The sequence below is a fragment of the Labrus mixtus genome, chromosome 15, assembly GCF_963584025.1.
Source record: "Labrus mixtus chromosome 15, fLabMix1.1, whole genome shotgun sequence".
Lineage (NCBI taxonomy): Eukaryota > Metazoa > Chordata > Actinopteri > Labriformes > Labridae > Labrus > Labrus mixtus.
This window is the reverse complement of record NC_083626.1, coordinates 4,341,213-4,551,426: the sequence shown is the minus strand read 5'-3', so window position 1 is coordinate 4,551,426 and position 210,214 is coordinate 4,341,213. Positions and strand designations below refer to the sequence as shown.

Genomic DNA, 210,214 nt, shown 5'->3' with positions numbered 1-210,214 from the left:
TAGCTGGACATGGTGCTGAATATGCTAAGTAATTGTGCCAACCGTGAAAATGACATAAAATGATGATGATGCCAAAAAAAGATGATGATACTGAAGATGATGTTGAAAAAGATGAAGATGCCTAAAGTGCTCCCGGTGCTGAAAATGATTATTGTTAAATGGACTTGAGTTTGTACAGTATAACACTTTTCTAGTCTTCTGACTGCTCATACCGCAGGTCACACCTACACATTCACACACTGATGGCAGAGGTTGCTATGTAAAGTGACCATCAGTATTAACTAATCCCATTCATACACATTCATACGCCACCAACGAGGAAATGGGATCAAGATGATATAGCTTTATAAAATTCACTTTATTACATGCTTTGATTTAGAAATATCTTTACAAAATTTCAAACAGAAAATGATTTTTTTTATTTTAAAAGGCAGTGTCAGGTTCAAGATCGTCAACTAGAGATAACAAACCGATTTATCTTCTTTAATTGTGTTCTTCAGCAGCTGCAGTCCTTCAACACAACACTGTGTGTGTGTGTGTGTGTGTGTGTGTGTGTGTGTGTGTGTGTGTGTGTGTGTGTGTGTGTGTGTGTGTCTGTTTGAACTCAGAGATGCTGCTGCAGCCACAGCACCGTGTTGAGGAAGCAGTCCGCCTGTGTGTCCACTCTGGACAGAGAATGTCCATCTTCAGGAAACCACAACAATCTATACAGACAAACAGAAAGAAAGATGAAGCCAGTCATAAAAAGTATGAGACTGAGATTAATTTAAACCTCGGTTCATTTCTTATGGGTCAGAAAGTCAGGGTGTGTTCCTATTAGATGTCGTCTGTATTGTACCTGACAGGCGACTCTCTGCTCTTCAGGACTTTATAAAGCTCCAGACCCTGATGAGGAGACACTCGCCTGTCTTTGCCCCCGAGCATCAGCAGCACTGGAGCCTTGATCTTTAAACAAGAACACCAATAAACATGTGAACACACGTGGTTTTATGTCAGTTTCTTCAACTCCTGCTGAAGTTTCTGTAACTTCTTTGTTCATTAAAAAAATAAACACATTGACACACAAAACTACAGCGTTGATGAAACAGACTCCTGACCTTTGCTCAAGTGTAATCAAAACTTCTGACTACATAGCTTGACCCCTGACTTGGTCCTCATGTGCTGTCTTGTGGACTGTCCTTTGAAGTGTCCAGCAATTGTAAAAATGTGTGTGGTTTTATGTAAGTGTGGACTACATATGAAATGAAGCTGTTGTGCTAATTCCAAATGTTATTGTGAATATTTACAAAGATGAGCATTACTTCCATGTTGATTAATGTGTACTACCCTAAGATATATCCTGAATTCAATCCTAAAATGACCTTACTATATCATGAGACATTACGTAAACATGCTTTGTTCAAGTGTTGGCCTCTGTGACAACAATGCAGCAGCCAGTATGTCCTCAGTCAAGTTCAGATTCCGGTGCAGAATGGTTTGTTGTTGTTTTGACCAGAGGAGTAGGCGGTTTTAAGGAACAGCCACACAGCCTTTTAGGACGCCCATTGGTTTACCAGGAAAACAGAAAACCAGTAGGTGTAGCAGCGATGGAAGCGGGCAAGCAAACTGGTTCAGATATGACGGATTCTACCCGACCTAAAAAGCATAAGCATTTTTCTAATAAGCTCCACGAGCAGACACCTGGTAGGTTAAATATTAGAGATGCTTTTGAACAAGGGAGAGAGGTTAGAACGCAGAAATGTTTACACAATTCCCATGAGTGTATCGGCTTTAGGGAAGAGGGGGCGAGGGAGACATATTTTGAATTTGGACTGCAGTACTTAATTTGAACGCTAGGTATCAGTTACATATTGCTCCTTTAAAGGTTCCAGAAGCTGCAATTAGATTTACTGCCAACTCTTTCCCTTAAGGCAACCATATTAACATGCAAATAACGACTGGTCTCTGATATGTTGATCTTTTGTACATTATCATTAAAAGACTGTCGTTAGCATCCATGTGTGTCTGACCTGAGCGGCATGTGTGATGGGAGAGCTCTCCAACATAGCAGCCAGTGCTTCAGCAGTAGGTATCTGGTCATACGAGTACTGAAAGCCCACACTGCTGTAACGCCTGCACACACACACACACACACACACACAGAGAAGATTCAAACATTAAAGCTGTTAGGATATACTGCAGTGTGTGGATGAGTTGTTGTGTACGAGCATGTGTCTCACCAGTCCACTATGTCACTGGTGCCCAGTAAAGTAGCTGCATTGATGACAGGGTTCCTGGCTGCACACGCTCTGTAGAAGTCTGGATACTGACCAACCAGATGACAAGACAGGAAACCCCCATGAGAACCACCAATCACAGCCAAGCGTTTGGGGTCAAGGGTGATGTCCATCTGGAGTGCGGTTAACACGGCTGTCTGGGTACAGAAACAGAAGTCATTTTCAGAGTGACGGTGAGCTGACTCATATGGTGTCAGTCTTCTACCTGGATGCATTTTGATCATTTTCCAAACAGTTTCATTTTGTCATCAGAGTTTTGTTACCAATTTCCCTCTACTAAGAACTCTGTGAGAAAGTACCTGCACATCTTTCACATCCTGGGTTCCAATCTGACCGATGAGAGACAAAATGCTGTCCTGACCGAACCCTGTGGACCCTCTGTAGTTCACTAGGGGAGAGAAGGAAGACAGCGTTACCAAAAGAGAAAAGTGTTGCTGTAGCAGGTATATAAATTACAGTTAAGCTATCCTCTCCTAGCCAAATCAAATGAGACCAGCTGCTGGTTTCACTTTCACACACAGTGTTTGAGATGAACAGAAGTGTCTCACCCATGAGCACAGCAAAGCCAAGTTTAGTCAGTCCAGCTGCTGTGATGTTCCACTCTGCAGGGAACTGGGAGTGGGGGCCTCCTGGAGAAACAAACAAACATACAGATAAAATCATTTTATTTCATTTTGGTTAAGGTGTTTAAAAATTCTTCAACCCTGTAAACAAAAATAACTTTCAGATACGTGGAGTGTATAAACTCATACCATGGATGAAGACCACCAGAGGTGTCTTGGCCTCATGAAGGGGATGAGACGGTTTAACAAGGACTGCACCGAAATCTAAACCAGCTGAAGAGAGAGACAGACAATAAGATAGAGGTCAGTTAAACAAAGCATATTTTATTTTGAAGGAATCATTTTGTATTTCCTCACATGCATAAAACTCCTGAAATCTTTTTTTCAAGGACAGATGCATGTGTGAACACAAACACCCCAACTATAACCCAGCCTTTTTCTGCCAGACCCCCGGTAACATTTCTGCATGAAGTCGGGGTGAGCAGATATGTTCAAGCAGGGTGATATTCAGGAAAACTTCCTGCAGATGGGAGCAGGTGGGGGTGATGACGTTTATATTGTAAACCAGTAGCAATCTTTTTTCTGCTTGGCCGTGTGTGTATTCACCACTCATTCATTGATACTATGAATACATCTAATTTCACATAGCACTGATTAAGAAACACAAAAAACTGTTATATTAGTCCGACAGCTTAGATTTCACAGTGTCTTTTTTTACATCACGTCTTGCATACTGAGACACCCCCCACCCTCCCCCGTCCAAAAAGGAAAACTGTCAGCTGAAATTTTCCAAAGTGCATGTGAGCTAACAGCAATCACCAATTAGACCTAATTGTGTGTGTTTGTGTATGAGTGTGCACAGCTCACAGTAGTGTGTGTTGTCCTCCTCTGGTGGAGGTGTAACATCCAGAACCGTCCAGTGGAAGTCAAAGGTCATCGTCGGCTTCTGCAGCGTGTGCCAGCTCACCGCCTCACCTGCCGAGGGGAGGAAACCCACCCTCTGAAAACAAACACAAACCAACACAAGCACAGTCTTTATGTTGACTGAATAAAGAAAACAAAACAAAAAGTCAACTTATCAAAGCACTATGCAGTATTCATGTTGTGCTGTCCGACCAGAGTGGGAGGTGTGTTGGGGCTGGAGCAGCAGACGACCATCAGGTCCTTCTGGACCGTCAGAAGCTTCCAGCTGCCATAAACTTTGGAGAGATCAGAGAGATCTGCAGAGGAGAGGAGGAACAGAAAACAAGAATAAAGAGAGAGGAGGAAGTGCTGAAGGACAGACTGAACATAAGAGACATGATAGAATGAAAACAAATGTCAAGATGAAGGACTGGTAGACTTTATGGAGGGATTTTATATTTTGTTATTAAATCGCACAGCTGTTGAGGATATATGGTCCAGCCCTTGTGTTTGAAAGAATGACAGATGTAGACAACATGCAGAGGATACATCATTTCCATTTCAAGCTCGTTTGAGGACCTTTGAGTATGTGCAGAGTTTGGCAACCCTAGTGGACAAATGGGTACATTTCATCTCTCTGCTGATCTTGTTCTGTTAATGTGTGAAACTTCTTCATCCTGCTTTCTTTTATCTTTGAATGACTTTGAGGTCATGCACGCTTTATCAACACACATCTTGACTACTGTAATGCTCTGTATGTTTGTGTTCTGTTTATGTGTGAAACTACTTCATCCTGCTTTCTTTTATCTTTTAATGAGCATCTTGGTCTCGCCTGCAGCTCGTTCAGAATGCTGCGGCTCCTCTTTTAACTGGCAGAACAAACATGAGCACATCTTCCCCGATTTTAGCTTCACTTCAGCGGCTCTCCGTGCATTTTAGGAATGATTTTTAAGATTTTATTATAAACATATAAATCATTAAACGTCCTGGCTCTGTCTCTCTGACCTTCGCTGATCCATCTTTTATCACGGTCACGCTGATCCACTGACTGGCCAAAGGTCAAAGTTCAAAGTCAGGGATGACAGGGCAGTGCTAAAGCTCTGGAAAGCTGTGTCTCCACATGTGGACACACTGCCTGTTTTTAAATCAAACCTTAAAAACACACTTTTATTCCTTTGGCTTCCCATGAGAGAAAGCCTTTATCCCTTGTGTTTATTTTGGTCTTAATGCTTTTTTTTTTATCTTTTTATGATCTGTTGTTTTTACCATGGTTTTGTGTTTTCAACTTTTATTGTTTTTAAATCGGCTTTATAGATACATTTGGATTAGAGTGGATGGATTTTAAAGGACAAGGTATCACTTAACGTAAATCTTTTCCCCGGAAAAAAAATGTTTAAAGGCTGTTTCCTCGTCGTCATCTATCTCATAACAGCAGTTAGAGGCTTTAAAATTACAATTTAGAAATAAATAACCTGGTCACTAATCGTCTAAATTGCCCTTTTTCAGCTATTAAAAGCAACAGCATTTGCTTCAGGCTGTTTCATGACCAGTTAAAAACTACTCTCAGGAGCTTTAGATGGTAAAACGATCCTCATTGTAAGTTTACAATGCCAGCGAACATCTTTAATGCTAAATGCTTGGACCTGGATTCCTCCTGTAACTTTTGACTTTCATTTTAAAATCCATCCTGCAATATTAAATCTGTTGGTCCTGATACCTTTCTGTTCTCTCTGTTGGTCTTGATGATGAAGATTCAGAGGTGGAGGAGGAGGTGGAGGAGGAGGAGGAGGAAGGAAAGAAGGATCTGGTTGGGGGAGATGAGGAGAAGGAAGAGGAGGAGGTGGAAGATGAGGAAGGTTGAATTCAGAGGGAATGGTTGAAAGTGAGACACTGGGAGAAGGCGGCAGTGGAAGACAAGGGGAGCTGGGAGACAGGAGAAAGTCACTGGGAGAGGGGGGAACTAGCAGTGTAGAAAAGGGAGAAAGTGGAGGGGGAAGGAGAGGAAAGGTGTGAGGAGAAGGAGGAAGAAGAGATGATAGAGAGAAAGAAGAGAGAGAAGGGGGAGGAGGGAAAGGAAGAGATGGAGATGAGACCAGAAGAGAGGCAGGAGGTGGTGGAGGAGGGGGAGGAGGAGGAGGAGGAGGAGAGGATGGACTCTTACTATCAGAGAGGGAAGTAATTTTGTTTGTGCTTCTGTCGACCAAAAAGAGACTCTGAGGAGAGAGGGAGAGACAGAGAGGGGGGGGGGGGGGGGGAGTTATTAAGTATACACCAAGATGTGATTAGCATAGAGTATTAAAACTACTGATCTTGACTATGGTCATGTAGAGTAAGGTACTAATAAGCACTTGATAATGACTAACAAGCAGCTTGTACGTCACTCATTAGCACGCTAATCAGCAACTAGTTAATGGTGAATGTGTAGGGGCGTGTCCAGACTTTTATTTAACTCAGTTGGCCCACCTGGGGCACTGACCTATGCAGGGATGGCATGACGTGGTCACACACACACAAATTAATCCAACTTATTTACTGCTTCTATCCCCACTAATGATCTGTTCTTGTAAGAAACATAATTTTGCAACATATAGATCATTTTAGCTTGATTCTTAAAGGACTCATGAACAAAGATGTTTGTGCAAAGTCATTTTAACCATTTTAAGTACTTAGAAAACTGAATGCAAACTCTTGTACACTGTCTAACATAAAAAGATTTATTGGCAATGAAGTCCAATTTAAGTAACACAAGTATTTCCTATGACATTTTTATGGAAAGAGCAAAGTATGCAAAGTTTTTATTTATACTAAAAGTACTGCCATTAGCCTGTTGAAAACAGCCAGAGCAGTTGATTTCTACCTAAGTCCCGCCTCTGATTAAGCAAATAGCCTATCATAGATTTGGATTTTGGGGTGGGCAACCATCTAGACACTCCTCTGATTATGTGTCTGTTTACCTTCCAGTTTCTGCAGGCGCTGCTGAACACCACTCTCTGACTGTCTGCAGACCAGCAGCAGGGGGCCAGAGCCTCGTACAGTCCTGCAAACTCACCTGAAACACAGACACAGCTTTAACTTTAGAACTTTATCTTACTAATCACTGCAAACACTGGACATGAACAATGTAAAGGTTGACAGTCAGTAAAGTGATAAATAATGATATAATAAAGTTTGTATGAGGGTTTATTTTGCTGTGTCCACCAGAGGCAAGCAGTGCATGGCACAGATATCCATCACTCTTGAACTTATCCATATGTTTTCATGTAACAGCTGCTTAAACTGGTGAGGGATATTGCCTGTTTTTTTTTTATTATTTAAAATAAAACATTTTGAGTCACTTGAAATCACCAACTATGATCAGGTGAAACTAGCCGACTTCAGGTTACCTTTTAAACACAACAGATGTCGGCTTTCAGGACTGTTTTTGACTCACTTACTTGAGTCTAATGGTTTGAGTCCAGAGGAGTCTGATTCCAGATACACTTCAGGGCGAGTTCAATATCTATGCAAGGGACTAAATGTAGTCTTTATAATCAATAAGTAATAAATGTATTTAATTCAAAATACCAAGGGAACAATCAATGATACTGTATGTATGTTCTCATTTTAGATACTTGTCAGTCATGATCATGTACTTCTTATTATAAACCAATCAATTCTGTAAATTTGAACTTTGACCTGATGATGGTGTGAAAAAAGTCAGGGGGAGGGAAAAAAAGTTATAATAATTCATCCTGAGACAATGAATAGCCACATCCACTTGAATCATCTTGCATGGACCATAGATAGCAGGGTGCCTGTTTTTCCTACTGTCACCCTGCTAATGTGGCTAAAGCTAACACACCTACCAGGCTGTGGTCTGTTGACAACATCCAACAGTGTGGAACTTTTCCCACTCTTCAAGTCCAACTGTGGAGGATTAACAGAAGAGAATTGAAGTGAATCACATATCCACATGTGCAGATCGACACAGAAACACAGGACATACTTGCTGCAGACTGAGGCACTGGTTGTGAGGGCCGAACACTCGACCCTGCAGGTAGATCAGTGTGGACTTGTCTGGACTCAGCCTGGGGCAGGACACCGAGCGGTCGTCTCCAGACAGACACTCTGGTTTAGAGGAGGGAGGAAAAACAGGGGTCACATGAGCAGAGGTCAGAGTGTGTGTGAGTTTAACTTATAAACAAACGGACAAAGAGAAAGTGCTCACCACAGTTTCCATCCAGGTCGAGTTTGAATAATGCTGACCTGAAAAAGAGACAGAAAATGATACTGCAAACTGAAGACCTTCTATAAAAAATAAACATATGGTTCGTGTGTGGCAATGGTTCTCTGATTGGTTCTCTGAGTGAAGAGAATATCCCTCCAGCTCCCTGTACATACAAATATGTAACGGAGTGAAGAGATAGTCTCGATACGATAGAAAAAGTAGTTTCTGTTGACCAAAGCAGACAAACCAAACTCCTTTGTTTAGGGAGCATCTGGCTTTATTTTTTGCCGTCTCTTCCAATCACTGCTTCATTTTTTTCTGCTTGTACATTTTTTCATATTTAAGCAAAGTCAGTTATTGACACTAAGTTTTGTTGATTTCTTGAAAAATGATCAGCAGTTTTTCATTTCAGACCAATGCTGAGGCAGAAAACAAAGCAGCCATCTTACCTGCGGTTGGAGCAGAACCTCAGCCCAAGTCTGAACGGTTTGTGGTACCAACCGACAAAAATCACAGACTGACCGCCTGGAGCCCAAAGAGCCTGATCAGCAACACACACACACACACACACACACACACACACACACACACACACACACACACACACACACACACACACACACACACACACACACACACACACACACACACACACACACACACACACACACACACACACACACAAAGGGAGAAAGAGAGGGGGGCTTTAAACTGTTTGTAAAATAGTCAACATTGTATCAATCAGAGAGGGAAATCCTCCCTGGTATTGTCCTAGTGTAGTGACAGTTTTCAGGCTCAGGTTTTTATTTAAGGTGTGTGACGACACTACATTAAGGATTGATACAGTGTAGGGGTATTTTAGATCCTTTTATTAACAAGAAACAACCAAAACATTGCTCTCTTCAGGGCCAGGGGACTCCATTCACAAACACTGGCACTTTGAGGCAACACAAGTCATCTAACAAGTGAAATTCATTTAAAAAGTCAACGGTGTCTGGTAACTATAAAGACAGGAATGTTTGCATCTCACTGGTTTACAAGAAGGTTTAAATCTGTGAGGATCAAAAACATGAGCCTCTCAATGGTGCACATCTTGAATAAGGCACTGAATAACACTTTTAACATAACACCCATTTCACGACTGCATGCAGAAGCAATCTGTTGGAGCAACTCAAAAACTTGTTGTATTTATCTGTCATTGAGACGCCATAATATGCAATAGATAAAGCATCTTCTACCTCCAACTACGGTTCAAGCTGTTGAAATGATCTATATTCATTTCTATTTGTGTGTTGCTATGGTAACAAGAGGAAGGTTGGGAAGTGGGTGCTCTCATTGAGCAGGGTCGAGGGAGTACTGAACATATTCTGTTAATATAACTTTTGTCTAACTGCTGTATTTTGTTGATGTTAAAATGCCAAAAAAAGATTCAAAACCTTGAATTCCAGAATAGCCATATCACACAGAGCCTCACCTACACCTCTGATGACATAGTAAGTAGAACATTGATCATATAAAACACGGCCAATTCACCTGTCCAGGTGAGACATCTGTGGGGACGCCCTGCAGCACGCTGAGGGAGCCGCTCTGCAGATTCAGCACACAGATCACAGGAGCGCTCTTATTGGTCAGACCCTCCCCCCAGTCTTCACAGTACACACTCCTGTCCTTTAAGACATGAAAGGAAAATAGTTGAGTTAATAATATGGAAGAAATTAAGGTTCCTTAGGCTTAATGATTGATCATCCTAAATGTTATATGCGTGTGTGTGAGTGCATGTTAGTGTGTGTGTGAGTGCATGTTAGTGTGTGTGTGTGTGTGAATGAGTGTGTGTGTGTTCCACCTGTGTTTCCATTGATGTGTTCTTGCTCTTCTCAGCTACATACAGCAGTTTGTTCTCACATTCTGACCACGACAGGCAGCCAAACTGAGCTAGGAACACAAACAAAACAGCAAGCGTTTGTATAAACACAAAACAATATAAGAGTGCAATATACCCAAATGCGCCCAAAAGTAAAGCTGTCCTACCATCGTGGTTCACTCTGCCGTGTTTGTTGAGAGCAGTCAGGTTGAGGCATTTCCTAAGGCCGTGTTGGTCCCAAATCTGAATTGAAAAAACAACCAGAAACACCAACGGTGTGTCAGAATGCTCAAACACTGATATTACAGAGGATATTGATGTCTGTGTTTTTCACCTCGAGGAGCTGGTGGCCTGCTATTTCCATGACAACTGCCCTCAGGCCTCGAAGGGGAGAGAGTCCACTCAGTAACCTGAAGAGAAATAAACGCTCCCATTAGATTTAGTGTGTTTGCTTTAGCTTCATTATACACAGGAGACGTCTCTGCTTCACATCAACGCAGCAAGATGGGGCCCTTTTTGCCTTGATTAGATAGCACAGCTGAAGAGAGACAGGAAATGTTGAGAGGAGAGAGTATGGGGAACGACATGCAGCAAAAGGCCGAGGCTGGTATTGAACCCACGACCGCTGCGATGTACGTCATCCGTACATGGAGCATGCGGCATATCCTCCAAGCCATCTGACACCCCAAGTTATAAATAACTTACAAAAACATTGCAAAGAGCAGAGAGCGCTGAGCACTGCTCTGACTTAGTATGGATCAAACTCATCGACAGGTGTATTAGTTACTCTCAGATTTGTGGAAAATGTGTAAGGTTTTATTATTACATTAAAAGCTGCAGATCTGTATTAAGTTTGTGGTTTATGAAGTGTGTGGGCTATTGTTGGGTTGTCAGGTGTTACAGTATACCAACACTTTCAAAGTATTCAATCAATCAAGTTGTATTTGTAGAGTGCCAATTCATAACAAATGCTATCCCAAGACACTTCACAAAAAGAGCAGGTCAACACCGTACTCTTTGTTATATTACAGGTCTAGTGTGTGTTTGTGTTTGTTTTGAATTTTGAAAATTTCAAAAAATCAGAGAATCGAAAAAGGCCAAGTACTTTGAGTTTTCTGTTGTATCTTTCATCACAAGAAGTACACTGATTTACACAATGGCAGTGGCGGCCATTACTGCGGTGGCATCTCCGTCGCTGCCGCTGCCTGTTAATTGTGACAGCAGCTTTTATAGTTGGATTAAAAACATCAGACAGCTGCTGATGAAGGAACCTTAATGAGGAGATCTGAATATGATTTAGATTTGACATATTAGACATCTTTTACACCTGCAGCTGGTCTGTAATGATTACATGATTACAATATGCTCTCTAGACGAACGTTAAACCAGACCATTTCATGAATCACCTGGTGATGGATAAGTGACACATAGATCACTCAGAGAGGACAGAAATTTCTTATAATTATTATATTCTTGTCCTGATCCACATCTGAAGAATATCACAGTGCTCAGCACGGGCTCATATACTGTGTGTGTAGCTCTCATACAGTGTCTCATTCACAGAGTGTCAGACCCGTCACTGTGAAATAACTCTGGAACCAAACTGTCACTCTGAATGTACAAATACGTATATTATTTAATGTAAATTATCAAGCTACGGACACTTTTAATGTAAATACTGTAAAACTCTACCTCAACATGTTTACATCTTTTGCACTACTCATCACTGCACTATTATCTTATTTACTCTTGTACATATTAATCTTTGCTTATTTGTGTATTTTTGTGTTTATTGTTGATATTTAATCTCTGCTCAGTGAGGCTAAGGGTGGCACCAATCACCCCTCATACAGCCTGATTTACAGACGGATGTGCGTGCGTGCAATTCTTTTATAAGTGTCATGCATATACACGCTGTAGTACTTACAGAACGCACAAGCGTGCATACGTGTGGGACTTTTATGAAATAATCAGACGTGCTGCGTGCATGTGCTGACACAAACCACCCCCCACAGTGTGTGTGTGTGTGTGTGTGTGTGTGTGTGTGTGTGTGTGTGTGTGTGTGTGTGTGTGTGTGTGTGTGTGTGTGTGTGTGTGTGTGTACTCACTCTCCGGACACAGGAACACATGGTCCAGGTGTGAGGACAGTCCTGATACTCTTGTGGTCGTTGCTGTCTGTGATCAGAGTCCACTGCTGCGAGTAACACATCCTGGAGCCTCGGACCATGTCGCGCTGACTCCACTCTGGATGTAGAAACAGTGAGAAATGCTAATTGTTTGTAATTGTTCTATTTTAGTAATATACTATATATATCTATATAGTTGTCATTGTGGTACCACTACAATACCTTTAGAAAGATTGCAACAATGTTGGTGTTATTTTTGTAATGCTGAGGCGATTTAAACATCTGTTTTGGCTGAATCTGCAGAAGCATTTTTAACAAGAGACAAGTGTCCTCACCTCAACCTACAAGCCAATCTGCTGCAGTCAGGCACACTGCTACTATCCCATACAAACAGATGGGGGACTCTCTTAACCCTTTTAAACCCTTAAGACACGATTCTGGACCAGCCTCTAATCAGCACCTTGTCATGAAACCCAAACAAATACAAACACTCATGCATATAACGTACATACACATGCACAAAAACACATACAAAATAGGCCTACACATTCAAAATCCCCTCAATCAGCGAAACACCCAAAAGTCACTTTTTTGAAGCCCCAAGCTGCAGTTTCACAGGGTACCAATGAACTCAATATTATCTCTATAAATTAGTAATGCATGGCTGTCTCTATGTTAACCTAACTTCATCTTCAAATTAGATATTGTTTATCGACATTCTTTATTTGTTCAGTCCAAAATGTAATTCTTTCATAATTAAAAAGCACAAATTGTACAAAAAACACCAACAAAAATGGACAAATAGTAACCTCCATAACACTCACAGCTTACAGGAGTTCTCCAGTTTTGCAAATTTTAGATCTGATATTAAAATAGTTCTTTATATTTCTGCTGATCATAAATCATTTTAGTTTTTTAGGTCAAATTGCTGATAAGTAATATCATGTGATGTTCAGAACTCTGCAAACTTGAGTGAGTGAGTGTGCGTGCGTGTGTGTGTAAGAGAGAGAGAGAGAGAGAGAGAGAGAGAGAGAGAGAGAGAGAGAGAGAGAGAGAGAGGGGGGGGGGGACCCACCAACATCCACTGTGTAGATCCGGACCTCTGGGAGCTGCTCCTCCTTCACACGCGCTCTAACAGGCGTCGAGAGCCCGCTGACCTCCTCGTACACCCCGGCGATATGTCCCAACTCCATCTGTGTCTGCTGCCACACAAACACGCCCACCTCATTATAAAACTAACAGTTCGTGCTCGACACTATTAGCTCAAGTACAGGCTCATTTTATCAAACACTAACCTCTTCCTGTACGCAGCCTGTTAGTTAAGTCAGTCGTTGGGTGTAAATTGACTACGTTGTCGTTCATTTGTGTGTCCACATTTCTCTCTCAATGACTTCACCGCTTTCCCTACACTTGATTCAACATTTCTCAACAATGATTGTAGTGCACCAGGGCTTCCATGTTGAATTCCTGAATGGGCGATACCACTTTGCCTCAGTTTGGAGGGGTGTAGTGAAGGAAACAGACCGCAAGGGGTCAGCAGAGGATCATAAAGATTCGTATTTATTTTACTTGCAACATTTCTGGTCAAAATTTATAATTATTCTGATATTTTTAAGATGAGCTCAATTTAAATCTTAATTACCTACAGTTCAATGATCGGTTCAACACCGTTTTCTCTTTTGGGCTCAAGATGATCAGGCTCCAGGTTTACATTTTCTTTTTGACAATTGATATCTATACTCATTAATTTTAACAGAACCAACAAGGTATGATAAGAATATATTTTTTAAATGTCCATAAATATAGCACAGCAACAGTGAGGTGTTCAGATGTTTAAAACCTGCCTAACACTGTAACCAACATCCGGTTGAAAAATGTGCTTTTATCATTTTTTGACAACTTCCGACAGTAAATCTGAAAAAAATCCCAATTTTTAACCCAAAAAATAGTCTATACTTAAGGGGATTGTACATGGCTATCCCCTGGACTCTACAATGTTTTTTAACATCCATTTGTTTTGCCCCCTAGTGTTTTGCCCCCACATCGGAGTGGTCTTTTCACACTTGGCAACTACAACTAATTTCAGAGCGAACTCTTTGGATAGACAAAATAGACAAATGGAGAGTTCAAATAGTCTTTATTTAATTTGATTCATCCTCTGTCCATATGCTCCAACATCAGAGCCCCTGATCAGAAAGTTTATCTTGGTTGTAAATATGAGGCCTGTTGTTGCACTTCATCCAGGAGGCCATATCCCAAACAGACAGCTCTGGTCAGCAAACACAAACTGTGAGCGCTGACCACTGAAATTCCTCGGAAGCTGCTATATGTGCTTTTTCAGTTCAATATGATCAAAAGCACAACAAATGTTTTGAATACAGCAGCAACATCCAGGAAATGACATGCTAACCAAATTACAAACTCCTCTGATCAGCAGCTCTGATTCATGACATGTATATATATACACTGTAATGCTCCATGATTCAAGTACATTATCTTACCATAAATCCCTATGTAACCCACGACCCGCATTAAAATACACATGGAGAAAAATCCCCCATGAACTCTGTCTCTTTCCATGTCGTGTCTGTAAACAGTTCTTTGCTATTTTATTGTCTTAAAAACAACACAGTACTGCTCCTTTAATAAATTAGAAAGTAAAATACAATTATCCACCAGAAACGGTTAAAATACATTTTTCCCTCCCCAAAAATATTGGTACAAAAAATGACATTAACTCTTTGATTTCATATTAAATCTTTGATTTCATTTTATTAATTAGGCATCTTCCTATTTCATTGATGGTTTTTTTTAGGTTTTATTTTATGGTGTTAAATAAGATTGAAATAAAACACACTCACGCAAACACCACACACACTTTCTTTTCACGTTGCATTGTGAAGAAAGTTTCTGGTTTGGCAGCTCGTTTAGCCACTGATTGAGTATAATGAGGAATCATTATCCCGCAGCAGAGGAAAGTATGTCAGGGGCTCTCGTTAGGTTGTTTTTACAGGAGTTGATGCTCAGACATTATGCCTCAGGGACTGGTCCAGGACTGGTTATGTCAGGGAAAACTGCCTAAACACGATGTGGCCACTGGAGTCACAAATAAAGATTAAAAAGACACAAGTCAGCAGTTCAGGATGAGTATTCAAACAAATACTCATTAGCACCAGAGGGTTTCAGGGACCTCAAAGAATTTGACTCTTAAAATACTTACTTTGTGTTTTAAGCAATAAAAGTCACACAAAAGAGGTTTAGTATAATTTAAGAGTTGCCGAGTTGAGTGATCAGAGCTAGAATTTAGTTTAGTTGCAATTCGAACCCCTTTGTGTCAAAAGTGAGAACTTTGACGCGCTAGTTCAAAAAGTGAGATTATGAGTATAATATCTGGAGAATGTTTTGCAGGTGTAGAGTACATGTGAAAAAGTCCTGTTCAAAGTTTGCTGAGTCTTTGTTTATCAAACTGCTGAAGTGTTGAAGGCATAGCTTTGTATCCGTCTTGTTATAGCCACAGGAGGAGTTCCTCACTCCTCCACTGACACCATCCTCATCTTTCTATTACATGACGTCAGCCCTTTTGTCCCGGACTTTGGCCCTCTGTTTCGTCCTGGCCTTGAAGGCAGCAGAGTTGAAAAGATGCTGTTGGATTAAAATAGTAGAGATGAGTTTAAATAAGATTCAGACTAGAATCACACAGGATGACTTTTGGGGACTTAAGGATGCAGCATGAATACAAGACAAGGAGGAAAATCTTAAGAAACATCAAAATCTTAGATTCAATAACAGAAGAGCTACATTTACCTTCTCAAATCTAGAGATCTTATTGGCTTTGACAGCAGCATCCAGAATGAGGGGAGGGCCCAGTCCAAAGATGTCTCTAAGTAGTGGGTTAAACTGCACCAAAACATAAGAACATGCCAAGATCATGATCAGGGTCAAGGGTTAGGGACACAAGAAAAACAATCTCACAAACCCCAAAATCCTAAAGACCTTCAAACCTCTGGATAAACAGATGAAAAATAAAGAGATCCAGCAAAATGTTTGTGCATTATAACAGGGGATGACAGTGGCCTACTTTTGTTTCCGCTTTTCGAGATCACCGGCATTTCCACTGTAACCAGTGATCCCGGTACATTCAAAGCAAAATTACCATATCTTTTCTTTACTAAACTTACTTGTGGGCACATGTTGATATTGATCGATAGATTTGGTAAGAGAGTACATTTTTAGCTACATCAGGTTCAAGCCAACTAAGGTGACCTTGTCAGTGTGACTACATCAGTCTCTCCCTTCTGTCTTCATGCTCTCTATCACTGTCTTATCAATACTGACTCCTGCCTGCCTGGGAAACCGCTATTTAAAAAAAAATGAACAACAGTAATTTATGAGAGAAAATGCGCTTCAAATCGTGTCTGAGTATACATTCCAAGCGTAGTGAGCACGCTGATGGGAGTGAGCATTGCAGCTGTTGATGGCGGCTGCCTCTCAACTATGACAAAGATGCAAGCGCAGGCGATTATGAAAAAAGAAAAGAAAAAAATCACAATGCTATTTAGTCAGGAGTACACGCTTAGCTTCTATGAGTTTCCTGACCTGTAAGTGGTGACTGACTCCAGATTCCTGGATCTCTTTGAAGGCATCATAAATTCTTCTCCTCATCCAGCTGTCAATGTAAACACTCTCAACTCCAAACCTGATCCTCTCCTCTGTGAAGTCTTCGTTCTGCATGCAAGAAAGGGGGCAATGAGCCATAAGTCAGAGCCACATACAAATAGAAAGATATGGAAATCAGCAACAATCAAGGGGAATGTGCACAATGAGTAATAATAACATACCTCAATGTAATGGAGCACTTCTCTGAAGATGGACCTTTGTTTCCGTCTGTCGTTCTTAGCTCTGTGTTTGTTTCCGTCTGTTGCTAAACTCTTCAGACATTCACACAGACTATCGCTGTCCTCCACCTCAAAGTTCTGCGCACATCAGTGACAAAATTGTAGCATAAAAATGTGCTGCTTTAGCATTGTGTGCGCATGCTTATAAAAGGTATCTAGGTGTGTGTTTACCTCTTCTATATCTCGTCCCAGCTCCACCAGCAGAGCAATGGTCTCTCCCACAGCTATCCTGTAGTTGACGTCGCTGCTCTGCAGACACGCCTGCAGTTTCGGGAGGTGACTGCGTTGTGGGCGACAAAAGGAGAGTGTTGTTGACACTGTTCATGACTTTTCAGATCAGGAAGATGTTTGATAAAAACGGCACATCTATGACTCTTGACTAAACTAAACTGAACATGTGATTTCTTCCATTTTTGGCAGCTTTTTTTTTTTTGTTGAAAACTCACAGGTCTAGTAACACAGTCAGTCGAGATGCAGGACAGAGTGTGACCAGCAGTGACCAGGCCTGCAGGGCGGCACAGTGGAGGCCTGGACTGCCGGGTTTGGGTGTGGGCAGCACTCCCTCTCTGTTGGGGTAGGAAGCCATGAACACGCTCTCCAGAAGGGCCAAAGACTTGACCAAATCCTAGGAGGGTTTAGTGGATGTTAAGAGGAAACGGAGAAAATGTAATGACAGTGAGAAAGAAAAACTGCTAATTTACAACAGCCAATCGTGATATATTTAACATTAATGACACTGACATTCACGTTTTCTGTTGCACTACATATTTAGATTAATGCATTGAGTGAAGGTCACAATGGGTAAACTGAAACTTGAGAACTACAGTCACTACACTCAATTTTTTTTTCTTGTAAGATCTGTGATTGATCTGTGAAGTGTCAAGATGGACTGCTCAGAGAAAGAAGTTCTTACCTCTCCTTCTTCAGCAGTAGACACGTAACAGCACATCCCCAAAGCTCTGGCACACTGATGGAGACATATGCAAGTAGATTTAAAAAACATCTCCAGGCCAATGGTTTTCAAAGATCACTGGCCCGACCATTGTAGCCACTGGCCCAGGAACGTTACTTTTGATTCGAAATAAATAACAGTCACCAATTTACTCTTGAACCATTCAGATGCTAGAGTAAATTACAACTTTTATTTAATTAATTGAGTTCTAGTCACAAAAATATTTTGTATTTTTCTTATATTTATGTGCTCATGTTTATTCACCATGCTGGTAACTGTAAGAGTCTACTTAATCTGATTGATATTAATATGAGGCTGTGATAGAGCTGGAATCTCTCCTTCTTTCTTCTCTGTGAGAAACTCTTCATCCTTAGATCTTTACTTTAGGAGCTCTCTTAAGGGCTAAGATGCTTTGTGAATAACTTTTATCTTTACCATGATCTAGTCTTTAACGTGTTCCAGCTCCTCCAGCTGTCTGTCACTGTGGCTGAAACTTTTCTCCCTTCTGTTTTCGTCACGCCCCGCTGTCACTCTCGACTCTTCCTGTGATTTTTTCCCTTTGAATGCTGATTTTAGATTAGTTTTTGTCGGTATCTGATGGTTTTAAAACCGTTTTACCAAACGTGTTTTTTATCAGAGAAAACCTGCGCTACAATCTGTGTGCGAGTGTACAATTCGAGAGTAGCGAGCGCGATGGGAGTGACAGCAGTGCCTTTCAACTGTGACGCGCACGAGCGCTTATGATACGTTACTGAGAAAACACTGGTATGACAGGAAAGCGCTGTGAAATTGAGAACGTGTTACAGTCTATTTTTTTTTTTTCAGGCAGTATTTTAACTGGCCCGAGCGGGCCAGCTGAACGTGCAATCAGCTGGCCCTGACTCTGTCAATCATTCTTGCGGGCCAGCTATAATGTCAAGCCCTGCAATTCAAATTAAACATAAAGAGGGGGTTAGGCTCTCATTTCCCAGAAACTATATAGGCTTGCTAAAATCATAAACTGTATAGCCATTACAACCAGGATCCTCATGAGAATAGTTTTTTAGACAACTAAGTAAAAAAAAAGTTCAGGAATAAAAAGTGGTGAAACTTAGAACAGGTTGATAACAGCACATAGTATTTTTCATTTCAGCAATACAAAGAAGTATCACTTCTTCCTATTGCTGACATTTATTTGTCAGTCCAGGCTCATCAGCCGTACTGCTAACATTAGCGAGCTCTCGCTAGTGCTTGTTAGAGTACATTTTGGATTCTACAATCTCCATGTGAGCTGTACCCACTTTAAAATTGTATCTTAAAACTGTAATTTAATCTGGTTTATAGCATTTGTATTGTCATATAGTTGTACATGTATTTTAATGTATCCTCATAGTGTTATGGGGTTTTATTCAAACGCCCGAGATCACAACAAACGCCACCGAACAGAGTTTAAAAAAGGTGAAACCAGGTGAAAATCTGAAATCAGAATCAGCCAAAGAAATTTGTCATCAGTGCATCTCGAGTTCATGGGATTACTCACACTCTGACGGGCTGCTATGCTGGCACTGTTGTCAATAAGAATGGCGGTGAGGATGGGGCGAAGCATCTTGAAGCCCTCCTCTGCCTCATCTCCACCCCCCAGCTGGATACAGAGCAGGGTGAAGACTGTGGCAGCCGCTGCCTGCTCTTCACCACTCCCTGGAGGAAACACAAAGTTACTATGTGGTTTTCAAAAACTGCTGTAGTTAATGACTGCGTTTCTGTTCCACCTAAGCAAACAGAGGATCAGAAAGTATAAACAAGGTCCTAGATAAATTGTAAAAAAAAAATAAAAAAAACACACAAAAAACAATGACACCTTGCTAACAAGAATCTATCGATAACACTGGAAAACAGTTTTGTTTCACCAAAGAATAACACACATTTCTGCTTCTCTTACCTTTTTTAAGGCTCCTTTCCAGGCAGTCGCTGACAGTGAGGCGTCGTTCTGTCAGGAAGTCGTACAGTAGTCTTGAGGAAAAGACCTGCCGCAATGACTCGAGACCTGCTAGGCGTGTCTTAGAGCTGAGAGAGAGAGGAGAATAAGTTTACACATTTTTTGTCATTACATCACGTCCTTCAATATAAACTACAGTGGTGATCCACAATCACTTTTAATTTGTCTTCATGTGAATTTCTGACGAGTGCTGAAATATATTGGGGAAAAAATGTCATTGCGATATATTTTATTCTTTCTGTCATATATATTGTGATTGAAAGGAAATTACACCAGATTTATACAGTGTCTTTTTGTGTACATCAAATAAAGTTTCAAACAATTAAACTTTTTTTGGTCCTAAAGTGATTTTCTTAGGCAAATCTAAGCCCCCTCCTACTTTCATCCCACTGGGTCCAGCCCTCTGACACACACTGAGTAGGAGGAGGAAAGGTGGAGAGAAAACAGGTGGAGTGACACATTTCTTAATAAACTCCATAAAATAAACTTGTGGTTTACAAAGAAAACACATTGTCTTGGGCTGCTTTTAACTTACACACAGTTCACAGAGTGCGCTGCAGGTAAAGCTACAAAAAGTAAACAACCCCCAGCACATCTGCTCCTTAAACAATCCATATATGTGATTACAGCACTGACCAGCACCCGGGCATGGTGCTGCTGATAGCAGAAATACATTAATTGCAAATGTGTGTCTGCCTCACGTGTAATGCTGGTGTATCTGTGATGACATGCAGAGTTGTCTGTAGCTTGTACATTTTTATGTGCAAGGGTGACACAAAAACTCTGCATGTAGTGCCGTCAGCTCTCTGACTACTGAAGGTGACATCAGACAGACTTTTATTGTAGTTTAGGCATGTTAACGGGGAAACTGGCGGTCTTGGTTTGCATCAAAGCACACTAATGTGGCAGTATGCCGTGCTTCAGGTCTATTGCACATGCGCACATCCTCATTGCAATGGTAAACCGATGTATAGTTCAGCCCTATTTCCAGCATTTGATATTTTGATTGTTTATAGAGACTGGACTTAAGAGACAAAAAGACTCACCTCTTGTCCATCAGGTTGTCTATACACTGCTTGAGTTTGTCTTCTGTTTCCTCCTGGGCAGTCTGCTCATCCACCTGCTCGCCTCCTGTGTTTGGCCAGTCAACACATACAGGTTCTTGTTAAAAGTTTGCAAGTTTGATGTTTCAGTTCAGGAGAGCTTGAAAATTCAATTACCCATGTGAACCACGACAGAAAATGACTCAAAATAAGGGGGTTTAAAATGTTGGCAGCATTCAAAGCCTTTGACATAAGCTGTACCGTGGCTGTTATCTGCAATAAATCTGATTCTTAAATTAACTGTGTGCCTGTCTGTACAAACCTGTTCCTTCATCCATTACTGAGGCGGTTTCACTGTTACTGCTGTAGTGGCTGAGAACATCAGACGTCAGCTCATCATCGCTGGCACCCATCTCTCCCTTCACCCCATTTCTAACACCTAGAGTTAAAAAAAAACATAAGACAATAGGTTGTGATAAGGAAATATTTGATAGTTTTTTCATGGTGAAGGATGGGAAATATTAATACCAATTCAACTGCTGTTTTGTTTTTATGTCAAAGGAGAAAATGCAATAAATAACCCAGAGATTAATATAGAAAAGAGTGATCCAGTTTGAATACTGTTTGAGTTTCTGATATGTGCTATATAAAAAAACTTGCAATGTCTTGCTTTGACTAGGTGCAGCCTAGCCTATGTTCTGCTGCAAAATTGTTGCTTAATGTTAGCTGGTTTCAATCGGCCCACTCTGCATCTGGATCATGACAGGTTATGTGGACTGTGACTGCCACAACAGTAGGAAGTACAACATCAGGGTACTACACAAAAAAAGCTTAGAGGGAGCAGGAAATCACAAGTAAACTGATTTGAAATTAAATGTGAAAGTTTGTTTCAAAGAAAAGCTACCAACGCTATTAATACATAGTTGGTTATTTGGGGTTACATCTTATTGGATGTACTTACAAACCGCAAGGCCAGGTCAGACTCTCTTTTTAAGAACAGTTACTTTATGATCTATATAAACTGTTAAAGTATTAAATGATACAGGGTGGTTAACTGTAAAAGTGACGCATGAATTTTCCCAAATTAATCTGGAGACGGTTTCACTGAGTGACTAATGATAGATAGTCAGATGCTGACTGTAGGCTTACTCTCCTCAGCTGTCTGTCTTTGTCAGTAACAGTACACCAGTAGTTCTTCTAAGGCACTGACACACACTGACCCTCACATTGGAATTACTATGTGCATATATATATATGGCTTGTATCATTGTTAACGTCACAATTTAAATATTCCTTTCATGTCAAAATTAAGACAAAAACATCTGATCTAAAATAGATAATTTAGAAATATTTCCTTCACTACTTTTCCAAATTGTATGGCAGCTCTCCAATATGCAACTGACAAGTTAATCAATGTCACCCGCACAGCTGCTGACATTCTCTTGAGTTATTCTGCGTCATCTTTTGTTTCTATTTGCACAGGGAGGTAAATACTGTTTAATGTTTCTAGTCAACATAGCTCTGACCTGTGTGTGAGAGAAGGTTTAGGGCAGAATGTAACACAGAACAGGCAGGCTAAACTATGCTAAGCTAAGCTAACCCTCAGGTTCCTGCTGGCTCAGGACTTTTTACTGTTGATGGGATTACAAGAGACCAGAGTGGCCATTCATTTATTCTTTCACTCAGTGTGTACCATCCAGAATGGTCAGACAGTGTGCACGAGTGTTTGTAAATTAGGTCAACCAGGACAGTTGGAGGTAACACTGAGGTCACTGCTATGGTTGTAGCGATGTAACACAGAAGTTGTAGTAGTGACTTACTTTCTGAATGAAAACATGTGCTTGTTTTTTTCAAATTAAATCGACAGTAAGGTGTTCTCTTTATATTCCACTCTATGTCAGCAAAACGCTTAATGCAAAACACACACTCTCTGATAACATTGAGCTGTTTGACATCAGATATGGGAATATGAAAATTCAAGAGAAGAATTCAAATGCTGCTAAATGAGTAACTAGAGCTAGGCTATACTCAAGCTGACACAGAGTAAACTGATTCGTTTTAGGTGAGGATTCCTGTTTGATCTTTTTTTTTTATGTTTTTCTTTCCCGGGAGCAGAGATATCCAAAGAGGTGTCCTCTGTGTCCTCACTCAGTGTCCGACGCTGATCAAGCTGGTGCTGAAGCAGTTGAAGCTTTACAGATCTTATAGCTGGTTGCTGCCTGTGATGAGGATATTATAAAGCTGAAGTTTCTAGATTAAAGCTGTGAATACTGTATTAAACGAGTATGATGCAATAGTTGCTTGTGAACCAAATTAAAATATCAAAGCAGGTAATTATAGAAATGTCATCTAAAGTCATATCTATTTTTAAGAAGTTGGGGGTAAAAACATGTATACATAAAGATTGTTAAAATATATTTGGCTGGGGTGTTGGTGGTCTAGCGGTCAGTGCAAGTGCAAGTGCCCCATGTGAGGAGGCCTGTGGCTCCTTTCCCGCATGACATTCCCAACTCTTTCTCTCCCTGATTTCTGACTCTTTCCACTGTCCTATCTCTAATAAAGGCCTAAAAAAATCCCAAACATAATCCCTAAAAAATGTATTAAGATTTTTTTGAATATATATCATTAATTTCAGAAAAAATATCCAGTTTCTAGTCATTTTAAGTAAGACCTGCTGTAGCGCTGACATGTTTACTTTTCTGATGTAATATTCTGTTTTCTCTGATGGAACAGCCTGCAGGTTCACACACTCAATGAGCTACCGTTCACAGCAGATATCACCCAACATGCAAGCCTATATCAGTCAGTAATTCCCAGCCATCATCCTTGAACTAAAAACCTCCTCTAAGCAGCCACACACACACAACTACACACCTTCCCACGCAGTTCTGCTGCCCACACACAGCTCAGTTATGGTGTGTGAGCTCCCTGCCACGACTCACGTGTCGTTTGCTGCTTTATGCTGACATAGCAATCACTCACACAGCTTCAGCAATCAGTCAGACTGAGAGCGAGAGCCTCTGCAGATGGACAAATCACAACCTGAGCCAAAGGGGTGGGGAGTTGTTTGACTCCACCGGCCATGGCCGGTTAGTAGGGGCTTAAAATACAAGACTATATTAACATCAGCTCTCTCTACAGGATTCTGTAGGTTCATGAAGGAATGCTGCGCTCACTGTGCCAAAAGGTTTGCAATAAACTCGTATTTATTACATTTACAACATTGATACTTCAACCAAAATACTACCATGAGCTTACTTCTCTTCTAGAAACAATGCTTATCGACAGGAAAATGACTAACAGGTGGGCAACACTGCAACATTCGTCGAGGGGGAGGACGCTAAAGAGGTGGAAAAGCCCACAGAGACAGGCTGGATTTTAGTGAAAACTCTACCTGTTGCTAATTGGTTGGGATAGTGTTGTGCATCTTGGTCTGACCTTTTCCCATTTACAGACCCTGAACAAGTTCATCCTAAGAAGATATTAGCAAAATCTGACAAGAAGTAATCGATTAGATTCTCAAACCCATCTTTAAGCTTCACTAGAAATGATTAAGTTGCATGAGACCAGTTTGGACAATGAAGGATCTGGATACATTTTATTAACAGTCCTGTTATTGTTTAAAGCAGTCATACGATTTCAGCTTGAAAGTGGTGCATTAGCTTATGGTGTTCAAGAGGGACATGCATGAGGAATAAAGAAACTCAGACAACACGATTACAGTGCCACTGCACCTTAAGAGGGGGGGGGGGGGGCTGTAAAGGAAGCAGGTCACAGGACTAAAAAATGTAGTTCTTTGAACGAATTATTGGGCACAAAAAATTAAAAGTTAGTGCGCCAGTACCAAGAATGTAATAAGATTGCCTGGAGCCCTGAGGCAATTAAGTAAAACGTTCGGACAGGAAAGGTGTGAGGGGGGGATATAAACACGGTGAGTTTAGCATAAGAGTGGTCGCAGGGTTTACTTCATGCATCGTACTAACGTTCACAAGCTTCTGGGCAGGCCTTGAGCAGGACATAAAGCTGAGTTCAAGGTTTCTAGGGTCAGAGAAGTTACCTTTCAGTGACGCTTTAGTCGACAGCTGCAGCTGAAGAACCTCCTGACGAAGAGAGCCTGAATGTGATGTGCGGATGAGGAATGAAAAGATGTATGAAATGAAGGGGGTGCAAATTGGAGGAAGAGGAGAGTGGTTGGGCAGATCAATGAATGAATGAATGAATGATGGATATGATGCAGAAATGATCATGATGGAGAAAACATCAGCAGCGAGTCCCTTTTTCCGCATTCATAAAACTTTGCATTGCAAAATACTGATGCACAAGAATCAGTAATGCACATCTCAAAGGCCTACAACTAACTAAACAGGAATTTTAAGGAAAATGCAAATATAATAGAAACACCATACTTTATACTTCTCGTGATCAACTGCTTAGTTAAACCCTTTATCTCAATGGCAAAAGTCTACATTCAACAAACGTGTTGGTGTACATTTAGGCGCGAGCACGTGTACTCCTCCCGGTGACGTCACTCCATAAAACGTGAGGAGTCTATAACGCCCCCTACAGGAACATGCATGGTCTGCACCTTTACTGTACATTGATAAAAACGTGTAGCAGCCTGTGACCAAAGTTGAACTGTACATGAACATAACCAAAGTATATGTACATTTACTGTAAAACTTGTTGCAGGGGGATTTCCTCTTCAGCTCATGTTTCACCTGCAAAACATGGCATTGAGCATTGGTGCTAAAAATAACATGCTGTTAACCTTAACCCTACAAGTAGAGCTCTAGCAAGCCATGGTCCTGAAGTCCGAAGAGAAATTCATAAAAAGCATTGCACTTTGTTGGACTATTCTTTAAAGTTTCTAAAAGATAACTCCTTGAAAGTAGTGACTACAAAATAACCGCCACAAACACAACCAGCAGCACACATGTCCAGACACATGGCAGTATGTGGCAGGTTGGGAAAAAACCATTAGAATGCACACTAGTTAAAGGAGCAACAAGCTGTTTTATTGTTATTGTATATATGCTAAATGATTTGTGCTAAAGGTGTGGTGAACTATACTAGTCTTTCGACTAGCACATGGCCTGTGGATACCTGACAGCAGCAGACTGATAAGTTGGCATCACAGCTAGTGCTACTTACCCGGCTTGCCGGAGCCACGTTTCCCTTTTTTACTCCGAGGCATTTTTTTGTTGAAGCGCTTTGATCCTCAGTAACAACAAAGCTAGCTGAGGGTTAGCTAGCTGAAGTTAGCCTACTTCAGTCCAACTGTCAGATAAACGCCTCACAGGTTTGACAGCTGATGTGAAGACAGCAGCAGCAACAGATGGTTATAATGTCTCCGTGGATTATCTTGACAACCTTTCAAAAAGGTCCCAGAGTTTCTCCTTCTTCCACACTTTTGTTGACACTTCGGCTAACTAGCGTCCTTGTCGAGCACGAACCACCAACACGTTCGGTCAACTCCTCGTTTTCTTCAAATAAACACTTAAACCGGTGAAGAAAAGTAACTTTTCACTGTGTATTATCTATGAGTGTCCCCGGGTAATCTATATCTTATACTAGGTTTAGATACAAAGTATTTTCCAAAGTGTTTTGGGCGGAGTTTGGAGCACGCTGTCGTCGTCAAGTCCACCATCTTCCCTCAGTAACGACTGAATAGAGCGCTGCGTCGGACCAGCTCGTGCTAGAGGCTGCAGATGTGTCGTGGGCGTGGCTTAAACCGGAAACGTTCTGATTACTTTGCCTCTGCTTGCATATACCTTTATATATACAGTATATACAAATACATATGTATACATACTGTATGTCTATGTCTGCCACATGCATATACAACGCTCACATTGATTTGTCGGTGTCTTTTGAACATTAAAGTCCCTGTAAACCAAAAAAAAAAAATGTTTTTTAGTTTTTTATACAAAAGAAGAATGTGTTATTAACCACCAGGCCAAATTTCAGCAATGAAAAAAACGTAAAAGTTTATAAAATGAAGCTTCAAAATCATGAAAAATGTAGCTGTTCTCTCTCCTCTGGGATGCTGTGGGCGTGTCCATAGAATGCGCCGAAGCCACGCCCACTCGTGGAGAGACGTTCCCTTATAAGGCACTTATAAGTTATATTGTAGGTAGTATTGCTAGAAACTGGAGTTCATGGAGGTCATTAATATTCACATTTTAATGTCTCAGCTGAAACTAACACTGAATTTTAATCACAAACGATGCATTTGTATTCTTTAACTACCACATCTGCATCATTTCAAAAGCATCATTTGACATTGATTGTTTTGATTAAATAACAAAACAAATGCTCACTAAAATGTCTACTTTCACATTAATTTCAGACAATTCAAATAATGATTAATTACCTTACTAATCACTGAGGGAATAGCAAATTTGTGCAGATCTTTTACAGAACTCTGTCGTCCTTGTTAGTCTTATCCTGTTCTGTATCTCGGGACCCCTCTGAACTCTTTCATGGGAGCCAAAGAGATAATGGGATTATCTGCTCAGTTATATAAAGAGAACAATCGAGTTTAGAAACACGAATGCAATCTTATTTTTTTTTTAAATCAGTGTAAAAAAAAAAATGATACAAAAACGTTTTTAGTCAATAAACATTTTATTCATAGTGTTTTAAGAACAATTCAGTTAAACATGAAAATCCACAGTGTTGTACTAAGTGCACTTTCAAGGTATGAATCAGTAGTATTATGTTATAATTATGTATTTCTGTTATAAATATAGACATTAGAAATACCAAAGACGTTGTTTAATAAAGAAATCACATTTCATTATGTTCCAGACAGAACACAGATAATGAGCATAGAAAAAGATTATTAAGGAAAGATATCATTGTACCACATGTAATGTGTAATGTAACTCTGAATATTCCTCCTAATGAGAATTTGAATATTTGATATAAAAAACCAAAGATACAAATTCCTCACACTTTGATCATTTTGTTCATAGGCATACTTTTGTTTTTGTTGTTGTTGCACTGATCATTATAAGCTTCTATTGTGTGTCTCTTGGTCAAGCTGTTTAGTAATAACAAAATAATGTAGGATTTTTCTCTAGTATAAAAAAAAGACCTAAAATGCAGACGTATAAAACCATGTGGAAACCCATTTGGAAAGTCTTTGTTTTGGTCCAACAGTGACAAAGTAAACCATTCCAAGTTTTATTAGTAAAACCTATACTCTACAACTTCAGTTAATCAAAATACTATGGTTAATGAGTCCACATAGTTCTAACTAAACGTTCAGTTTGGTAGATTGATGTAGGAGCTAACGTCTAATGAACCTACAAATTAAAATAAAAGAAAAAAAGAAAAAAGAAATATAGATCCCTCTCAATGAACTGAGTAAACAGAGCACCTCAGCCTGTATCATCACACAGAAATGACTGGTTGTAATGAATTTCATAGACACTGAAACAAAGGTGAAGCTATGTTAGTGTAGTGTGCTGACTGTTTTTAAAGTGACAGTTTGCTTGTTGTATAAACGTAGATTCTCTTCTCTCAGAAGACCTCCTGTGTCACATTATTGTTACATGGCGGAGGTTAACAGAAAGGGGGCAGCACTGGTGAATATGGGACAAAGTGGAGGAATGGTCCACGCACACACAGAGTGTTTGTACTTGAATGTGAGTGGGTGGACTGGCAGTTTATCTGTGTGTATGTCCTTCTTATGCAGAATAGTAGTTGGTGGGGACAAAGGGCATCTTGCTGACGGTGGCGGGCACTGCCTTTTTCCGGACCTCCACCTGGATGGCTGTTCCATTCTTAGCGAATGCTGCATCCACGTAACCCATGGCAACATTCTTTTTGAGGCAGGGAGAGGGGCAGCCGCTCGTCACCTCACCTAAATAGAACATCAACAAATACAAATGAAACACTTCTATATACAATAAAATAAATGTTTCCCCTCAGAAAAAAATGAATTGTAATTTAACTAAATGTTTGGCCTGATATTACATTAATGCACTTCTTTAATCATTCAATCACCAAATAATGTGTAGGGTTTAAAATGTCAGACTTTGGCGACCCCCAGGGGAAGTACAATAGATCACACAGGCAAGCAGAGGGAATATAAATCCTGGCTTTCATAATTCATGTTTTTGGCATCATTGAGGGAGCTGACGAACCGAATGTTTAAAATCATTTTCATAGAAATACTGTTTTATTTGATTTCACATTTACTCCAGCAGTGATTGATTTCTTCACCCTTCTTGTTTTATATGCAGAGGTCCCACAGCTCTGTCCTGTCCACCTCTCCCACAGCATTTGCTTTCTTACCTATAACCTTTCCGTCAGAGCTGAGGATGGGTGTATGTTGTCTGACAGGAGGGCCGGTAGACACCAGGCCCACTCTCTTCCTGGCTGTTTTGGCTTTGATTTGAGGTACGATGATGTCAGCACCGGGGAAGTCCTTGTTTTGACGCCGGCGCTTTCCTGCATGTGAAGAGACAAATAAGTGTTAGCACAAAATTAAGTTGCTGACAAAAATACTAAACAAGGAATTATAAATAACAAAGCTGAAGCTCATTTAGCCGATTGAGCTCCTACTATTATTATCTACATGTTAATAAACCTACAAAGATGCACATATTTAAATACATTTGATATATTATTTTCATAATTAAAATCAATTGCATCTACTTTAACACAAATTGCTGTGAATGACACATGTGGTGTTCACAATCTGTCACATTTTTTAAAGCTGTTTATAGAAAAGAAAGGGGACAAATAGCCATTTTACAGTTGGTTATTTTCCAGACTTTTTCTTTAATGGTCTTTGATACGTGCCTCCCAATTGATGCTGACAAAAAATTGTCTAGCTAACAGAACTCTACAAACAGTTGGTAGATGTTATTTGTCAAATGTTTATTAGTGAGCTATAGCTGATCTGGTAAACCATTTTTTCATTCTACTTTGGCACAGCCAGGACAGCTTTTCCCCCCTATCTCAAGTCTTTATCTAATGCTAAGCTAAGCGCATGTCAGCTGCAGTTAAAGAAGTTGGGTTGATCACAATTTTCTTATCTAACTCCCAACTTAAAAAAACATTAACAATTGAGTTGATTAAAACTCATGACCTCATCTTTTCACAAATGGCCTTCTTCAAAACCTAATCTGGTTCATGTCAGACAATCAATATCTGTACAAAGTCCTTCTGATTGCAGCTAAGAAAGCAATCACATGGCTGCAGGCAAACCCCCCATCAAAGGATGATTGGTTAGCAATAATCAAATAAATACACTGCATGGAGAGACTGACCTTCTCATTAAGGCTAAAGTTTGACCAATATATAAAAGTCTGGAAGAAATGGAATATGTACTGTACGGAATGTAACTCTTCTTAATTGAAAAACCCTGATTTGTGTATTTTGACTAATGTATGGCCCATGTTACCTTTTTTCTTTTCTTTCCTTTTTTTATTCCGTTCTTTTCTTTTGTCTTGTTTTACTCTGAAAATATCAATAAAAAGAAAGTACCAAAAAACCAAAACCCAATCTGGTTCAAAAAAATAATCTAAATACTTTGTAATGAACACTCTGATCTCACCAATGGTCCAGACGAGGGTGGCCTCCACAGGCGTGGTGGTCTCATCTATGTCATTTCCATAGAGACAAAGCCCCGCCTCCAGCCGCAGACTGTCCCTGGCACCCAGACCGGCCAGCTTCACCTCACTGTTTGCCAGCAGCTTCTCCGTCAGCTCCACCACTCTGAGCCGAGGGACAGAGATCTGAAACGCAGAGAAGCATACAGACTGTAGAGATGGGTCTCCATTTGGGTGGTTCAATTACAGTTAACAGCATATTTTACCACATCAGTAATGGAATTATACACAAATTTTTGGAGGCAGGGGGCTCCGGAGGCTCCAGAGGCTCTGGAGGCTCATCGGCGGTAGCAGCAGCCACACTGGAAATCCTGTCTCAGCCTAACCGAGTTTCAAGCCTCCTCACAAACAGCTACACAGCTGTTAATCAGTTCAGTCACACGCCTTATTGTGAAAAACACTAATCCTTCATAAAATCCAAATGGATGCATTGAAACCTCCCGTACAGTGTGTGCCCATGATGACAGCTAATCAGACTTATATCGTTTTTTGTACCAGGCTGTAAATGTGTTCATTTCTGCTGTAAAAACAGTCATTCTTAGCTGTGTGTGTATGTGACTTCTTGGGCTCCTGGAACCAGCCTCGAAGAACAGAGTTTTTGGCACTTCAATCATTTTTCAACACTGGAGGTTGCTGCTTCATTAACATACCCACATTAAAGAACCCATTAAAGACGTTATGTATAATTAAGTGTAATAATTACATCTGTACCTACTATATTTAAGAAGCCAATTTCTTTGCTTCAGTATGTAAAGAGATCTGACTAATTAGCATCTCCTTTTGGCAGAGGTCTACATTTTCATAGAGTCTAAAGATGGAGTGAGTCAAGAGAGAGTGTTCATGTGAAAGAAAAAGTCAAAGACATAAAAGCAAACTCCCACATTCCCTCTGTTAAAGAAAAACCTTCCCACATACATCCTGCCATCGACTGAGCTCCAGCAGAGAGTGAAAAAAGATAAATCCTTGTAGTAAACAACTCATCTATGATCAGGCAACAGGCTCCTCACAACCAGAGTACTGGGATAATGTTTCAGTGTTAACAAGGTACATAACAGTGGGTAACAACTAAAGAGAAGATTCTTAAGGAGGACAGTTGTTATAAAAAGAGACCTACCAAAGCTGAAATCATTCAATTAGATTAGAAAACGTATTAATCCCCAGAGGGGGAAACTCATTTGCCACTTGGTCAATTCTTACACACAAATAAGAATGAAGACAATCGGTCTCAATACACAACTCGTAAATAATAACAAACACTACGGAAACCATGTGAGACATAATGAACAGCCATGAATCAGAGACACAACCAAAAATCTAAATTAAAATATGTGACTGTTCGGGGCGCAGATGACCTCTCTGTCAGGTTGCGGCTATAGTCCCCAGTTTCCTACTCTATCCACTGTCCTATCCAATTAAGGCAAAAAGCCACAAAAAATGTATCTTAAAAAATAAATACATAAATCTGATCGCTGCTGCAACAAATGACCTTCTAATTAGTTCAGGAGAACCCTGAGGCATCACTAGTCGCTCACTGATGAGCTTCTGAGTCTGTTAAAAACGCTGTGTGAGATACTGCCTTCAAAAATCAGAACCTGTTTTAGCTTGGTCCTCGTTCTCAAAGGTAACCTCAAGTGAGTCTGGGGTAATGCCAGTCACAGAGCCGACATTTTTTATATAGTAGGCGGTTTCGAAAACAAAGGTCCCAACAGTCGCATTGTCAAGATCTCTTTGGGTCAGCAAAGAGAGAGAGACAGAGAGAGAGAGAGATTCTGACCTCGACCCCATCCTCTCCGGTGTATCCACAGCGGGTGACCCTGCAGCCAGGAACACCAAACACAGTGGCCAAGGCGGAGGTCATGAAGGTCAGCTTACTGAGGTCCTCCTTCAGCCCCTGCTGGAGAACCTGAGCCATGGATGGACCTGGTAACACAAATCATAAATCATCTCAAATAAAATAGAGGAGTTCAAAAAGCAGATTAAAAAAGTAATCAGGGAGGAAGGAGTTAAAAGAAGAGTTTCAAGTGCAACAGAAACATGAAATGATTAAGAAATACTGGGAAGTGCAAAAACAGGGGGCAGAGGGGTTCATACAGAATAAAAGAAGGCAAAGAATGATGAGCTAACGTATGAAAGAAAAAAGAGGGTGAGAGGAACGAGAAAAGTACGACAAAAGAGAGGAAAGAAGGAAAGGAAAGAAGAAAAGGACAGAATAAGTAAAACAAGAGGAAGATGATTTTACCCTGCAGAGCAATTAGTGCTTCATCGAGGAACTCCAGATCAACATTATAACCTGCTGCTTTGTACTCTGCCAGTCTGGCCTATGAGTGAAACACACACATACACACATTAGACAGTTTCTGTTATTGTAACATCCACCCGCGTCCACCTACACTTTATGTGTATGTCTACCTTCATATGAGCAGAGTCCTTGTCAGCACAGCCTGCGTTAGAGACAACATAGAGGTAGCCCTGGTCTGTCTTTGTCACTATGAGGTCATCCATTATTCCTCCTTTCTCGTTGGTGAAGAGGGTCAAGGTTCCCTGGGGGACAAGAAGAAGAGAGAGATAAGGGTTTAAGAGTGTCTATGTGTATATTTAGTAGGTTTACTTGGTCAAGTGACCAACTCTGTTACTTCATATAAATGTCCCTCTAAAATGATTCTATCACAGAGCTCAATATTTTCGCTTTAGTTACATATACTCTGTCAGCTCTAATCAATCCGGATCACTTGACCTCTAGTTTGTGAAAGGTTTCAGTCATATAGGGCTGTCACACATACACTAAACTCCTGACATTGTCAGGGTGACCTGCATGTGTGAACCCTAAAAGTTTCCTGCCAGCCCCCCTATATAATGTCCATGTGAAGTTGAAGTGAGCTGATGTGGGAAACGCAGCAGGAAGTATTCAGGGAGATTCTCTGGGGCGACCTCAGTGCACGTTTTGGTTTGCCAGTATGTTCTTCTACACTAAACAACATGTTGTATTTATATAAGGACCAAAATTATCATCATAGTGCCAGACTCTGTTGCTTCGTCCACCATTTCTGCATCTTTCTTTTAACGTCAAGTCCCGCCTCGTGAGACCCCCAACCCACCCCAAATACAACAGGATTACACTCCTGCTGTGAGGTGCATATGTGAACAGCTAAGTCAGGCCGATATCACTGGGAGCCTGCCTGAGATTTTATATAAATGTTTAGGACTGCATGTGCAAATGGCTATTGTGATGGACCCCAGGTGGCAGTCCCCCAAACATCAAAGGTCCACTTTAGGGTCTTTAATCTCATTGTTTTGGACTGTACTCTGCACAGATAAGGATACACAGTAACACTGTACAGATAAGGATACACATTATTCAATAACTTTTTTTACAGTCAAGCATCCATCATCATTCTTAAGGGTTAGCAGAAAACAGAAACATAGCTGAAAAAGAGTGAATAGAAGGCCAGCCACAACTTTACATTAAAGCTAATGTTGCTTATATCTGCATCATGTTTAATAACCAACATGAAGCCATTCTTTAACTTACCTGGTTGTCTTTGAGTTCAGCAATATCTGCAACTACTAGAGACTCCATGAACTTCACCCTGTCTTTGCCATGGACTTTGGTCTGACGGGAAGAAAAAACAACAGGATTCTGAGTCTGTGGATGTGATTTTGGGAGTTTGTACATGCTGTATGTATTGTGTCTGTACATATTTGTGTGTCAGTTTACACCTGTCTCACTCTCACCTGCAGCATATGGCTGACATCAAAGATGGAGCAGTGCTCTCTGGTGTGCATGTGTGAGATGATGTGGCTGTCTTTGTACTGAACAGGCATACTCCAGCCTGCAAACTCCACCATCTTTCCCCCCTGCTCCTTGTGGAAGTCAAACAGCGTGGTCTTCTGCACGGCGGCCTAAAGGGAAATCAAACAACATAACGAGTGTAAGAAATAAACACAGGGAATACAAGAACCACCAATTTGGATTTTAAAATCCTAATTGGTTGAAATGATGTATCTTATGACATTTGACACATAAATACAGCAGAAATCAAGAAATAACACATCCTTGTTAAATAGTTCATCTCCTCACACTCTGGTCTGCAGTCAAACAGTCAGTTTGGCAGAATGACTTTGAAAGTATATTTTTGCACGCGATCAATCAGAAGCTGGGATACAGGGAAGAGGTACAGCTACAGGTAAACATGAACTACGCTTATGAAGTAGTTTGAACGTTTCTTCTTTGTGAATAAAAGTTATCAAGTTGTCATTGTGGAGATGATGTTAAAATATAACAAAATTGAGAAAATAAAAAGTTGCATGGCAGACAAATGTGCAAATTGAGACTATAAGAAAAGTTGCACACTTCTTCTACAGGTTAAGGAACATTTAACAAATCAAAGAAAAATGTTAAAGGAATGTTAGACTTTGTCATGTATTCAATATCTATCAATCAGCACTCTGTGTGGGGATATTACATAGGGTATAGAGGTAGCAGGATTAGTTAGGTAACACCTAAAATAATAATGCTCTCAACGTATGTTAATAAATAACAATAATCAATACAGAACGATTAATGATTAATAAGTCATGTCTTTACAGCAGGCAGGATGAGAGACAGGGGGGTGGGGTCAAGAAGAGACTTCAGTTACATTTAAGAAGTCACTGAATCAAAATAAAGAAATGATTTATTTTAGAATAGCCCCAAAATGTTTGTAGTTTAATTAGTTATTAATACAAATTTGGCAAAATTCATATAAGCTCTTCAAACACTTTGCAAGAATGATCTGAACAAATTACAAACAAATTACTTAACGAAAAACTTTTTTACAACACTGGCCTCTTTTACTGCTCTTGATTCACTCCTGTATTCTCTTCTTTTCTGCCCCTCTGACCTCTGAACCAGCCAGTGACAGGGGCTTATCAGTGATAAGTGTATGTCAGCACTTTACATAAGACTCAATTACTTTTTGTGAAAACTGTCTGAGTCCAAAGTCACCTATTACTATAAATGACAAGATGGGAGGCAGTTCTTCATCTGGTGTAGTATGAGCGCGCGTGCGCGCGCGCACACACACACACACACACACACACACACACACACACACACACACACACACACACACACACACACACACACACACACACACACGGACTTTGCTCTCTCTTCAGCCCTTTTTGTAACACTCCAAGATAAATTGTGGTTGAGCTACTATGTTTGACTGATAATGCAAGATTATAAGATGTTGAGTCATAAAACTGATGCCTGTTGTGTCATATCAGTTAATGATATACACACACATCAATCAGTGAAATTGCAAATGGCATAAAAAAGGATTAACTTGCTGAATAATTGTAATCAGGTAAGCCTCATATTGAGTGAGTAGTGACCGACACAGAGCTGACAGTATACTGTAGAGTCAGTCACAAGATGTTTTAATGAAATCAGCTCAGTGAGGTGGAGCAGATGTTATATTACATCTGCATGACATGACTGCAGCTGTGTAGCAGTCTACTGTAACATGATGTTACATTGGCAGAGCCACTTTAATATTGCATTTTAAATGTGATGGGAAAAGCAGCTCTAACGTCCATTTCTAACACGCCTTACTTTAGAAAATGTTAAAAACTTATTTATGAAGAAGTTCATTCAGACAGACTTGAGTTCCTCGGTGAAATAATAATAAGAATGTATGCTAATGCTAAAGCACTTTGGACCACTTGCAGCGCTGAAAGTTGAGCTGCTCCACTCACCTCTGCACTCGAAGCCGGTCTCTGCTGCCTCTTCCCCGCACATGCAGCTCCTGACACCCGCAGTAAACCATCCCTGGAAGCCCGCAACGCGAGCCCCGAACCCCCGGTCTGAACCAGCAACCGAGCCCACATCATGCTGCCTGAGTCCCCGCTGAAGTCTCTCTCTCACACACACACACAGGCTCCGGACAGGCGACACTTCCGCCGTGTTACTAAATCTTTGGACTCCACTCTGTGTGGATTTACTGCTTTCGGGGCAAAAACACATGAAGCGGCAGCGATTGAGGAGCAAAGACTTGTGGGAAATGGAGTTAGTGGGACAATTCCATTGCGGTTTTACAGTCTATGTTGGGACCGATTTAATCATAAAAAAGTTAAGAGTCTATAGCATTGCCCTATATCTGCTATTAATAAGATAACAATAAAATTGAGACAAAATGAAATTTTATACAAATAATATGATAGAAAAACATTTTCATCAAAATCACTCCTCATCGATCCAAACATAGACACACAGCATAATATAGGCTACAATAATTTAAGCCTACGTAGAACCCACTTCTAAGATATTTTCAACTAACTTGATGAAAGATGGTCTGTACAGATTTTGACTCAAATGGTAATAAGAAGACATTCGACTTTACACAGTCTTCAGCATTAGACTTATATTTACTAATTTTCCTTCACTGTACTGAACTGCCTCTCCATACCTGCCTGTTGACTCCATATTATTCCTCTTATTTGCATTTTTACAATTTTGCCCTCTCTGTTGATCTCTGTTCTGTTGTTGTTTTGCTGTATTTGCTTTGTCTGTCACAGCACTTTGTAAACATTTGTTTTTAAAGGTGCTATATAAATAAATATATTATTATACATCTCGTGATTATTAAATAACGCAGAATAACAACAGATGAATAGATGTGGATGTTCATAGATAGGCATAAATAGAATTGATAGAGAAGTGGTGGGTGGATTGTTTAAAAAAAAAACACACATAAGAGAACATCTATCAATCCAGTGAATCCCAAAGTGGGGCATCATGGGACCCCTAGTGGGAGCCCAGAGTTATAACAGGGGGCCACCGCTATAGCAAAGCATGGCAAATTTGGTGAGAGGGGTTAAATGTACGGCTGAAAATGAATCTACACCAGACGTCACACATTTGAAGGGTTCATGTAACAGGACCGTTTTGAATTGCTTCCTCTTGAAAAGTGACTTGTTGTTTTTTTTCAGTTTTTTGTCACACACTGAACTGCTAGTCTCTAGTTTTTGCAGAAAATGTTGGAGATAAATTCAAAAAATTTAGAATTTGTTAGCAAAGAGTGTGACTGAAAGTGTGTTTAGTGTATGCAGATATATGTTGATGTGTATGGTGAAGGGTGAGCAGACTTAAAAAAAAAAAAATCTTCTGCCAAGGGGGGCCCTGGCAGAAAAGTTTGTGAACAACTCTATCAGTCCTTGCTGCTCTAAAGAAGGATATAGTTCATCCAAAGTCACTCAGTCAGCACAACACAAGACCATCATAGAGGATTAAGTGAGAAACTAGATCAGTGTTGTACTTTGCAACTGAAAGAGTCTGTATCATCTTTATTAATACCTTGGATTCTTAATTGATGATTCGCTGTCTTTTAATCTTCATATTTAGTATATCATAAGAAGTTAAAGTTGGTTTTCTAGGTTTTTATATCAGAAATAAGTGCTTTTCTGCAAATAAAAAAATAAAATGCTGCTCCTTTTATGCATCTGATTGATTACAGTGATGTGTTATATGATGCATGCATCTACTCAATGGCTTGAATCTTTGTTTACTGTATATCATGCAGCATTGAGGTTCATAACAAATCTCAGTCTCCTAACTCATCATTGTTCTCTGTATGATTGAGTTGGCTGGTCGTCATTGTCTATATAGACAAAATCGGTGGCATGTCCTTATTTATCAGGCTCAAGTTAACCTGCTCCCCTTATACTTGTATAATTTTATTCATGTGTAAAAAAAAAAGTGCCTCTTGAAATTGGGAAAAGGAGTTTCAGGTCAGCTGCTCCTGCAGATTGATTTGTGTCTCTCTCTTTGAACCTTTTTAAAAGTAGATCAAATGCATTGAAGGAAGATGCATCAAGTTGTAGATGCTTTGACTGATAACCTGTCTGCTCTGTGACTCTGTGAGGATATGTTGATCTGTGTTTCTAATTTCTCTTGTCTATAACTTGTTCAGATGTGCAGCTGCCTTTCTTGGCCAGGACGATCTGGGTTCAGGTTCCTGGTTAAATAAAATGTAAAAAAGAAAAATAAGTAAAAACTGTTTACATCATGTCTTGATCAAAAATCAAGATATGTTATCTCATCTGTCCATTATTCTGAAAACACCTGAAAAGTGAACAGGTGTTTTTGGTCAGATAAACTGACCTTTAACTTTTTAATATACAAGTATTTGTGTGTGTGTTTATCCCAACACACCCACCATGCCCTCCTGCTGGATCATCTAAACATCCTTCGGCCTGACACACTAATAATACCCCCATGTGTCTGCTGCTATTTTGGACCTTGAGGGCCTGCAGGGTGGGGTGTGCATGAGTATGTGTGGAGGGGACTGAAAAGCCTTCCTCTCTCTGTCCCCCTAACGGGGTAACTAGGGTAGACCGATTTGGAACATAGACACACACAAACATACTTAGCAAGGGGAGGCTGTGGAGGTGGGGGTGCGTCCTACAGTTGCTCAGTGACACACATGCTCATAAGGAGCTCAACTCTGAAGAAAAACCTGGAGGTTCCCTTTTGTTTTTCAACTCAAGGATTGAACTGGAATAAATTATAAACAGTTTTGATACGATCTGAGTTCAGTTGGATTCCTTTTGTTGCTTTGTGGCTCTCGGGGATAACTTGTGTGAACATTTATTTTAACTCACTGCTGCTCCGTTTGGTGCGGAGACATGTTTTGGAAAACTGGTGGCTGTGTCTGAGGCTCCAGAACGAAAAGCAGTTGAAACATAAGATGCAACACAGCTCTTATTCATGGTGACTGAAGGTAAGTGAAAAGAGATCAACATGATTTTTTCTTATTTTTTCCGAATGAAGGTTATATTATTATTTGGCAGCACAGTACCTTTATCCAAATCTATCCACAGATACAAATAAAGAAACCTAACCACATCTTGTGTACAGTCAGATATTCTGTAAATAAAGTAGTCAGGTGGAAATTCAGTTAAACATTTATTCATCAGATAGGAGTCTGTCTTGTCCTTTGTCCTGCGATCCAACTTCCACTAACACTGCGTCTTTATGGGTTTGACAAGCAGCTCTATTAATAGGGTGATAAATCAGCCACTTATCTTGTTAGCCTCTCACACGATACAGTTTTACATCAGAAACATCCTCCTCTAGATTCATTTCATTTACAGCATATATCCTAATTCCTTCTTTTCTCTTCTGTTTCAGAGACAACCAAACATATCTCTAAATGTCACTAGCTTGATTTTTTGAGACTTAGATGAGATAGAACTTACAGTCCTATTAAATCACATAAGGAAAATAAATGACCAAAGAGCAGAAGAAAAACATTTCACAGCTGCAAAGGGAAGGAAGCTGACAAGCAAATTATCAATCAGATCATTAATGAGTCATTTTTATTTGCATCTTGTTTTTGAAAGGCCAACATATGAAAAAGATTGCTAACATCAACAGCAGGAGCCTCTTCTATGTGACATGTTATGATATAAATAACCAGAGGTGATAGTAAACATATTATTCATGTGAATATCTTGTAGAGAACATTCCTTAGGCTATTTGTCTGGTTGGTAAACACGACCCTGCTATGCTCTATTAACTGAGAAATCGTTTTTTTTGTTTTAACAAAATCCTGCTTCTAATGGCTTCAAGAAGCTGATACCTGGAGAAGTAGCTTGGTACTATAATTTATATAGCTTCTAGATTCACCTGGTAGAAGGTGATAAAAAGTGGAGTACCATCTTCAAGAGGGGAAATGTCAAGGCCTCCATCCTCTCAGACCACCCCTCAATTCTACAGGGTCAGCGAAAGAGATCTGACTGAGATCGAGCTTCATTCTGTGGACTCCATCAATGACCTCCACCGAACACACCACGAACACAGCCAAAAAGGTACACAACACAACACACACACACACACACACACACACACACACACACACACACACACACACACACACACACACACACACACACACACACACACACACACACACACACACACACACACACACACACACACACACACACACACACACACAAATACTTTAAACAGAGACTTAAAAACACAAACAGTGTTATTCAGCACCAGGGTGAAGGAACTCAGACACCTCATACAGCATTACAGGTACACCTCTATTCCAGCCCTGCTCAGAACAGGCTGTTTCTGTGTCTGTAGCTTTAACACCTAGTTGTGGGAGTGTCCCCCACCTGGAGGAGGGGTTACTGCCCTTTGTGATGTCATGAAGGGAAAATCTCCAAACGGCCTATTTGAGCACACGTTTTGTGAAAAGTGGAGCAGGCTAAAGACAGAGAGGATGGACTTTTCTCATCATTGGGACGGACTAGGTTCACATATTAGTGTCGGAAAAACATGGTAAATTAGATTTTGTATAATATGTGACCTTTAAAGGTACACACACATATCTAATACAGCCACAAATGTGTATGCACATACTTTTACTCACACACAGAGATATCAACGCAGACACAGGATCCAAGTAACCAAAACACAAAACACAAAACACAAGCCACAAAATGACACTCTAACCCAATACATAACTGCAAAACACACTGACTCTTGAATATGACATTTCAGGAAGTAGACCTCCTCGTCCTGCTTACATACCCTCCCCCAATGGGAATCTCTTCACATGTGACGTGGCAGCTGTCAATCAAAGAGGCCGTCCACTCAGCAGAAAATGGCAGACCCGTCTACAGGATATGCTAACACCAAGTTCATCACATGCTTATGCCATGGGCTGTGCTATCGTCACTTTGCTTCTGTTGACAGTGCTACTCATCTTCTACTTTTTGGGTGAGATTGCATACTCACTTTTTTTTTTACCCACTCTTTATATTTTCAAGATATTTTGTATTTCATCGATCTTTACATTGCACATGCTCCATTTTGTTCCTTAAAGGCTTTATATGTGATTTTTTGATCCAGTAGATGTCGCCCTTGAGCACCAGCATGAAACCAAAACAACTTGCGGTGTATTGTTATGTTAGCATGCTAATGCTAGCGATCTTTATTATGCTCGTATCTTCACACTGCATGTAAATTTACCTGAAATGAGCGTGATCTAGAAACACAGTTAAGCAGTGAGTACAGTATGTTATTCTTCTTTTCTCTAGTCCCTCAATTAAACAACTTTTATACCCGAGGGGATGAGCCAGCCGGCCGGCTGTCCCGATGATGTAAACAAACTGAAGATAGGACTCTGAAAACTCTGAAAACATCACAGACAGTGGGACTCGGGTGTTACACCCATTGTAGACAGTCATGACTCACAGAGTTATTTTCAGAGGATATATTTGATTTCTATATTTAAGTGTGAAAAATCACATATAAAGCCTTTAAATCTTATTCCATTTGAACGGTCATCTGTCATTTTCTAATTCATTTTATACTTCGAGCTGTGCAATGTAATCATGGTATTTTGAAAACATCACTATGAACCTAAACAGAATATGTCTTTGTGTAAACCAAAACAGAAAACTAAAAGCATTACCTTCTGTCTGTTTCATCTCCAGTCCAGCAGGGCGGCGCAATCCAGATGCTAACTGCGGCAGTGAGGGAGAAAGAAGCCACAGCCAAAGAGCTGTCACAACTGATCCAAGAATTAAAGGCACTAAGATGTAACCAGACAGCTCAGGGAGGAGGGAGATGAGGAAGATGCATGGAAAGTGCACATGTATTTGCTTGTAATATCAGAGATACTGCAAAGTGAAGTAGAACTGTGTCTAACAGAGGATCACTCCACGAGGAGGAAGTGTAATCCAAGACATTTTATGAAGGTGATCTGTTATTCAAGTTTAAGTGTTCCTGATGTGACCATGTAGTTAAGAGATGGATGGTTTCTGAACTGACCCTCTCGTACCTGCCTCCATCATTACATGAAAGGACTTTTGACTGTACACCCACATGTTTAGTCCTGTGACAGAACCGTCATTGAAGCTGTAAAGCTGGTTCGATTAACTGAATGGAGGCAGAATATCTTGTGTCACACAAAAATCTTCCAGCTGTTTTTAATTTTAACTCACTCTTGTTTGTGTGGAGAGGTGTCAGTGTCATTTTTCCAACATTGTGCATCACTGTGTGAGCAGACACAGACGTGAACCTGCCCTACATCACAGTTTTCATTAAAAACAACAGAACTTTTAAAAAACATATCTGTTACGCTCTTTGTCAGTTTTTTGTTGTTATTGTTCAGTTTGATTGTTTACTTTTTTCTATGTTAGCTTATTATCACCAAATAATCCAGATCTTGTAATCTTAATATCATTTAAAATGACTTCCAACCAGATTGTATGTCATTAGCTTTAAAGGCAGGGTTGGACATTCTTTAGGTCCTGACAGAAATTAATAATTCATGTGCTCTGAAAAAGGAACAAAGAAAATTGACATTACCAATTACCAATTTGATGAACCAATCATGGCCCCCCTGCGGGTGTAGACGGAGCGCTGAAGGAATGCTACTTTCAAAATGACCAACCCTGCTTTTAAGCCCTTCAATTTTGTAGAACTTCCTTCTGCAGCACGTTGAGCAAAGTAACAGAAAAGTTTAAAAATATAAAACATGGACAAAATAACAAGTTACTTCTTTAGAGTTAAACTATAATAAAAGTTTTTGCATTTTTTTGAAGATAGATCAAAAATTATTTAAGATTTTTAAGGTAAATTCCTCCTTTTAAAAACAGGCAAAATAAACACTGCGGATCACATTTTTATTTTTCTATTTTCATTTGTTGATGAAATGCAACAAAGAGCTGACAGGTCAGGCAGTGTGATGTATGGACGCCTCGTTTACCATCATAAGAACACACTGAGTGCGCCTTTGTAGAAGTGTTGAGGTTACTTGGTCTTCTGTCCAGTCGTGTCCTTCTTCTCTTGACATTCCTGTCCAGTCCAGCCGGGATAACACCGACACCTAAAGTGTTTGATTTGATTGGGGTCTGACGTCATAGAGACCATGTGACCTGAGCTGGGTCGTCGCCTGGCACAGCGTCCGTTGCCGTGGCAAAGCTGGAGGCTGCAGCGCTGGGTGTCAGACCTCAGCTCCTGGATGAAGGGACCCAAGACAGTTTGGACGTAGTCTCGGAGCAGGATGCACTGATGCTGGAGGGTGGGAAAGGAGGAGAGGGTTACACACTAACACTCACACACAAAGGTGAACAACGCATTAGGTCATACCTTGGACTTGGCAAATTTCAGCTCTCCCCACAGGACAACTCCAACAGCTCCCAGTGCTGCACTTTCCCCCAGTGTGTGCACCAGGTCTGTCTGAACACACACAAAGAAACACAAACAACATGTAATGTACTTATTTGAAAGTTCAGAAATTAGAATATAGATGCACGAGTTTGTGGATTTTATGAGTTACAACAAACCTTATTCAGAAAGGTGAGAGTGTGTGTGAATGCGAGCCTGGCGTAGGGAAGGACTGGTGTGGCATGATTGGTGTTTTCGTCATGATGCCAAACTGACGCCACCCTCAAAGCCTCCAATAGTCTGTATCTGAGAGAAAAAAAGAAATCAACATCAATATCTCCTTCATCAATTTGTGGCAAGATGAACAGAACTTTATATGAATAATAGAGCAGGACCATTACATTTACGAGCCTCAACATCCGGTGTTGAAAAATGAAGCCAAGGATGCAAAACAGTGCAGTTCTATGAGTGTCCACTTGAGGCTGTCTCCAAAAGAACCAGAAGTCCCATACACACCCATTCAAAAATGCCAGTTTTTACAGCAGAAATAAACATGTTTACAGATTGGTACAAAAAAGGATTTTGATCTGACTGGTAAATGTCTTCGTCTGCACACACAGTACAGGGGTTATTATTTTTTATAATTCACCCATTTTGATTTGCTGAAGGATACAAGCTATGCAAAATTAGGGACGTGACAAACCTGACTGCAAGCAGCTGCTTTGTTTGTCAGGAGGCTTAAGGCCCGCCTCAGGTCCAGCTCTTTGCCTGTGGTTAGGTTGACCGTAAGTTTGATAGAGTCAACATTTACAATATGGCAACAGCTTTGGATTGGCCTCCATAACAACCCATCGGAAACTAATGAGTTATGTCACTCAGTCTTAATCCATGTTTGCATCTAGCCTATGTATATCTGTCCACATATACTGACCTAACACTGATAGATATAGATATCTGTGTATACAATAGAAGACACTCAGAAATAAGGTAATCACATATAGAGAGTGCTCTCCCTCTCTAAACCTCAACAATGTTACAAAACATGTGACTAACTTTTCATTTATTTATGACAATATGCATGTGTACTAGAACAATGAATCTACTCTCTACTCATTATCTCTAGCACATTAGTAACATTAGTAGAAGTAAATAATGGTCTTTACTTATAGAGCACTTTCTAACCCAGGTTACAAGAAGGTTACACATCACAGCTGAGCAGATGGTGCTGAGCAGTGTTGGTTGAGAGATTTTAATTCTACTTAATATTCTTGGGTGATTGATCAGAGCAAAATAAGAGCAAAGTCAACACATCTTTATTTTCATCCCAGCTCGTTCTATGTTGACCAGCATCTTGGTAATAAATGATTTTTTCCACTCTAAACGTGGCTTCTTTAGAGTATCAGTATTGATCCGTGTCTATTTAATGATTACTAAGTTAACAACACTTTCTATTCATGTTCTTCTAAGCTGTATTTCTGACTGACGCAGTTTAAAGTGGGTGAACCTCTTTTCTCTGTACCTGACCATCAGAGCTGCGTCACTAGATCCCGCCAGCCTCTTTGGAAGGTAAACACTGGGATAGAGAGCGGTGGACTGACGCCAGAGCCAGGACAGACGGTCGTTTTGTTGTTTGGTCCCCCTGTGACAGCGTCCTGTGTAGCTCTGATCTGGTTACACACATGGAACAAGGACGGACAAAGATGTGTTTTCATTCAACTAGAAACAGTTAAAGCCATTTCAAGCAAAGAAGCTCAGTTTTTCACAGAAACAATTATAGTCAATTATATCTACTAATAGTGGAACATAGCTTATACTAATGATCAGAGTTTATCAAGCCAACATTTCTAATTAATTTTTTTTTAGTGAATTTGGTCTTGGGGTGCAGTGGGGTGGTGACTCAGTCGGGTCATTTTCTGCTCTGATTTCACTTAATCACACATCTTTTTGTCTCCCCCTGCTGGCCACGAGAAAGAATGCAGGTGTAAGGAACTTCAAAATTAGAGACTTTCTTAAATATATTCTATGGTAACATCCCTGTAAGCAAACATATAAATTACTGAAGTGTTTTCCTACCTGTCTGTCTGCTTTGCTTATTGAAGCAGGGAGGAAAACCATAAAACCCCCAGAGTCCTTTAGGACGATCTCTGACCGCCACCTGCAGCGTCTCCTCCATAAACCTCCGAGCGCTCTCCTCAAACTTCAGCTTCGCCAACGACGTCTTGGCTCTTTCAGACAAGTCAGGTCTCTCCTGCTTCACCAGCAGCTTGGACAGCCGACGATACTTCATCTTGATTCCAAAGTTTCTCTCCCACAATGGCCACCACTCTTCCCAGTCAATGACAGCTAAACCGTTGAATTTGGGATGCAGTGATCTGGAGATTTGCGTCACTGCCAGGGAAAGGTGAGCCGAGAGGTCACCAAGCTGAGGTGTTCCTCCGTTGACCTTCCTGCCGTCTCTGGAGAGGTATGGATATTTCCCCAGGCGGTCCCGGTAGAAGATGGTCATATTCTGGAAATAGAAAAGCCAATGGAACATAGTTAATCCATGAATATGGGTCATTTTAGATTTTTATTTCAATTTCAGTTCTTCAGAAATATAAACCTTCTTGTGATATTAGAACAGTTACTTCAGTGTAGGATCAGTATGCTACACTGCCCCACCCCCCTCACCTGTCCCTGGAAGCGCTGCCGTCTGTTCTCCACGATGTCGAAGTCGTTCAGGTCCAGGTGGATGTTGTAGCGGTTCCCACACTGGGCTGTGGGCATGTTCCACACCACAACGAAGGGGTGCTCCTGCAGGATCGGAGCTGCCGCAGCCACAACAGGGGGAGGGTCGCGGCCGTGGACGTATGTTTGTGATGGAGAGGTGCATGGTGGGATAGTGGATAGAAGGAGAAGGTGGAGGAAGGGGAGAAGTAGGTGACAGAGCACCATGGCTGCTGCTCACCCACTGATGTTTCCGTCCTGAGAGACAAGAGGAATGAGCCAATAAGATTTGAGGATGAGGACATTTCTAATCATTGGAATCAACTTACAAGTAACCATGGTTTTCTAACTCGAATATGTGTCCCTAGCCTGTCTGTTACGGCTGTTATGTATGTTTCCCTGTGCTGTGTGTTCCTTCTCCACTTCCTGTTGTCTCCAGCCCAGGTGAAGCCACTAATTGAACAAGAGGCACACCTGGCCTCAGAGCTTAAAAGGCCAGAGCTGGCTGCAGAAAGAGAGGCATTTTGAGTTGGGACTGCTGTGCCTCTCAGTCAGGGATTGTCTGTTGTTTCTCATTTGATCTTTGTTATCATTTAGTGTGTGATATTGTAATAAATCCCTTTGTTTTGACTTTTGTTAAGGTGTTTAGTGTCTTTTAATGGGTCAATGTGTGGATTGTTGTTAGCCCCATAGGGCCGCCTTATGGCCGGGCATAACATGTCTAAGAAGTTATACAGCTGAGCCAGAAGTTATGAGAAAAGTCCATCCTCTCCGTCTTTTGTGTGCTCAACTTTTCAGGAATATGTGTGCTCAAAGATTTTCCCTTCATGACATCACAAAGGGCAGTAGCCCCTCCCCCATGTGGTTTTCACTCCAACAGCTATAGGCATGATCAAATTCAGGATCAGAGTGGATTCATAACAAGAAACTTCACAGACATGTTTTGGGAACCTCTGAGACTTGAAGGACCAATATGTAACTCTGACACCTAGTGCTTAAAATGGGTACTGCAGTCCAAATTCAAAACATTGGAGCGAGCCCATCCATGTCCAGGACACAGAAGCTTCAGTGTTTAACCAGCTCTGCATCTTGAAACCTTTATGCGCTTAACCTAACATAACCTTTAACTCTTAATATTTTAAATCTTCGCCAATATTTATGCTAGTTTGACCAAGTTTCTGGTCTTGGAGCTTGATAGAAAAATGTTGAGGTCTTCAGGTCGAGTAGAATCAGTTTTGCTTGCCCGCTTTCATCACTGCAACACCTGTTAGTTTGCCGTTTGCCTGGAAAACCAAGGGGGCAAAACGGCCGTGTGGGGGTGCCTGAAAACCGCCTACTTTCTCTAGTCTAAAGAATTACAGACCATTTCAGGACCAGAATCGACACTTAGGAGGACATACTGGCTGCTGCATTGTTGTCAGAGAAACCAGCACTTCAACATAGCATGTTTCCTTAACACTGATGATATAGTCAGGTCACGTTATGATTTCATTCAGTAGATATCTTACATATTGGACTTTTAATTAAACTTCTTTAAAATGGAATAATATGTGACCTTTAATCAAACACATTTACAGGAATTCATAAAGGAAATGAACTTCTTATTGCTCTCAGTGATATTCTGTGAATAGTTATAACATTTTAAAATAAACACAAATCAAAATGATTCATCATTCATTTCTTTTAATTGACATTATGTTCATGTTCAAGTATCAGACCAGATAAGATGCATCACTCTCAAACCTCTCAATCTTTCAAACTCAACAAGGCTTCAGTTCAACAAGGCACGTTTCAACTCACAGTAACAGTATCACATGATCGATCAGCAGCACACACAGACACACACACACACACACACACACACACACACACACACACACACACACACACACACACACACACACACACACACACACACACACACACACACACACACACACACACACACACACACACACACACACACACACACACACACACACACAGGAGGTCGGCAACATTTTAAGGCAATGGCTGCTCTAAAGGCAAAGGTAAGTTTTCTTGTTCCAGTTTTTCAGATTGGCCAAAATAGGTTTGCTCTTATAATACTGTTCAACATGTTCACCTGGCCCTAATCGTCTTCCGTACACTGATGTATTTAGTGATTATCTTTTTTTTTTAGCATAACAAGAAATCTCTGGTTGTGCACTTAAATTGTACCTTGTCTTGTTTTCTTTGTACGTGTGTGCTTCGTTATTTGTGTTGTAATATTCTTTTGCCACATCACATTCAAGATTAGAGCTTTTATCGACTCTTAACTCTTCAAAATGTAGGAAGTGAATGTGGATGTGTACTTGATTGTTTCTGCATCTCTTTGGTTTACTTCAACAGTTTGCTTTCACTGAAACAACAATCCTGTGTGCTTGTTGTGTTGACTTGATGTTTGAGTTCACAGAGGGTCAAATGTCTTTGTGCATCCAAAAGATGGGAACTCCTTTGGCATCCCTGTAGGGAGTTTCAGTCAGAGTCTGAACGACAGGCGGACCTGCAGCCTGAGGAGGAGGCGGGGGAGGAGAGGGGATGGAAGAAAGGGGAGGGGGAGGAGGGATGGATGGAGGTGGCAAGGGAGGAGGAGGTGGAGGTATGGGAGGAGGAGGAGGAGGTGGGGGAGGAGACGAGATGGAAGAAAGGGGTGGAGGAGGAGGCATGGGAGGAGGAGGTGGAGGTGGGGGAGGAGGAGGAGGAGGTGGGGGAGGAGACGAGATGGAAGAAAGGGGTGGAGGAGGAGGCATGGGAGGAGGAGGTGGAGGTGGGGGAGGAGGGGGTAAACCAGAAGGTGGAGGTGACCCTTGTGGGACTTTAGCCTCCATCTTTGCCCATGTCTCTCTCTGTGTGTTCCCCTCTTCACTAGGCATCCTGGAGAACCTCAACAGCATCTCCATGGGAACAAACGCCGTCATGGCACCGGCGTTTTGCACCGGCGTGGACAGCACGTAGCCGATGTGGGCGTAGAAGTGCTGCTTGTCGTGCGTGGTCAGGCACAGGCGCTTGAACCCTCTGCTTTTTGCATAGCGCTCGACCTCCTCCATAAGAGTCCGGCCGTAGCCCCGCCCTCGCTCGGCCTCGGACACGACCACGGACTCCACGAACAGGCAGCTGGTGTGACCTACAACCTGGGAGAGGCGAGCGTGGCCCAGCAGGCGCTCCGTCTCTCTGCGTCCCTGCAGGAGAACCAGACAGACGGGGAACTCTGGACAGGACTTCTGGAGGGAGTGGACCCGGGCCGCCTGGCTCCTCTGCCACTCGGAGTTGACGAGGTCAGCGCAGGGAACCAGCAGGTCCGGACGCCGGTGGATCGGAACAGCGCGGATCTTTGCGGGTTGATCAGAGCCAGCGTGGAGCTTCTGATTAACTTCTCTACCCAACTCTGAGATCTCACAGTCACTGCCAGCATGTTGTGTCTCATAGTCTGACGTGGAGTTGTGGCGTTCATCAACATTGGGCTCTCCTTCACTCTCGGGTTTGGAATTTGTTGATATGAAAGGTTGAGACCTGTAGTGATCAGGGTTTAACTACAGTCAGTCTCCATGTTAAAACCTACAGCAAACATGCAGTTCCTCCGTTTTGTGGTGAGTCTGAACACACACTTCTCAGCAGTGCACAAGAGGAACCTGGAGTCCTGATCAAAGATGCTCTTCAAGATAACATCCCTCTTGTGACAAATCTAACACAGAAACCTGCCTTTCATCGTGTGGAAAGCAGCACACTCAGATCAGATGTGTATGGCTTCTATCCTGGCAGGTACTAAGCTCCACACTGCTGTGAGAGGAGACGCATTGGAAAAGGACGCAACGAGAGCACTGATCTCCCCCTAATCTCTGTCTTTGCACTCCCTGTTTCAAACTCCCTGAAACCTTTTTCTGTCTGCCTCTCCTGTGCCTGGAGCAGACTCCCCGCCCTGGACAAGATCTTATTGCAGCTTTGCTGGAGTTACTGGAGTTATGTGCTCTGCTCATGGACACTTAGCTGCTGCTTAAAGAGGAAAGGGAACATTTGAGGCCGTTTTCATTTTGCATTTCTAAAATAGACAGTGGGAGTAAATATAGCAAGGAGAGAGAGGGGATGACACCCAGCAAAGGGCTGTGAGCTTTTTGTGTGTGTGTGTCGTTCTGTTCAAACTGTCCTGTAATTGTACATTTGTTTTATGTTTTTTTCTTAGGACTACGGATCAAATTTAGCTTTTGTGCTAATTCTGGCATATTTACATGGATACTATTTTGTTGATGTGTTGATTATTGTGCACTGTCCTTATTACATAAATAAATGAAATGAAATGAAATGAGGGGTCCAACTTGAGGCAGCTGCAAGAACTCAGCCTCTGTACGTAAACCAATCCTTCATGAATTTCAGTCAGATTGAAGTGGCTAAAACTAGATTTATAGTCTTTTCCCTTTAAAAATACAAGTGAAATGATCAATATGTAACTGAAACAGTTACCTGTCTTGTGTTATGTTTGTTTTCAGTGTATGTAAGCAGCACAGAGCCGTGTGATTTCTCTGCACTTTAGTCTAAGGCATATTTCCCCTCAGGGCAGATAAAGTATGTAATATAATCAAAACACACTTCCAACTCTGCTTCAAATGTTGTAACTCTCTGGGTACTGTCAGGATAACTTTAGGGTTAGTTTAATTGTGAAATGGAATGAATTCAAACTTAGTCCACTTCTGCATCTCTGAGTTTCTCAGTGAGTGTGACAGTGTTCTCTGAGTTTACAAAGATGAGACGTTAAACTGAGCCCGCTATACTTGAGCCCACTTTGATAACACAAAACTGAACCTTTATGTCCTTAACGACCACCATACAGACAATAAGCTCATTTGTTGTATTGATTTAGGCAACATAAGGCGTCATTAGACCAACCTCAGGTTCAACTTTTAAGGATTATTTGGGTCATTTTAGTTCAGAGCCCGACCAAGATGTCTGAATAGTCCGATCCATCCAACAGTGGGATGTTATGAGATTTTCTAACGTCAAACAAAATATGTTTCTGTCCTTTGCTTTATACTGTAGTTGGGCAAACAGCTCCAGTCTGTTGTCAACAGTGTAACGGCATCAGAGGGTTTCTCAAAGGTTCAGGACAGGATTCTATGGAAACCCTCTGTATTAGCATGTTAGCCGTGGCTACACTAAGCTTATATACTGTACAGTGTACTTCACCACCACTTATGTGTACTCAACATGTCCTGTTTGAAAGATGTTCCTTAAGGTCGCTTTAATGCTGCCATCATGCTGTCTCATCAGTCTGAAAGGGGAAGTAGAGCTCTATCTAACACATCTCACCACACAGTTTCTTAACAACTGCAGATGTAGAGAAAACACAGTTTACACTATAACAATACAGATTATATTGTGTCCTCATTGTATCTTTTGTGTATAACAATTTAATTCATGCTTTTTTGTATTTCCATTGCATACAGACAGAAGTGTAAACTTAAAAGTATTCATTCTGCAGCGACATATTCTCATTCATATCAAAGTATACTTCACGGCCACGCTGACGCCGATGTTACAGTTTGGCATTTTGAAGCACAAAGCAAACAATCAGTAGGAGACGGGAGGAGAGATGCAGTCACAAAGCTTAAAGTACTGGTTGAATTCATTTAACGTTTTGTTTTGGGAGAGTCCCAAACTATATTAATTTTAAATTGTCTTTACAAGACGTAAGCATAGGGGTACACTTATTTAAGTAATGAAAAAACAGGAGATTCTCTCATTTCTTAAAAAAAACGATGGGGTCAAAATATTCTGTAAATCTTTTTAAACAGTCAATATGGGGGGAAAAAAACTAACAGAAAAAATGTACAAAAACTCACCGAAAGAGAAAAGCTGAAGTCAAACGCCTGCGTGTGTTACTCAGCTGTGAGCTTGTTTGCACCAATTCAACGAAATTTCACACATCGCCACGTCACATCCACAAAAAGGATGTTAGAGAGACGTAAGAGGAAAAGAGGAAACTGGCAGTTTGACCTTCACACAACAGAAATAAAGAGAATAACCACTGTCAGGTGAACCTTCAGATCCACAAGGTCACCTCAAAAACACTTGTTGGATTTTTTTCTCATTTGGAAGATGCTGAGTGGATTTTAAGATACCGCACAGATAAAACTTTTTTAAATATCTAGATATCTGCTTTCTCTAAATGTGTTACATTTGTCCAGAGCAACTTTTACAAGTATTCATCTAAAACTCTTGCTAGGGAGATACCAAAATGCACAGTCTTTTTTATTATTATTTATTTTGGGGCTTTTTATGGCTTTATTAGAGAGACAGCAAGGCGGATAGAGTCAGAAATCAGAGAGAGAGAGAGAGAGAAGGAGAGAGAGAGAGAGAGAGAGAGAGAGGGCAAAGGAGCCACAGGCCGGACTCGAACCCGGGCCCCCCTACCTGAGGACCGTAGCCTTTGTACATGGGGTGCACAAACTAACCACTAGGCCACCGACACCCCATGCACAATCTTTGATAAGTCCTCTGGGTAATTGCATCTCTGCTCCTGTGGTTGTTGTCTCTATTTGAGGAAAATTTGCACGTATACTTCTCAGCCAGTAAGAATTAAGACTCTGCATCAGAGCGAGGTCTGCATGAAGATAAAGAACAAATACTTTTGAGGACTGGAAGTTCGAAGAAGGCCTTCGACTTGTCACAGTGCAACATAAGCAGGTGGTACTAACAACTGTGACCAAAAAAAATGTTGCCAATGACTTGATTTTACATCTTTCTTTTATAAATTATAGTTTTAAAAAGATGATTGTCTTGCTGCCTTGTTGTTTGTATCAGCTCTGTGCTTGAATATGAAATGAATGTGATCTTGTTGCTTTGAAAGAAAGGCTTATATATTATAAAGGCTTGTATTATGTGGTATCGTCATGGAGGTTTCCATTACCAATGATACTGGGTTGTTAAAAATATACAAATGTTAATTATTTAGTTCCTATGTATGAGAATCACAAATTGTTGTTTTAATGTGAGCCTAAGCAAAGACATCGCAAAAATCTGAATGTAATGCAGTACTAAAAAAAATCACATCTAAAAGATCACTCAGTTCACATTGACCTGTTTGATGGAGACACATGCTTCAACATGTTGCAGTCAGATGATACTTCAGTTAACTTCAGATAGAGTTTTTTTGGTACAACTCATCAGGACGTCTCCAATTTAAGACAATCTCATCTCTCTCAGACGTCTAATAACTTCCCCACACAATTTTATCTACCCTAAATTTCACTCAGGATCCATCAAGGAGCGTTTTCTCTGATGCATTAACTACATAATACCACTAGTCTAGACAGATTCATTACATGGGACATGCAGATTTTCAACTTATTTTGTTTTTCACAGGTAAGGGAAGCCCCGCAGTAAAGCAGGGCATCAAAAAATTGAGTTATACTCTTATTGTTCCTCTCCACGGAAATCTTTAGTAAAAGGCGAAAGATTTATACGATCTGAAGAGAAACAAGAGTGATCTGAGGAACAAGAGGCAAAGTGTCGAAGGCCATTGCTGGCCTTACCACTCTCTCTTACGGTTCATTATAACACTTCGACTAAAATACAACAGTTTCGACCACAAACGTTAAATTCTAAGTCTAACTCTAAGTTGTACAATTCTCTTACTCGCATCGTAACGTTTAAAATGAAAATATTAGAAAATACGAACATTTTATGTACACAACTGCTGCATTGCACGCTATGCATTGTGGGAGATTTATGTCTGACCTCGTCTCTAACGCTTTAAAGTTAATTTCTGCTTGTTATTTTGATGTTTGCCGATAATGATGTGAAGTGTAGGTTTAAACGAAACAAAATAAGCGTTTACATTGGACTTAAATAGCGCTAGTTTTGTAACTCGTTTAGCTGAAACTGTACGCATGCGCATTAAGTACTACAGAGATTAAATGTATCAGGAGAGCATAGTAGTCTCCCTTCTACAATGGCGGAAACAAGCTCTGTATACTGTAGCTAATACCAATATATGGTCAGTGTAAATACAACTTAATTTATTTATGCTTGTTTTGCAGGGCACATTCAATAATGGTTCATACTATATTTTTTCACACACTTTCAGGACACTTGGCTTGTTCTTATTTCCTGTGTCAACATTTCTTATCAACTGAGCGTAGTAAATTATACTCTTGAGCCAACATGTCTTTGCACCCTCTACACGAAACATCCAGGAGAGTAAATTAACAAGCATATTCGTAAATGATACAGGTTTCTGACACAAACAGAAATACTGTAAACATTTTGCTTATATCTCATAGAAACATCACTATCCTCCCCTTAGCATCAACATCCATGTAAGGTAAAACTACAAATGTGACAGATGGTGTCCCTCACTGCATGATAGCTCGCTCATGTGCTAACTTTAAGCTTTAGAAGTGTATGCAGAACAAGACAATCTGTTTGACAAAAGGAGGAACCGCAAGTTTATAAAATGTAAACGAATCATCCAAGGATATTTATCACCAGTGTAACGTTACCTACATGTTTTATTCTCGGGTTGGGTCGCCAGTAATCCTCTTCATGAAGCTCAAGTGATTGACTGATCTGCGGTCAGCTTTAGGTCTTGCAAAGAGGGAAAACAGCTGATGATCCCCGCTGACATCTGCCCCACGATCAGTTTCAAAACACGAGTCCTGCACAGACTGTCGGTAACAAGAGGAAACTGTGCAATAGGTTGTTTCACTGGTATAGTCAGTCATGTCTGCCATCTTGCGGAGGGGAGTGTTACTACATCAAAACATAAACTGCAACAAGTTGAGAACTTTCTTAACAGTTGTTAAAATCATTAAATGATCACGATATAGAATTGAGGTAAGTCGATTATATTTTACAGTAATTAATTATCACTTTCACAGCTGAAAAACGAGCATTGTACCTGTGCATGGTTTGAAGAACCACGTGATTTGATTTTCCAGTAGACAATTTAAATATTATATCAAAATCTTGCAGGCTATTCGAGCAGGTCATTATTACGCTCCCCCAAGAATATCTTCAATGAAAGGCGAATGCTCGCGATTTGAATTGACTTATCTGATTGTCGAAAACCTTAAAGCTCAACGTAGCACGTTCAAAGTGTCAAACTCCTACTCGCACTTTAAAGTTTTAGATAAATGCATTGAAATACTATAGCAGTTATAGAGGGCATGTATTGCAGGAGCAGCGCAACAATGCAACGCCTCTTCACTCGAAAATAGTTCCTTGCATTTCATTACATTTGGACTCACCTGGAAAACAGCAATTACTACGAGCAAACGACATTCAGAAAGGGGAAACTTCAGTTACACAACAGTGTTGTTGGTGTTCGGTCCAGACTTTTTCTCACCTTTAAAGCACTTCAAACTTTTGCATCCCATATCGTGGGTTTGATCATCTTAAACATTCAACAAATAATAAATATAATAAACTAAAATCTGTACTTTTTTTTATTCCATCCCGAGAATAAGTATAAGTGCACAGCTGGGTTATGTTTGTAATAGTTTTAGCACACTTCCCACTCAGTAAGCTGAAGACGATGGTGTTAGTCAGGGAAATCAAACAGATGCACATTTTTTAACAAAATGTTTGCTTTATTTTTTTCATTTTTTTTTTCTATCCAGGACAACTCATTCAAGGATAATCAAGGAGAAATAAGCACTACTGTTTTCATTAGAATTTTTTTTCTTTGTTTTTTTTTTACATTTTGTCAGAGATGGATGATGAATTTTATCAGAATTGGTCAAAGTAAAACAAAAAATAATAAATGAATATATAATAACAATACATTAATAATTAATTCAATACAATGAAGTGTGGCGTCAATGATAGAATAACAATTGCCCAGAAAACGTCGGGTTGTTATTGTTTTCACTGCTTCTTCTGTGGTACTGCAATAATCACCAGCACTAACTCAACTCAATCAACAACAGTAGAGGAAGGAATGGAGCGCGCCCCAAAGTTCTGCACCCCGGCCTCCCAAAGAGGAAACACTTTTTTTTTATTTAAATAATATTTTATCAAAGCTTCTGTTTTTTTTATCTTCATAAAACGTTTCTAAAACTTATCTGTCTTCTTTAAACTTCTTTTTTTTTTGCATTTTGATTTTTTCCTTTGAGAGATTATTAAAGTTTTTCATCTCCATTTTACCACAATATGACTGTTTTTGCAAGTGTGGTAACCCTTGTGTTTTTGCGGGTCTGTATCTGTACGCCTGTCTGTGTCTGCATGTTGGTGTGTCCTTTGCTGAGGCTTGTTAGAACAACTCTCGGGTTGTTTAAGTGCTCACATGAATGCAAAGCCTGCACCTATGAAGCGTGACGATCTGTATTTTTAAACGTGTGTGGAGTGTGTGTGCATGATACGTCCTTGCGTGCCTTGCCTGTATCAGGTAATTGCAGCAAAGACATTCATACTATGAGGTTGAAGCTGGCTCAAGCAACACAATGTGTGGCCTTCAACTTGCTGTGTATGTGTTTAGTTTATGTGTCTGTGCATCTACAAAGACAGCTTATCAAGGAGTGTGTTGTATGTGCATGAGGGTGAGCAGACTAAGTAAAGTGAGCGTCTCTCAGTGCCTACATAGGTGTCAGTGTACATATGTGTGTGTGTGTGTGTGTTGTCATACTGTGTGCGGGCATTTATGTACTTAAAAGTGAGCCAAGAACAATTGGCATGGCCTATGTAAAGCTTTTAATGAGTCCGTAAAGCCACTGCATGATGTGAGGGAGGACATATGTTTGTGTATGTGTGTGTGTGTGTGTGTGTGTATGTGTGTGTGTGTATGTATGTATGTAATAGAAGGCACGGAGGGTGGTGTGGGAGGCTCAGTCTCTCAGGTCCATGCTGGAGCCGAACAGGGCCACCAGCTGCTCCTCATAGTGGGCGATGTTCCTCTTCATGATCTCCTTACAGGAGCCCAGGAGGCGCTCAAACGCCTGTATGTCTATTACTGCAGAAAGAGAGAGAGAGAGAGAGAGAGAGAGAAAGGGAATTTAAGGGCATCTGTGTGGAGTCATCTCAGTTGCTGAACAATCCAGTGGGCGCTTTGTTACTAAAGCAAACAATGGCGGCATATTGCTGCAGCATGGTTTGGTTTAAGAGAGCGTGATGATGTTTTGGTAGCAAAAGAGGCGTGATGTGTAAATAACGGCTATAGCATATCACACACACAATCTGTTTTATACTGCCGGCTCCCCCATTAATATAGCAGTTCACTTTTGTCTCTCTTGCGACCTGTGCTGCAAATTGAAAGGCAGAAGGACATTGCCTTGTGGCTCTTCATTCACAAAGGTGATGTAAAAAACAGTGTAATATACCGTTAACGATAATACAAACAATTTAAATGACGGAAACTTAAATGTTTTTTCAGATTTGGTCTTCAAACATGTCCCATTCCTGTAGGATATGCTCTCAGTTTCCAGTCTTCAACATAGAAGTGAAGAAACGGTTTGGACGTGCGAGGAGGAGAGTTTTTTATACAGCCGTAAAGACTCATAAAGTCTATTGATTTTAATACGTGCTTGGATACAGGAACTAAGACAGTCCTGGGACCATCTTAAATGTCCGTGCAGGGCCCAAGAGGGCTTTTTAAGTGCTGCTCATCTTCTCCAGTCACAACATGACAGGGAAAAGGATGAGAGTACAACAGACAGCGTTTGTTTTTGAAGAACAGGGAGTGACATTTCTTTCTGCTCCAAAGCCGAGCAGCTGTTCAGGACTGGTTGTTGTACACTTACTGTAGTACTGTTAACAGAAAGTGAAGTGAGAGACAACACAGAGAGGTGAGTGTAAATACTGACAGGTGATATGTAACACAGGGGATAAAATGAGGGAGCACCAAAAAAATACTGTGGCTGACAACATCGACGATGAAAAATGACGCCTGTGAATAAACAAATAAAAGCTGTAAAACTAGAGCCATGAAAAAAAGGCTGAAGCAGATTTCACAACAGACAGAAGAGAGGTGAGAGAGCGACACAATCAGCTGTTAAAAAAAATCCTGTGTTCATTTTTAAATGTGAAGAGCTGCTCCTCCACTGTTGGGCCTGAATGAGTGCACCCACTTTAAAAACGACATCATTGCTGAATGGCCTCCAATCAAAAAAATAAATACAAGGTCATGACAGACGAGATGAAGGGCGACACATTCATTACAGAATCAATCAAACTCTAAAAGGTGAATATTATCTCATGATAAACTGTTTGAAAAGTCTAATTAGTGGAACATTCACAACATAGACAGTGTTGTAAAGTCTAATGGTTTGAATGCTGCTGAATAATAGTTTATTATTTCAGCTTAAGTTGTATGAATGAAGCAGGTATTTATTGAATGTTATTAACAATTATAGTTTCATATAGAACATGCAAACTCCTTTAGGATGGACAGATTGAGGGTAACATAAACACCTGTGTCATAAAATATGTTTGTGTGTACCCTCCATGTATGGAGGGTACACACAAGTCCTCTAATTGGTCGGTCGGGGTTTGAATCTAACCCTTGGCTCCTTTCACGCATGTCACTCCCCACTATCTCTCTCTGTCCCCAATTTCTGACTATCCACTCACCTGTCTCGAAAATAAAGGCGTAAAAAGCACAAAAATATACTTTGTTTCAATCTCTCAAATCCCCCTGCATTTATTTGACACAGGTATATATATGACAAAGGCATTCAATTACTTCTGAACAAAACTTTTGCAGAAGTCTTTGACTGAAACCTGCAGACCTTTTTCATGCATACAAAGTTAACTACAAATCATGAATAGGATCTTGTTTTGGAAGACAGCGTGTGAGAAATAGAGGGAGAGATAAACCTTAACCATCTTCCTTCTGAAAATATGCAGTCTGCTCCTTTTTTAACTGTCTTTCTTAGAAAGAATTTGAAGTTCAACTTTATGTTCCATCTCATTCTTCTTAAGATCAACTTTTTTTTACTGAAAATACTCCTGATTTTTATTCTGCAGATATGACAACAGGTCCTACTATTTTCTTTGTGCAGCCAGGGCGATCAGTTAATGTGATCCATCAGGTGCTTCACTCGCCAGACAACCAGATAAACAATTCATCTATTCTATACAGGTGTCTCATAGAAACCAACATTTACTGAATTTAAATTGAAATCACTGCTTATTAATCAAAACATGCAGCCACTCGGCTAGTAAAAGGGGCCTCATGAGGGATCGGCTTTTATTTTAGGTGTAACAGTAGTATCAAGTTCCTTGGCATTAGTGGAAATGGTGGAAACAGCTTCTTAATATTAACATATTTGACTCCATCTGGGTTTTTCTTGAGAGCAGACAAAAACATTCAACAAGTGTACTATTTCTTACCCAAACACTTGACATTGCCCACTGCGTAGGCTGAGGCGGCCCGGGGCTTGTTAGTGACCAAGGCCAGCTCCCCGAAGTAGTGACCCCTGCTACAGCGCGTTATCTCCACCTCCGCATTGTCTGCGTGGTCTGCCTTCGTCTGCAGGGGAGAGAGGAGAGGATTAAAGGTGAGAAACCACTGAGCGCCTTTTTTCCCTCCTCCCCCAAGTGAGAAGCACTGAACATCTGAGCAGACCCTCATGTGATTCTAGCTGGCAAAACCAGGGAACACTCGTCTTCTCTGATGGTCTTTGTAGGTGAGTGTGGGTTGTCATTGTCATAGTGTTTACTTTGCAGGAACTAACATGTAGACAGATACAGTCAGCTTCAGAATCATTGTACAGATAAAAAACATTTTTCAGTGTTCACAGGGCCTTAAAACCGGCGTATGACATTTCCCCATGAAGTTTGTGATCTGTTAAAAAGAACCTGAAGGTAAAATGTGCACACCAGTAAACAAACATTGACCCAGACGTACATACATTTTGGAAGAAGGGTAAACTGGTGACACAGATGGTGAGGTTGTGAATTGAAGCCAGAATGTATAAAAATGTCTCTCTTTCCTGACAGATCCATGTCATTGAAAACCGTCAATTTCATTAATACGGCGCATGAAGTATGTAAGCAGTTTTCCACAAGTTACTTTCAATATGAAAAGATATAAACTTTTACAAAACAAAAAAAGTCTGCCACATATTTCATCAGCGTTGTCTCACCTTCATTGTCCTGGAGTGCAGAGGATCGGTCTGTAAACCAAAGTAACCACTGATAGAAACCCAAAGTAGACTAACAAAAACACTTTACAGTTTTTATGTATGTCATTTATCATCAAGTGTGATTTTTAGATTTAATAAAGATCACTGTGTTGTAAGAGGACACAGAGACACGTAAATGGCTGTTTCACACATATGGCCTTCTTGTTACTCAGCACATCTTCATCACATCATATATACTCATCATTAGTCACAGTCACACTTTTTTACAGTCTATGGTGCAGACAGTTTGCCCCCTGTCAAACTCCTGAGTAATCATTTCCTAGAGTGAGGGAGACTGCTGACTGACGTGAGAACTCGATAAATGAAGAAATCAGTGTAAACATGCAGTATAAACACTGCAGTATAAACACTGCAGATACACTTGTGTGTAATGATGAAAGGTGGATGTTTTGGCGCTGCAGGGGGACTGCATGAATGCAGCAGCAACGTGGTGTCATTCTCTGACTCTTCTTTTGTTCATTTTTTACCTTCCTCCTGTAGCAAACAAACGATATGTGCCGTTTAACCTCCACTTCATTCACAAGCTCCTCCATTTCTGAGTAAGAAAGTTTATTTTCTTTGTCTTACTTCCGATTGTCGCCGTGATCCAATGCTGGAAACCTTTGATCTGCTCGCTTGTATGCATTTTCATTTATGAGGTGCTTAGCACTGACGATTTAAGATTGAATATGGGCGCACAGAGGGCGGCTTATGGGGGCTGATCCATGTACACACATTTCCAGGTGGATCATGATATGTAAAGAGAACATTCTGTTTATACGTCTGAATTATTTTGGGCGCATGCCATTTCCTTGATCACTGCACCTACTGTACAGAGGAATGACTGGTGAAGATTCTGTTTACCTACAGCACAGAAAAATAAAAATGGGGAAATCACAAACAAAAAACATGCAGGTCTTACTTTACTCTTCATCATGATCTTGACCTCCCCAGATTCTACGATATAGAAGCAGTCTGCCCCGTCGCCCTGGGGAAAAGAAAACAAACCACTTCTGAATACATGTAAGGTATTGTAGCTCTAAGTAGTGTATATTCGACTTCTAAACATTTCAATGCTCCCCCCTGTATCTCATCCAATTTCTTACCTGTGTGATGATGCGCTCACCATCTGTGAACTGCTTTGCTCCTAATACATCCACTATCTTCATCCTCTCGTTTGCCTGGACAGAGAAAGAGAATGTGAAACCGTGGGAGAATTATTTCACTGACCAGGCATGGCATCATTTACATGACACTTCTCTCTTAAAATATATTTAACTTCTCCGGCTACTCTCTTCTTAGACCATTCACCACACACCCATGCTGTTTACATATTTTGCTTAGTGGTACAAAGAAAGTAGGGTGACATTTTCCCAGAATAAAACATTTGTAGGGATTTGTTGTAGACTTTAGGATAAGAAGATTAATTTTGTATCCATCACAAAGACACCCCCCCCCCCCCCCCCCGTAAAAGCTGGCTGTTTCCTCTTAACTTGTTAGATGGCTAGCTTCACATGTGTTAGAGCCTTCAATAAAAGGAAAGATGTGGGAGGGAAAAAGCTACAAGCTGCTGGAGACAGTGAGAGGATTTTCTATATTGCCTACAGCCAATAAACTCACCTCCAGTGACTTGAGTAAGGGCACAGACTCGATGAAACACTCGTACATCCTCCTCTTCTTGGCATTGTTCTTCACAATGAGTCTACGAAATGTGGCCCGGTCCTAGGAAAAAAAAAACACACACGTAAACAAACAACTCCTGAATGCATGCTATGTGACAGCGAACCAATGTTGCTGCTGTTCTTCTAATTCACCACAAGGAGGAGCTGCAGTAGCAGAAACTCAGCAGAGCGGCGGCTCCATTCATAGATATCAGAACTCCATTCTTAACAAGTATCAGCATCAACGCATTATGTAGGTCCTAAAAAACTGAACTTGCTACCAATTCAATTTAGGTGGTAAGAAAGGCCACACACAGACTTAGAAATGAACTGAGAGGGCATCCTAAAAGAAGGTGAAACTAACAGAAATGTGAAGAAAACAAACACCTAACTGTCAAAGTGAAATGTTAAATCATAAAAAAAAAAACCTCCAGGTAACAATTAAATAGCTCCGCAGTGTTTCAATGAGCTTAGTATTTTTGATGTCTTTTTTATGTAGTGTCTTGACTATGACAGTGTAATTTTCTGCAAAGGATTAATCAAGTATCTATCTATCTATCTATCTATCTATCTATAGTCATTATGATTACAAAAAAACCCCACATCTAATTAAAATCTACAAATGCCACTGGTTGTGCTGCTTAAGTTTGCCTCTGTATGTTTTCATGTTCTTACCAGCCCCCATAACGCTCCTTCCTGGGTGGCGATGATGGTGGCGGCTCGTGGTGTGTTGTACATGAGTGCTAGCTCCCCGAAGCTGCCCTTATTGTCATAATGACCCACGCATGTTCCTGATACGGCTATGTCAAAGATACCCCTGAGAGAGAGAGAAGAGCGAGAGAGAGAGAGAGAGAGAGAGAGAGAGAGAGAGAGAGAGAGAGAGAGAAGAGGGTAAGAGAGTTTGGAGAGGAGAAAAGAAAAACTGGAATGAGGACCAGAGTCAAAAATCAAACACGAAACCTTCAATAACTTTGATTTATTAAATGAGCCAACAGTTTAGAGCTGGAAGGTGTTTTTGTTATTGATCCACTGACTGGTTTAAATACACATCTAATTGCAGATTATCAGTAGCCTCTGGTCAGGCCTGTGTGTTAGCCCACTGAGTGAGAAAATCACTAACTGTGTTTGTGCTGGTTCACTAGTGTGTAAAACTGTGTGCATTAATCTATTCAAGTATATCTTCTCAAACATTTTCAGCTGATTAACTGTGACCATAAATGCATGTGAGAGTAATTTAGCTCATCTGTGAACATAGTTGTATATCTTCAATTTCAGCATCAAACGATGTTGTAATGGTTGTTTCTTATAGGCAGCAATACAATGGCAGAGCTGCTCTGTCTCCCCCTCCCTTCCCTTCCTCCCTCCACTCTCTCTGCATGAGGATTAAACCTGCACTAGGTAATTTGCAGCGTTGTTGCTCAGCAGGATTAACTAGTCATTTTGAAGGATAGTCTGTCCTCTCAGTGGCTGAGTAGTGGGGATAAAACCCTTGTCGCTAGAGGAGTATTAAATTAGTTTGGATTAGCATGAGGATGGGTATGATGATCAGTGAGACCATCTATGCACTAGTTAAAATGCTCTGCTGCTTTTTCTTATATAAAGAATACAATGCAGGGTTAAAGCTGTGATCATTGATAAGTTTCAACACTATACATATCCATGAGCCAATAGGAAACATATAAAACATAAAGCAAATCATTTCCATATAACCATCTTTGCTTTGTAAAACAGACAACTCAGACACACCTTCTAAAATCAACTTGTAAGACCCGAAAGTGACAGTTATAATCTGAGCTGTACCACTGTAGCTCGAGGACAAATGTGTATTCCTTCCAGCACTGAAAGGATGTGAGCATAATAAGAACTCTCCCTGCTCAGTCAACCCGTGGGCAACAGTGACTTTGCTAACTTTTAACCTCTTATGATTGGAGATGAAACATGAAAAGGGATTTGTAAACACAAGATGTAAGATGTTTCAGTGTTATCAGAAAATTGCAAGCACCGAAGATGTGATACATTACAAAGAAAAGATGAAGATGGAGTGCGAGCGGAAGGGAGAGGGGAAGGAGGACAGGAGTAAGAAGAGAAAGAAGAAGAAGGTTAGAGCGAGGGATGACTTTTTAATTCATTCATTTCAAACTTGTTAGTTTGTGGTAAACTTCAGGAGGAAACAATAAGATACAAGTTATTAAAGACGTTCATGCTCTGCTGAAATAAAACAAGTTCAAATAAATTGCATGGATAAATTATTTTGTGTCTTTCTTTAGGGGTGGTTGTTACGTTCGGGTGGTGGGCCATCACCCCAAATGAATGGTAGGGGAAACACTAAGGTAATTTACATAATGATGATGGTTCACTCAATTCTTACCTATCATGATGCACCCACTATCACAGGCTTTTAACTGCTTGGAGAGATCATCAGTTACACGTTAAAAAGAACTGGTGACATAATGTTCCCTGTGTACTAACACAAACTTGAGCTGAAACACTACTATGGACCCACTTCATCTGCATTGGGCATTACAGTAAGCCAAGATTCTCTCAATGTGGGGATGCATCGGTTTAACACCGGCCGATATTTGCCCTATTGACAGACATTGGCCCATACGCAAATAATGTAGTATGAACCAATGTCAGTATGAGGTGTTTACCTGTCATGTCATATAAATGTAATGCTGGCATGTAGCACACCTGATAGGGATGGGAATTTGGACTCCTTTTAGTGATCATTTGGCTCATCTCAGTGAAAAGATCCGTCTCTTTCGGCTCCAAACTGCTCTTCATTTCATACAACTTTGGCTTTTTGAAATCAGTCAGATTTACCAATGTTTCAACCAATGATTGATAAGTGTTTGCTGAAATGATTCATTGTAAATATACTTAACCGTATAATTCCAATAATAACACTGTTTTAAATAATGTTTGGTATAAAAATATATAAATGTTATACCACCGAGCACTCTGAGGGGTGTGGAGAAAAGATCATCCATTCATTCTGTCGTGTACCAAAAAAATAAACAAACAAACAAAAAAGAAAACATCTCTCAAACCTTCAGTCACTCACATGTAAGAGCTGGCACATTGAAGAACCTACTGACTCAGATAAGAGGTGTTTTTATTGGGTAGAGCAAGTCACCTAGATTTTTTTGTGGTCAAACAGGACAGAAAGGCATAGTGGCCAAAAAGTAATGAAAAAAACAACAACAACCCACCGATATCTGCTCAAGGCAATCATCTTAATCAGTACATGCTCAACATATCAACATACAATCAGTGCATCTCTATCACAATGTGTTTGGGCACTGCTCTCTTTGAGTTATTTTAACAAACCGGTTTCTATGACTGACTCCATCAAAAGCTTTGGATCCATCAATAAAACTCATGCTGATGAGTTTTGACATTTATACCTGTTTACAATTACCTTTAGTGCATATATACACACATCTTAGCGGTGATGAAAGTTAATGAACTCATTTAATCTCTCAAGCAGAATTCCTTTCAGGACTTTATGTGTGCTGGCTAAAGCAATGGGCCTGTAGTTATCCATGCTTGAGAACTTGCCAGCCCTGTCTTTACTGACTTGATCTAACAGAACTGACAGCACCGAGAAAGGTAATAGCCCATTAATCATGAAGCAGGTAAAACAAACTGAAAGAAGAGGAGCTGTCCTCGGACTGGCATTTAAAAGGTGGTCAGCAGTGTTATGGTCTAAGCTGCTTGATTTGTTATTTGACACTTCATGTGAACTAATCCCAGTTACAGCATAACTCTCCAAATTCCCTGCTTTTCTGTTGCAATATTAAATGTAACACTCTAACTTGTGTGATTTCAGGTAGAAGTTTTAAATAGCTCATCAGAACAAAAACTAATGACCCCTTTCCTACGATATGTGTTAACATACCCCCATCATATGGTGCATTCCATTTGATCTCAGAAGTCAGAAATTCTGAGTTGCCAGTCTGATACGTTATCAGGAACGTAGGTTCGGAATTCTGACTAGGAAACTCAGAGCAACTTCAGTAGTCAGAGTAAAATCCATCATGGCTGATGCATGGATCAACAGTAACATTTAACTGTAACTGTTTATAAGCAACTTAGTCCTCTTTTTGTGTAATTCAATTAATCACACCAAAAGTATCATGCATGTTCTGTCTGTGGACATGTCATGTTATTTAGCTTGCAAACTATCACGTAGTGTGTTGTAACCACCTGGTATTAGCTAACAAAACAGAGGTACTCCTGGAGGTGGCCATGTTGCTTGTCCAACTTGTTGCCAACTCGCAACTGGAACGCGGTTAACTCGAGTGTGACGTCATTACCAGCTCCGAGATCGGAGGGAAATGGAATGCACCGATATCTTTCCAGCTTGCCCCTGAGCTTCTGTGTGAATTCAGTTGATAAATAATAAGTTTCTGTTGTGTGTAAAGGGTGATCATAACGTTCTAATGGGACACAGGGTAGCTAGATGCTGGAGGGATTAGTTATGCTACTTTATAACTTACTTGAGAATAGTTACAATACATGTTGTAGACTAACTGTTTCCTATAATTATGCTTACAGTAATGCAATCGGGATGTAGTCTTATGCATCAGTGACATAATGAAACACATTGTTATAAAAAACGTGTTACTCAAACTTGTTTTCTTTCCTGCTTTTCTTTCTCAATCCTGATTATCCCTCCATTTCTGTGTGTGTCCGCGCTCACACCCCACCCTGCTGATGACATTAGCTACCTCCTACGCCTTTAAGAGGCCAGGGAAAATCCCCGGGATACTATATGACCAGGCAGGCGTGCTGCTCTTAAAGGTCATCGCATGTCTCTTGTACAGGGAGCATGCTGTGTTAGAAAGTAGTGTGTGTGCAGATGGAGAGATAGCACAAAACAAGTGGAACTGTACTGCTGTGCTGAACTGATATGTGCCATGCCAACAATGAATCAGGGTGGGATAAACAATGACCAAGCACCAGGAAAATACTCCTCAAGTAAGCCTATTCTCACTTTGGTGGCAGGGTTCAAAAACAACAACACCATATTAAGTCCTTTTCTAAGCTATGATCACTTAGGTTAATAGTTACAGTATACAAATGACTGTAGCTGGTGAACAAAGATGTTAATCCTTCTTCAGTCATTGGTGCGTATCAAAGTTGTATCCATCACTTAATAATCAACAATCAAAATGTTCAGTAAAAAGAGTATCTATTTCACTGTTCCTGCAACATCTTACTGAATTTCATCCCAGGCGACTAAACCTGTCCTGTGAGGCATGTGTACACAGCAACAGTTTGCATTAGCAAAATGGCAGGAAAATCACACACAGCCTTCATATTCACTGTATACAAACACAACACTACATTAATAAACACAAGCACAACTGTAAAAACCAGCAAAATGGCCATAGTATTGTTAATTTGTACACATTTTTATTGGTTGTGTCTGCACTATTTTTTGCATTTCAATATACAACAACCATCTTATATGTCCTCAAAGATTCCCAGTATATGTCTGTGTCAACATTTCTGTCCCGTTCTGAATGTGTAAAATAGACAACTGATAACATCCAATTTAAGTCGCCAGCATGTGATAATAATCAAATTTAAATCATATAATGGTATACTTCAAGACATCAGCAAATATTGTTTCATTGTCCAAAGAATGAGAAATTCTCATTAACAATCTTCTACTCTCTGTATAGATTTACCATATAATGCAGTTTGAAACATTCAAACAAATTAATAAGTAATGGATAATGGTCTTGAGCTTGCAAAGCGCTTTTCTAGTCTTCTGACTACTCAAAGCACTATTATCACATGGTCTCACCTTCACATTCACACACTGATGGTAGAGGCTGCTTTGTAAAGTGACCATCAGAAGTGACTAATCCCATTCATATACCGCCAGCGAAGCAGCAGGAGCAACTTGGGTGTGCCTAAGGACACATCTCACATGTGGCTGCGGCAGGGGTTGATATTATGTTAAATTTGCCAGTGGCCCTCTGGGCCACTAGTTTTCAAAGATCACTGGCCCAACCATTGTAGCCGCTGGCCCAGGAACGTTACTTTTGATTCGAAAAATAACAGTCACCAATTTACTCTTGAACCATTCAGATGCTAGAGTAAATTACAACTTTTATTTAAGCTCTAGTTATAAAAATATTTTGTATTTTTCTTATATTTATGTGCTCATGTTTATTCACCATGCTGGTAACTGTAAGAGTCTACTTAATCTGATTGATATTAATATGAGGTTGTGATAGAGCTGGAATCTCTCCTTCTTTCTTCTCTGTGAGAAACTCTTCATCCTTAGATCTTTACTTTAGGAGCTCTCTTAAGGGCTAAGATGCTTTGTGAATAACTTTTATCTTTACCATGATCTAGTCTTTAACTTTAAGGGGAAATTTAGCTGCAGCGTGTTCCAGCTCCAGCTGTCTGTCACTGTGGCTGAAACTGTTCTGTTTTCGTCACGCCCTGCTGTCACTCAACTCTTCCGGTGATTTTTTCCCTTTGAATGCTGATTTAAGCTCGGCTTTTGTCGGGATCTGGTGGTTTTAAAACCGTTTTACGTGTGTTTTAGTAGAGAAAACAAAAGAAAAAAAAAAGATCTGTGTGCGAGTGTACAGTTCGAGAGTAGTGAGCGCGCTCGCTGGAGGGACAGCAGTGAAGCCGTCGGCTGCCTTTCAACTATGACACACAAGTACGCGCACGAGCGCGTATAATACGTTGATGCTGTAGCAGTTATTAGCGTGACGTTTTTAAAATAATTACTGCCAAAACACCAGTATTACTGGAAAGCGCTGTGAAATTGAGAACGTATTACAGTCTATTTTTTTTTCAGGCAGTATTTTAACTGAATTTTCAGCTGAACATGCAATCAGCTGGCCCGGACTCTATCAATCATTCATCCGGGCCAGCGGGCCAGTTATAATGTCGATCCCTGGGCTGCAGGAGCTGGAGATCAAACTCTCAACCTCATCTCTCAACCTCAAGTTGACGACTGACTCTACCAACTGAGCCCTTAAGAAAAACAGATGACTGAATTTTGTTGCGTATTTCAGTGACATAAATCCATATCGAGTTTTAACTCACAAAATGTGCACACAGTGATAATCTTCAGCTTTTTCAGCTCGTAGCAGTGACTGTGGTGTAAAATATGATCACCTCCAGCCTTTTTGTAATCCAAGCCCCCTTAAACATACATTGTTGAAGTAAACAAATGTGCCAGCTTTTATGATCCAATGTGAGTGTATGCCACCTACCTCTCAATAACGTAGAAATTGTCTCCATCGTCTCCCTGGTCGATGACGTGCTCCAGGGGCTGTACTAGTAACTCAAACATGGCGTCCAGCACTTGTGAGAACTGCTCCTGGAAGGGGGATCAAAGGAAGGATGTCAGACTCAGATGAGGTGGAAAAAGAAGGACAAACAGAAGAAAGTTTTTCAACAAGCAGCTTTAGGTGGCATCTAGGCAATGTGAGTCGGGTGTGTGACTACACTAGATTTTTAAAACTCGGATACGATACTCTATATATACCAACAATATGGATACCTGCTCCGATACCGCAGCAACAAAAAGAGATGTCTGTCCTAGGTACCCATGTGAGTGCTGCTTTTGATGGTAGACGAGATGAATTAAATGATTCCAATTTAATTATTCCATTAGGAACAATGTTGTTGTGTCTGGAGTCCTCACAATGTCATAGATTTCTCAGGGTACATGTCAAGTGCTACACGGTTCACATTGTTATCAGAAATAGGTTTTGAAAATATCAAATCAATTTTGAGTACATCCTCTCAGCTAAAACAAACAAGGATAGATAAAGTAACCACATAACCAAACATCACTTTCAAAATGTCTTTTTGTAAGTCAATCTTCTTGTACCTTTATATGGGAGGCCTCTCCGTCGTTTAACTAGAGCAACAAATCATTGACCTTATCAGAACATTGCAACATGGGCTTCTGTGATTTTAGATTTCAGGCAAATAGCACAAGCAGATTAGGCTGACTGGAGATTGTATCTGTTCATGAGCAGGGTGCACATGCAAAGATTGTTTAACAAGTTCTCCTTTGTCCTGTTTCCCAGTAGTGGACAGTATTTCTCTCATTCCTAAAATATCTTTGTCTAAATCTATCATCTGACCTGCCCCAAGAGCAGTTCCACAGCTTCTACAGTAAGTACGGTTGAGACGTCCTGAAGAGTGTTAAAAAAAACAGGAGGGAAACCCTTTTACTTTGTAGCAAATCCAATGGAAAGACTCTGCAATAAATAATACTTTCATTAAACATAACATCTTTCTTAAAATGTTGAAGTTTAAGTTTCCTGTGCTTTTACTTTAAAGTGTCTTTTTTCATTTGTTTTAGTCCACAATATGTAGATAAAGTTAAATTCAAAAACTACAGTATAATTCACCTTCTGTGAATGTAATGATTGGTTAAGGGAAAGCAGAAGCCAGGTGTTACGGTGATTTTAGCAGTTAACTGTGAATATAGCAGTAAAAGTAAAATGAGCAGAGAAACATAATGAATGCAGTTTCAGGACACCAGTCACGTTTGCTGTTGAAACCTTGAAGAGAAGTTTAATGTTTGCGACTTTCTTCTTTCATTTGTCACCCGCAGACATTTCTTTCTTACTTCCATTTACCTGATCTAGTGTTTTGAAGAGTAGGATGTCTCGGCAGGCCTCCTGCAGTCTGCAGCGCTGTTCATCTGTTTTTGGATGGACCACTCTGGGCTCCGTGTCCTCATCATCATCGTCGGGGTTGAACGCCTCTGCACACACTGGAGGAGAGACGTTTACTCAGTTAACACATTGCATTAGCATGTCAAGTATAATTACATCAGGTATTGTACACATTATCTATTTGAAAGTAGATACTTTTTCTAAGCCTTCTTTGTCAGTGCAAATCGCTCAATGTTTAATGGGCAAATAAATGGGTTTAAAACCAGCTGTTAACATGTTGGTTTCAATCTGTAAATTTTTGCTATTATGTTGCAAAATCACTTCTTTAAGAAAGTGATTAAGTACTTTGGCTCACAGCAGTGCTTTTGAATTTTATTAAGATTGTGTACAACGTTTGCATTAGGTTTCCTTTTCCTATTCAGCCTCGGCCAATCATGCTTCATGTTTGGGACCAGAAAGCAAGTTCTAATGAAGAAAAATAAATTTGCATACCCCCGTTGTGGCTGTGAAGTCAACAACCATACTGTATGTTCAATTGGCGAACATTTCTGCCCAAATCACATGCTTTTTTGTCCCTTTAGGCGCACCATGGATAAGCCTCAGCAGTGTCTCCCTTTAGTCACAGTGATAACGCTCAGACAGCTCAGTTAACCAGTCCAAAGTAAAATCCACCTTATGACATCAAACATTTAACTTTTTTTTTACTGTTCCTTTAAGCTTTGTTCACTGTTGGCTTTGAGGGACGGACTAACATTTATTGACATGGCTTCATAACAATTGGCCTGAAAAAAAGGAAAATGTAGTAGTTTATCTTCTAACTAAAGTACTGTAAATAATGACACTTCAACAATAACAGATACTCATAGCAAAGGTGCTAATCTAAATACAAACTCTGCAAACCAAACTAGACAGATATCATCAAAGTGACATACAACTTTGATGCATATGAAGATGTGACAGTAACAAAACAAACTGAACACAATATTAAAAGATGAACAAGGTGATGAAGGCAGATGAGAGATGAAAACCACACTCGTACAGAGTTCAGGGAAAGATAATATGTTACACAAGCACACACACAAGGAAGACGTTGTACTACATACAATAAGGCGACAGACATCAGTAAAAAAAAAAAAAAAGAAAGAAAAAAAGCGGACATTATTTCTGCAAGGCATTGAAAAAAGCCAGAACTTAGGAAGACATTTTTTTCTAACCACAGTGGATGCCAAGCACCATGGAGTGGAGACTCCAAATCTTCTATGATTGCACGCATACAAGCACACACCTACAAAAAAAACATGCATGCAGTTAGTTCGCTCGACCAATGTACAGAGGTTCCGGCCCTCGAACTAAACGGCCCGGGTTCAATTCTAACCTGTAGCTCCTTTCCTGCATATCACTCCCCACTCTCTCTCTCCCCCAGAATTCCTTCTCAATCCACTGTCCTGTCTCTACAATAAAGGCATTAAAAGCCCCAACATAAAAATAAAAAATAAAATAAAAACAACCAGAAAGAGTTACAATCAGGAGTAAATTCCTAAAAAAATTCTGACCCCGGCAAAAGAAAGGGTTGATCAGTTTGAAAACACAGGTAGTATAAACATAGTGCTCATCATATCACATAGGAGGGTCTACGTCTCTTTCTGAATTTACTAGAGCTGGACAGGACCTAAAAATATTAAAAGGGACAAACCAGTATGGCTTCCCACTGGCACAACATTTGCCATAAAACAAAGACTTTTGTATATTTCACCATGTTTTATATAATTGATCTCTAGGTATATAGTGAGGAGCAAAGGTTTTGCTTGCTGGTTAAATCATTTTCTCTTTTGACACCTTGTTGGTATTTGGGCTTTAAAAAAAGATCTGTCCATAAAATGAATACATTAGGAATAACAATTGAGAAGAACAAAACAGGAATTAATAAAAATGTCTGTACTTAATCCTTCTCTTTTTGGGTTTAACTGTGTAGGATTATTGTTTCTACAGTTCTTATCATAATTAAGTTAATAATGTACTTCATTTAATTTAATATTCAAACATAGTTCAAGTAATCAATCACTGTAAAAAATCTTTAATATATCATTTATGATACATGTTTTTTATTTTATTTCATTCTTTATCCTGAAATACAGTGATATTCTAGTTGAACTTATACAAACATACAGTAGTTGGAAGAGTGTGCATTAAAAATCATGTCCACAGAACTCTTTGCATCTGGTTCACTAGATTCTCATTGGACAATTGTTGGAACTCACTTGGGAAATAAAGAGTGTAGAAAGAGGTCCCCCTTGACAACTCAGAGCGATGACACATAATACATCCGACAAATCCCACTAAGGAAATAAATTGTTCTCTTATTGCACTCTGTACATTAAGTGACCAGAGAAACAAAAACACTGGGCTAGTGTAATGCAATACAGCAGCCCTCTATTAAGTACCACCACATGTAAGAATAGAACAATCTCACATCTTGCTGAAGTTGTACTTAACACCCAGATCACGTTTGGGTAAAGTAACAAGTGCAACAATGGAGATTTCTGTCAAAAACAATAACAGCTACTAGTAACGCTGTCTGTGGTCAGAGGTAGAACTGGCTTTAAACTTTGCTGACTGGCTGGTACAAAGTTTTTTCTTTAAGTTCAGTTGTATAGAAAACATTGTTTTAGTAGGTGTTTTGTTAATCAATTATGTTTTTATGATTTAGCAATAAGTTAAGACACATATAATGCAATCCAATGAAGTACTACTAGTAAATTGTAAATTCACACTTCTTTGATTGTGTCAATGAAAAAGAATGAAAAGATTCTTTATGTTATATACATTACAGAAATGTCTGGATTGCATTACGATGTACATGGCATTCTGTGTTACACTTAAGGGTAACTGCACTTTTCACATAAGCTACGTGGTTTTATTTTTAAGCAAACCAGTTGCCAACAAGGTGCAGTTAACATCAATCAGTGTTTTCAGAATGAAAGGATGACTTTGGACAGATATACGTTTAGATAGTTAAAATAATCAATCGAGTACGGTAGGTTTGTGTTCACATTGATCAAATAAACTGGGCTTTGGGGTCAAGTGTACTCGGATCCAGGCCCGGGTCCCTAGTGTGAAACCACCCTAAGTGTTTCTGGCAGATTTAACAATACTACCTGCTTGTGTTCCTGCGACATGGCATTCAAAAGAACTTGATGAAAATAATAGCAAAAAGTGTTTTTCAAGGACATTTCAACATCACACAGAAGTTGATCCTTTTGGGTTAAAAAAAGGCCTTCTCTTCATCATATTACCCAGTCAGACATTTTTGCAACATCTTGCCCTAATTAGCAAATTCATTTTTGAGTTGAGGCCACAAAGGTTTTTTTTTTTTTTAAATCAAGATAATTAAATTTTTTGAATTATCAAAAAATGTGTGCTAAGTGTCTTTCCTCCAAGCTTTTCTGAGATAATAAATTAACAACAAACTGGCTAACAGTAGTGAAAACTGAAACACATAATGCCTCAGCCCTGGCTGTCACAGCGCACATCAACTAAAAACATGCCGCAGCAGCCGAGACACAAGACCGGCCTGTCGGCAGCAGCCGTCTCACTGCTATATTGCTGGCCACCGCCGGCCGCTGAGACATAATGACTTTCGACTGTCGCCAGCGGTGAGGACGAGGAGCCGAGGCCGGCTCGAGCTGGGGCGGACTGGTAGTGTCGGTGCTCTCACTATTTGCCTATGGACACAGACATAGAGTCTGTTTTCTGCCAGGAATTTCCAAGATCAATTCTGGAGGAAATCTCGGAATCAGTTGGGGAAACGGCCTTATCGTAGTAAATATGTCTGTAAATAGGACCTTAGTGGGAGTGGCCTGCGGTGCTGTGCATTCTGGGAGTTGGTGTCTTTCATCCACGAGACACTTTCTGCCTTTTCTCAGCCAAGAAGGCACCAACTTCAAAATTTATTTCACATTTCTACTACAGATATGACCCAATGTCAATACAGATTCATGTTTCAACTGGTCAAGTATCCCTTTAAAGTCAAAAAGGGATGTTTTTCCTTTTAATCTTCTTAGTTTAAGAGAAGTTCAAATGTGTTTTCCTGAGAAACACAACTCACTTAAAACAAACTCTTCTTTCATGTACAGGAACTTAAACAGACCATTGTAATAATATCTTTGAGAAAAATTGTGATCAACAAAATGACGCTCTTTATTGTTGTATTAACACAATTTCAGGGCTCAAAAGGGATCATTATGTCTCACAACATTACCTCAGCAAAGAAGGTCAATTCGTACAATGGAACATTTATGTCAATTGTCAACAGAGAAACTTGAAATCACTGTGTTAATCTGTTCAAATGAGGGTCCAACAAATGGAACAAATTAACACAACACACTCTTCAACATCCTTGGCGCTGCGGTACAGACAGCAGGGGCAACAGAGACAGTAGGACAACAGTAAAGATAAACATCAGGTGACACACCCAGAGCCTAATCAAAGTGCAGCTCTCTGTGACGGCTGACGACATTCAATTACTCATGTGTAAACAGTAGACGGCTACGACCAAGCGTGAGAAAACAAGCGCAGCGCACACACAGGACCACAGGCGCCAACACAACCCAAACACACCACAGAGATGCTTTTTAACACTGTTTTACATGAATGACATACGCAAGTACAGTCATTATGAAAACACTGCCTGAACAGTGTTTGACATCAGTGACGGGGAAAGACACGAATCAGCAAGTCTCCCACCAGGCCTCAAAATGCATGACACACTCAATAACGCACACAAAAGCAGCAGGTGAGCCACTCAGGCAGTGATGTATGCAATTTTGTCTCTCATGTGGATAACACTTAAGGGGCATGACGTCAAACATATGCATAAACACACACACACACACCTACTGGTGTATACACATATCTTACCTGACACTCTCCTGTTGAATCTGCTGGGTGGTGGAGCTGTGGACAGAAAGAGAGAGTGAAATTAACTTTTTTGTTTTAAGTAATGATATTCAATTACATTTTTAGTGGCTTTACAATCCACAATACATTACAGTATATGCTCTGAAAATAAAGTGTTCATATGTATAAGTCAAAGAAGGGACAACATACAGATGGACTGTGTGACGGCCAGCTTTTCAGAGAGAATGATATGGCCGAACACATGAAAGCAACATGAGGTGACAAGTTATTAAGTAGGAATGACTCAAAGCTATATATAAAGTAAATAAACATTAAAGAAAAAAGTGTGTAGGAAAGACAAAGAGAATATATGAAAACCTTTACATGTTCAATTTTGAATAGTTTAATATACTTGAATGCTACTGTGAACAGTTGTTCCAGCATTCAGCATTTCAAGCAAACACAAATACACACACGAAAAGACAACAAACTATGGTCAAGCTCGGCAGCAATAATCAAACAAGGATTGCCTGTGGCAAGACAGATATGCAATGAATAATGTAGCTGGTCATAGCAGAAATTAACCCAGAAAGAGCAATGAAAACCCTAACACTTCTAAGGGACGAATAAATGATCCAAATTTCATGTCTAGATGGTGTTTGCTATTTTGGTTGGAACTGCATCAATTTCAACAGTTAACTTTGCAGCATATTAAGCTGTTATAATTGACATTTAACTTTCATTTTTATTGAAAGTACTGTGAGAAAGGATGAACAGACAACATGAATCACTAACAATGCCACTGCCCATACCGTGTACCGTTTAGTGTCTACTTCATGTCTGCCTTCTTCAAAATACTTGAATTCTATGTCATCCAGCTCTTCGTGGCCTTTAACTTCTCTCATTTATTCTTAGCGTCTACCTTTCCTCTATCCATGGTGACATTAGGCTTTTAGAAATAAAATTGTACAGCTCACATTATATTTGACAGGACTCTTTCTGCGGTTTGATTTGGTAAGATGTAGTTCTAATATTGGGTAAGACGGGTTCTGCATCCATAGCAACAAAAGCCGTTTCACATTTGCACTCCTGAAAACTCCTAGAGAATTTCAGGAGGACTGCTCCTAAAATCCTCCTGACCCGTTTGTTCACACATGCACCTCCCAGCAGGAGACTATCCCTGTCGGACTTGAGTGAGGGTGGAGGGTCTCCTGAGGCAAGACGTGACATAAAAAGAACAGAGAGGAAGTGGCAGACTAAACAACAGAGTCCATTGTACAACATCTTAGCGGTTGCATGTATGCAGGGAATAAAGATCACCACCCCCTACCACTTGCTCGAGGTGAAATGTCTTGAATATTTCCTGCTGCGTTCTCACGTAACCTCACCCAAACTTTCTCATGAAAAAGTACTAGGGGGCTGGCATGAGAAACTCTGGATAAACTCCGTGAGAAAAATTCAGCTGTTTGTGTTCACACATAAAGCTCCTTCTGCAAATATCAGGAGTTTTTATGAAAATGTGAAAGCCCTAAAAGTTATTCATTGCAGTTATTCTGCTTTACAGAAATAACCAATAAGCATCAATAATTACATAGTGCGATGCAGTAAGATTTAATTAATTAATCAAATAATAAATGATCTAAAAGTTAATAACAAGTCAAATATTTATGAGGAATTAGTATGAATTAAACTGGGGCTTCGTTGCAGCAAACGCTGCACATTTTGTATAATACATTAAGCACTCTGAATCAGCGACATTTCTTTTTCCAAATATCAGCAGGAACCCTGTCCTTAACTTTGAACGCGGGTGCCAACTTATCCTGTCTGTGTTCATAACAAATTGACAAAGAGGTTAGCGGTTTGTTTACATTTTGACTTGACAGGCAGACTTGTCTGTGCCAGTGTAGCAAGCCTCAAGCTGTTAGGATGCCCTGTTTTGATGTGCAGATGCTGTTGGGATACATAACGTTACTGAGCAACAACGACAAGGATGGCAAATCTGATGTCTCTGGTATTAAATTCTGCATTCAGAAGCTCTTAACAGAAGGCACCTTCCCAACTGAAGTGTTTCCTTGAGCAAAACACAGAACCTGGAGAACTGATGAGTAACTGACTGGGATCTTTGACTCCGTTAATGATTTCTGCCAGGGAAATTACAGTTATAAACATAGTGAAATAAATGAAAATAGTCTAATGGATGATGCTTTTCTGTAAAAGAAAAAACTACTCTCTAAATCTACTCTTCAAAGTCCCAATGAAACGGAAGTCAGAGAGTTTCTAACTGTTGAATACAACCAATCACAAGATAGAAGGTGGGACATGACATTGTGAATTTGATTGGATCATTAGCTTCAACCAAGCTTTTTAATTGGTGCAAAAAAAGCCATAGCCATCAGACAATTATAATGTTTAAAAGGAAGAGAAAATACAGATACTTGATGTAAAAATACTCAGATAATGCTGTATTAAAATATCTTGCAATGCAGATAACTGTCATATTGTTGATGGGTAACCAGTCTTACCAATCATTAATTTTTTTGCTACTTAACCGGGCTAATCCAGAGCAAAAACTTCATAACATTGGTGCAATCAATGTTCAGGCGTCATTCAACTTAGCCCCATGAGTACAGACCAACACTGCAAGGTTTCTACTGAACTGGCTCCAGACAGGGAACGGGAAGACCTCAGAGTTGAGCCATTGTTGTCTATCTAGGACAATTTATAAAGGGAAGTTTGAAGCACTAGATATGTTGAAGTACACTGAAAAGCATGTTAAATCTGAGTTCAAAGTAATTCATTTAAACAATTGTTTTAATGTCAGTAACAATTCTGTAATAAAACATTCTTTCCATGCATCATTTTCAAGATGATGATAGAACACGACTTTAACCACGCAAACACAGGGAAAACATCCTGTGCAAGACAGAGGGTGCTTCCTGCCTGGAAATGTCTAAACAGAAGCTATAATCGAGTTTAATTTCTGTTCATGATTTCAGTGCCATCCACTTGAGACTGGACAACATTCATCAGAGTGGAGGCAGTCCAGAAGGCCACTGCTGGATATTAATATGCATAAGGGATAAAAAAGCAGCAAGTCGAGGAAGAATTGATTGTGTACAGAAGGGCTGTATTTTTGTGTTTGCATCAAACAATGTCAGAGTGTGTTTTATAGTGTCATAGAAGCACGTGTGTTTGTATGGTCGATTAAGTGCATGGATTCTGGCCTTGCACAGAATTTGTATGTCTTCTAAGAAGTGTTCGACTCCTGACCCTGTGTGTTGCAAGGTGTTAATTTAACCACACAGACGGTGAAGTCATACTCTCAAACACCTGCTTCCTAACACTGGGCTGTTACTAGCCAGCATGGTCAAGGTGCACTACTGCCACAAACACACACATATATGAAAGGTCTGTGTGTTCATTGCTACCTTATTACCATCCTGTCAGAGCCCATTAGATCTAGACTGTGAAGATGGGAGTCAGGGGAAAACTCACACACAGACACCACTTTTCCCCGGTCAGCTGGGGAGATGGACATAGTTTAACACTCTTCTCTCTGTGGACGTCACATTAGCTATTACTCAACACAGCAGCAGGATGGTTTCAGCTACTGTATGGCTAAGGCTTACGATAGTTGCATATTATGAATTACCTGTGAACATTTCGTTACTCATTGAAGTTTTTTTCCAAGGCATATGGGAAATACATATTCACTTCTACATTTCATCTCTAGTGGTATGCATGTGTAAACTCTAACATACCACTTGTGCAGACTCATTTGGCGTCAGCCTTACTTCAATGAACTTTCATTCTCCTTGACAACATATAACACTTTAAAGGGGCTATATGTAACTTTCAAAGATACTGCGTTTGTAGCGATACCGCATGGCCGTTAGGGGAACTGCACCAGTAACCTGTTGCTCGCTCTCCCTCGCGTGCTCGTCATACGTGCTCGTACGTACACAAACGAGAATCATCATCGTCCGCGAAACACTGGATATTTACCGGCATAATGTTTACAGAGGAGGTAAGTGGTCATACACGTGAAAGTCTGTGAAGGAGTCTGTGTGTCTGTATTCATTCTCCATCCTACAAACGACAGTCTCTGCAGGCACTGGCTGAGAGCAGGAGTGTGTGATGAGTTTGTCCACCTTTGAGAGCTCCTAGGGTGGATAGAAGTGTGTGGAAGACGGCCTCTGGCTGTGGAGTTGAAGACCAGGAGTGTGCGATCAGTTTGTACTGTTGACCTCTGTAAGCGGAGCGGAGTGAGGAGGACGTTGAGAACGTGCATAAAATGTCACTTCCTGGAGCTTTCACGGAAAATATGACCCAGGGAAACTTTTTATACAGACAACACAGATAGACAGTGAACATCTACTTTTTCACATCAGTTAACCGTTCGCGTATTAATGGGCGATTAATTAAAACTATTTAAAAAGTTACATATAATTTAATGTTACGAAAACACAAGTTCAGAATTTCCAATATGACATTCACCAAATCATTTACAAACAAAAAACAGGCCAAACACCAAATAAACTTGATGATGCCAGATAATGATTTCCCTGCAGGCCATGGTACACTCTGACCATTAAACGATCATTATAAAGATAAAACATTGTTCTGTCATGTCTCTGTGCAATCTCTCTGTTTATCAGAAGACTCAGTAGTTAATAATTATGAACAAGGAACAGGAAGAAGGTCAGTTTTAGTTATGTTAGTTAAATGAGGTGAGGATGCATTGACACTCTTAAAAAATAAGTTCGAATTTTAAGACAAAATTTCCATAGAAAAATAGAAATGGACCTGCACATTCTTTGACTGTCTCTATACTTAAAAGCTATTTTTTCCTGTCTACATTCAGAACAGTTCATTCATCTCCTCTATGTCTGAGTAGAACTTCTTTGTTTTCAGCTACTCAACTGATTTTTTTAAGGATGAAAGAAATCTCTGAAACCTGTTTGGTTGCCCGCCAACCATTACTGGCACACAAACTTCCCAGCCACAGCCAAAATAAAGTAAAGAATGACGAGAAAATGATTCAAATATTAGATCTGTGCATCTTCATCTCTTGCTTTTTAACCAAGTTCCTGCAGGTAGAACTGTATGGTGGCAGACGGTACAACCAAAAATATATATAATATATATATATATATATATAAACATTCTGTTCTTTAAAATACTGGAGTATCTGTTTATATTGAAGACTGTAAAATAAATAGATTGAGTGGGATCAAAACACAAGCCACTAACACCTGAATGCTCCTTATGACTACATTCTCTTTTAGGGTTTTTCTCTATGAATATATATATAAAAAAACCTTTTCTTTCAATTATCTTGTCAATCTAACCACTTCTTTCCAAAAAAACAAACACATTGTTAGCAGTACCTCCATGATAATACTATTCTTGGTTTCTCTAGCTTCCTCCTCTCTGTCATTTATGGTATGACTCGCCCCCTCAACTGTCTCCAAGGAAAAGACCTTCCTTCTGTGTATTGCTCCCAAGGCTTCTCGACTATTCATCCTTCCTCCGTCTTTCTTTTATATCGGAGTCTTGTCTCTTACTTCATCTCCTTTACCTCCAGCAATAAGTTGTTTGGAGTTGGTGTTGGGAGTTTGACTAACCAGTATACCACTGAGATGAAAGTCAACAACCAAACAGCAGTTCTTCCAAGGTTCTAGCTACCTGTTTATTCTTTCTCTGCAGGCACTCATTCTCAGATATGACATTTAAAATGCCACTCATGAAGGATGTATTGGCTGACATTAGATTTTTTTAATTAGGCAATAATGTAACCACCAATAAGCAATCTCACCAGATGATCAACAATGACAAAGCAATGACTAGAGCAACACTTACAGAAAGTCCTCTGCTTAATTTCTGATGGACAATGACAGTTGGTGTCTTGTTAACAAAGAGACATCTATTGTTTATTTTTATACAGCTTTTCTGTCGTGCATCTTGATGTACTCTATGCTAATGTCCAGCTGAGCTGTGTGGTGCATAAATTATGACTACAGTGTCATTAATTTACACATTTTCTTATGTATCAAATGTATGCAGAATACTGCCCTGTCCCTGGAACACACAAAATGGGAAACAAGAGTATATATGGGCAATAGAATTAGCAGGAAAGCATGCTGGTTCTAAAATTGTTGAGTTCAGTAAGAAAAAAAAATGCAATCTGAAAAAAACAAAAAACAGAATTGGCTGCCATTTCAATGCAAAAATAAAAAAAAGATTTGTCTTTAAACATACAGCAAAATTGTTTAAAATAACAATTTAACCAATATTCATCAGTAAACCATTCTATGATGCATATCTTTCAAACCCTCTATCTGTCTTTCCCTGCAAAAACTTTGATTTTGAGGATGTATTGTCATTGAAAAAAAAGATGGATATCTTCATTGGTGAAATAAAAGGTGATTATTGGGAACTGGAGTGGCCCCCTCTGAGACCCTTGCTCTGAGGGTCAGGCACTAACCATGAACCACAACGTCCCCATTTCCATCTGAATGGGACACCTTTGTCATTCTCAATCTCTCTGTCTCACCTTATTTCCTGTTATAAGGCAACACGCTGGTCAGTGTAATTCATTATCACCGAGCTGACAACGGCTTCTTGAACTCTGAAATGCATTAATCCATTTTAGAGCTTTAAAAAATGCTCTGGTGTTAAGAGTAATATACACATTTTGTGATAAATTGAATGAAACCAGAGTGCTTTAGAGGTTTTCAATAACAGCAATCATTATAACATCACCTGACATACAATAAGAATGATCATTTTCACTCTGCCCTTATTCCACTTTTTGTTGTTTCCTTGAGTGCAGTCACCCTCACATCACAAAACTCTATTATCTGCAATATAACCACCTACCAGGAGAACACATTCCAAAGTGCTTAACTTGATTTGTTTTGATCCCAGTGAAACTTATGAACAGGTCAGATCACTGCAGGGACCAGAGCAAAAGCACAAAGACCAACAAAAATGCACACACACACACACACGCACGCACGCACGCACGCACCTATTTGATTGCTATTGTTACTTGATTCTAGTTCATATTTTGCTCTGTACACGTTTAACTGACTGATAGTGGTTGGTGTTTTTCTCCTACAATACATTAGAGTACACAGTGGGGGTATTGTTGCTTTGGTGATACACTACTCCTGGTTCAGATTACCTTACAGCTTATAGATTTTTAAACTACATCAAAGAACATTGTCCAAACCAGTGACTCACCTAAATACATTTGCTCCTTGTTAGTGGGGGGTAAAAGTCAGGAATCACTTGGAGTTTCTTCCCTTGTATGAGTTTTCTTTTGGAGGGATTTGAAACTTACTACCAAAATAAAATAGCTACTAGCACATGTGAGATTTCAGCCAATTACAAAATGAATCATGTATTGTCTTTACAATCACTTAAAAGGCAATTTTGTCTGTCAAGAGCAGTATGACATGTCACAAAATGTGTGCATGCACCAAAGACTGTAAATATGAATGGACGAAGCCTGTGTGATGTCACCCATCTATTATGGCAAGGGTTCCAGAGGCTCATCGGCAACAGCCGCCATACTGGAAATCCTGTCTCAGTCTAATTCTAGTCAACCTAAGCACAGGCTGAGAGCTTGAGCTGAGGCGGGTTTAAAGCCTCTTGACGAACCGTTACATCGCGCCCACCTGCCAATGATGACAGCTACGCGCCTAACTATGGATAACACATATCGTTCATAAAATCATAATGGATGCTTAAAAAAATTAATTAACAGTGTGTGCCCATGTTGACAATAACTAATCAGACCAATATTGTTTTTTGAACCAGGCTGTAAACATGTTAATTTCTGCTGTAAAATAGCTGCCGGGGCTCCTGGAGCCAGTCTCAAGCGGACACTTGAGGCACTGCAGGTTTTTGCACTTCCGCATTGTTTTTTTCTTTTTCAACACTAGGGGTCACAGCTTGGCGTATACTAGGAATGCAACAATTCTCAATATAATATTAAACCTTTCAGAACAGTATCCCAGATCAATATGTGCTTGTGAATTGGTTTTTCCTTTTTTTTTTGCATTCAACTAGCTATCATGCATTGTATTTCTCTCAGAAGTGGCTCTGTTTGTGTCTGCATGTGAGTCTGTGTGCTGGGATAAGGAAACCGTTAACTCCGAGTCCAATCTGATCCAATCACTGTGTGCTAAAGTTCACTGAGACCATACACTAAGAGTGTGTATAAATGGAAAAGTTTTTTTTTACTTAGAATACCTACTAAAACACTCCAACTGCCAGGGTGACGGAACCAAACTGAAAACAGTGACCACAAAGCCAAGGTACACTACATATTGAACCTGACTGGATAGTGTTGCATCCCTAGCGTGCACATGCTTTTGTGTTTCTCCATGTGTGGGTGCGTAAGTCTGAGTATGCAATGTGTGAAGTGCTCTCCCTACAGTCATGTGGCTGAAGGGGAGGGGGATTGAGGGTGGTGGTGGTGATGGTGGCTGTATCAAGTGTATGCCTGAAGTTGCCTTGGCAACCTAACACAAAGACGATCTCATCACCATAACAACTCTACCCCTTCACCCTCCCTCCTACCCCATACACGACCGGCATCCACCCTCTTCTCTCCTTTCCAAGTGGCAGATCCCCGCCCCCCCCGTTTTCTTTCTATCTCTCTCCATCCCTCCCCATACACCCACTCACTGCTATAACAGCATTAACAGATGGACAGAAGCACCATAGAGGGGTAGAGAAAAAGAGAAAGGGGAGGACCATGAGAGAAGAAGAGAAGATGAAATTAAAAGGCAGACCAAACAGGGTGACAGAGACAGTTCTATCACAATGTGAAAAAAAAAAAAAGAACATAAGAGGGACAAAAACATTATGGCAAATGCAAATATGATGGCTGTGATGAATAGTGAGCTACTGCCTGTTGATATGGGAAAAAAGGAAAGATAACAGGGACAAACCATTGACACAGCATACAAGAGATTTATTGTGTTTGTATAAAGAAAAGGAGGATAGAAAGTCAGCAGCAGGATAAAAGGATAAGAGGATGACTTAAGCATGTGATAACTGGTGATTCTGAAAAACACATGGGAAGATAGAAAGATCATCACTAAGGAAAGAGAAGGAGAGTGAGGGATAAACCCCCCTAAGTGAATATTGAAAAAATGCAGCAATTCTTCCATCCCCGCCTGGTGTTTTCCATTGATTTTTTTTACAGCCATTCTCAGTGAGTAACTGCCTGTCTGCATGGCCCAACAATACATCAGCCTGTTAGCCAAAGGAGAGGAGAACGGAGCATGAATGTGGACATGTCACTTTAGACACTTCAAATGTCTATGTTTGACATCATTTGATTTTGCTATAACAAAATGGCTACAGAGTGGTTACATTGGTACGATTAATGGGACAGAGAAATAGAAAAAAACGCCATATGGACAGGACAGGCGGTGCAGTTAGTCAGGATTTAATGAACCCTAATCTAAACTGTGGAAATAATGGCTGACTTTTAAGTGAGAGAGTGAATAGGAAAATAGGCGACAGCATCTAAGTCTGGACAGGTTTGTTATTTGTCCGCCCACCTGTTGCTGCTCACACCGCCTGGTTTCCCTTTTACATCTCTGCTTCCTAGAATAGAAATTACAAAATGGTAGAAAAACTTGGCTTCTAAATAGAACAAGTCTGTCCGTTAGATTAACCACTAGAGCAGCAATCAGCTGCCATTTGGGCTTCAACCTATTCAACAATATACATTTGGCAAATTGAAGATAGTGACAAGGGCTGGATCATGCTTGAGTTCAGTTGTGCTGATGTTTTTTTTTTCTTTTAAGATAATCACTGAAAAGTAGTTATGGAGTCAATGAAAAGGGTCAGACAATTCATTTGTTAGCCAATATACAAGTTAAATACAGAGAGACTCTAAGGAAGCTAGGTCTTTAGAAAACCAATAGAAACACAGGCCTGTTTAAAGTGAGGCACTCTCATTGCTTCAGCTGCTTCTTGGTGGCATTATTGTTGCTTAAATAGCCAATTTTCAACATTTTGAACACCAATACTCTGTGACATATAACAGGTAATCAAAATATGCTATGCCCATGGTGCTGGGCGAACCTCAGGAAAATATAGTAAAGTTGTGCCACGGTCGGAATTTTGATTTATTTTGCGTGGTTTGTTCCTGTAACCGTGTGCACTGGAGAACTTGTTCAGGCTGTGCACAGGGTACCCTGTTGGCCATTTAGATAATGCAATGCCCATATTTGACTTTAGAACTGTGGGGGAAAAAAATGTCAATTCTGTTAAGCTAGCAAAGTGTAAAAACAAAAAAAAGCTTTGAGAAAGATTGGTGTTGAATATATATATATCAGCCAGGTTTCTTTTGCCATACGCCATCAACTCCTTTTGCACACCTCACCTACAGTATCTCCCTTTTTCCCCCACATATCTTTTCCTCGACAATTGGAAAAAAATGTAAATAGCCCCCGCCATCTGTTCTTCCTGTATCCACCCACTCTCTCTCTGTAGCTCTCTACCTCCTTTCCTCTCAGCATCTCTCCTCTCTGCTAATGCCTCTTCCCCTCTGTCTATCCTCCTTTGAAGGCCTGATTTATAACAGCAGGGTCAGATGTGGAGCAGGGAGCTTCCCTCACGTGTTAGACGTAGACATCAGTGTCAGTCTCTGCTGGCATGACACGCACACGCACACACGCACACACACACACACACACACACACACACACACACACACACACACACACACACACACACACACACACACACACACACACACACACACACACACACACACACACACACACACACACACACACACACACACACACACACACACACACACACACACACACACACACACACACACACACACACACACACACACTAAATGGCGAGATGGAAAGCAGACTCAATAAAGCAGATCATCAGCTCTATTCTCCTACTGCAGTGCACACCCACATATACATAGAGATCCCTACTGAACAATACCTTTAAAATGCACACGTGTGATGAAAAGGGGATTTTCTGGCGGCCTTTCTTCTACTATATGAAACAGTGGCTGACTGTGTGATATAGACCAAAATAAGAAAATGAAAAATGTACCCTTTACAGCTCATAAATAATGGCTAAATGTAGGAGTTATGGCAGCACTCCGTAAGATTTTGCAGTGCCTGCAATCTGATAAGAGCCTAACTTCTCCCAACTTTGAGCCACTATCTTTTTTCATGATCCGTTATCAATTAAAACTTTCTAAGGGCGCGGTCACACTGGTCATCTGTACCGTGCTGTACTCAAGCACGATTGCCCCCCCCGCGCCATTCCCACGCTGGCCGGCACGGCCCGCGGTCATACTGGCCAGGACTAACCGTGCCTAAAAGCACGATTACCTCTTGTACATGACGTCGTAATACAACACATGCACGCTTTATGTTATTATGAAGCGTGCTCAGTTTACAAACAGGCGGACGAGAGAGAGAGAGAGAGAGAGAGAGAGAGACGCGCAGGCGGACGAGAGAGAGCGAAAGAGACGCGCAGTCGAGTCCGCGTCTGCACATCAGAGAAAAACACAGAGAGAATGACAGCTACTTTACTGACTTTGCAGCTTATTTTAAGCCATTTTAATCAGACACAGCAATAAATAAATAAAAAAATAAAATAGACGCGCGGACGCCCGCACATCGGAGAACAACACAGAGAACATGGCAGCTACTTTGTGGCTTATATTGTGTCATTTTAGTCAGATATAGCCATGAAACTCTGGATCTCTCCATAATGAAGGCTGTCAGCATTGTGTACCCGCGTGCTTGTGCTCGTGCATGAAGTGTACCGTGCCAAAGCACACCTCTATGAAGTGTGCCAAAGCCAAGGAAGTGTACAGTGCCTGAGCACGATACGCAGCGGTCACACTGGCCAAACGAACTGGACTTTAACGTGGAAGCGTGCTTGGGCACGGTACGGATGGCCAGTGAGGCCGCGCCCTTAGTCTCCCTCCTCTTTTCTTCCTTCGATCCTGTTCCTCCCTCCTCAAGAGCCATAGAGGGAGGAACAAACATAAATCCTCTCCCTGTTAATCCCCCTCCCCCGAGGAGATATATGTAGTCTGGCGCTATATGTCAGCAGTCAATGGGTACCAAAGTGCCGACCTAAGCAGCATTAACTCCAGGCTCTTTGGCCTACACCATATAAGAGGAAGAATGGGAATCTAATCACAAAATGCATTATCAATGTAGGGCAGTGTCTATAAAAAATTAGCACACAATTTTACAATTATACATGCAGGCTAAGAACTTGTTGCAAATGTGAAAGGACACATAAAAGCAGAGGCATTGTCAAAAGAGGACATACAGAAATACACAACCAGCATGATTCATAAACATAACACACCATCACAATCTATAAGTATTAAGTACAGTGTTTCCCCTACCATTATATTAGGGGGGCGCCCCCCCCCCCCCCAAAAAAAAATAAAATTGTATTTATTGTTAAAGCACCACATGGTTGAACAAATCACCAACATCTGATCTGAAGCCATCGACTTAACTTCCTCCAATTGTTTCTGGTTCTGCAGTCATTAGAAACAGGCTTTAAGGCCGACAACCAAATTACAACTAAAAGAAAATGCTCTGATGTAACAGATCTGAAGAGAGAAAGTAGATAATAAACCTGTTGACCTATCTTTTAATGTCATCCTAGGTAAATATACTGTACCATGCAGGTATCATGGTCCCTGATGTGTCATGTCTGCTGGCTGTGTTGTGTTGTACCAATGCCAGATTATTATAATAAGTATGAAACATATAAATTATTGCCTATAGCAAACTGAGGCTTTCGTACGAGTACACACTCAAGAATTTTAAAACAGTATTTTTGATAACACAAATGGGTGGAATTGTCCTTTTTAATGACAGGGAGTTGATGTGTGTCATTACTACTGGCTGTGTCGCGCCTGTGGCTTTTTGTATCATGTGAGAGTCAGCTGGGAAAACTGAGGAGATACAATTTGAGCAGACTGTCAAGACATAATACATGGTCATTTTGGGGGTTTCAGAGAGCATCTACAAACATCCTTACCAGTTTGAATAAAAGAACAAGCGTTATGAAATCTGAGTAGATAAACAGCTTACATTCATAAAGACCAATTAATGTGGTGACAATGACAACCAAATACAGAGGCAAAAGAGGATAATTCTAAAGAAAAATTAGAAGTGTTTAGTCAGTGTGAAAAACTGGGCTATTAGCATTCACACACAAAGCTCACCACATAAACATGGAGGTTTGTCAGGAGTTATGTGCATGTGAGAAAACACAGTAAGTATGCTTAAGTGCAGTGGTTCTCAAACTTTTTAGACTGCGTACCACCTCCGAAAATATCTATAAAAAAAAATCCCTCTCGACTCCTGCAGAGAGTTAAGACAGCAAAAGAGAGCAGAGTCCATACACTCTTGTAAATGTATCAAAACTTAAGCGTCTCCTGGCTCCGTTGTGTTAATGTTAATGTACAGCTGCTTGCAGCCGATCTGTTCTGAACTCCAATAAATAACAGAATATCTGTTAATGTAGGCCTACAGCTGCTTTCTGCTGATTCAGTACTGAACTCCTATAAATAACGGACTATCGAGTGGAACTTTTCAAAACGCAAGGCGTACTCCTGGTGTTTATGTCTGTGCGCGTGTGAGCAGAAATTGAGCAGATTAAAGTTGTTTGTTGCAAAAACTAGATTAATTTAGAGGGGAAAATACATTTGATATAAATACAACCCAATAGATACAAGACAGATAAGATAAGAGTACGACAACAACAACAAAAAAATTGTTTTACGCTGAACAGGTTTTTTTTTAATATTGTGGAGACTCCTTTGCATACCACCACGGGGAGCACTGGTATGCGTACCATAGTTTGAGAACCACTGCTTTAGTGCAACTCACTTCTATTTCACACTCAGCTAACAGGATGAACTGGTAGTGGCTAGTAGAAGAGCAGACAGAGTAATATTAGGTTATACCTTGCACACCCTGTCATGTACTTTCAATTAAATTAATAGCATTGGAGATATTTTATGCTTTGTCACACACATGAGCACATACTGCAGAACCTGTAAGTATGATATACTGAGCATAGGCGTTTAACAAGAAGGTTCCCGACATCACTCTACTGTTTTACTGCTCTGTAAATATGTAAGGGACAACTTGTTTTAAAGTGGAATTTATCACACAGCAATATAAACAAACAGATCTTATGTTACAACAGACGGGTGTCACTGGGGAAGGACCATTTAGAACTATAGCAATGTATAAAACTTTGTCTTTTTATTCCCCTGTTTGAGTCTGTCATTCTTTCTCCTCTATCATTGCTAATAACTCCTTCCTCCTATGACATCAAGCCCCCAACTCTTTATTCTCACGCTCTACACTGTTCTGTTTAAGACCGCGTTTCCCACCATGTAACTCCCTTCTTCCTCTTTACCTTTCCCACTGTCTAACTCTGTCCAGTTCCCTCCCGCTAAATGTTCTAATTTTCACTTGTCCTGTCTCTCTCTCAAACACACTCTCTCTCCCCCCACTTCCCCATATCTGACTCTCTCCCTTTCCCAGTATCCCACCCTCTTTCCTCTATCTCTCTCTCTACCCCCTCTCTATTGACGCTCTTAAGCCCTTAAAAGGAAGTAGCCTTGTCCTGCTTAGAGCTGCATTGGTTTTAACCCTTTCTCAGTATCACTGGGTTTGCTGATACTTATTAACCTCTTCATGTCTGCCTCGTCTGGGTGCCCTTTTCTTTCCTTATCAGTTACTCTGCTTTAACATGTCACAAGTAGAGTAGAAATTAGCCACATGTTCATCTGTCAAGTACCAAAAAAAAAGAAATATAATCAAAGAATTTACAGCAATCAGAAAAACACGCTTTGTAGATTTTGACCACCCCAAAATGACCCTGCAGTGCTTGAATTGTATTCAACCTTACTTTGTATGTACAAGCTATAAAATAACCTGCTACCTAGTTTCACAAATCATGGAAATCCAGATTTGTATTCAATTAAGCTGTTAAAACTGTTGATTTGGGGGATGATTTATCAGTGATATCTGCAGTAAGAGCAACCCTGGAACAGAGAAGTTAATTATTCTTTTAAGTATAAATACTTTTTTTAAAATGAGAACATTACGTATAAACAAAAATCCCCATCAATGGTAACAATTTTGAAGTGTGTTCCAAATGTTGAGCCCACTCTCAAGCATCTTTTGTTAAATAAAGGTGCAAAGACAAATGTATCACATAAATAAAGCAAATAACAGCAGTGTAAGGATAAAGGAGTGTGTGACTGAGGAAGAGTAAACAACAAGACATACGTTTTGAAGAGTGCAACTGAATGAAGTGTTAAAAATATTACTTATTTCTAGGTTTATTGATGCTCTTTTTCAGTTAGTGCTTACAAAACAGTTCACAATACAAATCATTCTGCTTTTAATATAAAGAGGATGATGTAGTGGCTTAAAGGATGTTTACAAAACTGCCTAGATAATGAAGCCTTATGCTTACTTGTGTCCACAGTGAAATAACTTTCTTTTGTTATCACCAATAAGAATATAGTGCACGGCATGGCTCATGCAGACAACATACTCATACACACATTTTTAGACAAAAACTCAGCATGAAACGGTAACCACTGGTCTGATAAGTTGTGGATGGTGTGATCTGCAGTGTTAGCAGCAGTAATGGCAGAGCACATATGCATATGCCATTTATAAAGGATCACAAAGCACCATGAGAAAGTGCTCATTTAGTTTCAGTGGAAATCCCATGATGACCCTGATAGTGGTAATACCAGGCCTTACCCATGAAAATACACAGGGCAGCAGTAGCTGCAGTGAAAGAAGCCAAAGGATTGCTGTCCAAAAACCATTAGTGAGCAATGTTTCAATTACTGGACACATCAAACAAATAAGAGAGGTCATAGAGGCAGGCTATACTTGAATGAAAGGAGATTTAACAGCTGTCAATTTGTCAAAGGTCATTTAAACCACTAATGGTTACTCACTACATTAATTCCTGCCCTGGCAGGCCTACTTCCCCTCTGAGAACATGCTGCTGTGACAGTGCACCGAGAAAGGTCTAAGTTCATTGGCGACTGTGGATCTGTTCAAAGGAGTTACAAGACGGTTACTGAGGAGCAAGAAGGTTCGCTTTGAGAAAAAGCCTGATCCCTGCAGCCATAAATGCCCTTAACTGCAGGCCTTGTTAAACTGGCCGTGTGTTTTTGTGTACCTGTACTGTGCAATGTAAACTGTTCTTTTTCTCTTCTTTTTTTTCCTCTGTTGTTTCTATGTGTTGATTGTTGTCTAACCTGGACTGTGCTGTGAAGACGAATCAGGACAATATACAGTCTAAGGCTAGGAAGATTACAGCTTTTCATCTTTTCTGATAAAGCTGGCTTGTAATAGGATTTTGCAGCAAAGTAGATGTTTAGTTTTCATGCCACTCCTCGAGACGTCTTTTCTAGTGAAAATAAGTCTGGAGGAGTTTGATAGATTGAGGATTTGATAAATTCAATGAAACCTAAATTCTTTGGACATGCATTAAATGGTGAACAACAACAAATGAACCACTGCTGAATGATATACACACTTAAAATAAGTTACAGTGTACCAAATCTGCAAAAGCTTTACTTTATGACTCCAGTATTTGTAGAATTGTGTTGACAAAGTCCACAATGTTATCAGTGACAGCCTGTAACCTGCAGAACAGACGTCACCTGTAGAATGTGGCCGAAAGGAATGCTTTGTTTCTGACCTTATCAGCGACTGAGTGTATGAAACTAGATATGATATGTTTTCTGCTGCATTGACAGTGAGGCCCAACAAATAAGTTGTCTACAGCCACAGGAACATGTTGTATTCAAATATATAGCCTCTTTTGCCACCAGGGTAACACATGTAGGATGGGCATGTGACTATTTTTGGGTCCTGGCACACACTTTAAGAGATGAGTCCCTGGAAACATTACATTACCAATATAATCCCAGTAGCCGGATGTGGTAAATACTGTGTGGCTAAGCCAAACTGTGCGAGATTAATAATTACAATGACACTGACCCAAACATCTGGGACTAAAGCATATGTTTTTTTAATTCCCATGATGCTCACTTAATTCATTTTGGTTCCCAGGGTAAAAAAAATGTGCCATCTAGAGACTAAATTACAATAAAACACAAATCTGGCACAAAATGAGGCAGAAGTCCTGTGTGCTGGTAAAATATCAAACTGAAGAATAACATTAGTGGCGAGCCTGCGGGTGAAAGAGCGCAACATGCTCTCATCAAACCACTGGGGTGTAACATAAACAAGGCCAATCTGCTCTCACATTATGTGACCATTTACAGTCACAAAAGAACTCCAAACCTCCTTGTTCTCCAGTCTCTGTTTAGAGTTGGGTCATAAAATGAGCGCTTGTATGCTTACTTTAAATGTGACCATAACTGCAGCCTCAAAGGCACAACAGTGACATTTATTTGGTCTGGTGACCAGCTCAAACACCATCTTTCATGGTAATTGGGGCTCACAGGCTGGTACAGAAAAAAGGTTTACATAATATCCAATGTTGAATATACAACCTAAGCAGTATGGGCACAAAAAAGTTACAGTACATGAGTTTTTGCACTTCTTTCTTTTTTCAATAATTTTTTTCTCCCTCGCTTCACCAACGGACATAAATCAGTGACGCTGCCCTTTAAGAAGATAAATAAGAAACTTGGTTACATAAACATACACAACCAGAACTGCAACAATAAGCCAGCGATATAAGAGTGTCATATCAAGGCTATGCAAATACACTGATAAAGGTACTTGGAGATGAGGGGAGGACTGTGAACTACTGATCCCCTGACTTTCTTTATCGGAATCATGATTAAGCAAGGCCACTACCCATCACTGTCACTAACAGCAGGGATTGGCTGAGAGCAGCTTCAATGTCAGTGGTTGCTATGGTGACCATGGCTGTGTCAATTTAGGGCACCATGTTAAACCCGCAATATCCAGAGCATTAAATACCCTCCAAATTCATCTTTTTTTAAAGTAGGCTATTCATCTTTTTTACTGACCGGCAATAAATGTTACTGAAATAAATGTTGCTCTATTTCGTCTTGCAAAATAACAGCCCAAAGCATTGATCATCACCAAGGATTAGGAGGTTATTTTTTGCTTGTGCATGTGTAAAAAATACAGTTTAAGACTGATTTCAATAATTTGAGTGTGAAAAAATTACCAATTATTGTACTTGCTCATGGTAAACTTGAAACTACAAGCGCTTACATTCACACAGACAAATACATACACTGTTGGCTTAGGATACTATGTAAAGTGACCATCAGAATTTACTAATAACACCCATATGCACTCACTCGTTGTCACATAATGCCCCCAGGTGCAACTTGGGAGTTCAGTGTCTTGCTGAATGAAGCTTCCACATCTGGACTGCTGGAGCAGAGATCCAACTGCCAACATTCAGATTGAAACATTACCCACTCCACTGAGCCAATGTCACTAATTTTGCCTTTATGGAGAAAACAACATGTAATAATACATTTTAAATGGTGGCATCTTTGGTGGGAGGATGTAGATCTGTTTACAGAGTTAGTTTTATGATCTTTCATATCATCTGGAGCGCATAGATTTATTGTATTGTTATGTGGACGCAAGAAACAAAATTACAGTAATGGGGCAGAATTTATGAAATACACCCCATTTCATGTGTGTGTGTGACTGTTCATTTGATGAATCAAAAGTATTTCTGAGGTGGGCTGTGATACAACCACCAACTACATGCTGGTCTTTGTCTGTTCAGCTGTCTGCACTAACAGCCAATTTGGCAGGAAACCAACCATCAAACTCTAACCAGGCCGCAGGCCGGGAAACTCTTCTCAATAAACAATCTCTCAAGTGAATATCAAAGTTCATTTATTGCCATTGTCTAATATCATTCTGTATATGTGAGGTCAAACAGTGCAATAAATGAATCACGTTCATAATATTTTAAGACAAATGTCCTCATTTTGCACGAATACTGGGTAAATGGATTGTTTTACCTTCTCCCTCTAGAATCCATATTTCAAAAGAGGGCAGGTTAATAAAACAATCTTGATAGGATGGTTGCAAATTACGTCAAAAGAAGATAAACATTGGACTTTCAACTCAATAAGGATAAATCAGACATCCCATCACATTGCAGAAACAACAGCTGGTTATGGTGCAGTTTGTTCCAGCAGTACAGCATGTATCCCACAGCAAAGCATATTATGAGCTGCCATTGAAGGTGTATATCTTCTGTACATTTTTCAATCTGATTTCTTTCAACCCACATACTTTTTAAATTACAAACCTATTGTTCCACTACAAGTATGAAACAGCACAACTGTTTTAGATAATGTTTTTTTGAATTACATTTCATTTCCTGACCAGCATATTTCTGCATTTTTCCCCAAAAACAAATAGTAACATGAGCCTGTTGTGTGGCTGTGTTTCAACCACCACTTGTTAAATAAAGATGATGGAAAAGATGTGGTGGTGGGGGTTTCCCACTTCAACACTATTGTCCGCAGTAAATTCAAATCCATATCAACAAGTCCCTCACTAGAATTCCATTTTAAGAGGAAATGTGTAAATATTTGGAATCAAGTAGCAAGCTGTTTCAACTTAAAGAGAAGAGCTGTGGAAAATTCTGATCCTGATGTTAAATCCTCATGAACAAAGAAGACTGAAGGAATCGTTAAAGGCAAAACACAAGCTTAGTTCTTACGAAATCCTGAGCAAAAATGAGAGACAGCTTTAGCACATTTTTAGACCATGTTATACATAAGGTTGTATTTTGATACCACCTGTTTTACAATCATTTGAACCAATGATAGTATCAAAAAGTACCAAAGCTTAAAAAAATACTCCAGATCTTAACTTTTAACCAAAAGCTGCTTAAATGGCATTACATTGCTAAGCCAACATATTTATGCACTTGAGAAAGTGTGCAGAAGATTGCCTGCTTTTTTTTGTCATTTTCTTTAAATTAGCCAATATTAGGAGCCTAGAACATGTATTTGTGTTGCTGTGGTATTGTAACAGGCATCAAAATTGTTCCCTGATGAGAACATCTGTATCTGTTCTTTAGGGCAGGGTATCTAAAAAGCTGTAAGTACAAGTGACACATTTAAATTAAATAACATTTCTCTTAACACTGAAATCCAATGAATGGTCATAAATTGTTCTGCAGACAATAAGGGACACTGATTAACCAAAGCAGCTTGACAGTCTTACTGAGTGTTTGATTATCAGTGCATACAAGTATGACAAACCTCAAACCAACATTATGCACCTGAGGCCTGTCTTTCACCTGTCTGCATTAATATCTCCCTTTAACTCTGTTAAGTAAATGGGCAGGTATCCCAGCAGGTTAGAAGGGATCAACAGCCCCTTTCACAATTTAGAAGACATCACATTTTGGTATCTGTTAACAATATCTAGATCTTATCTGCTGAAGCGGATGAAAGGGGAGACAAACCCTTCAGGCAAAGTCAATAATTAAATGCATTAGCCTGGTATTAAATGCTGGCTGTATCCCACCAGTTCCTCTCTCATTCAGTCTCTTGCCATTCATGTTTTCCTTCCTCAACTACACTTCACCCCCTTGTTAATTCTCTGTCTTACCGTGCCAAAGATGGTTGTACTAAACCGCCCTTCTAACCCCTTCTCTCACTAAGCCATCCCATCTAATGAGATTGGGCCCGTACATCAACACCAGCAAAAGCAGAGTGAGGGAGACAGGGGGATTGAGAAAGCGAGAAGGTAGGTTCAGAGGATACAGGATGAGAGAGTGACAGATGAGACACAATGACAGAGAGATTGAAACAGAGATGCTATCTTCTGTGCTATGGAAAGGTAGAGATCTAAACGTGTCTGAAGGCTGGCACACTCCTGCCCAGGAATGTGCAGGAGTGTGTAACAGACAAAAAGAAAAGTCATGATGTTTTGTCATTCTGTCACCCTGAGCATGATTTAGACCCATGCTACAGTACCAACCCAAAGAAGGAGGACAAACTGAACGTGTTACTGTGACCTGTTTTCACAAGCTTTCTTTTGCAACTGAGAGGTACAAAACGATAGAAAAGTTATAATAGGTGACCAACTAGTCTTTAACTCAAATTTCTAGGTTGGGAAATGCTGACAAAAAAAAAAACTGTGGTTACTGAGCTTATCTGCTCTTACAGCCACAATGTTGAGTCACCAACAATTGTTTAATATAAACAGATCTGGTGCCCTGATAACACAGGATATACTGCTGATCATTTTTTTAAATCCCATTCCAGACTATCTACATTGCCTGAAATGATCTAGCCATTTCTCATGTTCTAAATAGCCCTATTTATAAACACTGTAGATGCTTTTCTTATGGAGTAGCTCCATTCATATTCAGGCTCATTAGCATAACCTGATGAATGAGGCCACCTCCACATACATTACTAAAAAAACATCCCAGTTTCCCTTCAGCGTTCAGATTCCAACCCTGCTGCCATCATGGTTAACCCTTCATACAAATTATGCAAAAAACTTCATCTGATCTCCTTTTTTTCCCTTAACAAATAAATGTACGCACACACATTCACTTTGAAACGGAGCTCAAACAAGGCTAATCCAAGGAACGACACAACACTTGGAAAACAGTCAAAGAGGAAGCATAATCTTAGAGACCTTAAAAGTAATTGAGATCAAAACAATTTAAAAAATACAGAGTGGCTGTTTTTTTCTTAAGATAAAACCTTTGGAATGCATTGAGAAACAGTTCGTCTGATGTGTGACATAATGCTATGAAATCTCAAACAAAAAAATATTTGTGTAAAAATAAAGTATATCCTTCTAATTGGGTTAAAAGTCAAATATTGTGATAGTGGATGGACATTCAAATATGTGAAATAACTTGTAGAGTCACTGTTCTAGCCTTCTGGGAGTGGGGGAGCCAGTATCAACACTGATAGCCGCATGACTGACTTCCACATCCTCTGTAACGTAACTCAGGACGGCTGATCTTCCTCCTCTTAGATTTGATCTGTTTTGCATTTTTTCTCATTTTTTTTCTATTAATCGTTACATCTCCATCTCTAACTTTATTTATCCTCTCTGCTCTTCTGTGTCACTCCGGTTTTTACTCCAATGTATCTACAGAAAGAAGAATGGATTCCAGTACCAGAACTATTATAATATAATTTAATATCATTATTAAATGTCAGTCGCTGCTGGCCAATTGCAGGAATTTAATTTTGGAATTCCATCCGATGTAAGGGTTTCATTTTACTCTGTAATAATTTTAGAACCATGTCAAAAAAATGCTTTTTAAAATAAGCAAAAGGCGTTTCTTTGTATTGAAATCCCAATAATGACTCCACAAAACTGTGTTTTTTGTAATAGCGGACAAGCTGTTCCATGCTTCTCATCTTATCTTCCTCTTCCCTAACCCATGGCTGCCCAACTGTTTTCCCTCCCTACTTTCTCTCTCTCTGCACAGAGAGGAAAAGGGGTCAGCTTGGGTCCATGGCCATTGACTGTTTGTGTTTGAACCTCACCCACTCAACCAAGGCTTTGGTGCAAAACTCTTTGCTGAATCTTGTGTTAACACATGAACATCAAAGGTGCAGTCTGCTGATCTGAGGAGGTTCTCTTGAAGTATTTTACTCTGTGTGTCGAGATTAATGTGCACATAAATGTGTTGGGCTATGTTCATTCACTTAAAGTTGCCTGCAATCCACCCCCATTTCCTAATTTTTGTGTGTTGCCACTAAAGATGGCTTGAGAACAGAGAATGAGGAAGTACCAAAGATCAAGCTTGGTCTATCAGTAAAACTGAGAAACAAGTCTAAATGTTTTTCCATCAGCTCAGATATCTGTGTGTATCGTTATTTTTTCTTTTGTTTGTCTCTTTGTATTCCTGCAAAAGAACATTGCACTCCATTATAATAAAGATCCTCATGAACAATGCCATACTGCTCGATTTATGTCTTTATGTGAACCACTTGAATGTCAAAGTGGATGCACAGACATGCTGCCTTATGTAGAGATTAGATAAAGACTGCTTCAGTATGAGACAGACTTTCAATGCGTCATTTGAAGGATTCAAAGGTCTATTTCACTTGAACTATTCCCTAAGAACTGTCAAATACCAGTCCTTTCCCTTCTTCACGGATGTCTAGGCTTCACATCAAATAGTTTCTCTCTAACTGTATGCGTCAATGTTTTCTAAAATACTCCTTAATTTGCCGGAACTGGCATGCAGAGCAATATGCTGCCAGGAAGACATACATGTAGAAAACTTTCAAAAGAAAAATTCAAAAAGATAGTTGAAGAGACAGGTACACAGAGAAACAGAGAGGTAAGGCTAGAGAGAGATCGAAGGAAAAAGCCTCTAAAGGATGAAAGCAAAGGGGGATGATAGCAAATAGGCAGACAAGAGGGCAGAAACGCAGACTACATTTTAAATGAATAACAAATAAGACATTAAATAAGATCAACAGGTGGAGGAACAGAGACATACAAGTGTTTTTCTAAACGGCAGAAAAAATGTAAGAGAGAAAAAAAAGGTAAGAAAGTCGTCCAGGCAGAGAGCCAAACTGTTTCTAAGACCCAAATAGCTTTAAAAGTGGTACAAAAAAGAAGAATACACAGGCAGGAAGAAAGAAAGACAAGATAAGTCAAGGAGACGGGCATCTACTGTATTAAAAAGCAGTCAGAAAGCCTGATTGAGTAGCATGAGCCGTCTGAGGGCTTTTCCACTTAGAGCTGTCAGTCAGTCTCTCCAACAGGTCTCTGTAGGGATGCTAGGCTGCATTAGATTTGTCCACAGGCTAAAAGCTCACTGGACACTCACACACTACAGCCAACTAATCAGGTCACCTGTTGCATAACACTGCACTGTGACAAGCCACACATACACCTATATGGACATACAAGTTACCGACAGGGGTGTGACGATACAACTCAAGAGACTAGCAAATATATTGGATTCACGAGACAAGACTTTATTTATATTTTTAAGAAAACCTTGATGATAAAATATTGGCCTGGAAAAATAGTCCTTTATTTTAATGAATGTCACAAAACTCAAAACAATGCAGGTCCATTTGAAATGTTTTCACTAGTAATCATATTGTAATTGATGTCACAGTTTACATATTGTTCATGTCTTGGCTAGTTATGACTCCAACTGAGCATTTTAACAGCACTTTGTTTAATGGTAAATGGACTTCAGCTTGAATTCTGCTTTTCTATTCTTATGACTTTTAGACCACAGGTTACACCTACCCATTCACACACTGATGGCAGAGGCGTCTGTGTAATGTGTCCATCAATATACTATACTAATCTCATTCATACGCCACTGGTGAAGCAGGGGGAGCAACTTTGGGTTCAGTGTCTTGCCCAAGGACACATTGACAGGTGGCTGCAGGAGCTGGGGATCAAACCCCCGACTCTATCACTGATCCACAGCCTTTTGAATCAAAATCAATCTCCATGCATTTTAATGTGTATCACATCCTCAAATTTTCTTCACTATATGCTTATTGCAAAAAGATCAAATATTAATAAAAGCAGTGAGATAAACCTGAACTCGCATTTCATTTAGAAAGTGTTTTTAAAAATCTAAAAACAACAGACTGAAACATAAAAGGCTGCATCATTTCAATAACAGTATTTTTTATCCTCCATGAGGGATATCAACTTTACAAACACTAAATAGGCATTTTTCTGTCAATAACAAGTTTGCTGTAATCTACTGAAATCTTTTTGTCATCTTTATTGTAATTGTTTTTTACTCCTATGAGCTTTGAATGTTTTGAACATGCAACACACATCCAGCTAATAAAAAAATCCATGATAAATACAGAAGGGAAGAAGAGTCATGCAGTACAGCAGAGGGGTAGAGGTAGGGACAGAGAGGGGAAGTCAGGATGTTAGAAACAAAGTAAGTGTGCACAATAATGAGGTGGTGGTTAAACAGCAGGGGAGGAGACAGAAAGAGGTCATGGAGGCAGAATTACACCATGTTGGGTGAGTGATCATGCCCTGAAACACAGTAACCCCAGGCTTCTCTCAGCAACCTAACAAGCAAAAAAACACACTGCGGTCTGCATACATTTTGTGTTGTGCATTGAATGTCACACACAATGGTAGGCGTCCAATCTGTCATGAAGTAGACCCTTGTAGCCATGTCGACGCAGAAACTATAAATAACACTTCAGAATGTATCTTCTGGTACTTGATCATACTTGGTCGTGTTGCTGATGGTGGACACAAGTAAACACACAGGTTCCAAAAGAGCATTAGAAACATTAATTGGATTGAAAATAATACTTCAGCATATTGTTATTAAAGTCAGAAAACATGTTTCCTGTCATTAATTATTGGTATGTTTATTATATGGGAAATTATATGGGTGACACTTTTAGGGATAACTAGTCAAACCTACCTAAGTGTATTTGAAAAATAATTCAAATCACCAACTATCTAAATGTAATTGTTACAATAGAATGCTCCACTTCAAACCCAAAGAATGTAAAGTATGTAATGTATAAACTGTGTCTCACTGTATTCAAGAACATAAATAGGGGCATTTAGTGCCAAAATCAAGAGTTAATTAGCAATGGATGCTAACGCGCTATGTACCTTTTTGTTTTAGTGCTAGAGTATCTAGTTCAATTTTTAGTCATGAGGGAGGAACATTACATTCAAAAAGGCCTTGTATTGGAGCCAACGTTAAAATACGCTCCAAATTATTAGGAATACCAACAATAAGACTTATTTTATATTTTTTTAAATAAGCATGCAAGTGACCATCAATCGAAGACACGTGAAAAAAGTTAATTATCCATTTCATGGTGGCTTTAAACAAGTAAGCAACATTTCAGAACTTTCAAATCTTCTCCAGTACTTGAAGACAGCCTGCCTCTGCAGCTGTCCTTGTGTCATGGCCATCATTTTATTAAACTAAAATAGGCTTTGGATTAGGCCTGCATGATACGAGAAAAATATGCAATGTGCGATGACATTGATATGATTGGATGTATTCAAAAAGCAAAAGGTCTGTTGTCATGATTGCCCAGAGGACTTCTTTTCAAAAGAACTTCAATTTAACTTGAACTGGGTACATTTGAATATACTAGTGCAAGTGGGCTGGTGTGATGAACAGAAAACACCAAACTGGCTTCTGTTTATGTTATGAGTCTTTTCAAGACTGCTTTCAAAATACCATTGTATAAATAATCAACACAACACACCTAGGCAGGATTTTGAAAATACTGACTTATGCTTTTCAGGAAGAATTTTTAAAAAATTCCCCAAAACAGATTACAGCATTTTGGAGTTCCGTCTTTAAAAGTTACTTGATAAATTAAGTTAGCCAAGATTTCCTATTCATCTGCACTGTCTGGGATGAATAAAAGCTGTGCTTGAAGACTGTTATATGTCCAGGTGACTCGTCATCTATCTAGCTTCAATTCTTCGTAATGCTCTTTTCAGAGTAAGAATATTCAGATTTTTTTTCTAAATAGACTCAGCTGCTGTCCAGCCTCAAGCAATTTTTCATACATCCTCTGCTTTATCCGGGCTGTCTTTGTTATAAAAACATGTTTAATCTTTTTTTCTATTATCATCCCGGGGACTCATCTGTCCCATCATCAATCTTAGAATAAGAAGCCCCGCACATTTCAGTCAGAGGCATCCATTCACTCCTCCCCTCTTGCTTCTCTCGATGAACACACACTGTCAGACTGACACTAAACCGACCAGCTCAAGGGGAAAAGAACATGCACAAAGTCGGACACATATTTGTATTGCAGCTTGTAAAGCCTGTATTTTCCTTCATCCATCTTTTCCCTTTGACACCAAGAAATATGAGAGTAGTACATACATTTCATTGGGATTTGCCAGGTGATTCTATTTTAAAGACAGAAAATGAGAGCTCAGTTTACAGGCCGACTGAGTTTATTCATACATTTCTTGATATTGCTTAGTCCAAACTTTATGCTTAAGGTAAACTGGTCTTGCTTACTCAATCTGAAGTGAACCCAGAAAGGGTTACTTAGAAATAATTTCCTCAACATCACAAGACATGATGGAGGTACAACAGTTTGTATTCAAAACAATATCCTCTTTTGTTAAGCAGCTAAGGCCTGCTGAGTGGTGATCATGCTGTGGATTTAAGCAGCAACAGTTAGAAAAACAAAGCATGTACAAACGGACGTCATGTTTTAGGAGGATACTGTGCTATCCATGGGAATACATTACCAGCCATCTATCTCATTTACATTTTAGGCGTTTGGTAGGAACACTCATACACAACAGTTTCCTGCAGCGCAAATGAAAGGTTAAGAGCACACTGGTGAATCATCATAAGTGTAAGTAGCCTAATAACAGACAATAGGAAGGGTGTTGATGAATTGTTTTACATACAACAAGTCCAGTTGAGATGCAGACCATGATCACGTTACACGAGAAGCACTTCACCTTGAAACTTTTTTTAAACAATCTGGTCTTATTCAGAGGCCCAATAGCTTCATACAGAGAGCTGTAAGGCATCTCGGCTCAATTCAATATTTATTGGTGGTCATGTTTCTTAATCAGGAGGTTATACTCAAAATGAGTTGTCCTAATTTTAGAGGGTCACCGCCTGACAAAACAGCATTATGTTTTAATGAGCTGTGCTCAAGGTGAGAAAATGTGTTTCTTCAGTCACAGAGTCGAACCTCATAAAAGAGTTTATCATTATTAGATCAAAAACATATTATCACAGAGACCATACATGGTTAGCTGAGACAAGAAGAACTGTAAAAACATCGAGCACAGGGTCCCAACTGGTCCGAAACCAAGGAATTTGTGATTACATGACCAGTGTCTTCAAATACTGAGCATAAAACTAAGTGTCGGATATCCTTTCCTTTAGTTCCAAACAGAGATATACTCAAGTGAAAATGTCCCTGTTTTGCCATCAAGACTTGTTTTACTCATAAGACCAAATTGTTTTGGAGCACTTGATGTTTAACTAGTGGCTCTTTGGTACTATTTATACTAACAGGCTACAGCAGTGGTCAGGCAGGAGCACATGATGTCGGTCACGATAAAGGCCTGTGTTGTTCCCATCATGAATGAATACCCCTGAGGGCAGCGTAAACGAGCCTGGCTGGATAACCTACTGTCAGGGATGTCATGTGTGTGACCTCGAGCATCAAGGCAAAAGCTTTTCCCTGGAGGGCAGCATGATCAGCTCCCTGTTCTTTATTGCAACCTTGGACGAAGTGTGGAAAATGCTAAACATATTGCTAAACAAAATGCACTGGGAAAACTGCTTAATGCTGTCACCAGGCCGGAATTTGAACGGGCGTTTTATCAAGTCGTAACACATCTGTTTGCCTACAAAAGCACTCACAGACACAACATGTGCATGCACATACACAGGGCTCCAACAGCTGAGGTCACAGCTGTGTGACAGCACCCAAACCCCACTCGTGTGTAATCCCCTTTTTACCCTGAGCTAGCTTGTACCCTTCAATGAGGTTGGCCAATATTGTTTTCAGTAGAGATGAACAATTGCATGTAGGACATTATGTAGTTAGCCCATACATGAAACAGTGTTAAAATACAACTAAAGCCATAAAAAACACTCAAGTTGAAGAAAGCAGGCTGTTTACTTTTTTACCCAGCAACTAGAAGTGACACCCTACAATGCTTGAGAATCTGCCAATGACACTTACAGGAGAAAAACTGTGCAAGACATAATAATACTTAAGAAGCTTTTATCATTATTATTATTATCATTTCTTATTCCACATAACAAGCATTAGATATTCTATATTCGGCTTAAAACTTGTAACGTATAGAGTAAATCTTTAAAGAGACACCTATCATAGATACAAAAATCAACACAGCAGATATTCTCATTGAGAAAACACAGATTCCCCATTCACAAGGTAACAGCCCCTGGCATCACAGCACACTGATGTGATCTAGGCCATGCTGCTCTCAGCAGCACAGGAGAGAGAGCTGAGCTGTGGAGCAGCTTACATCTTCTGCCAGTCTGTCAAAACACAGGGGAGTGATGCGAAAGAGGCATCGCTTTATCTGAAGGTAACACACTGTGTAGGATCAAGAAAGTTACAGTTATACAGTTCATGAACTCTTCCATTTGAATCTTGCTCTACACTGTTGCTAAGGACAGACATATTCAATTTATCAAATAAGTCTTTCATTCCAACATTACTTGACTGTCAGGATTGAACAGGTGGGCATACATCAGCTTTATGGGAGGATGAATTTAATTTCAGAGTACATACTCTTCTACAATTGTATCATGTTAAAATGGTGAAGTATGGAAGAAGGGTGTTGGTCCATGTACACTGTAGAATCGTGTTGGGTTGTGACATTTTCTTCCCTACCTGGAAAGATGTTTATTTTTGTTTTCTATATTTTGTAACTATAACTCACATTGTATCCTTTGTTTGCTTCATGGTGTTTTTCAATACTTGCAAGAATGTTTTCTAATGTTTGTGTGGTCAATGCTCAGAAGTTTGAAGAGTAAAAGGAAATACTTTCAGTTGCAGAAACTACGAGACCGTTAAGCTATTTTGTCAACGCGAGACCTTTTTAAAAGCCTTGACACCCGACATAGAAAAAGATCTTTTAGATCTCCATTTTAGATCCTGACAGTCATGTCAATAATTACAATGGAGAAGACCTGGATGATATGAGTGGAAGATAAGGGCTTCCAAGCTGAACTGTCTTGGAAATGGAAATTCTGCCTCTCGGGAAAAGGTGTGCTTGATTTACATCAGTGACCAAGCTTAAATAATCACCTTTACTTTCTCTTTTACTCCCCAATCTCCTCATATGATCACATAAACTCTTTTTCATTTTGTCCCACCTCTTTCATACCACACATTTAACACATCAGCTGAGAATCATTAAAAAAAAACTTTAACTTACGCTCAAAATCAGAATCATCATCATCATCATCATCACCATTGGACTCTGTTTGCATTGGCTCTCCATCAAACATCACTCCTTTTCCCGTTTTGCCACCAGCGCCAGCTCCATCCTGACTTCTGGTGTCTCGCAAACGGGTGAAGTACTGTACTGCAAAATCCACCAGGTCAGACGGCCGTTGTCGAAGCACCTCAACGGTGTAACCCTGCAGCAGTTCTGTCAACCCCACTGGTATCTCAATACTCATGGTTGTGCGTGGCTCAGTGGCGGTGTTAGCTATCTATCTACAGAAGGAGAGAAAAATGAGTCAGAATCTGTTTTAGTACTGGGGTGAAACGTGTTTTCTAACTGTTGATTTTAATAGCTTTGCTTAACTTCTACTGTGCCTGTACACTCACTTTGTAAGGCCTGTGAATATCAAGTGACTGTGTATGAAACTATACTGGAACAGCATGGACACTGTACTGTACCTGGAACTGCTACTTCACTGTCATTTATAAGCAAGGTGGTGTAATGCTGTGACATTGTCAGTGAGCGGCCACCTTATCTAGAGTTGAGCCAAGGAACACACAGTCCCCACAGCTGCACTAAACAGATATGAGCCCAAACATTTGCTATGTGGAAACAGTAACCACTGATATTGGCCTGGTTTCAGTAACATTACCACTTGGCTTCGTCAGAACCTGAACTGTCAACTTGGGCTGGTGGCCGGCTGAAACTAGCTAGCAATGAAGCTAATGAGCTAATAATCTTGACAACAGGTTTATTGCACAGTTTTGTTCTACAGATAAACAAGTTGACCACATGAAAACTAACCTATCAAACAAAACTGATAACTGCAGCAAACATATACAAGCCTCGAATCAAGTGTAGCATTAGCCAACGTGCTAGCTAGTGTACCACCTTCAAGGAAGCCTTCACTGTTAGCTCATGCTGTACTATGGCGCACTGGAGGTAGGAGCTAAGCCGCAGATAATAAGTGTCCGCTTGGATAAACGTTGCTATGCAAGCACAGCAAGTTGCACAGGGCCGGTAAGCTCTTTCGGTAAGCTAGCTGTGTGTGTAACTTACGTGAGATTCTGCCTCCCCGGCTAAACTAGCCAGTCCCCTCCTTCACGGTGTCTTCCTTCTTCTGTCTTATTTCGCCTCTTCTTTTTAGCCACTCTCTTTGCCAGTGTAGCGACTGTTTCCCTCCAGAGAAGACACCTAATTTTCTGCCAGCTGTGCAGCGATGCTGTCTAAGTTGAGAGAGGGGGAAAAGCACTCGACTTCACCGCTGCAGCTTCTTACGACGTCCACGTACTTGGGGAGAGGGTGGGACTTGTTGTAAGCAGGAGTGAGAGGTGGCTAGCTGGCAGGCTAACTGGCGGACTCACTGCCGAGCGACTCCACTCTCCGACAGACTCAAGTCAAGTCAGCTTCTGTAAACCCGGGGATAAATCCTACACTCGACGTTAACCGTGTTGCGCAACACCGCCGTTAAGTACAAGCCGACGAAAACCCCTCTTCTGGTCGTTATTCCACCGATACACCGGGTAATTACAACGGGAGAATCCTACAATTAACAGGGCTCGTTTCCTCTCCTTCCTCCCGGCACTCAACAGTTCTACAAGCACGAATGAACTGCTGTCTCCGGGAAGCGTGAGGGGGCGTGGCCAAAGCGTTTGACATTGATTGACAGAAAAAGTGACCATTCAGTATAAAAGACTTTGAGACTTCAACCAATTGGATAGATGTAGCCTATTTATAAGAGGCGTGAACACCTGCATATCGATATTTGTACTCCAGCTTCGGGCCACACCTTCAAATGTAACACATTACCACCTGAAATAAAATTAATCTCGGACTTAAAATCTTTTACAAAACAGGTGAAATGCTGGCTCAAAGCAAGCCAGAGCTGTACCCACTTTTAAATAGTATCTTCAAACTTTATTTTAAACTGGTTTATAGCATTTGTATTGTTGTACATGTATTTTAATGTGTCCTCATATCGTGTTATGGGGTTTTATGTAACTGAATGTTGTACATTTTAATCTGTTTGTTTACACAAAGGCCCAACTGGGGACACGAGTTGGAAATTAGCAATAGCTATATACTCTTTATGCAGCACATCAGTTTCATGCTTTGTATTGTCCCTAACAAATAAATAAATTCAATTCAATAACCTTTGGTAAAGATCTCTACAAGAATAAAATCATATGGGAAATACAGTAATGGATACATTCCAGCAAGTATAGGTAGGCCTACATGAGTAGCCTGTGTAAAGGACGAGAGGATTTTGCCATTTAAATGTAGGCTATTTTCTCAAATGTAACCTATTCAGAGTTTTTGCAATTATTGGTTAAAATTGGGCTTTTAGAATATCTCATACAAAATGTACTCGTGATCTGTGAAAAGAAAACAGTAACATAGGACATCTAAAAGCAAAACGCTTAACTTTTTACGCTTTAATCTGAGGAACCCATAGAGCCTAACTTCAACACAAGGGTCCTTTTGTTTAAACAACGTCTAATGTTAAAATGATGAGACAGAAAAGCATGTCAAATAGGAGAGGGGGGCCTGGTGTTGCATAGGTTCCTTTTTCTGCTTTACTTAGCCCCATCACAGTCCATGCAGCATCTCCTCTCTTCCTTTCCCATTCCTCAGCTGTCACAGAGGTAAAGCCGTTGCCATGGCCACAACGAGCCTGGATTTAATTCCTCATACTGGTTTCTGATTGGCTCAGGACTTTGTCTCTAACAAACTCAGAGGGTTAAAACAGACCTCCAGGCTCCCTCTGCTGGGAAAACAAACTTTAGAAACAACTCATTTATCGTAGAAAAAAACATGTTCAATGATTTTTACAATGAGGTAAAAACAAAAACAAATTTGTTCTCATTAAAATGAAAGAGGCCTACCTTAAAATGAACCATATAATCAGTGTGGCATGTTGACGTGTCACAGGGTGCAGTCAATGATGGAGGTTGATTATACTGCTGAAAACAATTAGCTTGGGAACCTCACTGTTCTCCCATGTCCTGATTAATCACTACACTGCTCTAAATACTTTGTGTGACGTTAACACTCATGTCTGTCATCCATGGGAGCGTGCATTTTTTCTGTGGGAAGATTTCTCTTTGGACTTAGTGGAATATATGTAGGCAGCACAATCTCTTTTGATAGTGACAGATGAATATTCACATTTATATTTGGGTCTCTGGTCTTGGATTTCCTAGAAGGACTGTCCTGTGGGAGCTGCTGCTAATGCGGTATGAGCAAAATCCAAAAATGTCTCAAGTAGACCTGCTAGCCTACATTTTCAAAGAGAGAGAGAGAGAGAGAGAGAGAGAGAGAGAGAGAGGTGTGGGGGGGTGTCTGGCAAAAACTAATTTCAAGTCTAATTCCTTACGATTCTACTCCAAGTTTTTCACTGTTCAGACTAAGTAACATGATCAGTAAAGGATCAGTAATCAGCTGATTGATGCAAGAAGGCATGTTATCAAAATGAGTGCTTTAAAACAATTACTTGGCCAAAAGTTTATTTACTTGAAATATACTAAATTAACATTTTCAATAATGGCTCTTTAACCAATCCCTGCTTCATTCATGCTTTGGATGTGTTACACTGATCTAGAAAAAACAGCTCTTGAACTAAACTCATACGACCTAGGCTACTAAAATGACTTTTGTGATGCACTGCCGCCACCTACTGGCTGATTTTTGATTTTTAATTCCTTACAAACCCACTCAACTACCAGAACAGGTCAAACTATCTGGGTTATGTTAGTTTCACAAATTAAATCCTACAAAACCCAGATTTGTGAGTTAACTATTCAAACTGTATTTTACCCACCATTGGAGGTGAATCCTTGGGAAGCTGATCTGCAACAATACTCCAAGAAAGTATGCCATAATCGTAGTTCTCTCCAATATCACAAATTAATCTTGACAAATTTGTTTGGATTTCCCTTCCTGAAAACTCAATAACAGACCATGTGTTAAAAAGAGCACATTTTATCAATGTTAACAATCTGTGAAAGTATTCCAGTAAGGCTGTACGGTTAAACAGTCGTTTATTCTTTTAGAGAGTATGAACATTATGGACAAGTTGAATGACTTTCAGTGACTCAAAAGTAAATCCATAATGACATTGTTTATACATCTTATATACAATACTTCAATACACTTGACTGTGTAATGTTGATACTAAACACAGGACATGGCTGATGCATCAGCAAAGAGTATAGGATTCTGACAATCCTAAATATTCTAGCTTAAGTTTGCAGTATAATGTCTTTAGAGTGGCATATTGTTGAACATTTTCCTTTTTGTGACATGATAACTCAGTATCGGCACTGGGTCATTAAAATCAAGTGTAATTTGGTCATTAGAAAACTGACAAAAGAAGCAAGGAACAAGGAAGACTTAAGAATGTGGGGAAGATGAGGTTCAGAATGTGCTGCTATGAACTTCAATTAACTTCTTTTTGTGTGATGTGTGATCATGTTATAGGGTTTGATTCATACAGTTTCACCATAATGCAATGAAAAAATGTAGCTGTCCTTTCTCCATCAAACTCCTAAATTGACATTCTTAATGTCTGAATATTGAATTGACATGAATTAATTAAATGCCACTCAACAGAAGTGCAGACTAACTCAACAATATTAATCATCTTGAAGTTATCTTTTGGGGCCATTTTTGTCTTTATTGGATAGGACAGCTGAAGAGAGACAGGAAATGTTGATAGGAGACGGTTGGGGGGGATGACATGCAGCAAAGGGCAGAGTTTTTTGTTTTTTTTTACCAAAGGGCAGAGTTTTTATTTATTTTTTACCAAAGGGCAGAGTTTTTATTTTTTTTTTACCAAAGGGCAGAGTTTTTTTTAATTTTTTTACCAAAGGGCAGAGTTTTTTTTAATTTTTTTACCAAAGGGCAGAGTTGGAATCAAACCTAAGGCTGCTGTGACGAGGACTATAGACTATAGAGGACTCTGAACATTGGGCGTGCATCAAAACCACAAGGCTATCTGGCGTCCCAATAATGTAATTAATCAACAGCTCCACCCAAGAAACAAACTGTGCAAAGTGTGTTATTATTGAGTTTTTGTTTTGGCTTAATCTACATGATAATTCCAACCTTAAAAAACAGATGCAGCCTTGAGTCTTTCGAGTGATTGATTTAATCTAGTAGTTTATCTTTATTTAAAGCTTGTGCATCATCTTTTATAAAAGATTACCAGTATCTTATAATGTACAATTAAGGACAATAACCAATCATGTAATCATTCCATACAAAGCTGATGAGGAAGAAGAAAATCACTTTATTACAATTTATGTGACAAACATATCTTCATGTTTTCTACTCAAAGCCATTTGGAATAAATTGATCAATTCTAAATGATATACAGTCATTAGGCCACTCAAGTGAGACTGTGTTGATCCTGTGTGTATCTTCATGGCCGGGTTAAACATAACAGGTGTTGGAAATTGAGAACTTGGGATGTACTTCGGAGTTATGTCTCAGCCCATTCTGAAAAACTTAGAAAGTGTTTTTGACTGAAGAATTCTGATTGGACCAAAACAATGGAGACAGACATAAACTGGAAGATACAGACAGGTGGAAGACAAGCAGACACATTTACTGAACCAGAAACAGAAGTGATGACAGGCCAGAGAGGAAACAGAGAAACAGATCTGCTCAACACAGTTCATCTACATCAAGTTAAAAAAACACCCTCATGAACATAGACATGCTCAGGAACACATTCACCATAGTGATAAGGCACAAACAGGACTAGACCGTAATCCAAAAAATAAACATTACATATTCCCATAAAAATCTGCTTGGTTAATTATATTCTCTTCTTTTTTTTCCTGGAAATTTGCTGCGATATGGAGAAAAACCTGATACCTGCAGTTTACTGATTGATTTTAAGGCGTAACAGAAGGTTTTATGAACGGAGAAAGCCACGTTAAGTCTCTCATTGTACTTTTAATATTTAGTTCTATTTAAAATATAAGATACTTACAGGCAAAGTTGGTTAAAGATCTGTATAGCAGTAATATCTTGTAACAAAACAAAAACTTTATAATCTCAGATGGTTGAAAACATTCATAGTTCTGTGACAAACTGCAACAAGACTTACGTTTTCCTCTTAAACACAATGTGGACTTTAACAGTAGCATCATTATCTCTATGCAAATCTATATCAGCAACATTGTCAAACATTTTGGGGATTAATATCTGTACATACATGCAACTTCAAACCAGTTTCCATCTGAAAAAAGTATCACAGAGCTTAATTTTGCTGAGCGTCAACAGTAAAAATGACAAAATCTGACATGTTTAAGTTATAAAAAGTGCCTTCTCACAATGTGTAATCAATATATAGTAGCCTATACATAAAATTATTCCCTATAAATAATCTAGACAGGATAAATAAAACATTTGTAATATACATCGCAGTGTTGATTTTTCGTATTTCCTTCCAAGATTTGTTAGCAATGCTGTACTATAATACAGTGTATCACAATTACTGTCAGCCATCAGTCCCTCTGGCTTCTATCAAATCAGCCATTCTTCACAACAGCAAGATTTGAATAAGGTTTTGCTCCAAAAAAATGCATTGTAAAACATCTGAAAATAGCATCTGTGGGGCGTGACAACTTCAATCCACTGTATTCTACAGACATGATGAAGAACTTAAAGGTACAGTTCAACTGAAAGCCTTTTGGAGAAGACTCTTTCAATTCCTGCTGTGCACTGACACTTGACATCACTCATGCAAACTGTGCACTGCATCTTTCCAGCGCAGTAATCTCTTTTTAATTACAAAAAGACTTGCCTGTGGTGCTTAGTCCTCCATCATATATAACAGCTCTTTTCTTAGAAACAGTCATAAAGTCGAGTTAAAAAAACCAACAAAACAAACAGACGAACAGTCCCGCTCACAAACCTGCAGGCTTTAAGTTACATTTTGCCTTGTTTAAGTGATGCAGCCCACGTTCCTGTCTTTATTATTACTATTTCCTCTACAATACTTAGCATTAGCTTCACAAAGACCTGCTGTCTTTAATTTAAAAAAATAAGAAGATATTAACAGTCGAGTAGATTATTACATATTAACAGATCAATTTGTCTGGACATGGCTGTCTCTCAAAATGGCAAAACTGCATTCATGTCATGCTTGTATAGATTTCGTAATGGCATGGACAGAGGAGGTTATCTTTACAAGTTATGAGCATTGTCTTGGGAATTACACACCTTTAATGCAGGTGAGTAGGAATGACATCTTAAAAATGTCTCCTTAGAGAGGCTTTTGAATAGAGACAAGAGATAAATGGGAGCAAACATACACAAAATTACGAGAAAAAAAAGGAACGATTTTGGGGTCTTTAAAACTCCAGAAAAATTCACTGTGCTAAAATATCCATGTTGTGTTTTCAGTGCAAGCAGCAGCAGCAGCAGCAGCAGCAGAGCAGCCTAATTTGAATGCAGTGAGTGTATTCAGCTCTTATTATTCACTGTGAACTGATGAGGCTAATTGTTTGCTCTCTTATCTCGATGCTCACACAAAAGGGAATTCTAAGAGCAGCAAAATGGACAACCAGCTCTGAAAGCGCAGCAACGTCTGCTGCACATGCTGAACCATGAATAAATACAAAATTTTTCAGAGGCTGACATTTCTGGAGAAAAAAAAAACATGTGCTGCCATGGTTACTGACAGCTTCTCTCCTGTCTATTTCTCTCCCTTCTCCTCTCACTCCATCCTCATCTCACTCTCTCTCTCTCACCCTCAGAGATAATGACTGCAGTAATAAGCACTCTTGTGGTCTGACAGGTAAAGCTTCTGGAAGTCACAGCTACATAGGATCCTGCATGTGAGGCTGATTTCAATGTGCAGCAGGGGTGCTGTTAACGGATTTTAATACAATTGGGAATGTTAAGCCCTTGTGTGTGCTGTGACTGGTGCAGCCCAATCAGGAGGCCATTGTGTTTGAAGTGCACATGATATAAACCCCTGCAGCTCTGGTGGAGGTTGAGGGTCTGACTCCCACAGGAACTGACAAACACTTCACTTCTCAATCAAGCTCTGCACCAACTGCAATGTGACCTGATATTTAGAGGCTGACCTACATCATGTCTTCTGATATCTGAGGAGACGGAGAAAAGGATGCACTTGCTCCTGATTTCTAAAACTTTTCCTTTGAATGCCCCTTATGATTTATTTTTTACTAGAACAATTTTATCTATTCTTTAAAAATGTTTTCAATAGGAAACTTATATAAATATAAAAATCACTCTTGCTTTAATTGTTATGCTTATTTCAATCTCTCATTTTCTAATTCAGGGGTTTTACTTAATTCCAAGCCGTGAGTGTGTGCCAGCATCAGACAATGAAATCAAAATATCCATTTGCATCTCCACAGAAAGAGGGCCCTAACAGTGAGCAGATTTAGGTCAAACCGAGGTACAAACTTTTTGCTTTCCTGAAGCCTTTTGATGGGTAAAATATAGCAGCCTATAGCGTTCTTAGTTGAATGAGTGGCAGTTTAAAGGAGCAATATGTAACTCTGACACCTAGCGTTTAAAATGGGTACTGCCACCTACTTATCTGTTCTAAACAAAAACAAAAAAATTCTACAACAGAATCTCAACTTAGAAGGAGGACATACTGGCTGCTGAATTGTTGACAGAGAAGCCAGCACTTCAACATAGCATGTGACCTTAATGTCTGATCATATAGTAAGGTCATTTTGATTATTTCTGTAGATATTTTACATATTGGACCTTTAATGGCCAAAGGTAAAAAGAAAAGCTTAAAGAATGTAATTATTGTTTTGCAAATTGACGACTAGGTACAGAGTCAATGACTGACAGTTAAAGATATTTGAATCTGTTACAAAACAAGGGGCTCTGTGATTTACTGAACAAAGCGCTGGTCACCACAGCAACTAAAAAAACAAAACATGGGTGAAACAGGGTGGCACAGGGTGAGATAGGGAGAGACAAGAGTGAGGAAATATACATTCAGAGCAGGCAGCAAGCCAGAAATTCATCTCATTCTGTCAGTCTTGTTGTGATCACCCCAGTGACTGCACATGTAAAAAAGACGCATTCTACCTTGCCGCCAGCCTGCTGCCGTGGTTACACACGAGTAGCGGTCACCGTGGATACCACTCCATGTGTTCCCTCCTCTCGCTGCATGAGTCCCTTTGAACTCATGGATGATAAAGAAAAAAAAAATTTGGAAAGCAAGGCGACACAGTCAAGTCTCCTTCCAAGAACTGCATTTTAACTAGATGTCTTTTCTTTGGATGTTCAGGAAGTCTGAGGTCAACAAACAAAGACTCTTACTGTTTGTCTGAACCACCAGCAGCATCAATACGTTTGATCTCTTTTTGTGTGTGATACAGGGGAGGCTGTGACATTACAACATAATCGTTCTTGACTTGTGCTAATTTAACTTTCTAATACATTAGCTTATGAATAGGTGGAAAACGTTTAGCATAGTGCTAACGAAAGTGTCCCTGACAATTTAAAGCACTTGGCTCAGTATGTGCCCATTTAGCTATATACTGAATAATTAAGAACCATTAAAAATATAGAGTACTGTGACATTATTGCTATGGTTTCTTTGAAGCCTTTCAGATCACTGCTTCTGAGAACTTCAATGTGGACTTTGAAAAAGAAAAAAAGAAAAAATTGTGATCACGACCAGAGCTTTAGCCATTTAGGCTTGTGATTAAGAAGCTCACGCTGAACTACTCTAATCTGATTTTGAGCAGTCACTTGTGGCCAGGGCTTTAAATAAAAAAATTTGAAAAAAATGCTGAGGTAATGGGTCCAAATTCCCACAATATTCACCAATAATTTGAGTAAAATTTGACTAATTTCAATAGTTTGAGGCTTAAAATGCTTCAATTTAAGATTTAACCTGTTGAATCAACATTTAGGCTTTAAAATAGATGATTTTTAACTTGAAAACGTCGACTATAGAGGTTTGATGTGGTGTCTAGATGGAGTTCTACATGGTGGTTTAGAGGCCAATTGTTTAATGTACTGTAGAGTAAAACAACAAGGAGTTATATTCCCTCAGTGACCACCAGTGTTAGTAATGTACGCATCTCCATTACTTAACGGTGAGTTGAACAGAGGTGATGCACTCTTCTGTTTATAGCAACAGAGCAAAGAGACACTTCTCATTCTCCAGCTGGGTCCCTGACTGCATCATGGACTAAATTAAAGTTAGAGATGCAGGGAATGATTCTAACAGGGAACCGAGAGAACAAAGATCACACAGAGTGAAGACCTTTTGCCCTCTTATTCTCGTCTGCAGAGAGCGAGAATGCAGCTTTATGGAGATAATCTGCTCCCTCTTCATTTCCAGATACCCGTCAATAGGCTCACAGAGACAAGTTAAATAATCAGTATAGAAGGATATTGTGGCTATAATTAGAAAACAGAGACACGTATAACTTTAAAGGTGGAAATAAATAGGCTTAAAGACAGAGTTGATCATTTCTCCTGAACCACTATATCTGCAGGAATGAAGACATGAATCATGAATAGACACTGCTTCAAAGCATGCACGGATAAAACTGCCTCAGTGAGAACTCTTGTCTTCACTGATATTTGTACTCTTATCTTATCTGTAATCTTCTGATACTGTGAAGACAGTGAAGCAGGTTCAGCTTTTCAGTTAAATATTCCCCTTGCACTGAAGCTTAACCAGGCCCAGACGTGCTGTCCTGCTGCTGTTCCTGACCTCTGACCTTTTCATTAAACAGTGCATGAGGAAGAAGGAAATTCTGCTGCGCATATAAATAACTTATTACATTTGTTTTGTCATTTCTACTCAAAAGATGTTGCCAGTGTGCGTCACAAGGAAGTGGAGATACTATTGCACTTTAGCCGTAGCATTTCTACCTTAGACTTGACTTGCATTTAGGAGAGGTCTAAAACAAGCCTAGTTTGAATGGTAAATGGAAAGCAAAAAAGCAAAACCGCCTGGAATACATGAGGCGAATCCCTGATCATAAGTGCTGCTGGCTATCAACATCCATTAAAATCTGTGTAACTTGGGCTGATTGACAGGTACAAAAAGAGGAGAGAGATATATGTCTTTTTTTCGACAGTATATGCTCAGAGGATAAAGTCAGTAACTTTTCTTTTATAAAAAAAAGTAAATAACTTCAGTCTATAGGCCCCAACGTATTTCCAAAAACAGAGAGTGTAGTAGTATTGTTACGCCTGAAAGACAACTGGAATGCGAGCAGGCTTCCTTCTATGAGCCTTGTGGTTGTTGCGATGTACTGACGGGAAGGTGCTCTGTAATCCAGCTGGTCACCTCCTTCAACACAGACTCGGCCACCTCTGGGAGGTCGTGGTGAAGCGCGTGATAGCCTCCCTCGTAGACCTGACCAGAAGAGAGAGAGCGAGAGTGTCAGAGAGATGGGACACATGTGACAAGGAAGTCATTTCATTCAGTCACTGGCTAAACCCAACAGGAAATAGTATTTGTGTTCAGGAAACAGATGCTTTTCTGCATTCAGCTGATTTCCTGTTACAATTTGTCCTATATTTTTGTCCCATCACGATAACTGGAACATTACATCCCCAAAATACATGTGATGATGGAGGAGTCTCACTCCTCATGAGCCCCACCTGATTCTGAACACGTCTCGTATTGGTGCAATAAATAAAACACAAATAAAATGTGAGCAGGGACTTTTTTCTCTTGTTTGTACTTCTCTCATGTGATTAACCATGTGAGAAAAGAGTGTGTGAACTTCCTTCTTTACAGAAACAGAGGAGGAAGAATTTAGCAGCCTCCAGCATGTCAGTGAATGATTTTCATTCAACAAATGCACCACTTAATGATTTTCAAACTATGCTACATATCCATCTGCAGCTTCCGTTTGGCACTGACCTTTTGCATATATCGTTAATCTACTAAATTGTGTTTTCATGTCTCAAAGGCAGCAGTTGTTAACATTTTGACTGTGGTGATCCCAGAGCCTGTTGGGGCCCTAGGCAAAAATAATTAAAGGGCCCTCCAACCAACATTCAGCAGGGCAACAAGAATGAGTGCTGTAAGATGGGGCCCCCTTAGGGAGGTTACCTACCGTAATTGCAAAATTTGCACATTTTAGGCCGCTGCTTTGGGGCCCCCTACTGGTCTGGGGCCCCAAGCAGTTGCCTGCCTGGCCTATTGACAAGCAGTGCCTAGAGTTTCTAGAGCTGTGATCATGAACTGGCGGCCTGCGGGCCACATCCAGCCCACTAAAGCTTCCCATCCGGCCTCCAGAATAGAAATGACCATAAGGATGAAATACTGGCATTAGGTTAATGTGAGAAATTACATTTTCCCTCTGACTTCTTTACATCTGGGTTGACAGCTGTCAGGCTAATGTGCAAGCATATTATAAAGTCCGGCCCCCCTCAGTGTCTGTCAAAAAACAGCTGGCCCTTGAATAAATGTATTTGATGAACCCTGTTGTCACAACTGGAATTATTCCCTCAGGTTTTTACTATTGTATGGAGGTTTTTTTTAAGAGAACTGTTCAAACTTGCATCTATGTGATGTTATAATTTCTGAAAGGTTATTTTACCATGGAGTCCAGCTGTCAACAATAATGGAACAAAAGATTAAGAAAAATGTTGAAATAGAAAAGGACTGATAACAAACCATCCCCACCTTCAATTTCTTGTCCGAGCTTGGTGCGTTTTCGTGCATCATCCTGGAGCCTCTGATGTCAGACAGTTTGTCAGCGTCGCCGTGCAGGAGCAGGAAGGGCCAGCTGATTGACGGGATCTCCCTCTCAATGCGCGCCGCCGCACCCATCAGCTGCATGGCGAACGACACCCGCATGCCGCCGTGGAAGTTCAGGTCATCAGAGTCATACGCCTCAACCTGGAAAGAGAGAAGTAAAAAGATTGAAGAAGGGAGTTATGGGACAAAGTTTCTAACTGCAGGGCTGATAAAAATGTAGATCTCAGACTTTCTCTGCTGTTCTTTGAGTTAGTTTGAGTTTATAAACTCTAACTGACTTTTTTGCGTCAGATGGAATCAGCTCAACATGGTATTACATTTCCTGTTAAACCGTTACAGTAGTTCATATATCTTATTATATATATTATATCTATTGGTTTGTGTTGATTTTGGCACCCCCTGTGGACAGAGCAGTGCCACTAATCTCTTTGCTGATTTTGTCCTGTACATGCAAAAGTTTTTTTTTTCTCATCCTCGTTTTTGATGTGTATCCCATATCAAGAATATTTCTATTGAAAATGTAAAAGTAAATATGTATGCTGATGGTATTATTTGCTTTAGTTTAGTAAGCCATAAAAAAAAAATCACCAATAGGAGTGTTCAGACTGCAGGAACTTTTTCATAGTTCTAGGGACTGTTTGAACCCTCCCCCTTTTTTCATGATTTCCAACCGTGAGAACTATGAACTATTTTAGTTCCTAAAACCACATTTAGAGGAACCCTTTTCACCTTCTGCTTCAAAGTAGGTACTATGGAATGCAGACAGAAAACAGTCCCCATGGTGTGTAGTTCTCAGGGAACTCCCCAGTGGATAGTTCCTCTTCAAAAAGAGAACTGTTTGGTCTGACATCACCTAATGGTTTTATTTTACCGATCTTTTATTGAGTCCATTTAAACCTTTTGTCTTATCTCTATGGTAACCTTCCAATGCACAACAAAAATCATCTGTCCAGCATCGTTAAAACAGCCAGTAAAATAATTGGCACACAGTAGCTTTCCATTTCAGGTATCTGGAACAGACAAATTGTGAGAGGGGAAAAGTCTATCTCTGCTCTGGCCATCCTCTCTTGGAATAATTTGTTCTTCTCCTCCCCTCTGCCCGGAGGAACAAGCTGCCCAGGGCTAAAAGCAACAGAGTCAAATTTTGGTATGTTCCTAGAGCAATTAACGCACACTCTTCTTTAAAGCTTGACTGCACTTTCAAGCAGCACTTTAGCAATTTATTTATATTGCTACCATTCCAGGAGAATCTTTAACAAACAGATGGATTTTCTTTTTCTTGGATGATACCAACAGGTTGTCTTTTTATTTGTTGTGTTTTTGTCCACTGCTGTTAATAAAACTCCAGGGACAATAAAGGTCTAAACTGAACTGATAAATTCAGTCTTTCATAACCGCTTCTCATAGGAGCTTTAAAATCACAGATGTGAGAAAGAGGCAATGTAAGTCCATAAAGTAGATTTATGGATTGAGAATCTCTTTTTTTTTTTACAACAGCGATACATTTGAGTTAAAATCCAAATATGGAAGAAAGTCTAGAGGAAAAATGCTCCTCTGGGAGATGAGGGTTATGGAAATAAAAAAAGGATCCTGGGAATAAATATAACAGTCCGCAAGCGTGAGTAAGGATTAAAAATAAATGGATTGTGGAAAAACACAAGTCCAAACTAAACAAAGAAAGGACCCAAAAAAGGAGACAATAGGATGAAGTGCATTTGTTACTTCAAATTGGTTTGAAATCAGAGTTGGAACAGCAGATCACGCAGCCGGTGTCTGTGACTTTTAACATGAATACTTTCAAGTTCCTATCTGCTCTCCTATCAGTCACAGACACTCCTGTTTCTGTTAAGCGTATATATAAACACAGCTGATGGCCCACTCTTACAGAAGCAGCCTCTCTCAGGCCACATGTGCTGCTGCTTTGAATAATAAATGACTGAAAGCTGAGCTGTGGCAAAAAAATGACCTGTTCAGCTGCTCGGAGGAGTTAATGAGGCAGAATTTCTTGGAGTCACATCATGCAACAAAAATAAAAAGCCAATGGAATGTATTACATATTGCAAAACACACAAGCTTTATCTTGAGGTGAAAAGGTAACGCTGCAGTTGTAACAATAAGAGTTTGGCTGAGTTGTTCCTTGTAAAAATGTTACTGAGTTTGGTTTGTATTGGGCCATATATACTTGTGTAGATATGATTTGTGTAAAAAAAAAACATTCAAGTGGCATGTTTAGTTAACGCTACACACAGTATCCTCATTTTTGCATTATAGACTGTATGAAAAATGGACAACACAAGACTGGGATAGAAGTGAAGCCAAAATGAAAAATGGACAACACAAGACTGGGATAGAAGTGAAGCCAAAAGATTAAGAGCTGCAGTTTAGGTCACAAACTCCGCCTCCTCCATGTTATCAGATGGAGAATGGGGCCAATGATGCGTTCCATTTGATCTCAGAAGTTGGAAATTACGAGGTCGCCAGTCTGATACGTTATGAGGAACGCCCCCTAAAGTTAGAAATCCGACTCGGAAACTCAGAGGAAGTAATGTTTATTGGCCACTTAGTTTCCTTTTTTTGTGTACTTAAATCAATCACACCGATAGTATTTGGAAAATGATCTATCAGGGGACATGTTGCTATGTTGGTTTCAACAGCAAACTATCACGTAGTGTGTTGTCAACACCTGGTATTACCTAACAAAACAGAGGTACTCCTGGAGGCTACCATGTTGCTTGTTCGACTTGTTGCCAACTCGTAACTGGAACACAGTCAACTCTTGTGTGACGTCATTCCAGCTCAAACATTGGACTCCGGAGGTAAAAGGAACGCACCACAACTTTTAAATTAATATACACGTCATACATTTTTATTTTTTCATGGTTTCTTACATCATAGTTACTTCTTATTATGCAGACTGATTTCCAAGTGTTACACTTTCAGATATCTGTTTTATTAAGTATCTCAATGAGAAACTGTTTGAGTAATTTTCATGTTATATACTTTTATATCAGAAAAAATCAATAAAGATATTTGAAAAAAGAAAAAAAAAGAAAAAGTATCTCCATTAGAAAAAGAGCTGAAGTAATGTCATGACTGACAGCTCTGTTGACAAATTTTTTTCTCCTGCAGCGTTCTATACCGGATTATCAGAGTAGTAGGAGGAACAGAGAGAGGAAATGTTGCACACACAAAAGTCTTTCAAATGTACATCACTGTTGGTATCTACTTCAAACTGACACAAGATTAAGATCTGCTGTGGACGTTTTATCTGTAAGTTTTATGTGTGCTTTGCTAAAATGGAAGAGGCGGGGCTCCACTAGCCTGATCCTTTCTGCACGTCTCAACTCCAAATGATGTCACCAGCCTAACTACACATTTGTACAACAGAAGAGGATGGATGTGCACTGTCCATATGAATATATAGACTATGGTTTGTACGTTTTACTTTTGCATTATTATATCTTAGGAGCTGTTGACATAAATCACAACACTCAGAAGCTCGTCAATAAATGGTATGCAGTATGTCAAAGAAGCCACCAGATGAGTATGGAAGAAAAATAAACCTCCGGTTATTGTATTGATTTCAATATATTGTAATGCAGCTACTGCACAGATGAATCAGTATTGAACGAGGTTTGTGTTTGTACTCCAAAGCATATTCAAAGGAATAGGCCACCTTACAAAAACTAAGTCAAATGATGTCTCCTTTCAATACCTGTGTCTACCTAAAACTGTAGCTGCAACAGGATATGACATCACTACCCCAGAAGGCAGAAGCAGGATGTGGGATCCTATTGTGAGTGCAGAATCATGCAGATAGGAAACAAACATAGACACGACCCCACCCATGAAAAAACCACAGCACACTGTCAGAGGCACAGGTACGTGCAAATAGAGGTGAGCAGATGTGCCTGTGTGTTTTTTTTTGGGGGTCTCCTCTGTAGTTCATCTTGTGGTTATATAACGAATGCAGACGAGTTAGCAAACACAATACACACATACAAAGGCAAAAATGAAGTGAACTACAAAATGTTGTTTGTTGCAACCTTGTTATCGCTTTGTCCTGAAGGTGACACAGTACATGCACCTGTTTTCATAATTACAAATGAAACAATAAAACCCACCAAAGGCTTAATGATAAGACAAAGCAAACCCCTCTCTGTTTGGAAAGGGTTCAAAGTATGTATTGTCCAAAACATTTTGCAGCCTGACTTCACTCACGTATGCATAACGGTGCAACATTCCCCCCTGAGACCTCCCAAAATTCCCACCCCGACCTGCTTTTTCAATCACAAAATACAAAGCAGCCTTCAAACGGAGACAGCATTTGTCTCTTACCTGCTTCTTGTCCCGTGAGATCCATTTGGAATCGATGGAGCCCAGAGTGAGGCTGGGCAGTATGTGGTTAAGAACCTTCGCCATAAAAACCTGTAAACAGCGAAAAACAAAACACGGCAAGCGTTTCAGTTTATTTTCACACATCAACACGTCCCTGAGGAATGTTTCCATCTCTCTCTGTCTTTATTTTTTTCTCGCCATCTGCCTGGGTTTTACAATGAGACTCTTCAGTCTTCAGTTTTGCATGTGTACTGTAAAGTCACCTGTTTGCACCCCGTGGGTGTGTTTATAGCAGTGCAGGATTTTAAAAACACATTTCGTCTTGTTAAAATGTGCTAATAATTGCAGAAACAAGTCTCTTTTCTCCCGTACAGATTGTGACACCACTTCTGTCATCGTTTGGTCCTGAAAATGTGGACACCCTCGTGTCTGTGATTCAGTAAGAGACAGCTAATGCTGCTCAAGTGGTACTCACAATGATTCTCTGAACACACACAATAGAAGGTGTCAGTATCGTAGTCATGAACCACAGCAGGGCTGAGTGGAGTAAAGCAATTTCTAGTACTGAAGAGCGCAACTTAATAAGGCAGAAGAGAGAAAAGAGAGAAAAGAGAGAACAGTGAAGAGTGGTACCTTGAATGGTGTGGCTGAGTCTGGGTTCATCTGGACCATCGGAGCTATCAGAGCGACTCCGGCAAAGTCACTGGGCCTCTCACACGCTGCCAGGATGGAGATCGCACCACCCTGAAAAGAAAAAGAAAACAAAATGAATACTTTTTTAAATGAACCGATGATTGAATTCAATATGTATTTTGTCAGATGAGGAAAATTATCTGAATTGTAAAAGTCTTTAAAAACTGGCTCTAAAGTCGACTGAATGAAAGACAATTTGAGTCTGAGGTGAAGTGAAGATGAACTTGGTTTCCATCACCAACAATAAACACATAATGTACACGGACAAATCACAGACGCTGTTAATTTAACTCAAGATTCGGTTTCTTGACCAGTTGATTGACACGTATCTCATAATGTAGAGAACCTTTATTACAGTGCATATGAGAAGAGAGTTAGCGAACATAAAGGGGGGGGGGGGGGGGGGGCTGGAGCTGATCCCAGCTGTCATTGGGTGAGTACACATAGGAGTGGTCGCCCATCAATAACAAGGCTGACATACAGAGACGAGAGACAGCCAGCCACACTCACATTCACACCTATGAGCAATTAGAGTCACCAATGAACTTTACAAGCATGTCTTTGGACTGTGAGAAGAACCCAGAGAGATCCCATGCATGCCCTTTACGATGGGGATTTGAAACAGGAACCTTCTTGCTGTGAGGCACCACCCAATTGTCACGTGAACGGAAATCAGCACTTCTGATTGGTTGTTGTGTGGAAGTGGTTGAAAGAGTTCAGACAGCATATATAGTTTAACATAGTTCATTTAAAAAAAGGCAGCAGGTTTTACTAACACCAAATGTACGTCATCACATGGTAGGAATTAATCTGATATCTGGGCTGTTTGCCAGTGACTAATGATTGAATTGAAAGAACAATGAACAACTGTTAAACTTTTTTCAGACTAAAGAAAATTGAAGCAACATGAAGATTCAAAAAGACAGAAAGAGCACATTTCAGTGAGGGGGAAAGGATACGTCACAGAAAACAGGGAGTGTCTTAGAGGAGTGGGAAGGCCTTTGGAAAGTAGGTGAGAGGTTCTGATTTGAGGAGCAGTGGGAAAACTCCTCAGAGGTCAAGGAGAACATAAAACAAACCGCCTTTTGTTCAGACGGGTGTGAATTTCCACCCTGCTCTTTTGTTGTTGTATCTCTACACAGTCTGGAAGAGAAATGCAAAAGTGACTTCCCCTTGTAGTTTATTCAGACATCAGCAAAGGCCACACCTTGGCGCCCATGCAGACATTTGTAATAATAGTTTAAATGCTGTGATGTAGTGCAGTGGTAATTAGCAGCTCTGTGGAGGCCAAAATTAAAATCAATTAGCTATGGTTCAGTTCGACGTGGCTCCTCTTCTCAAGAGTCTTGCCGGTGCAAACAGACAGACCCACTACACACACAACCGGAGATATTTTGCATGGGTGAACCTGTCCGTCTAACCCAGGAAACTAATTGGTTTCAACTTAGTTTGTGTGAAAGTTCTCTGTCACCTTTGTGAATATTCATCAGACTGGGGGCCAATGACAGGCTCACTCCACAAAGAGAGGGACTACAAGACAAAACATTTCCCACCAGAAAATCTCCCTCTCTAAAGCGCACAAGCACACTCTGCTGCCTGCATGCATATGCCCACATAGAGTTAGAAGAAGAGGCTGGCGAGCTGGATCCCTTTCCCACCTCCTTTCTGTATGACTTCTTTACACAAACATTCCAACACATAATCCAGAAAATAAACCCTGAGTGCTGCTCATACAGGCTGCCCAGTTACACTCATTTTTGGGGTTACATTTTACAAGACGACGGAGTGTAATTTGGTCAGAAAGCATTCTGTGCAAAGAAATGCTCTTTTTACTCACACACATTTTGTCTGGTGGGCTCCAATGATAGTACAAGATAAGTATGGGAAAGAGAAGAGAGAGACTAAGAGATGGAGAGAGAGAGAGAGAGAGAGAGGAAGGGAGAGAAGACAGAGGACCTCTTTAAGAAGCTTATTACAGTCCTCTGTACCCTTTCTCTGGCTGGACTTTGACTGTGAGAATGAATGCTTGTATTGTATGTTTTATGTCTACTTACAGTGGTGAAATTGAAATGTCAAAAACAGCCTACGATGAATTATATGGACTGCAAAGCTACTAAACTGTTTTTTTTATTACTGGTGATTCAGCTTTAATACTGACATTTCAAGACAGTACTTGAGCATTTTATTCAATAGGCTGCTGGTAAATGGGTGAAATGGTTAACAAATACAGATATTCTACTATATAGACAAAACTGCAAATAGCGAAAAGTGAATAGATGATAGAATGACAAAGTGCAGGCATTTCTATAAAAGAGTCTGCTAAAAAACTTTTCCAATTTGTCAGAATTGAAATGAGGTTCAATAGAAATGTATTACATTGCAGATGAATATATAACACCCTTGCTGTAGCAAGAAATCCTTTAATAAAAAGTCTCCTAAAATGGGTTTATGCAGTGACTGTTACTTGCAGTATGTTAGCACCACATGCCAAGATTCAATTCCGTGACCACGACATAGCAGGTGAGGACGGGTGTCATTTAATTTAACATTATCGATGATTTCAGTAATAAGTTCAAAACGAGTGAAAGCCAAAGTCAGAGTGAAGAATGTTTGGCACAAAAACTGGCACGATTTAAAGACAAACAAGCAGTTTAGCATAAGGACAAACTGAATGAGTAATAGATCCTGAGAGAGATGCAGGGTTGGAAAGCTGAACAAATACACCAAAGGGCCTTAAACAATGACGAACCATTACATAAAACTCTGGCACGAAGGAAGTAGGACAAATGGTCCTCCGCCAGAAATTCTGATGGAGAAAAAGAGAACTGGGGAAAAGTGAGAAGGAGCTGTAGCTGGAGGCTTTGGTTAGCATTCCCATGAGATGATACAACACTAACAAAGTGCTCCAATACTTGATTATCCAAACAAGATGCAGCAAAAACTAAAATTAAATTGTGAAATCAGTGTGGTGTCACACTGCTACAAAAGCTACAAATGTGTAACTGTAGCTGTAGCCTTCATGTTAGAAGGTTTTGTGAAAACTGTTACTAGCGTTTAAGACTTGATAAAAAATATTCTTGACATGCAGTTCTTTAAAACTAGCTTTAAACTTTTGTCACTTTTTAAAGTTTGACAGTTGGAGAAATTGTTTCACAAGGCTTGGCGTATACAGTTAAGCTAGCAGCTGCGTAAGGCTACACCAGGAACAGAAGTGCTTTGATTCTAACGTCAGTATGCTAACGTGTGAAGACAATACTAAAATGCTGACGTTTAGCAAATAATGTGTCTGAAATAGCTTCTTGTTAACTATACACTGCAATCTGTTTATTGTCTGCCATTTTTTACATGCTTTACATCGCAAAGTGTTGAAGAAACAAATGAGATGGTGTTAATGCTCTGTACGCTAGGCTACTTTTGCTAACAAAACTACAATGCAATTCGGTGCACTTTTGTGGTTGTTAAATTACATTAGGGCAGTATTTCTTTTTTATGAGCCAGAGAATCAGAGTTTCACCAAACTAAATTTACTTTACTGTTGGGTGTTTACCATCTTGCTTACATGAGTGTTAGCATGCTAGTATTCACTTAACGCAAAACACAGCTGAGGCTGAGGAGATGTGAAGAAATAGTAAAGAAAATGTATTGGGTCATAAATTTGGTCAGCATCCCATTGGAGACTTTTCAAGTTTGAGCTGGTGGTACTTCTAAAAGATAAAAAAAATAAAATAAAAAAAAAGCACCACAGTTTTAAAGAATACACTGTTTGGGATACTTGAATTCATTAACACAATATGCTGATCCACACAGGGGATTTTGAGATGTATGGCTTGATAATGGTAATTTTCAATGAAAAATCAGGAGGAGTCATCCTCTGTGTTATAAATATCAGCATTTCATTTGAGTCTTATACTTGATTAGATATTAAACTCTGGACCAAAGTCTGACTAATCAACATCAGCCATGCAACATACCTGGCCAGCAGAAACAAAAAAAATATTTTATATTATTTTACATTATTATTATTTATTATTTATACAGTATATAAATAAAATAAATACATCTACCCTTCCTTTATATCTCATCCTGGTTTCTATTTTTTCTTTCATTCTGTAGAATCCACAGGTGGTTTCCGTTGTGTCATCCAAGCCAAGTTAAACAGAGACACACACAAACAGAGGGGAAGAGGAACAGGCTAAAAGAAACAGGATGAGAAGTCACAACAGTGGGAAGTTGGGAAATGACGCCTGTAAAAACACAGTGACACAAAATTGGATTTGGGTTGGGTTTCCCAAACTCAAGGTCTTTGCTTTAGTTTATCCTAAGTAAAGAATACCTTTATGAAAAAAATAAAAAAAATAAAAGGACAACAATAAAGCAAGGCAGAGGAGGAGAAATTAGAAAACTAAGTTAAAGGAAAAACAAATTAAAAGAAGAGTCTTATTACCGCCCTTGGCAAGACTCTACTACCAGTCAAGTTAAGGTCATGTTAAGGTTTACATCCATAACATCGACAGAATGACAATGGAAATGTGGCCAGGAGGGAAAGTATGTTTGTATAATGGAAATATGTGAAAGAATGTATTTTCCCCTGGAAGAAAACAGAGCTATAACAAGGCCTATGTTAAACAGGAAAGGTTACACCACATACAGTAAGTTACTGGAGGGACATAATAGAAACTGTCCATCTATCTTTCCCTGCAGAGAATGTGATTGTCAGTAACCCACCACAGGGGTAGAGAAAAGAGAGGTTGTCGACTTCTTTGAGCATGAGAGGTCCTCTCTTATGGATGCAAATAAAAGGATATGACAGAAACAGAGTAATAAGATTCCTAACGTGCTGAAAATAATGATCATAAGAATTGGTAGGGGATAATGGCCAGAACAGTGCTTTTACAAGATATAATGATGTGTTAATGTGCTTCCAAATGCTTACTTGTGGTGGATAAATGGTGGGTCTCTGTAAATAATAAAACCAAAACCACAATCTAAACCTTGTCTTTTTCTTAAGTGTCTTAAGATAAAACATGGACGTCACCCATTTGTTCTGAAGAGATGTTTGGAAGCCAAACGCTGGTGGTTGCTATATTGGAAATGCTGTCTCAACCTTCAATCAATCTACTAACAGACAAAGAGGCAGAGCCGAGGTAAACCTTAAGCCACCTGGCAACAGCTACAACTCGATCAGTCAAGTCAGCCATGTCCATAATTATGTAAATTGATGCATAACCCTTAGCCTTACAGATGTGTAATAAAAACAATTTGCCCTCCATACAGTAAATAAAAAATGAGCAAAGATTTCCAACTCTTTCCACTGTCCTATCTCTACAATAAATGCACACAAAGCCAACCTCAAGTGGACACTCGAGGAACTTCTTTGCACTTCTGCACTGGCTTTGTTTTGCAGGACCAGAAGTACCTGCTTGGTATATATTGTGCTGAAAATAATAGAATTACCCAACATTGTGAAGATATTGTGTTCACAAATATGCAACAGACACGAGGTATCACTGACCAGTGAACAGTTGATCCTGGACTCTAAGTGAACTTGAAGATATCTCCTCCGGGCATCCCTGAGATTTAAGCTCACAAGAATGTGAAGGACGGATGGATGAACAGACAGAGATCTATTAAAAATAAGCTCTGCTGTGGAGACAGGAAATGAGAGCAGATAACGGTACAACATGACCGTCAGAAAGAACATCTGATGAAACTCCAGTTTGAGGGATGTACTGATGGAAGGAACAAACAAAGAGAGAAAAGAAGCATTGAGGACTGAGCAAGGGGAGAAGTGAAAGAGGAAAGATGTACTACTGTGACTTTGGCCCGTCTCTGTCTTAATATTTACACACTCTGATGTCTAAACAGGCGCTCTGCCTCCATCTCCCAGTTTAATTTACACAACACTATTTGCGTCTGTGCTCCAACAACCTCGGGTTGTTTTGAAATCAGCAACACAGTCTTTATATAAACACAGTCCTGTTTCACTGTGAAGCATCAGCCATAAATGGCTTTGCAAAAAGAGACTGGTGAATCTAATGGATTGTTGTTTAAAGCATCTCAAAGCTCAATTGATAGCCCACGATTAAACATGACCTTATTTACGAGGAGAAGCTGCGGCCCTGAAAAAGCACACAGCCAAATGTCTATAGCAGAGAAATCATATTTGGATAGATGAAAAAAGTGTAAAACACAAATCTCTGCATCCTCTGAATCTACAAAATACTTCATTATTAAGAAAATAGATGCTGAGATGGCACACAGACTCTTTTCACAATTCATTAAATTCATAATTACATTTTCTGCATCGATGTTCTTTCATATTCTAAGAAACAATCAATCCTGCAGATGTAAGTGAAAACAAAGTGGTTCACAGAATCCTATGGATTGTCACTTGATTAGTCATGCGGTCTCAAACTATCATTCTCAGAAAAAGTCATTAAATATGTTGTTTTCCTCTTCAATGTTGCATCGTGTCTGCAGCTGTTGATGTTTATTTCTATCAATGCCCACAGTTTAAGATACAGTATGTAGATTCCGGTGCCAGGGGGCTCTCAATCAATACTACAATAACAAAGATGACGTCGAGGCTGGCGGGGAATCGCTTCCTTGTGTAGCGGTCTTTGATGTAACATCAGGTGTTTCCACGGCAACGATAAACTTTCTGTCTGTCATGGCTGCTCTGTAATGGCGTGAGGTAATGTAAGTTAATAAAAAAATATACATAAGGTTTAGTTAATTTTTTATGAATTTAGATATTTTAATGTAAACATTGTCATCAAATTCTACATATTGTACATTGAATGCTCAGGGGTCATAACCATTGATGGTTTGGTAAATAAGATGGATAAAGTCTCATTATTTAAAGGATACAGCATATCAAAGAACTTCTGCTGCTTGGTTTTCCTTATCAAGCACAAAAAAAAAAAGATTTGCTGCAAGACAACAAGGCTACAAGCTTCTTATTGCAGAACATTTCTGCAAGGAATGTGCATGTACTCTTTGTTCCAGCTTAAAAAAGAGACTTCCAGCAGACTTAAGGTTAATATTAATAACAATATCAGAGTGCAGGTTGTTCAAAGCAAAAGGCGCAGAACACCTACAAGCTTTCTTTACAAACTCAGTTCTAACTTCCAGCTGTGAGCGCAAAGACTAAAAAGCTGTATGTTTTGTGACAGAGAAGTAAGCTTCTTCTTTATGTAATGCAGGATTATTGCACTGAAGGTAAAGCTGCATACATGAAACAACAGGTGTTCACTCTAAAAATACATAAATCCGGGCAGCTTGTTCATCCAATAGAAACAGGTTCTCTGGACTTAGCATTGATTTGACCTACAAAACACTGGCAGAGATGTTTTATTATATAACAAATCACTACTGTTGTCTGTAGCTGTACGGAGAGTTAGTGGGTCACAGAGCACAACAGTGAGAGGCAGGAATATTGAATGTAGCTCTGTGAAAAAAAACTTGAATAAACAGATCAGTTAAAAATAGCTCCCTGGCCGGCCTTGAGGCTGTTCAGCCTTTATGTAATTTTTTCTCAATGAACATCCTATTTCAGCCGCACGTCTGCAGATTTCATAACGCCATATTTGAGACTCTTAAAAAATATTTTTTTCATGCCATCTTACTGCGTTGCATTGGACTATTGTAGCCTAAAGAAGGTCACGGCCCTGTTGCTCTTATTTGATTAGAAACATTAAAATAATTCTGATAATCATTTGTTACCAAAATATAAGCCAACTGTTAGATTTGTTTTTTTGACAGCAACATCTAACTGAGCTTAATTATTTTCAGAAAATTGTATTATTCTACTGATATAAAGCTCAGACAGAAAGCAAAGTAAATAGTTCCCAAAGGTGCTGCAGCCTTCTCACCTGGTATAGCCTGCATGAAGTACCTAGTTTTGGACAGTGCAGCAGAAGCCTTGGTTCATTTCTGAACAAGACACTTTTTGTTCCATGCTCCATGTTGTCCCTCTGTCCCCCTAACCTTTATAACACAAGAATATTAAACCATGCACTGCACTGTTTAAAATAGTTAAACATTTGTTGAAGTCTCAATTTCCAGTGAACTTGAGGATAAAGGTGAATTAAAAACACAAAGAAAGTCACTGACACAGAACATCAGTTAAACTTTACATAGGTTTCTGTGACCGTTGCGCTCCTCTCTGTCAGCACAGCCACATCACCTCAGAGCAGGTCACTGAACCTGAAAGGGCTCTGTAGGAGTTTTTCAGTTCCCAGCAGCTGCACACTGTACACAATCTGTGTCACTGTGTTAAAGGTGAGCAGGTTTTCTACATAGTCATTCTCTAAACTCTTCTTAGATTACAGTAATAATACTTTACTTTATTCTCCCTCAGCTCTGAGCAGAACAACAACATGCAAACATGGTTTTTCACGGCTGTGTATTTTTGGACATGAAGCCACTACATGAAAGAAGAGTGTGGGCCTTTGTTTCAACTGAATGTAACTGTTGTGCAGAAAAAACCCTTAACAGGGCCTGCCTTTGAATTCCATGCAGCTGCACCTCTCTGTTACATGCTTACTGTACAAGGAGCTCTGAAACAATGCCATGTAATTTTGCAACAAACAATACATGTAAACAAATGAGAGAGCCCCTTTCACACAGGATAATTTGTTTTTGTGTGTGTGTGGGGGGTAGAAGAGAGTATGATGCTTTTGCATCATTTTCCTCCAAGTAGGCGGCCTGGGTTCAATTCCGACCTGCTGCTCCTTTCCCAAATTTCATTCCCCACTCTGTCTCCCGATTTCCGATTCTATGTCCTCACCTACTTTCCTACTGACTATCCTGTCTAAATAAAGGCAAGAATCCCAAAAATAAATCTAAAAAAACAAAAACAAAACCAAAGCAAAGTAAAGCAGAGACTTGGTCCTACCATGGAGTGGCCCACGATGAAGACGGGCAGGTCAGGATGGCGGCTTTTTATCAGGTCCACATGCTGCAGGGAGTCTCTGATGAAAACCTGGAAGTCTTTGACGTTCATCCGTTCGCCTTCACTCTGACCGTGGCCAACTGTGGAGGACAAGAGGGGAGGAAAAAGTCACAGATTAGAGGAAACCAAGAAAGAATGTATGAAAAAATGTCTGTCGGTTTTAAAAACTCCTAAGATGAGCTTTAACCTGAACTTTTTGTATCAAAGTAGGCAAAGAAGACAACATATGGAAGGCTTACTTCCCCCTTTGTGAAAAAGGCAACACTTGCCTTTTTTGAGAGTAAGAAATGAATCACAAGATTACCAAAATATTTGTCATAAGGGAATTTAAGATGTTGGACGTCTGTCTCACTCTGCACACTAGGTATATAAGGACACGACGGTTTCTCAGAACAGCTTTCCCACAGTTGAACTTCAGATAGATTCACAAATATTTTTAGCGTGTTATTTTTATTTGGCTGCGTATCACACACACTCTGTTCTATCTTTATTTTTTATTCAGCTAGATATGCTATGAGGACAGTGATGCTGTCTTCCAGACTTGTAAAAAATAAAATTGATTCATCCTGAGGAGAGGTGGATGAAAAACAGGAAGGAGCTCAAAGGGGCAGATGGATGGAGAGACAGGAGTGAGGATAAAGAGGGGACAAGTTGTTCATTGGAGTGGGATGAAGAAGTAAGAATGGGGTGGGAACAGAGAGAAAGTGAAGTACAGATGACAGAGAGGGTTGTTAAGCCTTCTACTGACTGTGCCATTTTTTACAATCTTATACATTTATTGAAAGCCACACTGCGCGATGCAGGTCTCATAATGTTGGGTACCACATGCATGTACACTGTGCGATGAGGTACCTAGTGTATCGTATGCTGCTAGGCTAGTTAACACGCAGCGTCTTTAGCGTCATCATTATGTGGCTGATGTTGCCATGGCACTCAACAGATTGTTAGCTCTTGCCGATAGTGGCGTTCATGTGAATAAAAAAAAGAAAAAAAGAGTAGAGATTAAAACATGTGGACACATTGTGGCGAGGGAAAAGAGGCCACATTAGCATGACAGTGCTGCAAAGAGAGCTTGAGCTAAGTCGTGTTAGCGTTAGCATATGATTTCGACAGCTCTGGTGCCTTTGTGGTCGTGCTGATTAGTGCGTCCCTTGATGCTGCATTCCTATTGGTTAGTTGACATGAATCATAGAAGCGTTCACATTGTGAAATAATCGTCCTTAATATCTAACACTGTCAGATATTTGTTGAAGGCTATCTTTGGTGACTCTTCTCTTTCGCACAGTGCGATGCAGGACCTCCGTTTTGCAGCAACAACCACAGATATTGCCACAACTGATCATTTTTCCTCTGGACAACCCCCAACATCTTGCAGTCTGTACCCGTCGTAAGGGGGGGATCACAAAGAAGAAAGAGGACAGGAGGGAGAGGGAACTTGGATCCTTCACTCTTGTGATTTTTCACTTTAATTATATGTTCACCTGAAAGCAGAGATTTCCCACCTACATGTAACTGGGTGTAAATTGGGATAGACAATGTGACAGACTCTCTTACTCCATGATTGTGACAGTGTCCATGATTCAGATTCAAATGGGAAATAGTAGAGCGTGAAGAGAATTATGTTTTTCACAAATGACAGTTTTAATTTTTATTTTATTTATTATTTTATTTGAAAAGGGACAGTGTACATTAATCAACATTCAGACGTACATAAATGGACCCGAATTGGCCGAAAGGCAAATTTTTTTATCGGCAGTCCCTTTGCCAGATGTTATTTGGCATCATAGAATTAAATGTAACCCATTAACATTATGTTGTGTATGAATTTAACTCAACAACACTTACAGATTGACTTCTTTATCTAATCACTTCAGTCCAAAACAGCAGTGAGCCTGTATGCCATATCTGATCCATCCAACCAGCTGCAGCATCCCATATCTGACAGATTTATCATTTAAAGAGTGTGACGGTCCAGGTGTGTGCCCATGCCTATGTCTCCTAAGAGATCCCTCCTTTGTGGAAGTGATATAAAAGCATCAGAACGGCCTTTGAGGTGACAGACCGGAACAATAACTCAATTGAAGCAAGGAAATGAAGTGTTTGCTTCCCTAGATAAAGACGAGTGGAAGTAGATAAGGAAAGAAAGAAAAATGTAATGAAAAAGAAGATAATTTTCTGACAAGGCAATAAAGACGGAGAGGAGGAGGAATAGGAAGAAGAAAGTGAAAAGTTAGGAACAGAAAAAAAGAAGACAGGTAAAGAATAAGAAGAGTAATTAAATGTTGCTGACAGATGGAGAGGAGGAAAAGTACATGAATATGTATGTGTGTTTGCATTCATATAATGTGTATGTTCTCCTCCTGCCTTCTTGCAGCAGTGGCTGAGAGGTGAGGTGGGTTGCCATGGTGACCATTGAACCAATTAACATTCACATGTGCAGCTCCCACCTTCTCGCTCTCACTCTGTAATCTTTAGAGTCATGCTGTGTGATAATAATTACAGTTTGTGTATTTAAAAGAGTCTTTATTCTTTATGTTTTTTGTCTCTTCGTCAACACTGGAGCAATGAGAAGAACATGCAAATCAATGTCCAATAACAGCAGCAGTGAGTGATGGAGCATCGCAAACTTCTGGATCGATGCTCACTACAACCCCTCCCACGTCAGATCAATGAGCTCACACTCGGCTGAGTCCACATCTATTGTTATTGCACTCCATCAAACTCACACACGCTCGGATATTCACACATGAACACACGTTGATATTCAGACAACGGACACACAAACGCTGCAGATCACAGATCCATCCACTGCTGTATCGGTGAAAAGCTGCCACAGGCACAAAGCGGTCATCCATGATGGTATTTTTTTGAGTTAATCATATTTCCGACTTGAAAACTGGCAGTAAACAGACCAATCAAAGAGAACAATCAATAGTTCTTTAAATCCCTGTTGACTAATTTATCTGCAGCATGACGATCACCAGTGCATTCCAAAGGGGAGATACATTTAAACATATAGAAAATGTCTTATTAACAACACAACACAATCAGCATCACTGGGGGAAAAACAACTTTTCCATGGATGCTTAGGAATAATGGTGTAATAATAATGCTGGATTCATTTTGATTAGTAAATAATTATAAAAGTATCAAAAAATGAACTTTTGTTATTTCATGGCGACATTTTCAAAAACACTATGAAAGAGAAGTTGGTCCCCCATCTATCACTTATTTATGATGTACCTTTAAGGAGACAAGTTTTCTTCATGCATTAGTCAGGATATATAACTCCTCCTTTGACATCCATAGATGATGGTGTACATTGTCTGAAAGTTAAAGCAACAATATGTAACGTTTCCACCTGACAGGGCTTTCCTGTCCAACAGGGAAAACATCACGCTGTGATGAAAGAGTGTGAACAAACAGCTTTAGGGGCAGCATGTGACAACAGCTAAAGGCTGCTTTCAGAGACATGGGCTGTAAAGAAGTAATATGTAACTCAGACACCTTGTTTAAATAGATACTATAGCCAGTCCAAATTCAAAACATTGTAGAGAGCTGTCTCCCCCCACCCCCTCCACCCTAGAGTCGATGTGCTCGCATGGTTGTCATGTTGCCTCTAACCTCTCTCCATTTTTTAAAAATCCTCTCTGATATTTTTTACCACCTTCATGATCGTCAAGCTTATTAGAAACATGAAGAGGCTTTTCAGGTCGGGTAGAATCAGTTGTATTTGAACCAGTTTGCTGGCCTGCATCCCTGCAACACCTGTTGGTTTGCACTTCGCCTGGCAAACCGAGGGGTGTCCAAAACGGCCATGTGTGTGGGGGCCTTAAAACCGCCCACTTCTTTGGTCAAAACAAAAACAAACCATTCCGGACTGGATTTGAAACTTGAATGAGGACAGATTGGCTGCTGCGTTGTTGACAGAGAAGCAGCACTTCAACATAGCATGTTTCCTTAATGTCTGATCATACAGTGAGGTCATTTTATGATTTCATTCAGTAGATATCTTACATATTGGACCTTTAAGAGTGGGGATGTGTACGTCTCATGCTGTGACATGTGGTTGGTCTTTGTGTAATGGCTGTTTTATGGTCTATGTAATGGGATCTTTGTGCTTTATTTGCTAGATTTTTATTGTCTGAAATATAACTCATGCTGTCACCTCTGGAGAAAAACAATCTCTTCATGGGTTGATGAGTTCAGCAACTTTGCCAGCTCTGATCTAATTAAATGTCAGAGTTCCATTAGCTTCCCATAATGAGAAAACAAACAACATCAGACTGTTCCTGCCTACTGCTCTGTTATCGCTGCCTTTCACAATATATTTCTCCACTGCCTGATAATAAAATGTCAGAGCTGGTGCTTTAGCTTTCAACAACAGGCAGTTTGTTTTCTATCGCAAACTTTGGATAAGTTAGCCAAACGGGCAACGTGACAAATCTGAAGGATGTTCTGTGGTAAGTAGATGCAGTGAGTGCCAGATGGAAGAAACCTCCAGTCTGTGCAGGCTGGGATTAAAAAAAGACCTTTACGTGCTTTAATTAGAAAGCAATGCATTAAAGAGAAGGAACCAAAGTGTGAGAGAGAAAGAAAAAGTAATAGATCTTGCTGTTGTATCCGAAGCTGCCCAGAGATGGATAGATGTAAAACTGGTGTCTCCAGGGACTTGTTCCAGTTCATTGTGACATTTCCCTGCCTGTCACTGAACAAACTGCTCCTGTGTGAAGAGCCTCAGTCATCATCATCACTCACTCTGCCTTTTTATTATCTCTGCTCCCTCAGAGAAAAAGGACATCTGTAAATATTTCCTCACTTTACAGCTGAGGTGTCTTCCTCTCGCTCTCCTGTTTGTCTCTGGACGGGTTTTACTGAACATACATTGAGTTCTTTTAGTTTGCAGCACACTCACTCGAGTTCACACATTCCTGCTGTAATACCTGCCCAGTGTGTGAACTGAGCTGAGGTGATGAACAGCCTTGGCTAAGAGCTCCTTGGTAGAATATCACATGTTGTTTAGGGATGTCACGATACCAGAATTTCAAACTTCCATATGATACCATAAAACTCGGACGATATAAACACCAATAAAACTCGGACGATATAAATACATATTTTGATACCATGGCAACACAAAGATAAAAACAAACTAAGATGCTTACAAAACACTAAGCATCTATTGTTAACACGATTATCTTATTACATTATTTTACATTCACCAAACTCTATAAATCCGTGTTATGTTTTTGTCCGTCACAATTCCCCCCCATCTTCCTCCCAAGGAAAGTTGATCTCCATCCAACTTGCCTAAGGAGAGCTTTTATACACTTGTATTTTAAGGATTGAGGTATCATTTTGGATTCTCTCACAGAGCTTGGGCTGTGAGGTGCTGAACTAGTGCCTGCTTATACGCTTGTTTTTTTGTTTTTTTTAAAGCGCAGTGGATAGAGTAGGAAATTGGGAGAGAGAGTGGAAAATGAAGGTCGGACTTGAATTCAGCCGCCCGCTTGGACAACTAGCCTCTTTACATGGGACATGACCTAAGTGCTAGGCCATCTGCTTTAGAGTTTTGATGACTGGTCCATCTTGTTCTCCCAGTACTGAGTGTTCAGAACGACACAGTTTCAGTGAAACCTGATGTTTTAATCACTTAGTAAACCGACACTGTGCAGTTTTTCCGAACAATGTGTTTAAAGCTTGCTGCCTACACGCTTACACACATTGAAAAACAGCTGCAGCACAATAGAGAATTGTACTAAGACTAATTAACTTCCCTTAAGAGACTTCGCTCACTCAGCAATTATCAAGGCTTGTTATTAGACAGAGAGGAGGATGATGGGCTTTCTTTGACACTATGCAAAACGACACAATCTCAATCCCAATTTATATGGCAGCTAGTTCTGAGTTAAAAAAAACATGTTGATCTGGTTTCCACTCAAGCGTCTATTAACCACTTTATTCTGTACAACTGCAGCGTAAGGCGAGCTCTATATTCTCCATGACTGTTCTTATCCCTAATTTGGGAGATTCTGCTTCTTCACTCTGGCTGTTGGTTTTTTGCTCCTAAGGGGAGAACAAAACGCGACAGAAACACTTGTGTACCTGCGGCTATAGCGCACTTAACAAAGCTGCACTTTAACCATGCCAGGATATTTTGAACTTTTGATTGGGAGTCTGTGTAAGAACTAGTATGTGTTGTATGTATCTTTGGAACGATGAATCTCTTGTCTTTACCTTTTAAAGAAACCTTGGCCTTTCTTTGAGTTACTTTTTGACTGACCAGCCAGGATGGTGGGTAGATGATATTTTAGCAAAAATAATACATTTTATTTTGCGTCAAATACACATATGTTTCAGTACATTTCATGGAGATAATAAGGTACTATGTTAATGGTATTCATTCCTGTTTGTTGGTCCCATCCATTGCCCCTTACAGCCAGCTTAAGCTGACCTTTTTAAGCCCAACATATTGTGTCACGTTATTTGAACACCACCTTTAAACAATAAGCTAGAGGACGACTTCCAGAAGTGCATCCAGAGGTCAACATAGAGCGTTCTATGTTGAAGCTTTGGGCCACTGGCCGAGCTTTGGAGTGTGAACGAGTGTGCACAAGCTGTTTTATGTACTAACTAACAGGAGGGCACTTCATATGTAAATAAATGAATGAAAGGTATAAACATTTGGATTCATTAATGGTGTGTAACGTGTATCTTTGAAACTCACCATGGTCGTGTGCAAATACCAGCAGAGACATTTCCTTTAATCTCTGTGCAATCTCATCATACGGCCCACAATGCTCCCCAGCTCCATGGGCGATAAACACCAGAGCCCTGAGGAGAGGAAAAGAGAAAATATGAAGTGAATTCAAATGTTCACAATCAGAGACCTCACTTGACCACGTGTTGTCCATTTTTTATCTCCTTCACACAGAGGCGAACAAACAGTAAATGTTTGCATTTTTCTCCATGGGAGTGGCATCCTTCCTTGGTTCAAACTGTTCTGGTGAAGATATTTTCCCCTCAGTTAAGGACTTAATTGATTGAGACTCAGAGGGAAGGGGGGCTGAGGGAGACAAGCTTAATTCCGAAATGTATATGGAAGGAAAAAAAGAACAATTTGATGCATAAAGGAGGTTTATTGTGTGTAGATTTATTTTCAGTAAAGTGTGTATACATATTTGAACATCATTGTTTTGACTATTTGGGTGTGTTCATGTGTGCAGGACAAAGATTAAGGAGCGGGATGGTAGAAAAAAAAGACAAGTATGTTTTCTGAGATAACAGCTATCATCCATCTGCCCGCTTAGCTGCTCAGACAAGTCCACTTCAAAACAGACACAGAGGGAATCCAAGTCAAACAACATATGACCCATAAGGATGGACCTTAAACTGTGGAAACAAAGGTTTATTTTGTGAGAGTATCAATAACAACTTGCAGGAAAATGTATGTATATCTGGATGCAAACATTTTCTTAGACCTGCAGTCTCAGAGGAATTTTTAAGGAATTCTCCAAATGATGCTGCATGAGAATAAACCCATCAGAATATTGACAGATTTTCCTGCTGCTTTGTGAAAAAAATGTTTTGTTGACGAAAAAATTATGCACGACATTGCAGTACAAATTCTTTCTTTGATAAATGATAAATAAATTGGAGGGGGGGGGGGGGGCTAAAGAAAAGCCATATTTTAACAGCAGCCGGCCAAATGTTTAAGTCTGAACCCTGCTCACAGAGATTAAAAATGTGACGTACATTCACTTTAGTCCTACATAAACATGTGTCGAGAAAAAGTGGCTTTTAAATATAAAAGTAAATTAAATATTTTAAACATTAGCTCTACACAACGTGCTCTATTTGTATTTTATTAGAGATGGACTGATTGTGGAAATCAGGGCCGATGCTGAAACTGATGTTTTTTAAAATAGCGTTTTATCAGATGTTGCTGTTTTTTCACTGCTTCTCATCAGTTTTTTTAATGAGCAATGGGATTTGATTTGATATATTTAAATAGTTGTTAGTAGCCTCTCCTCTTGAAACGTCTCTAGAGCATGTCTTACAAACAGCATGTCTCTGATCTTTCCCAAAGAATGTGTAAGACTCCCACACGGCAAACGTTTTCTCTTTCATGTTTGACCATGAAAACAGTTTGTCCAACGGTTGACTTCTCCTGCCCAATAAAAAAACATCTTTTCTGAATCATCAGTTAGGTATACCAGCTAAACTACTAGCTAAACATTAAACTAATGTGACAAAACAGATAAAGATTAGCTAATGAAATCGATGCATGCAACTTTTATTTTTGATGGGTCGATGTTTGTCAACAGGACAAACATCTGCAAATACCGATGTTCAACTGATGCGTCAGTGCATCCCACAAAAATGTTATTTTCCTACCCTGTGGCAGCAGATTCAGGCACTCAAAATAACCCTTTAAAAAGAATGAGTGGTCTTCCTGATGGGCTTGTTTGCTGTAGTAGGTTATAAAGAGGCATCAGAATAAATTCTGTTTGTTTCATGAACAGTAAAAAAAGTAAATGACATGCTAAATCTACAGCTGTATACATTGTTTATTAAACCTGAGACTAAAGTTCATTATACATAAAGCTGTGTAAGTATATGAGAGCAGAGGTGTTTAACAGTAAAGTGTTATTAAGGCAGCATCATGTAACATGAAGTCCTGGTCTTTACTTCTTTCTCTATGCTACATCGCTGCTAAAGCAGTTTTATCATAATTTATTTGAGGTTCATTTTTGGGCTTTTTATGCCTTTATTTCAGAGATAGGACAGTGGATAAAGACAGAAATTGGGGAGAGAGAGAGATTGGGGAAAGACCTGAGAGAGGAGCCACAGGTCGGCTTTGAACCGGGGTCGCTAGCATGGAGGACTATAGCCTCCATACATGGGGTGCACACACCAACCACTAGGCTACCAGCGCCCCATTTTCCATACTCTAACATAACACTGTTGTGTGATGTACAGAACAATTTTGTCTTTGCCTACTTTTATTTAGAGGATGCCTCAACAGTGTCATTACACACAATGCAATTTCTCAAACATGTCCTCAAGGTGAAGTCTCAAACCAAGCTGAACGCCATCATTATGCTCTTTTAACAAAACTGTTTGATTATAAAAGCTAACAGGTAAACCCCTTGTTAATTTCACCTATTAAATCTGTTTCCGGATTGAGTAAAGGATGATGACAGTGAGAACAGAGGTTGCAAATGTAAAGTGCAGTGTCTTTTTTAAAATTATCTTCTTACTTTCTGTATTTTCTTAAAGAAAAAGATACCCTACTGCTGAACGAGAGTTATTTTTCCTTCTATCAGGATTTACTTCTTCTTTCAGTGCATATTAAGCAGAGGAGCAGCAATGAAACGCTCCACTGTTCTTTCTCTGATCAGCAGCCGCAGCGCTCAGACGCCTGTGAGAGCTTCAATCAGGAGCAGCACACAATTAGCCCAAATGTATTCAGCGACGGAGGGAAAAAGGAAAGCAGTGAAACAAGGAGAAAGTGAGCGAGCATGTGAGGGAAGCAGAGTATGAGGAAGAGCAGAATAAGCTGTTCATCAAGCTTCATTAGCAAATGGCTCTGATTTCACTTGCTGCTCTTTCCCTTCTTCATAAAGCCATCGCTCCGGGCTGTGACTTCCTCTGCACTTGTTGGCTCAGAATGAGTGTGTGTGCACATGTATGTGTGTCAGTGCATGTGAATGACGTCTTTGTATGGGCACAATGCTCTGTAACACACATGCCGAGGGGCAGCAGGGGATTAATGGGGCTAATCTGGGTTCATTGTAAAGACGACTGTACATTCGAGGCCACACTGTGGTGACCACAGTTTTGATGTGACATTTCTTATTTGTCATCTTTCCTTCTCTGAGATTCTCTTCATTTATCACTCTAAATACTTGTTGCTTGATTATCCCCCTCTCTTCTTTTTTTCTCCATATTTGTCTCCTCTTATGTGCTTTCAATTGCCAGAAAGAGCAGAAAAATGTCGGAAAAAAAAGCTAAATGTCCCGTCAGCTGACAGCATAGAGCTATAGAGCGATTTTTTTGGAAGTAGGGAGTTTTTTTCCCCTACAGATACTGAATCTTAGGAGATGTTTTATGTCTGCATTCAATGAGCTGCATGACTCTGCAGACAAGTGACAGTATTCAGGCATCATCAGTATGTCAGCTCAGCTGTGTGAAGCCAGCCAACTATTTCCACTCAGCTAATAGTGTTCTGCTGAGGATCAGAGCCACTTGCTCGGAACAAGCGTTACATCATCGGCTGTGACATTGTATTAAAACATACAGAGGCAATAACCTGCGTCTCCTGCTAGTGGGTCGCTTTGCTAAAAGTGGCAACCTCGGCTGTTGAAGAATGAAGCCAATGTGGAAGTGCAAAGGAAAGGAGTACAGTGATGTGTGCTTTTAACATGCCAATTAATTGAACAAAATTTTCATCACTAGCTATTTAGGCTAAAGCATTAATATGTTTTTGGCGTTAAAGTGGGATTTGCATGACATACATTTAAAACTTTGTGATGTTGCATACTGTAAAGCATCATCACTTGCATTATTTCATCTTATCAAAGATGTGCAGCTGAAGTACTTTAATCTTCTAGTGATAAGAAAAAGCTTTTAATTTTTCTCTCTCGTTTTCTCTCTGTCATCCTCTCACTGTCTTCTCCCTCATCTCTCCTGGGAACCTGAGACCAGCTCGTCTCCCACACCACCAGTTAGAGTTGCCGGAACAACATGGCTTAAAACCAGCCTTATTAAAACACCCAGAGAGAGAGAGAGAGAGAGAGAGAGAGAGAGAGAGAGAGAGAGAGAGAGAGAGCGAATAGAGAACGTTGTGCTCCCTCTGGCTCTACTCACAGCTACTCCAAACAAGCACAGGCCCAAAACAAAGCCAAGAGCCTAATCCCACCCTTAATGCAATCCTGACTGGCTTCTCCAAGATTACACAGCAGCTCGCAAACCTTCAGACGCCACATTCTGCACCTTCAACATGACAATTTTACACAACCAATAGAAATCTGAGGCATGTTAGGCATGTGGCTGATGTTCACACTTACAGGAAGTGGCAACATGAATCCTTTCATTCCAAGTCTGAACAAAAATCGTATAGTGTACGATTTAAAACACTATCAAGGCTGTGAGACTTAAGTCTCTACAACTTAATTCAATTGAATTCATACATATATATTCTAAAAAGGGGCACATCAGCATGGGTTGTTAATTGAACTGAGCTATAATGCCTTCACAAGCAGCATCGCAGATTCACAAATCCAACGATCTTCATCATGAAAGTAGAACGATCAGCCCTTTTCTCCACAAACATTTTTATTTTATTCCAATTGCTAATGTCAATTTTAAAGATTGATGTATCATGTCCCTGACTTACTGTAAAGTTATTTCTTATAATTATGACAATTCAAGATGATGTGAAAAAGGCCCTGACTCAACATGTTAGCTGGACCAGTTTTGGTAGATCAAGGTTCAATCACACAGCACAAACAGAACTTCAAACCTTGATACTAATAAAAATCTAACAATATTAGTACCTGTTTAAATATACAGTTATAAAAAAACGAAGTCAATTTCTTGTTTTTAATTAACAAAATTGGAAAAAAGCACATGTTGTCTATATTGGCAATGTTTTGGTGCCAAAACGTGGCCAATGTACATTTACACCTCTTCTGTTCTTTGTCTGTTTCTAAGAAAAAAAACAACAACTCTTGCATCTTTCAAGACGAAAAAAGGACTTGAGAAACATTGCATTAAAAATAGTATTAAAAATGTTGACGACCTATGTTGATTGTCCCATGTCTCTTGGGAAACTTACAGCATCAAAGTGTGTTTAATTAGCTTTGATGATGTCGCCCTAAATAAACTGACTGCAGTGTTAAATGAACAGTGAAGAATTCAGTGCCCATGTGTCTGGACCAGAGCCAGAGGACGAGGCAGAACGACAGAACAATGGCATGTTAAACTGATTAATGGACCGTACACTGCTGAGAAATGAACGCTGTGTGTGTGTGTGTGTGTGTGTGTGTGTGTGTGTGTGTTATTGAACTCTATCTTGGGTGTATCACAGTGTAAGTATAGAAAAAGAGTTCCATATTGCTTAGCTTTCTTTGAAGAGCTGCCCGAAGCATATGATGTACTGTGCGTGTGTTTGTGCGTGTGTGTGTGTGTGTTTGTGTGGACATGCCTTATGTATGTGGGTGGTCGACCACGAGTGCTCTTTAGAACTATTAGAGGTAAAGATTAAAGGACAGAAAAAGAGGAGAGACAGGAAAAGCTTTTAAAAAAAACGTATTCAGAACAAGACGGCTAAAATGAATGAGAAAGAGAATCACCAGCCTTCAAAAATCTCAACTGAATATTACTATTATACTCAATAGCATATATATTAACTGCTCCAACAAACAAACAGTGCCAACCTGTTGTTCTGTTTTTGACATTACAAGCTAACGCCCTCAGAGTTAGCAAGAAACTAGCGAGGTTTGTTAGCTGTACTGGAGCTAATTTTCCTTACTCAATTGTTAGTATCATTTAAACTGCTTTAAGAAATGATTGACAATTGAACATGAAATACAAATAAAGTGGGAATAAATGTTGAACTGCAAGGTATAAAGGATATATACAAAATAGCTCTGTGAGCCGTTGCAACAGACTAGCATGCTAACAAGCGAGGTCTTGGCCTCGTCACAGGTTAGATCTCTGTAAGTTAGCTGAGTATACGTTTTTTATTCTGTATTCTGCAAAATGCGACACATTTCAATGCTGTTCAGTCAGACTTTGTTAGACACTGTGATTTTCCACAGCGAGATTTGATGCCCTTAGAGAAACGAAAATTGGTAGTGTCACAGAAGAATAATGTGACAGGTGGAAAATAATATAGAGTCTGAGAGGGGGATGGATGTGACCAACCAGAAAAGAAAATAAGAAATAAATGGGAGTTATTACAGAAAGTGGGTTAGTGTGAACAGCACAGAAAATGAAGCACAGAGAAAGAGAGAGGGGGAATTATTTGTGTGTGATGGAAAGACATCGAGGCAGACAAACAGCAGGAGGCCGCAGCAGGAAAGCAAACAACAGTTATACAAAGGTAAACCAAAGAGACACACTGGATGCAAAATGTCCCACTGCATGATAAAAGTCTTCAAACACTTTCTATCAGTTCACCTTTCTTCTTTGTACAGCGCAGGTCTCAATACAGAGGAGCTCAAGTGCAATTCATTTTTTTGGAGCAGAAAAATATGACGACTCAAAAGTCACTTTCTATTTCCAGATTTCATACCATGCTTATTGTTCAATGTTAACAAAGCAAAAAAGATTAAATCAAACTGACACTGAAAACTATAGGCATCCATCTGACAGGAGCCCTGTGTTTTACATCCAATTTGCATGTCCTTCATCAGAATACTGCACACTGACTTTGTTTAGACAAATTGAAGCCAAACTACCTTCAAGAAAAAGATGAACATGTCACTTTTTTATTAATGCAATTATCTTAAAAACATGTTAGACCTTTTTTATGTACTGCCTCAATTTAAAAAAATACTTTCCAGTATATCTTTGATCCAATTGTTGCTATTTTTCAGTTGTTTTTACTTCTGGAATCCATTATTTGTAGCAATTCTTCGCAGCTTTTCAAAACCTTTTCTCTCTCTTCTTATAACATTACATTTTTCTTTGTTTGCATATTACTTCCGAATATCAGATTCCTCTTCATGTAGGCCTAACCTCATAACTAATACAATTGCATGGTAGCAGAAATCAATCCAATTAATGGTGATCATACTCACGGTATAATATAATCTTGAATGAACACTATCTGTGTGTCAGCTTATATTGTAATACAGTGAATGCTGGTATTGCATATATTCTAATATACTATGACTGAATTAATAAAAGTGCTAAATTGCAGAATATGAGCAACAGTGGAATGAAAATTGATTCTGAAGTGCTGACTTTGCCTTCTTTTTACATAAACCCATACCTAATGATCTCAGCTGGCAAATGCAAACTCCTACTAATGAATTTTATTGGAAAAAGAGGCCCCTGTATTCTAGTGTATTAGTCAGCCAAATTTCCCCCCAAGCGTACATACAAAAATAACCATTAGATAGCGTTTAGGCTGGTAAAAAGTAACTGTAAAAAAAGTGAGAGCAAGCTGCAGGGAATCAAACAGTTTGGCTGTAGAAACACGAACAGGGAAGGAAGCTCCATCTAGAATCTCAACAGCATCAGCAGAAACATCAATACCAGCACCATCTCCTTACATAAGCTGTGTGTGTGTGTGTGTGTGTGTGTGTGTGTGTGTGTGTGTGTGTGTGTGTGTGTGTGTGTGTGTGTGTGTGTGTGTGTGTGTGTGTGTGTGTGTGTGTTTGTTCTTCATGCTATAAAAAGGGTGGTCATTCAACTATGGTTGGTCTACTGGTCTCCATGTGGGTTCAAAGAACCAGTTGGACATCTATTGGAAGATCTGTCAATCATTATTGATGCCCCTCCCCTCCTCCCCTCCACCTTTCACCTACTTCCTGGTTCTAATGAAAGGGGCTTTTCAGAGGCATATGGCCTTTGAGTCAATCTTATCCACAGATACACAAGGATGTTTCAAATTAAGTTGAATGATTTTTGGACCTTTATCCATGCTAAATAAAAAATAACGTTTAACTGCAATAAATGACGACAGGTGCCTTCCCATATGCCTGGTTTTTTCTTCTCCAACATTTGAGGGATTTTTAACCAACTGATAAATCACAACTGTCAGGCTGTTAAAAAAAAGAAAGGTCTTCTTAATTGTAGGCCTGGTATTCACCAATCTCCACCTGGTGTGATGCTGGTGAATCATCTGCAAGTTTGTTCATAATCCACACATCGCTAAAGCTAGGGATGCACCGATGCATCGGTTCAATGTCAGTATCGGCCAATTTTGGTCCTTTTGACAGAAATCGGCACATCGGAAAAAAATGTGGCATGAGCCGATGTCAGCATGCCGATGTTTATGTGTCGTGTCATATCAACTTAATGCTGGCATCTAGTACACCTAACTACTGAGATGTTTTGTTACTGGGCAGATAGAGTCACCTCTTTTACTAACTCTGGCTTTGTCCACAGGGGGCGCTGAAATCAAAACAGACTTAATGTTACTCACAAGGGGCTTTAAAAAATGTTTTACTTAAATATGTACATCCTATAAACTAGGGACAAAGATGCATTCACAGAGCCCAAGATGTCATCATTAACTGAGACACCATGTTACAACATGTTAAATTACTCATTTGGTGTGAAAGTCGATGTGTTCGCTGCTGTAACTATTATAATCAGTCTTACGACCGTTATCATTATTATAAATGTCAAAGTGAATCTAATAACTCGTCAACCTCTATAACTGTCATTATCATTCCTCCCCATTTCATTGTCATATGGTTGCTGATGTTAATATTAGTCTGATCAGTCTATTATCGCACTTTGTTGTTACTGCTTATACCACACATTCTTTTACAATTATTACTGGCATCGTGGCTCATTATGCGACATCGTAGGAGGCCGCATCAATCCAGACCATAGAGAGCTCTTTTATTTTGAAACATCAGAGTGCAGAGGCAGTTTGTGTAAAAACAGGAGGCGTGTATCAAAGAATTTATTTCACAGTAAAGTGTAGGAAGTACGACAGACAACAGCTCGTGGTGTCTCTGCGATTTGTGATACTTGCTCAGCAGTTTCACTCTCTGGTGATGCTCTGCCTGTAACTTTCATTTTAAAATTAAGAGATTTAGGTTGCAGCATGTTCAGGAAATGCTGATCTCACTGTTAGAGGTACCAACTAACATTCCCTGATGACCTGAAACACACAGACTACTACATATTAAGACTAATAAATCAGTTTGGAGGATGTGATTTAACTTTCGTCAGCTTGTAAAACCTGCAATAAACAGACCTCACACAGCGTTTAGTTGCTGCAAGCTCAGCTTAAGAATTTAATTAGCCTGGATTGTAGTGCAGAATCTCTCGTTTGAAAAAATCTAGATCCAGCTGATTAAGCTTTTTCTCCACAAAGAAGTCGGTGTACAATCTTCGTGGAAAAGCTGAATACTTTGTTTTAAATTGCACTGAAGGAGTCAAATTTAAGGACACTCATCACAAAACAGCTCCACAGATAATGGCATCAGCTTTCAAAGTTTTCAAAGCTAGCTTGTATGACCAATAGACAACATGTAATGGACTCTGCAGGTTCACTCTGTCTGACTGAATGCATCTCTAGCATGGTCACTGGCTGGCCTCCAGTGAGACGGCTCTTATGTAAGCCATCCAAGTCCTTGGCTCTTAAACAGCCACAACGCTGAAGGATCTGCAGCTATTTTAAGCCTGTAGTTATTCAGACTTTTACTTCCAAATAACATGATTTGAAGATGGGAAAATAACGCTGCAATGCTTAAAAATTGCATGTTATTATGTTTAAAGGTGCTCTTGGCAGACAGCAGGAAACATTTTGAGAGTTGCCTCATTTAATTTCTCAATTTTTTGGTGACAAGCTTTAAATATGAGCAGGTTGGTACACAAGTATAGATGTTCTTGTTTCCGTGGCAGTGTGGGCATGGGCAGGGGAAATGGGTTGCTATTTCATCACAGAGAGGCCTCAGTTCTCAGTGGCATTGTGGGTAATTATAAGGTCAAATGTTTGCCCCTCTCACGTACAGTTTAGCTGCCAGAGCATTTCAGGCAGAGGAGTTTTATCCAGCACAACATCCCAACATGTTTCCTTTCATCCACAGATATCTTTGCACAGTTAAACAACCTCCTCTATGTTAAAATGCATTGAAACCAAGGACTCACACGTGCTATTATAAGCTATTAAGCAACATTTTGAGAGTGATGATACAGCAGAGGCTCAGACACAGTGTCAGTTAATGAGTCACTGCTCTACTGAAATGTGTGAGCCGTGTGTGTAGTCTATATTTGTGTGTGAGTGTCAGTTATGTGACAGTTATATCTGCTCTCCAGATGTTTTGTGGGCCTCCTGTTGGTCCCATCTTTCTCCTTCTGTGCTCTCACGCCGCATGCAACTATGTGGTTTGCAAGTGTGCCATCTGTGTTGCGTTTCATGCACATGTGCAGAGGGTGCAGAGGGTGCAGGAGGATTGGAGTGCACGTCAAAGAGGCCTCAAACAGCAGACTGTAGAAATTACCACATTTTAACTACAAAGACTTTTTTTTTATTTCATTAACTGGAACCATTAATTTAGTTGTTGTCTGATGTTTTTCCAGCTAAGAGATATTTCAAATAAAAAAACTCTTTCTTACAGCAGAATGCCTGATGAGTCAGGATGTCAGACCTTTTGCAGATGAACTATGATGCTGCTCTTTATATAATGCAAATACAAGGAGCAACCTCAAAACATGCAGGTTTTCAGAGACTGGCATTGAAATTTGATGTCCAACATTTCCTTTTCAGGGGAGTAAAAAAATGCGGTCTGACCTGATGCTTATATCACTGATGTTTATTAAACAAACAGTGTGACTGTGTAATCCGGGTTGTGGCTTCTTATGACTTGTGGCTTTCCATGACACTATATCTGTCTGTGACTTTATATGAAATCTTCAACTTCATTTATTTTGTTTCATTCCCAGACATGGATCTGACCAATATTTGTCAGGAATGGAGTCTAGACATGATCTCAAACATGTTCTGTCAGATTTATTCTCTGTGTTTTAACTTGTTTACTGGGTTGAAGAAGATGTCTGTTCCTTGGTCGTTTTGTTTTAAAGGGGTCATGACCCAGTATGAGTTTCTGGTGCATCTGGTGTCACACAATGAGGAAAGGAGATTAACATAATTAATTTTGTTTTTAACGGGTTTGGACCAAAGAGCGAGACTAAACTGTCCATATACGTATACTAGTCTACCACAGATAGATATGTTAGTTATGTTACATCAAGCTGAGAATTAAACTGCTGGTTAAATAAGGATTCAGACTACTAGGACATTTACATGACTTTCTATAAACTCCTTAAAACTGAGGGGAATCAACTGCTAAAGCATGGATCACTGTTGGGTCATTGTTGGGTTACAGCTGTAAATTCTCTAAGAGTCAACAAAGTACCACACAGGCCAAGCCCAACACAGCTGAACCTGAGTCATGGGTCTGGTTCTGCACAAGGTTTCTGTCTCTTAAAGGCATTTTAGTTCTGGCCATTGTTTTTGCATATATACGCTCATGGTGGATTAATGTTGAGTCTTTTGTAAATATGATAAACAGCAGGGTCTAGACATGCTCTCTTTGTGAAGTGTCTTAAAATAACATTTGTCATGAAATAGCACGATGCAAATAAAGATTGATTGATTGATAAAGGATTGTGGTTGGATAGTTCTGTGACCACTCACAGCGCTGGAATGACTGTAGGTAGATGTTTGAAGATGAAAACCTAAATAACAGAAACATACTGTAACTGATGAATGTGGAGTCATACTGGTGTTGGTTTAGAGGCATCTAAAGATTAACAAGAAGGACCTGAAGAAAGAGTCCTCATGTGAGTCTTAAACAACCATGTGAAACGGATCAACTTCCTCAAAACGGGGTAGTGTGACATGAAACAACTCTTGACATGAACACACACACACACACACACACACACACACACACACACACACACACACATACACAGAGAGAGAGAGAGAGGCAGAGAGAGATAAACGGGACAGGTATGATTAAAAGGAGCATTCTTTGAGATAGTTTTCCGCTCCACTCTCCACTCACCTTGGCGGGCTGGCGGGCTCCCAGTAGCGGCAGAACAGGTGCAGTCCGTCGGCGTTGACGATGTGCTGCAGCTCGGTGTAGGGGACTCCCTGCGGGCTCCGCCGCGGAGCAGCTCCAGGCTCAGGCATGGAGAGTTCTGCAACAGAGAGACGGAGCAGCGATAAGAGCCAGTCGCTGCCGTAGAGGTAGCAGCTGAAGCCGGCGACGAGCAGGCAGGTGGCGGCGGTTACAGCGTTCATTGTTGTAGTTCAGTCAGCCTATTGTAGTGCTCGTGATTGCCATGCACACGGTTAGTAGATTATGTTCTGGATCTTATCCTAAGGAATACACACACACACACAAACACACACACAGCAATGTTGTCAAAGCGTCCGCGACGACCGGCGTTACGTCACAGCACCATATGCTCTGCTCTCTCTCTCTCTCTCTCTCCCTCTCTCTCTCTCTCTCCCTCTCTCTCTCGCTCTCTCTACAATTCAATTTAGCTTTATTGTCATCACCATAATTCTAGTTACAACATAGCCTATTGTCGGAATTGCCAGAGATTATGAAAAACTGCGGGGTTTAAAAATAATTCAGTGTATCAAGCAAACTGAAAATATATTATTTTAAATGCTGCGATGTTCAGCATCCACTTAAAGCTATTTATACAATTGTATTTATGTTCTATAAATAAAAGAAAAATAAATAAGAAAAAACAAGAACATAGAAAATGTGATGAGATCTCAATAGCCAGTAATAAGATAGGCTTATAGTTTGTCAAATTTAATGTATGTGATATGGAAGCAATATGAGGGATAATGACAGACAATAAAAGAGGGTATAAGGCATTCTTTAATCTTTTTTAGTATTTGGCATTTATATTAAAATCCAAAATGCATGTAAAATGCTAAATTCCATGGTATGCTAATGATGCTGATTTACAACCACTGTCACTGCTGCAAATGTTTTTATTAATAAATAAACAGGCCTATCTTATTAGCTCTAACAATCTGCAACGATGCACACACACACACACACACACACACACACACACACACACACACACACACACACACACACACACACACACCTTTTTTTCCTGCAACACTGACGCACACTCCCCCTTCTCTCTCCTCTCAGCCATTACCCATGAGGCTTCCCTGGCATCAGGTCCAGCTGGATACGCTAGGCTATCTACGTGAAGTGTTCACGGCATGTGCAGCATTACAATGAAGAGGGCAGTGTGTGTGTGTGCGTGTGTGTGTGTGTGTGTGCCGCCTGACACACCGCAGGAGGTAAAAATAGCTCTGGTGTGAAGCCATTTCCTGAGGTGATCAGGTGTCGTCTTTCAGGTTGTTCAAGTTAAGTGTCCTGCAGCCTCGGACTTCATTACAGTTTAATGGCAGCATTGGGCAATTCTATGACTGTCAGTCTGTAGGTAGGCTATTGCCTCCTGGTGAGCACAATGCAACCTTAAGGGTTAATCACTGCTTCTGTCTTGAAACACCTGGTGTTGTTTTTATGAACATTTCTATTGTTTATCACTTTGGAGATATCAAAATGCGGATAAGCGGAATGTTTTTAAATTAGGCTACCTGAAATATGGCTCATTATGTGACAGGATCCCAACGTAACACATTCATTAAAATGAATTAGTGCACCACATATCGTATTATTCTGGCTAAACTTGCAGGTTTATAAGTGGATTAATAACATGCGTGCGCAAAACCTCCCTTTTGTTTTCACCTTTACTGCAATCAGCCGTTTCCACCGTCCTGCACATTGGAAACACTCCACATAACGACCATAAGTGGCTACACGTTTACAGAGACGGCACACATTTGCGATCCATATGTGTCGAGAACTGACACAGCAGCATGTAGCGAATCGATTCAACTGTCTTGACTGCTTTGATCGATGTCTGTGACTATACATGTAGAATACGCGCTGTTCCACTTGTACGGCGGTGCATCTGCAAGTTTGATGAAAGACATGAATGGAAGATGCCAGAGAAAAAGGTTGTATTTGCATCGGTGCAAAACAAGTTACAGTACATCTTTGTAATCCAGAAGCTTTAGTGATTAAAAGCTGATGCTGGAGATGAAATAGGTTACGTGCGTGTCCATGAAAATGTCCCAAATGAGTTACGCACAGCCTATGCAACGTTAAGTATCTAGACGCAGAAATAAAATAAAAAAAGATCATAAGAATATCATGAAGATGGAACCGACCTGTGCAGGAGCGTCTGCAGTGAAGTTTCAGCTTCTTCTCGGACTCTACTATCCCACTCCCACTCTCTATCTCTATGTATCCAATGTATCTCTCTCTCTCTCTCTTTCGCTCAATGTCCCTCTCTTTCTCTCTCTCTCTTTCTCTCTCACCCCGATGCTGTGCTCCTGCCACCCGTCAAGACAAGAATGCACTGAGCGCCGTTTGGGGAGAACCTAAATAAGTATTCACACACACACACCCTTTCCCTCCCCTCTCTCTCTCTCTCTCGCTCTCTCTCTCTCTCTGTCAAACACACATCACACATTTTCCCCAGAGGCGGAGATTCAGTTTCTCCTCTATTTGTCCTCATACACTGTATAAAAAATTTAAAAAAAAAAAAAAAAAACATCCTCATGGTTGAGTCCACATGGTTCACATTTTGTACATACCAGAAACACTGATTTGCATTATTAGAATCATGTGCATCAGCCTCTCTGCCTCCTGGTTCCCTTTAAAACCTCCGCCTGATGAAAGGGCAGTTCCTTCAAATCACAATATCAGAGGTCATTGTCTTTAAAAAAAAACAGAACAGGCTTTTCTGATCAATGTGTAAGTCTTTGGATGACGTCCTGCATTTTGAAAGACCCTCTCAAAAATACAAGTGACTTTTTCCATGATCTGCAAACTTTAATGTTTCAATTTAATGTTTTGCTTCCTTGATGCAGAATGAAGTTATGCTTACTATGTTAAACTACTTCTTTAAAGGGTAAAGAAGAAGTGTTTTTTTTTAATAGAAGTAATACATTCTGCTTATTTTAGACCACAAGGACATACAAAAGGTTCCTTGATTGTCAATAGAAATGATCTTTGTTAACAAGAAAAACCAGAAGGGGCACCAGTGTTGTGACTAACTTGTTAGCAGGTGTGGTTAACTTGTGAGCAAAGCAGTTGCCTCTTTAAACATCCTGCAGGCACATAGTGATAGCAGTATCAGCATTCACTTGGAGTTGTGCTTCTGGCTACTTAAACAAAAGTCCAAAGGACTACTGCTGAACATCAGCAGTAATATACTGTATATTACACTGGGATCGAATACTTGCTGTGAACTCCACAGAGCTTGTAGAAGCATACAATTCTTCCTCCAATACGGGCAAAGCTATTTGTAGTGACTCCAATAAGATTACAGTGCTACATTTCTGGAGTAATTTGTCAGGGAGAAATTTGAGGTTTTTTTTTTTTTTTTAATCTGTAAGTGAATCCAGCTTTTGTGTTGAAAAGAAAACTCCACAAAATTAATTATTGTGTTTCCATTTACTGGAAAGTTTAGTCGTTTCAATTATGATTCAGAGTTCCTGTTCCAATAAACTGTGAGTCATTTACCTGGTTGTAGTTAACTGAGGACTGTTGTGGTTGCAAATATACGGAAGTGGAGCACTGAAATCAGTCACTTCCCACTACTTCAACTGCTTACAGACATAAGCTTACAAAAAATGCATTTTATATTTCTTACAATGAGACAAACAGACTCCAAAGAGATGACCTTTGAAGAAAATGAAGAAAAGTTCTCAGTAAAACATGGTTGGTTGGAGAGTAGTGGTTAGTCAGTGTGCCTCATGTACAGCGGCTGTAGTCTTCGGAGCAGATGAACCCGGGTTCAAATCCGACCTGTGGCTCCTTTCCCGCATGTCATTCCCCACTCTCTCTCTCTCTCTCTCTCTCTCTCTCCCTTCCTCTCTCTTCCCTGTTTCTGACTCTTTCCACTGTCCTGTCTCTCTCATAAAAAGACCTTAAATAAATCATTTGAAAAACATGGCCGGTTGTATCGGTAAATATGCGGTCCTTTCTGTCTAAACTCGTGAACACAATGATACATGATGCATTGTGTGCTGCTGTGGGAACCGCTGTGGTGGTTAAGGCTTTGATTGCCATCTAATACATCATGTAACAAAATATTGTTCCCTTTTAGTATGTGCACTTAAGTTTTTATAATGAACACGTCTTGCTTCTGCAAAATAAATGTTGGAAACAACTCCTCGTACAGTGTAAATAAATGCACTGAAAAGTCGGATAAACAAAGTATAAATAGTGACGCAGCCATCACTTCAGATCTTTCCTGAGGTATTTGGAGATTTCCTGAACAAAATGAACAAAGAGAAGCGTCTGACTAAATAAAAGCATTTATTTTTCATTGAAGTACATCAACATCAGCAGATGTTTAGATTCTTAGAAATGCAGGTATTCATTTTCAGATTATTGTATGTTAAAAAGCAGCACAATAACTTAATTAAAAAAAGAATAGCTCACACAGTTAGCCAGAGTCGTATAATTTAAGATGGCATATTACAGCTACAAGACTGTAGCTGGTCTTCACATTTTGTTCATTTTATTTTTGTTCAAGTATTTTGTTTCTGTGTGTTACTGAAAGAAGTTCCAGTGATCAGAAGCTCAGGGTAAATCCCCATGCAGACCATGTACGCTTCATGATGTCCTCCGCCGTTCCTCTCAGGACTCAGAAATGTGTCCCTGTGATCTCCTGAGAAATAGGGGAAAAAAAGCACAGGAGAGATCAAACAGAGAGAAAGAACCAAGGGGGTGAAGCAGACAAACACACAAGGAGGACAGAGAATGAAAGAGACTGGTTTTCAAAATACACACATGACTTTTCATTTCCTCTAGAAGGGCGTGAACGTCTCAGTAGAAGAGGAACAGAATAGAACGGGGCTGTCAACATTTTGTTTGATATATTGTCTCAGCGTGCAGCAATCTTAAAAATAATGGTACTGAGTCAAACTGTTTTATATCTGCATCGCTTTGCACTTTGTCATTTCTTGCATTCACCAAATGTTACATTGCCCCTCTGATGAGCCTGAAGGGTGAATTTAAGACTTTTTTGATATGCTTAAATGCTTTTGTAAGACTGTATCTGTTTCCCTCATATAAACAATTTCCATGTGTAATATATTCATAAAGTGTGTGCTGCATATATCAATTCATATGCATGCATCTACTCATTCATTTGCACATGCCTGCATCCATGTTACCTTGTGTGTTCGTGTGTATGTGTGTGTGTATGTGTGTGTTTGTGTGTGTGTTCCCTTCATCTGACCACATGCTGCTCTGAGACATCAACTCCCTAACATCCTCTGTATTTTGTGTGTTCTTGTGTGTTTTTGCATTTGTTCCTCCCATGAAGTCATTGCTTCTTTAAACTGTGTCTCATGGACCGTTGCCACGTCTTTGTTCTTTGTTAGATTTCTCCATGGGAGCAGAAACATAAAGTCACGCACACAGTTAAATGCTTAAACAGAACACGCGGAAAAACAAAAGCACAAACTGGCGAAATAATATGCAGACCTGCATGCAAGTGCAGGTGTATAAGTGAGATAAACACACACACACACACACACACACACACACACACACACAGACACATCCACAATTGCCTGAGAGCAGTTTGCCTTCTGACAGAAATTAATAGTGTTTGGTTGGATGAGCAGAAGGTCTGATGTAAAAAAAATGAATGTGAATGAAGTAAAAAGGGGAATTTGCATCAACAAGAACACATTAAAATGAAACCTTATTTGAAAAATGAATGCGCAGTCTATCTGCAGCCAATGTCACATAACATAAACAACGTAGGATCAATTAACCAATTAATTTTGGCTTAAGATGCTGAGGGAACTCAGTCATTTTCTTAAATTAAGTGAGCAAAGAGATGGGAAATTAGAAATGAGATTTTTGTAATTAATTTTCAACTTCATTATAGTATCTCAAATCCCCCATGTGCACAACAAGGCACTCAAACAGTAACAAATCTTCAGGTGCACGACCAAGAAAAGACTTACAAAAGAACAGAAAAGTCAACATGTTCTTTAAAGTGTTATAATCTGGCTAGAGCAGCAGCGTACAGATCAACAACGGAGGTGTTTCGGCACAAAGCCTTCATCAGTGTTGCCAGTTTTAGTAACTAATATTATCATATCATAATTATAGCTGGGTTTGTGTGTTTGGTTTAGATCCCAGTATTTTACAACGCATGTGTAGCCAAGCAGCTGTCATAACTCTTATTGCATGGAAATAGTAAATGATTGACGTGGAAGCCAGACCGAAACAACAAGGAGTATTTACAATGGAAATACTAATTAAATAAGTCCACACATAACAACTCCGATCAATATTTGTTTAGATACAATATTTTCTCCTGACTCAGCAGCAGTTTCCCTCAGCTCTATGGATCTTCAGAGAAATCTAAAAAGATAACTATTATGGTTTCATGTACTTGCATCTATTTCATCAGTGTCCTTTCTGAAGTTGAGTCCATCTTTTCTATTTGAATAAGTACTTAAAATCCAATGGACGATGTCGGTCATTGAGCATACAGCAGATGGAAACAGGAAGTAAACACGGAGGAGCATTAAGCAGCTAAAGAATCAGATATGAATTCAGGAATTGGGAAAAGGAGCCAAAAGGGGAGTGGATATTTGGATTTCTATCAATTATAACCCTGAAATTATTATAATGATGATATTCAAAATGCTAAGTGCTTGCTAACACATTAGCCCCACCGTATTTATAAAAAAAAACTGCATGTCACTGTGAGTGTTATGGGTGAATTGCTGCACAAAAGTATCAGAAATCAATGAGTTTCAATGAACATTGCAAAAACAAAAATCAAATGACTTAGTCTATGTGAACCATTACTGGCAGGAATGTAAAATACACACCACATATTGGACAGTAATGAACAGTATGTTCATAAGAGATCTTATTCTCTACCTCTACCGTGAATATCATGGTAATTAGTTACAGTAACACTAAAATTAATTTAAATCGATAAACGCTTAAGGCTTCAATCCTCAACAAACCAGGCCCAAATCATGGAACATCAACTTATCACTAAAAGTTAACCTGCAATCTCTTTTTCATGCTTGAGTATTTTACTTTGGGACGCATGACAGAAGGATTTGCTTGATAGATAAATGAACGCTTGGACCTTTCCTCGGATCTCACTCACCTCGTACAATGCTTCTCCTCGGCTCTGTGTAATGAAGGACTGACAGTGCAGAACAGCATCATGGACGGTGGAGAAGAGACACGACTTTGTCACTTTGTCATTAAAGAAACCCCCGGCCTGCAGGTTGTCCACCACACCGGCTAGAGAGAGCGAGACACAGACATGGAATAATGAATACACAGACAGGGCCATAAAAGAAAGACAGCGAGTCTGTCAGGATAAGAAATGGAAGGAATAACAGGGACATTGACATTGAAAAAGTGGGACAATTAAAGCTGGAGACAGAAAATTAGACTCAAAAAAAGGCAGACTGAGTGGGAATGGAGATTTAGCCCTGGCACTGATTGAACCTTGTTATTATTCCCGGCTGTATAAATATTCATCGCAGTGTGTTTTTATGCCCAATCACTCACATTCAACTATTTTTCATAAAACATGCTATCAACACTGGCAGGCTAATAACAGCTACTACTCTGAAATAACTATGGCTTCCAGAATTGGGATTGTTTCTCCTGGAGACTCATATTTTCTTTCGCATATCAGACAAGTCAGACCAAATTTGTAGGCTCAAATGATAAAGTAAAAACAGAAAAAGCTTGTTAAACAAAACAAAACCAGCCCACCATACTGAGGTATTTTTCTTGACTCATATCTTCTTAACAGCTGATATTTCACATCAAACCAGACATAAAAATCCTTTGAGGCATACCAGCTATGGAGTGAACGACTTACTACACGTTACAATAACAGAAAGCAGCTAAAATAACATCCAGTGTTGTTGAAAGAATTTAAATTGTGTGTGACTGCATGAGTTTGAGCATGAATGTTAAACATACATTTTTTTTGGTGAGTTGCGGTTAATAGGACAAAAAATGTCATGGGAACACTAACAACTAAAATAAAAAAGGTTCTTCCAAAGAGTAAAGACGCTTTTAAGAAGGTAAATGGAGTCTAAGGATTAAACAACCCAAACTATAAAGAAGCTACAGGTTCATTTTTACACTGGTAGCTCTGTGTTCATACAAACAGCTGTTAACTGTAACATAGCTGTCATGGTCTCCAGGGATTTTCAACTTTCCTGATTTATGTTATCAAACAAGGTGAAGCTACAATCCTCACAGCTGGTTAAATTACTTGACCATAATGTTCCCAGAATGAAAAAGGAACTTACTCTGGCAGCACGCGAGAACCACCTCGACACCAATCTGCCCGTAGTCTTTGTGGATCTGAAACAGACACAGAAGCACAGAGCAATTCAATTTACACTAATTGAATGCCTGAGGAGCTAAATGATGAGGGAAGGGAGGGAGGGGAGGGAGGGATGAGGGGAGGAGAATTCTGGTTGGTTTTGTTATGTAATGTTCTATTTTGTGTGTTTTGAGCTTTAGATAATATCGTCTTATTGGGTTAAATTCCATTATCAGTCCATCTGTTTGATACGAGCAATCATTTAAAAAAAAGGTGTTTGGATTTACTAATAAGTATAGCTAAGAAAAGTCTTTGTTATGATCAGTAATTTTGTTTTAGACACTATTGAAAAAGTTTATTGGAAGAAAGGTTTGCTAATGTGATGTATATACAAATGCACATCCATGTTAAATTCCAGTTGTACGTTTAAGTGCCAGCTATTGGACAAACAGCCAACTAGTGACTTACATACAGCTGATTACTTTTTGCGACCGTTGATTCTAAAAATTAAATTTAAGACTTGGTCCTCATGTACATTTTACAAGCACTCGTCTCCACTAAAATTGTGGGAGAAATACGTTTTTTCTTGCCACCGTAACTTTGCTAAATGTTGTGTTAGTTGTGTTTGCTAAACAAATGTTAGTGCTCATGATGGATTCTGGAATTCTACATTTCATTCAGCCAAAGGGACGTACATCAGAAAGTAATAAGTACAATGATCTAGAAAAGAGGAAATAATGTCAGTAAGTTGGGTCTAAACTTATAAAATGCACGTCATCATTGTGAAATCTCTAATTTTACATTTCCTGTTCAGCTGCTATGTCATGTTTATCACTCTCTAACTCTTAAAAACTTTTTATTTAATTCAGGTGTTGAAGTCGTCAACACAATTCTCTTGTGAGTTTTGTTTTCTAATGATCATGTGAAACTAAGGATTCAATTGGCAACAACATGAGCTTCATGCAGGAAGCAGCATTGTGTTTTCTGTTAACAGTTAATCATTTTGTCTTTTCCTTTGACGTAATAGAAGTTGCATAAATATTCACCAGAATGGATATAATTAAGTGTTAGATGCTCTGAATCTACTGGGGGGAGGACCTCCGGTCTGTGCCTCTATGTTTAAATGAACCCTGTAGGGTTGTGAAACTCTAGTCCACACCAGAGTATGTGATAGAATAGTGGCATTAAAATGTGCCAGTAGACATCAAATTTGGGCTTTTACAGAATAAAAATATTTCTGGGAGGGCGGACCCTCTATAGCAGGTTACTTTTCTCACTGGCTGACTACTCCATATGTCTGTGTGACTATACTTTAAAGAAGTACTTCCTCTCTGTCTGTATGTGTGTGTACATGTGGAAAGTTGATCTCTGTAACCGTACACTGCGTATTGTCTTGACCCCCACAGTATCCAGGAAGTTAACAGGGCTGAGGTCAAGGACGATGGCTCTCGGGAGAGAGGGGTCGGGCTCAGGATGCATCTCAATAATAGCAATGTTCTTCTCCACCTCCCTCTCTGGCTCCCCCTGCTGTACAGGAGGAGACATGATGCATACATGAGAGGTTAATCTTTAGTAAACATGAACAGATGAAACACATTTGAAGAAATAACAAAATTTAGTAAAAAAAACTGTGATTGCTTGTTTTATTAGCAATTGTTTAATTTTTTTTTTTCAGGGATTCAATCAGGCTAAGCAGAAACAGAGTTGTGCACTACAACAACAATAAAGAAGAAGAAGAAGAAGGAGCAGAAGAAGAGAAGAGTCATAGTTTTGTCTTCGGTAAACCTCACCATGCCCACTTTGTTGGCCCACTTGGCGTCCTTCTTTGCTTTTTTGTCATTTTTCTTTTCATGCCTCTTCCTTTTAGCCTCAAGTTTCTTCTTCGCTGAAAGGATCTTAGTGATGTCAATGCCAGACTGAAAAACAGCAAAAGACATTTAAATGAAGTTAATGATCATTTTCAAAGCCACTCATACAGTCCTTCCATCTGAGGTCTTTCCACCACTTTTACTTTTTTCAGTCGGTTGCATTCCTTATCTATCTTAAATTAAATGTAAACAAAATATTACAGGTTAAAAAATCTACTTGGTAATAAGAAAGGGATCCACATATATTCATGCTTACATGAAAAATACTTTCAGATGAAAACATGTTAAACGTTGATTTAGTCACTACTGTACTGTAGTAACAGGTGATTCAGCAGCAAGGCTGATGTTTATCTATCATAATACTGTTCTATTAAAGTTGATACCTGTTCATTACATCTCTTTGCTCTTTTAAGGTATACTGACAAGTTAAGCTCATTACCAGCCATAGGAACACAAACATAGATTTCCTGTTCAGCTTGTTCAGCCTGTACCAAGTCAACTATATTTCCTCAGAACTGAAATAACAAAGAACCATAGGAGCAGGTTTGGCAGGAATGATGTCCTGTAACAACAACCACAGGACTCTAGAGAGGAGAGCCATGTTAAGTAAAGGCTTATTCACACAGGAATGCCAAGAGAGCTCGACTCTTCTTGTGTGAAATAGAAGTCTGGTAGAATTTATGACTGTCTGAGTTTCAGTTGAGGTACTAGACAAAATTAATTGATAGGCCAAAGGATAACTTTTCGTTTTTTCTGGCAACTTGTTATCTGAATTCATGTCACAGAATAATTGTTTTTGTATTGTTGATTTCATCATGGAAACATGGTTTGGCTTAGTCTGTAATCTTTTATTAAGTACAGACAGAATAATAACACAAACCGTTCTGACAGTAACATGACATTAGAATAACAAAAGGAACAAAACAACAACAACAGACACTGTAAGTCACTACAACAAGATAAGACGACTTTTAACAATTTCTTGTTGGAACAGTGAGGCAGGCTTTAGAATAAACTAAAATCGGTGCATTCAAAAATAGATTGCTTTTCACCACTCTGATTGGCCTAGCTTAAACATTCTTGTAGCAGTGTGTCAGTAAAGTAGAACTGTGAATAAAAACAGCATTTGACCTGGACAGTAAAGGGGGTATACATGACAGACACACTGAAGTTATTAACACTTCTGCTAAGGTCAGGTATTTGACCTACAGCTGCTCTAAATCACTGTAGCTGACTCTAAACTCTTTTTAAAAGGTGAGAAATTGAGAATATAAAGAAAAAGATCATTTATGTGTCCCATTTTATTCAAATCGACTTCACATGAAGCCATAAACAGATTCCAGTAAACACTATTTGTAAAGAGGGAGGACAAAAAGCACGCAGGGAAGAGAAGGAAAATCCCATATGTCATTAGTCACAGACAGCCAATCACATGTTCATTGTTTTTATGCCTTTTTTTCACTAAATGAAATGTCTGTCTGGCAATTGTTAAGTGGATCAGAATTTGATTACAGCCACTCAAACGCTCCTGCATCACAAATTAAAGCGAGGAGAATTGTGGGGGGGGGGGGGGGGGAAACAAAAAATGTATAAAGTAAAACTAATCAAACTATAAAAACAAGATATAAAAGACAACCCAAGCAAAACAAGGTTTGATTGTCCTCTGAAACCTTTTGTTGCTGCATTTTGAATGATGCAGCTCTAGCTTTTTCATCCCATGAATAACTGCAAATCATGGGTTTAGTCCCTGTCAAACACAACAAGCAATACGTGATCAACTTTCACTATCTAAGAGAAAGAATTACCCAAGTTGGAGTTAATTGTCTTAATGCCAGAGTAACAAGTGGAAACACTTATTATGCACATCAGAAAAGAATGGAATTCATCCCGTTGCAATTTCTCACCGTAAAGTCGACAGCAGCTCTATACAGCCTTATTTTTCTGTCAAAGATGAGACAGATAAAAAACGACCCCCTGGCTTTGACATGTTGACATTTTAATGAATGAGACGTTCAATTATCTCTCTTCCTCATTCAGTCGCTGCTTCTCAGCCTCCCTCCAACTTTTGTAATCCTCTACACCTTCTCTCAATCTGTCTTCCCATTTCCCCCCAAAAGGATGTGACAAAAGAGAGGAAGGAAGAAATGGTGGTGGTGGTGGTGGGGGGGGGGGCTTTGAACAAAAGTTAAACAGAAAGAAAGGAGAGGAGAGAAAAATGGTTGGCTGACAACTTGAACAATGTCTGTCACAGTCTTGACGTGTGAATCGATGAAATGTCGGGTCAGTTATTGGTGTTGTAAGAAGAGTTATCTAAGGGAGGAGTTAACTGAACGGAAATTGTGACTAAGGAAATTGTTGCTGGAGGTGGTTGCTTCTCCTTTTTTCTGGTTCTGTTTGTGTGTTTGTGTGTTTGTGTGTGTGTGTGTGTGTGTGTGTGTGTGTGTGTGTGTGTGTGTGTGTGTGTGGTGGGAGGTGGGGGGGGGGCTGTTATGGTGTGTGGTGTGTAAATGTGTGATCCTGAAAATGTGCTCACTCATTTTGTCTCTATAACTGATACTGTTGTCTTAATACATCATCCACACATGCACGTTTCTGTGTGTTCGTGCTGCATTGCGTGCTCTTTGCTTATCAGGATGAGTGCTACTTTTAGAACTTGAGCCTGCTGACGTTTCCGGAAGATATTTCGTCAGTCGTCACCTCTTTAAAGAGCTGTTTGAGGGTTAGGAGTAGCACATGTTTTCAATTACTGGATTTGCTGTGGATGTAGCTGTGGTCATCTTTGGAAATCAAGGAGGTTTTAAGTTGTGGTCTGGGATTTCCTGTCTGAGATGAGTTGAAGGCGCTACAATTAGAAAAATGTAATGACTTTGACAAAACTTGACGTAGATGGTGGTGGCGCCCTCATTGCGTATAGAGACATGTGCCTGATTCTGTGGTGAGGCGGTCTTAAAAAACACGGTCTCGAAACATAGCGATCTCTTCTGTTGTTTATTTAGGATTGGGTGGGAAGAAAATTAGAAGAGACCAAGGAGGTTGGGAAATCTTCTTCTTCAGGCAATATATATCACATAAGGAGAAACATAGCTTACAGGGTCCAGTTGACCGATAAGATCCTGCGAGGAGGATGTTTATTTGGATGCTATGGGGGAGGCGGAGGGTCTGCTGGAAGCTCTAAGAACTTTTTGTTTACTGTAATACAAGTTCTTCCTGTAAAAGGCCCTTGATTAAAATGTTGACATTGTGATTATGTGAAGGGGCTGAGGGTTCTTAAGGATGTTCAGTTCAACTAATATTGCTGATGAATGAGGTCCGGGCTGTGGTCTTGCTCCTAAACAAAAACCTCATGGATGGACCTCTCTGATTGGCTAAAGATCTTGGCTGGTTGTATTTGTGAGCTGGGAAATATATTTGTTAGTCTGAGGGACTTTGACAACATGCTTTCCCTCAAAGAACAATGCATTGACCTTATTTGGCTTCATGAATGTTCAGGGGGTGAGAAAAATATCTATCACTTTATGCTGATGACACACGATCATTATAAGCAACTAAAACTATACAATCAGTTCTTTCAGTGCTCTTTATATCTGTCTCACTGATGATTTCTATGTATGCCTTCATACAGAGACAGGACAGTGGGTAGAGTCATACATCAGGGAGAGAGTAGGAAACAACATGAGGGAAAGGAGCCACAGGTCCAACCCAAAACCAGGGCCACCCATTCGAAGGACTACAGCCTCTGCACATGGGGTGCGGGCGCAAACCACCAGGCCACCGGCGCCCTGGATGATTTTTTTTAAATCAGCGTATTGAATGTACAGATTTTTTGTTTACCCAAGTTCAATAAGCACAAAGGTAGAGACAGGAGTCAGCAAATACAAACATATGTAACAGACTTAGGAGCAGACTTTTCCTGATATTTTAACAATGTTGAAAAAAGCTTGATCTTTTCATCAGGGGAACATGACCAAAATCTCAAAAGATTCTTTTTGAATTCAGAAGGTCTCCAAAATGCTGATACATACTTTTAATACAAGCTGCATAGATAATGAAAACTATTTTTTTCTTTCTTTTGAAGGTTGCAAAAGACAGTTAATTCTGAGTGTTACAGCCATTTGAAGAATCCAGAGAGTAGAGATCCCATTATTCATCTGCTGGCACCACTACACTGACAACTTGTATCATTAAGAATACATATTAAAGACCTACAAAGCCTAATGTAATCTAGCACCAACATATATCACTGTCTGCTTTTCATTTTATGTCCAAAGACAAACTCTCAGATCTTTTGCTGCCTTTTTTAAGTCTCTGAAGTATCCCACAAGAAATCTGGAATAATAACAATAATTCTTAAAACAGCCTTCCCTCAGAGCTTATTCCAGCACCTTCCCTCTGGATATTCTGTCATTGAAAAAAACACCAATGATCCATGTTTGCCTTATTATATTGGTTGACCTTGTTGGTGTTATGATAGTGTTTTTATTTCAAATGGCTTTTTGTGCTTTGTTATTGTTAATTTCTTCTTCTTTTTGGGGGGCCATTTATGCCTTTTTGGGATAGAACAGCTGAAGAGAGACAGGAAATGTTGGGAAGAGAGAATTGGGGGATGACATGCAGCAAAGGGCCGGGGTCGGATTCAAACCCACGGCACCTGCGTCGAGGACTACAGCCTCTGTAGATGAGGCACGCAAAATAACAGCTAGGCTATCCTGTGCCCCGTTATTGTTCATTTCTATTTGAAATTTTGAAGCACATGTGCTGCATATTTGCAACGAAGGTGCTGTTTTACTGAATGTATACAGTATGTTAATTCATTATTTATGTGTGTGTGTGTGTGTGTGTGTGTGTTCTTACCTTCCTTCCCAGGGCGTCTTGATACATCTCAGCATTAGCAAAGTAGAGGGTTGCAGAGGAGCGGAAGATCAAAATCCCTGGCACCTTCCTCACCTAAAATGAAATGGTCAGTTAATGAATGAAACATATATCACTGCATATCTTAGATTCTCAGTACATAAAGGCATCCCATTTCAAGAAAATATGTCATGATAACCTTGCACAGTTACATTGTTAAACTAGTGTGGAGAAAAGTAACCGTGATACAAACATTCCTTCTGTGCAGCCAAAAAGTTACCACTGGCCCTCCAACAACTCATCGCTGCCCTACAGCTCTGCACTGCCAAAGGAGTAAATAACAGACATCATCCAGGACTACATATTTTCTCCCTAGCAGTTTAAAAGAGATACATCCATTCTGTTTTGTATAGTACAGATCAGTGAATTAATCCTGCTCTGGATTTTCCTGTGTTGTGTTTTCACTGACGTGTGTGCTTTCATTGGTTCCTTATTAAAGCCTGTTGTGTTAAAACACAACTCTGCCTTTCAAAAGAATATGGGCCAAACTTCTATGTCCAGCTCTTCTGTACTCTGAACGTTTTTTTTTAACTGAAAATTGGAATTAATGGCACTTGGACATATTTTAAACATTGCACAAGCTGGGTTTAAATTTCAAAATGACAAAATAGTTAGAAAAAGATGCAGAGATAAGGTCAGTTGTGACAGTGGAGTGCACTATGATTAAATGCTGAGGGATACACAGCTCACATTCACATCTCTATATTTGACTCCTGGTTATGATTACAGCAACAAAAGTGACAGGTGTGCTTTTATAAACAGTTCTCCTAACAGAGCGTGCAGACAGTGTTTGGACTGCTGACATCAGTCAGCTCTGAGTATCGTTTATCTCCTGACCAGGGCTTATCATAGCTCCTGGTTTATTATTATTATGTTATTAAGAATAAAGACATGTCATACCTGATTGTAGTCCTCCAGCGGCCTGTAAATGTCAGTGTCTGGGACCTGCCCTAATAGGGAGTATTTTGGTCTGGAAAAACACCAAACAAATATTTGAATGAGCAATTTATTAAGGAGCGGTCTGTAACAGAACATTTGAGTTAGTTTTTGGGTGTGGTTGAACTTTATACACTCTCCAACACATCATGGGTGTGTTAGTTTGAAATGTGGGTGTTGTTGCATCAGTCATGGTGTGTGAGCCCAAGGGAACATATTCTTATTATTCTTACAGTTGTGTCCTGAAGATGACAGTGAGCATGGAGAAACCGATGGAAGCCGCCAGACCCAGGTCAGGGTTGAACAGAACAGTGAGGATGAAGGTGACCACCCAGATCACCTGGAGATAAAGAACAAATGAGAGATGGTGAGGAAGAGAGGGAAAAGCAAGACAACATCACCAACTATTAATCTAGTACTTATAAGAGCAGGCAACTGAAAGTGTTTGAAGATTTATAGTATGTCATCCCTCAAGGTTTAAAGTGTTTTTTTTACACTACACTAAGCATCGCTGTGATTACCAGTTTAACAAAAAGCTGAGACGCTGTGTCAAGGAGGATTTCAGCAGTTCAACAGTTCCTGGTCTCCTTTGTCTTATTGTATGCTTCATACTGTTTCAAACATTTCAAAGGGTGACAAGGTGGCCAGTTTATCACCTGGACTCTGTTGCCTTAGAGCCATGTAGAATGGGGTTCGGCATTGACTTGCTCTAATAAGCAAGGCCTTCCCTTAAAAAGAAGAATTCTATTTGGCATCACATGTCGCTCCAAAACCTGTATTTCTTCATCTTGCGGTGATGAATGCAGCGATGAACTGCACTCATGTCAGTTTTTATTCCAGGGCTGTCTGAGGGCTATCCAACATTCATTTGCAGCCTTGTCCTTTGTGTGTCCTTAGATTCTCTCAATCTTTTGACCAAATTCTATGCTAAATACAAAGAAATCCACAGCTTTTGTTCACAATTTAATGTGAAGAATATTATTCTTAGTGTTTCACAGAGTGGTGAACCCTTTCACATCTTTACTTCTCTCAGCCTCTCTGGGTTGCTGGTTTTATACCAAATCATGTTACTAACCTGTTGCCATTTAAATTAACTGAGAAATTCCATCAGGGGATTTTTTTTATTTTCTAGTCTTTTGTTGCCACTGTCCCAACTTTGTTTTTTTGAAACACGTTGTCGGCATCAGTTTCATAGATGGGCATTTCATATACCCAAAACATTTCATATTCTCAATTTCAACATTAGACATGTTGTCTATGTGCTATTTTCAATCAAATATGGGGTTTTAAATCATCCAATTCTGTTTTTAACTACATTTTACACAACTCTTTAATGGGATTGTTAAAAGAAAAACAGCCTGAAGACATGAACATTAGTGCAGTACATCCTAAAATAAAAAAATAATTTTCTAGTCTAAAAAAAACCACTCACCATGTCTATCTTGTTGCTCTTCCACAGTGCAGGGATGTCCAAGAATTGCTTCATCATGCCATGGAGGTTGACATAGATGATGGCAGCCAGCATTGCCTGCGGGTGAGTGGAGTATAACAATTTTCTATGGAGAGCTTCCATTTGAAGAATAAAGTCTGAAGGTTTGCCATGTATTCCTTTAAAATGTATTTCTTGAAGTTTCATGTGCTTTCATCTTTAAATCACATTTTATTTGCAGCGTTGAAATTAACACTCATTTCAGGTGAATAATGTTACATATATCAATATAGTTATACATGTTAGTCTAGATGTTTTAAAGAAGCATCGCTCTGAAGAAGGAGAAGTACATCTTTAAAAAGCACATTATTTTATTTTCATATTTCCCTTCCTCTGAGTGCTTAGTGCGCTTTCCTTTTGCAAATACATTCACTCCCAGACTCCAACACATACAGTACATGCACTTATTTTGTGCACCAATGTGAATACAGGCAAACACCATCACAGTACCTTGGGCAGTTCTTCAAAGAATCTTCCAATCCAGAGTGTGATGAAAAGGATAACTATTGCTGATAGAGCTCCAGCAACCTGCAGTGAAGAGAGAGAGTGAATGAAGAGGCATGATGAATGGAAATCAGGGGAGAGAGATTAGAGGAAGAGAGTTAAAGAGAAAATGACAAAAGAGATGGATGATGATGTGCCTCTTAGGGTGAATTGGTTCATGATTATAAGAAGAGTTAAAGCCTCCTCTCCTCTCCTCAACAGGCCTCAGCTGATTTATGATGTTGTCAGGAATAATTGGTTTAGCCTTTGAGCAAATATGCGTTTGTGTAGGTGGACTTCAATGATGGGAGAAATTCCCTAAGTTTTATTTAATGATGCTTCTTATCAGACGAACATTCATTTGTTTGACCTACATTTCACTCTGTTTCACCCTTAAGATTGCCCAAATCTGAAGCTATAGGAAAAGAAAAGTACTGGGATGAAAACACTGGTCTGAAAATGTATCTTCTTAAACATTCATGTCAAATTAAAATATGCCAACTAGACCATACATGGTCACATAATCTAAATGATGTCTGGACTTTTCCTCTACCTGCCTTCACAGACTGATGATAGTAAAAACCTACATTTTTTTAATTTCTTACTTCAGCTGAATAACATCCACTCGTACCAACCTGAGTCTTCCCCCCTGTGCTCTCCTGAACCATGGTTCGAGACATGGAGCAACTGATGGCAAAACACTGGAAAAATCCTCCGACAGAGTTACTCAGACCCAGTGCGATTAGTTCCTAAAGCAGACTTTTTTTTAGTACAAATTCAAAAAAACACACAGAAGTGGCCAATAGCAATGTAATAAGACCAGTTCATCTACTACTTCTATACCTGGTTGCTGTCCACTTTGTATCCATATTTGAGGGCAAAGATTCGTCCCAGTGAGATGGCAATGCCATAACCAACCACAGCCAGAGCAAAGGCATCCCCAATCACCTGACCAAACAGAGAGGCTTCTGGGACGACAGGAGGCTGGAGACTGGTTGACATGGACAGAATACAATACATCCAAATATGTCCCTTTTATATCTGTAAACACCAATCCTATATGTGCTGTGTGTGCTTCTCACCCAGAGGGAATCAGTCCCACCACATCCACTCCATATTTATCATTCAGGTTCACCTGCCAGGAGATTATAGTCGCAATGACAATCTAGAGCAAAAAAACCCAAAGAGTTGATTTAGAGGGTATAGGTCTAAAAGCAGGTTCATGTGTTTGTTTTCATCTTTGTAAAAAAAAAAAAAAACATATCATGTGGTATATTAGCCTACAGGTACTTTAATTATTTATGTTTACTTACACCAAGCAGTTCCACAGGTATGGGGATAGGAAGATTTTTACTCAAGAATGCATTGAGCTCCTTGGCAAGGATGAGGCCAATTATAGCGACGATACTGACCACAAGAGTACCAATGTTGGTCTCTGGGATGAGATAACACACCTCCAACACAGTCTGAAAAGAAGGAAAATGCGCTTAAATGCTTGTAATAGAAGAAATGATAACAACACACCAAAGTACTTTAGACAACCACGGCATCATCTGTTTTGGTGATTTTATGTTGTGTCGATAAAACAATGAGTATAAGTGATCGATAAGGCACACTGGAAAAGATGTTTGATTAATACCATAGACTGTACAAAGAAAGGACATAAGAGATCCTTAGAAGTGCTGAACCCTGCTGACTCACTGCAAGAAAGGTCATGAAACCCACCTATTCATGCTAACAGATGGAACATAATGCAACCTTTAAAATATTTTTTTCTAAAACAAGGTGTCTGTTAGTTCTTATCATGCTGATTTATGTTCAAGTGTTCTGAGAAGTTATGTTTTAATTACTTATTTGATGCAAAAAAAGAGTGGCTGTAACATCATGATATATAGCAAGCTTTGTCGACCAATGACGGTCCAGCAGCATTCTTTCTCAGATTAGCTGATTGGAAGAGAGAGGGCAAGAGTAACAGAACAAATACATAACACAAGAGTCAGTATTTACATAACTGTGAGCGTCTGCTTTAACCCCTCCAACCCCTCTCCCCTCGCGTTTGCACGAAGGAATTATCAAATGGAACGCACAATAATTAAGCACCATTAAGAGCAAACAACGGACAGAATTGACATGGATTGACCGAGACCTAAAGACACTTACGTGACAAAAACAGTTTTTATACACAATGGGAGGAGTCGGCTATCCCATCCATGAAAACATGATGTTAACACGGCTCCGACAACACAGCCAGCAGGACTCATGCTTTTTAGTGATTGTAGACAGTCATCATTCAGAGAGACATTTACACAGGATATACTTGATTTCTACTATATTTATGTGTGAAATGTTGCACATTCTTCCTTTAAATTTAAATACTGAGCATGCAGATAATGTTGACTGTGATGGTCTTCTTTCTTACGTATAACAATGAGAAGGGTCCACTGTATCTCACGGGGCTGATACCAAAGGTATATTTGAGCTGGGACACGATGACGTGAATGGCAGCTCCCGTGGTGTAACCTCGAACCAGCGGCTCAGATAGATAGGTCACAACAAAGCCAAACTGGACCAGGCCAAGCAAAATCTACAAAGATTACACACAAAAAGAAAAGAAATACACATAAAGAGCAGGAAAGTAGTCACCTCTGGCTTCATGATCAGTAATAGAAATTCGATTTTACCCTCACTCAGTCCTGTGCATAACATTTAGTCTTAGAATTACAAACTTGTTAAGTCATGATTGACTGCTAGCTATAAGAAAAAACTCCATATCCAAAATGCACCTGCTTATTTATCATAGAAATAACAGAGGAACAATGTTTTTATTCAAACCTGATGTTGTATGCTGGAGGAGCCAATATTTCCCTAACTGGGTGACCAGAATAAAGATGGATCCACATCGAATTAAAAACATATTATCATATGGAAAAAAGTTCCCTTCCTCCATTCATGGTAAAAGGCAGAGTAATAAAAAAGTTATTGAAAGTGATCATTTGAAAGCTTTTGTTATAATGTACTGGAAAGATCCATGCAAGCCTTTAGTATTTGTGCAGTATTTTAATCTATGCAAATTATTTGTATTTTTTATTTGAACCTTTCTGTCAATCCAAACAAACTATCTCAAGTGATGGCTGTGGCTCAGTTGGTAGAGTCGTCTATCAATCGGAGGGTCGGTGGTTCGATTCCAAGCTCCTGAGGCCACATGTCTGACGTGACCCTGGGCAAGACACTTAACCCCAAGTTGCCCCCGCTGCTTTGTCAGCAGCATACAAATGTGTATGATTGTGTATGAATGGGATCAGTTACTTCTGATGGTCACTTTACACAGCAGCCTCTGCATTCAGTGTGTGAATGTGTAGGTGTGACATGTAAAAGTGCTTTGAGTAGTCAGAAGGCTAGAAAAGCGCTATACAAGCTCAAGTCCATTTATAATTTAACTACTATTAAACAGATTTTCAGTTTGTCATGAGAACCATCAAAAATAACAACAAAAAGGAAAAAAGTCCTAAATCTGACCAAACCAGAGTATCCACATGATCCACAGTTTTACCTGAAATAACCCAGATAATAAAGTGACGGCTGCAGCCACCCGGACTCTCTCTGCGTCCCTGGTGATGATATCCACTGTAGTGGAGTTCGTCACATTGTCCCACATCATGAAGTTGGAGTCTGGGGCCACTCGCTCTATCACCCCTCCTATCATCACACTCATTACTGCATATGTTCCTGGAGGAGGGAGATGTAAAAAAAAAACGTTGGTTAAATAACAACATAACCAAATACTGCGAGACACAGTATTTCACTCACCCAACTTTGATCTAGAAAGGGAAGTTGAAACATCTTAACATGAACGTATATATGATTGTTAACCATATAGTCTGGAACAGCAATAAAGATTTTGTACATGAAAAGTTTGAATTGGAATACAGAATGGGGAAAAACATCCTCACGATGGCTGGTCCTCTCCTCCATTCAGAATTTGTTAAAGACAAATGTTTGCTGATGTCAATCAAATCTGAAGACCAAAGGCTTAATTCTTTGTAAACTGAGTTGTGTATGAGTGTCTCTTGATAAATAATCACTGAGGAAATGTCACAGTGTGCAGATACAGACAATGTAATGTTTGCAAAGTACAAACCGACAGAGATGTGCTTGGATGTGCCAAAGATGAAATAGATCAGCACCGGGTAGAAGGAGGAGTAAAGGCCGAAGATTGGAGGAACGGACGCTAACAGAGCATATGCCATACCTGCAGAGGGAGCAGAGAAATGATTAGCAAACAGCTGCACAAAGGAGGATCAAATGTGTGAAGTAACAAAACAATAATGCACAACCTGAAGATTACCATTTCAAAAATAAATTAATTTTAACGACAACAGCTCTTCAATATCTTCTACCTGCCCTGCCCCACTTAAACTCTATGACCTGAACCTTCATCCTCACCTTGAGGCAGCTGCATGATGCCCACACTGATCCCAGAGATCAGGTCCCCTAGCACATTTTCTCTGAGGGAGTATCGAGGCAGCCACGATAACACAGGGACACTACCCAGCAGGCAGCTCTTCATCCTGGGACCAGAACACCTTAGTGTGTGTGTGAAGGGAAAAGGAAGAGGGGTTTCATTTCTTTTAAATCGGTATTCATCCTGGTGTCTATATCAATATGTGGTAGTGATACAGCGTTTACCACTGACTCAACTTGTTTTCTATAAAAAGGTTAATAAATGATCATTCATCCTCTCTGCCTGGTGACAGTATGTTTGCTTTAGTTTATGCCCTGCAAAACATTGAATGTAATACATGGGTATATCAAGAATGTCTTAGCCAGTTTCCTCATTTAATCATTACATTTACACAGACAGGACTCGTCTCTACATATATTTGACACTAATTAACATCAGAAAAGATTTACTTTTTTGTCACGTGACATCGTTTGTGTAAATGTGGTGTGTGTTTATGTTGTAAACAGGTGACCAAGGGACAAGAATTTACTGTCAATAGGAACACTCAAATACTTTTTCTGGTTTTCACATAGTCAATGTCTAGAAATCTCAAGACAGCATATAGCATATACAGCATGTTGTATAAAACATTGACGTAGTCTCAGTGATGTCACCCATTGGTTACTGGAAGGGCGCTTTGAAGCCCAACGATGGCAGTCACGATAAAGAAAAGGTTTTCCCAACCCAACTTTCGGTTAGCCAGCCTCAAGTGGACACTCAAGGGACTGCACATTTTGTGAACTTGTGCATTTGCTTTATTATTGGTATTCACCCATGTCCCTGGTTTTCTCTGTAGGACGGGACGGAAACTTTTAATCTAAACAGACACAGAAAATTAACCTCTCTTCATATACGTCACCAATGAATTGAAACCTTCAGATACTTTTGTGATATGCTAATGCCTGTACAACTTTTATAAAGTGATGTTATAAAGGTAGATTTATCATATTATTTATTCATCAATTAATACGTACTGACTGAGAGGTGTTCTTTTGATAGACTGTTTGATGTAATCAAACTTCAGACTATAGTTTACTAGTTATTTGTCTTTACATGTAGCACTTTATTTTAAACATTGAAAACTATTTTATAGTCTGAAAACTGTTGATTTTTGAATCCGAGTACCCACATTATGTGTACACAGGATCGGACATTACGCTGTATGATTGGTTCTCTGATATAGAGTCATATCTGTATGTGCAGAGAGATTTGTTAAGGTTTATAGTAAATTAATTGTTTGAAACTTTACCTCACAGACTTCTTGACCTTCTCAGACAAAGATGATTTTGTTTCACATTTTTCTGCCATCTCCTCCACTGCTCCTTCATCCAGGACGCTCCTGTGCACGCTGTAGCCCGGTCGCCTCCTCTCTGCCATGGCTATGACTAGCTGGAACATAAACAGAAAACAGCCTCTTTAAATAAAGGGGTTTGTGATTGCAAATATTCCATTATGTGTTTAAATATTATATGAGGAAGAGCTAAAAAAATATCTCTTTCGAAGAATTAACCTTTTTTTTACATTTTTGATATTTTGAACAATGTTTGGGTACAACGACAGCTGAAAACAATACAGTTCTGCAGTCTTCATGTACATTAAAGATTCATTGATATTTAATCTCAGAAGCAACACTTTGTCACTTAAATAGTTACCTTTTTTGGTCCAGCTGTTCCTGAGAAAATGTTTCTTGTGATAAATTATCTTCAAAATCCAAGTGAACGACTATTCTGTTGAAGCCTCGAGATGTACCAAGCTGTTTAGTTCTGCTTTACATGGGGGATAATGTTTTCTCTTCTCCTTTGACGTCAATTATTGTAGGAAAGTATATCCAACCACACTGTCTATAGTGAGGTTTGTAAAGAAAGAAGCCTAAAATAAGTTCCTGAAATCAGAAGGTGGTACATCCATATTCATGATGAATGAATCCTTCCTGCTTTTCAGTGTTTGCAGGTCTTCAAGTTGAATCTTCTGTAGAGTTTTCCATCAGGTCAAAGCAGCTCCAGGCGTTCCCAACAACAAGATGTGATTGCTTTTGACCTCGTTAAGAAAAGGTTTGACTTTAAACAACACAACATTCAAGTCAAAATAAAAAAGACATAAAATATCCAAGTACATGTATTCTTCCTCTCTCCTCGGTGTCCTTTCTGCGTGATGGTGAGACTGTCTGTGATGTGTCTCCGCTGCTTCTCAAACCAGGAAAAAGCAGATAAGAAATTGGACATTGTTGAGGAGGGACAGGGCAAAGTAATACATGCTTGTTTTATGATTGACAGAGGAAGTTAGTGCTCAGATTTTGTTGTTATTGTCATGACCTTTGTTTAGAGTTGATGATTTTGCCTTTTTAGAAATGTGTATTAAAATTAAAGTCAGTCAGACTTACAGCTATACACAGGAAACAAAATAAAAAGATAATGATAGAAAGATAACTATAGAGTTATTGATTGACTTTATACAACACAACGTTTCAGATGTGTCTTATCTTGTATATGTAAGTGTATGTGTATGTGTGTGTGTGTGTGTGTGTGTGTGTGTGTGTGTGTGTGTGTGATTAGATTAGGAAGCCATTTCAGCCCAGTCAGGGTGATTCTTGTTAATTTATGATTTACCCCACAGGAGAGTGAAAGAGAGGCGTGCTTAATCATTGGACGAACAGATACTGGATAACTAAGCAGGACAAACAAATGATTTCTTAAAGACACAGTGTGTTTAATAAACTCCTCAAAAAAAGTTTGGAAATGTTGTTTCGGTCACTTATTTCGCCCCTTTAATAATACTAATTGGGGTTGTATTTTATATCGTTGGAAAGCCTGATTAGTCACCTTTACTATGAGGTATAACTTGTAAAGATTGTGCATTCGTGGAATGTGCAACACAGCAGTGGTTAGTGCGCGCGCCCGATGTATGGAGGCTATGGTCCTCCAAGCGGGCGGCCCAGGTTCAAATCCGGCCTGTGGCTCCTTTCCCCACTATCTCTCTCCCTTGATTTCCAGCTCTATCCACTGTCCTATCTCTGTTGGTATTCACTCCTGTTTTGAGCTTCAAGTCCTGCCAGGTGTGTGCCAGTTACGGATGTATGACTGACACCAAATTGACAGCACTTGTGGGATCATCTTGGGCGTGCTGTTCATGCCAGAGTGACCAACACAACCAAACTGGTTGACCTTCAACAACTCCTGGTTGAGGAATGGGATGCCATCCCACAGCAAAATGTGACCAGGCTGGTGACCAGCATGAGGAGGAGGGGCCTAGCTGTTGTGGCCTCATATGGATCATCCACACGCTACTGAGGTCCCTGACAGTGTAAAATGAATAAAGTCTAAAAAATGTATTACTGTAGGAGAGTGCAATCTTCAATTCCACCAAGCAACTCATACCAGGAGTGAATACCAACAGGAGAACATTGCAGGGGATTTTGGCACATTTTTTTTAGGGCTCTACCCACACGTTTAGCTGTGTTGCTCATTACATGAATGCACAATCTTTACAAGTTATACCTCGAAAGGTGACTAATCAGGCTTTCCAACGATATAAAATACAACACCAATTAGTATTATTAAAGTGACGAAATAAGTGACCGAAATAATGTTTCCAAACTTTTTTTGAGGGGTTTAGATTCATTAGCTTGGATTTCATTTCTCACAGCATTTTTGGATTTGTCCTCACGTTTCTCTCAATTTAAGGTTTTATTATCAGCTGATGAATTTGCCAGGCTCGTTACGTTGGACTTGCCTTCATGTATACTAACCACAATATCACAATACAACAGATCCATTAGTTCAGCTTTTAAACAGCTTATAGTTTGTCAGTATTTATTGACTGCATCAGAAAGGTGACACCATCAATTTATTTTTGAGTTTCTGGGAAGTGATGTTTTAGTGCAGTGGTTCTCAACTGGTGGATCAAAAGTGGGTCGCTGAGATGTTTTCAGTGGGTCACGAACATTTGAGTGCAAAAAAACCTGTCAAAAAGTCTATGAAGCGCTCTTAAAATATGTACGTTTTGTTCCTTCTCTTTGTTGTGTCACATGTTTCGTACCACCATGTGAGGTCCAATATTTTTCATTCAATAAATCTGATTGGTTGAAAAAATATCAGAAATTTGGAGGGTCATCAGGGGGCACTGGGGAGGTTCCAGAAACTTGGAGGGAGTGGGGGATACAAAATTAACTCATAACAATATAAAAATATTGTCTTTGTATATGTTACATATAACTGCATCTTTCTATAATTTATGTGTTCTGTTTCTCAAAAAATTGATCCATTACAAAAAAAAAGACGAGAAATCATTACGTAAAAGGAATTTTAGGAATTTTGCAAGAGGGGGGGTCCTAGCAAGTGGCTAATGCTATATGGGGGCATGGCATAGTTTGGGAACCCCTGTACTGTATGTATATGGTGCATCAAAATGAAAAGTGTGTCTAATAATCTGCTCCTCATGTAAAAATGAGGTGAACAAAATATTAGCAACACTCTAAATAAAACTCAGTCAAGTATCTCATTTTGCTCAACCTCTTGAGCAATCATTGAGGACATTTATTTTAAGCATGCATAAATTATAAAATCACTTATTCATATAATCTGACAGTTTTAACTATTTATGGCAGAACTGTTATATTGAATCACATACCATGAGCACACATGACAAAAGTATCAAATGCTTTAGTGATATGCTTCATGTTTGTTCATGAATCTACTACAAGCCAGAGGTGTTTAGATAGAGCATGTAACAGGCTCATATTTACACTTCTGTTTATCTTTTTAGAGTTACATACAAATACCTGGCATTGTTCTGTTGTACGTTTGACTGAAACATACTCAGGACTCAATGATTGACTTTTGTTGTAGTTTGCACCCCCTACTTCCTCTGTTTTCTTCTTCTTTGGTTATTGTTATGTATTCATTTTTAGCCTCATCTCTCCTCTTTTGTACAATTATGAATTTCCTTTGGAAGAGGTGGGTGCATTTTTTCAGTTAATTTATTATCTTAATCCAGCCCCTTATTTAGTGTGTTTTTGTTGTTTACAACCCCTGTTGTAATTAATTTACTTTACATGTCACATAGAAGTCATGTGGAAACTTTCCATGCTAGCTCTGTGTGTCATTCGTTGCCTGCTAGGTATGTTTTATTGTACATGTAGTTTTTATTGCCATGTTTCATGTTGTCCCAGGCTCCTTTTGTACAGTTCCATGTGGGAGAGGAGCTTGATGAGAGGAGCTGGATGAGAGGAGCTGGATGAGAGGAGCTGGATGAGAGGAGCTGGATGAGAGGAGCTGGATGAGAGGAGCTGGATGAGAGGAGATCTGTGTCATTCTGTCTCTGCCAAAGAATAAATTGTGGTCATCGATGAAATCATGTAGAAGCATCATTTAAAACTATCACATCACAACACAGAAACCGGCTTGGTTAAATATAGAAACTCCACTTACCTCTGAATTCATCGTCCAATCTGCAATGATGCACTTATTCTTGTTATTAAGCCAAAACCTCTCCTTCATTTTGGAGTCAGGTTTTGTACAGCTGACAAGAATCAACCATTAGTTACATTTTAAATGTGTGGGACTTCCTTTTCCGCTTAAATTCCTGTTATGCGTGACATCATGTTTTCACATTTTAGTTTAGTCACTCATTACATGTTTGTTATGTGCAATCTTTTTTTTGTGCTTACCCAATGAAGAACCTGGTTGAATCTGCAAACATGTAGCAACATTCTTATAATACTTAAACCAGCTTAACTCAAGAATAAAAGCTGAACACCTCTAGCAAAATAAGAAGCAGGAAAGCAACAGGCACATGGTGACAAGGACAAAGGAGCCATGATCCTAAGGTGATAGTTAACTATTTATAGAATCAGGCTGATGAGGGGATGAGCTTGTGGGCGGGGGGAGTTGGCTGATTGAAAGTTGGAACAGGTATTATGATGTGAAAAGGGGGTAATGTCTGAGGCCATCTGGTGGAGAGGTTGGGAGTGGCAGGAGGAACATGAGGAAAGTATGGGTCCAGTGAGATGTGAGAAAAGGGCTGAACTGAGAACCATGAGTAAGGGATGCGGGAGAGGTAAAAGTCATGACTTAGAAACAGGATTAGAAGTTGGCAACATACACCTCAACGATGAAGAGGCCGAACAAATGAAAGAATGTGCAGCATAGAGCCAAAAAAATCACATAAACAGCAAAAGCTCAGCAAATATATAAACAATGCAAAAACAAACAAACAAAAAGAAACAGGAAGCAAAAAAACAAATGTAACTAAAAATGCCACATATATAGTAATCACAACTCAAGTATACCAGGCCTGTAAGAAATGTATGGGGCACAAGGCTCTGAGTGTTTTGATTATCACCTCATAAAACGAGAGAGGTAGATATTGTGAAGTTGCCTTGAGGGCCTATGCAAAATGACAACTTTATAACTTTATATTTTTATAACACAGCTGCTAAAAGGAGTTCCATTTTAACATTAGACACATATATCTCATTAGCTCTGCAGATAGCAATACCAAAAATGGATGCTGTCAGCACTGCTGTTTCTGTGTTTGTGTTAATAAGCTTTGCAGAAGTGAGGCTGGCTGCAAAAACTGGAGGTCCCATTAACACCCAAGTTAAAATCCCCATTTGGCCTGCAGAAATAAACATGTTCTTTATAACTCATCAATGTCAGTTTGTCAAGGCATGTTTATGGATAAAGCACCATTCATAGTGCATGTCTTCATTATCGCTTCACCATTTGTGTCACTGGAGCCTCATGAGATGCTGCGGATAAGACCTGGGATTTTAGCTTTGAGTCCATTTGTGGTGACAAGATATTTCTCACTCACTCACAGAACCTGTTTCACTGACTAGTTGACTTGAACAACTGTAGTCATTTTGATGGAATTAAAAAGGTGGTTACACCTATCTTGGTGTGACCAAGCTATTGTGGTTTTGTTTCTGGCTCTCTTTGTGTTACTGGCTCTCTCTGAGTCTGATGTGGTTGATGTTGGATAACTGGTTAAATCAAGTGTCATCTTAGCTCACATTCAAGTGTTGCAGCAGAAATTAACTTGGCCAATAATCCAGACGTGCATGAATCCAAACCATCCCTAGTTTACAGTCTCTTTCCCAAAGATAGTTATGAACAAATCACCAACACTTCATGACAGAGGGATCAACAATGTTTAGTTAGGGAAAATAACGTTTATTTTCTCAAAATATGTGACTAGTAAAGACATAAACTGTACAAACTGTTAAGCTGTAAATTACTTTTATCTAAATAAAAATAGTTAGAAATGATCTTTTATGATGTCTCAACATCCTTTGTATCAAAGAGATCACTGAACTGTCCTGTTAGTAATGTGTAAAAGTAGCATTCATGTTGTAGGTTCAACATCGACTTTCATCTGAGTTGATTTCCTGTGAAGAGATAAACACAAATCAAACAAATGTTCAAATATCTTGAAATGTTATTTTACACTTTATATTCAAAAAGGTTTTCATGTAAAAGAAAGCTGCCCCACTGAATTCAGTCTTATCTGTCTCATGACGGAGGGAAATGGATCAAAAGCCATGCATGGAATCAGAAAGATATCTATTATGTACTTCAGTTTGACTTCTTCACTAAATGTGGACTACATTTCCAACAATGCACCTGAAGCAGACTTCTTTCTAACTACAAAAAAAGATATTCGTAATGCTTTTAGAATTTAAAGGTATGATATGAGACATTTTAAGCATTCATATTTAATAACCTAACTGAATGTATTGTTGAGGAATGACTCTCCTTAAAGAGAGTGAAGTCAAACTCCCTCTGGGTTTCTTGTACTCAGCTCTGTGTTCACTCTGGCAGGACAATGCTTCCTTCAGCTTGTTTATGTGTCACTCAGAGGCTAAAACATGTTTCATACTTTTTTTTTATCGTGTGAAACCCTCACACCCCAACCCAGCGCTGCCACCATGTTGGTTAAGAGAAATGGTCCTGCCCATTTAGAGACGCTGTTTGCAGAGGACTAATAGTGGAGTGTCATCACGAGAGTAAAACTGGAGGAGAACATACAGACTTTCCAAACTGAAGACTATGTTTAGTCTAACATAATTAAAATAAATAAGAACAACATCAAATTTGGGATGCATATTTAAAATCATTCCAACAAACAGTTTAAGTTGGAACCCTAAGGGAGGCCTTGAGGACGAGGAGAGGAGAAAGACATCTAACCTCAAAGTTGCATAATACCTTTAACAAAATTCATGCAGCTCTCATTGGAGCTATGAAAGGATTCATCCAACGTTTTTTCATAATTTCAGAAAACCATGCTAACCACTTTTGATGTCACAATTGTTAAGTTACAAATAAACAACTAGTCTAGTAAAAGACCAAAAAACAAAACTGCCTTTAAAATCTTGATTTAAAACTTTAAATACTTTTTGTTACTTTTGTTGATTACCTGTAGAGGCGTGAGCATCATGCTGAGGCAGCGCTGGACGGCGTGATGGACTGATGGGAAGAGACGAGAGCCAGGCAGGACGTCCGGTATACAAACCTGAGTCTGGAGCTGGGAGGAAATGTTCTCTGTTGGTATAAAATAAAGCATGAAGATTAAATACTTCATGTTTTATTTGTTGCTGCTACCACCCGCGCACACACACACACACGCGCACACACACACACACACACACACACACACACACACACACACACACACACACACACACACACACACACACGCACACACACACACACGCGCACACACACGCGCACACACACACACACGCACGCACGCACGCACACACACACACACACACACACACACACACACACACACACACACACACACACACACACACACACACACACACACACACACACACACACAGAGAAACAGTTGAGACATGAAGTTCAGAAAAGGCGAACGCATCACTCTACAGGGGAAAACTGAGATTGTGCTGACCTGGACATGTAGCGAGGAACACACTGACACCGTGGACCTCCAAGTCTTCTATAACCTTTAGAATAACAAACACAATGACAAACACACACACAAACACACACTTTTTAACATGTTAAAATAGACAGCCCTTAGCACTAGGTTTAAGGTGTACAAGAAAAAAAAACCCAAGAATAAAAGTTTCAGCAATTAATACAAAGCATTAAAAATAGGAGTTTTAATCTTGTTTTAAACAATGAGGGACAGAACTGTTCTACTTGTCTTTATCCCCTATTTGTAAAAAAAAAGTGAGCTACACATGAAATCTTGTCACTCCTCTTCTTAAAGATCAGCTCTTTCACAAGTATACTGGTGTTTATTATAGTTGTTTTTTTATGTTTCTCCTCCTGGATCTCGAGCACGTGTTGAGGCTGAAGAATAACTTTCCTGCTTTTATAATGAGGCCAAAGTTGAGGAGGAGATAACAAAGTCATATCACTACGCATGTAACTCATCTACTGATCAAACCCTCGGAGAGGTGATTTGAAAAGGAAATGCAGCTTCAGTGCATCTAGTTTAGTCTGATAGGCGTAATTAGTTGGATATATATTTTTTTTTAATGTATAGACTAATAAAAAGTGTCTGAATCATCATTCACTGAAAAGTCCAGACAAAATCCTACTTATTCTGCGTTTTCACTTTATTTTCTTGTACAACACAAATGTCTATAATAGCTGAAAGAGTCTGTGTGAAGTACACAACCTTTCATTGTTTGGTCATGCAGGTTTCTTGTGGATTCAAAAGAATAAATTGGTACCGCCCCGTAGAAAAAGTTTAAAATCTCTGCCCTTTTGTTTTAAGCTGTGACGTTGTAAACAGAGCAGTGCAGAGCGAACAGCATGGTGATGTGTAACCTTTACAACTGAGTCACTGAATGACCCCTCAGTGTTTATGAGGGGTCTCCTCCTCTCAAAGACAATCTAAGAGATCCAAATCAGTTAATCTCAAGATAACGAATTGTCACCGTAAAATAATCAGTGCCCCACAGGAACCCAGCAAGTTCTGAAAGTTTGTGATTTGGAGACTGAGTCATTTCTTAGCAGAGTTCTCCTCACATGTCATTCCCCTCTCTCTCTCTCTCCCTGATTTCCACGGTGCTACCTCTACTATAAAGGCATTAAAAAAAGAAAAAGAAAAAGTCCCTGGTATGGGTGACAGAAAAATAAAGATGGCCATACTATTTAATAAACAGATGGTCTCCGTCAATCAAGCTCAAGTCCCATACACCAAAAGTAGTGTTGATTTGTAATCAATCATTCATGAGATCATTTTCAAGATAATCATTCAGATTGGTGCACTCTTCATTTTCTATACTGCTGTCTTTTCTCACCTTGCAAAATGATTTCATAGCAGTTGAGTCCATAAAGTTAACCGAGCTGAGATCAAGCACCAAACAATGAGTGTCTGTCCACATCTGGGACGAGGACGAGGAGGGGGAGGAGGACAAACCAGCCCTGTGGACTCCTGCTGGGTTCTCCTTCTGACCACGACTCACCGCCTGCATGTGTAGAGGGAAAGTTACATGTAGAAAGTTGGTTCATCATTTTTATTAAGTTTCCATGTTAACATGAGACAAACTGAAGAATTTCTTTGAACACGCATGTGGAAATGTTCTCTTTCAAACCAGAGCGATCAAACCAGAAGAACAGGCATCCACATGTCAGCTGCATACACACATCACTATTTCTAAAATGATGTTCCCCATATGGATGAATCTCATGTGGAAGAAATGCACCCTTCATTTGGAGAAGATGAACGGCTCATCTGGACTCTGTCATTTTTATGATTATAATAAAAATCTCATCTCTCACTCAATCATTTACTCAAAATCATCCTTTATTTGAATCATGCTAATGACTCCCTCCTCCCCATTCTCTTCTCAATCATAACCTTTTCATGTGTGTGTGTGTGTGTGTGTGTGTGTGTGTGCGCGTGCGTGTGTGGGCACCTGTCTGATCTCTGTGAAGACCACTTCAGAGTTGGCAAAGTAAATTGGGCTGGAACAGGAGAGTATCGTCACACCAGGAACCTTTTGTGCCTTAAAAAAACAGAAAGACACACAGAGTATATTCATTTACCATTGTGACTGGCATCTTACCTTTAACAACTGTGTGCTGACTAGCATTATCAGTAGTAATGTCTACCATGTGAGATCATGGAAAAATAAAAAAAAAGATCATATATGCTTCTGCAAACACAATCCCTCATGCCTGATGCTTGAAGAAGAACACAGAGGGGAAGTGTGCAGCAGTCACCAGCGAATACGACTGAACAGAGAATCAAAAGAAGAGAACAGAGAGCGAGAAGTTCACATGAATCCACTGATGCTCTGAGCCAACACAGGCTGCCGTTACTGTTTTGATGTGTGACAGATGGTGGTTTTGGACCTGGGATGTATTTTCAGTGTGTTTTGGCTGGGGGACAGTTTTTAATGTGAGGAGCCTTTTATTAAGTTTATCAAAGACTGACCGTCTGTTGAACATTTCTTTTTAAGTTTTACATGTCAAAGACAACGTTATCTACTGTCAGCTTTTAAAACTCACTCAAAGCTCACTGATGAAGATGTTACTCCAGTTTCTTGACCAATTAACAACATGTCACATTTACACATTACATGTATCTTTTCAAGGGACAGTACAGGGATTTCTGGCATTGTTAACAACTTGAGGATGCAAAGGTTATGTTACTGGTTGTTTTTGTGTACTGATTAAAATATGGTAGATTTTTTAAAGGTTTATTTTGGGGCTTTTTATGCCTTTAATTTAGAGATAGAACAGTGGATAGAGTCAGAAACAGGGGAGAGAGAGTGGGGAAATCTACGCTGGAAAGAAACCACAAGTGGGATTCAAACCCGGGCTGCCTGTTTAGAGGACACTGGCCTCCATACAGGGGGCACAGGCACTAACGCACTAACCACGAACGGCGTCCCATAACATGCTTGTATTAAAAATGAGGCATGTTAGTTGTTGGTGTGGTGGAATTTCTGTAGTTATTTAGATTATAATGTACAGACGTCATTAGGTTTATTCACTGTTCTCTAATGTCAGTCAGACCTGACAGAGTTCATCTGTTATTAGAACACCAAGTACAGCTTAGAGAGTGTCAACTGTTTTTCCTGATATCTGTAAGGCTGTTTGGTAGACTTATTGTCTGCTCCAGTGTTATAGACATCACAGATTAGTGTAGGTGGGTCAATGTGACACGACCCTGATAATGGTAATGTCTTTTAGGATATATGCGATGCCTTTCGAAAAGTGTGATGTTGAATCATGTCTCCTCATGAGTATTCTTCTTATGTATAAACTTTCATCAACATAAGCCATCTGAGTCAACTGAGTCTTATTGTATGGAGTCAAGTCTTAGTAATTTCTTCAACAGTTGGATTTCTTAAAGCTTTGGAAAGAGCCGGTTGCCTTCCCTCCTTCAAAAGGTTCACTACTAACATTTCAGATTTGCAACATGCTTGGCCTTTTCTCAAGTCAGTACATAATGTGTGAAGGGCCTGAATCTACAGTTTTTCTCATAGCCACTAGAGGCTGGCTCTCTAAGCTCTGTATTGACTCAGTACCTTCGCAGAAATTGTACAGAAATAAGCCTTCTAAATAACTTATGTTTCATTAACAATTATAAAATACAGATTTATTGGGACATATTTTCCTTAATTTACAGGTGAAATACATTTGCAGTATGCAATGCTCTATCTGCATTCCTTGCATCATCAAGATTTAATCCAGATTGAGGTTTAGTAAAAACGTATTAGAGTGAGACCTGTAAGAAGGAATGGTTTTACCTGGGTGTACAGCCCCATATCTCTGTAACAGTCAGTACCAGGAATATGACCCAACACCACAGAGGAGGAGCTGAAAGACAAGGATGACAAAAGATCAAAGTCAGGAGAGCGTGAGTCTGCCTGAGAGAAAAGTAAGAGGAGGGAGGAACATACTAAAGTTTTAGGATGTGTATGAAACACAAATTGTTGTTGAACATATTTCTAAATCCAAGTTGATATCACAATAATGCAGCATTAATGAACCATCAATACATTGCATAAATTCATCATGATACCTTGATGTTTATCTGGGAAATCAGACCATAAGCAAGCCTCAAGATATGTTTTGCTACCATGTTTCCAATGAGCCCTTTTGTTTCCTGTAGGTGAGGTCATTGCTTCTAGTAGGAAATAAAAAATCATTTTTATATTGATGTAATTTGACTGTTATCTTGCTACCTGTGAGCACTTCCAGTATATCAGTTTATTAATAACTGCTCACTGCTTGATCTTTTAGATTAGATTAAAATAACAAGGATGGTTAAGTTGGACTTTTGTCATGAAGACTTTGCATGTTCTTCAAAATGACATAATGACATTTTCATCTATTTCTATTTTTTTTTCTATTTCTGTGTTTTTTTAAACAATTGACAGCACCAATAAGTTTGTCTTTTAGTCTAAGAGGTTAATCTAAGTCTGTAGTAATCTTGTACTTTGTAGCCTCGTTTTTAAAACTGTATCATCATTTCAAGTTTGATAAGAGTTAGCTATTTTAAGAGTGATTGTGGATTTGTGTAGGATAAGGTCGTAACAGCTTTCCCTGTGAAATGTGACCCAGTTAATGAAAGATAAATGGAAACTGTGGATGGTGGCGTAGACAGCCAATTGTGTAAATTGATAGTTGTGATGTTTCAAGTTAGGTAATGACTCATTGATGTAATAATCCACATGTAGTGCCTGCAAATTGATATTTACTGACTGTTGTGTCCTGTAGATGAGTGTGAGTAGAGAGAAGACGACAGCCACAGCCAGACCCAAGTCCAGGTTAAAGACCAGCGTGGAGAGCAGTGATGCCGTCCACACCAGCTGCAGGAGGACAGAGGACCAGAATCAGAGGGCCATTTGTACTGTTCTAAACTGGTTGGTAAATGATAAATGGACTTGACCATGCATAGTGCTTTTCTAGTCTTCTGACAGCTACTTTTACAGTGCAGGTCACACCTACACATTCACACACTGATGGTAGAGGTTACTATGTAAAGTATCCATCAGAATGAACTAATCCTATTCATACACATTCATACGCCCCCAAAGAAGCAGCGGGAGCAATTCGGGTTTAAGTGTCATGCCCAAGTACACCCCGGACATGTTATAACCACCACCGACCGACTCTACCAACTGAGCCACAGCCGCCCCATGGTCTGCATGGTTCTATGCAAAGATACTGAATAATGATGGACTCCATTTTTATGACTATGAGTGTGTGTGTGTGTGTGTGTGTGTGTGTGTGTGTGTGTGTAGCCCACCAGGTCTAATCTGTCAGCCTTCCAGAGCACACACACATCTTTGAACTGAGCCAGCATCCCCTGCAGGTTCACCGTGATGATCACTGCCAACACTGCCTGGAACAGACATCAAGAATATACCAAACACTGAGACACGTGAATCATCCTTACACTGAATGTCCTGCAGGCAGAGAATGACTTCACATTTCTTAAAATATGTTTCCTGAAATGCTTTATTATTCCTTTAAAATCTTTTGTCAAAAGCCAAACTGGCTGGACAGCTGCCAACACAAACTTTTATGGCATTTGTGTCTGTTTTGAAGTCAGTCAGCTCAGTTTGTCCTATCCTCGGTTACGCAGAGTTAGGGAGTAATAAAGAGCAAGTGATTTGTTACTGTGCATATAGTTTTAAGCATCTGCACTTCACTTTAATGAGTCTTAGTGAGTCTTTGACAGCATTTTACTCTTACCCCTGCATTTTAAAAAATCTCTGTACTTTCCACTTTGAACTAAATCAGGGACGTTATTTTAGCTTTATTTAATTTGAGGGAATAATGCTAACGTCTTACCAACATCAAGATTGATTTCATCCCAAATGGATGAGACTTTAACACAGAAAAGACAATTCCCTGGCATATCAATCAGTGCATACTACACCAGATTGTTGTAATTTATCTAAATTGATGAAAAACAGATAAGAGAGGAAAACTCAACCCATGTAGGAAGGGCATCATATAAATGTGATGTTCATGAGTGACAGGCAGAGACATGAATAAAGTCAAACCTGCCACTGTTGCCGATAATTCTGATTCAGAGCAGCAAGGGATTCCCGATATGTAGTAAAGTTAATGTTCATGTTAATGAAGGTAAGTTACTGAAGTTTATGAATCTCCCAAATATGACATGAGGTTTAGTAAGCTATGCACAGAAACATCAGGTAGAAATAAGCTTCAGCAGTGTTCTTTTACCTTTACACTTAACACATTTCAGATTTACTTTGAATCAGTACTTTTACTTTCCCAGAGTGTCTATACTTCTGCTTCAGTAGAGAATGTGTGTACTTTTGTCATCTCTGTACATACATGACTTTAAAAACTTTTCAAATATATGCCTTTAAGAGATATGTGACAAAAATGAGAAAACAAACTGATCATGTTTATAATGTCTCGAGCACTTTACCTTTGGCAGCTGCTCAAAGAGGTGACCGATCTTCAGCAAAATGGTTAAAATCACCAAAGCTGATACCAATCCTGCCATCTGAGGTTAAATCAAATAAAAACAACAAGAGGATAATGAGTGAAGGGAGACAGACATTAAGCTCTATTTAAACATGAGATATAGCTTGATGTTGCCTCCCTGTAAAGGCTCTAGTGGTGTGTATTCACACATGCACAAAACTCCTGAAAATGTAACAAAAGTTTTGGGGTTAGCAGCATGTGTTGACACAAACGACAGACTTTAACCAGAAATTTTCAGCTTGAATTTCCACATCATGGATGCAGCTGGAAATATCCAGGAAAATGAACAACATGCGAGCAGACTGAGATGATGACATACAGGTATGTATCATGTGACCGGTTGGCAACAGGTGTTAGCTTTATGCATGTAATGAAGATTTTTCATACTCTTTTTCAGCTCATCGGTATGTTTTAACGACTCACCAGTTTATACGACAAAAACCTCAAACTACACGTAGCTTTGATACAAAGGCAAAAACTGTGATCACAGTTTTGGACTGCTTTGCTTCGTTAACCGTTTCTGTGCTGTTTAACGTAACGTCTTGCCTCCTGAGACCCCTCCTGTCTGACAGTGAAAGTTTCTTGCTGTGTGGTGCATGTGTGAACAGTTTTTGAGGTCTGTCCTGAAATTATCTGGACAGTTTCAGGAGTGCTTGTGTGAAAAAAGGGCTAAAGTGAGGTTAGGTTTTCATGTGTACCTGTGATTTGACACCAATACTATCCTGGACTATGCTGCGAGAGAAGGAGCAGCTGACAGCGAAGCACTGGAACATCGCTCCTATGGTGTTACACAAACCCAGAGCCAGCAGGTCCTGAATGAGAGACAGAGTACAGCATTTGAAAACCACACTCAGACTGAAGCTACAACTTAGCTCATGGATCCTCCTGAGTGTTCTCAGGTTGGCTTGTTGCAGACATTAAAATTATATATATGGAAGAAACTCTTCCACAAGTTCTTTCTAAAACACTTTTTCAACCTTTTTGCTCATTAAGTCCACCCTGACAAACGCTCCACATTAGCTGTAATATCTTTTGCATTTCCTGTGATAATACCTGACTGGGGTCCACGTGACTGCTGTGTTTGCGGGCGAACACTGAGCCCATCGCCGAGAGGAAACTGAAGCCAACCAGAGCAGCACATAGAGCTGGAATAAACAGCTCTCTGACCTGAGAGAGAGAGGGAATGACTGGAGGAGACAGGCTGGAGGAGGAGAGGAAGAGACGAAAGGGAAGGAAGAAGAAAACAACTCGATAAACACGACGATGACTAAGTGAATATTCAAAAGAAGAAAAACGAGATATACAGTAATGTAAAGAAGTATGACCTCCGTTTGAAAGCTGAGTCACCTCCTGAATTACTCATCATGTAGATTGCACTCTCTGAAAGCTCATCATTCTAACACAATCACAACGGAGCTCTCTTACATTACATGATTAGAGCAGGTGTATGCAGAATGGGAGTCAGATGGAGGTTAAAGTATCAGAGAGACTGAAGGGCTTTGGGTTATATTATGGAGGTTTATAACTAACATACAAATGTTGGTTCTGCAATATGAATCCAAAATATATTTACAATTTTATTACAAATTTGTGTAAAAAATGATTTTTTTAATTAAATGATTCATGGGTATTGAATTAAATTACTCTCCAAAGCAGCACGATGTCACAGATTGGTTACAATGAAACATTTCTTAAACAAAAGTCAGCATCTGGGCACTGGTAGCCAAGTGGTTAGTGTGAGCGCCCCATGTGCAGAAGCTAAAGTCCCCTAAACTAAACTGGTGGCACAGGTTTGAATCCAACCTGTGGCTCCTTTCTCCTCATGTCATTCCCCACTCTCTCTCTCTCTCCCCGATTCTGACTCTATCCACAGTCCTGTCTCTATATAAAGGTATTAAAAGCCCAAAATAATCCTGAAAAAAAGGTCAGGATCACACTTCTATAAATATACATATCTTTAAAAAAAAGTAGCATGCAAATACAAAAAAAAGACAATGACATAGTTCTACTGACCCACTGGGTATGTGTCCCACCACCTGGACTCTGTGCTGTCCTGACAGATCCATCTGCACAGACAGGATGGTGCCCAGGACAATCTGTGGGAGAAGACAATGGGCATGACATCTTCTGCACAGAATGATCAGTTTGGAAAACACAAATATGCAGATTTCTACATATAAATGTTAGGTCAACCAGACTGCTTAGATTAACAAAACTTAGATTAACCCTTTAGACTCAAGGACAAATTTATTGGTGCCGTCAATTGTATAAAAAAAAGAAAGAAAATAGAAGAAATCTGCTAGTTTCAAATCAACAAATGTTAACTGTTTGTTTTATGTAGTTTCCAAGTATATGTGCAAAGTACTCATGACAAAAGTACAATTTAACCATCCATGATATTTTAATCTAATCTAAAAGATCAAGCAGTGAGCAGTTATTAATAAACTGATATACCGGAAGAACACAAACGCACACTTTATCTTAATCTGATACGGTCTGTGTGCTGATATAGCGGTTCAGATCCATGGCCGACGGTGGAGACTTATGTTTCCATAATACCTTGTCATTCACTTTACTGGGTATGGGTTAGTTTCAGTGATGACTTATCTGGTGTCTTTAATTAAAAATAATAAAGATAATAACATTTGTTGTTCAGTGAGTTATTCTGAAATCTTTACAGTTACAAAAGAACAGAAAAGCTGAAACAGATTTTGTATTTTTTTTTTAAATCCCAACATCAACAGATCACATAATAGTTCATAAATGGACAGGTGCAAATATTTATCATATGTGGAGATTCTTGGATTTGGAGATCAAACAGATTTTTATATAAGTATGAGTCACTCATCAGTTTGTCACTGCGGCATCTGTCCATCTGGGAGCATGTTATGGGCATGAGTCTACCGTGTGTGTTTGTGTGTGAGTGTGTGTGTGTGTGTGTTTATCTAACCAGTATAAGTTCCCACGGTATGGCAATAGGAATCTTGTTTTTAAAACGCTCATTCAGCATCTTGCCTCCGATGAGTATCACCATGGAAACCACAGAGACTGACAGGGCGCCGGGTACAGCAGAGGTTACTCCAAGCAGAACATCCTTTAGAGTCTGGAAGAGGAAATATGCATGAAGTTTCAAATGTTATATTAATCCTTTTAAACCAAACAAAACCTTTTTAAAATGACATAACTCATGGTGGATGTGATTTAATTTATCTACTAGTTGAGAAAATCTTCAGGGAAAGTTTTTTTTTGTTGTTTGAGAAGGATTAAAACTATAGAGTTAGACCCCGAGCAGGTGGGATTTATGTGTGAACTGCTCCATTGCCTTTGGGAAGCTATGAACTAGTCTAGGTGGAATTAATTAACCACCTGCAGACAGCTGATAAACATGTCTGACACTTTTTGAACTCAGCCTACACCTTGAAATGTTTTCCACGCAGTGGTGAAAAGTGAAAGAAGAAGAAAGGAGGAACTTAGGGAAATCTTAAATGTGCCCTTTGAGTGCCAAGAATAAAAACAAAGCTATCACTAAGTCACAGACAGAAATTAAAAACTTTAATAGCTTAGACCAGATTGTCATACTTCAGGTACTTCATACTTCATACATCAGGTTAAAAGAGCTACTAGGAGGAGTTTAGAGACATAGGGCCCAATGCTGACCAAAGAAATGAAACAAACATTTGACATTATTTTCAACTCATGATTTCAACCCATCATGTTCAGAAGCTCATAACTACGTACAGTCTATGATGATATACACTATTAGGGATTCGATAAGTATCATGATTCTGGGTTCAAGTACAATTTTCTCACAGTACAGTTTTTAATTTCCTCATAGAAATGAGACTAAAGTCAAAGTATTAATAAATAAGATAGCTAGATTCTCTGACAATAAAAAAAGCAATTTCTATAATTTGTTAAATTTTTCTTTATAAAAAAAATTATGTTTTTAAATTTTATGTTGCAATATTATTGAAAAAGCGATGCATATTTTTTGTCTTTCTAAAACGTCACATTATTAATGCGATTATATATATTGGCATTCAAGTCAACTTAATACAGTGCAATATTCATTTTCAGGTGATATTACAGGAAATGATTTGTTTGATCTCCACACTTTCACAGACCATGATAAGCTGTCATATCTACTATCAAAATGAGAGAAATCCCCAGATCATGTGTCAGCTTACATGGACTAATGAATGAAATCCATATCAGGAAATAAGATTCATTTCATAAGCAGATGAGTCGACCCAAGAGAGGATGGAATATGGGAACTGAAGGAGCGCGTAAGACTTCAAAGTGTTGCCCAAGGACACCACTGCTGTGTTGAAGGTTACTGGCACTAATTAATGTGTGTGTGTGTGTGTGCGCGTGTGTGTGTGGGGTACTATGCTTTCAACAGACCCAAGCTGAAGCCAGCAGTCCAGTGTAACTCTGAGCAGCTATTCCAGTCATCAGCGGCAGTTGCAGGACGATGACATGCAGAGCTGCTGCTGTGGTGTATCCTCTGATTACAGCATCAGACAACCAGCGACACACGCCGCCTCCTTGCAGCAGGTACAACAGGAGCTAAAGGGGACACACACAAACACAAAAGGGAAACTACACTTTATATAAAAAGCTTAGTTTTCCTTTTTTTATCTTTTTGTTTTCCTGATGTTTCTTCAAATATCTGCACAACAGCTGCCTCTTTGATCTGATGAGACTTAAGCCAACATGAAAATGTATGTATGCATGTTTTACATCGCTGGAATGTGCAGCCATGAAACTTCTCTTGAACTGCTCAACACATCTGGATCGATTTGAAGTCCTGGGGTACAACAGAAGGGAAATTCTTGCACAACGGCCCCTGAGAGCATTTAAGGTTTGTGCAGTGTGGAAAGCCAGTGAGAGATCAATGAACTGATTAGGCCGACAGGTTGGCTATGAAAACCCCTGCAGAGTGGGCTAAGATCAGTCAATCCACAGGAATAAAAAAGTAAAAATCACACTAAGACTTTCCTCATACATATTTTTCCACTTTACTCTTGCAAAGCTTGCCGGCAGATGTTTCCAGTTGACCTGAGGTGAAGGAGAGTAGGCTATGTGTCTCAGAGTACACCACAGGTGTATGAATAACAGCGGAAGAAACTCTTAAAACAAATGTGATACTTTTGTGATTCAGTGAATGTCTGAACGGGGATTTCTCTTCATCCATGCTTGACTACAAAATAAGGCCAGAGGTTTAGAGGTAAGCTTTAGCATTACATGAGTGAGTGTAAAACATGCTTTTACCATATTAACAAATTTAAAGTTGGACCACTGTCCACCATGTCTGCAAAGCATAGAAACATCTAAATCTGACAAGTAGCTATGATTTCACTGCATCCTTATTTTTCACAAACTGAAGACAATGAGCAATGATTTTTTAAGAACATCAGGCAAAGGATATTTATCAAGTCAAAACAAGATAATTAAGAACTTATTAGCTAGTATTAGTCAGCGGCCACCATTCACATTCAACCATTTCAACATAACATTGTAATGGTGAAGCATTATACTAAAGGACAGGTGCAAATTTCTAGCAAGCACAAAAGTTAGCTACCTTCAAAAATGTTATAGAAAAATGTTAGCTAGCAATCAATAATATTAGCTAGCTGACGGTAATGTAAGCTGGGGTAAAAGCTTTTCATAGGTGTCATGACTCAGCAGTTGAATCAAAAGACTCCTTATATTTCTTGATTTCCATTGTCTTTAAAGCTACTTAATAGTCCAGCAGAAGTGATATGCTTACTGTTTGTGAGATTTCAATCATAAAATACAGCTGTGCCACATAGAAGCAGAAAGCGAACAATGTGGACTGTGAATTGTGTTCGACCATGTCTTCCTAATGTGTGTGTATGTGTGTGTACCTGAATAAGGCCACAAAGGAAGGTGATTTGGACAGCCATGTTGATTTTGGCTGCTTCCACATCAATCTTACTCTCTTCAGAACCGTTGCTTAGCAACTCCACATTGGCTGTCACTGACCCAAGCATGATGGCTAGTAAAGCAAAAGTACCTGTCGCGCATAAACAGACATAGAATATATGTACACAAAGCTCATGAGCAATGTACTGCAAATGGAAAGGACTGCATCAGAATAGTTATACATAAAACTCTAATAAAAAGACTAATAAAGGTTGACAGTCACCCATGGAGAGGTGTTTGGAAGTGCCGAAGATGAAGTAGATGATCACAGGATAGAGGGAGGTGTAGAGACCAAACACTGGAGGAACTCCTACCAACATGGCGTTGGCCATACCTGGGAAAAATTCAGAGACAAGGAGATTGAAATACAACCTGGGGAGCATTACTAAACACATGGTCTAATTAAGAAGTCACACAATTCTTTAAACCAAATAACATGGCAACCTTGCATGAAGAGGGATATATTTGTGTAGAGATTCAGCATCTCTGCACTCATGAAACATTCTCCTCCCTCAAAGGCATCTTTGTAGCTGGAGCTGCAACTTTCTCTTTATGTATTGATCCAGTGGTGACTGTAAAATATGATTTCATTTTCAACCTGGACCTTTCTTTCCTGCAGTTAAAGATGCTATGATCCCATGATTGCAGGTAAGTTCTGGATGTTGACCTGAAATAACAAGCCTTAAAAGACTTATATGTGAGTTTTTCATGTTTTCCTTTAAAGCTGTAAGGCACACTGCAGGATATCATGCATTAGTTCTTCAATCATAATCATAATCCAAATCCAAATTTGTTATGCAGTAAGCATAGATAAAAGAAAATACTTAACGTAAGAAAAGATATATACAGTTATTTTAACACCCTTGCAATAGAACATGAAAACTCTTAAAGCTAGTCTAAACAATTTATTCTGGGTGTTGGATTAGTTTCAAAGAGGAGATGAAATGGTCCAAAAGCAGAAAAACAATCTTCGGCCAGTGGCCACCTGCACTGTCAAATAAAACAAAATTTAGGCTTAATAAATTATCGGATGGCTAATCTGTTAACCTATTTATATGTGACTCTCTAGTTGACAGATCACTGTGGTAGCAACGTGTCAATCCCAGGTTGCCAGGCCCTAAAGCATACCCTGCTTTAATGTTGACTTTACTCTTAGTAAGACCATCATTACATAATGTGCTATTATAAAGAAGAGAACAAACTACAACAACTTGGACCATTAATTAATAAGTTCCTCTTTACTTATGTAACACATTAGTTGTGAAATAGAGTCATTTTTCTATCTGTTTTTTGCCCCCTGCTGGCCATGATAAAAATGCCATGTTAGGCACTTTTGGATTGGATTTACTTTTGAAACCAAAGGCTATGATTCATCAACTTCTTATCCACATAGTATGTCTTCCACATGCTAAAATTAGCAAGCTAGTCACGGAGAAATCCAGCTTAAAAAAGTTGAAAAATACAAATACACTATTCCTCTCTAGCGCTCTCCTGTGGACTTTACCCTCACTGTAATTCAGATAATGCATGATCATGTGTTCGGGGGAGTGGCTTGACATTTTCTGTATTTGCCCACCCCTTTAGTGTGATTATATTAGTAGTTGCCTCCTCACCCTGTGGTAGATGCATGACCCCAACGCTGATTCCAGACACCAGGTCTCCAATAGCATTTTCTTTGATGGAGTAGCGAGGAAGCCATGACAGCATAGGGAAAAAGCCCAGCAGTAAGCTCTTCAACCTGGGACCAGAACACCTGGAAGAACACACACACACATAAGAGTTCAAGGCCATAAAGCTTGAGATAAAAAGCCTTAACTATCTGTTCGGCCTGAAAGCTGGCTGAGGGCCCAAACTGACACCCAGCAAGACCAACAGCGAAACCTATTCTCAGACTCACCAACACTGTGCCTTCACTCTCTCCAAAACTGTCAGGGGCTCCTTTCCTACCCGCTCCCCAAGGACATCCAGCTGTGTTTCGTCCAGGCCGACGGCCAGATGAGGCTGCATGTTGGGAGGAAGGCCATTTTGCTCAGCGCTGTCCATCTGAAATCAATGTCAAAGATTACTGGCAGAGCAGTGAGGTTTCACTTTCTAATCCTGTCAGTACTGAGGGTGGTTAATGTGTCTCGTGTGTTTTTCCTTCATGTGTGTGAAACATGTATAAAGTTACATGAGAAAGACACAGTTAGATTGTAACAGTGAAGTTAACCAAAACAAACCAAAGCAGAGTGAGAGACAGAGGTGCCGACTGACTCTGTATCAGCTCAAAGCCGCATGAGAACAAAGAGTTCACATGTGCGCCCGGCGTGCGTGTAAGAGGATAACACACAGGCACGGCTCTACAAACTCTCACACGTGAGTCAGGGAAGGTAGAGAACAGCCTTGAACCCTGCACACAGAGTTTAGTGCCCCTTTTCTCCCCTCCCCTCTCCCCCCTTCCCCATTCAGTGCGTCTGAATGCCCCCATTATCACAGCTCAGCTTTCAGCAACTCATGGACCGAATGTGTGTGTGTGACTGTAGTGTGTGTTTAAAAGAGTGAGGCAGAGAGAAAGTGGGCGAGAGTGGGAGAGTTAATGAGGAAGTGAAATGTTTTCTCTGTTTTAATCAATTTTAATGTATTCCACTTCATAGAACGGTTAATTTTTTGAAAGCCGCTAGAAAGAGAAAATGGGAAATTAATTGAAAGACTTACATGAGGGGAATGAAGATTGCCTCATAAATGTAGACAAGAAGAGACGAGAGAGAGATAATGAAAAAAAAGTGCCCTTTAATCTCACTGTACTGGTTTTTATTGTCCTTTAAACCCAACACAGTAGGGAAACAGAGATGAATGTGAGTCACCAACAATGGCATAATGAATGTTTGATCCCAGGATTATAAAAAAAAAGGAAAGAAAGAAAGAAAGAATTAAGAGAAATTGAAAGTCAAAAAAAGTCAAAACACTGCCCAAAGTTTGAGTTTAGAGGTCATATAGGATATAGAAAGGGGAGATTTTCCTTTCAAAGTTGAAAACCAAAGTGGGAATTCAAAATATTACTGAAAATTGTGAAGATCCCCAAGGAGCTCCCATTCTTTACAGAAAATACAGAAACTTTCCAGACTGTATTACATTTGATGGAAACAAATAACGAAGATACATTTAAAACGTAGCACTTAAAAGATTAGCATATGTTTTAGAAAAAGCAGACTTCATTAGAATATAAAAGGACAACAAAATCAAGGAACATTTGTTTTGAAGAAGTGATTCTTCAGAAATGTATCTGTTTCAAAAGCAGCATGAGGTTTCTGATGCGCTCGGCCCGATGGCGAGGTGACTGGTGCAGCGGCAGCTCAAAGAAAGAGAAGGTGAAGCTGCGTGAGAAGCTCAGGTTGGTGACGGGATGCAGCGGTGGGAGACGGGGAGGACGGGGCACCCGACGCTGGGGCAGAATCTTCCGCCTTTGCCGGAACCCTCTCACCCCTCCACCTGCAGCGACGGAGAGGGATAAGACATGAAGGAAGGAAAGAAGATGTTTGCTGTTGAATGTGGTTTCAATTTGAAATTGAATGGATTTTTTAGTTTTATTCTGGCCAAAAATATTTCCAAAAATTAACAACGGCCTATACAATATTAACAGAAAAGTTGTCTACAAACTATGGAAAAGGACAGGAAGCCTATTATAAGCTTCAAAGGGAAATGATTTACTACTACTGAATTATTTGCCATCGATTATTTTGTATCCTTGTGAACATATCCTTGTGTAAGAAGGATTTTAAAAGAATCTGGCCTTGGTTACATGCTGAGAGATGCACATGCTGTTCCAGTCATACCTGTGTGGTTCTGAGGGACCACAACAGGCGGAGACGGAACTTCAGAGTTGAAACTGGAACCTGAAACCTCTTCGTTCTGTCTGCGTCGATATGGGCTTGAAGGCGTTGGCTGAGGAGCAGGAGGGGGTAGAGATGGAGGAGGCCGTGGAGGCGGAGGTTGGGGGATGGATGTAAAGGAGGATTCTGACAAGGCCAGCCCTCCCCAAGGTGTCATGGTGGAGTCTGAGAGGAAGATTGAGGCAGGTCCCGGATGAGGGTAAGAGGTGGAGGTTGATGTCTGCTGCTGGCTGCGTTTTCGGTTGCTGGTCTGATGGGGGCGCTGGAGGGCTGAGGAGGAGAGAGGGGGTTTGGAAACAAGGTAACAGGAAACAATCAAGTGGCAGATCATCAAAGAGCTCTGGCTTCAAACGCCATGACAAGATACATTTCAATGTTTCTAGAGCTTGCTCATGGTGGATTCATGTTGGGTGTCTTTAAACAACATCACAAAGAGTAAGTGCCCTGGGATAACTTTTGTCATGCTTTGCCACTATTGAAAAATCTTACTGATTGATCTTGATTAAAAAAAAAATGAATCCCATCATTTTTCAAATTTGGATTTCTGCAGGAAATTATTGGAAATTTTGAGATTAAAGTCAGAATTCTGAGGTTAAAGTTAGAATCCTGAGATTAATTCAGAACTCCCAGAAAAATGTCAGAATTATGACTTCTTTCTCAGAATTCTGAGACTAAATTTAGAATTCTGAAATTAATGACAGAATTCTAAAAACAACATTTTGTTAGTGGCCCTAATCCTCTTCTGTATCTATATAGGATGAATGAATTTAATATTTTTACAAGAGTGACTTGGACAGAAAAAAACAAGTAATTTGTTATTGTTTATATGACCCTGACATGAAACTTGGGTTACAGGAACACTGATTTTAGGATTGCATTTATTATCAAAAGAAACCTATTCAATGATGATAAAGGGTTTCATGATCTCTCTTAATCATGCTAAAGAATGACCATGTATACAGTCTGCTCTACAGTGCACAACACTCTCAGTTGTGGTGACCCTGTTGACGTGTTGGCTCTTGCTGCCCATCTACCTCTCCGTTGTTGGGCAATTAGGGGCCACGTGGTAGGGTAGGTAGTATCAGCTCTGTCATAACCTGGAGCTCAAATAAACAGAGCCTTGGTCTGTTGAAGTTGGCAATTCTGTTTAGTCTGTGGTGGCCACTAATGAGGCTGAGCCTGTGAGCTAGTTTAGTCAGACAACTCGAGCTGCACTGATTTCACACTTTGCACTTTATGTCTCATCATCCACTATCTCCTGTCAACACCTCCTTCCAGTGGGCAGTCTATTTAAGTTGCCAGCTCTGACCTGCACCAGTACTGCACTCATGTTCAGCCCCGCTCCCAGCATCCACCCATAGGTCTTGGACAGGCAGGTTTAAGATATCATTCCATCACTACTTCCATATCTGCATGTAAAAATAACTGAGGAGTGATGATTTCAGAGCCTTGACGCCAAACACAAACTCTGCTCTTCTGCTGCAATAAATATTTAAAACACAAGCAAACGTGAGTTGACTGACTGAAATGGACATGTTTAAGGTTATGTCACTTATCAGTAGGGCGTAAGTATTGGGAGGATCCTTTTCATTGGGGCACTGATACCGTGTGTTTTTTTCAAATGAAATGGAAAGGTGAGTTGGTCATGAGTGGATTACCTGTTGTTTTACTCCCAGAAGAACCAATGAGAGGTAGCCGATCACGTGACATCACCCACGGAGGGTCCTGCAACAACAAAAAGTCAAGGTTTACATTTACTGGACTAAACAACCAGCTCCTGAAAACATATTGTGGTGAACATGTCCTGCTTTTATCATTATTAAGCTTGTTAACATGCTGACGATGCACTTTTGATAAATGCTGACTTTAAAACAATTTGAAAAAACATAATCACTCACAGCTAACAATATATATTCAACATGTGTAAGCTTGTTTTGTTACTCATTCAGACAGTCTGAAAAAGGGAGTTGAATCGTGTGTGTGAGTGTATTTACCTCTTTGGGTGGTAATAGTCGCTCCTTTTGCACGTTAAGGGCAAAATACGAGTCACTTCCCCTCTGAACCCATGTTGTTTGAAAAACTGATGAATACTATTTCAGATGTAATCCATCAAAGACAGTCCTCCCCATCAAATGAATTCATCCAAGACACATATTCCATCTTATGCTCATTAATGCGTCTGTCTTTTCATTCATTGGTCTGCCTAATGTCTCCGGTAATTTCCCTTTCCTCTCTGCTTGTCTGTCTCTATCTCATTCTGTTCTCCTGAGTGCAGCAGGTGCCTCTTACAAAAACACCCCCCCCCCCCCCCCCCCCCGCCAGCCTTACCCTTACCCCCACAGCACAGGTGCTTTCACTCTCCCCCTTCTCTTTTCTCTCACTCTTCTTCCCCGTTGTAATTGATCCTATTGGTTACACAGGTGTTTTAGATTAGTCTCCCAAGCATGAGAAGCTTTCTCTTTTCATTTAAACATTGGGATATTGAACATTTGAGCAACTTTTATTCTTCCACTATATTTACCTGAAGAGTGACATTATTATTTACTTTACCTTTACTAGGTTTCCTTCTTCACCTCTCTTCGTCCTCCCTTTTATCCATCCCTGAGTGGCAGGTGGTTGACAAAAGGAAATCCGAGATGAGGCAAAAAATATTAAAATATTCATGATACCTGCAGTCGGACCCTTCATAGGTGATGACCCTCATGTAGCCCTGCACACACAAACATGTCTGTCTGTCTGTCTATCTATATGGGGTTAAAGCATACATCCTTGGCCTTCAGGTCGTACTTTGGAGATTCAGGAGGACTGCCTGGGCCTTCTGGAGGTGGAATGGGGCTTGAAGCAGACAGCATCGGTTTAGGGACGGAGTGTGGGGCTTAAAACAGACATCCTTACCCTTCAGGTGGGAGAATTGGTTTTGAAATGGGCAGCAAGGGCCTCCTGTACGGAGGATGGGGCTTCAAGCATGCAGCCTTGGCCTTAAGGAGGAGGCGTGGGGCTTGAAGCAGATATTTTGATATTTTATATTAGAGTGTGGGGCTTGATGTGGGCAGCCTGGGCCTCCAGGGGGAGTGCAGGGGCTTGATGGGGGCAGTAAGAGCCTGAAATTGGGCCCAGGGGGCTCATCGAGGTGGCTTGAGCGTCAGAGTCATACCTGGCGGTGACAGGTCCCAGCAGTCTTTAGGGGTAGGGTGTGATGAGAAGAACAGCTGATTTGGTCAGCATGGAACCTTAGGGAATGGGGCCGGGTGGAGCCGCCGCAGGTGCAGAGCTCAGTGTTGGTAGCTGTTATACAAACCACAACTTTGGAGGCCAAAGATGAGAAGAGTTCTTTGTGAATCGCAGTTGACATAGACACACACAGTGCATGTGACCCACTACAGCTGAAATCCATCATTTTCTAATTAGGTACCAAAAAGAAAAGAAATATATCAAACAGTGACCACCCCATAACAGCGTTTAACCCGAGAAGTCCCTTTAAAGAAGTGAGGTTCAGAAAAACATTTAGGGTGAACTTAGCACACTGAAAATAACTTTACTGTATTTTAATGTGAGTGAACAACACACTTCACTCTTAGCTTCCTCAGGCTCGCCCAGCAGAATCAGATGATGTGTTGAGGCTGAGCATGGGTTACCCTGTTGGCCATCACAAGCTCTTTATTTAACTAATTTGAGAGTTCTAAAAATGGTAAAAAAGCAGCTGTGATGAGCTGTTATTCACCGTTATATTTTCTAGTAATACTTCAGTGTTTCCTGCTCCCAGGCTGAGGACCATGGCTCCACAGGACTAGTCAGGGGATCTTTCTGCTCTGCAGTGTTTAAACAATCTCTGAACAACTCCTGCAGTGATTGACACAATTCTTTCAACTTAATGATTTGTATATTTTAAGTCTTTCTTCATGTCAGGGATACTATTTTTACTCATAATTATTGGAAAGTAAAAATGTGACCTTTTTGACCAAGATATAAATTAAGAAAATCTCAAATACACAACACAGGAACAACTGACAAGGAGTCATTTGGTAAAGAGAAGTTCGGTTTGGCCTAGTTCTTACTGAAAGTTAAGTCCCAGGGCTCTCAAGCTATTTATCCTTGCTGATTGAGATTGAACATATTGTATTAAAAATACATGTAAGCCATCTTTGTACAATGTGGTGCTTTTCCCTGGAGGCCACAGATGGCACAAACACATAAGAGATGGTTTAAGTGTTCTCTTGAAATAGCCATGACTTTGTGAAATTTTCCTTGAGGAGCTCAAAATGCTTGGCAGAATTTAGTGCCCGAGTTCAGACTCACTGCTTTGTTTATTTCAGGCCAGCAGAAGTCAAATCTGGTGTTTAGTTATGTAAACTTTACTTTAAAACCTTACTAGAGAAAAGTGTCTCTTTAAAACATGATAGCTACTACTGTCTACTACTAGACACTATAATACTTTTTCAAGAATATAATTATAATTCCCCTCCCCCTTTTTTTTAAATCCTCATTTAGCAGCATAAATAAATTAATGTCCTACATACAGTAACTGCAATAAACCCAATTAAAATCAACATAGCTGGGTAATAAATAAACTTTATTAAAAGATTGTATTTAAATTAAATACATTAAAATGTATTACAGATCGGTTCATTAGGTTACAGTCAAGACATTTCAGGAAAAGCAGTTCAGTCTGCAAGCTTGTGTTTTATGTGCCCTGGCTCTTTAGAAAGATTTCTATGTGACCTTGTTCAAGTTCGACCAATCACGATTGTGTTATCCTATCAGCTGGTTCAAAAGTAATTGCATTGGTGAACTGGTCCAGCTAGAACAGTCGAAGACTTTTACATGAACTGATCAACAATTTGTCAGAGTTATACTTTGGAGCACTAGCATCTTTTGATTCCACTTACAATGACTTTTCTTTCAATGTCACTTTAACTTTGTGATCCACCTTCTGCTTTTCTATCTCTCTTCTGGAGGTCCAAGTCTCTGCATCCATCTCTGGATTTCTGACTCTAAGGAGCTGGAATCCTTGTCCACACACCAGCACCCATCCCATCTTTTGTGTCTTTTTCTTGCTTTCACTGGAAACTTTACAACCTGTCTTACCCCCACTGTCAGTCCCTGTCTCACCTCCCTTCTCATCATCACGGGATGCACAAAGTGGGTCCCCACTCTCTCTCATGGTTTCAACAGGATCTCCCACCTTTGCTTCATCAGCAGCTCCCTTATCCTTACTGAATCTCCCTCCCGTTTCACACATTGTTTTTAACCCCGTCTTCCTCTCTTTCTGTCTTGAAATTGCAGTCTCCTGCTCAGACTCAAACCTTGTTTTTCTCGTTTGCTCTTCCGCCTCCTCCTGTGTAATCTCCCCCTCCCATGCTGAGAGTCCTGCAGCATCTGCAACATGAGAGAACACTGCCCCGCTGTGGCTGATACGGGTACTGCTGACTCTCCACAGGAAAACCCTCTGATCAGAAGAAGTGGAAACCAGCAGGCCTGGGCTCAGGAGCTTCAGGTCGGTTAGAGGGGCGGCATGAGCCAGCGGGACGTGGGACTGGGAGTTAAGGTAAAGATTAAGCTGGTCTGGGGTTGTTAGCTTGGTTTGTTGAGAAAACAGGGGTTCCTTGAATCCTCTGCTTCTCCCAGTCTTCCCTTCATCTGGGTACTGTACCCTTACTGTGGACACTGTCAGCTGCCCATCATCCCCTCCGCTAGCAACAGTTACCAGGCAACAACCCTCTTGTTCTTCTAGTGTCTCTTTCCAGACAGCCAATGAGTTGACGCCGCTCTGATGGGCGGGAATGACGAGGCAGGGGACTCGAGAGGCTGGGGTATTACTCAAGGCATCGGTCGATATGAAAGAAGCCTCGGTGAAATCCCACACTGCAATTTTGCCATCTGTTGCAGCGCTGAACAGCAGATTAAACCTAAGAGGAACAAACAGTGATACACACACACGTTTGTGACATTGCTTTTTTTCAAATATGCCCCAGACAAAAATCTCACATTTAATGATCTGTCAGTCATCTCTCTCTTTTTTAAAAAGTGTTCTTTATAATAGTGACAGTTCATTTTAAAATAATGTTCCTTTCTAATTGGTTTACACAAGAATACCAAGGAGGTTGCGAAACATTTAATGAACATCGGATTACCTGTTGCCTTGTCCGTCCTCCAGGCTGCAGGGGGCGACACTGAGCACACAGCGCTGGTGGTAAAATGTTTCCCACAACAACTCAATTTGACGTTTGCCTTCAATGACTGAGAACAATCTGGAAGAGACAGGTATGGAAGTGAAGAGACAAAAATATAGAGAGTCTAGGGACATCATCATGAGAAAACTTTTATTTTGCAACACTCCTATATCCTTATCCTAATAATTTTCAGGTTTTTCTTTTTAAAAAACCAACCTTATAGCGCCATCACTGCAGGCCACAGCTAGAAGAACACAATCTGTCTTCTCATCCACTACCACGACAGACATGTATCTGAAAACACATGCACAAACTGGTAAGTAGATTTAAAAAAAAAAAAAAAAAAGGGTACGGGCAAAATAGAATTATGAGTCCATGTAGAAATCCAATAGAGTATGCATAGTTGAATATCTTATATGCACTTAATTATACATGTGGGATGATGTCATTCTCCATTTCTTTTGGTATTCCCTACCTTGTTTCTGGGTCCATTTTCACCGTTTTGTGTCGGTTCCTCCTCCTCTCCCACTGCTCGTCCAATCGGTGACTGGCCACCTGGACCACCTGACAGGAAGGAGCCTGTCTCTGCACGTCCCAGCTGATCGACAGCCGGTAACACTGCATTTGAGCTCGCCCACCGGCTGACACGAGCAGCGCAGAGAAAGACTGCGTCGGGTTTTCACTCCTTCCCTCCTCACCTGTTACTGCTGTCAGTGTCCGAACACTGGAGATGTGGTCCGTGATGACTGAGAGAACTTTGATGCTGCCAGAGTCGGGATGTATCGCCAGGACGGTTAAGCTGGTGTCCTCTCCTCCTGTCACTGCTATCTCCCAATACCCTTCTTCGTTCACATTTCTTCCCTCGATTTCTGCCAAATGAGCCGCCCTTTTTCTTTGACTCTTAATTCCCTTGATCCTCCCAAGCCTGCACACACACCCGATCCCCCTCCCATGGACCCCCTCCCTCAGCCCTAATCCTCCGGTCCTTCCCGCCTTCCCCTCTCGGCTTGGTTCCTCTCCTGGGGGTTGAGATGCCAGGACAGCCCCTTGCTTGGTGAAGACCAGGGCTCCATATCCAGGCCAAACTCCTTTGTCAGATGGCCAGAGACCCCAAGAGCGATGCCCCCCACCGCAAGGCACGGCTAACAGCTTCTCCTGCCTCACCGGGTCCCAAACGACAAACTGGACTGCATGAAAGCCCACGATGACAAACCTGGCTTCTCTCCCCTTGTTGTCTCTCTTTTCTTCTGTCTCTGTATCCTCCAGCCTGTCTGTCAAAGTGACATGTTTGCTCTGATAACTGTTCTCACATTCCCCTCTGGCCTCTCGCTCCTCCTCCTCCTCCTCCTCCTCCTCTTCTTCTTCTTTCACCACAATGTCAGGTTCAAGAAACAAAACCCTCTCCAGCCACTCCATTCCCTTGCATGCCCGCTGAACTCTGAGAACCTCCAGCCCGAGCCCCTCTTTGTCTTCTACGTTCTTTCCATGACCCTTTTCTTCAGGTTTTCCTGCTGTTGGATGCACTCTGAAGACCCTCACACATCCGTCCCTGCCAGTGCTGTAGAGCAGCCCCTGGTGCTCACACACTGAAGTTACACCCTGTTTCCCATGCACTCCAAACAAGCAGCTCAGCGGGTGAAGTGTTAGGTCAACCATTTCTTTATCTTCAAACAATCCGACTCTAATGTTATCTTTACTCTCAGTCTGTTGCCTGCCTTCCAGCAAGCCCTCGTCCATCTTTTTGTCCTCATCCATTTTTTGCTCCGGTTTCCCTCGTTCCTGAAACAGAAGAAGAGACCCCCTTCTGTCCCCACAAACCCACAGTAGACCCTTTGATGTGGATTGGAGGAGTGCTGCTGTCAGCCAGCGTTTGGCACAGGGGGGGAGGAGGAAAGGAGAAAGGGGGCTCACATTAAGAGTCATGGAACAGTTTTCATCTAATTCTACTTTTATGCACCAGCGATAGACAAGTCCTTCAGCTCCTGATGCTAGCAAATACAAACTGTCTTTTGCCTCTTGCCAAATGAGACTGTGAATCTTCCCTGATCCGCCTGTGAGAAGAACGCCGCACTGAGGATGAGAGATGGGGAACACCTGTATGGACCCGGTGAGGTTTCCCACAGCACACAAACTTACTTTGGCTACGGAGTCTTTCACACTGACAGCAGCTGATTCCATCACACAATATGATTGAAACTCAGGAGTCCCTTGCCACACAACCTCCCACTGCCCATCTCTGTACTGGTAAACTAGTCCTTGGTCAGTGCAAACCACAAATTTACTACGACTCCAACTTGCATTTTCATCTTCTCCCCCTGCTATGCAGACCCCTTTAGGCAGGCCTCGGCCGGGGAATTTCAGGTCACTTAGATTGTCTGTAACTGCTTCTTCCATGGTCTCCTTCTTCTCCCCCCCCTCTTCCACCCTCCACAACCTCACCCCTCCATCCGCCCCTCCTGTAGCCACCCATCTCCCTTCACTTCCTGCTTCCTCACTGACTGCTAGTGCACGAACCCCTCCTGCTCGGTGTCCTTTCAAAGTACGGACCACCTTGCCACCTGCAGCCCCGTCCCAGACTAAACAGGCGCCATCTTCTCCAGCGCTGAACACTTTCGCCGGGGAGAGACACACAGAAAAGACTCTAGCCTGGTGTCCATAAAGGACTCTTAAACAAACCGGGTTCAAGTCTCCGCACATCCCTCCAGGTCCCCCCAAAGCACCGACACCCCACACCCTCACGCTGCGGTCATCGGAGGCAGAAGCCAGCCAACCTTTCTCCTGGAGGTAAGAGATGCAGAAAATGACCCCGCTGTGGCCCAGCAGACGTCTCTCAACTGGAGCTTTGTGCTCACAGTCTCGACCCGTGTCTCCTCCTCCAGGCTTCCAGAGAACCAGCTGGTTGAAAACTGTCCCTCCTACTAAGACGGTATCTTCCCAGGATTCATGTACCAAAAGGAGGGCAGAGTACAGCAGACACCCTTCCAGACAGGAGCGCTGAGCCAAGGAGTTTCCTGTATTGACATCCAGCAGTAAAGAACTATTGTGGGCTACAGCCACACAGAGCCGTGACTTTTGGTCTCCAGAGAGCCAGCGGGCATCCAGGACCCAGTCCGGCAGCTCCATGAGGGGACCCAAGATCTCCAAGCGCATACGCTCCTCATGCTGGTAATCCACATGGAGCCTCACAAGTCTCACAGCCTTGCCTCCAAACACCGCTAGGTCATAGAAGACGGGCTGAGAGGTGGAGTTTAGTTCTGCAATAAGATGAAGAGTGAGTTCTTAGACAAAGGAGGATTATCAGCTCGAGTAAACCATTCACCTTCAGAGGACAGTTCTTCAACAAGCCATCACAGACAAGAAGAAAATAAAGAATCAAGTATTTATCTTTACTGATTATTTTAATAATTCATCAACTAATGGCGGCAAATCAGCTCCAAAGTAATTGTGGCTTGAATGTCTTCCTCACTTCACTCACATTGGAAAGTGTTTGTTTTGTACATTCTGACACACAGAGTTTATTAACTTTGATAAAGAGAAACATTGAAAACAAATATTTGCGTGTGCTAACCGTCGCTCTTCCCCTCACAGGTTCCTGTGGTGGAGCTCTGTGGTGGGACAGCTGTCCATCTTTTAGGTCTTATCCCGTGGATTCTGTAGTGTTGGAGCACACTCAGTGAGGCACAGGCTTCAGGGCGCGGTTGAAGACTGAACACTTTCAAGACCGGCCCCTCACCTGCGAGGACAGAACAGCTTAGTATTTAATATGAATGAATGTGTTGCTATGTGCTTTTATCCAGTGTTCAATCTACTTTCAAAATAAGCAAGAGGCCAGGGGATATGACAAATACAATCTTTTTCTAGCACTGCACTTCTTGTAAATGTACAGGCAACATGTCGGGCGAATTCTGTGATTCAATTCTCAACAAACCTGTCAGTAGAAACTCATCCTGAAGGAACTCCAGAGCTGTGACTGGAGCTACCAGGGCTGCTGTCTCCATCTCTTAACTCATCAACACATTCCCATTTAAAAAAAATAAGTTATAAATGGTTCCTGAAAGATATAAAGTAATAACAAAGTGGTTGTTAAATACATCAGAGTGAGAGAAGACGGAAAATGTATTGTTTTGTGTTGTAGGCTGTTATTTAAAAGATGACTGTGCAGAGCAGACAGCAATAGAAGTCAGTTAGCAAAACATGCTAAAAGCAGGAGCTCTTCATGTGTTATTTTCTGGGTTAATATGAGAACATTAACATTTCTAGATCCATGTGAATGCAACTGCAGACATAACCTCCAAAAAGCATTTCAATAAAGACATGAATGTATTCAAAATCTACATTAAATGTCTTTATTTACATTCACGTACCGAAATGCTGTACCCATGTGTTTCTGTTCTGGCTTCCGTGTAGACAAATAACCAATCACGCTCGCAGTACTAGCTTTCTGAATGTTGATTGGTTAGATTTTTTCACCAATTTTATAATTGGATAATGTTAAACATGTGACCGAGTGACGTTGAGTTGTGTTGCCTTCATGTTTCAGGGAAAAAATAATTCGAACTTGAAATCCTTAAAAACAACTCAGAGGAGAAAAAGCAGACAAGTTATATGATACCTAAAAGTCATTGATCCACATGCCAATTGAGATTTTTATATTTATCTCCTTGTACTTTTTGTCATGTTGTAATGATCAATTCATCTTTATACACACACACACATATATATATATATATATATATTTATGACATTACAAGCGCAATTTACCACACTCGCTTGTTTCCCACACTAGTTTCCCTTTTCCCTTAAGTCTTTGTAGTATTGAAGTCATGTTTTTGTAAATAAATTTAGTTACAATCAAGTTGAGGAAAAAATCATTTACGGCATGAATCAACATGAAAAAATAAATAAATCATCTTGAATCATTCTGTAAACCATTGTTGACACTCGATTATACAAATGATATAGTTGAGTTGCTCCCAAATTTACTTTCCA

At 39.9% G+C, this 210,214-nt stretch overlaps 11 protein-coding genes, 1 long non-coding RNA gene and 1 other non-coding gene across 22 annotated transcripts; 2 read left to right on the top strand and 11 right to left on the bottom strand.

Annotated features, from left to right (window-relative positions):
• Positions 1–339: 339 nt before the first annotated feature.
• zgc:136971 (S9 family peptidase) lies at positions 340–13,407 on the bottom strand. Of its 2 annotated transcripts, XM_061057457.1 has the most exons (23): positions 13,226–13,407; positions 13,012–13,135; positions 11,919–12,054; positions 10,145–10,220; positions 9,978–10,053; positions 9,793–9,881; positions 9,483–9,617; positions 8,399–8,490; positions 7,950–7,987; positions 7,728–7,849; positions 7,588–7,648; positions 6,697–6,791; positions 5,904–5,955; positions 5,460–5,546; positions 3,956–4,059; positions 3,707–3,839; positions 3,029–3,112; positions 2,825–2,905; positions 2,576–2,664; positions 2,220–2,413; positions 2,010–2,112; positions 839–945; positions 340–704 (listed from the first exon to the last, which is right to left on the bottom strand). In XM_061057457.1, the coding sequence occupies exons 2-23, from the start codon at positions 13,127–13,129 to the stop codon at positions 605–607; spliced, it is 2,172 nt and encodes a 723-aa protein (XP_060913440.1). In that variant the 5' UTR covers positions 13,130–13,135; positions 13,226–13,407; the 3' UTR covers positions 340–604. The 2 variants fall into 2 exon arrangements, with proteins under 2 accessions (XP_060913440.1, XP_060913441.1); XM_061057458.1 differs by lacking the exon at positions 5,460–5,546 and having other exon boundaries at positions 13,226–13,406.
• Positions 13,408–14,056: 649 nt separating this feature from the next.
• On the bottom strand, positions 14,057–26,480 carry ifrd2 (interferon-related developmental regulator 2). 2 transcript variants are annotated; one of them, XM_061056918.1, is made up of 13 exons: positions 25,953–26,480; positions 24,859–24,915; positions 21,124–21,240; positions 20,805–20,889; positions 19,702–19,826; positions 19,303–19,460; positions 17,745–17,798; positions 17,278–17,456; positions 17,003–17,111; positions 16,775–16,909; positions 16,533–16,661; positions 15,741–15,833; positions 14,057–15,578 (listed from the first exon to the last, which is right to left on the bottom strand). In XM_061056918.1, the coding sequence occupies exons 1-13, from the start codon at positions 25,993–25,995 to the stop codon at positions 15,498–15,500; spliced, it is 1,365 nt and encodes a 454-aa protein (XP_060912901.1). In that variant the 5' UTR covers positions 25,996–26,480; the 3' UTR covers positions 14,057–15,497. The 2 variants fall into 2 exon arrangements, with proteins under 2 accessions (XP_060912901.1, XP_060912902.1); XM_061056919.1 differs by lacking the exon at positions 24,859–24,915.
• Positions 26,481–28,461: 1,981 nt separating this feature from the next.
• On the bottom strand, positions 28,462–36,364 carry amt (aminomethyltransferase). Of its 2 annotated transcripts, XM_061058247.1 has the most exons (9): positions 36,167–36,336; positions 34,160–34,327; positions 33,957–34,037; positions 32,837–32,968; positions 32,667–32,745; positions 32,202–32,347; positions 30,373–30,553; positions 29,106–29,261; positions 28,462–28,671 (listed from the first exon to the last, which is right to left on the bottom strand). In XM_061058247.1, the coding sequence occupies exons 1-9, from the start codon at positions 36,299–36,301 to the stop codon at positions 28,496–28,498; spliced, it is 1,254 nt and encodes a 417-aa protein (XP_060914230.1). In that variant the 5' UTR covers positions 36,302–36,336; the 3' UTR covers positions 28,462–28,495. The 2 variants fall into 2 exon arrangements, with proteins under 2 accessions (XP_060914230.1, XP_060914232.1); XM_061058249.1 differs by lacking the exon at positions 28,462–28,671 and having other exon boundaries at positions 29,193–29,936; positions 30,317–30,553; positions 36,167–36,364.
• Positions 36,365–39,662: 3,298 nt separating this feature from the next.
• On the top strand, positions 39,663–42,563 carry si:dkey-20d21.12 (uncharacterized protein LOC556245 homolog). Its single transcript, XM_061056641.1, has 3 exons — positions 39,663–40,279; positions 40,986–41,204; positions 41,924–42,563. Exons 1-3 carry the CDS (start codon positions 40,144–40,146, stop codon positions 42,058–42,060), a joined length of 492 nt encoding a protein of 163 aa, XP_060912624.1. The 5' UTR covers positions 39,663–40,143; the 3' UTR covers positions 42,061–42,563.
• A 537-nt stretch (positions 42,564–43,100) lies between these two features.
• Positions 43,101–55,766, bottom strand: hyal3 (hyaluronidase 3). 2 transcript variants are annotated; one of them, XM_061056633.1, is made up of 7 exons: positions 54,825–55,766; positions 46,272–46,565; positions 45,675–46,110; positions 45,121–45,268; positions 43,781–43,907; positions 43,584–43,673; positions 43,101–43,508 (listed from the first exon to the last, which is right to left on the bottom strand). In XM_061056633.1, exons 2-7 carry the CDS (start codon positions 46,533–46,535, stop codon positions 43,245–43,247), a joined length of 1,329 nt encoding a protein of 442 aa, XP_060912616.1. In that variant the 5' UTR covers positions 46,536–46,565; positions 54,825–55,766; the 3' UTR covers positions 43,101–43,244. The 2 variants fall into 2 exon arrangements, with proteins under 2 accessions (XP_060912616.1, XP_060912617.1); XM_061056634.1 differs by lacking the exon at positions 54,825–55,766 and adding an exon at positions 46,637–47,042.
• LOC132990444 (N-alpha-acetyltransferase 80) lies at positions 47,974–52,754 on the bottom strand. Its single transcript, XM_061058751.1, has 2 exons — positions 52,731–52,754; positions 47,974–49,858 (listed from the first exon to the last, which is right to left on the bottom strand). Exons 1-2 carry the CDS (start codon positions 52,752–52,754, stop codon positions 48,746–48,748), a joined length of 1,137 nt encoding a protein of 378 aa, XP_060914734.1. The 3' UTR covers positions 47,974–48,745.
• On the bottom strand, positions 53,690–53,805 carry LOC132990455 (U5 spliceosomal RNA). The gene has a single exon (XR_009676061.1). It is a non-coding gene; the product is annotated as a U5 spliceosomal RNA (small nuclear RNA).
• A 118-nt stretch (positions 55,767–55,884) lies between the features above and the next one.
• prkar2aa (protein kinase, cAMP-dependent, regulatory, type II, alpha A) lies at positions 55,885–107,304 on the bottom strand. Of its 3 annotated transcripts, none has more exons than XM_061056636.1 (12): positions 106,751–107,304; positions 105,680–105,963; positions 75,693–75,728; positions 70,737–70,873; positions 69,354–69,460; positions 62,776–62,917; positions 62,060–62,161; positions 61,546–61,620; positions 61,362–61,427; positions 60,401–60,430; positions 59,646–59,784; positions 55,885–57,267 (listed from the first exon to the last, which is right to left on the bottom strand). In XM_061056636.1, exons 2-12 carry the CDS (start codon positions 105,924–105,926, stop codon positions 57,143–57,145), a joined length of 1,206 nt encoding a protein of 401 aa, XP_060912619.1. In that variant the 5' UTR covers positions 105,927–105,963; positions 106,751–107,304; the 3' UTR covers positions 55,885–57,142. The 3 variants fall into 3 exon arrangements, with proteins under 3 accessions (XP_060912619.1, XP_060912620.1, XP_060912621.1); XM_061056637.1 differs by having other exon boundaries at positions 105,680–105,959; XM_061056638.1 differs by lacking the exon at positions 60,401–60,430 and having other exon boundaries at positions 106,751–107,303.
• A 3,654-nt stretch (positions 107,305–110,958) lies between these two features.
• On the bottom strand, positions 110,959–153,647 carry mgll (monoglyceride lipase). Of its 2 annotated transcripts, none has more exons than XM_061056639.1 (8): positions 153,404–153,647; positions 151,191–151,507; positions 139,151–139,257; positions 132,367–132,503; positions 123,408–123,518; positions 122,775–122,864; positions 118,362–118,577; positions 110,959–117,080 (listed from the first exon to the last, which is right to left on the bottom strand). In XM_061056639.1, exons 2-8 carry the CDS (start codon positions 151,427–151,429, stop codon positions 116,949–116,951), a joined length of 1,032 nt encoding a protein of 343 aa, XP_060912622.1. In that variant the 5' UTR covers positions 151,430–151,507; positions 153,404–153,647; the 3' UTR covers positions 110,959–116,948. The 2 variants fall into 2 exon arrangements, with proteins under 2 accessions (XP_060912622.1, XP_060912623.1); XM_061056640.1 differs by having other exon boundaries at positions 151,191–151,326; positions 153,404–153,644.
• A 1,897-nt stretch (positions 153,648–155,544) lies between these two features.
• Positions 155,545–175,500, bottom strand: LOC132989192 (solute carrier family 26 member 6). Of its 2 annotated transcripts, none has more exons than XM_061056631.1 (20): positions 175,423–175,500; positions 175,020–175,159; positions 173,713–173,852; positions 173,408–173,518; positions 172,820–172,995; positions 171,689–171,853; positions 170,583–170,735; positions 170,352–170,434; positions 170,113–170,260; positions 169,905–170,018; positions 169,237–169,314; positions 168,730–168,825; positions 167,531–167,637; positions 167,262–167,331; positions 166,305–166,397; positions 161,376–161,501; positions 160,966–161,112; positions 159,569–159,623; positions 158,398–158,537; positions 155,545–155,916 (listed from the first exon to the last, which is right to left on the bottom strand). In XM_061056631.1, exons 2-20 carry the CDS (start codon positions 175,145–175,147, stop codon positions 155,893–155,895), a joined length of 2,154 nt encoding a protein of 717 aa, XP_060912614.1. In that variant the 5' UTR covers positions 175,148–175,159; positions 175,423–175,500; the 3' UTR covers positions 155,545–155,892. The 2 variants fall into 2 exon arrangements, with proteins under 2 accessions (XP_060912614.1, XP_060912615.1); XM_061056632.1 differs by having other exon boundaries at positions 160,966–161,109.
• A 5,421-nt stretch (positions 175,501–180,921) lies between these two features.
• Positions 180,922–200,789, bottom strand: slc26a6 (solute carrier family 26 member 6). 2 transcript variants are annotated; one of them, XM_061057183.1, is made up of 21 exons: positions 200,714–200,789; positions 198,999–199,325; positions 197,406–198,654; positions 197,084–197,229; positions 196,800–196,939; positions 195,410–195,520; positions 195,129–195,277; positions 193,642–193,806; positions 192,188–192,340; positions 191,251–191,333; positions 190,291–190,438; positions 189,936–190,049; positions 189,179–189,256; positions 188,021–188,116; positions 187,474–187,580; positions 186,516–186,585; positions 184,674–184,763; positions 184,056–184,223; positions 182,690–182,744; positions 182,186–182,310; positions 180,922–181,157 (listed from the first exon to the last, which is right to left on the bottom strand). In XM_061057183.1, exons 4-21 carry the CDS (start codon positions 197,227–197,229, stop codon positions 181,128–181,130), a joined length of 2,028 nt encoding a protein of 675 aa, XP_060913166.1. In that variant the 5' UTR covers positions 197,406–198,654; positions 198,999–199,325; positions 200,714–200,789; the 3' UTR covers positions 180,922–181,127. The 2 variants fall into 2 exon arrangements, with proteins under 2 accessions (XP_060913166.1, XP_060913165.1); XM_061057182.1 differs by having other exon boundaries at positions 197,084–198,654.
• On the top strand, positions 181,529–182,127 carry LOC132989498 (uncharacterized). The gene is made up of 2 exons (XR_009675920.1): positions 181,529–181,662; positions 181,944–182,127. It is a non-coding gene; the product is annotated as an uncharacterized LOC132989498 (long non-coding RNA).
• Positions 200,790–203,604: 2,815 nt separating the features above from the next.
• wdr6 (WD repeat domain 6) lies at positions 203,605–209,277 on the bottom strand. The gene is made up of 6 exons (XM_061057244.1): positions 209,154–209,277; positions 208,794–208,958; positions 205,701–208,479; positions 205,442–205,519; positions 205,187–205,303; positions 203,605–204,961 (listed from the first exon to the last, which is right to left on the bottom strand). Exons 1-6 carry the CDS (start codon positions 209,221–209,223, stop codon positions 203,938–203,940), a joined length of 4,233 nt encoding a protein of 1,410 aa, XP_060913227.1. The 5' UTR covers positions 209,224–209,277; the 3' UTR covers positions 203,605–203,937.
• Positions 209,278–210,214: the final 937 nt, after the last annotated feature.

What these genes read in the sequence shown, in the direction of transcription:
- mgll (XM_061056639.1), bottom strand. Translation starts at nt 151,429, where the DNA reads ATGAACGCTGTAACCGCCGCCACCTGCCTGCTCGTCGCCGGCTTCAGC. An exon ending in ACTCAGCCACACCATTCAAG is followed by an intron (nt 122,865 to 123,407) that starts GTACCACTCTTC and finishes CGCTGTTTACAG; the next exon opens with GTTTTTATGGCGAAGGTTCT. An exon ending in GCTCGGACAAGAAATTGAAG is followed by an intron (nt 117,081 to 118,361) that starts GTGGGGATGGTT and finishes TCTTCTGGTCAG; the next exon opens with GTCTACGAGGGAGGCTATCA.
- ifrd2 (XM_061056918.1), bottom strand. Translation starts at nt 25,995, where the DNA reads ATGCCTCGGAGTAAAAAAGGGAAACGTGGCTCCGGCAAGCCGG. An exon ending in GACTAAAGCGTCACTGAAAG is followed by an intron (nt 21,241 to 24,858) that starts GTAACTTCTCTG and finishes TTTTAACTCTAG; the next exon opens with GTGTTAGAAATGGGGTGAAG. An exon ending in GCATAGCAGCCCGTCAGAGT is followed by an intron (nt 17,799 to 19,302) that starts GTGAGTAATCCC and finishes TGTCTCCATCAG; the next exon opens with TGTGCCAGAGCTTTGGGGAT.
- LOC132989192 (XM_061056631.1), bottom strand. Translation starts at nt 175,147, where the DNA reads ATGGCAGAGAGGAGGCGACCGGGCTACAGCGTGCACAGGAGCGTCCTG. An exon ending in AAGGTCAAGAAGTCTGTGAG is followed by an intron (nt 173,853 to 175,019) that starts GTAAAGTTTCAA and finishes ACACACACTAAG; the next exon opens with GTGTTCTGGTCCCAGGATGA. An exon ending in TACCTGTGGAACTGCTTGGT is followed by an intron (nt 170,435 to 170,582) that starts GTAAGTAAACAT and finishes TTTTTGCTCTAG; the next exon opens with ATTGTCATTGCGACTATAAT.
- zgc:136971 (XM_061057457.1), bottom strand. Translation starts at nt 13,129, where the DNA reads ATGGAGTTGGGACATATCGCCGGGGTGTACGAGGAGGTCAGCGGGCTC. An exon ending in GATCTACACAGTGGATGTTG is followed by an intron (nt 12,055 to 13,011) that starts GTGGGTCCCCCC and finishes TTCTACATCCAG; the next exon opens with AGTGGAGTCAGCGCGACATG. An exon ending in AGCAGAGAGTCGCCTGTCAG is followed by an intron (nt 705 to 838) that starts GTACAATACAGA and finishes TTGTCTGTATAG; the next exon opens with ATTGTTGTGGTTTCCTGAAG.
- prkar2aa (XM_061056636.1), bottom strand. Translation starts at nt 105,926, where the DNA reads ATGAGTATTGAGATACCAGTGGGGTTGACAGAACTGCTGCAGGGTTAC. An exon ending in TGATGATTCTGATTTTGAGC is followed by an intron (nt 75,729 to 105,679) that starts GTAAGTTAAAGT and finishes TTCTGTCCACAG; the next exon opens with CTCCACCACCCAGCAGATTC. An exon ending in CCTTACTCAAGTCACTGGAG is followed by an intron (nt 61,621 to 62,059) that starts GTGAGTTTATTG and finishes TTCTCTGTCCAG; the next exon opens with GCAAACGAGAGGATGAAGAT.
- LOC132990444 (XM_061058751.1), bottom strand. Translation starts at nt 52,754, where the DNA reads ATGTACAAAGGCTACGGTCCTCAG. An exon ending in ACAAAGGCTACGGTCCTCAG is followed by an intron (nt 49,859 to 52,730) that starts GTAGGGGGGCCC and finishes GACTGACTGTAG; the next exon opens with TTAAACCCTGATCACTACAG.
- slc26a6 (XM_061057182.1), bottom strand. Translation starts at nt 197,229, where the DNA reads ATGGACAGCGCTGAGCAAAATGGCCTTCCTCCCAACATGCAGCCTCAT. An exon ending in AGAGTGAAGGCACAGTGTTG is followed by an intron (nt 196,940 to 197,083) that starts GTGAGTCTGAGA and finishes GTGTTCTTCCAG; the next exon opens with GTGTTCTGGTCCCAGGTTGA. An exon ending in TGATGCTCACGCCTCTACAG is followed by an intron (nt 181,158 to 182,185) that starts GTAATCAACAAA and finishes ATCTCTTCACAG; the next exon opens with GAAATCAACTCAGATGAAAG.
- wdr6 (XM_061057244.1), bottom strand. Translation starts at nt 209,223, where the DNA reads ATGGAGACAGCAGCCCTGGTAGCTCCAGTCACAGCTCTGGAGTTCCTT. An exon ending in GGATGAGTTTCTACTGACAG is followed by an intron (nt 208,959 to 209,153) that starts GTTTGTTGAGAA and finishes CTGTCCTCGCAG; the next exon opens with GTGAGGGGCCGGTCTTGAAA. An exon ending in TGCAGTGATGGCGCTATAAG is followed by an intron (nt 205,304 to 205,441) that starts GTTGGTTTTTTA and finishes TGTCTCTTCCAG; the next exon opens with ATTGTTCTCAGTCATTGAAG.
- hyal3 (XM_061056633.1), bottom strand. Translation starts at nt 46,535, where the DNA reads ATGGTGCTCTGTCACCTACTTCTCCCCTTCCTCCACCTTCTCCTTCTA. An exon ending in GACGCAGCTCTGATGGTCAG is followed by an intron (nt 43,908 to 45,120) that starts GTACAGAGAAAA and finishes TTTTTCTCTCAG; the next exon opens with ATACAGACTATTGGAGGCTT. An exon ending in CTCTCACCTTTCTGAATAAG is followed by an intron (nt 43,674 to 43,780) that starts GTTTGTTGTAAC and finishes GTGTGTGTTCAG; the next exon opens with ACAGACCTGGTGCACACACT.
- amt (XM_061058247.1), bottom strand. Translation starts at nt 36,301, where the DNA reads ATGATGTGGGCTCGGTTGCTGGTTCAGACCGGGGGTTCGGGGCTCGCG. An exon ending in CTGAACTCAAAGACAACCAG is followed by an intron (nt 32,969 to 33,956) that starts GTAAGTTAAAGA and finishes CTTGTCCCCCAG; the next exon opens with GGAACCTTGACCCTCTTCAC. An exon ending in CTCTGACGGAAAGGTTATAG is followed by an intron (nt 28,672 to 29,105) that starts GTAAGAAAGCAA and finishes TGTTCTATTTAG; the next exon opens with GTGAGGTGACGAGCGGCTGC.
- si:dkey-20d21.12 (XM_061056641.1), top strand. Translation starts at nt 40,144, where the DNA reads ATGTCAAGGCCTCCATCCTCTCAGACCACCCCTCAATTCTACAGGGTC. An exon ending in CCACGAACACAGCCAAAAAG is followed by an intron (nt 40,280 to 40,985) that starts GTACACAACACA and finishes ATGACATTTCAG; the next exon opens with GAAGTAGACCTCCTCGTCCT. An exon ending in ACTCATCTTCTACTTTTTGG is followed by an intron (nt 41,205 to 41,923) that starts GTGAGATTGCAT and finishes TTTCATCTCCAG; the next exon opens with TCCAGCAGGGCGGCGCAATC.